Source organism: Eulemur rufifrons, chromosome 15 (assembly GCF_041146395.1).
Source record: "Eulemur rufifrons isolate Redbay chromosome 15, OSU_ERuf_1, whole genome shotgun sequence".
NCBI classification, from domain to species: Eukaryota; Metazoa; Chordata; class Mammalia; order Primates; family Lemuridae; genus Eulemur; species Eulemur rufifrons.
Window position 1 is genome coordinate 63,699,769 of NC_090997.1, and position 282,193 is coordinate 63,981,961.

At 39.3% G+C, this 282,193-nt stretch overlaps 2 protein-coding genes, 1 non-coding gene and 1 pseudogene across 5 annotated transcripts; 3 read left to right on the top strand and 1 right to left on the bottom strand.

Annotated features, from left to right (window-relative positions):
- Positions 1-50,268: 50,268 nt before the first annotated feature.
- CDK19 (cyclin dependent kinase 19) lies at positions 50,269-184,997 on the bottom strand. Of its 2 annotated transcripts, XM_069487995.1 has the most exons (13): positions 184,834-184,997; positions 135,840-135,915; positions 94,136-94,246; positions 91,977-92,117; positions 72,839-72,896; positions 67,203-67,334; positions 62,349-62,492; positions 62,123-62,192; positions 57,154-57,226; positions 56,673-56,770; positions 55,811-55,889; positions 54,865-55,131; positions 50,269-50,998 (listed from the first exon to the last, which is right to left on the bottom strand). In XM_069487995.1, exons 1-13 carry the CDS (start codon positions 184,959-184,961, stop codon positions 50,867-50,869), a joined length of 1,509 nt encoding a protein of 502 aa, XP_069344096.1. In that variant the 5' UTR covers positions 184,962-184,997; the 3' UTR covers positions 50,269-50,866. The 2 variants fall into 2 exon arrangements, with proteins under 2 accessions (XP_069344096.1, XP_069344097.1); XM_069487996.1 differs by lacking the exon at positions 67,203-67,334.
- Positions 184,998-193,226: 8,229 nt separating this feature from the next.
- LOC138396101 (U6 spliceosomal RNA) lies at positions 193,227-193,333 on the top strand. The gene has a single exon (XR_011235581.1). It is a non-coding gene; the product is annotated as a U6 spliceosomal RNA (small nuclear RNA).
- Positions 193,334-194,176: 843 nt separating this feature from the next.
- Positions 194,177-194,276, top strand: LOC138396140 (U6 spliceosomal RNA; annotated as a pseudogene).
- A 34,387-nt stretch (positions 194,277-228,663) lies between these two features.
- On the top strand, positions 228,664-251,934 carry AMD1 (adenosylmethionine decarboxylase 1). Of its 2 annotated transcripts, XM_069487600.1 has the most exons (9): positions 228,664-229,077; positions 245,078-245,164; positions 246,004-246,130; positions 247,346-247,448; positions 249,055-249,097; positions 249,199-249,343; positions 249,517-249,609; positions 249,694-249,849; positions 250,271-251,934. In XM_069487600.1, the coding sequence occupies exons 1-9, from the start codon at positions 228,968-228,970 to the stop codon at positions 250,409-250,411; spliced, it is 1,005 nt and encodes a 334-aa protein (XP_069343701.1). In that variant the 5' UTR covers positions 228,664-228,967; the 3' UTR covers positions 250,412-251,934. The 2 variants fall into 2 exon arrangements, with proteins under 2 accessions (XP_069343701.1, XP_069343702.1); XM_069487601.1 differs by lacking the exon at positions 245,078-245,164.
- The last annotated feature ends 30,259 nt before the right edge of the window (positions 251,935-282,193 follow it).

A 282,193-nucleotide genomic window follows, 5' to 3' on the forward strand; every position in this document is an offset into this window, starting at 1 on the left:
GGTGGCTAGGATGGGATGTTTCGGAGTCAGAGGTGGCTGCCTCTTGTCCCGTGGCTCTGCCGCCTGCTGACAGCCGTGCTTCACTCTGTTAATGAAACGAAACAGTCCCTGTTCTAGCAACTGCCACCCACGGCAGGACAGCAAGTCTTACACTACCCAGCTGGAGTCCTGCCCTGCAGCCCTCAGGGGCACAGATTCAAAGATCTTCGCCAGAAGCTCTTCAGTAAAGCAGACTTTAAAAAAAATTTTTTTTAATTACTTTGGTCGTCCTGAAATGATGAAATGCTCCATGTGGGAAGCAGAGTGAGATATGGGTTCAATTAAAAAGAGTAAAGTTTCCTTTGCAGACATAAAAGCCCACTGTGTGCACAGGCTTCTGGCTGTGCGCAAGCTACAGAGTGTGTGCAGTCTCTCTTGTCTGCGGCACTTTTGTGCACGTCCCCCAACTTCTCCCTGGGACAGGCTACCGGTCAGGGCCTGCGCAGGAAGGCAGTGGCACACGTGGACACGTGGGGGACTTTGGTAAAGGCACTGTTTGCAAAGACGTGGGGCTGGCGAGCCTGAGGGTGAAGGGAGCACATGGTCACTGGATCCAGAGAGAGCAGAGCAGCAACTAACAGGACCCATGACACGGCCGACAGGGCGACCCCACGGCGAGAGGCAGGGGAATCCAGCCTCTGCCGCCCTCGATCTCTGTTCTCCTGCCGGGGCTCCCCAGGCGCTACTCTCCAGAAGCTGAGGGCAATGGGGCCGTCAACGGCGCCACATGGGTCAGCCTCTGCCCTGCTCCTGCCAGCTCTGCCCTGGCACTGCCAGGCCCCAAGCTGTCTGGTCGGTTATGTGGGGGCCAGTTTGCTTGCTTTGGCTTTTGGCCTTTTTGCCCCCGGGCATGAGCAGGGCAGAGGATGGATCTGGAAGAGCCAGTGTGAGGCACCCAGCATACGCACCACACCCAGAAGCTTCTAGAAAGCAGGGACTAAGTATGACTCATCTTTATATTCTAGGACCTGGCACATGGTAAATACATCACACATTTTTCTGAACAAATGTGAGGAAGAAAGAGTGGGAGTACACACACACACAGGGAACTGTCCCAGAGGAAAGGTGGTTGAGCACCAGAGAGGGTAATACTGCACAGGAAAGAAGCTTTCGTGGAAACGGGCTCTGAGGCCCGGAGGAAGTGGAAATGGCTTTAAGGAGAAAGTGGGAGACTGGGTGTTAAAGGAGTACATGGCAGATCCCTGGAGTCAGCATTCCAGTGGAGGAAACAGGTTGAGCAAGAGCCTGGAGGCAGGAATGAGACTTCAGGGAGGAAACAACAGCCCAGTATGGCCAGAGTGGGAGGTTTACGCAGGGACCAGGCGCTCTCAGGGGGAGCAGGCTAGGAGGGCTCTGAGTGTGGCCAGGAGTCCGGATGGCTCCTGCACACAGTGGCCAAGTACTGAGACCTGGACAACTGAGCAGCAGTGGACAGTCCAGGAGGGACAAAGACAGAGGTTCCAGATGAGGACATTTGGACCAGCAGGCATGAGAAGGAAGGACAGAGGCACGTGATGCAAGAAAGAAGCAAAGGACTTGGGGCCTCACTGGCTGGGGGAGACCAAAGAGAAGGGCAGGCACCATGACCTCGAGAGGCTGGGTCTGGGGCACCAGGAGGTGACAGTACCCGTGACTCGGAGCCCAGTGAGTGTGGCTCTGCCCTGCCCTGCTGCGGTCTCTCCCAGGGCCACCCTGCCCAGCGATCAACCCTGTGGCTGCCAGACACTGGAGCACAGTAGGATGGGGACAGCTCCTGGAGGTCCTTCCAAGCTTTGTAAACCTGCAAGGAAAAACTGTTTCCTGGGCACAGGAGGAAGGGCGGCCACTTCAGCCCTCCCCAGACCAAGAGCTACCCCCTTCAATCCTCAGAACAGACCCTCAGACCTGGCCTGGAGGTGGGGGTCTCCACCTGAGCTCCAATCGCCAGGCAGGCAGTCCAGCAGGGCCTGGGGGGAAGCTGGCGATCTCCATTCCCCGGGGCGCCTCGCCCTGAGGTGCCTGGTTGGTCCTGTCTCCTGGCTGCCGAGAGCTGACCCCTTGTGACCCTCTGAGAAGAGAAAGCCCTCTCTGTCACTGGAATTCAGAAGGACAGTCTAAATCAGCAGCTCGTATGCACAGCAGTCATGATGTAGAGGCCTGGAGACAGAGCTCTCTCCTTTGCCACTTGCTGGCCAACCCACTGCTACCCCATCTACATTCTCACCTTCCCTGTGGATCCTCACACTCAACCTAGAAACATGTTCTTTTGCCTCATCAAAAGAAAAATGAATTCTTTCTCTGCTGGAACCCTTTCGAGGTGTGCCACTGTCCTTTGGCCCCTTCACTTAGCCATCAGATTTCTCCCAAGAGTGGTCCGTATGGCTCCTTCCATTTCTGACTCACCACTTACTTTCTTCACTTACTTTTCAAAGCAATTATTATGATAATGTTTCAAAAATAAAAGTGTAGAGAACAATATGATTTTTTTAAACGTTAACCTTGTCCTCCCATTTACTTTTTTGTGGCAAAATATAACATAAAATTTGCCATCTTAACCATTTTGAAATTTACCACTCCATGGCATTGATTACTCCCACCTACTTTTGAATGCTTTGTGGTTTGGCTTTGACCCTCAGCACTGTCCAGGAAGGGTCCTCTCAGAGATGGCCAGCGACCTCCTCCGTCCTCACCGTTTCAGCCGCTTCACAACCCTGCTCACCACCCTCTTCTTCAAAGTCCTTCCTCCGCTTCCCAGGTCCCTGAGCTCTCCTTGTTCTCTACTGTTTCCCCAGCCCCTTTCCGCCATTCCCCAAATCAGGATTTCTTCCAGGATCTGCCCTGAGTTTTTATTGCTCCCTTGGAAACCTCCTCTGTTCTCATCCAGGGCGATGGCGTCAACCAGCTCCGCCATGCAGGTGACTCACCTGCAGAGCAGAAGCCTGGACTTGTCTGTGACACCCAGGCTCACATTTCCAATTGTCTCCTGCGCATTTCCACCTAGGTGCCCTGTTGACACCTCAAACTCGGTATGTCCAAAGGCACTGATGAGCTCCTCTTTCAAACTTGCGCTTTCGCCATGTTCTCCCTAGTCTGTACATGGCACTGAAACTGAAGGAACGACATTGTTCACAATCTAAGGAGGAAAAATAAACTATCTAGTAGAAAAAAGAGAGAAAGATCACAGCACACAACTGCTGCTTTGTTTGATTGACCACCTGTGACTTAACTCATTGTCTTTAAGATTAACTACCCTTGGCTTAATTCATTGTCTTTAAGATTAACCACCTGTGGCTTAATTGTGGTCTGTGAGAGTTTAACAGCACTTGAAGAGTTTCCAAGCAGACAGCAGGGCTGCCAGCTCCCTCCCCCACTGGCCAGACCACATCCCAGAGACCCTGATAAGCCAGCGCCCAGAGAAGGAAAAAAAAAAGGATAAACAAATGCAGCCTCTTCACAGCAGCCTTGTTATCAGCTGGCAGCAATAACTATTCTTTTTATTTTTCTTGTTTATCCTAATTAAAACCATGAACCCCTTATCCTCCAGGCCAGCACTCTTTTTTTTTTTTTTTTTTTCATGTCCTATCCTTTCCTCTCTCTTGGGGAAAGTAAAGTAAACTTTTTACTTCTTTTTATCCTAATCTTTGTGTCAAGAATTCTTTCTCATCCTGCACTATGAACTTCCACTCTAACATTGGTGGCCCGCACAGGGAGCCACTTCTCTACCTCTGTACGGGGAACTCACTTTTCTGCCTCTGTCTCGAGACTGGTCCCTCCTCTGCTGTGCAGTTCCCAGGACATCCTTCTCGGTGCCCCCAATACCATTTGGAGCTCAGTAAAACTCTAGGACTTTGGAAATGGTTGTACACTCAAGAAAGAGTGGCAGCTTTGTGGTTATGGAAACCCCGGTGCCAGGTCTGCCACTATGGGAGGGGTGCCTTGGAGAGACACCTCCTAACCACCCCCTCCCAGACTTCACCCAGACCCAGGGCCGCCTGGCTTTGGGGAAGCTTCTCTCTAGGTTTCAGTCTGGATCAGAACTCGGAGATGCCCGCTTTCTGGCCAACACCCTAGGTTTCAGTCTGACTCAGAGTCGGGGATGCCCGGTATCTGATCAATACCCCCAAGATTATCTAGTGGGAGAACCCTTCTCAAACTCTCAGTATTTCAATGTATGACCATCTCTAAAGTCCTTCCCTTTTTTTTTTTTTCTCCTAGTTATTGCCATGGTCAACATTCAGTCGGCCTCACCTAAAGACTCCTCACTGAGATGTCTCCTTAAGAATTTGACAACTGTGGGACTTATCGATCTTCAGCCCAAACGTTTAGTTTTCTATTACAATACAGTCCAGGCACAATAGAAACTAGAGGAGCAGGAGGTTTGGCCCCAAAATGGATCTCTTAATCATAACACCATTCTATTAATACAACTAGACCTGTTATTGCCGCTGGCTCAACAAGCGGTCTGAAGTCCCCTATGTTCAGGCTTTCTTTGAACTTGCAAGACATCCTGATCCTCACTTTGCCTGCCACATGTCACTTCTTACCCATACATCTCCCCCGCTGTCGTCACTCCCCTGTTCCCCTCCATATCACCTCCCTCCTTTAATACACTTTCCCCTACTTCTCCCCCTTCTTCCTGTTCTTCTTCACCACTCTCACCTGGCCACACTGGCTCCAGGCAGCTGTTCCAAAATCTCTCCCCGCCTGTACACCAACTCCCTCTCCAGGAAGTTGCTGAGTCAAAAGACGTTATAAATTACTCAGATCCAGGATGAAAATCCAGCCCTTTTCTTTCACAACTGTCTGAGACCATTCGCCTCTTTACTAACTTAGATCCTGACACCAGGGAGAGACAATCTATCCCAACAATACAGTCCCTCTCCCGGTCAGCCCCCAATATTCAATGTAAACTCTAAAAACTTAAAAAAGCAGCCTCAAACTCCACAAACAAAACGTTTAGACCTGGCCTTCAAGGTCTTTAATAACTGGGATGAAGAAAGGAGAGAAAAACAAGAGGAAACGGAACAAATAGCAGGCCCTAAAACAGAAAAAGTTTTCCAAATGGTGACTACTGCTGTAAGAAAAACTTTTCAGAGTTACCCTGGAGGCGTAGACCAAAAGACACCAGGACCGTGCGCTTCTCCAAGAACTAAACCCTATTCAGCTACAACCAACGGGGTCACTGGAGTAAAACATGCCCCTGGAGGCCTCTGCTGAGACCATGCCCCCTCTCTACAAGAGGGAGGAGCACTAAAATCGAGATTGCCCTCTCCTTGAGACAGGAGAGCAAACTCGCCTTCTGGAACCGGTGGGCCCCCCTGAGCTGACATCCTCCGTACCCACGGACCTTCTGTGACTACTTCAGCCTAACTGACAGACCCCAACTTCAAAACCAACTCCACTTCACAACATCGAGATGGCCGAGCCTAGGATAACTCACTCTGTCACGGGTAAACAAATCAATTTTTAATAGACACTGGAGCCACTTACTCTACTCTTCCTAAATTTTTGAGACCTGTACTTCCCTCCCTTATCTCCATCCTTGGAGTAAAAGGTAAAATACAAAACTCTCCCTGTATACTCCCCTCTACTCACTGGGAGATCAGGTCTTTACTCATTCTTTTCTAATACTACCCAATTGCCCTACTCTTTACTGGAAAAAGATCTTCTAGTTAAGTTAGACACCCAACTCCTTTTACCACCAAAGGCTTCCTTTCTCAGACTCCTGGGAAAGACTTAACTGAGACTTTACATACAAACTTTTTCTTTCCCTTGATATAAACAAATGATGGTACAATATTTAGGTCTAAAATCCTAACTCTGTACTTTTAAAATATAAATTTTCCACCTTATTTCACCTAAAAATATCTACTTCTGTCTATATGAGTGTATGTTTATATGTCTAACTAAATCATGTGTATATTATATTTCATTACCAAAATATGTAAAAGAGCTCTAATTAATTGGCTTAGGAGACATGTCAGGTTTTCTAAGACTCCAACTCATCTCCACATATAATGTTCTGTTCTTATACACGTTTAAACTAATAGACAAATTACATTAAAAAAAGTTAAAAACGCAAATGGTCGATCTGACACTACAGAGTTAAAATACAGAGTCTGTTAAATACTCTATTTTATTTTCTTCCTTCTTGAAAACTATAGTTACTAAGTTACTGGTATTAAGATAAAGCTCACTGTCTATGATATCACTAATTCAAGGTTACTTTAACAGCCGGTTCTAACAACAATATAAACATTAAAAACTCATTTAAAACAAACAAACAAAAAAAAAGGTAAAAAAAAAAGCTAATACCCTTTACTAACAAGATAATTCTAATAGATTTAATTAGTGAAGTTTTAAACTCCATGTGTGGCCATGGTTCTCTTGATTAACACCTCTCTTAGGACCCCTAACAACTCTACTTTTAACACTCATTTTCAGACCCTGTATTCTCCACTAGTTACTAACATTCATACAAAACCAAATTCAAGCCCTTATTATTTCTCTCCAACAAAACCCCTATCTCACCTCTACTCTGACTTTTAAAATAGTCTGATTTCGGACTATTAATGACTTACTGACTCTCAATTAGACTCTCAGGTAGCTACAACTCTACAACCCTAAGTAAACAAAAAACAATTACAAAAAAAAAAAAAAAATTTTCATCCAAACACTCCAGTCTCAAGTCTATTAATAAAAACATAAATTCTAGCCAAAGAGAGGGGGGAATGAAAGGACGGCATTGCTAATAAACTAACAAAGAAAAGTAAACTATCTAATAGAAAAAAGAGAAAAAGATCACAACACACAACTGCCCTTTTGTTTGATTAACCACCTGTGGCTTAACTCATTGTCTTTAAGATTAACCACCTGTGGCTTAACTTGTGGTCTTTGAAAGTTTGTTTTTAACAGCACTTGAAGAGTTCCCAAGCAGACAACAGGGGTAGGAGTTCTTTCCCACATCTGCCAGACCACATTCCAAAGACCCTGATAAGCCAGCCTCACAGAAAAGAAAACAAAAAGAAGGAAAAACAAACGCAGCTGCTTCACAGCTGCCTTCTGCTATCAGCTGGCAGCAATAGCTATTCTTTTCTTATTCTTCCTTTTTATCCCAATAAAAACCCCAAAACTCTTACCCTTGAGGCCGGGACTCCTTCTTTCTTTCACTTTCATGCTGTGCCCTTTCCTCTCTCTCTCGGGGAAAGTCTTAATAAAATAAATATTTTACTTATTTCTATCCTAATCTTTCTGTCAAAAATTCTTTCTCATCCTGCACTACAAGTGCCCACCCTAACAGGCACCACCCACAACTCACCCAGTGTGGAAATCTTGGCACTATCTGTGGCTTCAATATCCACTGCAGTCTGTAACTTCCATGTCGACAATTGCTTCTCCCTCCTGACATCTTTTCCATGCTGACACTCTGCTGATGCCAGTGCCTGCCTCCCGACCTCAGCCTGGGACCCCAGTAGACTTCTCACAGGCTTGCCTGCCTCCATCCTCTATTTCTGTTCTATTTCACACACTGTTAATAAATTGTTCTCCCTAAAACACAGTTCTGATCCACCTAGTCAAAAACCTTCATTAACTACCCCTGCTTTGAGAATAAATTCTAAGCCCTGTAGCTGAGCCTTCAATGCCCTCCCTGAGCTGCCCCTGTCCTACCCCCCACCTTCTTCAAATGCCATGTATCCTTCACTCCAGCCAAGCAATCGCACTGTCACACCATCCCCGGGACACATTCCGCACTTCCCTCCTTACCTGTCCCTATTCAAAGTATGGGTTTCAGAGCCTCCCTCCTGAAAGACTTCTTTTCTTTCTGTTAAAATATGTGTAACAAAATCAGGAATACTGACTGAAGAGAAGACTTCCAAATTCCATAAATTGTAATCATCCACTTCTTATTTCCTGTACCAAACAGAAAACACACCGCAGATTATTCTTATCTGACAGGGTTACAAACAGAGCTTTGTACACTCTTGGAATTTACCAGCTTGGAGTGGAACCATCGCCTTCCAAAAGACTCAAAAGTTATCCTGGTGACTTACCTGTGGGAGAAAGTATCAGCTTTCCTGCTCCTAGTTTCTGTAACAGAGAAGGAGCTCTGGTGGCAAAAAAGATGGTAACAAACACTATCACCTCAAACTTGAAATCTTGTGAGTGAGATTTCCAGGAAGTCAAATAGCACTAAAGATGTCATGCAAAAATTAAAAGGAAACTTCAGCCTGCAGAAATAAGGAGACACAATGGACTGCAAGGTGCTTCACTGGGTGCTTACTTCTTGTGCATGTCAGTTCCCAAGCCCTTGGCCTTACCAGGAGATGGCATTGGAATGCTTTGAAGAAGCCCACACACCTTACCAGTCCAGCCACACCAAAAGAAATGAATTCTTTCAGAAAAACCTAGGTGTGGCATCATTTAATCCATGTGTAAAGACCTAAGTAGTGTATCTTTCTGTCTGTACAATATCTGTAATTTGAGATTCTTCTTTTGAATCCCTTCTCCACTTCGTGCTATTTCTGTCCCCATAGCCACCGAGAGGGCCCAAAGCAGCTGAAGCTGCAGCTTCTGAAGAAGCAGGAGCACTTTGGGCACTAAGAGCCCTCAGAAATTCAACCAAACATAGGTTTAGGGAATTTTCTGTTTTCTTAGCAGAGAAAAGCATGCTGGTATATACAACCTGGGCCTGCCCACTTGGTGAGAGCTACTAATTCTGTCACTCTGGAAAAGTTTATAACCTCTCTCAGCCTCTGTTTAGTCTATAAAATAAGAGTACTAAGAATACTTTGAAGAGTTGTTGTAAGGATTAAAAATAACAACTTGTAAAGAGCCTAGCTCAGGACTTGGCACTGAAAAAATTCTCAGTTAATAGTGAAATTATTTTTAAACGCCGTAAACTTGGGTGAAAAGGAAGACTAGGTTAGCCTTCATTAAGAATCCTTTTTGTGTTTACAAGACACATAAGGATTTTTCTTTGAAGGAAAAAAACCTGTAGCATTAGATAAGTTCAAGTATGCCCTTTAGATTTGTGTCCTGGGAATGCACATTTGAAGTTGATCTACTTTAATATTCTTGTTACTGCTCTTTTCAGTCACTCTTCAGATATTACTCTGTCTATCATTACATTAAAAGCAAAATCTCCACATAGTGCATTTGTCACATCCTCCCCTGTGCAGGGAGAGTTTCATTGTCTGCCCGAGATGGTTCCAAGGATGTTCCCACTATTCCCAGAGCGGAGCTCGGTTTGCATCTAAGGCTTCACCTCTCCTGCTTTCAGCTCCTGGGGGCTGGGTGAGGCTTCACCCCCGACTCCAGGGCTCCAGCAAGTGGCCCAGGTGAGACCCCTCAGAACATCATATACTACAGTCACTGGCCGAGCGATGGGCGTGTGACCTACATCAGGCCAACTAGAGAGCCGCCTAGGGAGTCGTGGGACCACTAGAAAAGACACTCTCTCCTGCGCCACACAAGTCTGAGGGCGTGAAGCTGGTGTTGCTGCAGCGTGTTGTGACCGCAGGGTGCCAGTTCAGGAAGCTAGCACAAGGAAGGCAGGCTGAGCAATGAGGGAAGGCTCAAAGCCCTGAAACAGAATGAGATTTGAGCACAGGAGGGAAAAAATCCAGAGTTGAAATGGTAGAAGGGGCAAAGGGTGAAGGAATCAAAAGGTGAAAGAGGAAAGGGCTGGGTTACACAACAGGAAGCAGAGAAGCACAGCTTCCATGGCCTTCTGTGAGGCCCAGCTCCTCCTGCTCCCCCACCCTCCTCTCAAGGGCCTCCTCCACCACTACCAGCCAGAAACCCAGCTACTAGACATGAAAAATGTGCATCCTCCCTGGTATAGCTTCCTTTTTGGAACTTATTCAAAGGAAACTATAAAGAATATACACAAAGAATTATATGCAAGAGTGTTCATTGTACCTTATTCAAGATAATAGAAAGTTGTAAACAATATAAATGTCCCACAATATGTGTACACAATATTGATCTATTTTGTTCTATATATATTTATTTCATATGCTCACCCAATTCAAGAGGAAATACTGTTTGGTGGTAAGATTATGGGAGGTGTATATTTCTTTGTTTGCTTACTTCTAGGCTCTAATTTATTCTATAAAGAGCATGTATTACTTGCAGAGTAAAAGGGAAATAAAATAACCATGTGTCACGTCTTCACCTGGGGCAGATCACGGCTGCTGCTGACCTGTTGCCAAGAGCCCCTTCCCAGGAGAGCCAGGTGGGTGCCCTGCCCCACCCCCTCCTCAGACAGAGGCACCACCGGTGGCTCTCCTGTGGGACCAGCCTGGACTGCAGCTGCCAGGGCCTCGTGGCAGCCCCAGACCTGAGGGTGAGCTTGGAAACCCTCCATCTGCTGAAAAAGGACACAGGGCACATGCAGCCTTTGCTTGCAGGACCAGGTCACCTCTCCAGTTTCCTTCCAGGCAGACAGGCCATGCACTAAAGAACAGCTGCAGAGAAAAGGCTGCCCCAGGTGTGCCGGCAGCTCACCAGGAGCGCGGCAGTGAAGGTGAAGTTGTCTCCTGAGCCCTTCCCTGGCCACATTAGCACCTCGCTCACTACTGGGAGCCAGAGCACTAGGATAGACAGCATCCTCACAAGCCTGATTGTGCCTGCTGGGGGTGGGGGGTGGGGGGGGAACAGTTTTTGTTTTGGGTTTTCTTAAAAACATAAAAGGCTTTTTCTATTTCTTAAACACTCTTTCCAAATGTGCTATACCAAGTCTTTCTTCTCCAGTGGGGAGCAGATCTCTTAATGACATCTTGGGCAGATCCATCGTTTTCCAATTGTTTTCAGATATCAAACCTCAGTCTACTTTAAAACATTAATTCCCAACATGATGCTATTTGCACCTCATCTCCCCACTCCACCCCGAATTCAGTGCAAGTTTGGACCTGGACCCTGATTGATTGGAGGTCTATTTCTGGGGCACCACCCCTCTTGCCCTCACTTTCCCCTTTCAGAACTGGTTCCTCTAGTGTGTTGGGCTGAGAGGTAGGACAGGGAAGGGACAGAGGGTCTTATACTAACAGGCCATGGCTATAGCCTTCTCTGTAGTGGTAGCTGACTTAGACTGGCTGTGAGGCAGCCACCCAAATGCTGGCTTTCTCTGGAGGATACGTGTGAGCCCTTTAGAGGAACTTGTAGAGCAGGGATATGGCAAATCCAGGTTCAAACACTTCCATGTCCTTTGGCTCCCATCACTAAATGTGTACTCTACAGACTGAGCTCAAGCTTTCTGGGGAATATGAGAGAGAACCATCTTGGGGATGGAACAAACCCAGCTACTTTCTAAGTAACATCCACTTGAACCACAGGGAACACATTTCCTGCCCCTGACAAACCGCATGAGCTCAGACTGTCCCTGCAACCCTTCTTTCTGCCCTCACTTCTTTCCCATGGTAGCCAATTCCAGGTCAACAGAAAGAGTTCCCCTCCATAGCTTATTACATGTTTAAATTAGTTGAAGTTCCATTTCCAGAGCTCTTCATTTCTTTTTTAGAGCCAGATTTTTACCTCAGATCATTTTCCTTCTGCCTGAAGGATTTTGTTTGACATTTCTTATAGTACAGATTTGCTGGAGATTAATTTTCTTATCTTTTGTATGTCTGAAAAAGTCTTTCTTTTGCATTTGTTTTTGAAAGATATTTTTGCTGGGTATAGAATTCTAGGTTGGCAATATTTTTCTTTCATTACTTTAATGATTATTATTCCCCTGTATTCTCACTTGCTTTGTTTCTAACAAGAACTCTGCTATCATACTTATCTTTGTTCCTCTGTTTATGACATAATTGTTTTTCCCTCTGGTTAATTTTTTTTAGTCCTCTGGTTAGTTTTAAGATTCTCTGTCACTGGTTTCAAGCAATTTGATTAATATTGCCTAATGCCTTGCAATAATTTTCTTGATGTTTTGCTTGCTTGAATTTTACCTTGTTAAGTACTGGATGTTCTTTTATTTTTAAAATAATATTGACTGTTGTTCTGGGACACAGTTAAGTTACTTGTAAATAGTTTAAGATCCTTTCAAGATTTGCTTTTTTTTTTTTTTTAAAGGAGTCTTGTTATGTTGCCCAGGCTTATCTCAAACTCCTGGGCTCAAATGATCCTTCTGCTTCAGCCTCCTGAGTAGCTGGGACCATAGGCACATGCCACCATACCCAGCCAAAACTTGCTTTAAAACCTTGTTAGGAGGACCCAGGGCAAACTTTAGTCTGAGCCTAATTAGACCCCATTACTAAGACAATATCCTTCTGAATATTCTACTCCATGCTCCATGAATTAAAAGATTTTCAACTCTGGCTGGTAGGACTGTTACCTGTCTGGTAAGAGCTCTAGAGATTGTTCCCTCTAATCCTTTTGGGTGATTCTTTCCCTGGCCTCATGTAGTTTCTTTGCATGCATGTGCTGATCAGTACTCAGCCAAAAACTCAAAGGAGACACTCTGTAGGACTCCAGAGTTCTCTCTGTGTGCAGCTTTCTCCTCTCCTGTATTCTGTCCTGTGAATTCTAGGTCATTGGTCTCCCTGGGATTCTAGTCCCATCTCCTCTACTCAGAGATATCACTGTGCTCTACCTGTGCTCCCCTTCCCTGCTCCATGGCCTGGAACTCTCTCCAGGCAGTAAGCTGAGGGCAGTCATAGGACTCACCTCATTTGTTTCCACTCTGTCAAGAATCACTGTCCTGTGTGCCTGTGCTCCAATGTCAAAAATTGTTGGTTGAAATATTTTGTCTGTTTTTTTATTTGTTTCAGAACCCTGGTTCTAGTGTGTACATTTCCTGGAAATCCTGGAATGATGGATGCTAGCTCTTAGCTGGTCTTTCAAGGTCATCTAAGTCCATAACTCCCACCAGTGAAGAAACTAAGGTGGGAGAAGGGACCTTGCCTGTTTGTGGCAGATCCTGACCTGGGCCAGGACTCCTGACTTGAGATGGGAGTTGTTTTGAAAGCAGTGGGCTCCCAGCCAAAAAAGAGCTCGGGGAACTTCAAATCAAGACTCCTGTGTGTCAAAGCGTAAGTAGAGTCTGTTGCTGATTGTGTCTCACTGTCTTCTTCATTCCAACATTTGCCTTCAGTGATGTCAACCTCTTACCTCAGTTTCTGCGTTGATAATGGAGAGGCTCCCATTTCCTCTGATGTCTTCTACCAAATCAGTCCCAGAATAATTGAGAATCTTATGGAATCTCAGCACTAGGAAGAGGCAGAAGCAGAGCCAGGGTTTGAGCTGAACATATCATCAGAGTCAACATATCATTTTATAGACAAGGAAACTAAGACCTGGACAGATTCACTGGCACACCCAGGCAGACCTAAGATCTTGGTTTTGTACCCAAACACCCACCTCTGAAAGGCAATATGCTTAAGTGTCAAACAGTCAGCTCTTAAGGATCTGTATTTTGAATGCATGTTCAACTTAACTACATCTCTTGCCCGCAAGAACCACACCAAACCCAGCTGGAACTCCGTAACGGAAGCATTTCCATGGCTTTTTGTCCAGGTTAACTGAACACTTTAAACAGTCTGCTTTGCTCATTCATCCATACAGTGGGGTGAGAATTCCCAACAGAAGGCTGGGGCCACTGTGAGAGGAAGTTTTTGGAGAGGACAAGGACAAACGTCAGAGAAGGTTGAAGAATGAGAAGGAAGGAAGCAATGAAAGCAATAAGCCCATTTCTCAGGTCATTTTAAAAGCCTCTAATTTGGGACACTGAACAGATAAGTATCTATTTTTCTTTGCTTTGGTTATTTTTAAAGGAACTTCCCCCTCCCCATTTACTTTAATACAATACCAAGCACACACTTCTCAGCACGTAAAAAAGTCAGGATGTTCCAGGTTTTGATGCACAGAGCAAACTTTGCTTTGCCTTGTTGACCAGCTGTCACAATAGGGCCTTTCATGGCAGGAGCACATGATTCCGGGCAACGTGACCTAAGAGCTGGCTAAACTTTCCAGGACAGCACAAAGGAACTAAACTTGTTTTTGTGCTATGAGTGCGCAAACCAGCGGACAGTGTCTGAGGGTCACTCACGAGTGCTCCTCAGTCCAGAGCTTGGGCAACAGTCTGAGCCACTCACCTGCTTTTCTTCGGCCCTTTCCTGCACCTGTGCAGTTCACCGGCAGCCAGACAGGGGCAGGCCCCCAGGGCTCCCCTGGGGGAGACACACCATATGTATTAATATATAAAAAGAAATTTTACCAGGGTCGCCCCTCTGTACAAACCGTGGTCATTATTTTAACTGCTTTTATGAACTTGTACATTTTCAGAGAGAGTGAAATTAAACAGAGTTTGAGAGTGGAGAATTTCCACATAGATAAAAGAGTGGGGACATGAAACTGGGTCACCAGGAAGTGTCTCGTGGCAAAATGCACTTTGTGGTGAACTGAAGGAAGAAATAAATATTTCAAACTTTGCCTTTAAAGACAGCGTGATGGGTGATACTTGATACTGTCCACACCGACCCTGCAGCATGAGGTGGTGCCTTTGGGGACATTTTATTTCAGTTTACAGGAGCAGGCACCAATTTGGACGAGAAGGAGGGAGCGGTACAGCTGGCTGGAGGGGCAGTCTGTCCACTCATTAGTCTTCATCGCTCTGTGTGGGCAGTAAAATGATAAACGGGACCTTCTTAAAGCAGCAACCCCAAACCACTGGGGGGTCTCATGTGCTTTCCAAACCATCACTGATTCACTGTGTTCAGCACAGTATGCGGCCAACTGAAGACTACTCATCACATGGAGTTTATTGAACATCCACTATGTGGACTATGGAGACTCTTCTATCCTCCATTATCACCACTTCACTAAGGAACAGTCACCAAGAAAATCTAGAAAGCCGTGAAGATATTGATGACAAGAATAAACATTGTTTATCAAATTCCTACTGTCTACTGGGCTTTTCACATGCAGCATCTCACTTAATGCTCATAACAATCTCATGAGGCGGAGACTAGCATCTCCTCCATCTTAGAGAGGAGGAAACAGGCTCAGAGAGGTTAAGGAACTGGCTCAAGATTACACAGCTAGAGCCAGGATTCAAACCCAGGCAGTGTGGAAGCACAGACCGTGAGTTATCCACCAGCTATTGTCAGCGCACAGGAGAACCAGGGCAGGGGGTGTAAGGGCTCCGTTGACATCCCTTATGAATCTCATGAAGCCAGGCTGGAGACGTCGTCTCCCCTAGACTAGACCAAGAGATTATAGTGGCAAAAAAAAAATCCTGCTCCAAATGAGGAAACAGAAGAGAAAGAGTATTGGTGGCAAAATATCAGTGAGACACCACGGTTTATGTTCTTTGTCTTTTCGATCTGGGTCCCCTGGCAACAGTTAAGTAATATTAATGTTAATGCTCAGGAACATGCTGACACAACTGTTCCACCAGGCACAGCGTCACTGGTAAAGAGAAATGTGTGCTAATTTCTGCTCCGTTAAGCAGGGGAAACATCATTAGGGTCTGCCCCGTGGAAAAGGACAAAAGATGTTTAAATTTCGAAGTTATGTGAGAATGGAGGAGAAAGAACAGGTTGTAACTTATTTTTTGAAATATTAAGCTATTCACAAAATCCTGACGCTCACCAAGACAGACAAGTGCAAGGGCGGGGGGAGACACTCGAGATTGAGGCTGTTTTGCCACAACATATTGCTACTGCCACATTTTTCTAGAGTGTCTGAAAATATCAGTCTTGAAAATACATATGTATTATTTCTTGAGAGGTGTGTGTCTATAGCCTCAGGGTTGAAAAACAAACAACTCTATTGCTGTGAGCTCATGCCGTAGTCTGTGTAAATTGTTTCCCCTCCTTCTGTAGAAGGTTTCTAATTAGGACGATTATGGAGACTGAGCTTTGTGGGCTGTTGAATCAACTCTTTGTGCTAATTGCAAATCCAGGGCTCTGTGCTTGCCCTTGCTTGGGCTGACCTGCTTCTTAACTGCACAGCCAGATAGGGAGGGTGACCCTGGCCCCACTCCCTGATGTCTGGTATCAGGGCTTCCGGGAAACACTCGAGGGACATGCTCTCACCTCTGGAGTGGCCCCTTCCCACACCTGCTATTAAAAGCAAGATTTTTTCCGGGATTCGTGAATAGATGGGTGAGTCTGGTTTCCAGTTATCACATGTCCTTAATAAACAAAGGGCCATCTTGAGGTCATTTCTCTAAGAGAGAACTACTTACCTAAAAGGAGAACACTGGCTCCTCCTCCTGCATTAATAATTTTAGAAATGTTAAGTGGCAGTGGAGTAGGACTCCACTTCCTTGAAAGAGAGAGGAGATAATCCAAAGGGTGTAAGTCCCCCTGGCTTGGACCCTCTCCTTCCCCCTAGCTCCAACATGTTTCTCTTTGTAGGTCAGAGACACTTAGGAAATTAATCTTTGGCCAGCTGATGGTCAGCAGATAATGACAATCAGATAATAACTGAGGCAAAACCTCAGTCATTCTTTTAAAAAATACCTTCTTGATGCCAGGCACTGTGTCCTCCCTTGGTGTAGCTATGGTGGGCACTGCATAGAGATACAGTGCTGGCTTGGCTTAGAGGTCTCCAGATACTTGATCTCAGAGGACCAAGTAATGGTCCTTGTTGATCTAGTGGAACATTCCCATTGTGGGATCTGGAGGCCACACAATAAAAGGTGCCAAAAATTCAAAGAGAGTGGAGGTGGGTGCTGCAAATCTTCTCCCAGTGATCCTGGTAAGCTCAGGCAGGGTGACCGTGCTGGTTGTGGGTAGGCTGCCCATTGCATCAGGACAGTTGTGCAGACTCTTGTCCAGACCTGCAGAATAGCCCAGCCACTGAGCAGAAACCACATTAGAAGAAGCCCAACATAGGCTGGGCGCAGTGGCTCACGCCTGTAATCCTAGCACTCTGGGAGGCAGAGATGGGAGAATTGCTTGAGCTCAGGAGTTCAAGACCAGCCTCAGCAAGAGTGAGACCCCGTCTCTACTAAAAATAGAAAGAAATTATCTGGCCAACTAAAATATATATATAGAAAAAATTAGCCAGGCATGGTGGCGCATGCCTGTAGTCCCAGCTACTCAGGAGGCTGAGGCAGTAGGATTGCTTAAGTCCGGGAGTTTGAGGTTGCTGTGAGCTAGGCTGACACCACGGCACTCACTCTAGCCCGGGCAACAGAGCAAGACTCTGTCTCAAATAAATAAATAAATAAATAAAAGAAGAAGCCCAACATAGGCCAGAGAGCCTGACACTGTCAGAGAAAAAGCCCCCTCAATGGCCCCGAGACAAGCTCTAGACAGCAGGCAGACCTTTCTGCCTATGAGCCCCTTGGCACCTCCCTGGGAACTGGGAACTGAATAGGGAGGTAAATTCCTGAAGCCGGCAGGACACAGGTTTTGTGGATAGTCTGGCTGCAAAGCAGGCTGAGGGGGCAGCAGTGGACTGCTGCCCTGAACCTGAGAGGTGCTCACACCTTATGCCTGGTGGATTCCAATGGATGTTCTACCCATGACCTGGTTTTCTACCTGGTCCGAAATAAGAAAAATAAGTACAACATAGTGATTTTTTCATTAAGCTACATTTTTTTTTTTCTGGAACTATGTCCTTCTACTTTTTTGGTAGGAAAAAAAAGGACTTTTAAGGAACAGATGTGATAATGTGATAGTGGATGACAATATTTTTTGTTTTGCTTTTTAATATTTCTTTTTTTAAAATATTTTAAATATTTTCAAAATATTAAAGGGGTACAAATATTTTTGTTACATAGATAGCTTTTGTAATGCTTGAGTCAGGGCCAGTAGGGAGCCCATCACCCAGATAGTGTTCATTGTACCCATTAGGTAAGTTTTTGCCCCTCTCCTCCTGCCCTCTCCCCCTGCTTGATTTCCAATGACTTTTATTTCCCTCTGTGCACATGTGTGCCGATCAGTTAGTTCCAATTTATTAGAGACTACAGAGTACATGTGGTGTTTGTTTTTCCATTCTTGAGGTACTTCACTTAGGAGAATGGTCTCCAGTTCCATCCAAATTGCTGCAAAACACATTAATTCATCCTTTTTTATGGCTGGGTAGTACTCTATGGTATACATATAGCACATTTTGTTAATCTGCTCATGAATTGATGGGCACTTGGGTTGATTCCACATCTTTGCAATTGTGAATTGTGCTGTGATAAACATTCAAGTGCAGGTGTCTTTTTGATAAAATGACTGCTTTTCCTTTAGGTAGATACCCAGTTATGAGATTGCTGGATCGAATGGTAGGTCTACTTTTAGTTCTCTGAGAAATCTCCATACTGTTTTCCATAGAAGTTGTACTAATTTGCAGTCCCACTAACAGTGTATAAGTGTTCCTTTCTCTGCAGCCACACGAGCATCTATACAAAAGAATACAATGAAAAATAAGCTTTATTTTCATCCCAGCCACCCAAAGGTAACCACAGTAATCAGTTTCTTGTGCATTCTCCTGAAAGATATTGAGCCATATAAAAGCATCTATTTTTTTTTATGAAGGCCAGCCTCTGGCCTGTGGTTGATTTACCAATAATGCTTCCCTGTGAGGCTGTTCAAGGAACAACCAACCTATCTGTTGACCAGGTATGAGCATTTTCCCTTGTATGACAGCTTCTTTATGCAAATATTAATAGAAACATTCCATACATTCTTCTGCATGTCACTTTTTTTTTTTACCTAACAATAAATCTAGGAGATAAATAATTTATCATCTCTTTTTTCATAGCCATATTCCCTAGCACAACACCCTCTGCATACAACAGGTGCTCAGTGAATGTTTTTTGGCTCATGGTAATGATAGTTTGCTGTTGAGAACTGTAAGTATGGGAAAGCTGTTTGCAACTATAAAATGCCATGGAAATGCAAGAAATAGTCATTACTGTGTGCAGCTGCTTTGGAAAATATTCGATACTGTGTTGATCAAGATTCTTTCCACTTTAAGGACCAAACCCAAACTAGAGTGTCCACCTCTTCCCCTGGGCTCAGCAGGGCCGGGGCTCTCAATGCAGACAATGCTACTTAGCAAGCAGGAGCCAGAAGTGGATTTCCTGTCCAGTCAGACTTTTAAAGTCACAAAGACGGTGAAATGACTGGGAGAGAAAAGGACCTCAAGGGCACAGTTTATTTACTCCGGAAGAGAGGCTGCAGAATGGCTTTTATAGCCTTTCCTTGGAGAGCCTCAAACAGGAAGAAAAGTAAGAATGCAGGAAGAGCAGTGAGTTGCAGACGGGTCTCTGGGATAGCACTGTGGACTGCAGCCTCCCTCCCGCCTCTGCTAGCACAGATGGCCCCTGGGCAGGATTGGGGACGAGGCAGCCCTCCGGGCACCCCTAGCCAAGAGGACACAGGTATCCCAAGGGAGGGAGTCTTTGCCCAGCACAAGACTTCGATGCAGGGGCCAGGTGGATTTCAGGCCCCCTCACCCCTGCCTTGTGCAAAGTGCAAGCCCCCGACTCTAGGCAAGAGGTATTGGGAACACGGCATGAACAGGACAAGCTCCAGCCCACGAGGAGCTTATTTCCTGAGGGGAAAGACAGAAAAAAAACACCAAAATCTGTAAAGAAGGCAATTTCAGAGAGTGAAAAGTGCAAAGAAGAAATATATAGGATAACCTGAGAGTGCCTTGAGGGCAGTGGGCCGTGTTTGGCCAGTAAAGTCAAAAAAGGCCTTTCGGAGGAGGAGACACTTCGCATTCCAGGCTCCAGACACAGGAGTCCTTCGAGACTCTTCCTCCTGCTCTTCCCTCCCTCCTGGTTTTGATCTGGGGCCTTTCTCATGTTTCTCACTATGGTACCAGCCTCCAAGATAGCCCCTAGTGGTCTGCCTCTCCTGGTGCCCATGCCATTGCGGAGTGCCCTTCCACATTGTCTCAGGGTTGGTCTGTGTGGCCAACAGGGCACAGCAGAAGTGTGTGTGTGTCACTCCCAAGGCTACGTCATAAAACCTCACAGGGCATTCTCTCTCTCTCAATGATTGCTTGTTCTGGGAAGGGAGCTGCTATGTCATGAGCAACCACATGGCACGGAACTGAGGCCTCTTAGCAACAGCCATGCATGTGAGCAAGCTTGGAAGCAGATTTTGCAGCCCCACAGAGCCTTCAGATAAGTGCAGCCCCAGCTGATATCAAGACTACAGCCTCATGAGTACCCTCAGCCAGAACCACCCAAGTAAACTGCTCTCAAATTCTTGATCCATGAAAACTATGAGATAATAAACATTTGATGTTTTAAGCTACTAAGTTTCAGTGTTATTTGTTACACAGCAATAGAAAACCAATACATAATCAATAGCCCTTGCACCTCTGTCTCATGGCACTCCTGCAGTCCAGATCTCCTTGCCTCCCATGTCCTCTCCACCATCCAGTCTGCCCAGCACCCCCACACTGACATTCCCACTGCTTCAGCTGTGACCTTGTCCCAACTGGCTCAAAGACCCTGTCATATTTCTCGATCACCTCCAGGAAAAAGGTCAAATCAGCCTGGCTTTCAGGTCTGTCTGTAAATCCAATTCTGCAAGCACGTATTGGCATTTGTGATGTGTTTGGTGTAGTGTTTCATGTCGCCAGGAAAACACAAAAACTATTGATTGTGGTCCCTGCCCTCAGTGTTGGTGAGATAGACTGATGTCTCTGGAAGTATCAGAAAGGAGACAGAGCATGGAGCAGAGGCGTAGTGGGAAAATGAAGTTAAAAAGAAAAAGAAGAAAGTGCAGAGTAGAGTTCAAGGCTTGTAGGTTGGTGTAAAGTATTAAATGAGAGGATAGAGAGCTCCATGTGGTCTGGAGGTGGGAGCTGGGGCCCGAGTCAGTCCGGCAGGGCAAGAGAAGGAGGGCAGGGGCCCGACTAGAGCAGAGGCAGGTTTAGGAGAACAAAGCCGGGATCAGCTAAGGACGTGGAGGGCTTTGCATGCCTAGTGGACAAGTTCAGACTTAATCCAGTGGGCAGCAAGAAGTACTGTGAGCCCGTTCAGATTGATGAGATTAAAGGGAGGGTAGGGTGAGAAGAAGATGGAGGGAAGAGATCAGGGCTCGAGCAAGAGGACTTTGGAATGGTTGGCTGCCACTGAGATGAGGGGACCTAGACACCAGGGGAAAAAAAGGAGCACCACTTTGATTTGAGACTGCTCAGCCCTGCTCCTACCCAGGCTGGCACCACCACCTCCTACCCAGGGAGCACAGATTCTGTGAGATTGGAACCAACAGCCCGGCGAGTTCCCACTGAGTCTACAGCAGAGGTGCTGAACGCTCATCAGACATTAGGATCACCTGGGCGATGTTTTAGGGTGCTGAGGGCTCAGTGTGAAGCAGTCTAGTGTAATGGTTGAGGGCAGAAACTGACTGAATGCCTGGATCCAATCCATGGCTCTACCCTCACAGACTGAAGGACTCTGGACCAGTCACTTAACTCCCTGAGCCCCATAGTCCTCATCCAAACATGAGGACAACGAGGACCTACCACGCAGGGTTGTTATGGAGACAAAACAAAACATAAAGCACTTGGAACAGTAAGCTCTGTAAATGTGTTAGCTTTTTTGTTAAGCAAGTGTTCTTTGACCTGGCGTGCAGTTTGGGCATCAGTATTTTTTAATTTCCTGGGTGCAGCCAGGATTAAGAATCACAAATTCATAGGATAAAGACACCCCTGTCCTCCCTACCATCAGAAGAAGAAGTTAAAACTATTGCCACAAACATACTCCTTGATTCAGAGAACATGAGACCTAAGCAGACTGTATGGTTTTGACTCAGAACCGTGGACAAGTTCATGGTCTTGGAGGGTTTCCGCAGGAAGCTTGGAGATGTTCAGCAGTTCAGCTGAACCTGGTTCTGAGTCCTAAGTCTTTGAATTTCAACACTCAAAGTAAAGCAAAGGCATCCCCAAAGACAGGGACAGTGTGCCGCCGTCCAGCTCTGAACCCCGGCGCCCACGTGACACCTCACTTGCTGGCTGACTGGAGGAGAGGGGCAGGCCTCACCCAGCCAGGGAATAGAGCCGTCTAGCCTTGGATACAGATGGAGGGAGATGAATTTGGTGAAGTGATGACAAAGCCATAAAGGAAATGTGCTCTGAGCCTATTTAGGAATGCAAATTAGATTTTTTCTTTGCTAGAGATTCTCACACTGCTAAACCAGAAATGCTTCAGACGCCCACTTCCCACCCCCAGTTCAGGATATTTATGTTAACTGAAGACTCAGAGGGAGAGGACTTGTTGGGTCCTTTATGAGGAAGATGCCACGTTCAAAGTACACATGACACAGAGGTGGGCGGCCTTCAGCACCCACCAGACCAGCACTCCTCAAGCTCCGATGCACCAGGGCAGCCTGTTCAAACGCGGATTCTAATTCAGTAGGTCAGAGGAGGGGCCTGAGGTTCTGTTTTCCCAACAAGCTCCCAGGCACTGCTGGCGCTGCTGGCTCAGAGACCAACCGCACTTTGAGAGGTGAGGCATCAGAGTCCATTTTCAGAGGGAAGCCCACCCAGCTTTCAAGAATCATGTGGGGCCGGGCGCGGTGGCTCACGCCTGTAATCCTAGCACTCTGGGAGGCCGAGGTGGGCGGATCGTTTGAGCTCAGGAGTTCGAGACCAGCCTGAGCAAGAGCGAGACCCCATCTCTACTAAAAATAGAAAGAAATTATATGGACAGCTAAAAATATATATAGAAAAAATTAGCCGGGCATGGTGGTGCATGCCTGTAGTCCCAGCTACTCGGGAGGCTGAGGCAGTAGGATCCCTTGAGCCCAGGAGTTTGAGGTTGCTGTGAGCTAGGCTGACGCCACGGCACTCACTCTAGCCTGGGCAACAGAGTGAGACTCTGTCTCAAAAAAAAAAAAAAAAAAAAGAATCATGTGGACAGTATCCCTGACTTGGGTTTAAAAGAATAAATAAGTCCCTGCCCACTGGTCACATATTTATCATTTTTTTTCCCTGCCTTTAAAAATATCCCCCAAAGTTGAGAGTCTGAACAGTTTTAATTATCTAATGGGGTCATTAGATTTTAAAATTTTTCTTGTCACCTCTGGTGTCATTTGGCACCTTGGGCTTACTGGCTCTGAAATGTTTTCCATAACTGGACAGGACCCATCCACCAAGGCTCACTCTGCCCGCTGCGTAGGTCAAGGGTCTCCTGGAGCTCCAGGACTTGAACAGACCTCAAGGTTGACTAACTCCGTGGCTGGTTAACTGAGGCCCAGCCAAATCTGGGACTTTGCCCCGCATCTCACGGCTGGTGGAAGAGCCAAGAAGAGCTCGGTTGTGTTTTCCTGGCACGCGGTTTGATGGTTGACGTTTATGTAATATCCTGCTTCCCTCACAGGGCACTGATTTAGTTAACTGGTTCCTTTTCAGGGACCACAGTCCAGAGGTAGTCCGTGGTTACCCAGGATGCCAGGAGAGAAGGTGAGGGCAGGAAAATGGAATGTCTTTGCTCGGACATTTGCCCCCACCCGCAGTGAGATCTTCCTAGTACATCCTGTCAGCACCGTACACCTACCTCCCCGAGAAGCACCGTTTCCTCTTATTTACAGCGTAAATATTGATTAAAGTCTGAAAGTCCCTCATCTAGACCGTAAGCTTTCTGAGGGCAAGGTCAGCGCTTCTTTGTGTTCACCACTGTATCCCCATCACCTGACGTGGCTTGTAGCCAGTGGGTGCTCAATAAATGTGTTGAATGAATAAATAAATAAGAGCCAACCCTTGTGCCATATGCCAGCCTTTATTTTGTCATTTATATGTATTTACTCTTTTAATTCTTACAACCTTACAAAAACAGGTTGTATAATTATCCCCTTTCATGGAGAAGGAAACTAAAGCAGAAAGTGGTGGAGGACCTTGTCCACAATTGATCGGCTGGCGGAAGGCTGGCGCCGCGGCCCACCTGCTCACCAGCCTTGTTGCGCTGCCTTTCCATAGGGTTTTAGGTAGGCGCCTAAAGAGGGGGGCTCAGGTGGCAAGTGAAGCAATACGCACTTGCAGAGCCCAGAGGACAGAAGCGTGCACAAGACCAGGGACACAGGAAGCGTATGAAGCAGGCAGACCGGTCTCTGGTCTCTGAACGGAGATGAAAGCATTCAATAGGAAGATTTGCCCTTCAAGCCTGAAGGGCTTTCTGCTCAGACTCCTCATGTGTGTCCTGGCCATGGCCAAACCCCAGCAGAGCAGATTCTGAGGCGACACGGGGGTGAGGGTGGGATTTAGGACTTGCAGGGAGGGGCCCGAGGATGTCAGGCAGCCCGAAGGGAGGCAGGGCCTTCTCCACCAACACAGTGGGCCTCTGTGGACACACAGGCACGCTGGTGACTGCAGGCCCTGCCCTCTGCAGGCCTCCGCAGCCTCCTGGAGGGCTCTCGGCCTCCTTGCATGTTTGAACTCTGTGATAATCTAATTTCTGGGCCCACTCAGAGTCAGTTTATATCATTTGCTCTTTTTCCAGAGCATGGGTTAGATTTTATGTTTCTTCATATATCTGACAAGTTTTGTTTAAAGCTTGACATTTTACATAATATACTATAGCAACTCTGGACTCTGATTTATTTTCCTGAGGTAGTAATTATTGACCTTATTAACTTGCCTGGACTTAATTTGCAGAATCTTTGTCTCTGACAGCATGTGGCTGCTAATGCCTCTGCTCAGGTTTTTTGTTTTTAAGTCTAATGTTTAATTTTTAGCCTGGCTTTCTAAGGGTTGTCCTTCTATGTGCACAGCTCAGTGGTCAGCCAATGATTGGGCAGCGTTTGCACCAAATACCTTAAGCTTATAAGATCCACCCTCTGCTGATGGATCCGTGTGTGTGGGTCAAGGAAGGAATACATTTAAAGTTCAGTCTATTTCCAAGTCTGCCTGACTTTTACTTTTTTCCAGGCTGTCTTCGTTCTCCCCTGTACATATGCATAGTTTCCTGTTTAAAGTAGGGAGATGTGGAGAGCTTATATAGATTTTCAGTGTCTCTTTCACTTCTAGGATTTCTCCATTAAATTTCTGGCTGATCAGCTGCTCACTCCAACCAGGACTGCAATCACAGGCTAGCAGAGTTCTAAGTTTTCCTTTTCAATTCCTACGAAGTTTGCTGTTTTTACTGATAACACTACTGGGTACAGGTTTGCACCTCCCACTCCAAATCAAATCTACTCCCCTCTGAGAGTGAAGCTGCTGGTTTTCACAGCCAGTATCGCCCTGGTAAAATTACCAGGCTAAACATGCTCAGGGCACAGGGAAGAAGGAAGCTTCAGGCATGAAGGCCACAGGTTATCATAATTTTTACATAAAATTTTAGCAATTATTCATGACTAAATACTCCTCAATTAGTTTTTTCCTTTTGGATGATTTCCAAAGCCCTGGAATCGTTTTTTAGAATTTTGCCCAATTTTACAGGAGTGAGATTTTGCCAAACTTTTCCCTCTGCCATAGCTGGAAGTTCCACCCTATATGTACTTTTAAAATGCAGTCACACAATACATCCTGTTTTCTACACTGAAAAGTCTATATAGTCTAGGTGTTGTTTGATTTACATATTTGATAACTTGGCTTCTTTTAATTGATTTTCTAAATTTTCAAGTTGAACTTTTGGGATCATTACCTCTTGTTAAATATAATTTACACAAGCCCATTGGTTTGGACTGAGCTCCTGCACTAGGCCCCAACAGACCAAACCAAAATGGAGTCACTCATGCTAAAGTTCCAAACTGAAACGAAGTTGTTTATCTGACCTTCTGAGCAATCAGGAGAGAGAGATAATAGCCAAATCTCCAAACAGGCCATTTTAGCCAGCATGATAAGGAAGTCCCCTCTGCTTTAACCCTTACAAGGAAAGTAACTTTGAAATGACCCATCTGCTTCTTGTTCCTTGTTTCTACTTTCTTGAGCCTTTTTCTGTCTATAAATATTCACTGCCCACATTGCAGAGCGGAGCTCTCTAACCTCTTCTGGTTGTGTAGGCTGCCTGATGCATGAATTGTTCTTTGCTCAAATAAACTCTGTTAAATTTATTTTGTCTGAGGTTTTTGTTTGAGAAGATCAAGTGTCAGAAGTGAAGATTCAAAGGAGCCCCTGGAGATGACTTCCAGGAGCAGTGAGTAGACAGGCTTGGTCCCTGGCTGAGATGCCTGTGCTCACTGCTTCTTGCTGTACATTTGGAGATCATCACCCATAAGATCCCCCTTGGATATGAGCTCTGTAACTTGTGTCAAGTTCTCCATGTTTATTTGGACATTTTTGATCCAGACCAGGTGTGGAAATCACAACAGAAACTGGACTGGGAACTGTAAGAAGGCTTCAGATGTCTGACTGGGTCAGATAAAAACTAAACCGGGTTTGGCAGAAGACCTCTTATAAGAAAGGTTCCAGAAAGACAGAAAATAATGGGTTCATTTAAATCCAGGGAGTTTGGGACTTCATCTCAGAAGCTGTACTGTTCTAGAGAAATGGGTGAATCTTACCCAAAATAATTTAGAATTTTGGTGACCATGATGGGGAAGCTTTAACCTCAATAAAATTGCTCACGTATGAGGCCCATTAAAAAAAGAGGATCTTGAATGCTTCAGAAAAAATGGGAATTTTTTTTTATTGGCATGAGGAAGATTCTAAGAGATTAAATAAATTTTCAAATTGCTTCTCCTTCTCTCTATTCTCCACTGCTTACTCTGAATTTATTAGCCTTTTTGCTAAGGTACATGAAAGGGGAAAAAAAGCTAGATAAAATATTTGTATAAGTTAGACCCTCAGATCAACCAAGTCAGTTTCTTAACCACCTTTGTGCCTTGGTCAAAATCTTAAGCTCAGAGCAATAATGAAATGTATCCCTATCCCACATAGAAAATACTTTGTCTGCCCTATTCATTAATGGGCTCCACCTCTAACTCAGGAATCTAATTAAAAAACAGAAGCTAAGTTGAAAAGCCACCTATCTAAGTAAATTGGTCTCCAAAATATGCCTTTCTGGCACTCAAACTGTTATTTTGAGAAATCTACCTAACAGGCCTCATCTTTGCTGACCATCTTAACTGGACTTTTTGCCTATGCCCTTCTTTGTTTTGGCAAATGATAGTATTTAGACCTAAAGTCTAAAGTTTCTGCCTTTGAGATGTAAATGTTACACTCTTTCCTACCTAAGAGTCATACGTTTGGAAATGCAAATTTAGAGTGGAAATTTTTTAGATGGTTGTTAAAGTTGGGATGAATTAAATGGACGTTGATGGGGTTAAAACAAAGGTTGAATCTACCCAAAGTTGAGTGAGCCAGAGGGCCCCTCTGCTGGATCCCCAGCACTAAAGGGCCCCAAACCATTCCCCTCTCTTTATCCCAGTTTGAAGAAATTTAAAAAGCCAGAAAGCATGTTTCTAGAAATTAAAGTTACTAAGATTTAAAGATTTGAATTAATATACGTAATTAAAACTATTATAAATAATAAGAGAACTCTGTATACAAAGAGAGACATATTCTTGGTAAGGAAATAATAAGGTGTGAGAATGTATTTTCTGTTATTGTTTTGTTGTTAAGATATCTTAGTCCATTTTCTGTTGCTATAACAAAATGCCACAAACTAGATAATTTATAAAGAAAAAATTTTTATTTAGCTCACAATTCGAGAAGCTGGGAAGTCCAAGAGCATGGCATTGGCATGTGGTGAGGGCTTTTTTGCTTCATCATAATATGGCTAAGGGCATCACATAGCAAGAAGGCAAGATCATGTGTCAGCTCAAGTCCCTCTTTCTCTTTTACAAAGTCACTAGTCCCATGATGGAGGCCCCACCCTGATGACCTTATCTAATTTGAATTACCTCCCAAATGCCCCACCTCCAATCAACACATGAATTTGGGCAGAGTGTGGTGAAAGGGGCGGTTCACCTAGAAAGTTCAGATTAGCATTAACTAAAAGAAAGGGAAATATATACTGTAGCCAAAAAAGCACACGTGTCCATCCACAAGAAAAGCTTATGTCACTCAGGAGAGAAAATTTTCCATTTGTAAATAGGGTTCTGTAGCAGAAAGAGCTGTGGATTAGAAGTCAAAATTTTTTGGTTCTAATGTTAGCTCAACTGGTTGTAGCTACAGGACAGGGTCCTTGTAAGAATTAAATGAGTATGCAGTGAAAGTGTTTCATTAACATTTCAATAATACTTTATAGTTAAATATCAACACTATTACTCAAGAGGCTGAGAATGTGTCCCTTGGAAAGGTACTTTTTAAATATCTGAATTCTATCAAAACAATTTCAAAGTTTAGGGACATAATAAAGTAGTTGTAGTAAATATTTGTGTTGCCCATGTTGTCTTTTATTAGGTCTTTTGATTATTTAAGAAAAATGATTCTTCTCAATATTAAAAAAGCTAAGGTTTTTTTGCCAACTGTATAAATTTTCTATATTTGCCTTTGAAATCTTTTGTCACTCTGTTATTGTTTCATAATGATCTATGGATCCTGTTTAATCAAGTGTTTTGATATTTTTGACAAACTTCCCCAAAACCAAACCTTTGATATTGATAAAATCAAACCTTTGATAGTGATATTCATAAACCTTTTGATAATTTTGACAAACTTTCCCAAAATCAAATTCTAAATTAAATCTTTTTTTTTAACCTCAAATTGACTTTGGAATCTTGTGGGGGGAGGTTCTGAAAAGTCTCAAAAGAATTTGTTGTCTTTCCTTATAAAGGAGAGATGTTAAACTAATTAGGCTTATTTCTTATGTTAAATTTGCATGGGAAGCAAATAAGCAATGATGATGTTTAAGTGTTTAAGTGTTCCAAAAATTGTATGACATTTCTAGAAATCTAATATGTCCTGGTATGATGCTGTCACTCATAATTCTGGTTATTATGTTAAAATGTTGTATGTCACAGACATAATAAAATTTCCATGTCAATTGTGTCATTGTCATAAGGAATTCTCATCAGATCTTTAACCATGACCATTTTAAGTCTTGTCATCCACAGATAGTTAATTGTTTTCCTCTGCATGCTTTTCCTCAAAGGTTCTGCAAGCAACTATAATCCTAAAGTCTGTGTCTTCAAGGAAATTCATGGGAAGGACTCTGACAAGTATAGCTTTCTGATAACTTAATAATATACCATTGGAATGAGTAAGAACTTCCAGAACTCTAATGAAGAAATCGTTTGGTTCATAAACTGCTGATCCAACATCAAGCAAAACAAGAATTAATTATATGGGACTCAATGAAGTGATGAAAAAAATGTTTTTTTTAATGATCTCTTTAATGTTTTGTTTGCCAGATTTAAGGAAATTTGTTTTCTTTTTAAGCTATTTATAGCTTACAGCAATTTGGTAATTTATACCTTTGTAAACATAATTGAAACAATTACTCTTTTTTTCTCCCTACCTGATTTCTCCAGAATTCAGAAACTATTAGTATTCTTATTTTATGACAATATAGTTATTTGCATAAGTCCAATAATAGCATTTATATTATTATAATTTATACTAGTATTATAAAGTGTTCTCTTCATAATAGAATACAATTAAAAGCACTGGTTTTATTACCAAGGCTATGAGTGGAATGCCATATTTGAGAATGTGCATGGAATACCAGGTTTCCTAGCCTTATGAAAAGAGGCCCAGAAACCTGATAGTTTGGGGATCTGGAAAGGAGATGAATTCCCCCAAATCTAAGAGTATTACAGGCACAGCCTGATGGTGAATCCTCGGCATGGCTTCTTATCTGAGATTCCTTATCAAAAGTTCCAGCAAAGCAGGCTTAAAAATACCTTATATGTTATTCTTCTTACACTTGTGTGGGTGATTGGCCATGTTTAATGAAATTAGACCTGTTTTGCAGGCTGATTGACCTTGCTGTGATTGACTTTGGCGGGAATGGGGGTGAGTGAAAAGTTATGTTTCCAAAGAAAGGTATAGTGCACCTTGTTATTAGATTCTAGCCCTGTTTGTTGTTTTTAAGGTTTTACTTATAAGCTGGCCTGGGTCCTGAATTCTTTTAGTTCCCGCCACTATCTGGCTGTGACTCTCCAAACTAACATCTCCAATTTTCTTCCACCTTTCTGACTTGGAATCACTATGAATAAGAATTGCCCTTTTGCTGGGTGCGGTAGCTCATGCCTGCAATCCTAGCACTCTGGGAGGCTGAGGCAGAAGGATCACTTGAGCTCAGGATTTCGAGACCAGCCTGAGCAAGAGAGAGACCCCATCTCTACCAAAAATAGAAAAATTAGCCAGGCGTGGTGGTATGTGACTATAATCTCAGCTACTCAGGAGGCTGAGGCAAGAGAATCACTTGAGCCCAGGAGTTTGAAGTTGCTGTGAGCTAGGCTGATGCCACAGCACTCTAGCCCAGGTGACAGAGTGAGACTCTGTCTCAAAAAGAAAAAAGAAAAAGGGGAAAAAAAAAAAAAAAAGAATTGCCCTTTTCCTGAAGTTCTGCAAGCTGAAGCTGGACAATTTGGTACAGACTTCAGAGGACTCTGCATAATAGCTGATGTACAGACCTTTGTGCCTGTTGCCGTGGAGGCTGCTCAGACGTCACTAGAAACACTCAAACTGCAAAAGATGCTTGGAATCCAACATCTGAAAATCTTTTTCACTGACTGCCCTTTGGACTCTGAGACCAAGTTTCTAACCATTAATCTTTGTTTTTATTTTGTTTATTTAAGATTTTTGGTGAATGGGAGCCCTGGCTAAGGAGCATACTCCAAATTCTTGGTTTTATCCTCCTGACTGCTGTCATAGTAGTCTCCCTCTAAAAAAAAGTCTAAAAATGTTTTCATGCAGCCATCTGTAGAATGCCAAGTGGCCTCTCTGTGGCTGGAATAACAAAAACCCAAAGAAAAGCATGATGACAGGGACACCATGATGTATGAATGATGTGAGGCTGAGAACCTGGAATGATGGTAACTGAGAGTAGCACTGATGATGCCCTATGTTTTGGTCATACTCTCACCTTGGTAATAGCCTGACCAAAAGGGGGGAATTGGTCAATAAAATTTATAGGAAGCCATTGGTTTGTACTGAGCTCCTGCACTGGGCCCCAACAGACCAAACCAAAATGGAGTCACTCATGCTAAAGTTCCACTCACCAAATCAACACTAAGTTGCTTATCTGACCTTCCGAGAAATCAGGAGAGAAACATAATTAATGCCAAATCCCCAACAGGCCAGTTTTAGCCAGCAAGGTAAGGAAGTGGCCTCTGCTTTCACCCTTACAAGGAAAGTAACTTTGAAATGATCAGTCTGCTTTTTGTTCCTTGTTTCTGCTTCCTTCAGCCTTTTCCTTTCTTAAATATTCACTGCCCACTTGCAGAGTGGGCTTAAAGGGTACGTTGATGTCCCATCTCTGAGCTTTTTCTGGTTCTAAGGGCTGCCTGATTCTTGAATTGTTCTTTGCTCTAATAAACTCTGTTAAATTTATTTTGTAGAAAGGTTTTCACTCCTTTGACCTAGAATCCCTTTCAAAATCTAAAGAAATCTCAAGGGATCCTGTAGTCAGAAGACTCCTAACTTGGGACGCTTTAGCCCTCAGGGTGGCAGAAGGTAGTCACATGGACAGAAAGTAGCAATGAATAAGTTATTTTCAGTATTTTAAGGACACCCCATGGAAATGTACAATTGCCAGAGATAAGGCCGCTAAGCTAACCACAATGTCCTGTTTCTAAGTTTGGGCTGGAATTACTTCAACCCAATATGAGAATTCTGATAATCTTGGGCTGATCAGAGGTTTTGTTGGTAGTTATAATTAGCCTTGGTTAACAAAAGTGTAAGGGTAAGCCAATTATTACCTAATAAAGCAGTTCATTTGCAACATGGGTGTGGGTCCAAGAGAACAATGAAACAATCAAGGGACCCATGGAGGTAAAATAGATGGAAACCTCTGACGTGACTTGGAGCTCCCCGGTAGGGAGGAGGGAGTGTGAAGCCAGTCAGGTAGGCCACGTAGCCAGTTAATAAACAGCAGGACTTGAACCTACTTCTGTGGGCAACTCAACGTACCCTTTAAACCACAAACATGGTACAGCACAGAGCATACAGCTACTGTCAATTACATCCTATGATTTAAACAATATAAAATATAGTCTAGGGCCATACCACCCTGAACGCGCCCGATCTTATCTGATCTCAGAAGCTAACCAGGGTCGGGCCTGGTTAGTACTTGGATGGGAGTAAAATATAGAGCAGCAATGTCTAACAGGTCTTTCTGCAATAATGAGAATGTTTATATCTGTGCTGCCCAAAATGGTAGCTGCTAGCCACATGTGACTATTGAGTACTTGAAATATGGCTAGTGTGACTGAGGCACTGAATCGAATTTTTTATTTTATTTAATTGTAATGGCTAATGTTTTGGACAACAAAAGATACATCACTTGTAAAGTTAAATTCCTCTTCTAAACTAAGGCAGTTATTTTCAAACTTTAAATCACATAATCCCTTCTTTAGAAAAGAAAATATTGTTCCCAGACCAATGTAAATGTAAACTAGCTGTGCGAACATAGGGATGGACCTGGAGCCCAACTTCTCCCTCCCCAAATCCCTCCTGATGGGTCTCACCTGCCCTGGCCCACCTGGGCCCTTGGGCACCTCCTCAGAACTTCTAGGACAGCACTGACAATGTGTGAAAACCACCCACAAAAAACTGAAGACAGCTGCAACAGGTAATTCCCCTAACAAATACTAACTGAGCAGCAACTGGGAACCAGGTACTGGGCTAGATGTTGTATGAGTTACACTGAAATTGAGGCCCCTGCCACGAAAAGACAGGAAAAGACAATAATGTTTATCAATAACTTCCTAGCCAGATGCTGTATGTTCCTTATCTCATTTTGTCATTTCATTAGCCCTGTGATCCTCATTTCACGGTTTAGTACACCAGGCTCTAAATAGATCACCCGAGGGCATGTACACAACTAGTCAAAGAGGAGCCGGGACTCCGGTCTGCCTGACCCAAAGCAGTGCTGTGTCCCTCCACAGCTCACCACGCAGACGCAGACGGGGAGTTTGCCTTCACCCAGACACTCCGGCGTTGATCCCTTGGGAACCGGAAATGTGAGAAATATTACTACTCTGTGAGCGTTAAACTGTCAATAGATCAAAGAGAAGATATTCACGAGTAGCTCCCAGGCCCAGAGGCTCCACCGTAAACAGACTCAATACATTCAATGCCTAACTAAAGTTGTTAGATAGGGGTGGGTTGGCCATGAAAGGACAGGAAAGGAAAGGCCAGGGCGGATGAAGACAAGGTAAACACAAGCAGTCAGGGGACCGGAAACTGGCCAAGGACTTGGGTGTTTCTAACCCGTCCCAAGTTCCCAGGGCATCCCGAACGGGAGATGAATTCACCAGCCTCTTAAGCTTGAAGCCAGCGAGTCTCCTGTCCCTCCGGCGCCCGAGGTCCTGAGTCCAGGCTGAGCGTGTGCTCTCTCACGGGTCTGCGGCAAGAGGAGGACGAGCCCGCGCGAGGCGCTTCCTCTCCTCCCTTTGACGCCTGTGATGGCAGGTCCTCCGGAAGGCCCTGACCCCTGTGCCAGGCCACCCTTTCTCATCCTGGAGTCCTCTCTCCTTAGCTGTTCCACATCCTCAGAGGTTTCTGTCCCTGGACAGGGATTTCTCATGGTGAATTTTAGAAGCGGTTATGGACAATGACGTGGTTTCCCATGAAGCTCCAGCCACAGAGAGAATGTGCTGACTGAACACCGGGCTGGGAGATTCAGGTGTGAGGGGCCCCTGCACGGGCCCTGAAGTTAGACTTAGCAAAGACTTCAAAGCAGCTATCATCAGTATGTTCAAAGAATTAAAGAAAACTATGACAACAATGTCTTAATATCTGGGGACTCTCAATAGAGAGGTAGAAACTATAAAAAAGAAACAAACAGAACGTTCATTTTGGGGCATGACGGAACGACAAGATGAACACACCGTTTCCCGGAAAGGCAGTTACGAAGCTGAACAAAACTGCCCAAACATGTAACACTTCTTAAAACTGAGGAGCCCTTTGTTCAGACAGAAGTCTAGGTGGAAGAAACGGAAGCCGCTGAGGAGGGATCAGGCCCTCCTGCCCCCAGTGTGACCTGCCGTCTCCTCTGACTGGTCTGAGCAGCCCCCGAGAACCAGGGCAGGGAATCAGCGCGGGCACTGGGGGGACCTCAGCCTCTCGGAGCCTTCCATGCTGAGGGTCGAGGTCTGGATTGTACTGAAACAGTTTTGTCTCCAGGGGGCCTTGGTTTATCTCAGTGGCTCTCGCTAGAACGAGTACCCCCCACCCCTGGGGCCTTTCTAGAGATGTGTGGGGACTTTGGGGGTTACCTAACGATGGGCGTCACTGCTGACCTGCAGCGGCTGAGGGCGGGAGCTGCGGCGTGAGACGACGCCCCAGGTGAGGAAACATCCTGTGGTACTCGCAACTTTTGAATGTCCTGTCAGTCGTTCATTAGGTAAAAACCCTATTTATGATTATGTAAACCTAGAACCTAACTCACTTTCCACAGAAACAAAAGTACTTTTTGTATATTTTTAATATACGCTGAATTTCTAGGAATGAGACTACCACATAAATCAAGGTAAGCTGTACTTTAGCTTTTTTTAATCTTTACCAAAAATTGTTTATCGTTTCAGAAAGTCACATCACTAATAGCACCATGGCTTGTGGCATTTGGGTTGCAGTACAATACCTCACAGCAGAACAGCAGTCTGCATTTTCCCACTAATTCATTGTGGTGGCTTTTTTTTTATAGGGTCTCACTCTGTTGCCCAGGTTAGAGTGTCACTGCCACCTCAAACTCCTGGGCTCAAATGATGCTCCTGCCTCAGCCTCCTGAGTAGCTGGGACTACAGGTGCACACCACAATGCCCAGCTAATTTTCTGTACTTTTTCATAGAGATAGGGTGTCACTATGTTGCTCAGGCTGGTCTCAAACTCCTGGCCTCAAGCGGTCTTCCCACCTCAGCCTCCCAAATTGCTGGGATTGCAGGCGTGGGCCTGTAATCCCTTAGACAATACTCTTATCACTTCCACCATCTCTTTACTGCGTTCATTCAGTGGGGTTCATTCCACCATCCCTTTACTACCGTTCCTTTACCTGTCAAGGGGCAAATAAAACATGAACTAGTAAGAGAAAAATATAGGGTGTATATAACTAAGTGCCAAACCATATGGTTCAGACTGGGCATCTGGGATGAATTCTTTCAAACGGTTGCTCAGCGGAGGCTGGAGTAATTCGGGAGGCTTCATGGACATGAAGCCCAAGTGGGACTTTTGGGGTGAGGGTAGGACTCGGAGGACAAATGAGGGCGACCTCTTCTAGTGTCTGGCATACAGGAAGGACTCAAGGCAAATTTGTTGAAGGCAAAGGGGAGAAGAATCTCAGCCCAGACATCATGCACGACACACGACATCCTGGAAGAGGCACGGACTGCTGTGCAAGTTCTGCTTCCTGCGAGGCTTGAGGGCTTTCAGCAGTTAGTTATGGATTTCATTGTTACAGAGCTTTGATGGTTGTTTATCATCATGGCTTGTCACTGCTGCTAGGGTATAAATGTTTAATTTTCTAATTTAGAGACACTAAAAATAGTAATATTAAAGTCATTCATTTAAACATAAAGATTACAGCTTCTGGTAATAATGGTAGGAGACACTCCGTTTGTAACCAGCCGCTGCTTTTTAATAGTAAACACTTCCAAACATAATGCTTTGCATGTTCTGTAATCATGCCAGTGGCATTAAGTAAGGCTCTGACAGGTTAAACCTCTCATATCTGGATGATTTTGACTGCTAATATCAGAAAATCCAAATAAAATTGATTTTTAAAATGAAGACATTTATAATCTCCCAGGAAAGAAATCCAGAGGCAGGGCAGTTCCAGGGCTGGTTAACTCACTGATTTGATGCTGTTCTTAACGATCCCAGCTCTTTCCACCTTTCTTCCCCTTGGTCCTCCACTTTCAGGTTGGCCCCTGAGGCTGGCTCCCCTCATAGTCTCGATACGGCTACTGCAGTTCTCAGCTATACATAGATGTCCACAGGTAGAAAAGGGAATGTTGGTGTCTTAGTTATCTTTTTAAACTTGAAACAAATCCTCCTAGAAAACTGCCCAGAATTTGCCCTCAAATTTTACTGGCCGAATTGTATCACATCCCATGCTTAAACCAAGAGCTTTGCAAAGGGAGCAAGATGGCTGTGGTTTGAATGTCCCCTCCAAAACTCATGGTGAAATTTAACTGCCATTGTGATGATATTAAGAGGTGGGACCTTTAAGAGGTGATTTCTGGATCAATGCCTTTATCACTGGAGTGGGTTATTTACCACGAAAGTGGGCTCAGGATAAAAGGATGAGTTCACTCTATTTCCTCCCTCTGTCTCGTGCACTCTTGTCCTCTTTGGCCATGTGATGCCTCTGCCATGTTATGACGCAGCAAGAAGGCCCTCACCAAATGTGGCCTTTCCATCTTGGACTTCTCAGCCTCCAGAATCACAAGCCAAATAAATCTCCTTTCTTTATGAATTATCCAGACTGGTATTCTGATACAGCAGCATAAAATGGACCAAGGCAGAAACCAGTGCGTTTGGTTTGGTCCAACCAATGTTCATCCTCCTGGAGCTGAGGAGGGGCCCAGCCCCCATGGAAGGACATGCCACTCTGGACAGAGGGAACAAATCAGGCTTCTGACAGCAAGGAGGAAGCAAGGGATGGCTACAAAGGAGGCAAAAACAGTGCCACAACCAGAGACTTCCAAATTATTTCAACAGAGCATTCTTCAGAGGTACAAGAAAAAGGAGTTCTTTGGTCAAATAATCTTAGAAAGTGTGCACTATATCACCTTCCTGGAAATCCCCAATGTTATCAGCCTATTAAACACTATGATAAGTCCTGTATTTTAATTGTGCTTATACCAGAATTCTCCAGATGTATTTGACCATGTAAACCTTTGGGAAAATCTATGAACAGTCTAAAGAAGTAGTGTTTCATGTAACACTTGTTTGTGAGACAATAGGTTGGATATTGGATATTTGTTTGGTTTACCTAACAATATTTTAAGTTGGATGTAGGTGTTAATAACTTTTATGTGCAGATACATTGATAAGGAGAATTGTAGGCAATTTTAACTTGAATGTTTTGCTAATTTTTTAAACAGCACAAAAAAGTTGCAGAATTCATTTTTTTCCCTCCTCTAAATTAGAAAGGGTGTGGTGGCCATGGTAGGCTGTAGACTGACTTATTTGCTGAAACTACATCAGGTGAAAAGATCCAGATTCTAGATCCATTGTTTTAATTCCTTAGCCTTGGAAGCAAACAAAAGTTAATTCTATTGGCTAGGGAAAGTTCCAGATAAGATGTCCAGCCTATTATTTTGTTTTTCTATAGAACACTGGTACAGGAACAATACAGAGAGACTATCCAAAGCCACACAGAACATAAACCACCCCATGGGCAATGTCATGGTTGATGGTTTCCAACAGTGAGGTTATGTGGCCTTGCTTAGGTCAGTAACCAGTTAGAAAAGTTTCAATTTAGGAAGTTATTCCATAAGCCCAACCTAAATCTTCTATAGCTCACTTAACCAATGTAATTGAACATTCATTTTATGTACAAGGCCCTAGGGAGATTCAAAGGTGAACAAAAACAGAAACATGGTTCTTGGCCGGGCGCGGTGGCTCACGCCTGTAATCCTAGCACTCTGGGAGGCCGAGGTGGGCGGATCGTTTGAGCTCAGGAGTTCGAGACCAGCCTGAGCAAGAGCGAGACCCCATCTCTACTAAAAATAGAAAGAAATTATATGGACAGCTAAAAATATATAGAAAAAATTAGCCGGGCATGGTGGTGCATGCCTGTAGTCCCAGCTACTTGGGAGGCTGAGACAGGAGGATCGCTTGAGCTCAGGAGTTTGAGGTTGCTGTGAGCTAGGCTGACGCCACGGCACTCACTCTAGCCTGGGCAACAGAGTGAGACTCTGTCTCAAAAAAAAAAAAAAAAAAAAAAAAAAAAAAGAAACATGATTCTTACTCTATCTAATAAGTATACTATTTAGTTGGATCAAGATACAAGCCTAAAATGTTAAAAGATGATAGAACAGTTAAATAATACGGGACGGCCGGGCGCGGTGGCTCACGCCTGTAATCCTAGCACTCTGGGAGGCCGAGGTGGGCGGATCGTTTGAGCTCAGGAGTTCGAGACCAGCCTGAGCAAGAGCGAGACCCCATCTCTACTAAAAATAGAAAGAAATTATATGGACAGCTAAAAATATATATAGAAAAAATTAGCCGGGCATGGTGGCACATGCCTGTAGTCCCAGCTACTCGGGAGGCTGAGACAGGAGGATCCCTTGAGCTCAGGAGTTTGAGGTTGCTGTGAGCTAGGCTGACGCCACGGCACTCACTCTAGCCTGGGCAACAGAGTAAGACTCTGTCTCAAAAAAAAAAAAAAAAAAAAATACGGGACAATTTCACAAGAAAAGTCACCAGGCAGTATTAAGACTACATGAAACACACCCTGAATTTCTGCTTAAAAACTTACTTTCTTTAGTCCTTGCTAGAAACAAAGAATGTCTTATAAACTACGACACATGAACTTTTCACACAATGTAGTTGGTAGGAGCCTCCACTTAACCCCTTTTGGATCATTTTCTTTATATGAAAGTTCCTATGAAGCAAATAAATAATCATACAGGAAAATAATATGTACACACATGTATTAAAATCAGTGCTAAGCTCTTTCTTCAGGCCAAAATAGCTTTTATATATACGTAGTGTGGGTGGAGAAGCAAATACAAATCTATTCCTTGTTTATGTGAAAAAATGTCTGGGAATTTTAAGCCATTGGAAGACCGAGTAAGTGTTCTTTTAGATTTTTAGATTCATGGATTGAATGGAAATGCTCGTGGTTAGAAGAGCTTAATAAGTTTCTATGAATACCTTAGGGGGAAAAATAGTTGGCTTAGAGTTTCTGGATCCACCTCTTCTACTCCTCTCCCTACTTTCATCTGGACCTTCTCTTTTCTTTGCTCCTGTAGTCTGTGCACTGCGCAATTTGGATGACGCTTCTTGCAGTTTCTTCTAAGTGCAAGGTTTTGTCTGGAAGGGAACTCTGTTTTATTGGTTTGGAGTCTATGGGCCCAGACTCCAGCAGGCCTTAGCAAGTGGCCCTCACCAGCAGACCGGGTCTGAGAACCCACCCACCTACCCACTAAGGGCTGCTCTTCTTAGAGGCACTCCTTGTGCTATCTGTTTGTGGATGGAGAGTCTCTTTCTCTCTCCCTCTTCCCTCCCCTCCCTTTACTGTCCAGACTTTCCAAATTTGGCCGTTAAGCACCAAAAGTCAAAATTCAGGAGTTATTTTTGTTCCTGGCTATCTTTCTCATACAAATGGTACAAAAGTGTTGGCAATTGAGAAGTTTTGCCAATCTCTGGACCATGCCTTATGAGATATGAGCACTCAGGGGTTGCAAGTACAGATGGTAATTTATGAGAATCACGTTGTGAAAATAGAGAAATTATTTTCTTTGGGTCCAGACCAAATGGGTAGCTTCTGCTTCATGTTGCAATTGCACATCCAGAAAAGATAGTTGCTCCCTTTGGCATTCTTACAGCTATCACAATTTAATGAACTTCTCATTGATGTAGGAAAAAAAAAAGGTGATGGGTGATGCTACCAAAACACAATGAAGGAGTGCCTCATTGTTGACAGTTGTATTAAAGAAGTGGGACCCTGGTGCTTGTGACATAGCCATCTGCCAGTGGGAGTGCTCCCAGGCGTGAGGAGTGGTGTCCTTCTTGGCATTCACCCATGCAAATGGCTGACGTAGTAGTCTACACAGATACTGATGTCATCCTCTGTAAAGAGTGATCATCAAATGAAGGAGATAAATAACATCAAATTTATACTTGGAACACATACTCAGACATAGAAATTACAGAGGGAAGAAAAAACTAAAAGAAACCACATTTATTGAGTCTCCTTTGGGGCAGGCACTCTGCTCAGCACATCATGTATTATCTCATTTATTTCTTAAACTATGAGGTAAATGGTATTTTTGACATTTTACAAAGAGGTAAATGAAGAAGGTTCGGTAATTTACCTAAGGTTACATGGCTCAGAGGCCTGTGTGTAGCAAGGCTGGGCTTCAAGCCTAAGTTTGTCTGCCTCCAAAGCCTGTGTACTTTTTGTCATGCCATATTGATATGGCCAAGACAGAGATGAATACCACAAGTCAGTAATTATTAGGGACTATAACTATAAGCCCTGTGAGATTTAGCCAGCTCAATGTTTATGGTCTTTTTCTGCAATGTGGAAAAAACATAATGGGAAACATCATGAAATCAATTTATGGGGACCCTTGATCAACAACATTTTTCTGTTCTTGGTCATGAGAAAGACAAACCCTCCCCCTCAAAAAAATGTTGGGAGTTAGGGATTAGGTTCCCCCAAACATTTGTGAGGTTGTGTCTTGGTGCTACAATTTAAATGTGTCCCCCAAAGTTCATGTGGTGGAAACTTAGCCCCCAATGCAACAGTGTTGAGAGGCGAGACCTTTAAGAGGTGATCAGGTCACAAGGGCTCTGCTCTCATGTACGAATAAATTAACATCATTATCGTGGGTTTGCTATAAAAGAGATTCTGTCTCCTCTTTCACTCTCACACTCTGCTACCCTTCTGCCTTCCACCACGGGATGATGCAGCACGAATGCCCTTGTCAGATGCTGGCACCTCGATATTGGACTTCCCAGCCTCCAGACTGTGAGAAATAAATTTCTTTTCTTTATACATTCCCTAGTCTGTTATGGCAACATGAAATGAACTAAAACACTTGGGATGACTACAAATCTCTGCTCCTGTACCTATCATCCTCTCTAACATTCAGTAACTGGCACCAAGAGGTACATGAAAGTCCAAGAAAAATGTACAATTTAGAAAAGGATTTTCATTAACAAAAGCTGCACTGAAAAAGACTTTGTATTTTATGCTCAGTAAGCAAAATAAGATTTTTGTATTCTATGTAACATAACATATTTGCTTCTCCCTACTCCCAAAGAATAAGGTAATTTAGTGTCAGGCACCCATGGTTGACTGTCGAGGTTAGGAGTGTTAGAATTGAGAACCTTTGAAAAGGGAAGGTCAGGGGAGGTCTGCAGAGCCCATGCAGAAGAGGGAAGGTCTGAGCAGGGGCCAGAGATGGACAGCACCTGACTCTCTCACTGGAGGGAGGACCAAAATACTTTTTGAAAGGAATAAGACACTCCTTTGTGCCTATCAGACTGGTGCACAATTTAGAAATTGCTCATAGTGAGTTTTGGTAAGACCAAGAAATACGAGCACTGTCAGATACTGCCAGTGGGAGTGTAAATGCATACAGACTTTTTGGAAGGTAATTTGGGAGTAGGTGTGAGAAGAGTATAGTATATCAATGGTTCTCAAACTTAGCGTGAATCACCTTAAAGGCTCATTAAAACACATTTCTGGGCCCCATCCCCACAGTTTCTCATTCAGTGGTCTGGAGTGGGGCCTGAGAATTTGTATTTCTAAGCATTTCCCATGCGATACTGACGCTGCTGGTCCAGGGAGTATAGTTGGCAAACCAGTGGTCTAAGTGGTTAGGAGCTCGGCCCTGAAGCATATCAGCTGTGTGACTCACACACGTTATTTAACCTCTGTCTCTGTTGTGTTTTTCATTGTTAAAAAGGCGGACAATAATAATGCCCACCTCATATACTTGTGAGAATGAAATGAATTAGTATCTATAGAGTGCATGTAGAAAGTACTTAATAAATGGTAGCTCAATAAATGTAATCATAACATCATAATTAAAGATGTTCATTCCCCTTGAATTGGCAGTTTCATGTCTAAATATATATCTTATGAGAAATATTTATAACTTAGATGAAATAAATAAATTGAACAAATACAACTTAAAACTAACTCAAGAACAAATAGAAAATCTGCATATCTTTATATCCTCTAGAAGAATCAAACGTGTAATTAAAATGTTTCTCATAAAGAAAACTCTAAGCCCAGAAGGCCTCACTGGTATATTCTGCCAAATATTTAAGGAAAAAATAATAAAAATATTGCACAAACCCTTTCACGTAATAGCAAAGGAGAGAATGTTTCCCAACTCATTTTTTGAGTCCTATATAACCTGGTACTGAATCTGACAAGGACATTACAAGAAAATTACAGACCAATGTCCTTCATGAACACAAATACAAAAACCCTTAATAAAATATTAGCAAATCAAATCCAGAAAATTAGAAAAATGATAATAAGTCATGACCAAATTTATATTCATTTCCTGTGGTTGCTATAGCAAATTACCACAAACTTGGTGGCATAAAAAAACAGAAATTTATTGTCTCACAGTTCTGGAGGCCAGAAATCCAAAGTCAAGGTGTCAGCAGGACAACACTCCCTCTGGAGGGCCTAGGGGAGAATCTATTCCTTGACTTTCCCAACTTCAGGTGGCTGCTGGCATTCCGTGGCTTGTGGCCACAACACTCTAGTCTCTGCCTCTATCTTACCATTGCTTTATCCTCTGTGTTTGTATCAGGAATGCAAGGTTGTTTTAGCATTCAAAAATCAGGCAGGGTAATTTATCATATTAACTGCATAAAGGAGAAAAAAGTCACATTCTCTCATATGTGGAAAAGACATTTAACAAAATTCAACATTTGTCCATGATTAAAACTCTCATCAAAATAGGAATAGAGGCCGGGCATGGTGGCTCAGGCCTGTAATCCCAGCACTTTGAGAGGTCAAGTCAGAAGGATCTCTTGAAGCCAGGAGTTTGAGACCAGCCTCGGCAACACAGCAAGAACCTGTCTCTACAAAAAATTAAAAAATTAGCCGGGCTTGGTGGCACACACACCTATAGTCCCAACTACTCAGGAGGTTCAGGTGGGAGGATCTCTCGAGCCCAGGCATTTGAGGTTACAGGGAGCTATGATGACGCCACTGCATTCCAACTCTGGGCAACAGAGTGAGACCCTGCCTCTAAAAAAAAAAAAAAAAAAAAAATGCAGAAAGTTTGGGGAAAAAAACTTATAGAAGAATGTTCACAGGTTTATTTATTTATTTTTTTTTTTGAGACAGAGTCTCACTCTGTTGCCCAGGCTAGAGTGAGTGCCGTGGCGTCAGCCTAGCTCACAGCAACCTCAAACTCCTGGGCTCAAGCGATCCTCCTGTCTCAGCCTCCCGAGTAGCTGGGACTACAGGCATGCACCACCATGCCCGGCTAATTTTTTCTATATATATTTTTAGCTGTCCATATAATTTCTTTCTATTTTTAGTAGAGATGGGGTCTCGCTCTTGCTCAGGCTGGTCTTGAACTCCTGAGCTCAAACGATCTGCCCACCTCGGCCTCCCAGAGTGTTAGGATTACAGGCGTGAGCCACCGCGCCCGGCCCACAGGTTTATTAATAATAGCCCCAAGACTAAACTTTCAGGGATCATTTCTATAGTCCGTTAATAATAGCCCCAAACTGAAACCAACTCAAATATCCATCCACAAATAAATGACTAAACAAATTATAGCACATTTATATACTGGAATATTATCCAGCAATAATAAAAAAAAATTACTAATATACCCAACATGAGTGACTCTTAAAAACATCATTTTATACAAAAGAATCCAGACACAAAGGAGTACAAACTATATGATTCCATTTATATGAAATTCTAAAAAGGCAAAACTAATATACAATGATAGAAATCAGAACAGTGGTTGCCTCTGTGGGTGTGGAGGAAATTGACTAGAAAGGAGAATGACAGAATTGGGGGAGTAATGGAAATGTTCTATTTCTTGATTTGGGTTTTGGTTACATGAATGTATACATTTGTCAAAATTCTTTGAACTGTACACTTAACATCTGTGCATTTTACTGCTTATAAATTATATCAATAGAAAGAAAATTTTAACCATACATTTACAACTCAAACAAGGCACCTACACCTGAATTCCATCAAATCTTGTTTATAAATTAAGGCCTACAGGTTTTAATTAGCTTAGGCTTACAGCCAAAAGGAAAAGCTCAGTACTGGATAGCATTTGCTTGGAGGACCCAGATTTTTCAAAAGGTTTTTTTCCAGGACCAAAAAATACATGGAACAGAATAAATGCAGAGGACAAGACCAGAGGAAGGTAAAAGTCTGCAATGTTTGAAGTTTGCTCCAGTCTGCCTTCTGAAAGCTGGACCTATTCAGTACGTCCTCCCCACCACGAGAGAGGTCTTCCTAAGATGCAAATCTGAAACTCACGCGTCTCTCCAGATTCATCTGCAACCTCTCCCCCATCCCCTGTCCAAACACACACATCATTCTCAGGTTTTTGCGTTTCACTCATACATGTTCATGCTTCTTTCTCTGCCTAGAACCCTTCCCCTTCAGTTCACCTGTGACCCCAGGCAGCCGTCCCTCTCTCTCCTCCATGCCCTCTTTTATAGTCCTCATCACATTGCTTTGTCTTGTTACCTGTGCTCAGGCTCGTTGCCCCTCTTCAGCTCTAGTTAAAAGACCTGGAACGTCTTATACACATTGGCCACATTGGCATCTCCAATCACCCAGCATAGTGCCTGTTTCACAGTAGGTATTTGTCAAATAATTGGGGGTGGGTAAGGAATGATGATCTGGGTGGGGGTTGGGGAAAGACACATTAACAGCTTTCTTTGCCAGGAACGTTGATAATTTTTAGGAAGACAGAATAATCATCTCTAGGTATGTGTAGGTGCACGGGCATGTTCAAGTATGGGGATAATCTTTGGGTGGGAGACTCTTGGAGGCCTTTGAATTTACACCAGATAGGTAAGAAGGAAGCGTCCGGAAGTCACTTAAAATTAAGTCCGCAAAAAAGATGTTGGAAAAGACTGGAAATGTAAGGTAAGGACTGTCTTATCAGTTCGCAGACAACCGGTCTCTATAGAGGAGGAGGGAAGTCAGAGATCAAGCAAGGATTACTGGTTTTGCTAGCTTAAAAGGTGAGGTGAGCATTTGTATTAGCTTGGGCTGCCATAACAGACTACCATAGGTTTCTATTGTTTATGGGGTGGCATAAACAATAGAAACTTACTTTCTCACAGTTCTGGAGGCTGGAAACTCCAAGATCAAGGTCCAGCAGGATCACTTTCTGGTGAGGGCTCTCTTCCTGGTTTGCAGATGCGTTTTTGCTGTGTCCTCGGGGGAGAGGAGAGGGGGGAAAGTGGAGAAGGAAGAGAGGAGAGGGAGTGAGCTCTCTGGTGTCTCTTTTTGTAAGAGCACTACTCCTATTGGATCAGGGCCCTACCCTTATAACCGCATTTAACTTGAATTACTTCTGTAAAGGCCCTGTCTCTAAATATAGTCACCCTGGGGGTTAGAGCTTCAACACAAGACTTTGGAGGGAACACATTCAGTTCATAACAGCATCTTTGTATAAAGAGACTCGGCAGCACTTTTGGAAAAAGCTTTCGCAGCAAAGAGTGCTGAAGAGATACATTTTGATGTTTTAAGTCAACATTTTCACTTCTTTGTCCTATACTATATCCTCTTATTTGTATAAAATAAACAAATTTTCCTATTGGGTTTGTGTGTTGAGTGTCCAAACTGGCTCCCTACTGTTCTACTAGATACGATGATGCTACGTGAGGCTTTAAAATACCTACCTCTAGGCAGCCAAAAGAAAGACGGCTTCTACAGAAGATTGGCAGGGAGGACTAACTTTGCTTGATTTTTCACTCAAATGCAATTTGAATGGTTTGTTTGTTCCTTTGGGGTGGTATTTTATTATGACTTTGAAGCCAAAAATATAAGAAATGAACCTATTTTAAGAAAGTGATGCCTATTTCTAGCATTTTCATTATTCATAGAAAATTACCTTCATCCCCATCCGTATACAAATACAGCATATTATATGATCCAGGCATTCAATGCAAGCGTGCAAAACTGATGCTAATGACTTGCCACATTAAGCATCTGCTCTGTGTTGGGCATCATGCCAGGTGCTGGCAGTACAGAGAATAAAACCCAGGCCCTGTCCACAAAGAATGTACAGTCTGCTGGGGAGATTGGACACAAACTTCCCAGTTGTTCTCCCAAGGATGGCAAAGGGTTTGTTCAGTCACCACTTTCTCTTACACAGATGGCTGGTGAGAAAGACAGCTGAGGTCAAAGAACAGTTTTCCAAGAGAAGATCTACCCTACAAATAGCACAGTATTAAACATACAATCCATGCCAACCAGTGAAGCAGCCAAGTGGACATGTGCAGTGACTATTTTAAATAGAAATGAAAGTTTTATGTCACTTAAACATTGTTCAGTTCACTCCATGATGCCTTTGAATATTGGAATAACCATAGATGATGCATCAGGTAAATAAAAGAAGGGCTGGCTAGGTGCAACAACACAATGTCCCTTATAAAAGGAGAAACTCACAACCCAAACCCATCCACAAAATGCTGCCTATTTGTTTTCTTCTAAAAGTCATCTGATTTTCATTAAAAAAAAAAAAAAAGACATTTCCCCTAAAGATGTTTTAAAAACTGTAATTTTACTTCTGAGGTATTTGCAAGCCTTGCTTTTTTGTAGTTTTGTGACAAAACTACGTAAGCATGCTGAACAAAATAACACATTGCAATGCACGGGGAGACTTTGTATTAATATCTCTGCAGGACAAGTGTAATCATAAAAGCTTCTAGGCACACAGATAAAATTTTAACACCAAAACTTATTACAAGAGTTTTTTACACTTAAAAAGCCACACAAGCAAAGTCAATTAAATTTTATTTCAACCAAGAATATAAAATAAATGCAATGTAATTTATTTTAGTTTTAACAGTCATTTCAAGAAGGATGTCAGAACAACTCAAAAGCAGGAAACACCCGCTGCAAAGTGGCAGCTCGTCCCGCACCCCACGGGGCTCGCTGGGGCGCAGCCAGCTCCAAGCACACACCTCGCGGCTGAGTGTGGAAAGCTACAGTCATCTCTATAATCATATAAAGAGGGATGCGTGCAGAAAATGACTGAAAAAAGAGACAAGAACTGGTACACTTCACAAATAGGAATTATAGGAAATACAAACTAGGCAGTTTAGAAAGGATATACTACATAACATATATAAAAAGTACTTTAAATTGTTGTTAAAAAGGACACCTTCAGTCCAGATTTTATGTAATACTTTTAGTGTCTACACAGACAAATCTTTAAAAAATTAAATAGTATTAATTTACTAAATATTTAGGAGATAACAGTGCATTAAGGATTTTTTTTTTCATATAATACATACACATATCACTCCTTTGCAGTGATACCATAGAAGAGTAAGTATGGCCTTAGGTACAACACATTTTTTAAAAATCCTAAAACAATGAACTTTGCTTTATGGTATTTGTGACTATTCTTGAGGATCATGGGGACCTAAACTGCTATGTCTTATATAAAATATTACTTGTCCTTGAATCCTTCAAGTCTCCATTAGTCTAACTGCCATTTCACTACCTTTCTCCACTCTCTAGGAAGACATCACCAGAGTTTAGGATTTGCAATATTCATAGAATTCTTCCTTCATCGTAAAGTTTCTGCTACATAAATTTTTTCAAAAGTAGATCAAGCTGCAAGTCTCATTCTACAACTATTTTTTCTTTTCTTTTACTTTTAGCAGGGAAAACAGCATCATTGTAGAGACATAGAGAACCATCAGCAGTTGCTTCACCAAGAATGACGCCGACACAGGTAAATGTCATCCCTTTCCATTCTTAATACATTTGTAAAAGAGTAGTGCAGAAGGCCAAAATTCTAAGTACTACAGTTTCAAAACCACACAGATATAAAAATATACATGATCCTTGGTTTTTGTATGTCATTACATGATCTACTTCATCACAAGGACTGTTGCAGCCTCATAGTATCAGCCCTGCACCAAGCTACCTTATCCTGGGCTCATCTGTCCTGAAGCTCTTGGATCCCTTTTCCCAAGTGCACATCTTACCAGAAAGCTAATTCTAAAACTGGTTTGTAATATGGACAGCAGAAAACCTTCACTTTGACTCATGCCTTCCTTTCAGTAACCTCTCCTGGTTTGGTGTTCCCATAGGCTGAGGGATGACTGTCCTGAATCCCTGGGGGCCATAAGAGTATCTAATAAATTTTCAAAGAGGAATGTGGTCATTTGGGGACTACAAAGGTAATTTTGTCTTCAAAAAGCTCTGGTCCTGCAGTTTTAGGGCCCTTAAGTTGTGTTAAAGGCTTTGTTTCCCTTTATAGAGAAAGGAAATAATGAACCAAAATTACTTCAAAGGGTGATGGGAACCAGTGGGCAACACCAATCCTGAGGCAAGAAAAGAGGAGAAAAGGGCCAGTACCAGTGTGGTGACAAGAAACCCAGTCACATGTGTAACGGGGGTTTCTGGCTAGGTACTGGAGAACACTGCCCCTTTGCCCTCACAGTTTATAGTTCAGTTCTGCCAGTAAAATTCATAATATACAGGGAAAGCAGGGTAGTCCTGTGAAAGTATAAGCACATTAAGAACTGTGTATCAGAGTTGCTTATAAAGTATTAAGGGGCATGGTATTTTGGTTTATGTATCCATTTGGGTTTATCTTCTTTTATTAATTGTAAGTCCCTTAGGGGGGGAGCAGAGCTTCTACTGTCATTATAATTATCTACAACCACTTAGTAGAGTGTGTTCTGCCTACAAGAGCCATGCAAGTGTTGCTGAAAGGCTGCTATGAATATTGCAGATATACACGGGTGCCCTTTGTGATATTTAATCACTGGCTTTCTGTAAGGTGGACAGACACAGAAATCCTTCTGTGGCACTGTTTACTATAGAGCAGAATTTGGATTGATAACTACCCAAGTGGGTTTAGAAATAAACAAAAGGACCTTGATATTATCACATGGCATAGATATCCCAGGAGAGCTTACTGACCCCAAATTGGCCATAAGCTCCTTGAGGACAGGAAGTGCATCCTGCCCTTTGTGTTTTCCACCCAGCAAGGCACTGGGCATGTGCTGAGGGTGCAGTGAGCATCTGATGGCCAACAGCTCCGGACCATGAGGCTGCAGGGCACAGGACAGAACTTTATACAGGTAGCTACATTATGCAGAGGGCTATTACTTTCTTATTTTAAAAAATGGAAGGGGTAAAATATCATGGAGATGATCAGAAATTCCTTCCAATGGAATGTGTCACCTGTTTCATTTTAGTCTTGGTAAGTGTCACTATACAGTCTTATTATTATTAATAAGCATTATTATGCTGAGATCAGTAAGGTCCTGCCTGGCTACAGTATCACATCAATAGTGCAAAATGTATACTGGCTTTTGTCTAAAATCTTATTTTACTTGTGTATGGACCCAGAGTATCATAACCAGGTAGATAAGTTCACAAAGAATAGTTTTAAAAAATGCATATAATTTGCATATACAACAATCAGCTATCTCTTCTAGCTCAAGAAAAATGTTTAAAACAAGGCTGGTGCTGCTAGTAGCATTCAGAAGAACACAAATTGCTTGCCCCACACATTACAATGGGAGCTCTAAGTCTTTACATTTCCTCTGACTCTGGGGAGTGAGGGCTCCTTATAGCAGCTAAGAAAGAACTTAGCCACTAATTCATAGATAATGGAAATGCAAATATTCACTTTATCTAGTATAGTCTTATACTATCTGCCCATAGTTTTTAGGCACAATTATTAAGTTTTCTCCTAGGGGCAAAAGAAAGCATTCAGTGCAATGAAAAGATTCTTGATAGAATTAAGTTTCAGTAACAACAGCAAAATTTTGCATACATACATAATACATACTTTAAACATGATAAAACCTAAATTTTTAACATGCTTTAAAAATAGTCACTCTATATCTAATGCAAATGCGAATGGAGAACACTGCTCTTTATTTTAAAAGCAGATTAATTTGCAGGCTTCTACTTGAGGACCCTTGATTGTGTAAGAAAGTTACGCAGACCCAGATGTGAAGAAATCAACAGTTCTTTAGAGAAGCCAACTTTATGTACAATGCACACTAAAAGCTTTTCCTTCAACAGGAAGTAACATGTCCTTTGATCAAAATTACTCCTTAAAGAAATCCTAGTGCAGTTGATATTCTCTTCAGCATTTTGGTGTGGGTCACCGAGACTCTATTTCATCAAAGCTCTTGAAACCCTTTTTAAGGTAGACTTAGCTACATGAAGGTTAAAATTATAATTCTTAATTACTGAATACGATTCAGAATAAGATGATTCTGGGAACTATGTTCCATATGAATGATTATATAAAAATTATCACATACTTCAGTTCTTCATAGCATAAAGCATAGTCACTACAAAGATCTAGGCTGTTTTTGGTTGTAGGTTCCCTCTGTCCCACCACTTGTCTTTTTATTAGACCTTCCCTGAAACTAGATAAATAGAAACATGATAGTAAAGTACTTTGGGACAGTAACAGTTTCTGTTTAAGACTTCCATGAGCAAAACAGTTATAGTCTGTGAAAACAACGTAGTGCTTTTAAAAGGTGCATTTTCACCTGTGTTGCTAAATCAGTTCATGAAGTATAAAACTATACACCACTGGAATCCTGTTTCTAAAACATTAAAATCCTATTAAAAGAGCTTCGAAAAGATAAATCATAGTGATTGCTACAGCATGAGAAAGGTGCACCAGGAAATCCTTCAAAAAAAAATGCTGAAGGTTACAGAAGTGCTGGGATTAGATCAGACGCTTTATCAGAGAAGTCACAATGGAACACATGCGGGGAAGGGGTGCTGGGAAACTTCACAAGGATCTTCTTTAAGTCAATAAAGAAGAGATATTAGTCCTGCAAAATGCTCAATATAGAAAGTTTTCCTCCCAAGTGCACGAGTTTTAAATGGCATCATAGTTTGCATTTTTGGTTCTTTTCAATGCAGACATCATATTGCTGGAGTCTGTGCTCTGGGCTGGCCTGGGCTGAGTAGAGCTGGTCAGTACCGATGGGCCTGGTGAGATGAGTGGTACTGTGAGCTCTGCTGAGACGAGGAGGAGTAGCCTAGTGTGCTCTGGGACTGAGAGGATCCCTGAACGCTGCTTTGGTAATTCAGGCGAGAACTGGAGTGCTAGAGAAGGAAAAATGAAAAGGCAATTACTGATGGAAGAAGAGAATGGCTCCAGGTGTTAATCACAGGAGGACAGAGATATTAATATAAGCCATTTTTATCATGAGGCTACTGGTTCAGAGCCACACAGCTGACAGTTAACTTAATTTGTTAATACATTTTGCTTACTGAAATCATAGCCTAATACCACTGTAACCACACATTCTGGCAGGTGCAAAGTTTGGCTAGATTTCTTTGGGAGATAAGCTACAGTAACACACAAAGGCAGAGGGGAAACTTAAGCTGACCTACCGCTTTTTATACTGACGAATTCTGGGGTGACATTTAATCCTTTGCATAACTGAGATTTACAAACAAGAATAACCATTCTGGCACATTGAAATCAATGGTATTCATAATGTATACTGACGTGTTAATTTTCTTATTAGAAACAAAGCTGTGATTAAGAAATCATTATTTTAGAGCAAAGAAGCAGAAACTCAGGCCGGGCGTGGTGGCTCACGCCTGTAATCCTAGCACTCTGGGAGGCCGAGGCCGGTGGATCGCTCGAGGTCAGGAGTTCGAGACCAGCCTGAGCAAGAGCGAGACCCCCGTCTCTACTAAAAATAGAAAGAAATTATATGGCCAACTAAAAATCTATATAGAAAAAATTAGCCGGGCATGGTGGCGCATGCCTGTAGTCCCAGCTACTCGGGAGGCTGAGGCAGTAGGATCGCTTAAGCCGAGGAGTCTGAGCTTGCTGTGAGCTAGGCTGATGCCACAGCACTCACTCTAGACTGGGCAACAAAGCGAGACTCTGTCTCAAAAAAAAAAAAAAAAAGGAAGCAGAAACTCAGGGGTTCACCAGCCCCACCTGCAAGACAGAGCAAGGCGAGGTCAGGCAGGCTGTGGTGGCAATAAGTGGGTTTTATAAACTTCAGGTAATGTCGAGAATAAAGCAATTTTCATATGTGATTGTCCTCAAGAGAAGAGAAAGAAAAATGTATTTCAATTCAACCTATCTTTATTACTTTAAATGAAACCTTCATCTTCGTAGTACCTAAGACAAATATGAAAAAATGTGTAAAAGGAAAATCCATCCACAGAATATGAAAGGTGCCTGTTTAAACATAGCACAGCTGGAACTAGCAGTGTCTTTGGCTATATATTCAGAAGGCTGGGGGTTTTTTTTGGTGAGCTAAGTGGGAAAGATGTATGTAATAAAGCTATTACTTTGAGTTAAAAATGTAAATGACTTGAGGTGGCACTGGGGGTTAAAGGAAAGATAAATCAGCAGATCCTCCCCCTCAGTGCTCACAGGCTGTCAAACTGGACTGCAACATCTGGTCCAAAACAACAGGGCAGTAAGATAGTCTTGGTTAAAAACAACTCTGCTTTGCGCCTTGCTAAGTTATATAACTGACAAGTTGTATTGGTGAAAGAAGCCTTTCAAAATTCCAAATTTTAACTACATGTTTTATTTTGAAGTTTATTATGAAAAATGTGCTTTCCACTCATAAGTCATTAGTGGCAATTTTGCCATAAAATACAATGTAAACATGTAAGAATCTAATGTGTAACGTATCTTTCTAAAATCCAATGTTCTTCTTTTCAAGGTACTAATTGTGCTTGCTTACAATACATACATTGATGAAGCAGCCCCAAAGCCTTGAAACCCTACTAATGGAGCCCACTGAAAAACATGACAAAAGTTCCCCTATTTTTAGTTAAGTTTAAGTCTGGCCTTGAATACACTGAGATAAAAGCAACTTAGGGAAAATAAAATATAACAAAATATCACCATTAGTCTTTCTTAGACATTATGAAATATGGCTATTAATTTTTCATTTTAAAAGTGTTCATGATGGAAACTGAAATAAATATAAAGATGTCTTATTCCTGAGAAGGCCTCAAATTGGGAAAGGTAAGGAAAAAGGAAGAAAATGTTAAGACCAACGCCCTGCAATTGTTAGGCTAGCTATGACTGCTTTTACTTAGCAGATTAGACTCAGCCGGTACAACAGCTCTTCCACACCAAATCAAGAACAAATATGTAGATTATAGATGAGCTATGAATTTCATGCAGTGGGACTCCCTGCTCCACACCTCATGCTAGTCTCTCCAACTAAATAGCTGAGGTATCCATTCATGTCATAGATATGCTGGAAAGTTTATTTTTAAGTAGACAGAATAGTATGGACAAAGAAAAGAAAAGCATTTTGAAGAATTTTTGAATTTGGAAAAAAACCAGAAGGAAATACAGTAATCTGTCTATAATTGACTATGAGCAGGTGACAAAGACTCTCTCCTTAGACCAAAACTCAGTCTCCTCTGAGTCCTCTGCTTGACTAGGCCTGACCTTGGGCTTCCCTCTCTGTCCTTATGGAATCCTATTAGCAAAAATCTCCCACCCTTGATAGTTTATTTTCCTGGCCAGCCTTCAACAATAATCCCGTCAAATCAGTTTCACCAAGAACCCTTTATCCTTGATGGCTCCTCTCAGTTATTTGCCACCACTGATCCCTACCCTGCTCCTTGGTTATAAATCTCCACTTGGCCTCCTTGGAGTTGAGTCCCATCTCCCCCCCCACTGCAAGACCACGTTGCACTGGTCTCCAAACCTATCGCCATGACCTCTCTGGAATAGAGTCTGCCTTACCAACTTTAACAAGTGTTTAGATAATTTTTTCTTTAACACAGGTTAATATAATACAATCAGAGACACAAAAATGAACCATTATATATTAATAGTAAACATCTGTTGCTCATATAACAGGGATAACCTAAAGTTTTCGGAAAAACTGGTTTTGTGACAAAATTCAAATATGCTCATGACTGCTACCCAAATAGCAAGCTGTTTTTAGTATATCAAACTGAAGCCTTGATTAGTTTAATTGGAACCAACTGAAAGTATTATATACTCTTTTGATCACAGGGAATCTTCATGAAGAGAAGTTTTCAGAGAAGCAGTTGTTGAGATGTTCAAAATGTAAAGCCAGTTTAAGCAGCTATTTATTATGTCTTTCTTGTTAACTTTTCTCTTTATTCCAGTTCCTTATCAGTGAGTTTATGGCTCCCTTGCCAGTGGTTTTGTTTTCTATTATCTCTACCCTAAGTGTCCGGCTTCCATGAGTTCCCTGAGGGACCATGGCTCTAAACCTTTTTTTTTTTTTAACCTTTCAATTTAAGTTTTCCCTGCTTCCTAGGTCTTTTCTTAGCTTGTTACCACCTTGAAAATGGTTTTTCTTTTTGCAAGATTCCCTACGGTTATCACAATGAGAATTTTTACCTCTCTCTCCAAATACCAATCCTTAGGTTTATTTCCTTTAATTTTCTGGATTAGTAGCACAACTGTACTTCTCTTTTTATCTAAATAACAAAAAGTATTGCCTAGTTTCAAAATTATTTCTAGTGAGACCTGACAGTTATTTCTCAGAAGTCTCAGTCTTCATCCCTCCCTCTTCTATATCTATGTGGCTACTTATTGAGTCTTTCCTCCCAGTAAAAATAAATCTTTCTGAAGAATGCAATTAATTTTGCCCAAAGTAAGCCACCATGCCCTTCCTTTTTCAAGGGAACTATCTTTTCTGATATACCAAAGCTGATAAGGCAGCTGTTAGGTGAAAGATGGAATTTTCCTTAAGAAGGGAGGTGCCTGCCTCCCCACCTTCCCCTTCACTTGTGAGGATAAACAGATCAAGATACGAAAGATCTTATATAAAATATGATAAAATCTCCATTTTCACATAATGCCCTAGAAATGGGACTGTAGAGTTTGTACAGTCTAACGTTAAAGTATTACTTAACTTTATAAGGCTCTATTATAGATCTATTTTCCATTTCATAAAACATATAAACATCAAAAAGTACAAACTGCAGAGGAGTACCTGATAATCCGATGGCATGACAGGCCCGCCTGAGTTTGCGCCTGAAGGCCCCAGCCGTGGTTTCTTGTTGGGAGGCACCTGGTTCAGGCCGGAGTCCTGGCTGTGCTGCAGCCCTGCTCCGGCGCCCCCGACCCCGGCCCCGGCCCCGCCCGTGGTCCCGTTGGTCTGGGTGCTGTTCTGCTGTGGCGGGGGTGCCTGTTGGGGGGCTGCGGCTTGCTGTGGAGGGGCTGTGGGCTGCTGATGCTGGTTCTGCTGCTGTTGCTGATTCTTTTAAGGAAAAAAAGCAAGATTGGTATAAAACTAATTAAGAAAAACTTGACATGCACATGTGACTGCTGACCAACCTGGGGGAACACCCCATGGGGAACACTAAAGTGATGGGAAGGACTGCGGAATGGAGCACCGGGGAGCACAGCGTTCCCAAAGGTCGATGTACCAAGCTCCAAATATTCTTGGAAGGTTACTTCACTTGCATGGTGACCCTCCAAATCAGTCACAGACATCTACTGAAGGCCATAAAGCACAGAGAAAATAGTTTTGTACTCATTAGAACAGCTATAAGAAGTCTTTTCGATTATGATTTTGGAAAAGTGGAGCAGTATGGGGAGGTGGCTGACAAATCCTGCTAAAAGAACAGAGCAATGCTTGCAAAAGCCACCTCCATAAAGTGATGGCAATGACATTGAACAAACAAAAAGAGCAAGAATCAAGAATCACAGAATAGAATAGGCTATAAAACAAACCAGGAAGTTCATTATTCTATAAGCTTATTACATTTCAAACTTCAAGGTATGTCTACAATCCCCAAACTTCCATAGAAAATAAATAAATACAAACGTAATTAAATAAAAGGTGGTTAAATATACAGGAAATATTAAATTATACCTAAGTTATCTTTTTGCCTCCCTTACTCTCTGGAAGTGAAAGGGTACCATGCAGTTTATACCTTGTCACCTTTCTCTTCCGGTTCATCTTCATTAAGGAATTCTCGTTTGGGGTATGGAATCTGGCAGCCAGCAAATACACTAAAAATCATTGAAAAGAAAAAACATGTAATGACCTAAAATCTACAATATCATTACTTTGTTAATTTAAAATTTCACTTTTTTCCATAACTTATTTTCTACTCTTTATCTGTGGCTGGTGCTTGCTGGACACCTCCCAATACAACTTAACTTAAGCAATAAGAAAAGAACAATTAGTCATCTGAAGTTTTACACTAATTGCCACTTTCAACTTCAAATCTTAACGGCTGTTAGCTCGTCAACATATATGACATAAAAGTTTTTCCACACTAACTTCATTAGCACCAACAATAACTCAATTTGTATTTGCTTCAACAAGAAAATAATTTTTCTTCTCAAGAAAAACTGCACCTCTAATAAAAGCAAGCACCAAGTCTGTACTTCGGTGTGACAAGAATGAAGGCTTTGAGGGGTTCTGTAGTGCAGTGGATTGGAATTGCATTTTAAGTTCTCAATTCCCTACTGGTTTGGTTTAATATCTGATCTGGCTGATCAGGCTACAAAGGCCTCATCTGTTATCAGCTTTAATTTTCATCTATAAATCTGCTTAATGGTCAGATTTCTAATTAATGATGCATGTTTCTAAAACACTCATTTTTATTCACACCTCTCTACAGCTCTGCCTGTTTCAAAATACAGGACCGTTCTTTTGGGCAGCTTTCCTATAGGTAGTATTCATGAAGAAGGTGAAACACTTCAGCAACAAGTGCTTCCTTTTGCTTTCAGCCACCATCTGACATCCTAGACCTACAACAAAGGACACAGAGAAGGCAGGATACATACTCCAAGGTCGGCAAGGGGTCCTCCTGAAAATAGGGGTCCTGCAGAGCCTGCTCCGAGGTAATTCTCTTGGTTGGATCCATAGTAAGAAGTTTCTGAAGCTAGAGTAACACATAGGAAATTGATAGCACATGAAAAGGTTGTTTACAAGTCCACATTTTGTCTTTTGTATTGATTAATGTCTAACAGGATTAATATCTAATGCATTGTGAACGGCTCACTACAGATTAGTATACTGCACACATTTATGTAAAACTGGCAGAAATCATCTACATTAAAGCCCTTTTCTGTGATAAATCATTAACAAAATTAAGGCTAGAAGTCAAGGGTAACATCACAACAGAAAAAAATACTTAATTTTGACCCAGTAGCCACCAATTTTTTTTGTTTCTAAAGAAGCACAGCTGAGACAATTCCAGGGTAAATGGGATGAAGTGAGAGCTGTGCTAAGGGTCAGATTTCAGCCTGGGAGAGAAGCACCTACCAAGAGGAACACTTTGCTGTCAGGCTTGACCTTGTGTTTCTCCATGTACTTTATGAGGCTACTGTTGGCGTACCTGCAAGGACATAGACAGTCACGTGTCACTGGAAATACACACGATTTACATTTTTAATGAAAAGCTCCAACACTGGTTTTCCTATAAGGTATGTGTTTAAGCCACTGATTTTTTCTGATTAAAAAGGAACACTACCAAATATTGGCAAATGTGTAAAAGAAATGGGAATTGTTACACACTACATTTCAGAGTTTACGTTGTTATAATCCCTTCAGAAAACAATTATTTATTAACCATTAGGAGTTGAAAACGTGTATAACCTAGGACCCAGCAATTCCATTTCTAGGCACATACTCGAATGTAAGAAATAAATGCTTTTTCTACATATCAGGATACATGGATAAGAATGTTCCTAGCCTTTTAGTAATAGCAAAAAATCATTAACAACACAGATGAAAGAATGGGGTAAATTGTTATATAGTAACAGAATGGAATGTTATATAATAGTAAAAATTAAGGTTGAGTGGAGAGAAAAAAGGAAGTTGCAGAAAAAAATAGTATGATAGCATTTGTATAAACTTCAAAGACATTAAAACACTAATTTTTTGAGATACATGTGGAGTAAAACTATGATGAAAAATGTGGAATAACATACACAAATTCAGAACACTCAGCATCTACTCTCAAGGAAGGATGTGAACAGGGAGAAAGGCTATACAGGGTCCTTCAGTAATCTTAGCAAGATGCTATTTCTTAGGTTGAGAGGGGAGTGAAGGGGTATTTATATTATTATCCAAAATATACTATATATCATATTTTCAACATATATATTCTTTCCTACATATGAAATATTTCAAATTAAAAAGGTCTAAAAATAGGTAATATATGTTCATGGTTAAAAAAACAATTAGAGAATATAGAAAAGTACAAAGAAGAAAACTTAAATCACTCATAATCATGATAATTCAATGATAATGAACCACTGTCAAAATTTTTATAATTTTCCTTTGTATGTGTTTCTATACATATACATATATGATACCAACACAGAGATTTTTTCCTTTGTTTTTATAAAATAGGAATCATAGTATAAAAATTGTTATAGCTTTTTTCACTTAATATTGTTTCATAAACATTTTCCCTTATCAAATACTCTTTAAATTTATTATTTTGAGTGATTGTATCTCTCCTACTGGTACAATGTTGTTGTTTTTTATAATAGCTGTGACATGCAGGTCCCTGTAGGTAAAGCTGATGTAGATGTACATGGCAGGGACACAATACTGCACTGCAGGTGAGAATCATAGACCCCTACTGGACCCTAGCTCAGTCATTTACCAGTTGTGTGATCTTGGGCAAGTTAGTTAACCTCTATGAAAGCTGTACGTTCCTCACCTGAGAAATGGGGATTTACCCTACCCTACTGATCTGCTATGAAGATCATATGAGAAAATGTAGGTCAAAGGCTTAGCACCATCCTAGCATATAGTAAGTACTCAGCTATTTGTGGCAGCTCTGATTACTTCCACAGGATAAATTCCTGGACTTACCAGGTCAAAGGGGATGACCATTTTAAACCCTTTTTTAGGTGGTCTAGAATCCTGCTACACAAACATGGCCCTTGTCAGCAGCCTGGGCATCACCTGAGAGCCTAGAGTAGAAATGCAGATAGATTCTCAGGCCTCCAGATTCTAATTCAGAATCTACATTTTTAACAAGATCTCCAAATGATCTGTATGTAGGTAAAGTTTGAGAAGCACTCATTCTCACCAGGAGCTGAAGAGTGAGACTGCCCATTTTATTGTACCCTTGCCAATACTAGATATTTTCATTTCAAAAGTCTTTGTCATGTGTAAAAAAAAAAAATTCCTCTAATACCACAAATTTTTTATTGGCAAGGTACATGCTGAGTGTGGTAACGGGAAGAAATCTTAAAGTGTATGTAGAAATGGGGTCTGTCTACATGTGTGTGGCCTTCACGTGGAATCAGCTTTTACTTAGGTTAACTCCAGATGCTATGTTATTTGTTTCTGTCATAACATAAAAGGTCTTGAATTTGAGATGTCCTATCGCTCAATTCTCATTTTGGTTTCTTCTTATCTTACTGAGTATTAAAGTCAAGTTCAATTGTTTGTCATTTTCCGAGTTACCACCTTCCAGGTTTGCTACAGTTTAGGAGCGCAACAGTTTTCAAAGATATCCAAACTCTTCATACACTTCATGAAGCAATTTATCAGACTATGTTCATTTGAACATTCAATGTTTAAAGTCAACTTAATGATTTCCTTTTAATTCTGTTTTTACCTTGCTTTCTAATGAACTAATTGGAGATGACATTTTGGAGAGATTACAGAAACTTCTGTTGTCATTCTTCCCAATTCATTTTAAGAGCAATTTTTTGGGTTCTTTTTATTTAATACAATAAAAACAAGTGGTTATCCTTTTACTTTTTATGTCATTTGAAATAATATTTTCTAGAATCTTTTTCTTCACTATGTTTTACTTTAGTGACTTTTATGTACTGTATTAGATTTCATTAATTCTTAACAAACCCTTGTTGTCCTATGTATTAGCAGCCTGTTTTTATGTTGAGTAGAATTGCTTAAGAAGTATGGGCTCTTACCTCTGGACTTTTCCATTATTTTTCTAACCGAATTTCATCCATCTTTTTACATTTCTCTCCTTTTATTTCTGGTTATTGTGAACATAATCATTTTATGTAAAATTTCTCATTTGGTGTTTAAATACTAAGTTAGACATTAAGTACCTCCATTAATTTTCTCCATCTTTTATATTATTAGAGTATCTTTAATTACTTGAACTACTTTCATTCAATATCCATTTGACAAGTAATTAATCAGCATGTACTGTGTGCCAGGCCCTGGGGACACATATAATGGCATATAGAATAGGGATGATCCATACATCTGGAGGGAAAGACAGAGAGTATTCATTCAAAAGCTAACTGTAGTGCATGGTGACCAGAGCTGACAGAAGCAGCGCAGGATGTGACAGGACTGCGAGGAGGAACCACCTAACTCAGACCTGGAAGGTCAGAGGAACCAAGACCTAAAGGATGAGTAGAAAAAAATGAAATAAGAATCTGACAAAAGGGGTGGGAAGAAACTATATCCTAACTGAGAGAACAGCATGTGTAAAAATCCAGAGGTCAAAGAAAGCTCAGGGTGTTTGAGGTACTTAAAGAAATCCCCAGTGTTGAGGCTACAGGATACAACGTGGAGAGTGGTTAGAAGATGAACCTGGTGATGAAGAAACAGAAGCTCTGTAAGCCATGTTAAGGAATGGAAAGCAGGGGTAAATTCAGAGCACCTAGGAAACCGACATGATCAAATTTGCTTTTGATGACGCCTGCAGTACAGGCAGTGAGTTGGAATGAAGAGTGAAGTTAGAAATACCACTTAGGGGGCCACTGCAAGATTCTAGGGGAGAAGAAGGTGGTGGTTTGGACTATAATAGTAGTAGGGTACATGGAGAGAAACAGAAAGATTCAAAGGACGTTTAGAAGAAAGAACTAGGACTAGATTTGCTAATTGTTTGGATACTGGGGGTGAAAGGGAAGAGAGTGAGACAGAAGGAGGATCAGGGAAAACTCTTACGTCTTTAACTTGAACAATTAGGTGAATCAGGAAGCCATTTTCTAAGAGAGAAAATATAGCGGGAAAAGAGGTTTGGGAGGATAGATGATGAGTTCAGTTTTGGACGTTTAATTTAAAGCATTTATGGAAGATTCAGGTTGGGATTCCATAAGCCAATTAGATAAATGGGCTTGAAACTTTGAAAAGAAATCTGAGTAAGATATATAAATTGGTAGTTATCAGCATAATTGATGGTAGATTGTGACCACGAAAATCATGGAGTCTGCCTTCTAGAGTGAGAAGAGAGCCCAAGAACCACCTTGATATCAGTGCTGTCTTTAAGAGATGGACAAAGGCAAAGGACCCTACTAAGGACTAAGCAAAAGAGGGGCCAGAAATGATCAATGCCATTCTCTACCTCTCTTTATGATGTCTGTTTTGTTCCTATTAGCCATCCTGTCCTGAAATTTCCTTGGTAAGTTACCCAAAAAGAAACTCTTCCACCATTTCCTCCAGGTGTGCATATTTATAACAAAGTCCTTACACACCATCACCTGTACTCTCCTCTCATTTCTACTCAATGTGTCTCCACCAGTTTGTTTTACTCAGATCCCAGGCCATGTGTTCTTCCTTCTGCCATCCTTCCTGGTTTCCTAGTCCAGCATTTCAGTTACCACTCTTTCATCACTCAGATAAAGATAAAGCTACCACAGTTATGGCCTTGAACTGAGTCCTTTATCATGCTAAAACAGAATAGACATTTAAATTATCTATTGACCCTTAAATTCTTTAAAGTTTTTAATACTACAGACTAAACCTGGCATATATGTTAACAGTATCTGGAAGATCTTCTTTAAATCATAGGCATAATTAATATGCTAAAATCTAAAGTTTCTGGTTTAAATAATAATCTACATCTACATCTAATCTACATTTTTTAAAGATTAATTTAAATGTTCCCATTGAAGTTCCTACCTATAATTAATGTGTGGTATGTTTGCATCCCCTTCAAAATTCATGTTGAAACTCAATTCCCAATGCAATAGCATTGGAAGGCAGGGCCTTCAGGAAGTGATTAGTGATTAGTGGTGAATGGGATTAATGCCTTATAAATAGGCTTCACATAGCATTCACCCCTTTTTGACCTACTGCTGTCCACCATGTGAGGACATAGCAACAAAGTGCCATCTTAGAAGCAGAAAGCAGCCCCCAGCAGACACCAAACCTGCTGGTGCTTTAGTCTTGAACTTCCCAGCCTCCAGAACTGTGAGAAAATAAATTCCTGTTGTTTATAAACTACCTAGTCTAAGGTAATTTTTACAGCAGCACAAACAGACTAAGACAATATGGAATTACTTACGTTGTTCTTCTAAAGTCTTTTTGAAGTGTGGGGTATTCTGGCATCTTTCTAATATCTTCCCAGTCTTTATCTTACAAAAAAATTGAATATTGTTATAGAAAATAATGTGTTCATTCTATTTAAAATCCTTAATTATTTTAGTTTACAATATACATAAAATATGCTTTTGAAAAGAAATGATTTTTAAATGACTTGAGATATTATTTTGAAAAGGAAAATGAATTACCTGCTGGAAACCCCATGACACTAAATATCCGATCTAGTTGATCATGATGAAAGGGATTGCTTGTTTTTATATCTTCCTGACGACAGTGAAAAATAGGTTCTGAAGTCAACAATTCAGCAAATATGCAACCTATTGCCCATATATCTGTGAAGGAAGAAAAACAAGTTTTGTACACATTTATTGTATTTCCTTGCTTATTCCTGAGTATAATCTCAACCTACAGATAAAAATACTTTTCAGTAAATCAATGTATAGTATTGCAATAACATAACATATAGTAAGTGCAATAACATATAAATGCCATGAAATAGCTGTATCATGTAACAGATTGAAAGCCAAATAAAAAACATTTACTTGTAAATTTTCTGATGAAGATAAACTCGGGAAACTCAATTTAGCAAGCAATGAATTTTTTAGATTTAGGCAAAAGCCTCTAACCACTATTAATAATTTAATCACTCAAGCATTCAGCTGATAATCTAATACCAGGCATAAAAGTTAGATCTGATAGACTGAAACAATATATCATCAGGTATGGTGATGTGAGTCCCTTAAAGTAATCAATGATAGAGCAGAATTTGTAAGTGTTGAATAGATACTACACACCACATAAAAGGATTTGGAAAAAAACTTTTGTCTGAAACACTACCAGCTTCAGTTTTGTCAACAAATTGTAAAGTCTAGACATTCATAAATAATACACGTATATATAAGCACTGCATGACACCAGTAGAGATAGATCTTATCTAAACATATTCACTCAGATGCTGCCCCATCCTTATTCCAACCCCCAGGATAAAGTTAGGCATTTTTTTAAAAAGTTCTATTAACTATTTAAAATCACCAGTTATAGATTATTCCATTGAATTTTACACATTGAACTGTGATTTATATTCTGAGACCATATTATATTCACAATTTTTTGCCAAATGTATAAGGAAATTAATTGTGAGATGTATAATTCACCCTTGTCCACTTAAATAAATGCCATTTCATAAGTATTCTTAAAAAAGAAAAGATAGTAATGCAAGGACTACGGTATAGTATAGAAAAGTACACAGTGTTTAGTAGCCTAGCAACTGTGAGCGTCACATTCTATAGATAAGCTAAATAAGAAAAAAGTGTAATTGCAGTAGTCCCACTTTCCAAGGTTTCGCTCTCTGTGGTTTGTTACACATAGTCAACCATGGTCTAAAAATATTACATGGAAAAATCCAGAAACCAACCATTTATAAGTTTTAAATTGTATACAGTTCTGAGTAGTGTGATGAAATATCACACTGTCCTGCTCCATCCACCAAGGACATGAATCATCTCTTATTTAGTGTATCCACATTGTACACTCACTACCTGCCCGTTAGTCACTTAATGGCCATCTGGGTTATCAGATTAAAAAGAAAACACCACCACAGTATCAGCTGGGCTCAGTGGCTCACGCCTGTAATCCCAGCACTAAGGGAGGCCAAGGTGGGAAGATGGCTTGAGCCCAGGAGTTAGAGACCAACCTGAGTAATATAGTGAGACCCCATCTCTACAAAAAATTTACAAATTAGCTGGGCCTAGTGGTGCTTGCCTGTAGTCCCAGCTACTTGGGAGGCTGAGGCAAGAGGATCACTTGAGCCCAGGTGTTGGAGGCTACAGTGAGCTATGACCACACCACAGTACTCCAGCCTGGGCAACGGAGTAAGACCCTGTCTCAAAAAGAAGAAAAAAAAAAAAGCCAAAATATAGTATATATAGGGTTCAGTGCGTGCTATCTGTGGTTTCAGGCATCCACTGGGGCCTTGGAAAATATTCCTAGCGGATAGGGGGAATACTGTATATCCACTAGCTAGAATGAGTGTCAGTATGCTATTTCATAAAACAAATTGCCAAATGGAAAAAACTGCATAGTAACCCCTCACTTTTTTGACCCTATCAGGAATAGTTTCTTTCCACAGAAGTTAGCCTTCTGGATAATGGGAACATATCGCTTTAATAACCATTTTTTATTACAATACTACCTGCCATCGTAAGAGGCTATAAAACATAATTTAATCTTCCTTAATGATGCAGCAAGGTCATCACCATCATGAACATCATCACTACAGAGTAGAGTAACAATACTGTTCAGTGTCTACTTTTTAATTCTTTTCTCTCTCCCGCATCGTGTTGGTTGTCACTCTTGACACCAACATGGCTGCCTCTGATGGTCCCATCTCTCTTTCTCCCATCTGCCTGTACTATGCAGTCAGCTGGGACTACTACTGCCTGCTGATGGTCATGCAATTCCTCGTCTGTCCTCTACTCAAAGGACAGGAGCCAAGATCTAGATTTCCTTATGAATTGCTAAGATAAGGAATCTCACAGTGGTAGGTAGCATTAAATTCTAGGGTTTCCTGCCTCACATTGGCCTATAATTTTAAATGGTCACCTGGCTCCTGCACCATCTATCCCTGCTTCTCAGGGCTCTTTCCTGTATCAATGACTTGTTCTCTGATACACACATACATGCACCTACCACTACTGCTACTGCCACCACCATTGTCACTTCTCTCCCCCACTAAATGTCACTCCACTGATATCAAATTTATCACTCTTTCTTTTTTCTATGCTCTGAATATAAATACTCATTTCTAACATGGAACAGGTATGGAGAATGAGTGACTACGTATGTACTTATGTATGTCTGCTATGAATATATTTCAAGCCCATAGATAACTGATTTGGGGATTATTCTTTTTCTCTGTCTTAACTTTTCTTCTAACTTCTATCCAAAATGGATAATTGGGACTTGACTAAAATTAGACATTAGTGATTATGTTTTTATCTTCAAGTGGTAAATTTCATTTACTGAGCAAGTAAGTTGCAGGCTGGTTAAAATTCAATTTCAGTTCTCCTTACCCTGAGGAAATAAGAAATATAATTGGTTTTCAATTCATACCCAATTGCCTTTATTTAAAAAAAAAAATCACATCTATTTTCATTTCAACAGTAGAGAAATTAATCAGAAAATATTCACAAAACTGTGCTTCTCAAAGTGCGTGGGTCACACACAACAGAATCACCTAAGGGTACATGTTAAAAATGGGCCTTACCATGGACCTGCTGCATTAGATTCTCCGAGAGTGGGACAGGCATTTAGCTTAACAGAAGGTTTTGGATGAATTTGCCTTTTCTTAATGGAAATCTCCCTTTTAGGTACAGACTGCACTAGCAGTTGGTGAGAGCCCAAGACATCTGGATTTCTATGAACACTGCATCCTCCACCCCTCCTTGGGCCCTGGGTTAGCACCATCAAACCTGTTCTAAGGCACCACCTATTACTTCCAACTCACATCCCCCCTCTCCCTGGCTTACTTTCAGTCTCTTCCTATCTTCTGGTGCCTTCTGAGATTGTCTAAGGGATGTGACTGTTCTCAATAGTGAGTAAGAAGAGACCCAAATAATAGAAAAAACAAGCTTATAATCCTAAAAGTTTCAAAAATACAGACCCAGAGTGAAAGTTACTTGTTGGAATGTACAAAGGGCCAGGCTCTGATTTTAGCTCCTCATTCTTAAGGCCACTCCAGCCCTTCCACTTGCTTTCAGGGTCCTCCTTCCTTTACCCTGCACAGACAGCTGCCACCGCCCACTGCTGGCAGCACGGCCGCGGCAGCCTCTGACCGCTGCCTTACCCTAGGCTCAACTGCTCCAGTATGGGTCTAATGTCAGTCTCACATTCCTCTTCTGTCAGACACATTCTGGTTTTCCTCAGAGTTCTGACACTACTCAGAGGATTTTTCACTAATTTAACAGGACCATTCAGCAGTATTTATAAAATATTTACAAAATTCCAGCACTGTGCTAGTGTCTCAGTCCCTGGGCAAAATATAAATGTGTTCTGGGTGTCTGAGTTTTATAGAAATCAGACCTTCTGATGAATGAGAACATTACTATATTTTGAATTTTGTTTATTTTTACTCATGAATAGGTTTATTATCAAATGTGAGAACTTTCTTTGTAGTTCTTTGGGTGCCACCAGGTTTTTCATAAGCTTGTTTAACATAGAAATTTAGGTACTGTATAGAACTAGCACTTCTAATAGATACAACTATTCTCCCTGTACCCTCACTTTTTACTCCCTGTAAAGAAATCTCTAGGTTTGAGGAGGGCTCTCTCCAGCTGACTCCCTCAACTCACAGCTGGGCCCTCTGAGGACGCCATGGTGACCAGGTAGTAAAATCTCTGAAGCCTCTGTTTCCTAGAGAGAGTGTGTTTATAACAGGTTTTCTTACTCAGTTTTTTCACTTGGTGAGATGGCAAGAAACTGAGCAGCTAATTTACCTGGACTCTATTTCCTACCTTAAAGGAGAATTGCCATTCTGGTAACTGTAATGGTAAGGGAGAAAGATTAGTCACTGTTTCTTGCTTAGGAAAGGATATGACTGACTAACTTTTCCCCAAATAGAAGGGGCTCTCTCTGATACTGTACTATTCCTGTTTTCTTTTTGTGAAGAAAACAATTCTAAACCTCTCTCCAGTTCTTCTGATCAATAGCTAGGTAAATACAAAATTAAATATGCATGTTATTATTTCCATAGCAACTCAACAGGATCAGATACTTCTATTCTCTAAAAGAAAATTCTTTTTTTTTTTTGTTTTTTCCTCAAACATAAGGAAATAAGCAGAAAATACTTTCTTTTAAAAGAACCATATTTTCCAATATAGTTAAAAACCCAAATCTACCAGAATGTAAAATCTAGGACTATGGAAGACAACAGGACTTTTACAAAGACACATAAAGTGGTTTTTATCGAGTAGCTTTATTATTATACCATTTGGTATTTATGATAGTTCAATGGCAAGATAGGAAATCACCTTAGACTAACTTACCAATGGCCTTTGTATAATGCCTTGCACCAAGCAAAAGTTCTGGAGCCCGATACCAAAATGTCACAACTACTGGATCCAAATCTGCTAGTGGCTTTAGAGGAGAATTGAATAATCTGGCAAAACCCATGTCAGCTAAAAAATAAAATAAATTAATATAAAATTCAGTTCGACATGCTATTAGAATCATGAAAGTTTGACAACAATAGCTGCTAACCTTATAAAGCAATCCTTTTCCTCCCTTTTTAATCAAAGGTCTATATTAGGCACCAGATAGGAATTACTGCATTTATCTTTAGTATCTCCCCTGTGAAGTGGATACTATTCTTGTGCCCGTTTTACTGAAGAAGAAATGGAGGCTTAAAGATATTCTGACTTAGTCAAGGTCATAGAGCTAGGAACTAGAGTCAGAATTAGAAGCCAGGTGTGACTTCAGATTTCTGGGCTTTCAGACACAGTTACGATAACATTCTTCAATGTTTTTAAAATCTAAAATAGACTAAAAGTCTCCACAATTAATTATGACTTCTGTATGTCTACACATCTAAAAACTGACTACATCTTAGTTCAGTGTGTACTGCAACCAGATCCTGCAAACTCACAAGAGCTGATTTGTTGATCTCTTCCCAACTCTGAGTTTGGTGACAGCATATTGGTGACTAGGAATTGGCTGTGGTGGGAGTATTTACATCATTGAAAACAGCAAATGCTACAAATTGGGACTTTTTCCCCCCCAGAGAGCCAGTTGTTGAATAGCAATCAGCATGTCACATACATATTTCCAAGAACATAAATAGAACACATAAGAGATAATTTGTTACAATTCAGCATTTAACAAAGGTCTAAACCAAAGTTAATCAATTTAAGTATTTGGGGTATATAAAAGTAGTAACAAGAATACTTATTACTATAATAAGGTCCTGGAGGCTAATTTTCTTAAGATTTCATAAAAACAAATATCTTTTTTTTTTTTTTTTTTTTTTTGAGACAGAGTCTCACTCTGTTGCCCAGGCTAGAGTGAGTGCCGTGGCATCAGCCTAACTCACAGCAACCTCAGACTCCTGGGCTCAAGCGATCCTCCTGTCTCAGCCTCCCGAGTAGCTGGGACTACAGGCATGCACCACCATGCCCGGCTAATTTTTTCTATATATATTTTTTTTAGCTGTCCATATAATTTCTTTCTATTTTTAGTAGAGATGGGGTCTCGCTCTTGCTCAGGCTGGTCTCGAACTCCTGAGCTCAAACGATCCACCCACCTCGGCCTCCCAGAGTGCTAGGATTACAGGCGTGAGCCACCGCGCCCGGCCAACAAATATCTTATATCTACAAAATGCTTTGCAGTTTACAAATGGCTTTTACATATATCATGTATCACTTCATTTAATCCTTATAAGAACACGGGTTTAGTAAGTATCTTGCTCCCCACTTCTGCCCAAAGCAGTTAAATGACTTGTCCAGGATATAGTAAATAAAGGAATAGTAAGGAAAGGAATAGTAAATAAAGATGCCAGTACTCGAACAAAAACCATGCCATAATTTAGGAGCTACATTCTTAACCACTGATCTGACACCCAATAAATTATACGTATGGTAACTGCAAGTCACAAAGGGAAAGTCCCAAGAATGATAAACCTCTATAATTTGAAGTATATAATATACACAGTACATTTTAATTATATAAGGGGGACCAGTGTACTATAAAATGCACAAATGCATATAAAAGTTTCAACTATAGTGTCATTTAATCTAAAACTAACATGCTATGATATGACATATGTTAAAATTTTAATTTACAATGATTTTGTTCCTTTAGAGTTTGAATAATTTATAAGACTTCCTGAGAATGCTTTGGAGTATCTAGCTCTTAAAAACTAAAGCTATCGAAGGAACCCTGTGTGGACACCTACTCTTTTTAAACTCAATTTCCCTATAGCAAACAAAAATATTCAAAATCATGCTCTCAATATTATACCTATTATTCTACAATGTTACACAATATTCAAAGAACTGCTTTAGATATTTAATAGATGCTGATTGTTGTTAATGGAAAGTAGTCTGATGGAATGCTGTTTCATCCACTGAAAAGCATTTTGAAGTAAAGGCTAAAGCCAGTATTTCTCCCTTTATTCTCTACCTCCTTAGTTTTAGTTTTACCTAAGCCTCATCTCACTGTCAGATGAAATCAAGGCCAGAAGGAAATAATAAATACTCTTAAAAACAATTCCTGTCTATTTTATGAACTTTAAGGGAGTTTCAAACCACTTTTCAAATAATTAGTAATGTAGACAAAAGGAACTAACCTAAAGATTACTATAACAATTGTTTTCCTAAAATTAGATATGGATGAAATTGTTCAAGTCAATGGCTAGCGGAAGTAAAATTCGGGTGTGGGGCCAGGCGTGGTGGCTCTCGCATGTAATCCTAGTACTCTGGGAGGCCGAGGCGGGAGGATTGCTTGAGCTCAGGAGTTCGAGACCAGCCTGAGCAAAAGCGAGACCCGTCTCTACTATAAATAGAAAGAAATTAGCCAAACAACGAAAAATAGAAAAAATTAGCCAGGCATGGTGGCACATGCCTGTAGTCCCAGCTACCCGGGAGGCTGAGGCAGGAGGATTGCTTGAGCCCAGGAGTTTGAGGTTGCTGTGAGCTAGACTGATGCCACGGCACTCTAGCCCAGGCAAGAAAGTGAGACTCTGTCTAAAAAAAAAAAAAAAAAAATTTGGGTGTGGGTGCTCATTAGGCAGCATAAAATGATAGAAAAGCAGCAACAGACAAGATCTACCATCCAAGGAGCTTACGTGGAGGAGAAATGACAAAATACATGGAGTAGATAAAAGTTAAAAAAAAAGCGGTAAGCACTGTGAGAATAAAGAAAGGTGCTACTGGTTTCTACTAAATGCTAAGTCCCTTGGGGGGAGGATCTATGTCTCCTTCTATGTCTCCTTCTTGCTATTATCTGGAACAATGCTTAACAAATTTCTTTAGAAGTGGACTAAATCGAAAGTGGAACTTGGGCTGGTCCTAAAGGAGAATCATTTTGCATAGTGACAAAGGCAGGCAGTAACGTTTTAGGTACGGCCTGAGAAGTCTGTGGGTGGCTGGGGAGCGGAAGGCTCAGATACAGGGAAAGGCACAGAGTGTTTTCTATTCAACTATGCTTTTCTTTTATGCCAAAAAAGAACTGTATTAAAGCATTAGGCAGAGGCATCAGTATTACTAATTTTTAAAAAATAATGGCTATTAAAACATAATTTAAAGGCAATTTAGTCAGCTAGATTGCTTGTCCACAAGATCTTTATCATCAATTATTGCTTACTTTTAACCCTGGTTTTATCCCTAATTTTGGATAGAATAACAATCCTAAAACTCTGAACAGTAAGGTAACTAACTGGCCTGGCCAGAGTACAGAAGTTTACGTTGAGGAGTAATAGAAGACATTAGCCTTGAGTGACTGAGATAAATGTAATAACTGGTATAAATAAGGGAGAACATAAAAAGATGACTACAAATCTGGTTTGGGACAACAGGGTGTAAGTTGCCAACAGGACATCTAAAGAGAGATAAAGACTCCAACTAGGGTGAGAGACCACAATCTCAGATCCAGATCTTAGAACCATTTTCATAAAATCCAAGATTTTGAGGCCATAACTTGTCAATTCCCTGAAGAAATAATTGTAGATGGAGGCTATGTCCCAAGTCAGTGCCTAGAGTGTCCTGAAACAATAGGTTAACAGGAGCAAGAGGCAATAATGAATAAAACACAGAAGGAACAGCAAAAGTTGTAGGTAGAAAAGTGGAATTATGTTATGTCACAAAGACCAAGGGAGAAGACAGCCTCAAAGCCAGACTGGTCAGAAAAACAAATGGTTTATTGCAGTAAAGGAGAACGGTGACTAACACAGGCCACTAGATTTGGTAAGGTAGTGGTCACAGGTGTCCTTTTAGAGAGGAATTTTGATAGAGGGATGGGATTAGAGACCAGATTATAATAAATTAGGGTAAGTGAAACCAAAGGGTGACCATCATGTGTTCCAGAAATAGAGGAACAAGAGGGTAAATAAATAGAAAACAAGAAAATAAATATGAAGATTTATCTTAAAATTGGGAAAAGGACTATGTTTAAAGGTGAGGAGGAGAAACTTGAGAGAGGAAAAATGGCAATACTGTAACATGGGGAGTTTAAGTATGGCAGGAAGATATTTAGAAGCTAGGAAGGGCACAAGTAGATGGGACTTAGGAAGGGAAGAATCACTCTTTCGCTGAGGCTGTTTCAAAGGCAGAGCCACCAAAAAGTGGAGGTCAGTAAGGTCACACCAGACAGCTCTGGTATCACTAGGCAGGGATGTTTGTAGGGAAAGAATCTCAGGACTTGGACTTCAAGTATTAGCTTTGAAAGGCTGAGCAAGCTACAACCTCTCTAACTCCAGTTTTCCCTATCTGTAATATCTACCTTTACAGGATGGTTGTGTAAAATAAATGAGGTAACATATGAACACACCTATCACACTGTATAGTAAACTGTTTATTTTACTGTCTCTCACAGAGAGGGACCATCCTTTATCTCCCTCCTTTCACCTGTGTCTGGCAAAAAGTAGGGACTCAATAAATGCCTCTAAGAAAAGAAATCTAAGAGTATAATAAAAATAGAAGCGAGTGAGAAGGAGTGGTGGAAAGGGGAGAGGGAGGGAAGAGAAGGAAAGCAGCCACCGGGTACTTAATTAACATCAACAAGCTTTTGAATGAATCTGAGTAGAGGTTTAAAGAAAAGAAAGTTAGTTTAGAACAGCTTCTTCAGGAATTGGGCTACGGAGTTAACTGAAGTAGAAAAACAAGTGGCAGGGCAGGCTTGAAGTAGGACAGCATGAATTTGTAGTAGGTCAAGTTAGCACAATTTTTCACTACCTCTAGCACACTATATTCTAATAGAGAATGCAGTCTGGTGAACAAAATTTCTTTCAAATTCCTTCTAAAAAGCATTGAACATCCAATTAATGTAATTTCTATTAAAAGGAATTAGAATAAAGCATTTCTTAGCTCATTTTTTCCGCAAATATGTCACAGGTACAAATGATGCTGATTTCTTTTAGAACCTTCAGGGATGCAAGACGCCTGCCAGTGCCTTAATCTACGACAGGCAGCTGAAAGAGGCTGTAAACATATACATTCATTTGGAAAAGATATGTTAGTACCTGGCACAGGACGTGCGGGCCTGGGGTGGTTTGGGTAGAACCTGTGAGGGTTTGTTTGTGTTAGTTCAGGGCGGGGAGGGAAGTATTCAAAGAGAGAACATTTGGTAAACCCGAGACAAAAGCAAGATTTAGGGAATTATGTTTAGGGTGACTGTGCAGGATGGCAGTGGTGAGATAAACACATGCTCGGGATACTGTATGGGAATGAATGCTTTTGTGAGCTTGCTTGTTAATTTCCAGTGATGCCTCAACGTAGAATTATAGAATTTTACTTTGAGGAAAAAACCAGGGGTTTCATAGACTATCTATCTACATTTTCCAGCATCTTTTCTAAAAATATTATGAGGAAGTAATTTTAAAATTAACTATTTAAATAAGGGTATTAAAAAGGGAAAGCATCTTTGCAGTCACTTCAGTTTCTTCATAAATTATTTTAGGAATATTACCTACCTATTTTGACTCTCCCCCTTTCAGGACCTTCTCCCATTACTAGGATATTTGCTGGTTTCTAGAAATAAAAATAGAGCATTCAAATTACTATGTTTATTCTTTTGACATGCTCTAAAATGGAGAAAAGTTCTTATAATATGAAAATATCATTTCTGTATTTTTATCAAAACTATAATCAAATATTAAGTACCCTCTGCATAGCAGTTAAAGCATTTGACATACCTGAAGTTAGTACTAACTTTATATAAACATCCTTGCCATGGAAACATACCTTATTTTCAAAATTATATCATAAAAATAATTACAAAGCAATTAAAGCTATCATTTCTATTCACCCTGTAGAATAAAACTAATAATTTTTAAATCTGCACAAATTATAAACTAACTGCTTACTGCCAAGAAAGAGTTTATGTGGTTGAAAATTTTTCTATAAAATCTCAAACCACAACATAATTGCCTTTATTTAAGTAAATCAAATGCAACATTCCTTGTTAAATATTTTCTAAGCTACCATAGGAAAACATGATTAACATTCAACAGACTCCATTACAATTCATGTATCAGCTATAGTACATGCAAAAGCAAGGTATTCCAAATATAATTTCAAGATGTAGGAAAATAAAAACCAAGGCTAATATAGAGCTGTATAAAGAAAAGAGTAGGCTGCAAATGTATCTCTATCATTTTTTAAGTCATCCTCATCTGTACACATTTGGAAACAGAGAAACTGTGGAGATAGGTTTTTGTTGGGTGAGGGGGACAAGTCAGTCTCCGGTGTAGACTCTTCAGAGAGAAAATATGTTGTTTTTATCTTGTTGGACTCATTTATTCAATCAATGAATATATTTTAGTGTCTTCTAGGAACAAAGAACCATGCTAAGCTTTAAGAGAAAAAACAAAAGCACAGTAAAAACCAAGTTCCTAAACTCCAGATGCTCACTATGTAAGTAGAAAGAAAATTAAGAAGCATCGTATAATATTAGAAGATAATGCTATGTATGAGTTAGAGACGACTGAGGTCTTGGGTTAGAGATTAAACTGGATTACTTTTCAGATTCCTTCCAATGTGATTTTCTTTGAACATTTCAATGAAAACAATAAGCACTAAAAAAATACTTCAAAGGAGGAAGCGATTAACTAGAGATTTCACTGTTAAGGGAAATGTTCATGGGGCCGGAGGTGGGAACAGTGTCCATTAGCCAGATCCTGAAAAATGACCAGGAACCAGCATGGCAGAGTACAGGGAAGGCAAGGATGCCACAGGAGATGGCAAAGGCTGTAAACAGGGATGCACAGGACACATAATAAGTCTCGCTGGACAGAAATAAGAGGGCCCATGTTGAGGGCGGTAGGATGAACCTAGATCTGGATAGTCTTAAATGCCAGGTCAAGTACTCTGACCCTCATGTTACAGGCAGTGAGAATACAGGAGAGTGGGAGCTAATGGAACTGGGTGTCAGGTGATCAGAGTTTTGTCCAGTGTCTTGTCAGCAGAAACAAAGAGGGAGGTATAGAGCTGAGAAGCATTTTAGAGGAGAAAATTAACAGCACTTTCGACTGGTTCAAGTCAAAAGATTAAGAAAAGCGGGGTAGTAAAGATTTTGCCAAGGTTTTGAGTTTGTGTGACTAAAAGGATGCTGGTGCCTTTTTATAGAAATAGAAAAATTATGAGAGGTACTGGTTTGGGATGGGAAATAACCAAGAGAAGGAGATGACATACTGAGTTTGAGCAATGTGAAATGCCTAAGGCATACTAACCTGGGGAGTGGGAACAGGAAGATTTGGGTTTGAAGTTATTGTCACTGGAGTGTGATAACTGAAAACATAAGACTGGATTGGCTCACCACAGCAGAAAGAGAAAAATAGCATCAGACAGAATCTAGACCTTCAAAATACAAATCTGGCAACTATTATATTTATCAAAGACCCATTTTGTATAAAATGTTGTACTTCAGACCTTCAAGGAACAAAGATAAATAAAACATGAAGACCTTGACTTTAAGGAGCTTAAATCTGGTAGGGAAAGACAGAGATAGCTTTTTAGAACATGAGGCAGATTATGAAAAGTATCAAAAGAAAAAGAAAAATTGCTGTGAATGAATGATTTTTTCCATTGTACATCAGGATAGTCTTTAGGAAGATGACTTTGGGTGACTTTAAGTAAGAATGACTAAGATTTTGATAAGCATTAAAAAAAAGGAATGACTTTTCAGGCTCATCCCCTACAGGTTAAGGGGATGGTCACATAAGGACATAGACATGGTATACTGAGAGCCTGTGTTTTGATATGACTAGAGCATAAAATGTCCAGTGTAGAAATAAGACTAGAAAACTATGTCGGGAATAAAATGCCACATTAAAGAAACTGGAATTTATGCTACAGGCAAAGCCAAGACAGAACAGTGAGATAATCAGATCTATATTTAGGAAGCAAGTCTGGCAGTGATGTGAAGGACGGAGTAGAAAGGATAAATGCACCACAAAGTAGAGAGGCAGAGAGACCAGCTGGAAATGGGCTACAATAGTCGAGGGAAATGTAAGGACACTCTAACTCTGATGAGGGTCATAGAGGAACGTATAAAAGCATTTCAAGGCCAAAGTTCAAGATTTGACATTGCTTTTCACTTTTTTACACCATCCTCTCCACCCTTATTCATTCAACAAATACTGATTGACCAGATCACATGCTAAGTAACAGGCAGTGGTTTAGACACTAAAGATGCAGCAGAAAACAAAAATGGCAAAAATCCTTGCCCTCGTAGAGCTTACATTCTGGTGAGAAGAGAAAGGCAATAAACAAGGATACAGCACATCATATATTGATAAATACTGTGGAAAAACAAAACAAAACATGGAAAATACAAAAGATTGCCAAAATTAGGTGCTCAGGGGGACTCTACCTTTCCAGAACAACTACATGCTCCATAAGAAACAAGCCAGGCGCAATGGGTGTGCGCCTGTAGTCCCAGCTATTTTGGAAGCTAAGATGGGAGGATCACTTGAACCCAGGAGTTCAACCCCATTACTAAAAAAGAAAAGAAAAGAAAAAAAGAAAGGAAACATTCCTTGAAGCATGCTGGTCACATATCTCACAAGACGTTAGGGATATCTACAACTTTTACCTCCACTCCAAATAACGTGTCCTTCTGGCTGGAAAGTTAAAGAAAGGCAGCATAGGCCTGACAGTAGATGCCAATAATGCACTTCAGGAAACTTATAGCCTCAAATATTTATGTTAGTAAGGGAGAAAGGCTGAAAAATAATGAATTATGTGCCCAAGTTAAGAAGTTTTAGAAAAGAGAGGGAAGTTTGAGAGAATAAACCAAAAGAAAGTAGAAGTAAAAAGGTAAAGATAAGGGCAGAAATCTATGAACCAGAGAGGATTTATGAAGCCTGTGAGACAACTGGAGGGAGAAGAGAGAAGATGCAAATAAAGTGCATCACGAATGACAACAAGGAACATAACTATGGATCCAGGAGATGATAGAAGGATAAAAGAATCCTATGAAGAACTTTGTATCTATTAATTTTATAATGAATACAAAATAAACAAAATCAAGAAAATGTAATGAACAAATTGATTCAAAATGAATTAGAAAACCTGAAGAAACCAAGAAGTGCTAAATAAATTGAAACTGTAGTTAAAAACTTCCTGAGAAATACCAACCCCATATGATACTGGGGGCAAGTTTTCAATGAACAGATTGTTTCAATATTACTCAAATACTGTCAAAGAATGGAAAAAGAGGGAATGCTCCAAACATATTCTAGAACACCAGTATAATCTTGATAGGAAAATCAGACAAAGCATGAAATAGAAAAATTTCAGGCCAACCTCACTCATGAGTATAGATGCAAAAATATGAAACAAAATATTAGTAAACCAAATCTAAGAACAGGAATGCCAGGACGGCTTAACGTAGGAAAATCTATAAAAGCTCATCACCACATCAACAGATTAAAGAAGAAAATGACACAAGCATCTTGAGAAATGCTCAAAAGAGCAGTCGATAAAATGTTAACTCTGGCCAGGCATAGTATTTCACACCTATACTTCCAGCACTTTGGGAGGCCAAGGCAGTAGGATCGCTTGAGCCCAGGAGTTCAAGACCAGCCTGGGCAATTTAGTGAGACCCTGTCTCTACAAAAAAATTTAAAAATTAGCCAGGTATGGTGGTACACACTTGTAGACATAGCTACTCAGGAAGCTGAGATGGGAGAATGGCTTGAGCCCAGAAGTTGGAGGCTGTAGTGAGCTATGATCATGCCACTGCAACTCCAGCCTTGGCAACAGAGCAAGACCCTGTCTCTTAAATTGAAAAAAAAAAAAGGGGGGAATGTGCAAGATTTGAAGATCTGTTTGCAGAACACCATGAAACCTTATCTTAAATGACATGTAAAAAGTCCTAAATAAATTAAGATCCTGGCTCAAAACAAGATGTCAAGACTCATTTCAAAGCTATAGTCATTAAGACAGTATGATACTGGCGCAGGGACAGACAAACTGATCAATGGGATAGAGCAGAGAACCTAGATGGACCTACGATCCTGAGGGATGAGGAATTTGAGATCAGTAGAGAAAAGAGGAACTATTCATTAAATGGTATTGGCATGACAGGTTATCCAAACATGGAAAATACACATAAAATCAATCCTCACCTCATACCATACACACATCAACTTCAGGTAGATTAAAGACTTACATGTAAAAAGCAAAACTTTAAAATGTTTGGAAAAAAATGTAGAATATCTTTTGATTCTGAGGTAGGAAGAATTTCCTTAACAAGACTAAAAGACAAAAAAACACTAATCATAAAAGACTAATAAATTTGGCTGTATTAAAAAAACTTCCAATCATCAAAAGATAAAGAAAATAAAAAGACAAAGCACAGACTGGCAGAAGGATTTGCAACACATATAAGCATAAAGATTTGGTATCCATAATAAAGAACTCCTACAAGTCAGTATAAAAAACAACCAAGTAGAAAAATGGGCAAAATGTCTAAACAGGCATTTTAACTAAAGCAGAAACATGTTTAACCAATAAGCATATGGAAAGACGTTCAACCTCATCAATAATGAAGGAAATGCAAATTAAGATCACAGTGAGATACCATTTTACATCTACTAGATGGGTTAAAAATGAAGAACTGTTGAATAGGAAGTGGGTCAGTGGGAATTCTGACACATTGCTGGTGGTAGAATAAATTGGTACAACTTCTTTGAAAAACAATTTGGCATCACCTTGCAAAAGCGAACAACTGTATACCCTTTGGCTCAGTAATTCCACTTTTATATATACCAGATTGTAATTTAAAAAAAAAATGTGGTTAGAGTCACACAATGAATTTCAAAACAGCAGTGAAAAATCACTGAATTACAAATAAATGTAAAAACATGTTCAAATCTTAGAAGCATCATGTTGACTAAGAAAGCAAGTTTTAGAAGACTATATACAACAGGATGCCATTTTCACAAAGCTTAAAACGAAGCAGAACTAAAGAGCATACTGTTTAGGCATACATACAAATGTGATAAGCCTATTTTAAACAGAAGAGAATAACAGATTCAAAATCTGGGATATCTGTTACCCCTAGGGAGGAGCAAGAGAATAGGATGGGGGAAAAAACATAAACAGAAGCACTTTATTGGCAATCTTCCCATTATTGGGTTAAGTGATAGGTTCTTGACAGTTCACTGTATTTCTATGCTTTGTAAATTACATAAATGTTCCAAATATTCTTTTGTAAGTATCCTATGTTAAGAAGATTATGAAGACAAAAAATAAAGCAAGGAATGTGAATAGGAATTGTTCCGAGTGGGTTGGGCAGGTTATCTTCAACATTATTTAAGCATTATTTTAGATTTTTCAGAGAAAACCTCCTTGAGAAGGTAGCATTTGTGATAAGACCTTGAGGAAGTGCAGTAATGAGCAAGCTGTGATCTAAGGGAAGAGTGGTGCAGGCAGAGGGAAAAGAAAGTTGCAAGGCCTGAGGCAAAAGTGCACCTAATAAACTGAAGACAAGGCTAGGGATAAAATTGGGGGCCAGGAAGGACAGAGAAATACAGCTGTGGCAATTCTAACGAGAAAAAACCCAAGGAAGGGTTTGCTTGCTGTTGCAAATGGTTCCATTTTTGGCCAAGTCATTTTAGTATCAGCATTAGATAGGTTCTTGAGCACTGTCTAGGCTATGCTGAGAGTTGGTGAGGGCTGCCACAGGTTGGCAGGAGGGCAAGGGCAAGGTCACAGTGCTTGGAGCAGTAGAAAGAAGGTAAAGGCAGATTTAGAGTACACTTTGGAAGTCCTTAGTGAGAATGGGATCTCTGGGGGACATAACAATTTTTAAAATTATAAAATTATCAAATAAGCCATTTGCTATATTACTTGTCATTCTTAAAGCTTGACCTTTAAACCCTTCCCAAATGAAGATAGTAAGATAAAAAACACTACAAAGTATGAGATATGGAAGCAAAATTGCTTCATATAAGAAATAAAAATAGATTATGAGCTGCTGAATGTGAGAAACACAGGAAGCTGGTTTTAGATCACTTAGCTAACTATTGTTAGAAGCTCTTGCAGTCACGCTATGTTGAAACAGAGACTATGAGCACCACAATGACATGAGGATACGATGGAATGAGAGAGAAGAAGATCTAGCTAATACTGAAGTTAGGAGAGAATACCTTTGATATGACATACTGAAGGCTATGGAAGCTCTATGTGTGCGCTGCCCATGCAGAGTCTAAGATGAGGCCAAAGGCAGTGACACTATTTAGGAGAACAGTGACTTATGAGCTCTTCTGTACATTCTGAAAAAGGAACCCAGAGCTTGGGGGGTATCGACAGAGGAGGGCTCCTGTAGCCAGGTTAAAACCTAGAATCGCAGAGGGGGGTCATTTTTAAATGTGCATCCCTTAACTGGGATGACCTGTTCCCTTCAGAACAAATAAATAAATATAAAGTTTACAAGATACTTGATGTTTCATAATAATGATAGCAACAAAATAAATAATATAATCACCATTAAAATGCATTTAACTTTTCAAAGCATTTTCACATCCATCATTTTGTTTCTCTTAATGGAAATATTCAAGGGTCTACACGTTTCAGAGCAACTCCATCCAATCCTCAAGATTCTATACTGAATTGTATTTACAGATGTGCTTTATTTTCAAAAGGCTAACTTTAATGATGATTAACTTCAGTGAAAGTATATGCTTAAAAAAAAGGAAACTGCAGTTCACACATACACAACTTCACCCACACACAAACCTAAAAGGATGAGGAAAGGATACCACAATTGTTCTGACCTAGTTACATCCCAATTAACACAGACTATGCTTTACTAAAACTCCTCTTCTTACTGTGAACACAAAATGCCAGCTGTGAAAGAAAGTGATACTGCTGGGTTTGCACACTTTGGTTACCATAGAAACAGTAGAAATGGCAGGAGTTGGATGCCTCACATTTAAGTTATCGGCAATAAAATCAGACAGATAAGTCAATGCTATAGGCTTTGTTTTAGTTAAATTGCATTTTAAAGGCAAAAGGAAGGGAAACACATGATAAATAATATGATTACTCAGAAGCTATTCATGAACTATCTACATTTTAGCTGAATTTAGTTAATTCTTGAATTTATATTCATGATGTTTTACATATACCCCAGATTTGCTTTTTCCTTTTATAGAATCAATTTTTTCGCAGGGTTAAATTTATGTTGGTTAATTGGCACATCATTAAATAGAACACCCCAAAGGTACACAATCATTCTACTACATTTGCTCTGCATTCCCCATCCCAGGACATTTGAAATAAAAATATGAAACTCACAATATGGCTCTTATCAGTACCAATAAAGATTAGAGGAAAAAAACAAACACAATTGTCTATAATCCTGAATAATAGGAACAAAAACAATCAGGATATCAATTACACTAGTTTATGAAACAATGAACAGTGCAGGTCTGATAGTAATGGCTACAAGTGTACTTTCATTTAAATATAGTGGTGACACAACCCTCCTCATATCTGATACAGAAGTACATTCCCAGGAGGAAACCCTCAAGTTCATGTTCCTTTCTTTACACTGTTCTCCATTGTTTACGCTGAACAAATAAGATGCTGTGTCATAACTAATAGAGAACTACCTAGGAATAAAATCTATGCCTTTTTCTTTTTCTTTTTTTGTAAATAGTCATTTGCTAATAGCATTAGTCTATCATAACTGTTTACCCCTTAAAACAACCTCATTCATCAAATAATAAAGAATTTTAAAATATAGAGAATCTGACCATTGTGATTGCTACCTCCTAGAAGACAGGGAAGATAGTTCTGTCACTACTTTACGTATTTGCTGAAATCTAGATGATTAATAAATAGTTGTTGAATGAGTAAACAAATAAATGAATAAACTAAATTACCAATGGTTAGCACTCATAATCCATCCAGCTATGGGATGAGGTATGAGTGTCCTTTGATAGGCAAGTTCCCAACTGGAAAACAAGTTGGAAGAAACTAAAGTAAGCACTTACCCCAAAACATGACAAGCTCACTTCTGAATATGAGTTTTTGTTTATTTGTTCATTTGTTTTGCTTTTTTGAGATAGGGTCTCCCTCTGTTGCCTGGGCTAGCATGCAATGACTTAATCTTAGCTCACTGCAGCCTCAAACTACTAGGCTCAAGAGATCCTCCTGCCTCAGCATCCTGAGTACTGGGACTACAGGTGTGCACCACCACGCCCAGCTAATTTTTCTATTTTTTTTGTTAGAGACAGGGTCTCCTTATGTTGCCCAGGCTAGTCTTAAACTCCTGGCCTCAAGCAATCCTCCTGTCTCAGCCTCCCAAATTGCTGGGATTACAGGCATGAGCCACCACACCCAGCCAGGTTTTTAAAGATTCTTATTTTTTAACTTGAATAAGATAATTTATAAGCAAAACAAAACAAAAAATTCTGATTTTAGTTTATTTCAGGGTTTCAAAAATCACCTATATGCTAATGACTCCCAAATCTATACCTGTAGATCTCTAACCTTCCATATATCTTAGAGATATGCCAACTGTATGTGGGCCATCTCCACAATCATCTCAAACTCAGCTTGTCCAAATTGAATTATTATTTTTCACTGTCCAAACTACCTCTTTGCCTGGTTATTTCCTTCTCAGTGAACAAGAGCAGAAGTCTGAACTCCACCCTCCCCTTTATCCTTCAAACCTAATAAATCCTCAGATTTGTCTACCCTCCATCCTGTTTATCTACTATCTATCTTCCCTCCTGTCTATGCTGACCACCTCTCCCCTACTCAAGGCCTTCCTCATTTCTCCCAACTGCAACAACGTGACAAAGCTGCTATCCCCACATCCTCAATCCAACTCTCCATAAGCCTGTCTGACTGGTCTATCTTCAACAAAAATCTGCACAGCTCAGGAAACTGGCCACAGGAAAAATCCAAACTTCTCAACAGGAAAATTAAGAGCCACCATAATCTGGCCCCTAGCTCTCTTCTGCCTCTTGTTTTACTACTTTTTGCTTTGTCCCATTAACACCAAAGTCTGTTACCCTATACCCCTACTCACGCTGTCTCCTCTGCCTGAAATGCTCTCTCTACCCACTCGTTTTCACCTGAATTTCTACTTATCCTTTTAGATTCAGCTCAGTATTGTTGAGGCTTAGAAACCAATACCCCAAAATATGGCTCCCTGACAAGCTGAACTGAAGAAGCCTCAAGGTCTCTCTGACCCATCCCTACAGTCTCTCCCAAAGATGGTGAAGTTCCTTTATCTACCTAAGATCCAGACCCACCAAGGAGAACAACTGTTTTTTTTCCCCTGCCCATAAAACCAAGAATGTAATCACACCTGAACAGACTGTCAAAGAGAACTATTTACAAGTTAATATCTGATCCATTCATTCTCCCTGGTAATTCCTCTTCTCCCCACTCTCCCCATAACCTGTTTTGCCAGGGTGGTATATAAGCTTCCAAACTTCCCCCACTTGGGGTTGGCCAATCACTCTGTGACTCTCCCCATATATACATTAAGTTTGTATGCCTTGTCTACAAATAATCTGCCTTTTGTGAGTTGATTTTTTAGCGAACCTTCAGAGGGTGAAGGGGAAGTCTCCCTTGACCCCTACAGTATGGTTTCTCCAAAAGAGCCCCCCTCCCAACTGGTTAGGTCTTCTCCTTCCTTGCTCTCAGTACCTTATGCTTAGCTGATCCTTGAATATATAATTGCATTTCTAAACCTTGCTGTTTTATGATGATCTGTAAATCAATAGAATCTTCCCCACCATGCACTCGTTGAGGGAAGGGATTGTATTTTATTAATCCCCATATTCCTAGTGACCAGCATAGTGTCTGGTACATACTAGGAAGTTAAAATATGTTTGTAATGCAAATATTCTAAGTCTGTAAACCAGTACTTCCCTTCATAGAAATTCAGTTAGAAATAAATAATCTAGTTTAAAATGACAATTAGTTTCCATAATTCCATTAATGTCATACTTCAGATACCTAACTACTGTTTAAAATGTTATTTCTAAGCAAAAATGCCTTTCCAGTTCAAAATTATGTATTTAGAGCAAGGTACAGGCTATCTGTAAATCAGGAGCAGCCTAAAATATTAATGCTGTGATTAATTTCATTTTACCTTAAACTGGTCTAGTGGTATCTGTAATACAACACTTATGTTAATCAAACTTTGGTATTCACAGTAAACAATGCCTGCCAACCCAGCACTGCCAACAGTTAACAATGCACTTCTTTGTCTGTCTTTTGAGAGTGGTTATAGGCCTGAACAGCAGAGATAAGGTTTTCTCTTCTCTAACAAGAACCAATAAAAAGCAACCATTATAAAAAGCTCAATGCAAGACAAATATATGTATCTAGAAGGCTGTTTACCTAACTAATATCAAGGTCACCAAGAGAGTATAATCAAGATGTATTCCACATTGACATCAATGGCAGGCATAAAGCTACAAAGGCATTGGGATTCTATCCTGTTCATTAACAAGTACAGTCTCTCCTCAGAGAAGCAACACTAGTAGAGAGTAGCTTTCTATTTACAGGTGTAACATCTACATTCAAATCAAATAAGTCAGTCTTATTAGCATGAAAAATTAAGAGTGTCAGACAGAGATGGAAATTATCAAACCTTAGCTTTACTGATAAAAAACAGAGGGCTACAGAGGTGAAAGGCCCAGAACCTTGACCAAGTTCACTCTACACACAGTGGCAGATCCAGGTAAGAACCCAGTTCTTTCAGAGATGCACTCCAGGCCAGAGTTGTGAGAGCAAAAGCACACTGGGAAAATGAACAGTACTTAATTGATTTATGGCCCTCACCTCTAGAAGACTTCTACCCAGATGTGTGCTTAGTTGAGAATATGGTTCTGCAAAATAACCATCATCTGTAATTTCCCGGTAAAATGAATTATAAGTTCTTGCACACAAGATCCCCTCATTCTCAATAAGGGATCTATGTTGCTAGTTTAATAGAATGCCTATGGTGGTAATTACCTGAGTACACATTTATCAAAACCCATCAATTTGTAATTAAAATGTGTACATTTTATTGTATATAAATTCTACCTCAATGAAATTAATTTAATAAAATTAGCATGCCTGAATGGATTCTTCAGTTTTTATCACAGACCTCAAAGTACTAGGACTCCTGTCTGGAACCTTTGGTTCCTACCCAGTTCCTGCCATTGCTGTCTATGGAATACATCTTGATTATGCCCTCTTAGTTTGGGAAACAGCCTTCTAAACACATGTGTTTGTCAGTACAGGCTATTAAAACTTTATGTTAAAGTCAGGGACATCAAACAAGCCCCGTCCCTGAGCTAACCATTAAGGGGCCTTATATGTCACTGTGAGTCAAACTCTGTCCACTTTAAAGCTTGCCTTCATGGTAGTGTGATTCTTAGTGTGCATCCTCTGACCATGGAACAGATGGTGGAGCATAATACTAAAACTGACAAATGTGCAAGACTCTGTTGAAAGCTCCAGTTACTGGGCGATGGGTACATATGATGGGAAAACTGTCATGCAAAAAAAAAAAAGAAAAAGCCCATCTTTAGAAAACACCTCAATACTACCTCCTTATGTATGTAAGGTGTGTGTCACAGGATCCAAAACAAGCACTGTAAGAAACATCTCATCTGATCTTTGCAAGGCCTCATGTAGTGGCAGAAGGACAGGAGTCTTGCTTACGAATGACATCACTACCATCAAAGGCCTCCAGACTGCAGACCTGCCAAGACTGTCAAGGATCCAGCTCTAAGGAACTAGTTAGGAACCAAAGGTTACCGGCAAGAAAGCTAGGATGATTCTTCAGCATAACAAGATTTGTAATTGTCCAAATCACCTAAAATTGCAGGTTAGAAGATATCCAAGCCATATTTTGCTTTTTAATTGTTAGCTCTGCATTTTAACAGAAATTAGAATGATTACATCATATTAAAATAAGTACCACCTCCTGCCATAACTCCCTTTAAGTAGAATGTTAACTTAATAAATCAAATAAAAAATAACAAATAGAAAGTCGTTTGACTAGCATGGAATTGTTACCTCCAAAGCCTTTCTTACTATCTCATTCAAGAAAGAAGAATAAAAGTAAGTTTGAAGAACTTGTTAATTTTGATCTCATTTAATCAAGCTTAAACATTCATATTTTTAAATATGAAGATTTGGCAAAAATATTTGCAATATTTAAATATAAACAGGAATAAACACAGTCTACTTTTTTTTATTTTTAAAACACTAAGAGGCATGTTTCACATATTTATACTAGGTCTCTACTTTGTAAAGCAGAAGGGGCTAGGAAGAATATCAGGCTAAAGGAATTCTGGGGAGGAAAGAGGTTAAAAGAAACGGCATATTTGGGCTACTGATGGGATAAAGAAAGAATGTACAGAAGGGAAATTAGGAGGAATTCAGGAACTCAAGATGTAAGTCTAGGGGTCAATAACCATGTAAATTGCCTACGACTATCCCCATTTTACAGATATTAAAAAATAAACTGAGGCTTAAGGATCAAGATTAGCTATCTCAGAAATAATTTTTTTTAAAGTATAGGCTCTCAAAGCTTCCATATAAGAACCAAGTAAGGCTAAAACTCTAAAACAATATTAAAACGCCTACAAAATGCTGGCTGGCATGAGGGTTACAGTAAGATTTTAAGGGAGGGTTTCCTTGAAGTATAACACATTTGCCTTATCAGGCCCTGTTTAATCGAGATAAAATTAAAGACTTGCTGTATCTCCTTGTCAGGCCACATATGAAGAGAAGCTGTGCTGCACGCAGAGATTTCTGTAACCACTGAGCACTTATTTTAATCAAACTTTCAGAAAGATTAACAGTATAGCATTTTTCTTCCAGCTGAGTAAAAACAGAGGGCAGTCTTTGACTTTCATATACACTGTGCTGGACTTTCAAACAGTGATGTCTTTAAATACTCTCTTTTGCTAAAGATCTTTTTCATGCTTCCGCATGGTGTCTTTTCACTGCCTCTCAGCCAGCTGTTACAACTCAGCAGAATTACTCACCTTGGAAAACAATGTTTTTGCCATTACTTAAATTTTTCTTTGCATTTTTGCCTCTGCTTTACACAAATATATAAATAAGAAAGTACTAATACTAGTGTTAAACATAGGCCTCAGACTGTCTAAAAAGATGGAAACCTCTAGGTATGTTCAAAGTGATGAATTCTAAATCTCCCTTGAACATACCCTCTGTACTAAGTAAACTTTTGGTTCAATAAATAACGGGGAGAGGGGAGAAGAGGAGGGGAGAGGAGAGGAGGAGAAAATTAAGGAACATATTCTGAATTCTGAAAATAAATCACTGAAGAATGTTTCTAAAAGGGAAGGGATAATTATAACATTTTTTATAATAATCTTTTTTAGCTCTTTAGAACCCCAAACCCTATCACTTGTGCAAATTTTATACATGGAAAAATTATATATGAAAGAAGGGGACTTTCGGCATTTTATTATATTTCCACTAAATAAAAAGGATAACAACAAGATTCAAATAACATTTAATTAAAAAAAAAAATTTTGTTTTAGAGACAAGATCTTGCTATGTTGCCCAGGCTAGACTCAAACTCCTGGGATCAAGGGATCCTCTTGCCTCAGCCTCCCAAGTAGCTAAGACTACAGGTTGCATCATTTTCTTTAATCAACTGAAATCATATCTGACTCAAAGTATTGGAAGGGGTTTTTTGTTATTATTACTATTCTAGGAGATCTCTAATAGTATAAACAAGTCTGTTGGTCTGTGACAGAAATGACTTTTTGACAATCCAAAAATGTTTAGTAGATACTAATCGGTAACAAAACCCAAAAGATTCAGGAAAAAAAATTACTTTCTCTCTCAACTGGATCTCATAAAATTTCCATATACTGTACCATGTTTGTAGATCATATAGTAATTTGTGTCTATACACTTCAAAAGACTGCACATTCACTCATTAATATGAAAATAATTATTATTCAAAACCCAAGTTATAGTTTTGAAATGAAACCTCCATAAATATCTTTTAAAAGATAGAGTTAGGGTCAAGGCCTGGGAGCTTTCATTCAGATACTTTATTCAGTAAAGACCTAGTGCTTATAGTGTGCTACGTACTGGGATATAATAGGGGAAAAAAGATAGTCTAACTGATAGTTCAATTTATGCCAGTGATCCAGTAGCAATATTCTAAAACTAAAGAGCCATAAATCCACTTAATAATGTTATCATTTAGCCAGAAATTCTCTATATTTGCCGAAGAATAATGTGAAACTGTCAGATGCTTTGCTGAATTCACGCAACTTATGAACACAAACAATATGCCAATTCGAGGACCAGAAAAATTACTGAGATATGGACCTTGCTCTCAAGAAGCTCATAATTTTGAATAAGAGATAAACTATGTCTTGGCATTCCTCCAGTTGACCAAAATAGTAATCCCATAAAAATGAGTCATCCTGTATTTCATCTTCTTACTCTTAGTTATATCCTGCTGCAAAGTTAAAATACATCTTTTCTCTCTTGGTGTTTACAAGTTCCAAATATTTGTAGACTTATGTCTCTACTTCACTGTCTCTCAGCCAAGATGAATACATTTAGCTCTCTTTCTCCTTTCCTTTTAAAGCAATTCCTCAATTTAAATGATCTTTTTGGTGACTTTATTTAAATTCTCTATTTCTGTACTAAATTCTAGGATCCAAATGACATAATTAAAATACTCTTCCTGATAGAAAATCAATTATAATGAAAAATACTGATCTTTTTGATGATGTAATGCTTCTGTGTGTGATGTCCAAAACACTGGCTTTTATTTACTTTTTCAGGGGTTATATTATTGCACTGCAAATTTATATTTACTCTCTAACACCTTTAATTGTATGGATTTTCCAGGTTTCTCAATCAAATGAAAATTTGGTGAGCACTCTGAAACGGTGGTGACTAACAAATAGTGTCAAGCCAGATTTCTTATAGCAATAGAAAACGAAGCATTAAAAAAAAATTAATCATTGACTAAAACAGCAGTTCTACTCCTAAGCTCACAAAAAAATGATTTTTCAAATGTCTCCATCATTCCCATATTCATACATGGTATATTTTATATTTCTGTATCTACTACAGATTGTATCTATAAAGTAAACATACAGTTTAAATCTTCTACTCCTGAAAGTACTTTGGCAAAACCATGACAATATATACAGATAAAAGGACTCATGATCAGTGAAAAGAATTGGGAGGCTGTTGCAGCCTAGATTCCTGTTGGTTCAAAATTTCAAATCTTATAAGAGTTACTTGAGGAGTGGAGGCCTTCAGTAAATGTGTGGGTAAAACATAAACAAGTGCTATCCCAGATCAGAACCACATTCAGAACACATTTTCAATATTGTGTTCACGCTATGGACAAAGTAATAATAATCAGTGTTGGTTTCTTTAGTGAGGGAAAAAACTTCATTCTGTTGCTCACAAACTTTCAGTACTTCAACAAACAAAAAGACCCCGAAACTCTCTAGCCTGATATTTAGGGCCTGTCTCAATCAGGCTCCAACCCATGTTTCTAGTCTTACTTCATGCTACCCCAATTCGGCGTATCCATATTTCAGCCAGGCAGAACACCACGCCCTTTTTTGAGATAATCCAAGTGCTTTCTAACCTCAGAATTTTTACATCCAACACTCCCTTAGGTTACCTTCATCCCCTAAATCTCTTATTTAAATTCTACTCATCCTTCAAAGTCCAGCTCAAATGCCACCTGCTCTCTGATACTTTCCTGTAACCCCTACTCAGAACCTCTTCTGACCTTGAATAGCATTTAGTCTGTACCACTCATGCAGCTACAAGCACAGTCCCTCTCATCTATCTTACAGTATAATTGTGGGCATATCACATTTCTTCTCTCAGACTGGAAGCTCCTTGAGAAGAAGGTCTTTGATGCAGTCCTGTTCGTACTGTCCCTATCCCTCCACGCTTTAGACATACAAGAAAGTAATAAATGTTCACTGAGGACAGTGTGCTCAAATACTTGATCCAAAAAATGTAATAATATCCCCACTGATAATATTCATTCATGGAGGAAATATTTTCTCAACACCTCTTGTGTACAGGGGTAGTGGTATACAAAAAGAAGCAGATGTAGACCCTGCTCTTTTAAGAAGTTTACAGGCCAGGAGACGATCTAAGACATCTATATAAATTACTATAATACTAATAGATAAACACCATGAGAAAAGTAAAAATGAAGCACAACAGGAACCAATAACAAGAAGAGATTATTTCCAGGTAGAAATAGACATGAGGAAAAGTTTTAACATTTCTGCTGGACCCTGAAAGACAAGAAGTATTTGAATATGTAGCTAAGACAGGGGAAATAAATGCCATTGAGGCAGGAAATCTCAGTAGGATACAGGAACAACCAATAGTTTAGTAGTAAAGTATATGTGAAAAATGACCAGGAATAGAGAAGAATTTTAAAAACAGTTGGAGCTACATCTGGTAAGACCCTGAAAGCCAAATAAGGAACTAGAGCTTTCATCTGTAAGCAATGAGGCACTATTTCAAAGTTCTTGGCCAGGCACGGTGGCTTACAACTGTAATCCTAGCATTTTAGGATGCCAAGGTGGGCGGATAGCTTCAGCCCAGCAGTTAGAGACCAGCCTGGGCAATAGAGACCCCGATCTCTACAAAAAATAGAAAAATTAGCTGGGCCTGGTGGCACATGCCTGTAGTCCCAGCTGAAGCAGGAGGATTGCTTGAGCCCAGGAATTGGAGGCTGCAGTGAGCTATAAATATGATGACACAACTGCACTCTAGCCCCGGTGACAGAGGGAGAGCTTGTGTCAAAAAATAAATAATATTTCAGAGTTCTTGAGCAGGAGCTGAGTAATTAGTTAGAAGGTCTAAAGTGGACTGGAGGAGAAAGAGATTGTTGACAAGGAGATAAGTTAAGAGGCTAGTAGCATAACACAAGAAAGAGATAATAAAGGCCTGAACTAGGAGTGAGGCACTAGAGATAAAAATAGATGAATGGTTCAGTTTTAGCATTAGGACATTAAAAAAGAAAAGATATGAACGGAAGAGATATTTTAGAGACAATACTGAAAGAATTTGGCAAGTTCTGTATGCAGAGTGCAAAAAAGAGTCTGCAAAGAGATAAAAGAAGTTTCTAGGCGAAGAAGAGTATAATGCCATAACCAAAATAGAGGACACTAAAGCAGCAGCAAGTTTGGATGGGAGAAAACTCAGTCCTGGTCATACTGAGTTTTAGTACCAGTGGATAGTCAGGTGACAATATTATGAGTAAAATGTATTAAACTATGCTGCTTAGAACAAAATATACAATTTTGTGAAACAAGAGAGAAGAGCTCAAATTAACCCTCAATAAAAGACTCTGATCAATGATTCAAACAAGATTATAACCTCAAAAATATAACTCTCATAGGTTAAATTAAGCATATAGTAGATTAAAAGCCCATTTATGAAGGAGGTCATGTCATGATAAGAACAACCTCATATACCCAACAATCATTTTAAAACATGCTGACTTATGGCTAATAGTAAACAGCAGTTAGGTGGAAATCTTGAAGAACCTTTCAGTTAAAAATTATAATTTATCATTTCTGTTAAAATAAAAATTATATTTACCATTTCTGTTAAAATGGTAAAGCATCTTTTGTGGGCACTATCATCTGGCTTTAATTTAATTACAATGTCACAGCAAGAGGTGATCAAGTCGTATCACTAGGCCTGACTAACAAGGTACTGAGGGACACCAACTAGGTCTCTTTACACATTCATTTTTTCTTTAATAAACACCTCTCCTCAGTTAATAAAATGGAACCGACCTAGATGTATCCCTACCATATATCTAGAATTCTCAAAGGCCTAAGACAAAAATGATCATGATATCACTTTGGGCATAGAGGGCACAAAACAAAACTTCCAATGATCAACTGAGGATAAAATGAGGACTACAGCTATTACATAATCATATCTTCTTAAGAACAAACAAAAAAACTCATCAACATAAACTGACAACAATGTGAAGATGAATATCTAGCATATAATTTGATATTAATAAATGGTTGTTACATGTATACTGAATAAAAAATTAAAGTCAAACATTTGAATTATGGCTAATTTGCCTAAGTATACCCCGCCTGTTAAGAGTTATTTATTCATTTATTTATTATTAATGCTGATAACAAAATTCTTTTTACCAGATGCCATGTCAGCATTTCAGTTTAGATCTTAAGGGAAAAACATGAGACCCTAGTCTTTAATTATGTTTTTACTAATGATGAACAATAAGACGAAGAACAACTGGACTGAAACATACTTTTTTCACATGCAATTACTCCATTAAAATTATGCAGTAATCATTTGCTTAAAAATCACACTGACATTTTATAGCTATGCATAAATACAATGGAATCACATATACATCAAGTGTTAATAATGGTACTCTTTTGATTGTAGGTTTATAGGTTTTTATTTCCTTCTTTTGCTTATGTGTATTTTCAAAATTTTCTATAATTAACGTTTTATTATAATTGTACCAAGAAGAAAAGATATTTTTTAAAAGAGGAGAAAAAAACATATTGATGAATTTAAAAGAATCATACTTACCAAGTCTCTGTGAAGCACCCAATTTGCATGGAGGTAATGGATACCATCAAGAATCTGGTAAAGTAATGATTTAACCATAGATCTTGGCAACTGCATGGGTTTTTTATTTGCTTTTGATGCACGGTGAAACTTAATAATATGCTAAAAATCAAAAAATAAAACATACCATAGTAATATATTCTTTGCTAATATCTATGCCAATAAAATACAATAAAGGCTGTAACAAATGCTCTATATTTTAAAATTACTTATTAAAGGCCAGTAATGACAGAAAGAAAAATAATTTGAATAATAAGGTCAACTAAAACTGAATCCATGTTGGGGGTGAATGTAATCATGTTAACGTGGGGTCAAAATGACTAGATTTACTGAAACCATTAAGATTTTCATTAAATATGACCAAAAGGTAAAAAGGGTTGATATCTAACAGCTGACTAAGAATAGCGTTAGTCATATTCTCTACTGACAGAATGAAAGATTTAAAAAAAGAAGAAAACTGTAAATCTTTACTATTCTATAAAAAGTTAGCACTAAGTGCATTTGGGTAACATCACTGACTATGTGTATACTTGAATTATTGGGAAAGTTCCACCTTCTTTTGGCACAGAATGAATTAGGATACATTCCTAGGAGTTAATATTAAATAGGTAATCACGAAAAAGGAGAAAAGAAAGAAAAATGGGAAATTCAATCCCACTGAAATATATACAACTGGATCATCATATTCAAATTTTTTCATCCACATATTATACTGTGGGTTATAAAAACATTGTAATGAAAGGGAAGAAATGCTACCTGCTACCTGGCCCCCACATTGCCACCTCCATCCCCACCCCACCCTCCATCCAAAACATGCCTAATGGACACTAAGGGCCTTCAAAACCCTATTCAAACAATACTGGCAAAGTCATCAGTGTTCTACTAACTTTAAAATGACCAAATGGTATGTAAAATCATTGAGCTATTTATGCAGCTTTCCTATTTTTTATCAACTGTTCAGTAACATTCACTAGATTTTAAGAAATAATAGAAAATTAGAGTTTATACTATAGCAGCAATTTCCATTAGAAATATAATGGGGGCCACATATATAACTTTCAACTTTTTAACAGCCACATTAAAAAAAAAGAAACAGGTACAATGAATGTGTGCACCATATTGTACAGGACAGTTCTACAGGATCTGACTAGTCTAATGCACTACGTCTTTCATCATACCACTAATGTTCAAAGTGAAGTACATACATTATCAATTAAACCTTGGTAGTCATATAGAAGAATACAGAAAAACAGAGAAAATACAATTTTTATGAACATCCATGAAAAAAATTGAGAAAAACACACTAGAGATTCTTGTCAATATCTGCTATAATAGCAAGAATTCTGAAAATTCCTTTAATACCTGAATCTGTTAAAGTTATTCCTAAACAGATATATAATTTATATAGATGACAAACCACACCATATTGAATCAAAATTTAATTACCCATAATTTTAACTTACTGCCAAATTTGAATTTTTTTTACTTTTAGCAGTTCTTCAGATAAAATGTTCAAATGTCTGATTCCTAATTTTAAAAGAATTAAAAATTTTGCTTTTATCATATATTGATAAAGTATCTTTAAAATTTGCAAAGTCACACATATACTTCTTTTTAAATTTTTTTTAATTATTATGGGCATACATATACTTCTATCTGGTGGAGCTAGTTTTAAACAGAAAAGTGCTTCGGGAGGTTAACTATAACTTGGAAAAAGAAACTATTCACAAGCACATAGCTGGTTAAATTTGAACTACTACGAGTATAACAAAAGAAAGTAATTTTCACTACACATATTAATAAACTGTCACTAATTACTTGCATAAAATTATAATATCCCACTCATTAAAATTTTCTGAAGTGAAATTTTTGAATATTACAAATACTGTTTTCTGAGTAAAATGTTAGTTTATTGCACAAATTCTTTAAAATCAACATTTACATTTATTATATTTATTTTGGGTTTCTTTAACAGCCTGAAATAGGCTATATTATATTTATTTTGAACTATGTTTATTAGAACAATCTTTTCTTTCTGTACATTAGCAATATGTACCATATACATATGTGCTCCATACCTATATGAAATAATCCTAAAAATACAGTGAGTTTATACTTACCCACAAGTCATGTTCTGCATAATCAAACAGCAGCCACACCTTCCTGTCACTGTGAGAAAGGAACACCTTCTGCAATGCGATCACATTAGGGTGCTTCAATTCTCGCAAAAGCTACATGCAAGAGAAAAAGAGAGGTCACTATTCTGTTAGCAAGGAGGTGGAAATGATGAATTTCTTATAACTATTTCAAAATGAATTTTTTAAAAATTTAGAAAATCCAGGTAAGCAAAATCTAAGAAAAAAATACCACCCCAAATGCCAATACTCAGAGATAAGCTCTGCCAACATCTTGGTGCGTCTTTCCAATCCTTTTTCTATGTGTATGTGCATGTTTTTAAAACAGGATCAATTTAAATGATAAAGTGTAAAATGGTAAGCAAAAGTGGTATCATATCAGTGAAGAATTAATTATACTTTGGTACATGCATATCTTTTTTACTGGAGGAATAGTTCCTTGGGAGGCAGTAATCATATATTGACACTGGTTATATCCACTCCAGCACCGTATTGGTGCTCAATAAATATTTGACGAAAGAAAGATATCCAACATTCTCTATACTTATCTATGCCTAGACTGTATGGTTGAGGTTTTGTTTGAATTGAGTATAAGGAAATGACTTATACCCACTGATAAAAATAGGAGTTGAGAAGAGGTCCTGTAAATAGAAAAAAAAAAAGGAATAGGCCTCACAAAGAATAAGCTTAAGCTGGACTTTGACAACATGGAAGAAAGACCAGATCAGGATCAGCAAGTGAATATTCAGCATTTGGCACGTAATAGACAGTTGCTTGATAAAATATTTAACAACAATGACATTAACTGTTCAAGGTAAAAGCCTTATAAATACGCCTGCCTCAGGCTGTCCTTAACCAGGGTTCACATTTACTAGGTAGAAACATACTCAAGTTGATAAATATTTTGAATAACTTTTAAATGTAAAGCTCTGTGGAAGATACAACAAGGAAAAGGGAAGAACATATCTATTGAACATGTTGTATGTGCAAGATGATCATATACAAAATGTTTTTCTCCCATTTAATCCTTATAAAAATCCAATGATGCACAGAGAACCCAAAATTCAATGTGATAAAAATGACTTGATCAGTGTCTAACAGCTAGAAAGAGAAGGGTTTTAGACTTAAATAGATCTTCGTGATTCCAAAGTCCATGCTTTTTCCACTACAGCTAAAGTCCTTGTCTTCAACTCCCACAACGTAGTAGGGAAGACAGACCTATAAATAGATCAATGAGGCAGAGAAAAATAAACTGCTTACCCATTCTAATAACTTTAATAACTTTAAATGAGCAAAGTGTAGCCTGAGTGCCTGGAATCATGTAAAATCATCTGAACTCCATCTCTGGAATTTTTATAGACTACTTTCCTGTTGCCTATTTCTTTACTATTTTCAGTTACAGACTTCCTAGTTTTCAATTCTCTCATTTTGGCTCGGTACCTCAGCTCTTTCTGTTCATCTACACCTTGAAAACTGCCTTAAAGTGTTCTTCCAGCTGTAAATTGGTCAAAATTCCAGGATATGACTCCCTGGATTCTACTTCTAAGCCATACGCCCTGGAACACAGCTACAAAGTTAAGAGCTAGGATGGGCTGGGCTGTCCCTAGCCCACCTTCCCCTTTTCCCAGCCTGCCTTGGTGTTCTCTCTCCATCTCCTGTTGGGTCTAGGTGGGAAAGGGAGGCTGAAAGGGAAATGACTAGGGAAGACATAACAATCCTACTCCCTTTGGTGGGGAGAGAGATTAGGCCGTGCTCAGCTATCAGCTGCTATCTCAGTTGGTACTAAGAAATATAAAGCAGCTCTGCTTCTTGCTTCAGATGCAAGTGTTAGACATAATATGTTCCTCATTAATGATGGAATCAGAGAAAGTTGCATTTTGGAGAGATGTAGAGCTACAGCTAAAATTTGCTGCTTTTGAACACTTTAGGCTGACTCTGTCAAATAATATTTTTAATGATCCCATTGCCTTGGCCAGCCTTGAAGTCCTTGGACCCTGGTAAAAGGCCTCACCCCAGGCATAATGACTTGTCTCCCTCTTTCTGACTCCTTGGTATTGATGAACTTTTTAAGAGTTTGCCTTTATTTTCTTCTGAAAATATGTTCTCTATGCAGCCTAAAAGAGATACGAAGATGAAATTCCACTTTGGCATCTCAGCCAGGCTCCTGAAACAATACACACTTGAACAGACTCCAGATTCCTGGACCTCACTTATCTGGGAGAGGGGATGACACTTGCAGCAATAGTTAATCAATACCTCTAAAAATTACATTCTCTGTAACTAAAAATTGTTGATCCCTTTACAATGAATTCATTTTAAGTAACATGTTAAAAAAAATTAATTTCACTAGATCATACATTTACATGGTTCAGAAATCAAAATTACATACAAGGATAAATATTGAGATGTCTCACTACTACTGCTCTTGCCTCCCTAGAGGTAACAACTTTTATTAACTGCTTGTTTAATCCTTGTAATGTTTCTTTATGCACATAAAAGCAAATGTGAATTTATATTTTTATCCTCCCTTATTTTATTTATTTATTTTTTTTGAGACAGAGTCTCACTCTGTTGCCCGGGCTAGAGTGAGTGCCGTGGTGTCAGCCTAGCTCACAGCAACCTCAAACTCCTGGGCTCAAGGGATCCTACTGCCTCAGCCTCCCGAGTAGCTGGGACTACAGGCATGTGCCACCATGCCCGGCTAATTTTTTCTATATATATTTTTAGTTGGCCAGATAGTTTCTTTCTATTTTTAGTAGAGATGGGGTCTCGCTCTTGCTCAGGCTGGTCTCGAACTCCTGAGCTCCAGCCATCCGCCCGCCTCAGCCTCCCAGAGTGCTAGGATTACAGGCGTGAGCCACCGCGCCCGGCCTATCCTCCCTTATTTACACAAAAGATAGTATAATATACACCCTGTTCTGCATGTTGTTTTTTTTTTACACTTAATCTATCTTGGATATCTTTCAATATTACTACAGTATCAATATATAGACATCTTTCTTATTCTTTTTTACAGCTGCATGGTACCTCTAGATCACCTTTTTTCTTGTAAAATACATATAACATAAAAGTTACCACTTCAACCATTTGTAAGTATACGGTTCAGTGGAATTAAGTATATTCACCATCACCACTACCCATTTCCAGAACTTTTTCAACATCCCAAACTGAAAGTCTACCCGATTAAAGAGTATCTCCCTATTCCCCTAGCCCCATTCTGCAGCCCATGAATCAAGGAGTAATTTCGACTACCAAGTCTTATTCTTTAAGAAATACATTTTGAAAGGCTATGGCTGACATAGACAGTGATTCCTCTGATGGATCTGGGCAATGTAAGTTGAAAACCTTCTGGAAAGGATTCACCATTCTGGATGTCATTAAGAACATTTGTGATTTATGGGAGGAGGTCAAAATATCAACATTAACAGGAATTTGGAAGAAGCTGATTTCAACTGTCATGGATGACTTTGAATGGTTCAAGATGTCAATGGAGGAAGTAACCGCAGATGTTGTGGAAATAGCAAGCGAACTTGAATTGTAAGTGGAGCTTAAAGATGGATGTGACTGAATTGCTGCAATTTCATGATAAAACTGAAAGGGAGGAGGAATTGCCTCTTACAGATGATCAAAGAAAGTATTTGTTTTTTTCTGAAGCTGTAGTGAGCTATGAAGAAAGTGGTTTCCTGAAATGAAATCTATGCCTGGTTAAGAGGCTGTGGACATTGCTGAAATAACAAGAAAGGATTTAGAATATTCCACAAACTCAGTTGACAAAGCAGCACCAAGCTTTGACTTCTCAATTTTTGACTCCAATTTTGAAAGATATTCTACTTGGGTAAAATGCTATCAAATAGAACCAAGTGCTATGGAGAAATCTTTCATGAAAGGCAGAGTCAATTGATGCGGCAAACGTCATTGTTGCCTTATTTTAAGAAATTGCCACCCCAGCCTTCAGCAATCACCACCCTGATCAGTGAGCAGCCATCAACATCAAGGCAAGATCCTCCACCAATAAAAAGATTACAACTCACTGAAGGCTCAGATGATCATTAGCATTCTTTAGCAATAAATCACTTTTTAATTAAGGCATATATGTGTGTTTTTTAAAAAAATTTTTGCCTCACCCGCCCCACATTGTTTTTTAGACATAATGCTATTGCACACTTAATAGACTACTGTATAGTATCAATATAACTTTTATATGCACTGGTAAAAATTTATGTGACTTGATTTTTTGTGATATCCACTTTACTGCAGTGGTCTAGAACTGAACCTGCAATATCTCTGAGGTATGCCTGTACATGAGGGAAGAATATAGAGTATACAACTACATGCATTCCCTAGTAATTCTTCCTGAATCCCCAAATTTGCATTTTCTAGCATAGCAATGTACACTTTCTATTTCTGCATACCTGTTACGCTTTTTCTACCCTACAGGTTTCTATAAGATGCTAAATATAATTGTGAAGGTAGATTGAGGAAAACAAATAGCAAACTAATGTCACCTATGTCTATTATTGTCTAATGTTATCTATGTCTCCTTCTAATTCCTCTTTCACCCTCATCTACATCTCTAGGAAGAAGTCTAGGAATCAAAGCAAGAGACAAGGCAAAGACCATATATAATAAGGCAAAGGCCTCATAAGCAGGCAGAAGTGTCACCATTGAGGTTCTCCAGTGTCACTGAGAACATGCTAGGGAAAATGGGTTAGTGGAGAAGCCACCTGTTAGAAAAGGTACCACACTTTGACTACCTTCTGTACCTGTTTTGCAGTCATACCACTAAACAAGTGAGTTTGAGGGTGGTGGATGACTATCAGATTTGGCCTCACTGAATTTATATTTGCACATTTTTACACTGTTTTAACAGTTGACAGCTGTCCCCCCATTAGACCATAAGCTTCTTGAGGATAAAGACAATTCTTACTTTATTTCTGTAACCCTAGATACTAGCACAATGCCTGACACATTAAAGGAGTGTTTTTAAGTGATCTCATCTGGTTTGGAGGCTTTAAATGTCACCTATATGCATTAACTCTAAAATGTTTACCTCTAGCCCACACATCTTCCCTGAATTCCAGTTAATGTGTATCCAACTGCCTCAACGTCTTTATTTGAATGTCTAAAGACCAAAACTGAGGTTACGATCTCCACCCACCGCCACCCTCTACTCCAACTGCTCCTCCCCATCTCAGTTAATAGCAACTCCATCATTACAGTTACTCAGGCACAAACCTTATCTATTCTAAGTGTACTCTCAAATCACCTCCTCAGTGGGTCTCCCTGACCTTTCTATTTAAAATTGTAACCACACTTCTGCACCTTTACTTTCCTGCAAGCACAATCACTATCAAACATACTACAGCCCTGAATTCCTTATCTACAGTTCTAAAGACATTATAGAAATCCAAAAGTTTTCTAGTAACTCAGGTAGGAAAAAGATTTGTACTTCAATGGGAAAAAAATGCATTGTCAAGGGTACATCCTTTCAGTTATCTCATTCTGATTTTATGGAAGCTATTTTACAACTCTGTACATTATATATAACTGATAGCAATGTAGAATAATTCTTATCTATAAGGCAATGCAAGTTCTATGCTGTCCAGTAGAGGTTCATTGACCTCCCTCCCCAAAAGTGGAAAAGCTAGTTTTGCACATTCATTTCAATATTCAAGATCTATACATGTGTCTATTCTAAGTGATCTCCTTTGAATGCGTTATAACATTGGTTTGGTTCCTTCATTTAATAAGTTTAATAAAATCTTTAAAGTGTATTCATTTTATATCTGTATCACAGTCATAACTTTGCCTTTTGTGAAATCTATCCTTTAATATTCATTGTACAGAAATATGTCACTCCCACGGACAAGAAGCTGTTCATTGTTTGAAGTGATGCTGTTTATATGTTATTTGTTGTGCGTTCTCTTCATTAACATATAAGCATCATGAAGGCAAAGATTTTTGTTGGCTTTCTATCCCAAGTGCTTAAAATGATACCTAGTACATAGTAAGTACTTAAAAAATGTGTCAAATGAATTTAAATCTATTGACTTAACTGGTTCTTACAAAATAAACCAGTCAATGGCCTGTAACCTTATAAAAATTTTTCTACTCTTTCATAATTTTCTTTCAAAAGATATTTTGAATAATTTTGTTTTTAACAAATTGAATAGACCATATCTAAAATAGCTATTCCAGGGACACTAACTCTCCACAAGCTACATTTACTTCAGGCCTAAAAAGCAGCAGTCCTCTCCATTAGCACCTACTCTGCTAGAAATATAGAGTGCTGACTTCATGTAAAGAACAGAAACAACTCTGAATATCTCGGGATAAGATATTTAACCTGGAGTATAACCTGAACAGCAAAGGAGCCTATGAGAGCGTTTCCTGGAAGGGCTGTGAGTGCCATAAACACTACAAAATCCTAAAGAAAATGATACATAGGAAAAGGAGCTTAAGCGGGACACACTTGATGAACTAAAGCAGAGATTAATCCAATTAGTAGTTACTTCCAAGGCTGATTTGCTAATAAAATGCTAGGCCTTAGATAAATATCACCAAGAAGGTATTCACTACCCCTACTTACTGAAGCAAACAAAAAAAGCAAAATTTTCTACTGCTATTTACTGAAAGAAACAAATAAACAATAATAGTAAACAACTTAGATGTTCAATACTAAGAAAACTGATAAGTAAATGATGGTATATCCACATATTACAGTCTCAAATATATGTAAGTATTTGATCACAGGGGAAAAACTTATGCTATAAAGCTATGTTATGGTATAATATAGAAAGGCTATAAAATATAAAATGGTGTTTATAAAACAGAAAATATACCAAAGCATGAATAGTACTTACTTCTGAATGTGAGATTATGTGTGATTTTTCTTTCTTTTGATTTTTCTATTTTACAAGTTTTCTACAATGAGCGTTACTCTTACAATTTAAAAACATACACACCTGCACACCAAAAGACAGCCCTTTCCAGAAATCTACCTGCCAAAATGGGATACCATCATACTATCTCAGCTGCTTCTCATGTGGTTGGTTACCTGAGAAGGGACACAATGAAAGAGGGAGATGGTCATGATTGAACTTTCCCTTATTCTTGGCAAAATCAGATTTTACCAATGGACTTTAATCTCTCATCTCACAAATATTTGTTCAACATGACATCATGCAACTGCAAATATGTTTTAATCATATTTAAACAGCAGTTAAGTAGACCATGATTCTCCTGTGACCCACACTAAACGATAACATCTTCAGTGCCAGACTCACAGCATAATAATGTGATCCCAAAGGAGCCTAATGAAGAATACTCAATGAACATGCCAGTATTTTATCTGATCCCCCTAAAGGCATGTGATTATTAAAAGTGCCACTTTTCACTGTCCTAAATGCATAATAATCTAAGGTTAGAATCCTAATCTTTTTTCTCTAAAGCACTATGTAGGATCCTGATTCAATCTGGGGAGCCTTGTGCTAGACTAAAATTCCAAAAGCCATCTGTATTTTTATCTACCCATCACATCTTTCTTCCCTTTTCATTCCCACTTTCTGTTCTCCAAGTCTGTGGTACCCCCATGGGTCCCTGATTCTTTCAAGAGTATTCTGAATGGAAATTTGGTCCTCTTACACTTCAGTAATTCACTCATCTCAAAGTAAACCCAACCTTCTATTCTTGTTTGATCTCTTGATTCATTTGACCATCAGTCTTTCCTCTTGTTGAGAACAGTGTCAACGACTTTATTTTAGAAAGTACTGAGTTGTGTAATTTTTTAAATGTATAACAAGAATTAGCATTTGAGACACCTCCTCACCTGCGACAGGGCTTTTGGAAACTGGTCTTTACAAGCAGATCAGATGCATTATAACCTTCCAGCAGGTGGCACTCATACCCTGAAAAGGGGTCTATAAAGACAGTAAGCCAGCTATGGTTCAAGGAGGCCCTAAATTTTTTGCTTTATTTTACCTAGTGATACAGCTTAGGTACTAGTCATAAGCTCCTGGAAGGTCAGTGTTTCCCATCACCACCCAGTACAAATGACAGTGAGGCAGTAGGTATAATGCAAAAAATGCAGATTTTAGAATTCAGACTGCATTTGGGACCTGACTTACTAGCAGTATGACATAAAGCAAGTCATTTAACCCTTCTGAGTCTCATGGAAGAATAAAGATATCAAGTTACAAACATACACACAGTTTCTATAAGGAATAAATGAATAAAAGTAGATTTAAGTACACAATGCTTGGAACATACTGAGCACTTGACAAATTACAGCTTTTACTCTTATGACCACTACTATTTGCAAGAATGTTATGAGGACTAAATGAGAGACTCTATGTAAATGCCTGGCAAAGGATAAATTCTTAATAAACAGTAGCTGTTATTATTGTTGTTTTCGTTCTTAAGTGAAAATTCCAAAGCTATCCACTCCCTGAAATCAGAGAGAAAACTTAGAAAGAGGTAGGCTAAGATGGAAAATGCCATAGCATTTCCTTATCAAAATGTTTGAAACACTCCTTTAGTAGATTCTGTTCTAATACCATGACTATATAAAAGTTATTTCCCTTTCCATTTTACAACAAACAATCTGGTTTCTTTTTCTCTCTGAATTCTAAGTTCTGCATGTACTTGGTCAGAGAGATATTTGAGACCAAGTGAGGTCTGTAATAAATAACAAATTCACATCGCCTTGACTATGATAGCTTATCCGTTCTTTTTAAGTGTAAGAATTTAATCTTTTATGTAACAAATTCCATATGAGAAAATTGGATATATTTCTTATAAATCAATGGTAGTCTGAATATACAAATATTAAATATAAAAAATAAAACAGAAACAAACCAAAACAGAGTTTACAAAGTAAAATCTTAATTACCTGGAATTCTCAGGGCATTCTAACTCATTTTCTGATTCATTAAGGGGTAATTGGAAAACTTTTTCTTGCAACCCTCCTTGTTGGAAACCTGTCGGGTTCAGGGTTGGTAATCTTATCTGTTCTCGGTTCTTGGCATACTGTTGGCCAAAGAATGACCAGACACACCCAAAGCAAGCTGAGTGTGAAGAAGTTTATTGAGAAAGGACAAGGTGAGTTCACAGAGCAAGAGCACAATATAGGTTTACAGAGTAAGAGCAAGATCCGTTCACCACACAAGGGTGAACGGGCCTCTTGTAACAAAAAGGCTCCGATTATGGTCTGGGGTCCTGAAAGAGAAAAATTAGCTAGGTGTGTGGCAGGCACCTGTAGTCCCAGCTACTCAGGAGCTGAGGCAAGGAGAATCGCTTGAGACCAGGAATTTGAGGTTACAGTGAGCTATGATGACACCACTACATTCTAGCTGGGGCAAAAGAATGAGACTGTCAGCCAACTAAAATATATATATAGAAAAAATTAGCCGGGCATGGTGGCGCGTGCCTGTAGTCCCAGCTACTCGGGAGGCTGAGGCAGTAGGATCGCTTAAGCCCAGGAGTTTGAGGTTGCTGTGAGCTAGGCTGACGCCACGGCACTCACTCTAGCCTGGGCAACAAAGTGAGACTCTGTCTCAAAAAAAAAAAAAAAAAGAATGAGACTGTCTCAAAACACACGCACACACACACACACACACAAACTGCCATTATCTTTCACCTACAAAAAAAAACCTTTCAAATAAAATTAGATATCTCAAAGAAATTAATCTTAAGTCTGAAAAATAACTTGAAGTTGGTATTTGATTAAGCAAAATAAAGTAACTTTATCCTGTGTGGCCACAGTAAACCTTATTTTCCATCTCAGTGTAATCTCAGGCTATCTGGTTTTACACCTAACCCATAACTTTCTAACTTATACTTCTAAAATAAACAGTTTGCATTTTCTGCTTTTACTAAACAGGCAAGCAGATAGAATTGCCTTGGAATTCATCTTTCCCCATCTCCTAGACTGTGCTGGCTGAGGGTCTGGAGAGAGTGGAGGGGCTTCTGTCTTCTGACAGAACTTCTCTAACATATTGGATGTTCCACTTTTCAGAACATCTGGCATTATCAATGGTCAGACATCCCACCCCAGATACTAGAAGAACTTGTACTACCATTTATAAATTATAGTTAAGAGTTTTGATTAATTACTGATGGTGAAATTACCAATACCCATGATTCAATGCACTTCAGATCACTATGCTTCTAGAGACGATAAACACAATGAAATCAAGGCATAGATCAATTAACCACATATAGTTCCAGAAGACCTCACAGGAACTTTACCAGTACGAATAAGGAAAGCAACTAAATGATCTGACCCAAATACAATCCAGGAAATAGCTACTGTATTGTTTCAATTAAACAAAAAATCCATTGCCTTCCCACTCTACTAGGAAAATTTTGTATGCATTATGAGAAAATAAAGAGGGCGATGAGTTTCCACGATGAAATAAATGTTTTTTTATACTAAGCATTGGCTAGATTTAATCAATAAAATCCTAAAAACAGTATTTCCACTAATAGTGTTAACTTTAATTTTTTTGAGACAGGATCTTACTCTGTCACCCAGGCTGGACTGCAGTAGCATGATCATAGCTCACTGCAACCTTGAACTCCTGGGCTCAAGGAATCCTCCTGCCTCAGCCTCCCAGGTAGCTGGGACTACAGGTGGTACATGCTACCACAGCCAGCTAATGTTTCTTAGTTTTGTAGAGATAGGGTCTCACTATGTTGTCCAGGCTGGTCTTGAACTTCTGGCTTCAAGCGATCCTCCCACCTTGCCCTCCCAAAGTGCTGGGATTACAGGTGTGAGCCACCACGCCCGGCCACATTAATTTTTAAAGAAGCGCTACATTGTTACACATGTGGCTTTTATGAAAATATTTTAAACAATTATTGGAAAAAGAACCTAGAAATCACTAAATTATAATAATGAAAAATGATTCATAACATTATAACTTTTAATAATTTTGTGTTTAGCAATGCACATAAGGAGATCAACTTTAAAGTAAACTTTCTTGGAATGATTTTGGAGCTTTGATATTTAATGTCTATTCAAAACTGCTTGAAAAAAATATATATTTTAAAATGTCGGCCAGGCTCCATACCTATAATCCTAGCACTCTGGGAGGCCGAGGCAGAAGGATAGCTTGAGCTCAGGACAGTGAGATCCCACCTCTACTAAAAATGGAAAAAATTAGCCAGGTGTGGTGGCGCGCACACCTGTAGTCCCAGCTACTTGGGAGGCTGAGACAGGAGGATTGCTTGAGCCCAGGAGTTTGAGGCTACAGTGAGCTACGATGACACCACTGCACTCTAGCCCAGGTGACAGAGTGAGACTCTGTCCCCAACAACAACAAGAAAAGGCCAAATTTCACTAGACTCTCTTCTTTGAAATGTTCTTCTCCAACATAAGCTCTGTTCATACACTTCAGTACAAACTTTGAACAAACATCTGCTATGGAGAAAACATCTTTTAGATAAAATACACAGGAAAAAAGTTGATAAATTTGACTACAGAACTATCTTGTACTGAAAACATACCCTGAACCAAGTCAAAAAGCTAATAACAAATTTGGAAAACATCATCAAATCATAAGACAGTAAAGAGCTAATTTGCTTGATTTATAGAACTTATAAAAATCAACTAGAAAAATGGAAAAACTTCATAGTACAATGGGCAGAGAATTGAACAGACATTTCACAAAAATTAACATAAATTAAAATAGTAAAAAATGTGATAATATGACTATCTCAATTTAAGAATGCAAGTTGAAGCAATAGAGATATATTTTTCATCTATAAAAATTGGGAAAAATCTTAAAGGTTAATTGTATCTAAATGGCATCAGTAAGGAACTGGTTGAAGAAATTAAGGTCCATCTCTACAATGAAATATTATATAGCCATTAAAAATAATGTAATAAGAGAGATCTGTATCTTATTCAGATTGAGATCACTAAGATAGAATATTAAATGATAAAGATGGAATAGAACATATATCTCTTTTATATTTTTAAAAGAGATATATGTAGTGGTACATCCATAAAAAACTTCATTAAGGCCATAAGAAGCCATTTATAATAGCTACTTTTGTGTAGAAGGGCCAGGTATTAAGGCAGGTAAAGATTTAAAATTTTTCATTGTATATCCTTTTGGATTGCTTGAATAGAATATAGCAATTATTATATTGTATGAATTCTTATCATACATATATATTCCCTTCATATTTCTGAAATGTCAACAGGAGTTACCTGGGGGAACAAATTATGAGTAAATTTAGTTTGCTACCTGATGCTGCTCTGCATTTTTTTAAATTATTTTTTGTAAAACTCTAAGTATTGTTTTTCAAACTGCAGCTTGTAACTCAGTAGATTATGAAGTCAGTTTATTAAGTTGCAACCAGCATTTTCCCCTCAAGTGAAATCACCTGAACTGGACTTGAATAGAAAAAATTGACAACACTAGTGCATAGCATAGGTCATAAGCAAGAGCATCAGTGCAAGAATCAGCAAACAGATTCAAAGTTTGAAAAATGCTACTGTAAGACATTACATTAATAGTATTTTGAATAGGGTACTTAGGAAAAATCTTAATGATGTTTAATTTCCATTTTAAAACCAAGAATCATTTTATGTTAAACAGTTTTTATATCAATTATTAGCATGAATAACTTGAAAAATGCTATAAATTTAAATAGTAATGGAGAAAAAATATAATTTCTAAAAATTCAGAGAGAAAACTCTAAAGTCAGCTATACAACATACACTAAGACTTCAGTGAATTCTAAAAAATGAACCCATACACATATATTTGGAATAGCTCCACGTTATAAATTATACACATTAACGTCTTCAGAATGGATAAGACTAAAACAAGTGTAGATTGTTTATCTATAAAGAGGTCACCAAAATAACAATTTCTAAAATGGTTAGCCATCTGAAAATTCCAGAATATGGACAGAAGACCACATAGTTCAAACACATACACATATAACAATAAATCAGGGCATGTATTTTAAGTTGGGTTTTTTGTCTGTTCGTTTTTGTTTTGTTTTTGGTGTCAAAGGATGTGTTCGGTCTGGTTAAAAACACAATCTATTGCCCAATCGCTTCTTTGATCAGGGTATATAACTACAAAATGATTAGCCAGGATTAGGAACATAGTTCAGTCAGTAAATTAAGTAAAATTAAAGGATTGCAGGGGAATGAAATCAAAAGACTTTGTTTTCATGAATATGTACTGTATATTATGTAGTCTGAGCAACCATATAAAGCTTGTTTGTCTTTTTAAAATTTCTCTAACTCCAATTTCATGTATCTTTACTATTTACCTTACATTATCTTTTTCTCCCTTTTCTCCACCAACTCTTGCAAGCTTTTTACTTCCTTTGTTCCCTTCCATTCATTAAGGCCTTTATTCTTTTTTTTTTTTTTTTTTTTTTGAAACAGGGTCTTGCTCTGTTATCCACGCTTGAGTGTGGTGGCATCATCATAGTTCACAGCAAACTCAAACTCTTGGGCTCAAGCGATTCTCCTGTCTCAGCCTCTTAAGTAGCTGGGACTGCAGGTGCATGCCACCATGCCTGGCTAATTTTTCTATTTTTAGTAGAAACAGGGTTCCATAACTAAATAGATTCTGGTAAACTATGTGTGCCCCAAGAGTAAGGGACCATAGAACAAGGTGAAATTTAGAAGCAGTAAGGCCAATATATCAGAGAAAGAGACTGAGGGAAAGAAGACAATACCTGGCAAGAACGACAGAAAGGAGAGGGTGGATAAAAAGGGGGCAGGACAGAATCAATAGGATTTAGCAATTGATAGGCTAATGATCCAGGATGGTACAAACAACTGAATAAATAATGGTACTATTTAGAAATAAGGAAAAGCAGTACAGCTTTGAGGTGGGGAGAAAGGTTGATTTTGGAATCAGACGAGCTCAGAAGAGAGTCCTCAACTAGAGGTAAAGAACTTGGGAGTCATCAGCATGGAGAAGAGATTGCCCAGGAAGTGTTTTACATGAGAAGATGAGAAGAGCAATTAGTAGAGAGCACTTCTGGAAAACAAAAACATTGAGGGGTCTGAAAAGGAGATGTTTAAGAGAAAGAAGATCACATAGATTCAGGATGTATGCTCAGAAAAGTAGAAGCCTCCTCCCAAGAGAGGATATTGTTCTGAAAGCACAGAAAGGTTTCTCCATCCTGCCAGAAGGGAGAGCAGATAACGATTTCAAGTATTAAGAGAAGTATCTATTGGATTTGTCAATCTCTGTTGGAGGTATTTAGGAAGCTCAGAAAGAACAGTTCTCACCATTGAAACTGTAAGTTCCATGAATACAGATATCATGTCTGTCTTGTTCACCGTTATCTACTGCACTGAGAACAAGGCCAGCCATGTGTGGGCATTTAACAAATACTTTTGGAACTAAACTGAGAGTGGAAACAAAGCCAGATCGCAACAAAAGCTGAGCTGGCTTTGATGGTTAATGGTGAGGAGAATCTCCTGGGTATGAATGCAGAGGCACCAAGGGCTCAGCCAGAGGTTTTTGTATTGTTTTGCTTTGTTATGATACGATTGACTTCAACGTTTTTAAAGAACACATGGAGAAGAAAAAGTAAACATCTGCTCAGATTTCACATACGACCTTTCCCAGATTTGCTAATTTTAGCCCAAATGAATATCTAATTTGTTGAAGATTTGAAATTTTTTTAGAAAAGTGAGTAGGAAATCAAGCAACATAGGATAATAGTATAGAACAGAATGGCCTCCTTATAAGCAAGTGAGTATGGCAAAATAGCTACTAAACCACTGTATGTTTTCCCAACTTCCTATCTTCCTTTACTTCTAAATTCACAAATCCTTTAAAGATGTCCCTGAAGCAGTGGCAATAAGACATTTGGGAGTCAGAGGTTGGCAAGGGTATGGTGGTAAGGAGGGACAGAACTAAGGGAATGGGGAACCTTTCAGGAAGGGTATTCTTAACTCAGGGGCTACCAACCTAATTTCAGTTGTTAACATAGTGATACAGTAAGATCCACATCATTTGAAAACAAAACAAAACTCATCATCTCCACACGAACTCCCATGGTTCAGAACTAAATCTATGGACTCTACTAATTGTGAGCACTTTTTAAAAGACCGGATCAAAGAAAATAATGATACGGTGTCAGGAGTTTCTCTTATCCTAAAAATATTTCTGAAAGTATCAACACTGAAGCTCCTTGACCTGATTCTCCACCCTTCTCACTGGCTGGCCTTTTGCTTGCATCCTACCTCCAGCCATAGCAAACCACCTCCTGGCTGCCCACCTTCACCTCCGTGCCTCATACCACAGCTGCTTAGTTGCCAGAAAGGCCTTTACCCCAACCTGCAAATGCCCACTTTCAAGATTCAGCTCAAGCATGCAGACATTCTTGAAGCCTTTTCCTGATGGTTCCTCTTTGTTTCTCGCGGCCCCCTACCCACTCTGTTTCAAAATACAACAGGTCACTTTCATTGGTACCCCACTATACCCACTTACTTCTATCACATACTTGTAACATCTGGTGGTTTTAGTTGCTTAATTGTCTCTCTGACCAGCCTACCACCACTTGGGGGCTGGAACTCTTTTTTCCATTCATCGTTTATTCTCCAGAGCCTGGGACAGAACTTAACACATAATGTGGACTCTAAGCAAAGTGAAATATAAAAGACTACTGCCAAAAATCGTAGAAACACAAAATTTGAAATTATTCACGAAACCAATATCCTAAGTAGATGTCTATAGCTTTGCAAACATTCCACATCACCATTAGAGCTATTGAATTTGAACCACAGAAATAAGCAATCACAAAACAGAACCATTTTCAAATAGTAATAAATGTGCTATTTTTGCCCAGATTATGAAGGATGCAAGTTAAAACGTAACTCAGTATATACTTTGTTGTCTTTCCAGATGTAAATATGATCAAAACTGTAATTCTGCATGTAGCAATGTGTTTCAATGACACTACCATATTTCCATTGGCCTTAATTTTGCAGATCTCTCTAGCCACAAAAATGGTTGTGCAATTCTAAAATAAAATCCATATTAGAAGTCACAAATCTTTCATCTACTTAACATGAGTCTTTTTTTTTCCCCCTTAATTGGTATATCTTATGTTAAGGAGGCATGTAGGAAGTTTTAAACATTTTTAAATTCTAAAAATGACATATGCTCAAATATTACAATATATAACACAAATATAATAATACAAATATACGGTCAAACGCAAGACCAGAAGCACAAAGAAGAAAATATAAATCACCTGTAATTCAACCAACTAAAGACAATTTGTAATATTTTTATATGTATCTTCTCAACTTCTTCCTATGCACATATACATATGATAACAACAATCACCATGACCACAAAAAATTGCTATTATGCTTTTATTACTGGATAATACAGGCACCATGCTAAACGAACCAGACACACTATTTCATTTAATCTTCAAAACAACACAATGGCAGATACATCTTTTTTTTTCACAGTTCAGAGGTCTTTATTTTTTTGAAACCTATTCTGTCATGAATTCATAGAGCATAAGTTGCAGTAGCTCAGGCTCTTTTCTACTGGTTCTCACACACTATGCTTCTCTGGGTGGAGCAGGGTAGCACTTCAGTTGAACGCAGCTAACTTTTTCTTTGGCTTCCTTCTTTTTCTGATCATTTTCCTTCATGCATTTCAGGCATCTGTCTCGGCTCTTAGAGTGCCTAATATGATCAATATATAATACATTAATTCTCCTGGCAAGAATCTGGCCCTTAACTTGTTTGTTTACAACAATGTCAACTGCATGCTGGGTAACGCTGTTGATAGACTCTTCCAGTTGTGCTATGGTAACACTGTGGGACACTGCTTTTAGAACAGTACCCAAACCCTTGATGTTACAATATCACCTTTCTTGTAGATCTGCATGTATGTGGCCAAAGGAACAACTCCATGTTTTCTAAAAGGCCTGGGGACATATACCAGGTGCCTCTACTCTTTCCCTCTGTGTTCATCATTTTGGCACATTACCAGAAGATGGCAGTTCTGGCCAGAAGACAATGTTTTTAAATCTCTATTTTACAGTGGAAAAACTGAGGAGGCTGAGAAGTTAAAGCAACTTATACAAAGTCACACAGCTACTAAATGGCAGTACACGGATTAAGATAAATATGTGTATGCCTTAGCTCCAGATCATATCTAGCTAACTAGCTATCTTTCTATCTACTTACCTATCTATTTACACACACAGTCATATAATATTTTCATCAAAAAATAGTAACACACTAAACACACAGTTTTGTAACCAGCCCCTTTTCATTTAACATATATATTGTAAACAACCTTTCTGGCACTAAATGTCTTATCTAGAACAGCAGTTTTAACAGCTGCATAGTATTCCACTGCCTGAGTATGAAATACACTGTTTTAAATAGTATATTTATGTTATTCCAGTACTAAATGTGCTTCTTATTATAAACAAAGCCATAATGAATAGCTTTGTACATTTGTTGGACTAACTTCTTAAGACAAAAAGTATCCAAAAGAGGAAAGCCCTTTTTTTCAGGATTTGGTATTTATTCAGTTCCTGGCTACAGTTCAAGTGCCCAAAACCCCTTGTGACTAGTGGCTACCACACTGGACAGCATAGATATTTCCCTCATTGCAGAGAGTTCTGCTGAACAGTGGAGGTCTAGATTGTTCTAGATCATGCAGATCATTGTTGACTGGTGGATAGGGCATAGGCTCCCTTTCAGCCTGAAGCTGGTTGGTGTAGGAAATGCCTTTCTATTTATCTACTTCTGAGGGCCACCCCCACAGTGACTTCTGCTGACCCTGTAGCTGCAGCACACACGATGTACACTGGAGAGGTGGCTCAATTCTCCTGGAGCTCTACCCAGACTAGGAGAACAGAGATTTCGCCTATTGACCCACTCTTATTTCCATCCCCAGCTTCTCGCCTGACTATGTTACCAGGTTTATATGGAGGGACAGGCTCTCTGACCAACCTCCTAAGCAAGTTTCCCTCAAATGTCCTGGCCAGCAATCGTCAGGCTGATGTGTGTCCTCCCTCTACTCTTACTTATACTGTTTCATACCAAACCTCTTCAACATGATGACACTGTGACTGAGACATTTCTTTGATTTTGCAAAGTTGTTATAAATTTTTCTAACGTTCTACCATTTAGGTTGTTTCAACAAAAAACTGGCAAGACGGTGAAAGGTGAATCACCACCTTGGACTCAAAAGTTAAAGATATTTCAAAGAGTTTTAAATAACAACTTGCTATCTGAACTGGCTCTTTACTCTCCCATTTGAAATCTGCTTAAGAAATAAGTACCTAGAAAAGATTTGCCTTAGTTAAGAGTCAAAATGTAATAAGCAAGAAATATCAGACTGTTACAAATTTATTATGTGAACTGCAACTAGACTTTATAGAGGACCTATCTTCACAGAAATGCAATTTCTTGGAGGTAGAAAGCAATAAGGTATTTTCCAATTATTTCCATAAGAAAATAAATAGTAACCCACATGTAAGTACAGAATGAAGGAGCAAAGACTAAAAAACAGGAATTCAAATCTTATTCTAACTCACAATTCTACTTCTAATTCACAATCATCCTAGAAAGCCTACTTTAAGATGCTGTAGTGCCCTTGGAATTTTTACATACCATCAAAATATACATACAAAGGTAGAATCTGACAAAATAAATTGAAGATAAAACTTCTTATGTACAAATCATCTATTTGTTAGTAATATATTTCTTTATATTACTATTTTTCCAAGCAGATAAATAGGTTTTGACTTTAGGAATTTATCATTGCAAAAGAAGGTTATAATACCAATTCTAATTTCATGCTCAAACTTGCTTTTTTAAAAAAAGATTGTATCTCATTTATTTTATTCATTTATTTTTTATTTATTTTTATTTCAGGATATTATGAGGGTACAAACATTTTGGTTACATTTCATGTCTTTGCCTCACCCAAGCGAGGATTAGAAGCATGCCCTTCCCCTCTACAATGCTCACTGCGTCCATTAGTTGTGAGTTTACTGCCCCTCACAACCCCCTAATCCCTGGAGAATATTACTACTGTGTGAGCACCATAGTGTTGATCAGTCAGTGCCAATTTGATGGCGAGTACATGTGGAGGCTATTCTTCCATTCTTGTGATACCTCACTTCGGATAATGGGCTCAAGCTCTATCAAGGAAAATATATGAGGTGTTAGATCATTGTCGTTTCTTATAATTAATATTCCATTGTATACATATACCAAATTTTAATAATCCACTCACAAATTGACGGGCACTTGGGTTGTTTCCACATCCTTGCAATAGTGAATTATGCTGCCATAAACATTCAGGTACAGATGTCTTTATTATAGAATGTCTTTTGCTCTTTTGGGTAGATGCCTAACAGTGCTATTGCTGGATTGAATGGTATTTCTATTTTTAGCTCTTTGAGGTATCTCCAAATTTTTTTCCACGGAAGTTACACTAATTTGCAGTCCCACCAGCAGTGTAAGAGTGTTCCTGTCTCTTCGCATCCTCACCAGCATTTGTTGTTTTGGGATTTTTTGATAGAGGCCAGTCTCACTGGGGATGGGTGATATCTCATTGTGGTTTTGATTTGCATTTATCTAATGAGTAGAGATGGTGAGCATTTTTTTTTTTTATATGTGTGCTGGCTATTATTCTGTCTTCTTTTGAAAAGTTTCTATTCATTTATTTTGTCAATTTATTGATGGGTTGATTTTTTTTCTTGTTGATTTTTTAAGTTCTAGATAGATTCTTGTTATCAGCCCTTTATCGGATATGTAGAGAGCAAATATTTTCTCCCATTCTGTAGGCTGTCTATTTGCTCATAATGATAGTTTCCTTGGCTGTGCAAAAGCTTTTTAATTTGATCAGATCCCATTTATTTATTTTTGTTGCTGCTGTGATTGCTTTGAAATTGTAGAATATGTAAACAGATGGAAAAATCTACCTTGCTCATGGATTGGTAGAATCAATATCGTTAAAATGTCCATACTACCTAAAGTGATCTACAGAATTAATGCAATCCCTACAAAAGTACCATCATCATTCTTTACAGATCTAGAAAAAATAATTCTACACTTTGTATAGAACCAGAGAAGACCTCGTATAGCCAAAGCAATCTTAAGTAAAAAGAACAAACTGGGAGGTATCAGTCTACCAGACTTCAAGCTGTACTACAAGGCTATAGTAACTAAAACAGCATGGTATTGGCACAAGAACAGAGACATAGACCTTTGGAATAGGACTGAGAATCCAGAGATGAAACCATCTGCATATGGTAATCTAATCTTTGACAAAGCAGACAAAAATATACACTGGGGAAAAGAATCTCTTTTCAATAAATGGTGCTGGGAAAACTGGATAGCTACGTGCAAAAGATTGAAACTAGATCGCCACCTCTCACTTCTCACAAAAATCAATTCAAGATGGATAACAGACTTAAACCAAAGATATGAAACCTTAAGAATTCTAGAAGAAGATGTTGGGAAGACCCTTTCAGATATCGGCCTAGTCAAACTTGCTCTTAACAAAATATACACAGTGGGGGTGAAAATACTATGATATACAACTAGTAGATCACATATAACAATGCAAAGTACTAAACATCATTTGAGAAGAATGAACACTTGTGACTAGAAAAAGTAAAAACAAAATAGTAATTTCTAAACTAACAAACAAAATTAGTCTTGAAGCCAACTCAACCAGTTTTGTTATATGAGCCTTCACTTCATGCTTTGTCTAAATGCCAAGGCTCCTATGAAAGATCATCTGTTCTGGCTCTTCAGCAACTTAACCTGGGAGTCATTTTTGTCTTATCTGGGAAAAGCTCTGAAACCACTATGCTCTATCACTGCCAGATCTGGCTGACTTGTCTATAGGAGCAGGAGCCAACCACATAGAAACAACTGAGAACAGAACCCAGGGTCACCAGTCAAAACACAGAGCAAGTCTAAATAGAAGTAGCATACACTCCTTGTCTCAGTCTGTGTGGGCTGCTATAACAAATTACCATGGACTGGGTGGCTTATAAACAAAAGAAATTTATTTCTCACAATTCTGGTGGCTGGGAAGTCCAAGACAAAGGCATGAGGAGATTCAGTGTCTGCTTAGGGCCCACCTTCCCAGAGTATCTTCTCACTATAGCCTTATATGGGAGAAGGGGTGAGATCTCTTGAGTCCCTTTTACAAGGGCACTAATCCCACTCATGAGGGTGAAGCCCTCATGATTTAATCATCCCCCAAAGGTTCTATCTCCTAATACCATTGCCTTGAAGGTTAAGATTTCAACATATGAATTTTGGGGAGACACAAATATTCAGACCATAGCACCCCAAAAACAGACAAGAGGAATCTAATCTAGACTGGTTTTATCAATATTTTGGTAGAATGTTTACTATTTTCCTTTAACATTTTCCTCATTTCTCCTCTAAGTTTACATCTTACAATGCCTTCTGGGGTGCTGAGGACTGGTTCATGACACCTAACATATCTAATAGTACTTTGATTTTTTTTGCACTAAGCGAAAAAGACAACATTATGCTAATAGATTAACAAGGTCAAAAATAGCTTCGTCATTTAAACTCAACCAACATTTTCTGAACACATCTATATACAAGGCACTGTATGGGACTTTAAGTACTTAATGAATTAAGAATCTGATAGAAAGGAGTTTTTAATGTCTTTACGACGGTACTAATTACTCTATCATTCATTTTGTGTGTTCAGTTCTTTGACAAAAAACTTTATTTAAATGATCGTCTTATAGAAGAAATAGGATTAAAAAAATAAAAAAATGATTCCCCCCTCAAAAAAAAACCAATCATCAAAGTCTCTGAATCCTGAAAAGTCACACAGTTTGCTTTTCACAGCATTTTTATATGATTAAGCAATAGATCAAAAATAATGGAACATCTTTGTTTTATAAGAATAATTTTAAATTATTTGTGGCTTGTAAATATTTTTATTTTAGCATCCTAAAATAGTTTGGAGCCACTTACAGACATTCTTCATGAACAAAAGCATACTACATTTACTAAGAAAGCATACATTTTCTCTATGGAAGGAAGTGTAACAATGATAATTATGTTCTAAATCCATATGGTTCATTAAAAGGAATTATATGACTAATATTATAATTTCTATTCTGAGCTTGGGGTAGGCAGATTATATAAAGAAAGGTAACTAATTTAAAGATATAAAACATTTCCTTAATTCCACATCTAGCACCTAACTTTTAAGAACGTTCTTTTAAAATAAAGGATGCTCAAGTATAAGGCAATCATAAGTATATAAACATATTATCATTTTATCAGAGCATTTAGCATATTATACTATAGAATAATTATTCTTATAGAAAAATATAAAGCAAGCCATAACACTCATGTTTTCTATTTATAAAGTATCAATCACTGAACCACCTATGATTTCAAATATTTTATCAAGCTTTAATTTAAAAATCATGACAAAGAAGAATACCTACTGAATGACTTGGGAACAGCATGTCCTGTATGATCCCAGGTGATGCTGGTGGTGAGGACTCAGGAAACACGCTTTGAAAACAACTGCTTTAGATCACAGCAAAGACTCTTTCTACAGAAGTTTAAAGAAGTATTAAATAATCTTTCTAGAATAGTCAAATATTATCTGAACATGCTTAGGGTAATCTCAGGCTCTGATAGATTCCTCAAGTTAAACATGAAATAGGGAACCAAGTGTATCATTCCAGAAGGGCTATGTGTACACCAAAATAGCACTTTAAATCTTTTTATCTTACAAGGCAGACAATCAGTCAATCAATCAATAAGAACTTAGAGCTCTGGACACATTATACACTTCAAGTAACATTTATAACAGCACTCTGAAAATCTCATGAGATGGAGAAATAAATTCTCCATGTTTCAAAGGTTTCTGATTCCATTATTACTCATCTTTTCCAGACTCTCTCATTTTCTTTATTCTTCCCATTAAATACATTTTAAATTGCGAATTTGAAAAGACAGAAAGATCCCCAGGTGCCACGGTTTGAACGTTCATTCCCCCTGCCAAATTCTTATGGTGAAATATAATTCCCAGTGCAATAGTATTAAGAGGTGGGCCTTTAGGAGGTGATTGAGAGTAGAGCCCTCATGAATGGGATTAGTGCCCTTGTAAAAGAGGCCCTAAGGAACCTGTTTGCCCCTTCCTCCATGTGAGGATGCCAGGAGAAGGCTCCATCTATGACGCAGAGAGTGAGCCCTCACCAGACCCCCAATCTACTGGTGCCTTGATCCTGGACTTTCCAGCCTCCAAAATTGTGAGCAATAAATTTCTGTTGCTTACAAACTACCCAGTCTAAGGTATTTTGTTATAGCAGCCCAATGGACTAAGACAGCAGGTGCCAGAAATGAAGAGAAATCAAATCAGAGCCAAAAGAATGCAATGAGCTGATATGTAATGGCTATGAGAATTTGAGACCTGGATACAGGCCCTAGGGGCTGAGTGTCTCAATTCCCACTCAAAAGCAGGAGATGGTGCCTTAGGTGTGTAATTTGAGGTCTGGAATTATCCGCCTACACAGAGTCCAGAGCCCTAGGAAGAGCTACAGTGTCAGTGAAAAGATGACTAGAAAAACTCCATCCACTGGTCTGGGGAAGTAGTAAGGAAACTTGCTGTTTGTCCTGGGCCTTGTATTGTGTAGTGTGCCAAACATCAAAGGTAAAGAGAAAAACCTTTACATCAAACACAGGGAGAAAACAGATTACCTAGAAAGGCAAGACTATTACACTGATAGCAGACATCCCATCAGCAATACTCAAAGCCAGAGGACCATGGAGAAATCTTCAAAGTGCTGAAAAACTAACTTCTAATTTTAAGTGAGGGCAAAATAAAGATATTTAAGGCACAGACTGAAAAAATTTGCCATTGGCAGGTCCTTGCTCAAAGAATCATTAAAAAATATACCTAAATAAGGAGTGTATGCAAAAAAAGAAAAATCAGGTAAGTAAATATAAATAAGCTCTAACTGTAATGCAATTAAAATATATAAAGTTGGGGGTGGAGAGCAGTAAAATGCAAACAAGGTAGAACTAAAATAATAGAAATAGCAGGAGGAAGAGATCTGAGGTCAAGGATTCTAAAGTCCTGCACTACTCTGGCAGAAGCTGGATGAGCTTGAATTTAAGTCAAATATGTATGTAAAAATGCAGGAGTAATTACTATATTAGAAAGAGCATAAGTTATTTTCAAACCATAAGTTCAGGGGGAAGAAGGAAATAAGGAAAATGTAATTAATATTATAGAAGTCAGAAAAGGGGCAGGGGGCGGGGGGGAGGGGAGCATGAGACAGAAAACACCAAAAGAAGATAGCAGGAATAAATCTAAATATATGAATAAACACATTAGTGTAAACAGATTAAATTCTCTCAACATAAAAAGAATGCTTAGATTAGAAAAGATAATAAAATTAAAGGAAAATAAAAACAAATTTCACAAAAATCCATTTCAATTAGAAGCTGCCACTGTTTCTCTTGAATAAAGAGCTAGAATAGTAAGCAGTATGGTTTTTAAAACAGCAATGGTTTTAACAATCCAATAGATTACCACAAGTGTTCTAAAAACCCTGATTCATGAAGATATACAGCAACAAATGGAATCAGAATTCCCAGTTCTTTGAGACATGCTCTTTGGAGAATCAATGAATTTCTCGGGAATAGAAAATAACTTCATATTCCACTCCTATTTCTCAAGAGAAGCTCTTGACAAGGCAGTGATTCAAGGCCCTCACTAGGATAAAGTGTGACTTTCAAGACCTTAGACAAGACTTCTTTCACGATCTTTGGCAGAGTCTTTGATGCCAATGTAAAAGCAATCATTCATAATGACCTGTGGAGCTTCTTCCTTCACCAAAGCAGCAAAACCAGATGTGTTACCAGGTACTCGATCAGTTTTGCTGGTAAGCCACTTTTCACTGTTTTATATCTCAATGGTCTTTCCAGTTTCCAGAATGTGTTCACAAAACAAGAATTCTTTGATGGCATCAGCATGCTTTTAAAGGACAGAAAAAGAGAAGCTAGCTTCACTAAGAAACATAGAATTTCATTTGGTTACACGCTGAAAGGAAATGGCATAGCTGCCAATTCCTTTAAAATCTTGATTTGTGATACTCCAAGACAAAAAATGTCAACAATTCTAGAGGAATAATGTCATCTGAAAGAGGCCTTCAGTGTTCTCCTGCCCCCAGCCACAAACCATCCAGAGTTCTGAGGGCTTTTTACCAAGGCCTCTCCAATCATATCACTTCTTTTGTTTGCAAGATTTTGTAAGATAAAGCTTTTGTGTTGGGGCAAATTCAAATTTAGGTAAGGTTCCCAGCCTTTTCAAATTAAGTCACCTTCTAATCAAAAAAGATTCACACTGCCCAATATGTTTTCTGGCTAGGCATATATAAAGGGCTCTTCAGCTTTGTTGGCTTCTTGCTTCCATTAATAAGAACTTTGCCAGATAAGAAAAAAACATGGTTTTTGTGTTCCAGTATGTTCAATCTTTAGAGTTAAATCAAAGGACACATAAGTTTTGTCCTACTTTCTTTTTCTTTTCTCATCTTTTTTCTTGTCTGTGTGTGTGTGATCTTTTAAAATTTAAACTAGATCCTGCATAAATACATATGACATGGCAAATTTTCATTGATTCCTATCAATATGACAGTCTTCTATACGATCTTCTCATACGACAACAATAAAAACTGTAATAATCTAATTGGATACACTAATAATCCAATATACTTGTTTAAAGCAGGGGAAGGAAAACAAATACCTAAGCAATTTTGACTTTAAGAAAAAAAAGTTTTACAAAAATCAATTTTCAAATTAATAGAAAATTACATCTTAAAAATGCTTTTTTGCAATATAGCAAGACCCAAGCTCTATGAAAAACAGAAAAAAATGATGCTTTTTTTAAAAACTGTTTTCAACTTTCAGTTCACAGACTCTTCCTAAAGTTCTAAACTCCATTCATAAATAAGGTAAAGAATTTCTGATCTTTTATCTCTAATGTCTATATTATAAAATACAGATTTGAAACTAATAATAGTGGCAAGTATTAGACTTGACTATTGAAGCATAGTGTGTTTTCTAAAGATGGTCACAACTGTACTGCTATACCACATGCTCTTATAGAACCTTGTCATCCCCCCAGCAAAAGGGGAAGTCTAATTCCCCTCCCCTATCTGGGTGTGCATGTGACTCACTTGTAACCAATAGAATGCAGTGGAAGTGACAGTGGCTTTGCCAACAACAAAGGCAGCTTTCTCCTTGTTCACTTTAACACTTGAGGGCACCATGTTGTATAGAAGCAAGGCCACATGTAGACACTTTGGTCAGCAGTCCTAGCCCAGGTACCAGGCATGCTTGGTGAATAAGCCATCAAAGTGTTCCAGCCTCCAGCAGCCAAGTGTGTTGATCTCAGCCCTCACTCTTCCCAACTGAGATCCTAGTCATCACAGAGCTGAGAAAATCCATCTCCACTCACAACTCAGACCTCCCAACTCACAGAATTGATGTACATAATAAAAAGTGTTTCATGCCACTAAGTTTTGGAATGCGCATTAAGCAGCAATACTAACTGTAATAACTACATATGGGTGGGGGGAGTTAATCCCATTTCTAAAATTGGATATTTTTTAGTCTAAACAATACTAGACTCCTGATTTACAAAACACTGACAAAATTAAATGCAATAAAATGACATATGGGCTTTCTCTTGGGTCCACGACCAAAAGTCCTAAATAAATCAAACTTATACTAACTACTCCTGATTTCTACAAATGATAATCAAAGGCCTTGTTATACTTCAACTCTTAAATAAGGCCCATAGAAATTATATGAACAGATGTTCACACACTCAGTCCCTCACGATGTGATACCCTCGGCTGCCTCAGGACTCTTTGGAGTCCCCACCAACAAGAAGGCTCTCATCAGATATAGCCCCTCAACCTTGGACTTCTCAGCCTCCAGAACTATAAGAAGTAAATCCCTTTTCTTTGTAGGTTGTCCAGTTTCGGGTATTCTGGTGTAGGCAACAGAAAACAGACAAATACACATGCTCATTTATAGCAGAATAGTTTAAGTCACCAGAACATCCTTTAAAAACCAGTACAAAAATTACCTCATAAGTTTATCATTGCTCCTTATATAACCTTGGATAACCACTCTGTACCTGTTCCCTTGTTAAAATGTTGACACTACCCACCTCTAAGATCATTAAATAATACACATCAAAGAACTTAAAACAATACTGGGAAAAAAAAAAGAAGAAATTATATGAACAAAGTCATGGCCACAGGCTCAATGCTAGCTAGCTAAATTGCTCATATAAATTGTGATGCTTTTTCCCTTGCTGAATATTAGAATAGTTTCTTTCCATTATTCAGAAAGAATGATTAATAACGTCCCAATAATACCCAATATCTTTTGTATGTAGTATATAATTGATGGTAATCATTTATTGCACAAGCTAAGACTGGAAAACATTCTAAAAGAAACTACTTTAAAAGGAAATAATCAAAAACTAGTCATTAAAAATGCAAGAAAGTATACAAAATTCCAATTACTAAATTGCAATCACTGACTGAAGGCAAGAGAAATTGGTTCTGAAATAAACTGTCTAGCACTACTGTTCAGAAGCATCCCTTTTATCTATTCCAATATCCAAAGAGAGAGAAAGAAAAAAATCCATATCAACAAGACAACACTGTGGTGGGGCTGAAGGAGCATGACTATTCTGTCCTCTTGGAGCTTACATAGTAGATATCAGTTGGCGACCCCTTGATTTTGCTTAATTAACTTCATTCATCTCCACATTCACAGTGCCATTTTGAAAGACTCCACTGGCTAGTACCCTTCCCATATCGGTGTAATTTAGAATTCTGAGTGATTTTGTATATTTCATTTTCCACCTAGGTGTTTATGTTATTATTTCCTGATACCACACTATAGTTTTAGGCATATTTATTTACTTATTTATTTTTAGGGATTTGATCTTGCTTTGTTGCCCAGCCTGGGCGATCATATTATGATCATGAAGCAGTAGCACTTCGAACACTTTTTTTCTTTCTGTACTTGGGAGGAAAAGAATTAGGAAATACTTTAAGAGGTAATAGGAGATTGTTGATTAGCAAAGACAAATTAACAGCAGTTGTCTTGAGTAAGACTAAACAGATTATTATTATTATTATTATTATTAGGTCCTTCTCCCAAGAAATAAGGAAAGGAAAGAAGTTTAATGTGTGGTAAAACTACTGAAGCATCACCCCCATTCACAGTCCTGGCCAAGTCCTCTGAATCAAAGCATAAATGTTCTTTCAACTTAAGCCTGGAGAAAATGGGGGAGGGGCATTGATTAAGTAACAAGTGATAACAGGTAAAGCCTAAAAATGTTCTATACCTAATTACAGCTACCTAAGTGAATGGTGGGGACCGGTCTTAAATCTTACCATAATTGGGTAATTAAGAAAAACATTTTGAACCAGTGGTTTAGGTTTATTTTATCTGTGTTAATAAAGAATTTTTGTTTATAGGAAACAAACCCATAATTGAGTGCAAAAGAAACATCACTAAACACTTCCAAAATGAACCTTACCTACAGGGAGTTAGGTTGTTCAGACTCCAAAGTTAGACAAAGACATAGGAAAAAAGTCCACTGATTGTAGTCATTTTGCTATAGAGCAAAAAATATTTACCTTTAGGTTCTGAAGAATAACATGGAATATATGGAAGGGTTAGTAACAACACTTCACATTTTCATAATTCCATAAAGTCTATAAGGTACTCTCATATAAATTAAATCACATGCCATTTTTTCCCTAAAATATCAAGCTGGAGAGGACAATTAGCATTTGGTGGCACAGCTTTGAAACATTCTGTCACAGAACAGTATCAATAACCCTGTTACAGGTCAACAATGTAAGACTGGGTTTAAAGAATATGAACTTTTCAATAAGTAGGAAAGGTAGAAACATGAGATAGAACTATGTTCTATAAGATAATTTCTCATGAGGGATATCAAAACACAGTATAAAATTCAACTTATTATGTACAAAAGATTCTTGGTTGAGCTGTGATAAATACTAAATTGTTCTGTAACTAGTAACTGACCACCTAGACCCTTGCCATGCCCCCTTTCACTGACCACCTATTTTTCCCTTTGTTGTTAGAATGTTTCTCCCTCCCTCCCACACTGTTTATATTTCAAAGCCCATCTTCAATATTTCCTTATCCATAAAACTTTAAGATCACCATGTCCAAAGCAGTCTCACTCCACTTATTGTATCGCTCTTTCAGAATACATTCATTCACAGCCTTGTAGTATTAATTATACTCAAAAATGGGCTGGACACAGTGGCTCACACCTGTAATCCTCTACTCTGGAAGGCCAAGGTAGGAGGATCACTTGAACTTAGGAGTTCAAGATCAGCCTGAGCAAGAGCTAGATCCTGTCTCTACAAAAAATGGAAAAAATTAGCCAGGCATGGTGATGCATGCCTGTAGTTCCAGCTACTAGGGAGGCTGAGGCAGGAGGATCGCTTGAGCCCAGGAGTTTGAGGTTGTAGTGAGGTAAGCTGATGCCACGGCACTCTAGCCCAGGCAACAGAGCAAGACTCTGTCTCAAACATATAAAAATAAATAAAAAATAAAATTAAGAAATAGAAATCTTTGTGACCTCTCTTGCCCTTGCTGCCCATATCCAATTCATCAGTTTCTATCAGTTTGACCTCAGAAAAATCTCTACATTGTTTCCACTTCTTTCTATCTTCCCTAGCCTGGATTTCTGCAGTGTTTTTCTTTTTCTTTTTTTTTTTGAGACAGAGTCACACTCTGTTGCATGGGCTAGAGTGCTGCTCACAGCAACCTCAAACGCCTGGGCTCAAGTGATCCTACTGCCTCAGCCTCCGAAGTAGCTGGAACTACAGGCACACACCACTATACCCAGCTAATTTTTTCTATTTTTAGTAGAGAGCAGTATCTAAACTCCTGACCTGAAGCAATCCTCCCGCCTTGAGCTCCCAGAGTGAGGATTACAGGCATGAGCCACAGTGCCCCACCTGCAGTGGCTTTCTAACTATTCTCCCAATATCTCCTCCATCTTTACTCTCATCTATTGATACCCACAGTCAGAGTAGTAATTAAAAAAAACACATTTGATAGTGCCATTCCCCTGCTAAAGCCCCAGATCTTCAACATAGCCTACACAGCCCCATGAGACCTGGCCCTCTTAGGTGATCTTTCTCTCTCAGTTCACTCTAAACATCATCTGTCACTCCAGGCACACTGGCATCCTCTGTACCCTCCAATATGCCATGCTACCTCAGGCTTATACACAATGTTCCCTCTACTCTTTCCCTAATTATTCCTCAGATCTCTACACAACTGTTACTTCTTTGGGGAAATTTTCCTTGATACCCTAAAGTTAGATGATATTCTCCTGTTATCCTGCCATGGTACTGTGTTTTTCCTTAGTCCTTATACTGTGTAAATATTTGTGTGAATAATTGCTTATTAGCTATCTCCTCCAACAGACTTACAGTGCCTAGCGTATAGAATAATCAATATATACTAACTAAATGATTAATAATAATAGAATCTAACAATTAATGTACCCTATATGCCAGGCACTATGCTAAGTGCTTTCTACACACTAGCTCCCTTGACCTTCACAAAACCCCATTAGGTAAATAATATTATTTTCTCTATTTTTACATTGAAAGGAGATTAGTAATTTTTCCAAGGTCACAGAGCTATTAAGTGGAAGAGCTAGGACAGGAACCTAAATCTGTCAGGTTCAAAACCCATGCTTTTTACCCTTAATTGAATTTGCTCCCTCAAACCATTGCTTATAGAACTTAATAAATATGTGCTGATTGCTTAAAATGTCTACTCATACTAAGCAGATAGATATTAAGATACTTTTACACTAAGATAAAGAGCAATGGCAAAGAATATTTAATCAGAGTTTCATTTTTTTATTTTAAATTTTTTAAAATTGTCAATAATTATACATATATATGGGGTACATAGTAACATTGCAATACATACAATGTATAGTGATTGGGATAATTAGCATATATATCATTGCAAACATTTATTATTTCTTTGTGTTGGGAACATTCAATATCCTCCTTGTAGCTACTTTAAACTATGTATTATTGCTAACTATAGTCATCCTACAGTGATATATCGAACACTAGAACTTATTCCTCCTATCTAGTTGTAATTTTGTGTCCTTTAGCAAATCTCTCCCTATCCCTCCCTTCCTGGCTATTTTTATTTTTTTGAGATGGGGCCGCTCTATGTTGCCCAGGCTGAAGTGCAGTGGATATCGATAAGCACAATTACTGCACACTACAGCCTCAAACTCCTGGGCTCAAGCAATCCTCTCGCCTCAGCCTCCAGAGTAGCTGGGACTACAGATGCATGCTACTGCACCTGGCTCAGAATTTCACTGAATTTAGGAATATTAATCCATTGAGTTACATAGTAGAGTTACCAACTGGGTCCCAGACAGAGAGCAATAGTTGTCCTGAGACTAACCATATAGGGAAATAGGCCTCTACTGCTATAAGCAAGGCTGAGTGCTGGAGTAATATAAGCCTTGCTGGAGATAACTATACCCCCATTTCTGCCTTCATCAGGGGTCTTAACAGCCAAACCAGGATCTTTCTTGATGGGATTTATTAGGCTCAAACTAATTGGGGAGTAGGAAGGAATCTTAATGAATTCTCAAAAAGTTTTCTATGTTCAGCTTAACTTGTACTGTAAGAGATAGCTATAGTGGCTGTTTTACTTCCTGACAATACTAATCAACCCAAAGACAGTGCAAGGAAGCCATGCAGAATTGGATAGTTAGAGAACTAATTTGCATCTACCAATAATCTACTAACATAAAGTTTGTAGAAAAGCTTCTTTCAAGAATTAAGTAAGGCTGACTATCAGAAGATGTTTAAACCACAAGTTCTTCCCTACAGAACAAGTTCTAACTTAGTTTTCTTAACTATGCGATTTCACTAACCTAATTATGGATACAAATCAGCCCATAATAAACTGTCCCATAACATGTAAATAGTCAGGATGTAGGGGAGAAATGATCACTTTGAAAGATAATTAAAAAAGAAACAGTACTAACTAAACTCAACAGAGTAGAACAATTTCCCCTAGATTAGTACCAGCTGCTATTCAACAATTCATTTATGTTTATAGTTAAATTTCTTCTGATTCTAAGACATCTTTGAACCTCAATAGTCAAAGTGTCATCTTACTTGAGAGCTTGTCAGAATTCAGAGTATCAGGCTCCTCCCCAGACCTACTGAATCAGAATCTGTATTTTAAGATCCCCCAGGTGATATGTAGGCTGATAAAATCTGAGAATCTCTGGATTATAGAATGATTCAAGGAGAAATAAGCTTCATAGCCCATAGTGTAGGATCCCATGCTGGAGACAGGCTAATATTAAAAGAATACTGTATAGGCAAATCCACAAAGACAGAAAGTAGATTTAAATTAGTGGATGCAGGAGTTGAGGGGAAGGAGGAATGAGAAATACTACTATAGGGTACAGGGCTTCTTTGTGGTTCTGGAATTCGATAGTGGTGATAGTTGCACAACCATGTGAATATACTAAAAACCAATGAACTGTACACCTTAAAAGGTATGGGATTTATCTCTCAATTTTTTAGAAAAGAAGAATTAATAGCATTGGGCCCTTTGTAGTCCCTCTCATGAAGAAATCTAACTGGTTATTTCAATACTACATGGTTGGCTATTAAAATTAAATATAGAGACCAGCCTGAATAAGAGCAAGACCTTGTCACTACAAAAACAGAAAAATTAGCCGGGCGTGGTGGTGCACACCTATAGTCCCACTACTCAGGAGGCTGAGGCAGAAGGATCACTTGAGCCCAGGAGCTTGAGGTTGCAGTGAGCTATGATGATGCCACAGCACTCTAGCCTGGGTGATAGAGGAAAACCCTGTCTCAAAAAAATTAAATATGGACAGTTATACTGAAGGCCAGTCTCTTGAATAAAATGACTCAACTATTTTTCTTTCCTATTCTTATAAACTATTCAGTGTTCAATAGTTGTATTTTGTATAGACTATGAATGGGAATTCATGAATCTCTTCATAAAGACAAAAAAGAAGGGATAATGAATGGCTAGAACAGAAAACAATATATAATTATTTATTCATTTAATTTTTTTTTTTTTTTTTTTTTTGAGACAGGGTCTCACTCTGTTGCCCAGACTCATTTCCACCTCAAACTCCAGGGCTCAAGCAGTCCTCCTGCCTCAGCCTCCTGAGTAGCTGGGATTATAGGCACATGCCACCACACTCAGCTAATTTTTAAATTTCTTGTAGAGATCGAGGGATCTCGCTATGTTGCCCAGGCCGGTCCCAAACTCCTGGTTTCAAGTGATCCTCACCCATCAGCTTCCCAAAGTTCTAGGATTACAGATGTGAGCCAATGTACGCAGCCCAAACTTAGACTATAATAATTCCTTGAAATGAAACAGTATTATTATATTTCTAATCATAATAATGCTATTATATAACCGTCTATATCTTTTGCAAAACTAAGCGATCAGATCTGTGAAATTGCTTGAAGCCAGGAGTTTGAGATTAGCCTGGGCAACATATCAAGACTCTATAAGAAAATTAAAATTAAAAACAATTTTAAGTTTTATACTTTGGTATCTTCTATAAGAACACATTTTAAGATTAAATTTATAGTCTTAAAAATAATTTACTTTGACCACAGTGAAAACAATTTCAACTAAAAATTATATTTACTTTGTTTAGAGTTTAAGTAGGAAAAGTTGTCACCAGTAATAATAACAACTACTGCCACCATTTACTGCACATTTATGTTCGGGCTCTGAGCCAAGCCCCTCACATACCAGTATCAGATTTATTTTTAATCCTTTACTCTGCATTTATATCACTAGCACAATTTTGCTTTAATATTATTCAAAAGAAAAATAAACAACACTAAAAATAGAGAATAGCCAATTAAATCTAATTGCTTAGAGGAGGAATATGATACTGATAATTTTTACATTTTTAGGAGAACTAAAATCACTCCACTGATGTACCTAGTAGGGAGAAATAATGACAAAGCAGAAAGCCAATTCTTCAATCGTAACCCACCAGGTTCTTCACAGAAGGAAAGGATTTGCAGCTACCACAGGTACCTAAAGGTGCTACTAACAGCCAACTAGTCTAGTTCCCTAGAGTGGGGGAAGTGGAAAAGCTTTCAGTGACATCTGTGACTTCTGTCACCACATCATCCCATCTTCCTTCACCATCACACATACACACACATACACACACACACACACACGCCCTCATTCACACACAAGAAACTAGTGAGCAAAGCCAGTATCTCTTTTCAAACTGTTTCTTCTAGAATAGGTGTTTAAGTCACCTTTTGACAATACAAAGATTTATCACTTAGTCTTCTCATAGGAAACATAAAGTACCTTGAAATATATTCCAAAAGGTGTACACGCACGCACACACACACAACTTTCAAGGGACTGATGACCTAACAGATATACTAACGCAGACAAATATATCACTATTTGCTGGCTGGCTCCCTGCACCTTTTCTCTCTTAAATAGAAATGAAAAATGCTACAGTGTGGTTCCTCCCTATGCACTGACTCTGCATCAGTTTCCCAGAATCTTCATAGCAAACTGCACTCTCAAACTCTTACAAGATTTCACTTTTAATCACAGGAGTTAGCAGAAATATTCTTTATTTTGCCAAGCTAAATATATTACATATTTGAGAAAAATATTAACTATCACCATATATTAGAAGAAAAAACACATTTTAATAAGGAAAAATCTATACTGAGTCTTCAATCACAAAAGTAAAATTTTTGTTTATTAAGGAGAATACAAGGATCACACCAAAAAACAGAGCTTGCTCAAAGGCAATTTCATATAAAATTTATTTAATTATATTCTCTTAAAAATCATGCCAATATTTTTAAGAAAATAATTATAGAATATCATTATAAAAGCCTACTTCAAAAAAAAAACTTTTTCTACTATTAGTTTTCACAAAAATCGTAATACTATACTTTGATTTTGTCCCTTTCATAAAAGGGTAAAATACCTGATTTATACATCTATTTCTACGAATCTATGCTTTCCTAACGTTACACACATATTTAAAAAGAAACTTGCACTGAGTGAAACATAAAAGCAACTGAGATGAATTAAGTTAGCTTAAGGAGACTAAACAGATATTTCTCAACTTTCAATACATGAAATTTAACAAAATAGTTTCAAAGTTGATATAAATAAATTAATGAGAATTGGAGCCTTACTCCTAGACATTTTAGTTTTTCTCAGAGGAATCCTCAGCAAACATACATTCAATCAATTTCATTTCATAAATTTTAAAAAGCGAAAGTTTATTTCTCTATGCCAAGAGGAAAGTTCTAAGCATTCCACTGAAGTTTACACAGCAGCCTGCTACCCTGCCATGGTGGGAACAGAGGAAAAGAAATACTTGAAACATAAGGTTGAAATCCTAACCCCCAAAGTGATGATATTAGGAGGTGGGGCCTCTGGGAGGTGATGAGGTCATGAGGACAGAGCCCTCATGAATGGGACTGGTTCCCTCATGAAGGGAACCTAGAGAGATCATTGCCCTTTCTGTGGCACAGAAGAAGATGGCCGTCCAGGCACCAGGTCTGCCAGTGCCTTGACACTGGGCTTCCCAGCCTCCAGAACAGTCAGAAATAGGTGTTTATAAGCCACCCAGGCTATGGTATTTTGTTATAGTGGTCAGAACAGACTAAGACACCTTCTCAATCTATCCCTTAGCCCTATTTCCCTTGACTAATTTTCCTTTCAGCTTCTCTTCCCTTCCTTTGGAAACATCTCTGTTTTTTTAGACGCATTTAGGAGAAATATCTTATAATCTTTTTTATATCCCACAGAACCTAGAATGATTAATAAATGTTCTACCAACTTATTTTGATAGTTGAAATTTACCTTCGTAATACTCCAAATAAAACTATATTTTATAAAAAATTAATGGACTCCCCACTCCTGTGGGAAAAAAATTCTCTGTATTTTTACAAAGCAAAAAGTCTAGAAGAATATACATAAAATATTAATAATGATTATTTCTAAGGGTTGGCATACAGATGCTTTTACCATCCTTTTTATAAGTTGTCTGAGAATTTTGTAGTGAACATATTTTAATTTCATAATTGCAAAACAAACTAATTGGATCTGAATTAATGGTATTTAAGCACATTTCCAACCTAGAACCCTCATGGTCACACAGGCCACAAAAATAATAGATTTTATATTAGAATTCCCCTGTAATCCCAGGATAAAAATGCTGATGTTCACATGTTTCTGATATGTTAATCACCCAAAATTACTCCCTGTTAAGGCATACTGAAACTGTAAAGCACTGTACAAAGGTATGAGGTTATAATTCATACCTCATACTGGTCAATGATGTTCAAATGAAATTAAAGTGTAATATGACATTCTTTTCTTTTCTTTTCTTTTTTTTTTTTTTTGAGACAGAGTGTCGCTTTGTTGCCCGGGCTAGAGTGAGTGCCGTGGCGTCTGCCTAGCTCACAGCAACCTCAAACTCCTGGGCTTAAGCGATCCTACTGCCTCAGCCTCTCGGGTAGCTGGGACTACAGGCATGCGCCACCATGCCCGGCTAATTTTTTCTATATATATTTTAGTTGGCCAGATAATTTCTTTCTATTTTTAGTAGAGACGGGGTCTCGTTCTTGCTCAGGCTGGTCTCGAACTCCTGACCTTGAGCGATCCACCCGCCTCGGCCTCCCAGAGTGCTAGGATTACAGGCGTGAGCCACCGCGCCCGGCCTGACATTCTTTTCTAATGAGAATTGTGGTAATACACTTGAGTTCTTAAACTTCTTCCCTTTCTGTACACATTCTTCCAAGTTCATCTCATGCCTACAGGTTCTTTGACTTCTTCTCTCAGCATCCAGCCTTGCTCTCAGAAGCTCTTCTGCAGTCACAGTCCCACCATTTTGGAGTAATGAGTAAAAATGTTCCTTCCTAATGGTCTCTACATCAAAAGCCTCCTGCCTACGTGCACCTATATGAACTAGAAAATATTAAGAGTTAGATGATATTATGGCATATAGAAGAAAGAAGACAAAGAACAAGCTTTATCTACTTTTTTAATTTATGGCACTGTCTCCATTCTCCCCAATCTATCAGTCCCTCTCAACTCTCTCAACTCCCTTGCACTCTCTGTCCTTCCACCACATCAACCAGTAAAACTAAACAAACAATAACTAAAATGAAAATTTCACTGGAGGGGCTCAGTAGCACATTTGAGCAGGCAGAAGAAACAATCAGCAAACTTGAAGATAGACAATTAAGAATATCCAGTCCGAGCAACAAAAAGAAAAAAGAATGAGGAAAAATGAACAAAGCCTCAGAGAGAAACCTATGGGACACCAAGCCTATAATGCATAATGGGACTACCAGGAGGATAAGAAAGAGACAGAAAAATTATCTGAAGAAAAGATGGCTGAAAACTTCCCAAATTTGATGAAAAACATTAATCGGACCAGGTATGGTAGTTCATACCTATAATTCTAGTACTTTAGGAGGCCGAGGTGGGACGATCACTTGAGGCCAGGAGTTAGACACTAATCTGAACAAGAGCAAGACCCGATCTCTACAAAAAACAGAAAAATTAGTCAGGCGTGGTGGTGTGTGCCTCTACTCCCAGCTACTTGGGAGGTTGAGGCAGGAGGATCCCTCAAGCCCAGGAGTTTAAGGTCGCAGTAAGCTATGGTGACACCACTGCACTCTAGGCCAGGAGACAGAGCAAGACTCTGTCTCAAACAAACAAACAAAAAATTAATCTATACATCCAAGAAGCTCAACACACTCCAAGATAACTCAAAGAGATCTACATATAGACACATCATAGTCAAACTGTCAAAACTAACAACAAAAATAGAATCTTAAAATCAGCAAGAGAAGATAAAAACTCCTCATGTTATAAGGGATTCTCAAGATTAACAGCTGATTTCTTACCAAAAACCACAGAGGCCAGAATGCAATGGGATGACATAGTCAAAAATGTGAAAGCAAAAGACTATCAATCAAGAATTCTATATCCAGCAAAACTATTCTACAAAAATGAAAGTGAGGTGGGTAAAGATAGAAAAAAGAAAAAATTAAGACATTCCCAGATACAAAAACTGAGAGAATTCATACTAGTACACCTTCGCTACAAAAAATATTAAGAAGAAACTTTCAGATAAAATGAAAGGACTCTAGACAGTAACTCAAATCCACACAAAAAAATAAAGAACACTTACAAGGGTAATGACATAGGTAAACAGAAAAAACAGCATACATGTATTTTTTGCTTGTAACTCTTTTCTTCTACATGATTTAAAGGACAAATGCATAAAACAATAATTATATAACTGTATTAGTGGGCTTAATGTGTAAGATGTACATGCATAGCCACTGTGCAATAATATCCATGCTAAACTTGTGACAAAATCCTTGTCATATTGGGGCTAAGTAGTTAGGGTAGCAATAAAATATTATTCAATCTAGAAACTGCACACCTTCTAAACTTCTATTAGGCAAAATCTCAGTAAAAACATAAAGGCTGTCACTGACTCTCAGAGGTAAGTTTTTCCATCGCACTCCAAATTTACATAAAGATACACACACACGGTTTCTCAGCACACAGAAGTCTCTGTTTTAAAAAGGACATCTACAAATGGGTTCACATTTCCTATTAATCAATACCTTAAATTTCAGCTATTTACCCAATTAACTCATGGAAGGTAAGGCTGAAAAATGCTATTATAAATTATGGTACTCTAAGATGGCAAAACAGCACACCAGTGATATTTATATTGGTTGACATAATAATGTATAAGAATTTTAAGAAGCTGGCCGGGCGCGGTGGCTCACGCCTGTAATCCTAGCACTCTGGGAGGCCGAGGTGGGCGGATCGTTTGAGCTCAGGGGTTCGATTCCAGCCTGAGCAAGAGCGAGACCCCATCTCTACTAAAAATAGAAAGAAAGTATATGGACAGCTAAAAAATATATATAGAAAAAATTAGCCGGGCATGGTGGTGCATGCCTGTAGTCCTAGCTACTCGGGAGGCTGAGACAGGAGGATCGCTTGAGCTCAGGAGTTTGAGGTTGCTGTGAGCTAGGCTGACGCCACGGCACTCACTCTAGCCTGGGCAACAGAGTGAGACTCTGTCTCAAAAAAAAAAAAAAAAAAAAAAAGAATTTTAAGAAGCTAAAAATCACTTATCAAATACTTATTCTGGTAGGGCATTACAAACACCACTTTATAATGAATGGAAAATCACCAAATTAAAATTTCTCAAATAATAATTTTATGTTCTAAAGCAAACTTAAACTCATGGACCACTAATGGAATTTTATTATTCTATTCATTTGGTTATTTATTCAAGAAACACTTATGGGGCAGTTGCTATATGTCAGACATTGTTCGAGGAACTAGGAATAAAAAGACAAGGTCTCTAAGCCTCAGAGTATACACAGTTCAGGGAGAAGCTCCTATTCTGGAATCAAAGAATTTATGAGAAGAAGGGACCTAATAATTCCCTTATTTCACATATAAGGGAACTGGGACTCATCACTAACTTAGCCACTAAGACAGACAGATATCCAGGTCTACAACTTCCTGCCACATTTGTGTGCTCTTGGTACAATACTTTTTCTTATGACTAAAAGTGATAAAGGTGTGTTTCCATATGAGTGAAGCAGAACATGGAATTGAGGGCAATATATACAACACCTATTAAATTAGTGACAGAAATCCCTAAAAGATATGAACAACATAAACAATTATTTAATAATTACTAAATAACAATGATTTAGATAAATACCTAACAATTTAGAGAGAGAAATCCCTAATAGATGTGATATCATGACAAAGCCCTAATTATCAATTTATTGAAGAATTAAAATAAGAGTAAGCCTTCTGGCTGGGTGCGGTGGCTTACACCTGTAATCCCGGAACTCTGGGAGGCCAAAGCAGGAAGATTGCTTGAGGCCAGGAGTTCAAGACCAGCCTGAGCAACATAGCAAGACATTCTCTCTACAAAAAGTTTAAAAATTAGCCAGGTGTGGTGGCATGCGCCTGTAGTCCCAGCTACTCAAGAGGCTAAGGCAGGAGCACAAGAGTTCAAGGATGCAGTGAGCTGTGATAGTGTCACTACACTCTAGCCTGGTTGACAAAATTGAGACCCTATCTCTTAAAAAAAAAAAAAAAAAAAGAGTAAGCCTTCTAAGCCATAATTATGGTTTTGCCTCTGTTTTCTGATCTGTAAAATGAGGATATTATAAGTGCTTACTTCAGAAGATTGTTGTGAAGTGAATACTTGAAAGCACTTAGTAAGCCTGGTACCTAGCAAACACTCAGGAAATGTTTGTTATTCTTATGAACAATCATTTATTAAATACACTGGTGTGTTATATAAAGACTAAAAAAAAGAAACTAGCTTGCTCTTTTTTTTTTTTTTTTTGAGACAGTGTCTGGCTCTGTTGCCAGGGTTGGAGTATGGCGGCCTCATCATAGCTCTCTGCAATCTCAAACTCCTGGCTGGGCTCAAGCAATCCTCCTGCCTCAGCTGCTCAGCCTCCAGAGTAGCTCAGGTGGCATGCACCACCATGTACAGCTAATTTTTCTATCTTTTGTAGAGACAAGGTCCCACTATGTTGGCTCATACTTGAACTACAGACCTCAAGTGATCCTCCTGCCTCAGGCTTCCAAAGTGCTGGGATTACAGGTGTGAGCCACTGTGCCTGACCAGAACTATCTTTCTTTTTTTTTTTTTTTTTTGAGACAGAGTCTCACTCTGTTGCCCAGGCTACAGTGAGTGCCGTGGCGTCAGCCTAGCTCACAGCAACCTCAAACTCCTGGGCTCAAGCAATCCTCCTGCCTCAGCCTCCCAAGTAGCTGGGACTACAGGCATGCGCCACCATGCCCGGCTAATTTTTTCTATATATATATTTAGCTGTCCGTATAATTTCTTTCTATTTTTAGTAGAGATGGGGTCTCACTCTTGCTCAGGCTGGTCTCGAACTCCTGAGCTCAAATGATCCGCCCACCTCGGCCTCCCAGAGTGCTAGGATTACAGGCGTGAGCCACCGCGCCCGGCCCAGAACTATCTTTCTTTAAGAGATTATCCTATTACTATGATGGTCTTATTCCTCTGGCAACTAATAGAATCTATACTAAATTGTATTTTTCACTAAAAGTATTTAAAATGCAATAATATGACCCCTTTATAAAGATATATATCAGTCCTAAAATTACAGAAATATAAACATTAATTAAATTATTAAGTAAAATAATTAAGCACATTCCATAATTTTAATTAATCAAATCATTTAGTTCAGTATTTCTAAAAATAGGATCTTAAGTATTAACTGAATGTTCAAAGATGACTCTGAAGTAAATACAGTTTATGCAAATTTTCTCATTCTACATAAAATATCCTGAAACTAATTAACATATGGGAAATAACCATACATTGTGTACATTAATGAAACTTTTATATTAAATCATTGCCCAATATCAATAATAAAATAAATAACTGTATTTATATCCACTTACTGCAATCTCTCTACAAGCCGACATGGATATTCCTGTGCCTTCAATTTGCTTCAATGCATATTCCTTTTCATCTTTTCTGCACATAAACACAAAAAAATTTTATTTTTCCATATATTACTTTCAAATTCAAAATTATAACTATAAAAACAGTGGGAACACACTTAATTTCTCAGTTATATGTAAATACTCTCACTATGCCACGTATTGCTTATTATTTTTGATAATATTTCAACTACAGAAATATGAAATACCAAAAGAAATTCATGTCACAATGAAAACACCAGACAGAGCCAAAACACAAAATTCAAAATTGAAACAGAACAGGATACTAAACACAGCACTAGTTTCAAAGAATAAACAAGCATAAATATAAACTCAAACATATTGCAAGATAATTCCACTCCTGTCTTAATTATCTGGAGTCTATGAAAGCATTCTGTTATAAACATTCACTACAAAAATAACTGACAGACATAAACTCCCAGATGCATTTAAAGTAATTTCATAGTATAAGAAGCATTTATAGGAATGAGAACCCAGTAAAACGCTCTGGTTCTCACCTAGGAGGGAGACATTCAAAAGCCCCAAGACCTCAATCAAAAGCCTTTAAAATTGGTTGAATGACCAGGACAAAGAAAAATAACCTTTAAAAGACTTCAAAATTCTAGCCACCACCATCACATTCTCAGGAACTCTAGGAGAAATCCAGGAGTTAGAGGGGATTTTCCAAACAATAGATACAGGATTAGGAATTCTAAGAAACCCCAATAGTTACCAGGGTGCTTAACCAAGAGAAGACAGCAGTTCAATAATGGTGATATAGCATGTAAAAATATTAATAGTTATCAGATGAGTGGCTGGTGTAACAAAGAGAGTATCCTCAGAGTACTGACACCAGAACCAGCCACACAAAGGCCCCAGCTGAATGCCATAAATGTGGTTCACAGTGTGGCTTGTTCTCAAAATGGGGGTATAATCCATGCCCTCCAAGTTTTTTTTTTTTAATAGCTATTTCTCATTTTCCCCATCCTGTATTTATTAACAGATAAAGTAGTTTAAGATGTTATTCATAATGTGCATTTTACAACATCATTTTTATATGCCTTTTGAAGATTTTCACACTTATCTATGATTAGAGCAAATAACTGAGTTATGGTTACTTTCTCCCATAATCAGTTTGAAAATTATATCCATTTTTCTTCTAATACATGGCATTCAGGAAATAATTAAGCAGCATTTTGATAAACAGAAAACATACTAGATATGGACTGTGATGTAATTATTAAAATGATGGCCATGAGGGTCATTAGAAACATGAAAAATGTTTGCCATATACTACTGAGAAAATACACAAATTATACTATATAAATATATATGTCTATACATATATTGAAGGTAATACAAAAAAAATAAAAAGTTGTGTTACAGGCCGGGCGCGGTGGCTCACGCCTGTAATCCTAGCACTCTGGGAGGCCGAGGCGGGTGGATCGCTCGAGGTCAGGAGTTCGAGACCAGCCTGAGCAAGAGCGAGACCCCGTCTCTACTAAAAATAGAAAGACATTATATGGACAACTAAAAATCTATACAGAAAAAATTAGCCGGGCATAGTGGCGCATGCCTGTAGTCCCAGCTACTCGGGAGGCTGAGGCAGTAGGATCGCTTAAGCCCAGGAGTTTGAGGTTGCTGTGAGCTAAGCTGACGCCATGGCACTCACTCTAGCCTGGGCAACAAAGTGAGATTCTGTCTCAACAAAAAAAAAAAAAAAAAAAAAAAAAAAGTTGTGTTACGATGTAGAAGTTATGTTAACTAACTTTAGTGCTACTGTTATATTATTGCCTTTTAAATTAGAATTAGAAGGAAAAAGAAAAAAGCCAAAATAATTTGATACTCTGAAAATACCTACTAAAACAATTTTTAGTATTTTTCAAAGTGATAGTTTAGGCATATTTTTTTTTTTTTTTTTTTTCTTTTTTTTTTTTGAGACAGAGTCTCACTCTGTTGCCCAGGCTACCGTGAGTGCCGTGGCATCAGCCTAGCTCACAGCAACCTCAAACTCCTGAGCTCAAGCGATCCTCCTGTCTCAGCCTCCCAAGTAGCTGGGACTACAGGCATGCGCCACCATGCCCGGCTAATTTTTTCTATATATATTTTTAGCTGTCCATATAATTTCTTTCTATTCTTAGTAGAGGTGGGGTCTCGCTCTTGCTCAGGCTGGTCTCGAACTCCTGAGCTCAAACGATCCGCCCACCTCGGCCTCCCAGAGTGCTAGGATTACAGGCGTGAGCCACCGCGCCCGGCCAGTTTAGGCATATTTTAAAGAGCAAAGTAAAAAAATAGGGAAAATCTAAGTGATCATTTTTTCCCTTTTTATCCATCCCGTTTCCTCCCAAACATGATACTAGACATTTTCCAGACCACTTGTTTTCCAGACCACTCGGAAGCCACAAGCAGCAAGTGACTGAATGTAATTAAAGCCAAACGGCCCCCTCTACCTTAAATGTATGTGTGGGTATGGAGCATCTCAGAGCACGTGTGCCTGAGATGCTCCAACACAATGCTTACAATGTAAATTTTATATATTTAATAATTAAATTAACCACCAGGTATCTACTCCTAAATAAATAAGTTTTAGTAAATTCTTAAAACAAATTATAAAAGCTTTCTGAAAAATTTCTCACATGAAACCATAATTTTTTTTCAACAGAAATATTTCAATCCGTAGTTCCCCTAAATGAAGTACTCCAGAAGCTCATGTAATTGCATAGTTTTATTTTTAATACTGTAAAGAATATTATACAATCTGGATATGTTATCGTTGCTATGGAAACTATAAGATCTTTGCAGTAAGTCAAAAAGTGCAAAATTAACACATCAAATTAATGGCTTTTGAATTTCACATCAAGGCTGTCAAAGGAATTTGAAAGCTTGAGCAGAACAGACTGAAGCAGAGGCCTTTTACTCTGAATTTTATGGGTAGGAACATGGAATAAACCTGGTAATTATTTCACTTAATAAGTTTAAATATAACTTCCATCTGTTAAATTAATAAAGTACTCAAAAATCTGCAATTTTAAGATTTGCAACGTTTAAACTGAGAACGAAAGAAAGTACATACATCATTACAGTTTCTCTCTGTGCACTGTCAGATGGTAAGTGATGATGTGGCATCTCTGAGGTTCACCATATGAAGAAGGGGCAAGGTCCCACAGGGCATATGGGACTCCTTGGCACTGTACTATGTCAATGCCAATCTTTGGGCAGATGCCAATACCTTAGTATAAAGACTAGAGATGCATCCTTTACCACAATGTCCAGAAATACTTCAGTGACTAGGCACCTAGGGAAAGGACGTTTAATTGCTCTCATCCTACGTGAGTGCCCCTCTCCAAGAGTTCCTCCAAGTGGTAGCAGCGATTCGTACCCTACAGCTTAGATGTTTCAGATACACATAATATAAAGTATCATAAAAGTATAATTTCTTCTTTTACATGACAAGGCTGAAAAGCAAACGACTTACACTGGCTTACACTGTTATGATAGCCTGCTTTTTATAGGCAGCTTAGTTCTTCCTTAAAACTCATTTCCTTTCATTTCTGCATAACGGAAAGGCAGACAAAGCCATTCCAAAGCCTTTAGGGAATCTGCTTTCTGTACTTTAGTGTATATTAGATAGTATGATTAAAGCAACAGCATATTAAAGATAATCAAAGTTTACTAAATAAAACCAGGAAAATTAAAATATATATATTTGTAGTATAAGAATGATATATGCTATATAGAATTTTTCAATACAAAGACATTTTTCCTATATGTCTATAAGGTATAACAACACCATGTAAACTTCACTCTCACCAGTCACAATGAAAAACAATTGTTCAATGGGAACATTATGTAATGACAAAATAGAAAAGTAAACTTGGCAGATTCTATTAGGTCTTCCATCTGAGACACTATATTCTAGAGAATTCTAGAATATATAATTTATATTCTTTTTTTTTTTTTTTTTGAGACAGAGTCTCACTCTGTTGCCCAGGCTAGAGTGAGTGCCGTGGCGTCAGCCTAGCTCACAGCAACCTCAAACTCCTGAGCTCAAGCGATCCTCCTGTCTCAGCCTCCCGAGTAGCTGGGACTACAGGCATGCGCCACCATGCCCGGCTAATTTTTTCAATATATATTTTTAGCTGTCCATATAATTTCTTTCTATTTTTAGTAGAGGTGGGGTCTCGCTCTTGCTCAGGCTGGTCTCGAACTCCTGAGCTCAAACGATCCGCCCACCTCGGCCTCCCAGAGTGCTAGGATTACAGGCGTGAGCCACCACGCCCGGCCATAATTTATATTCTATTAGATGATTCTATTAGGTCTTTCATCTGAGGCAATATATTCTAGAAAATTCTTTTTTTTTAAGACAGAGTCTCACTCTGTTGCCCTAGGTAGAATACAATAGCATCATCGTAGCTCACCGCAACCTCAAACTCCCCGGCTCAAGTGATCTTCCTGCCTCAGCCTTCCGAGTAGCTGGGACTACCAGCGTGCGCCACCACGCCCAGCTAATTTTTCCTATTTTTGGTAGAGACAGGGTCTTACTCTTGCTCAGGCTAATCTTGAACTCCTGAGCTCAAGCAGTCCTCCCGCCTCGGACTCCCAGAGTGTTAGCATTACAGGCGTGAGCCACCGCACCCGGCCTAGAAAATTCTTGATGCAAGCAATTCTATAGATAGTAGAAAAAATAAGAAGCATATATCTGTGCAAAGAGTAAAAATTGTTCTCTTAAAATGAAAGGTTAATCCCAAGCAGAAAATCAGGCTCAGTAGAATTTAAGTGTAATTTATTGAAGAATTTCTCAAGTCTAGAGAAGCAAGATCAGTAGGAACATTTCATAAATGAAATATTCAGAATTAGTTTAATGAAAATAGTCTTATACCTTTTGATTACATCCAAAATTGGCGACCAGCCCCTAGTCTACCATAGCACTGTAGCGAGGTAAAGTACCGTTCAGCAGCCTACATGAACAAGTATAGTGAGGGTCTGGGGCTAAAACACCATTTTGTTTGGTTTTTTTGTTTGTTTGTTTGTTTTGAGACAAAGTTTCACTTTGTTGCTGGGCTAGAGTGCAGTGGTATCATCACAGCTCCTCAAACTCCTGAGCTCAAGCCATCTTCCTGCCTCAGTCCCCCAGGTAGCTGGGACTACAGGCACGTACCACCATGCCTGGCTAATTTTTCTATTTTTTGTAGAGAGGGGGTCTTGTTCTTGCTCAGGCTGGTCTCAAACTCCTGACCTTAAACAATCCTCCCGCCTCAGCCTCCCAGAGTGCTAGAATTACCGGCATGAGCCACCACATCCAGCCCCAAAACTCCATTTGTTATAGTCAGAGACTGGCCCAAGGCTCTTTGGCTCCTATTAATACTACTACTAGGTATCCAGCCCTGGGCCATATTTGGTCCTAAGAATCTATAGCAGACAAAAAATTTAGAAACATCTTTTAAGAAGAGAAAAGGGAACTCAAGCTCAAGCAAGGCTGAAGGAAAAAGTCTTCAAACTAATAGAATTAAAGTCCTTTTTTGTTTCTAGTGAAAACAGAAGAGCCTTATTATTTTATATCAACTAACAACTACTTAGTTCATATTATCTGTCCCAACACTGTGCCAAACGCTGGGGATGAACAAAATTAGAGATTGACTACCCCAGACATCAGAGAGTTTACAATCCACCTGGAAAGAGATTCTAAGTGAGCAGGAAGTACAAACGAATAACCCTGATATGCTCCCCACCCCAAGAGATATGCATAACAGGCAGAGAGCGAAAACAACTAACAATTCTTCAGAGTTTTAAGGAAGGTAACTCAATAAATTAGGCCTTTAAGGGAGGAGTTGCCCAGAGAAGGGACTAGAAGGTCAGAGAATTCCAGGTAGAAGTATGGCACAAGAAAAATAACAGAGGCATATTCAGGAAACGCCTTATATTCAGTATGGTAGGAAAGCCAGGTGTATGATGATGAGGGACAAGTGATTAGGCTAGAAAAGGAAAGGAAAGGAGCCATGTGAATCCTACAAAGAAGTTTGTACTTCGTATGTAAACAGTGAGGAGTCAAAGGTTTTTGAAACAGAGAAGGTTTGTTAACAGATCTTTGCTCAGAAAGATAACCGTGGTAACTACAGAGAAAAACTGTTGGCAGAGCAAACATTTGGTAAGTTACAGCAAACGTTCAGATAAGAAAAGATGAAGTGCCAGATTAGAATAGTGGCAAAGAAGAAGAAATAATGGATTCAAAAGACATTTCTAAGTCAGAGCTGACAGAATTTAGTGACCAATTTGATTCTATGGCTGAAGGAGAAGATGACTCTGAAGATGGATGAAGTTTTCACTTTGAATGATAACACCATTAAACAGAGAAATGATGGCATGACCTAAATGGAGACGAGGAAACATAAGGTTTATTCTAAAGGCAATGAAAATTACATATGATTCTTAATCTTATTAGAAAAGACTGAGATTAAAGGCATGAAAAACAATTAGGAGGTTACTATAATGGTGTGAGAAAGTGAGAACCTGGATTAGGAAAATAAAATGTTAACTCTGATAGGGGCTTAAGACAATCCTGTACAATCTCTTCACTTTAACAATGAAGAAACTAGGCCAACAGCTAGAGGCAGAGCAGAGACCAGATTTCCCAATTCCAAAGCTAACATTCTTCATAACAGCAGGGTAACAATAAGACAGGAGAAAGGAAGGGATACTTGTGACAGTCATTTTAAAGGAGGAATTGGCAGGACCAAATGAATAAATACGGAAGATTAAGAAGGATGAATCAAGGGTGAGTCTGAGGTTTTCAGTGTGATTGAGGGCAAGGATGATATCACTGAGAACAAGGTTCATGTCAGATCTCAGAAGGTTCTTTTGCTCTTAAATGATTCTTTTACATGGAAAGAAACTCCAACCAAAAATGAAAATATCTGAAAATTCAAAAAGGAGATGTCCTAAAGATGTTTACTAAGGACCTACCATAGTAGAGTTTCCCATTGAATGGTTTGAATCCATAGATGTGATGATACCGGACTAGAAGAAGTAGCACATAGACAAGATGACTTTTGAGTGCTCAGGAAAGAACTGGAGGGTGAGAAGGTTGGGGAGAGAGAGAGAAACCATTTCTGGAGACACTTCTCTCTCACATCCCTTAGAAGACAGACAATTCTATGAAGAATTTGTCCTTTATGTTTGCTTTTCCAAACATTATAAGAATACAAATAATGAAATCATCAGAAATACAGTATCCAAAATGGTACAGTATTATTAGTTTTTACAACTAGGTGTTACCAATAAGACATTTTTCAAACCATATGATACCTGAATCTTGCCAACAAATTTTTTCTTCAAGAAGAATGCTGGAGGCCGGGCACGGTGGCTCATGCCTGTAATCCTAGCACTCTGGGAGGCCGAGGCGGGAGGATTGCTCAAGGTCAGGAGTTCGAGACCAGCCTGAGCAAGAGCGAGACCCCATTTCTACTAAAAATAGAAAGAAATTATATGGACAGCTAAACATATATATAGAGAGAAAAAATCAGCCCAGCATGGTGGCACATGCCTGTAGTCCCAGCTACTCGGCAGGCTGAGGCAGGAGGATCACTTGAGCCCAGGAGTTTGAGGTTGCTGTGAGCTAGGCTGACACCACAGCACTCTAGCCAAGGTGACAGAGGGGGACTCTGCCTCAAAATAAATAAATAAATAAATAAAAGGGTTCATAATAATTGTACAATATTTATAGGGTACATGTGATGTTTTGATACAGGCATACAATGTGTATTAATCAAATCAGTTATTTTATTAACTGTCTTAAACATAGGGTAATGGTATTATGCTTATAAAGGAGAATGTCTTCATTCATTCATAAAGGAAATGTGGATTCAAGTATTTGGGGGTGATATGTCATCACATCTGCAACTTAATTTCAAATGGTTCAAAGACAACAAAAAACTTTCATATATATATATACACACACACACAGAGATAAAGCAAATATAGAATGATAATAATAGTTTGAATCTAGGCAGAGGGTAAGTGGGTGTTCATTGTTAGGAAGTTTAACTTCTCTGCTTTTACAAAACTTTTCTTAATAAAAAACAATTGAGGAGTGAAGTAAATAAAAAGCAGCAGTTAAAGAGGAAAACAATAAGCAAGTGAGTGGTATACAGAAGCCAAGGTACAAGTATTAAAGAGCAGGGGGGCAAGAACATCAAATGTAGTAGCAAGATCAAATATGAGAGAATGGAAAAAAGCTCATCAGTTTTGACAGTAGATGACATTTTGCAAAAGTGTCACTAGTAGAGCAAACACTTTGCTCAGAACTCTCTCTCCTGAAGGACCTCACCATACTCTATTGCATTATAATTACTTGGAATTGACTCATCCCCCTTATCCCATCCCCAAATGAGGAAGGGGACTATCTTACTCATTTCTGTATATTCTATAGGAGCTAACGAAGTACTTTGCAGAAAGTAGGAACTAAACATTTGTTACGTTGAAATAAACTTGTTCATTAGTCTTGATCAACTTAAAAAAATATTTTCACTGTAATAAAAAAATCTGGAAAGTTTTCTTTAAAAAAATATACACTCCAAAGATAGTAGAGACATACATTCTGAAAAATAAAATTAAACTGTCAGTGATAATTAAACAGCAATACTTTTATTGGAAAAGTAATCATATCTAAAAATTCACCAGAAAGCAAGTACCTCCTTCTGGAGAGAAGGAGAAAAACATAAATATTTTGTCATTCTCAAATCTAGCACTGTCAGATCCGATAGAACTAAATCATCGGATTAGATAGATCAACAACCTGCTCCCTTAGGTACATTTTTAGATTTCAGTCTTCATGAAATCATCTCAAAAGTATCAAAGAAAAAAAATACTCAAAAAAGAAAGTCAAGATATCAAAATCAACACTTACAAAATATAAACATATTTTTTTTTTCACCATACCACTGAAGGCTCTGCCAAAACCTAGGTCACTGAGGAATCTTCTTTGGATAAAATGTGCTTTTTGCACGTTTTTCCTAGCTGATTGTAACTACTGTGATGACAGTCTCTTTCCTAATATATTAAGTATCCTTGCTAGAACCCAAAACATTTGAACATTTTTTAAAAATAGAGATGGGATTTCAGTACATTGCCCAGGCTTCTCTCAAACTCCTGGGCTCAGCCCAGGAGATACTCCTGCCTCAGCCTCCTGAGTAGCTGGGACTATAGGCACATGCCACAAGACCCAGCTCATTTGGAACTTTATAATCCACAATCTCTGAAATACACTTAAAAGAAAAAAGTTAATTCCTTTGGAAGACTTTACTTGAAACTTTTAATCACCATGGCACATAAATCATAAAGTCAAATCAAAATGTCATCTATCAGCTATTAAAAATTATGTTACATAAATTGTGCTACATTATTTATAACATTTTAAAGGCAAATTACAAAACCATATACTCATTTCTGTAAGAAAAGAAGTATATTATCGGCCGGGCGCGGTGGCTCACGCCTGTAATCCTAGCACTCTGGGAGGCCGAGGTGGGCGGATCGTTTGAGCTCAGGAGTTCGAGACCAGCCTGAGCAAGAGCGAGACCCCATCTCTACTAAAAATAGAAAGAAATTATATGGACAGCTAAAAATATATATATAGAAAAAATTAGCCGGGCATGGTGGTGCATGCCTGTAGTCCCAGCTACTTGGGAGGCTGAGACAGGAGGATCGCTTGAGCCCAGGAGTTTGAGGTTGCTGTGAGCTAGGCTGACGCCACGGCACTCACTCTAGCCTGGGCAACAGAGTGAGACTCTGTCTCAAAAAAAAAAAAAAAAAAAAAAAAAAAAAGAAAAGAAGTATATTATGGTATATGCACTAAAATATTAACAATGGAAGCCAAGAACCTGTAGTCCCAGCTACTCAGGAGGCTGAGGCGAGAGAATCATTTGAGCCCAGGATTTTGAGGCCAACCTGGGCAACACAGTGAAACCCCATCTCTAAAAAATAAATAAATGAATAAATGAATAACATATTAACAATGGAGAGAATTTTATTTCCTTCTTTATGCTTATCCATACTTTCTGAGTTTTCTATAATGAATATTAACTACTTGTATAATAATCATTTTCTTTTAAAAGTTTCCATATAGGTTGACATGAATTTTTCTGCATAACAATTCAGGTAAACTCAACCTTGTCAAATGATCCATTGTATAGGAATGTCTGGCCGGGTGCAGTGGCTCACGCGTGTATCCTAGCACTCTGGGAGGCCGAGGCAGGCAGATCACTTGAGCTCAAGAGTTCAAGACCAGCCTGAGCAAGAGCGAGACCCCGTCTCTACTAAAAATAGAAATTATCTGGACAACTAAAAATATATAGAAAAAATTAGCTGGGCATGGTGGCACATGCCTGTAGTCCCAGCTACTCGGGAGGCTGAGGCAGAAGGATCGCTTGAGCCCAGGAGTTTGAGGTTGCTGTGAGCTAGGCTGACGCCATGGTCTAGCCTGGGCAACAGAGTGAGACTGTCTCAAAAAAAAAATAAAAAAATAAAATAAAAGAAAAAGAAAAAAAATAGGAACATCAACCCAAGATTAAATTCTAGTCCAGGGTGGGGAACCTGCAGCTTTAAGGCCACATGTGGCAAATCAAGATGCCCTTAAAGTCACAAATGACTGATAACCTATCTTGAGTATCAACTGAAACTGCAGACCTCCATGCTGCAACCAAACATTCAAATGCTTTCCAACAAAAAGCAGACACAACAAAGTCATTAAAAGGTTAATTAACATTAAAATTAACAAACAGTTTTCATTTTTTGAAATTATTAAGTACATCATAGTTAGACTTTACAAAATAATGCACATTTTTAAGTATATCTAATTGAAGTTTCTTGACTGTGGTCTTATTTGATTACAGTTAAATTAAAGCAGCCTTCCAACATGAAAAGGTGTCATATTCCTGTTCTAGTCACTTAAAAGGCTGAAAAATAAGAAATTAGGAAAATAAAGCTGCTACCCATCCAAGAGCAAAATAAATATAATAATGAGCCAATCAACTCATAACTTATGGAGAAAGACTTACGTCATTTAATGATAAATGAAAGTATTTTTTCATTTATCATTAAATCAACTTTAAAACAAAAATTAATACTAATACAACACACTTATAATAAGAGTTATAATAATAGTTACACTTACATGGTACTTACTATATGGCAGGGACCAATCTAAGAACCTCAACTATATTAACTCTTTTAATCTCCACAACATGCTATGAAGCAGGTACTATTATTAATACCATCCCCATTGTACAGATGAGGACATTGAAAACAGAGAGGGTAGGTAACTCGCCGAACATCACAAAGCTAGTTAAACGGCAGATCAAGGATTCACACCTAAGTAGTCTGGCTCCAGAGTCTGGAGTCAGTACAGCAATTATTTTCATGTCTTCATACTCTTCTTCTGAGAAAAGAGAATAGCATGTGTCGAGGCTCAGAGGCAAGAGAGTACAAATATTTAATATGCTTAATACAGTGAGGCTAGTTTAGAGTAGGGGAAATTAATCAGTTAAAGCTGAAGAAGCAGTGGGCAGGGCCAAATGAAACAGAACAGGTAAGCCATGTTAAGGAAACTGGACTTCCTTCCAAGGAACAAAGGTAAAGATTTTAAGCAACTATCCTTTTGTGACTAATCTGGAGGTATGAAGATGGCACAGGAAGTCTACTTATGAGGCCTCTGTAGTAATTTAAGTGAGGGGTAACTACAGTCTAAATTAGGATGGTAGCAAAGGGAACAAAAAGAAGCAGATGGATTTGATAGATAATTAGGAAATAATGTCAACAGAACATGTGGTTAAGAAACAAGAGAAATGCTTTTCGGGAACCCAGTCTAAAAAAAAAAAAAAGAAAGAAAGAAACAAGAGAAAGAACAGCAAGAATGATTCCAACTTTCTGGCTTGGACAATAGGTGACAGCCGTATCATTCACTGAGTTAAAAAGAACAGAACGGGGAAGTTTTAGATAAAGTTGAGAGTACTGTGGTGCTGTCTAAATGGAGATGTCCAAAAGGCATTTGGACAAACCTGTAGCTTAGAAGAGTGATGTGGGCTAGAGATAGAGATGTGAAAGTATGTAGTTATGAGTTATATTGAAATTATGAGAAAAGGAGAGAGGACAGAACACCGAAGAACATCATTTAAGGAAAAGGATCCCACAGTATTCACAATGAATACTACTTAGTTGGTACTCAACACTGCTAAGTGGTCTCTAGTTATTTTACTTTACTCTTCCCCAACAAAACTCTTAAGTTCACTGAAAGCAATGATGCCTCCTATAAGCCTTTGTAACTCCAAAGATTTTAGCATATTAATGGGTATTTGTGGAGTACTTAACCAACTCAGATATGGAGAAAGGATAAATAAAATATATTAGTACTTGATTTTTGGAAACTCCTTTTCTTAGGACTCCTTTGATCTTCCATTTTTCCCCAGGCTTTTGCTCCCTCAATTACTGCTGCACTGATTGTGCTGACCCAGTGAAAAAAGATGACTTTGAGGATTGGTACCTTGGAAGTTATGCAATGGTTCTGTGATCTACTCTTTCATATTCAATACCTTGTAAGCAAATCAAGGAGAAATTATTTTGTTTAAGAGAAAAATAGAAAAGAAAGGTCCTTGCATACAATAAAAGGCTGTCTGAGCATGGTGGTTCACACCTGTAATCCCAGCACTTTGAAAGGCCAAAGGAGGAGGATCACTTGAGCCCAGGAATTCAAGGTTACAATGAGCTATAAACACATTACTACACTCTAGCCTGGGCAAGAGAGTGAAACCTTGTCTCTAAAAATAAAATAAAATTAAAAAATAAATAAAGTAAAAGGCAAATTTTTTTCTATTGCATTTTACTACTACAGCAGAAATTTTTATGCTGTCAATCCAAAAATACTCAGTTTTTGGCCCTCATCTTCTTCATATTGATTAATCTTGATCTCTCTTTTCCCCTTTCCTCTTATTCATCAAGTCAAGCTTTCCAGAAATTTTGTGAACACCCAAGCCTGAGATCAAAGCTGTCTTCTCTGCATTCACCAAGCACATGTTTGCACTGTACACATGACATTCATCTTATACCACTTTGTATGGCAAATTTTTCATAGCGTGTGATATAAAGAGCTTCGGCTATGGACTCATATACCTATTACACTAAGTCACACAGCTAATAAGTTACTTATACTTTCATATTACCAGTTTTTGCATCTGTAAACTGGGTATAATACCTTACACAATCATTCTGAAGATAAATGAGATCACATATGTTAAGCACCTAGCACAGTGTCTAGCACCTACTAGAGCCTCAGTAAATGTCAGTTCCTACATCAAAATTGAAACTTTTTAGAGATTGCAGAATAAGTCCACAAAGACATTTCAAGTAGAATGCTTAGGAAGGGACAACAGAAATATGAGTTTTGGGCAAATACATATCAGTAAAAATGGAACACAGGATTTCAAATTAACATTTCTTATACAGGTAATAAGTTTCCAGAGAGGAGGTATCATTATCATGTGTGTCTTTGTAGCCAACATAACACCTTACAGCTAACAATCAAATATTTGATGTATTAATTGATTAGATGACTGATATCATTGGCTGTCTGTCTTTTCTAATAAGATGGAGGTTTACAGTAGGAGTCCAGAATTAAAGTTTTCATTCAACAAATATTTATGTGTACTGTAATGCATATTGGGCACTACAATACATTCTTTGTCCTACAGAAGTTCACAAGAGAATAAGGGAACAAAGTAATACGCAGTTACTAAATATAAACTGTAATATTAAAAACTGCCTGGATCCCATCATTTAAATTACTTATGTAACCATCCATTTAATTCCTTCTTTTTCATAGAAGTTGAGGCAAAGGGAAGAAACTGTGGGAGGGGGACAATGAAGTCTTCCTATGATCCCCTTTAAGAAGTATTTTACATTTTTTTGTACTACTGACTAGGATAATCTATTGAGATTATCATAATTCATGAAGAGAAACTAAATGGTTTCCTGCTAAAATCAGAAACAAGCCAAGGATGTCTGCTTTCACCATTCCTAATCAACATCATACTGGAAGTCCTAGCTAACATAAGAAAAGAAAAGAAAAGGTATACAGATTGGGAATGAAGAAATTAAACTCTGTTTGCAAATGACATTGATTGTTTATGGAGAAAATCCCAAAGAATGAACAAAGAAACTCCTAGAACTAATAAGCAATTAGAGCAAGATTGCAGGATAAAAGGTTAATATAAAAAAATCAATTGCAGGCCGGGCGTGGTGGCTCACGCCTGTAATCCTAGCACTCTGGGAGGCCGAGGTGGGCGGATCGTTTGAGCTCAGGAGTTCGAGACCAGCCTGATGCAAGAGCAAGACCCCATCTCTACTAAAAATAGAAAGAAATTATGGACAGCTAAAAATATATATACAGAAAAAATTAGCCAGGCATGGTGGTGCATGCCTGTAGTCCCAGCTACTCGGGAGGCTGAGACAGGAGGATCCCTTGAGCTCAGGAGTTTGAGGTTGCTGTGAGCTAGGCTGATGCCACGGCACTCACTCTAGCGGCAACAGAGTGAGACTCTGTCTCAAAAAAAATAAATAAATAAAAAAATCAATTGCAATAAAGTGGGGATGGTTAATGGGTGCAAATATATAGTTAGTTAGATATAATGAACAATATTTGATAGTACAACAAAGTGACTATAATAAGCAATAAGTTAGGGTATATTTTAAAATAACTAAAAGAGTGGAAATGCAATGTTCCTAAAACAAAGAAGTGATAAATGTCTAAGTTAACAGATACCTCAATTACTATGATTTGATTAATTCACACTGTACATCCATATCAAAACATCACATGTACCCCATAAAGATATACAACCATTTTGTACCCATAATAATTAAAAAGTAAAAAATTTTTTGAAATTTTTAAAGTCATTTGCTTTCTTATATACCAGCAAAGAAACATAAGAATTGGAAATTAAAAAAAAAAAAATACCATTTACCTTAGCACCCCCCCCAAAAAAATACTTAGTTATAAATCAACAAAAATATGTACAAGACATACATAAGGAAAACTATAAAACTCCGATAAAAGAAATAAAAAAAGATATAAATAGAGAGATATTCCATGTACATAGCCAAAAAGACTCAATAATGTCAAGATGTCAATTCTTCCTACCTTGATCTATAGATTCAACATTGTCCCAATCAAAATTCCAGCCAGTTATTTTGTGGGCATCAATAAACTGATCCTAAAGTTGATATGGAAAGACAAAAGATCCACAATAGCCAACACAATATTGAAGGAGAAGAACAAAATTGGAAGACTGACACTACCTGACTTCAAAGACTTACTATAAAGCTACAGTAATCAAGAGAGTGTGGTACTAGTGCAAGGAAAGACAAATAGATCAAGGGAACAGAATAGAGAGCTCAGAAAGAGACCCACACAAATATACCCAACTGCTCATTGACAAGCAATGGAGAAACGACTTGTTTCAACAAATGGTGCTGGAACAACTGGACGTTCACAAGCAAAAAAGTGAATCTAGACACAGGCCTTACACCCTTCACAAAAATTAACTCAAAATAGATTACTGACATATATAAAACTGTTAGAAGATAACACAGAAGAACACCTAGATAATCCTGGATTTGGGGATGACTTTTGGATATAATACTAAGACATAATTCCTTTTTTTTTAAATTGGGAATTTGAACTTGACTCAAACTAATAACTTCTGCTTTGTGAAAGACATTTTTAAAAAAATAAAAGGATAAGGCACAGACTAGGAGAATCAAACTAGATCCCTATCTCTCATCTTTTACAAAAATTAACTCAAAATCGGGCCAGGTGCTCAAGCCTATAATCCTAGCACTTTGGGAGGCCAAGATAGGAAGATCGCTTGAGGCCAGAAGTTCGAGACCAACCTGAGTAAGAGTGAGACCCTCGTCTCTACGAAAAATAGAAAAATTAGCCAGGCATGGTGGCACATGCCTGTACTCCCAGCTACTCAGGAGGCTGAGTCAGGAGGATCACTTGAGCCCAGGAGTTTGAGGTTGCAATGAGCTATGATGATGCCACTGCACTCTAGCCTGGGCAACAGAGAGAGACCCTGTCTCAAAAAAAAAAAAAAAAAAAAAAAGCTCAAAATGGATTACTTAAAATATAAGACCCAAAACTATAAACCAATAGAAGAAAACAGGAGAAATGCTTCAGGACACCAGTCTGCGAAAAACCTTTTTGGATAAGAATTCAAATCATAGGTAACAAAACCAAAAATAAATAAATGGCATTTTATCAAACTAAAAAGCTTCTGTACAGCAAAGGCAATAATCAACAGAGTGAAGAGACATCCCAAAGAATGGAAGAAAACATTTGCAAACCATTCATCTGACAAGGCATTCATATCCAAAACATAAAAGGAACTCAAACAACTTAACACGCTGCAAAAAAAATCCAATTTAGGCCGGGCGCGGTGGCTCACGCCTGTAATCCTAGCACTCTGGGAGGCCGAGGTGGGCGGATCGTTTGAGCTCAGGAGTTCGAGACCAGCCTGAGCAAGAGCGAGACCCCATCTCTACTAAAAATAGAAAGAAATTATATGGACAGCTAAAAATATATATAGAAAAAATTAGCCGGGCATGGTGGTGCATGCCTGTAGTCCCAACCACTCGGGAGGCTGAGACAGGAGGATTGCTTGAGCTCAGGAGTTTGAGGTTGCTGTGAGCTAGGCTGACGCCACGGCACTCACTCTAGCCTGGGCAACAGAGTGAGACTCTGTCTCAAAAAAAAAAAAAAAAAAAAAAAACAAAAAAAAATCCAATTTAAAAATAGGCAAATTATCTGAATAGACATGTCTCAAAAGAAGAACTATAGGCTGGGTGCAGTGGCTCACACCTGTAATCCTAGCACTCTGGGAGGCCGAGGCAGGAGGATCGCTCAAGGTCAGGAGTTCGATACCAGCCTGAGCAAGAGCGACACCCCATCTGTACTAAAAAATAGAAATTACCTGGACAACTAAAAATATATATATAAAAATTAGCTGGGCATGGTGGCGCATGCCTGTAGTCCCAGCTACTCGGGAGGCTGAGGCAGGACTGCTTGAGCCCAGGAGTTTGAGGTTGCTGTGAGCTAGGCTGACGTCATGGCACTCTTGCCCGGGCAACAGAGTGAGACTCTGTCTCAAAAAAAGAAAAAAAAAAAAGAAGACCTACAAATGGCCAACAGGCATATGAAAAATGCTCAACATCATTAATCATCAGGGAAATGCAAATCAAAACCACAATGTCGGCCAGTCTCGGTGGCTCACGCCTGTAATCCTAACACTCTGGGAGGCTGAGGTGGGTGGATCACTCGAGGTCAGGAGTTCAAGACCAGTCTGAGCAAGAGCGAGACCCCCGTCTCTACTAAAAATAGAAAGAAATTATCTGGCCAACTAAAAATATATATAGAAAAAATTAGCCGGGCATGGTGGCGCATGTCTGTAGTCCCAGCTACTCGGGAGGTTGAGGCAGTAGGATTGCTTAAGCCCAGGAGTTTGAGGTTGCTGTGAGCTAGGCTGACGGCATGGCACTCACTCTAGCCCGGGCAACAGACCAAGACTCTGTCTCAAAAAAAAAAACAAAAAACCAAAAACCCACAATGTAATATCATCTCATCCATTTAAAATAGCTATTATCAAAAAGACAGAAAATAACAAATTCTGGCACAGATGCAGAGAAAGGGAAACTCTTATATACTGTTGGTGGGAATGTAAATTAATATAGCCATTATGAAAAACAGTATGAAGTTTCCTCAAAAAACTAAAAATAGAAGTATCATGATCCAGCAGTCCCACTACTGGGTATACACCCAAAAGAAAGAAAATCAGTACATCAAAGAGATATCTGCATTCCCTTGTTTATTATAGCATTATTCACAGTAGCCAAGATAGGGAATCAGCAGATGAATGAATAAAGAAAATGTGATATATATACATAATAGGATATTATTCAGCCACAAAAAAGAATGAAATCCTGTTATTGGCAGCAGCATGGATGAGTCTGGAGGACATTATGTTAAATGAAGTCAAGTACAGAAAGTCAAATATCACATGTTCTCACTTGTATGTTGGAGCTAAAAAAGTTGATCCAATAGAAGTACAGAATAGAATAGTGGTTACCAGAGACTGGGAAGGGTAGGGGGAGAAAGGTTTATGGAGAAGTTGGTTAATGGGTAAAAAATGACAGGAGAAATAGGTTCTAATATTCTATAGCACAGTAGGATGACTATAGTTAAGAATAATTTATTGTATATTTCAAAATAGCTATAAGAGAGGATTTTGAATGTTCCCAACACAAATGATAAATGTTTGAGATAATAGATATGCCCATTACCCGGATTTGATCATTACACACTATACATGTATATAGAAATATCACATTTACCCATACATATATACAATTATGTATCAATTAAAATTTTTTTTAAATTGAAAAGCTGAATTTGACTAAAAATAAAAACTTCTGCTGTGAAAGGCACTTTTAACAAAGTTAAAAAGACAAGCCATGGACTGAGAAAATATTTACAAAACAAATATCTGATAAAGGACTGGTACCTAAAATATGCCAAGAACTCTTAAAATTCAACAATAAGAAAACAGACAACCTTATTAAAAACTGAGCAAAAGATCTGAACAGATACCTCACCAAAGAAGATATGCAAAAGGAAAATACCCATATGAAAAGATGCTCAACATCATGTATCATCAAAGGGCTACAAATTAAAACAACAATAAGACATCACTACACGCCTCTTAGAACAGTTAAATTCTAAAATACTGACAACACCAAATGCTGGCAAGGATATGGAGCAATAGGAATGCTCATTCATTGCTGGTGGGAATGCAAAATGGTACAGCCACTTTGGAAGACAGTTTGGTGGTTTCTTTCAAAACTAAACATACTCTTGCCATATGATCCAGTAATTACAATCTTTGGTATTTACCCAAATGAGTTGAAAACTTATATCCACACAAAAACCTACACAGGAATGTTTGTTTGTTTATTTTTGAGACAGAGTCTCACTCTGTTGCCCGGGCTAGAGTGCTGTGGCGTCAGCCTAGCTCACAGCAACCTCAGACTCCTGGGCTCAAGCAATCCTTCTACCTCAGCCCTCTGAGTAGCTGGTACTACAGGCATGTGCCACCATGCCCGGCTAATTTTTTCTATATATTTTTAGCTGTCTAGATCATTTCTTTCTATTTTTAGTAGAGACGGGGTCTCGCTCTTGCTCAGGCTGGTCTCGAACTCCTGAGCTCAAACAATCCGCCTGCTTCGGCCTCCCAGAGCACTAGGATTACAGGCGTGAGCCACCACGCCTGGCCTACACATGAATGTTTATAGCAGCTTTATTAATAATTGTCAAAAACTGGAAGCAACCAAGATATCATCCAGTAAGTGAAAGGATAAATAAACTTTGTATGTTCAGACAATGGAATATTATTCAACACTAAAAGAAATGAGCTCTCGGCCGGGCGCGGTGGCTCACGCCTGTAATCCTAGCACTCTGGGAGGCCGAGGTGGGCGGATCGTTTGAGCTCAGGAGTTCGAGACCAGCCTGAGCAAGAGCGAGACCCCATCTCTACTAAAAATAGAAAGAAATTATATGGACAGCTAAAAATATATATATAGAAAAAATTAGCCGGGCATGGCGGTGCATGCCTGTAGTCCCAGCTACTCAGGAGGCTGAGACAGGAGGATCGCTTGAGCTCAGGAGTTTGAGGTTGCTGTGAGCTAGGCTGACGCCACGGCACTCACTCTAGCCTGGGCAACAGAGTGAGACTCTGTCTCAAAAAAAAAAAAAAAAAAAGAAATGAGCTCTCAAGCCATGAAAACACACAGAGGAAACTTAAATGAATATTACTAAGTGAAAGAAGCCAATCTGAAAATGCTACATAGTATATGATTCCAACTACATGACATTCTGGAAAGGGCAAAACTATGGATATAGAAAAAGATCATTGGTTGTCAGGGGCTTGCAGGGAGGGAACAAGGGATGAACAGGTGGAGCACAGGGGATGTTTAGGGCAGTGAACTATTCTGTATGATACTATCATGATGAATACATGTCATTGGACATTTGTCAAAACCCGTAGAATATGCAGAACAAAGAGTAAACACTAATGCAAACTATGGACTTCAGTTAATAATACTGTAACAGTATTGGCTCATCAATTGTAATGAATGTATCACAGTAAAGCAAGATGTTAATAATAGGGAAAATTGAGGAAGGCAGTATGGGGGTATGTGGGTACTCTGTACTTTCTACTCAACTTTTCTATAAATTTAAAACTGCTCTAAAAAATAAGGTCAATTAATTTTTTAAAAATATTTTTATAACCATCCATTTAGTCTCATCTTTCTCATAAAAACTGAGGCAGGGTGGGAGGGCTGCATGGGGAATCTTCTATCTATGCCTTGATATGGATAATCTATTCTCAATTAGTGACAAAATACACCACAGCCAGATTAGCTAAACAGCGAAACTCCATTAACTGTAAAATGGAGTAAGCCTGTGTTGGTCATACAGTAGAGATTTAATACATATTATCTGACTCCATATAAGGTGTACAGCCTGAATACAAGGTATAATGTGCCACTGTTTAATTAATATCTAAACAAATATAATTTCCAGAAGACATAAGAAAACCATTCCTCTAATTTCCATTCAGAATCTATATAGAATCCAGCCACATTATTAACTTTATGTCTAAGAATACAACATTATGTTAGCTTCTATAGATCTTTTTTTTAAAAAACCTCTACTTCAATACCTGAAGAAAGTTCATAAATGGCTGCATAAGTTCACAGAAAGTAATATCTATAATATCTGGCACATAAATGGCAAAATGCTTCTATTTTTTTTTAAAAATCAGGTCGGTGCAGTAGCTCATGCCTGCAATCCTAGCACTTTGGGAGGCCAAGGCAGATTGCTTGAGTTCAGGAGTTCCAAACCATTCTGAGCAAGAGCTAGATCCCATCTCCACCAAAAATAGAAAAATTAGCCAGGTGTGGTAGTGTGCACCTGTAGTCCCAGCTACTTGGGAGACTGAGGTAGGAGGATTACTTGAGCCCAGGAGTTTGAGGATACAGTGAGCTATTATGACGCTACTACACTCTGGCCTAGGCAACAAAATAAAACTCTTGTCTCAAAAAAAAAAAAAGGAAAGAAAAAGAAAAGAAAGAGAAAGAAAGAAAAAAAATCAAAGAAGCATCACCCAGGAAAGATACGTATGTCAGAACTTCAGATCTCTAGTCACATTATTTTCTTAAAAAGCAACTCATTAAGAAGGTCTCTATAAAAACATATTTTACAAGTATGTGGGATGTGTTTGTTTCTCTACTGAAACAAGAACTAACTTGAGAGAAGAGCATATTAACAAGTTCTGAAGAGAGAGGTAATTAGCATATTGGAAACTAACATTTCTGGCACATGGAACCTATAGCAAGAATGTCTATCCTCCAGCCATGAGTCATGGATTAGGCTGCCTCTCTATTTATTGTGAAGCAATCTTTCAGTAAAAAGAACAGCAGGGAAGAATACAACATATGAATAATGACTTGGACAAGTTCCCAGGAAGAAATCATAGTGAAGCTAGGTCTGAGAAAATTATACAGTATATATTGTACATTATACTAATGCTCTCTTTTCTTAATCACTCCTACTCTTTGTTAATGGCAGAGAAAGTGAAGTTTGGAGTCTTTAGTTCTATCTAAAATTTTCTATTTTTTATGGATTTTAGTAATACTGAATAAAATTGTGCAGGTAATTATCTTGGTTTTAAATTTTATGAAAGTGAATCATTTAATGCATCATTTTAAATTATTTTGTGATGACAACTGCAAAAACCTCTCACCTATCACATACCCACCCCATCACACACACACAATGACACCAGAAGGCAACACTCTGCTTTACCTTCTGCTGAAAAGTCTGCTACCTCCAACGCTTGAGGTCCATACACGAAGCCCTCCTGGAATCTATGAACACAGCAGAGGCAAAAGGCAGAGAAGTTTATGTAGATTTAAAGTTACACTGCCCAAAACATAAAATGCCAAATGCCTATCACAAGTCTACATATCTCCCATGGAAATCAGATTTCAGATTTGACAATGAGCAAATCAACAATATATGAATAACATTCACAGTTCATTATATATCATGCAGCCAACTATATGAAAAGACCAAAAGTTGAGTCTTAACCAAAAGAAATGATTTATACTACTGGAAAAACTAAAAGAGCAATAAAGTAACACTTCATATACACTGAAAGTAGCAATTCAATTTTTAAAATTATGTGAGAGAGCCAGTACATACACAGTAGTCCCCTCCTTATCCACGGGGGATACATTCCGAGACCCGCAGTGACTACCTGAAACCTGGGCTAGTACCAGACACCCTATATATACTGTTTTTTCCATCTAATAACCAAGACAGCTACTAAGTGACTGATGGGCATGTAGTGCCTACAGCATGGATACGACAGACAAAGAGACGATTCATGTCCCAGGCAGGACAAGTGGCACAGCGCTGGAGGAGCACGAGATTTCATCACACTACTCTGACAGCGCACAATTTAAAACTCATGAACTGTTTATTTCTTGAATTTTCCTTTAATATTTTCGGATTACAGGAAGGTAACTAAAATTGAAGAAAGTGAAACCACAGATGAGAGGGACTACTGTATAAGGAATATAAAAAAAATTAAGTAGAAAACTACACTTCACAAAATGGAGTGTGGTGGGCCCTGCAGCTCAAGGTACATTCTCTTCTTAGAATCAGAAATTGTTGAGAAAGTAGGAGAAAAACAATGAAAAATAGACCTAGAAGTGGACAAAGGTAGAGGAAAAAACGGAAAAGTAGTACTGTAAAAGTATTCCAATGGCCAGATTTAATTTAATTCTGACAGTAAATGTTGAAATGAGCAAGATACTAAATATGCTAGGCAGTATGGAGGAAATCTACCTTGTTCCAATATTAAAAATAAAAATAAGCATGAAACATAAAATGCTTTTCAAAAAATATTCATGTGAAAAATCAAGGATTTAATCAGGAAAAATATTTAGATCTCAGATTTTATGTCATTCTTTTCTGGTGATAGGGATAAAGACTATAAAATACAGTTGGTGTATGAGAAAAAGGAATTAGATAAATTTTATCAGCTATTAAATTTAAAAGAGAGTGGCATATTATTTTATTTACTTGAGAAATCTTTAAAAGTATCTACATATAATTAGGAAAGAAGAAACAAAGCATTCCCTTAAAACATGATAATATGTCAAAGAACAAACACAGTATTATACAACATTGGAAGTCAGGTGATTTGAGTTCAAGTTCAAGCTAGATCACTTAATCACTTTGTGACATCATGCACAACACAATCTCTCAGTATAACCAGAGTTGTTCAATAAGGACCCCTTCACCATTGCTCAGATTTATATTGAATATCAAATGAAGTAAGATATTTTAAATTATGTAAATCACAGAATACTATACTATGCAAAAATTTAAGTCAGTTCATTTGACGTAAATTAGCAACTTTAAATAAAAGCCATTAACTAAGAACCAGATGGAATATTCCTTGCCCAGTCAAGGAATTTGGGAAACTGTGTGAGGAAGTCCAAAGAAGCAACACAAAAGCGCTGAGTGGCAAAAAGAGACTAGAATAGGTGTCAAGGCTAAATTGCTACCAGCAGCACACAGTCCCCAAGAGATGATTGTATCAAATTGTGAATTTAGCAATTTGCCCAGCACTATCTGCTTCAGATGTATCTTAATTCCCAAAACGACCTTCTAGACTACACTATTCTCTAAGGCAATGCTTATGTCATTCTAAGCCAAGTGCTTTTGACATACTGTGTTTGGAACACAGTAATTACTTGCATATTGCACATATTTCTAAAAACCAAGGAAATAAAAATCCCATCCAAAAAATAATAGCAGCAGCAAAGGCTTATATAGAATGTATGATGTGCCAGGTACGGTTCTAAGAGCTCTATAAGTATTAACTCATTTGGTCTTCACAATTCTGAGACATGAGAAACAAGGAATTTAAGAAACTTGCCTGACAGCAAGCAGCCACAAGTGGCAATTCAAATCCAGACCACTTCTAGAGCCATGTTCTTAGTCACCACATTATCCAATTCGTGAAATTAAAATCACACAAACCAGGGACCCATCTATATGTAAGAAGCCAAACAATTATATGTGTTCTTAAGTATTTAATCATGATATATATTCTTCACCATTTGTAACATTTTCTTGGAAAATTAAAATGATGTTGTATAAAATAGTAACAAAATGAGAAACACATGATATGAAACTATAAGAAAAAATAGAAATTTTTAAAAACAAAAGGTCTAAAAGAATTAACATATATCCAAATAACAATGATGTTAGAGTAGCAAAATTGAGTGATTTTGTTTTTTGAACTTGTCATGCAATTACGTAACTCAAATATTTTATAAACTTTTCTTTAAAACTCAATACAATGAGATACCATCTCACACCCATTACGATGGCTACTATCAGAAAAACAAAAGAAAGAAAAAGAAAATAATAGGTGTTGGTGAGGATAGAGAAAAATCAGAACTCTTGTGTACTGTGGGTGGGAATATAAAATGATACAGTTGCTATAAAAAACAGTATGGCAGTTCCTCAAAAAATTAAGCATAGAATTACCATAGGATCCAACAGTTCCACTTGGGTATATACCCAAAAGAACTGAAAGCAGGACTCAAAGAGATATTTGTACACCCATGTTCATGGCACCATTATTCTTTTTCTTGTTTTTTTTTTTAAAGGAGCAGGCACCGGGGTTGTGACGCAGGTGGCCGCGGGCATACGCCCCCTCGCCAACACCGGCCCCCTGTGCACCATTATTCTCAATAACCAAAAGGTGGAAGCCATCCAAGTGTCCACTAGTGAACAAATAAACTAAACACAGTATGTACACAGAATGGAATATTACTCAGCCTTAACAAGGAAGAAAATTCTAACACATGCTACAACATGAATGCTCCAGCAACCCTGAAGACATTATGCTAGGTGAAATAAGCCAGTCACAGAAGGACAAAAACTGGAGATCCCATGTCCATGAGGTACCTGCAGTAGTCAAATCCATAGAGACAGAAAGCAGTATGGTGGTTGCCAGGGGCTGGGGAAAAGGGAGAAATAGGGACTATTCTTTAACAGGTAAAGAGTTTCAGATTTGTAAGATGAAAAGGGTTCTGTGGATGGATGGTGGTGACGGCAACACAACAACATGAATGTACTTAATGCACTGAACCATATGTATACTTAAAAAGGATTAAGATGTACTGAGTGAGACTTTATCTCTAAAAAAATGGTTAAGATGGCACATTTTATGTGTATTTTAATACAATTTTTTTAAAAAGTAATATATGCTAAGTATAGAAAATCTTAAAAGGGAAGTATGAAAAAGAAAAATAAAATCATCCATTATTTCATCCCCCAGAAGACCACTGTAAACCCCTTTTAAATGTATATTGTCACATGGAAAAAAAATCATACTATATACTTTTTTTAAAAAGGTCCTATCATTCTTACAAATGTTAATCCCCTTTAGTACTGAACTATTTAATTTCACTAGGAGTTTAATTGGAAAGTTTTTTTTAACTCAAAGGTTAAAATAATTAAAGCATAATTTTTGCTTCATGAACTTTATGAACAGTTATGGTATCAAAATAACTGCTTCAGTCCTCTAGGTTTCCCAGCAGAATAGCTTTCTACTCAGAGTTAACCACAGAGTTACTTTCTTGCATTTCAAGACTATAAACAATCTCTCTTTTATCAAGAGATCACATGTATTACCACTTAGGTAACCTGTACTAAATTGTTCTTCCTACCTCCATTCTCTGTGCTTTGTGGCAGACACTACTGGCTGCCTAGTACACACCCATTCTCCCATTTTTCCTTTGAAACAGACGATGGTTTTACTCAAGGCAGCATACACTCAGGTAAAAGTGTACACTCTCCAGCCATCTTTGCTGCTAGGACTGGTCAATGAGATAGATGTGGAAGTCATTGGATGGGACTTTCCAGAAAGCTACTTAAAGGGAACATAGCTGGAAATGTACTTGTAACTTGTACAAGGAGATGGCACTCCAGCAGTCATTTTGGACTATAAGGTAATGGAAGCTATGCCAAAGTACAGTGAAGCAGGTAGAAGGAACGAAGGTCTTTTATGGGAGGAGAGAAGAGAGGAGTGGAGAGGAGAGGAGGAGAGGAGAGGAGGGGAGGGAAGAGAAGAGAAAAAGCACAACTGATAGAAATGAAATTCAAACTTTCTGAAAGAAAAAAAGCAAGCAAGCACAACTGATAGAAATGAAATTCAAACTTTCTGAAATAAATTTTAAAGCATAAACAAAATCTAGCACCAAAACTTCAGGATGTATCTTTCTCATGATCTTCTTTAATTTCTTCCAGTATAAGTAGGAAAAAGCATTACAGGGACACTGTCTCTCCTGAATTCTATGTATCTATTATACAATTCCAATTAGTAAGCCTAAGAAAAGCCTATTTCTCACCACATAATATTTAGAATAAGTAACAACATGCATTAAGAGTAAAAATAGTAATAATAATAAAGAAGCTAAACAAGATAGTAATCTAAATTAACTTAATTAAAAAGTTAATATAATTCTGTGACTGCTGTATTTCAATAGTCCTTACTCAGATCTTCTCAAACCTCAAAGAAAAAATGTATTACTATGACAGTGCATATATATTAAGGCAACTCTTTATAACAGGCTCATGAAAAAGGATATAACTAAACAAGATACGCCCTGAAGGCCAGGCACGGTGGTTCACAAGTGTAATCCTAGCACTCTGGGAGGCCAAGGCAGGAGGATTGCTTGACCTCAGGAGTTTGAGACCAGCCTGAGCAAGAGCAAGATCCCATCTCTACTAAACAGAAAAATTAGCCAGGCATGGTGGCATACACCTGTAGCCCCAGCTACTCCAGGGGCTAAGGCAGGAAGATCACTTGAGACCAGGAGTTTGAGGTTGCAGTGAGCTATGATGACGTCACTGCACTGTACCTGGGGCAACAGAGCAAGACTCTGCCTCAAACAAAAAGAAAGAAAAAAGAAAAGAAAAGAAATGCCCTGAAATAGTGGCCCAAGGCATTTCAATCAGACAGAATAAAAAACGCCCCAACAGTGAGGATTGTTCAATGCAAAGATGAACCACCAAAACTAAGTGTGAAATTTCCTACTATGGAAATATTTTTAAATACAGAAATTTTTATCTATATGAAAGTTCATGTTTAAGCCTATCTGAAAGCAAGAAAGGTGGGCATTAGTGACCTATGTCGTTCTTACCCAAGAATGAATGCCTTAGTGCCATAAGCCCCAGCCACTAACCAGCCGATCATATTTAGTTACTGGGACACTGAGGGTCCTTCACTGTGTCCCCTAACTCAGTGTCTATGTCAAGATTGCATTATTGTGAAGATAACACAGAGCATGGTTTTACGAAGTAAATGCTATAGCCCTGCTCCCAGTGGTGAGAAATACAACAGACCCTAGTAAAAGCCAGATCCAACTCCAAGATCCAGTCAGCTCTTACTTCCGAGTCAAAGAACCTCTGCCAATAACTTGCCCAAGTGGCTACCTTACCCCACCTCGTTCCCATATCCCTAGAATAAAAATTTTTAAATTCCATCATGAACTTTGTAAAAGTATAAAAGCTGATGCTACAATTATACACCAAAACAGAAGCAACTTCTCAAAGGAACCTGCTATCCTTAACAAATACAAGGGAGAAACATAATTAGTAAGGGAAAAGGGCATGATATAATAGCTTTTATCTGATGAAACAAAACTGAATTCTTACTTCTACCCTCCCCTTCTAAATAAACCTGAAAACGCAGGAGGAAAATAATAGCAAAAGAATAGACTCTCCACTCTGAAATTATGCTGTTGCTATTTTCCTTTTTATGCCCAGTCAAATGATGTCACAATTTGGTACCAGATTCTGGGAAATCCACTCAACTACTATCGTGGTCACTTGTCTGTCCTTCACCCCACTCCAACTGGTCATTGAATCCTAGCTCCTAAACATCCCTTGAACTCTTTCATACCCTACAGCCACCACTAAGGAACAGGTCCTCATCATTTCTCATCTGGACCTTGCTAACAGCCTCCTGCTTCCACTCTCATCCCCCTTTCGTCCTCTCTGCCATCCACACTGTTGCAAAACTGATCATAAAATTCCCCTCCATAAAGCTATACAGCAAACTTACGCAATGGTTATCCCTAGTGAATAGGATCATAGGGGCCTTTTGCCGCCTACGTTTTTGTATTGCTTATTTGCATTTTACAACGAGCACATACTCCCTTTACAATCAGAAAAAATTCACTATTTCCATTGTGGGAACTATTAGAATCTATTCCATTTGGAATCTATTACTCTCTTTCTCCATCAGTTTAAAGGCCAAATACTTTAGCCTAACACACAGGATCAAGCTCTGCCTTTCTCTGTCAAATGCATTTTCAACCTCTACCCTGAGGACTTATGCTAGCCAACCTGAATGATTTGCCATTGCATTTCCTTCCTTCATAATTTTATACATTTTGCTTCCTCTCCATAGACTACAAAGATGGAACAATAATCTTGAGTCTGTTCCTAACAGGCAATCTAACTCCCACTAATAGTTATTGCAAATCATCCAACAAGAATAGTCTTACTTGTCTTACATTGCAGCACACTGTTCCTAACTGTAGCCTATAGTCCCACCATCACCAAAACACACTAAATTATTTCCTAGGGCAACTGATATTTTAAAACGATAAAATAAAGTGACACTTTTTTCCTGAAACTCTGTGGTCAACAAAAAGAAAAAATAATACTAGTAAATAAAATGCCATTTTGCATCCATAGCCTGAGAGATGATATAGGAGGAAGAGACACAATGCAGAGTACTAAATGTGAGCAGAGGCAGGAAGAGTAAAGAGGGAAAGGACCCTTGTTAAATTTGCAGCACAACTTTTCACAGAGTATAACAGCTTTATTTGAAGTATTATAAATTTCTATATCAAGTAAAAGCACAATAAAGTAAAATCTGAATGCTGGGCACAGTGTCTCATACCTATAATGCCAGCACTTTGGGAGGCCAAGACAGGAGGATCGCTTGAGCCCAGAAGTTTGAGACCAGCCTGAGCAACATGGCAAGAACTGTCTCTACAAAAAATTTTTAAATTACCCGACGTGGTAATACACGCCTGTAAGTCCCAGCTACTCAGGATGATGGCTTGAGCCCAGGAGGTTGAGGTTGCACTGACCTATGATGATGCCACTACAGTCCACCCTGGGCAACAGAAGAAGACTTGTTTCAAACAAATAAGTTTTTTAAAAACCTGAAAATAGGCCGGGCGCGGTGGCTCACGCCTGTAATCCTAGCACTCTGGGAGGCCGAGGTGGGCGGATCGTTTGAGCTCAGGAGTTCGAGACCAGCCTGAGCAAGAGCGAGACCCCACCTCTACTAAAAATAGAAAGAAATTATATGGACAGCTAAAAATATATATAGAAAAAATTAGCCGGGCATGGTGGCGCATGCCTGTAGTCCCAGCTACTCGGGAGGCTGAGACAGGAGGATCGCTTGAGCTCAGGAGTTTGAGGTTGCTGTGAGCTAGGCTGACGCCACGGCACTCACTCTAGCCTGGGCAACAGAGTGAGACTCTGTCTCAAAAAAAAAAAAAAAAAAAAAAAAAAACCTGAAAATAGCAAGAATATCTTTATTAGGTGTGAAATGTCCGATTTCCATAAATACTAACTTTTACAGTTGATATCGCTGACATTTCTCTTAGACACGTCTTGTTTTATATTTATTGTGAAGGTACAACCTGTCTTTAAAACGCATGTTTTGGCTTGTGATTATATTTCACATTTTTTTTAGAGCAATTTTTCTGAAACCATGCATAAGTCAGAAATTCGTATTATTTTCTTTCTTTTTTTTTTTTTTTTGAGACAGAGTCTCACTCTGTTGCCCCAGCTAGAGTGCCGTGGCATCAGCCTAGCTCACAGCAACCTCAAACTCCTGGGCTCAAGCAATCCTCCTGCCTCAGCCTCCCGAGTAGCTGGGCCTACAGGCATGCGCCACCATGCCTGGCTAATTTTTACATATATATTTTTAGCTATCCATATAATTTCTTTCTATTTTTAGTAGAGACGGGGGTCTCGCTCTTGTTCAGGCTGGTCTCGAACTCCTGAGCTCAAACAATCTGCCCACCTCGGCCTCCCAGAGTGCTAGGATTATAGGCGTGAGCCACCACGCCTGGCCCGTATTATTTTCTAATATGAGTTCCGTCATGGAACCAATGCAGCTGCAGACAGCCGGAAATATCAATGAAGTGTTTGGGAAGGATGTGGCTAGTGAACACACAGTAGGTTGATGGTTTGAAAAGTTGTGCTCTGGTGATTTTAATCTTGAAAATGGGCCACATGGGCGACCTGAGACCAAGGTGGATAATAATGAGCGGAAAGCTATATTGGAAGCAAATCCATCTCAACTTACCTGTGAATTAGCAGCAAGGTTTGATATTACTATTCCAATAATATTGGACCATTTGAAACAAATGGGCATGGTAAAGAAGCTGGGTAGGTGGGTTCCGCATGAATTAAAAAAGCATCAGAAGAGAAATCACCTTGAAGCTTGTCGTTCTTCGCTGTCACAACATAAAGGTGAACCATTTCTACGCTGTATTTCATCTACAGGTGTGATGAAAGATGGATTCTTTTTGACAATCTCAACCATTCAGCACAATGGTTGGATAAAGGCAAAGTGAAAAAACAAGTCCAAAAATGAATATTTATCAAAAAAAGCTAATGATGTGTGTTTGGTGGTCCAGTGCTGTTATTATCCACTACAGCTTCATGAAACCTGGTTAATCCATTACAGTGGATGTCTACTGCAACCAGTTGGATGAAATGATGAGGATGCTTGTGATTAAGTAGCCGAGATTGGTCCATAGAGACAAGCCAATCCTCTTGGAAGACAATACTCGACCACATGTCACACAAACAACGTTGCTCAAACTACAGAGGCTGTACTTGGAAACTCTCTGTCATCCACTGTATTCACCAGACCTTACACCAGCTGATTACCATTTCTTCCAGGCTTTGGACCATTGCAAGCAAAAATATTCAGTTCTCAACAAGCTGTGGAAAATGCCTTTCATGATTTCATCGCCACTCGCTCTCCAGGCTTCTTCTCTGCTCCCATAAACAGGCTACCATTATGATGGCAAAACTGTGTCAACAGTTTAGGAATATACTTTGATTAATTGTACTTTTTCTTGTTTCACATAAACTACACTTCTGCTTTGAAATTGGACATTTCATATTTAATGACCTAATATTTTTTCCCCCTTCTTTAACATGAAAACTCAAAAGTTCGCCACTTTTAAAAGTACATATTGGCTTTACCTTCCTACAGCTTCCTCTACTATTTAACAAATACAATCAAATGGAAACTACGGAGACTATATATAACTTAATGAGATCTCTTCTTCTTCTTCTTTTTTTTTTTTTTTTTTAGAGACAGGGTCTTGTTCTGCTGCCCAGGCTGGAGTGCAATGGCATGATCTTAGTTCACTGTAGCATCCAACTCCTGGGCTTAAGCCATCCTCCTGCTTCAACTTACCAAGTAGCTGGAACTATGATGCCTGCCACCATCCCCTGCTACTTTTTTAACTTTTTTTTTAGAGACAGGGTCTCTCACACTATGTTGCTCAGGCTAGTCTTGAACTCCTGGCCTCAAGTGATTCTCCCACCTCAGCCTCCCAAAGCACTGGGATTACAGGTTTAATCCCGTGCCCAGCATAATTCTCTATGTCAAATCATATAAGATATAGAAACAAAATCCAGGTTTTTAAAAATACAAAACAAACACATAAAAAAATCAAAACATTCTTTTCATTTGCTATACCATTGGGTCAAATAAAATCAGCAAACATCTTTACTCAATGCAGACTTCTACCTACATAAATAGATCAAGAAAAGGATAGGGAAAGAGGAATAGGGATAGAGATAGTACAATAGGCTAATGGTTAAGGAGCAAATCTAAGGATTTTCCTACCTTTGCATAGTATATAATCTTGATCTAATAAAAAAAGAAAATTATAATGTTTTACCTGTAATAATGGTATTATGGTTATGTAAGAGAACGTATTTATTTATAGGAGATGCACACTGAGATATTAAAGGGTATAGTGCCATGATGATATTAATAGCAATTTATTTTTGAGTGATTTAGAAAAATATGTATGTATATACATACTCATTTACAGAGAAAGCAAATATAGCAACCTGCTGTTTAATCTGGATCAGGGGATGGCAAACTACAGCTCAGGCCAAATCCAACTGCTGCCTGTTTTTGTAAATAAAGTTTTACTGGAACATTGCCATTGTCATTCACTCAACCTATTGTCTATGGCTGCTTTCTCACTACAACTGCAGAATTCAGTAGTTGTAACACAGACAGTATGGTCTCCAAAGCCTAAAATATTTATTGTCCCTTTATAGAAACACAGAAAATATCTGAACCTTCCTTTACAGAAAAAAATTGTCTGGATATACAAGACAGTGGATATACAGGTGATCATGGGACTAAATCTTTAAATTTTTCCATATGTTTGAAATTTTTTATAATCAAGTTAGAAAATATATATAATTTTATACATGAATCTTTTGCGTTCTCAAAAACACAGACAAATGTAGAAACAGATCCTTGAACCAGAGAGCTTGGACACAATCATAATGCTGAGATGATACTAAACAGAGTTATGCAGTTTTCACACCAAAAAGAACATTTTAAGGCAGCAATTTGGTATATTTATTTTTAAATACTGCCATCTTTAAGGGAATTATCCAATAGAAATACACAAGTGTGAAATGATTAACAATAGTACCCAGGCTGGGCGCGGTGGCTCACACCTGTATTCCTAGCACTCTGGGAGGCCGAGGCGGGCTGATCGTTTTGAGCTCAGGAGTTTGAGACCAGCCTGAGCAAGAGTGAGATCCTGTCTCTACTAAAAATACAAAGAAATCAGCTGCACAACTAAAAATATATATAGAAAAAAATAGCCGGGCATGGTGGCGCATGCCTGTAGTCCCAGCTACTTGGGAGGCTGAGGCAGGAGGATCGCTTGAGCCCAGGAGTTTGAGGTTGCTGTGAGCTAGGCTGATGCTACGGCACTCTAGTCCCGGCAACAGAGTGACACTCTGTCTCAAACAAACAAAAAACAGTAGTACCTGCAGCAGTGCTGGTTATATGTCAGACACCACTGTAAGCACTTCACATGTGTTACCTCATATAATCCTCACAACAGACCTCTGAGGTAGGTACTGGTATTATCTTGTGTTATAGATGAGGAAACTAAGACACAGAGTTAATTTATCCAAGTCACACAGCTAAGTGGTACAGTGGGAATTATGAATCCAGAAAGTACAACCTCAAAGCCCAATCTTAACCCCTCCCACTTATTTACTACCACAGCATTCAGTGCATATCTGTATAACAGATTTTATAGCCCTGTATCGTAATCTATTTGATTTGCTCTTCTACACTGTAAGGAAAAGAACTGTGACTTTTAGGATATCTGTCTGAACGAGTTTGTTTTTGTTTTTTTTTTTTTGAGACAGGGTCTCTCTTTGTTGCCAGGCTGGAGTGGGAGTATACTGATGTCATCATAGTATAGAAGCCTCAAACTTCTGGGCTCAAAAGGTCCTCCTACCTCGGCCTCCTTGAGTAGCTGGGACTACAGGCCCCTATCACAGTGCCTGACTAATTTTTCTATTTTTTGTAGAGATGAGGTCTCACTATGTTGCCTGGGCTGGTCTGGAGTTTGTGGCCTCAAACAATCCTCCCGCCTTGGCCTCCTAAAGGCCTCCTTGAGTAGCTGGGACTACAGGAATACACCACAGTGCCTGGCTGATTTTTCTATCTTTTGTAGAGATGAGGTGTCACTACATTGCCCAGGCCTGAGCCATCATGCCTAGCTTGAACTGTTTGTAGGTTTGTTTGTTTGTTTGTTTTTTGTTTTTTTTTTTTTTTTGTGGAGACGGGGTCTCGCTTTGTTGTTTGGCTAGAATACAGTGGTATCATCATAGCTCACTGCAACCTCCAACTCCTGGGCTCAAGTAATCCTCCTGCCTCAGCGTCCTGAGTAGCAGGGATTATGTGTATGTGCCACCATGTCCGGGTAATTTTTTCTATTTTCAGTAAAGATGAGATCTCACCCTTGCTCAGGCTGGTCTCGAACTCCTGAGCTCAAGCGATCCTCCTGCCTTGGCCTCCCAGAGTCCTAGTAGTACAGGTGTGAGCCACGGGGCCTGGCCCCTAAACAGGTGTTTAATGAAGACGAAAGTGCCTTATTCTGGAAAAGATGCCACAGAGGATATTTATTGGTGAGGAAGAGAAGTGAGTGCCAGGATTTAAGACAGGAAGGGATAGGCTAAGTACTGTTCTGTGCAAACATGGTTGGGTTTATGATCAGGATGGCCCTATCTATAAAGCTGCTAATCCCTGAGGCTTGAAGTGAAAAGATAAACACCAGCTGACAGTCTTTTGGTTGTTCAACGAGAAGGCCTGGACAATGAGAACCTTTTTCTGGATTATTTTTACTGATGCCTTCTCCCTGAAGTCAGGAAGTACTTTGCCAGTAAGGGACTGCCTCTTAAGATTCTTTTGATATTGGACAATTTCCCTGGCCACCTAGAGCCCTATGAGTTCAATACTGAAGGTGTCAAAGTAGTCTACTTGTCCACAAACAGAGTGTCTCAATTTCAGCTTCTGCATTAATGGGTCAATAAGGACCTTTAAGTCTCATTACACATTGTACTCTGTGGAAAGGATCATTGACACCTTGGAAAGAACCCTGATAGACAGAACATCATGAAAATCTGGAAGGATTACACCATTCACGACGTATTGTTGTTATTGAAAAAGCTATGAAAGCCATCAGGCTGGAAGCAATAAATTCCTTCTGGAGAAAACTCTGTCCGGATGTTGTACTTGCCTTCACTGGATTTATGACAGAGCCAATCAAGGAAATTATCAAAGAGATTGTAGATATGGCAAAAAAAAGGTAGGAAGTGAAGGGTTTCAAGATATGGGTCTTTGAGAAATTTAAGACCTAATGGACAACACACCAGAAGAATTAACAGAAGATGACTTGATGGAGATGAGTGCTTCCAAATCAGTGCCAGATGATGAGGAAGAAGTCTTAGAAAAGGCAGTGCAGAAAATAAATTGACATTAGATAATCTAGCAACAGGGTTCCAGTTATTCAAGACTGCATTTGACTTCTTTTATAATATGAACGCTTCTCTGATATGGGTACTGGAACTAAAGCAAATGGTGGAAGAAGGATTGGTACCATATAGAAACATTTGAAGAGAAATGAAAAAGCAAAAAAGACAGAAATTACAATGTATTTCCGTAAAGTTACACCTGCCTCTCTTCCTCCCCTTCCACCTTCTCCACCTCTTCCACCCCTGCGGCAGCAAGACCAACTCCTCCTCAGCCTATTCACGTGTGAAGTCTATGAGGATGAAGATCTTTATGATGATCCAGTTCCACTTAATAAATAGTATTAATAAAATATATTTTCCTAATGATCCTGGTTTATCTGCAAGTTTTTTCAAATTGTTGCAAATCTCCAAAAAGTTGTCATACATATTTATTGAAACAAATCCACGTATAAGCGGACCAGTGCAGTTCAGTCCTTTGTTGTACAAGTGTCAACTGTAATTCTCCTTACTCTTATATTAAACATCCTATTATAGATAAAAGTGATGGGGTATCAGTTAGCAAAACCTATATATAATTATTCACGTAGTCAACAGAAATATGTCAGCCATTTAAACACTATGTGATTTTAAGGGAGATATTTTATATTTTTGGACTTATTTTGAGGCAAACAATATAAGATTCCATGAAACTCCAAAGGCTTGTGTTGTGTTTTTACTGCTACCCATAGTATATCTAGGAAGAGAATTTTAAGTTTTTAATTAAATTATACAGGTTCTTAAAACATCTACTTTATGCAGATCAACATAAGAAGAAGAAGAAGAAATACTCCATTTTGACTCCATTTTGAAGTTTCATAATTATGATCATTTTAAAGTAAAAAAATCATTAAGTATATTTGATTTATGTACTCTTTTCTATCACCCTATATATATTTTCACTTTAGAAAGTTCCCTCTCTCCAGCACAAAAACAGCAGAACAGAGGGAAGAAGTGATATCCTTGAACTACACCAGCCCTGCACTCCCTATCTATGGACTTTTTGTTACAAGAGGAAAATGAATCCCTTATTTGTTTAAGATAATATTAGTCGGTTTTTCTGTTGCACATAGCCAAAATGACACATCCACACACTATAAACACCTTCATGTGTATTCTTTCTCAGTTTTAAAGGACAGCTAGATCTGCTCTTTACTCTCTCCAGTAGTTTGAAATTTTTCAAAATGCTCTTAACAATTTCTACATTAAAACACAGCATGGAACTTTGTTTATTCTTCATTTTTTAGAATGATATAATATTTAGCTTTGAAAAAAATCCATTTTATTCTCATAAAAATTAAAGTAGGAAGTTAAGATGACTAGAAAACTTCATGGTGAATCGCATACTAACAAATCATAATTCTGAACATATCTTTAGCATAAAAGTAGAAAAATGTGGAGACAAAATTACATATATAGTTTTACGAGGAAAAATTGCTTTTTAATGATCCCAAAATACTTACCAACTATAAAATGGGTAAAGACTGGTGAAGGAGGAGGAGGGAGAGGTATCTCAACCATGAACTACAGTTCCTAGGAGCTAAAAAGTGATGTAAATTATAAGCCTCCTCAGACCTTTAGCTTAGCTTTAGGCAAGGCATAGAGAAAACAGCTCTAATTCCTAGGGGTTAAAATAGAAACCATCTCACCTATCAAATTATGACAAAGACTATTCAAAGGCCCTGAGGTTGAGATGAGGGGCATTTTTAATATTGTTAGTGGTGGTAAATAAAACTATATATGAAAAGAAATTAGGAAATATATATTAAGAGCCTTGAAACAACTACGCTTTGACACAGTAAATAAATTTATAAGACTCTATTGTAAGGAAAGAATCAGATATTTGGACCAAGATTTGGACACAAGAATATCTATTAGTGTTAAATGTATTATCAAAATACTGGAAAAAACTTAAACATTCAACAAGAAGAAAAGGTTAAGTACAACACCGTATTAGCTATTTAATAGAAGAGTATAGACATCCATTAAAAATCAAGTTTAGGCCAGACACAGTGGCTCATGCCTGTAATTCCAGTACTTTGAGAGGCCAAAGCAGGAGGATTGCTTGAGGCCAGGAATTCAAGAACAGCCTGAGCAACATAGTGAGATTCTGTCTCTAAAAAAAGTAAAAAAAAAAAATTTTTTTTTCTTTAAAGTTAGCCAGGCATGATGGTGTGTGCCTGTAGTCCCAGCTACTCAGGAAGCTGAGGCAGGAGGATCCCTTGAGCTCAGGAGTTCAAGACTGTAGTAAGCTATGAATGCCACTGCATTGCAGCCTGGGAGACAGAGGAAGATCCCTTTCAAAACAAAAAGTATCCACTGTGCTCCACCCTGGGCAACATAGCAAGATTCCATTTCTAAAAAAATAAATAAAAATTAAAAATAGGCTGGGTGCAGTGGCTCACACCTGTAATCCCAGCGCTTTGGGAGGCTGAGGTGGGAAGATCCTTTGAGACCAAGAGTTTGAGATAAGCCTGAGCAATACAGCAAAACCCTTTCTCTACAAAAAATTAAAAAAAAAAAAAAAAAATTACCCTGGCATTGCTGTGCATCTGTAGTCCCAGCTGCTCAGGAGGCTCAGGCAGGAGGATCGCTTGAGCCCAGGAGATCAAGACTTCAGTGATCTACGATCATGCCACTGCACTCCAGCCTGGGCAACAGAGTGAGACCCTGTCCCTAAAAAATAAAAAGTAAAAATAAAAACTGTTTTTTTATAAGTGAAAATAGAAAAATATTTCCATTGTCTTGGCCTAGTACTCAAGAGTATTAAAAAAATTAAGAAGGAAAAGCTAAAAACAACACATAATAAATACAAAAAAAATTAGTTAGGAATTGTTAGTAATGGGGCTAGGCAAGGTGGCTCTCACCTGTAATTCTAGCACTCTGGGAGACTGAGGCAGGAGGATCACTTGAGCTCAGGAATTGGAGACCAGTCTAAGCAAGAGGGAGACTCCATCTCTACTAAAAATAGAAAAGTTAGCCTGGCATGGTTGCTCCTGCCTATAGTCCCAGCTACTCAGGAGGCTGAGGCAGGAGAATCGCTTGAGCCCAGGAGTTTGAGGTTGCTGTGAGCTAGGCTGACACCACAGCACTCTAGCCCAGGCAAAAGAAATGAGACTCCATCTCAAAAAATAATAGTAATAATAATTGTTAATAATGGTGAAACACTAGAAAAATCATAAATATTAATAGAGAATTTATTTAATTAAACCAAGTCCCTGCTGAACTCAGGAAGCCAGACTCCTGAATTCAAGTCATGCTGAATAAAAGAATGGGGACCTCCGACTAAACAGCTAAGGTGTAAGAGCTGAAAATTTTGAAAATGAATTTAAAAGACACGGAAGATAGAGCCAAAAGGTCAACATTTGTTAATAAGTATACCTGAAGAAGAGAACATGAGAGGTAACAGAGGGAGAAGAAGAAATAATTGAATAAAAAAACTCGAAATAAAAATTTCCCTAAAACAAAGACAAAAGAAAGAGCCCACCAAAGGATCCATAAGAAACTGGCAGGATTGGAAAACTGGGGGAGTAAGGGAGTGGAGGATGAGGTAAGAGACTAAAGCTACTGAATATCACTTTTTAACTTTTGAAGGTCAAATTACTTACAAAGGTTACCTATCCAATAAATACATAATTTGTTATAGACACAAGAAACAAATTTAGATTAATTTTTTTAAAAGACCTACATATTCTATGTAAACTTTTGTGAAATTTTAGAATGTGTGGATAAAGTAAAAAATCCTAAGAGATTCCAGGGAGGAAAAAAACAAGTTTCAAAAAAAGAAACTTCCCATGAATAACAAGAGATACTAGAAGATATGAAGCAATATTTTGGGTCCTGAGAAAAAAAATTATTCTTAATACATAAATCTAAATTCAGCTAAACCATCAATCAAGGATGAAGACAAAATATATATCAGATACGCAAGAACTCAGAAAATCTACACATCCTATATGAAAAAGCTACTTAAAAAGATATCCTTAATAACAACAACAAAAAGAATCCAAGAAAAACCACATATGGGATATAAAGAAAAATTATTAGCCAAGTACACTCAGAATTGAAGAATGAGCAAAATAAATAAAGACCAACCAACAGGCTTCAATACCTGGAACACTGTTTCAAGTAGCACTTATTTAATAGTCATCCCTCAGTACAGTGGGGAGAAGTAGCATGTTGAGTATGTGTTTGGTTCCAGGACACTACTCCCCACTACCAAAATCTAAAGATGCTCAAGTGCCTGATAGAAAGTGTCATAGTATTTGCAATATAACCTATGCACATCCTCCCATGTATTTTAAGTCATCTCTAGATTACTTATAATACCTAATATTACGATGTAAGTGCTATATAAATAATTACTAAGCTGTTTGTATTTTATTGTTGTATTTTTTTATTGCTTTTTTTCCAAATATTTTCAATTCATGATTGGTTGAATTCGTGGACATGGAATCTGAGGATACAGAGTGTTGACTGCACTCAAGATTACATTTCCTTCCCTATGTGTCTTAAAACATACTAATTCACTCAGTAGTAAATAAAATTCATAACCATTAATATTTTAATGCTGTTGAATGCTTTCCAATGTTCACTTTTTAGAATCAACCCATGGACAAAAAAGCACTGAACAAATCAGACCATTATAAAAAATTATACTTTAAAAATTGGGATATGATGATAAAGAGTAGGAAAGATGTATTATTATACTTCCTTTAACATTCACATTGAGAAGACCGGAGATAATATCTAAGTTCATAAATAAAGAAAACAAAGTTAAATTTATAATTTTTTTTTTTTGAGACAGAGTCTTGCTCTGTCACCCAGGCTAGAGTGCCGTGGCATCAGCCTAGCTCACAGCAGCCTCAAACTCCTGGGCTCAAGCCATCCTCCTGCCTCAGCCTCCCAAGTAGCGAGGACTGCAGGCACTTATGGCCACGCTGGGCTAATTTTTTCTATTTTTAGTATTAACGGGGTCTCACTCTTAGTCACTTTGGTCTGGAACTCCTGAGCTCAAGCAATCCTCCCACCTGGGCCTCCCAGAGTGCTAAGGATTACAAGCATGAGCCACTGCACCCGACCTATATTTGTAATTTAAACCCATAAAAAGTATTTATCAGAAAAATTTTGAAATAAAAGTAATAATTTGACAGTTAAGATGGAAAAAGGGAAAACAGGAGGAGGTAGTGAGAGTTCACAAAATGTATCAGCTTTTCTAAGGGAAAGTCAACAGAAACTAAGATGATAAATAAAGAAACTTAATTAAGCCAGGCATGGTGGCTCACACCTATAATCCTAGCACCCTGGGAGGCCAATCCCTTGAGTTTAGCAGTTCAAGACCAGCCTGAGCAAGAGTGAGAGGTTTCCCCCCTCGCCCCCTGCCCACGTCTACTAAAAATAGAAAAAATTAGGTGGCCAACTAAAAATAGAAACAAAAAATTAGCCAGGCATGGTGGAGAGCATCTGTAGTACCAGCTACTTGGGAAGCTGAGGCAGGAGGATGGCTTGAGCCCAGGAGTTTGACGTTGATGTGAGCTAAGCTGATGCCACGGCACTCTAGCTCAGGCAACAGAAAGAAACTCTGTATCAAAAAAAAAAAAAAAGTAAAGAAACTGAATTATGTGGATGTTATTTAAAGTTGTAATGGTAAGCACCGGCAAAACTTAAAAACAGAAATGGTTAACAGTGGTTACCTCTAAGTGAAGGGGACACGGGCATAGACAGTAAGGAGGAAGGCTTTTACTTTTCATTTTATGTACGGTTGTACTGTTGAGGTTTTCTATCATACACAACTACTATTTCACAATTTTTAGTAGCATAAATATAAAAAATATTTCCACTTTGATGTAACTATACTACAAAAACCAAGAGATTGCTAAGAAAGTAAAGTTAACAGAATTCTGGTTTTATAAATTACACAAGGTCAGATTATATAAAACTTTTCAGAAGAAAGTCCAATGTTTTTAAACTTGCACTTAAACCCAAAACAATAGGATTTACTTTAAGTCACCCTTAAAATGCAATTAAAATAATTATATTGCAAAAGGGCAAGGGAAAAAGGAAACTACTGTGAAAAGCAACACACTTTATGCCTCGAACTTCTTGGTACCTATATAAGTGACCTTATTTAAGTCATTTCCTACAGAAAGACACAACTAACCACCTGGAAGGCAAGAGTTTTACCTTAGTTTTCCAGCAACCATGGACTTACCTTTCTGTACAAATGTAAATATCTACAAATATCTGTAAAATATTTTGCCATGATTTGGTTTTGATTTGTGGTTGTAGAACAAAATAAAGTTAACTGGCCAACTTGGTAATTAAATCCATTCCCTCATCACATTCAGTTTAGTAACTGAAATTATCCACCACAAAACCTCCCAGAAAAGTGTTTTTAAATAGAAAATACACAGCAGGTTTAAAGCCTCCATAAGAAGGGCATATTTTCCTTTAGCAAGACTTATTATATTTGAAGTTAAAGATATTTTATAAGGACATCAATTATTTGAGCACTTTACAGGCTTTTATTTCTCTTTGATCCATCACTCCCTTCTGGGTAAGAACTCAAACCCTCAATAAATAACAACTGCTGCACACTTGTATCCTGAATTACATCCTGTCTTCTCTCTTGAGACTCTCTTTTATCCTTCACAATGCATGCTCAGAACAGCTATTACAGGAAGTGTTGGACTATCAGCTATTTATAAATGGACAAAAATCTTTAAATAGCTTTATGGCTCTTTATGGTTCTAGACACTATCTGTTTTTAAAGAAATGGTCATGTTAGTTATTCAAAATATTAAAATGTACTCTGAAAAAAAGTTTCTTCTCCCTTTGTTTTGGAATCCAAAAGTAGTACTAACATTATACAGTCACAACATTACAAGATAATGAACAAATTGGCCTTTAGAAACACAAAATTTCAGCTTTTAAACAAGGCAGGAGCATGGTGGCTCCCGCCTATAGTCCCAACACTCTGGGAAGCCAAGGCAGGACAAGATCCTTTGAGGCCAGGAATTCCAGACCAGCCTGAGCAACATATCGAGACCCCCTCTGTACAAAAAATTTAAACATTAGCCAGGCTTGCAGGCATGTGCCTGTAGTCCCAGCTACTCAAGAGACTGAGGCAAAAGGATCACTTGAGCCCAGGAATTTGAGGTTACAGTGAACTATGATCATGCCACTGCACTCCAGCCTGGGTGACAGAGCAAAACCCCATCTCTAAAAATAAAAATCTCTCTAAAGGACAACCAAGAACGATTGCCTCTAGAAATGGAAAAGGGTGAAAGGGTGGCCGGGAAAGGGAAGACTTATGTTACATTGTGTATTTTTTTGTGAACATAAACTTACTAAACACACTTTTTAACAAAATACTTTTTTGAAAAAGTAATCAAATAATCAAGTATTGGCTTATTTTTATTTTTTTTTTTTTTTGAGACAGAGTCTCACTCTGTTGCCCTGGCTAGAGTGCCATGGCGTCCGCCTAGCTCACAGTAACCTCACACTCCTGGGCTCAAGCGATCCTCCTGCCTCAGCCTCCCGAGTAGCTGGGACTACAGACATGCGCCACCATGCCCAGCTAATTTTTTCTATATATACTTTTAGTTGTCCATATAATTTCTTTCTATTTTTTTAGTAGGGACGGGGTCTCGCTCTTGCTCAGGCTGGTCTCAAAATCCTGAGCTCAAACAATCCACCCGCCTCGGCCTCCCAGAGTGCTAGGATTACAGGCAGGAGCCACCTCGCCCGGCCTTGCTTTGTTTTATCAAGCTATTTCAGCCTCAAAATTTCTCCTATAACTTGAAACAACACAGAATAGTTTTCCTATTTCGTTTGTCCACATCCTCATTTATACATTTTTTTTTTTTTTAGAAATGGTGTTGATCATAACTCACTGCAGACTCCAATTCCTGGTCTCAAGCAATCCTCCCACCTCAGTCTCCGAAAGTGCCAGTATTACAGGCATGAGCCACCACAGTCAGCCCGTTTATACATTTTTATTGAAAGGTCTTGAATGTCATGCTGTATTATAGCTACAAAAATATATATATAAATTTTTAAAAATGAAAAGTTACTTCATGGATCACAGAATTATAAATGTGTTGCTAAGCCACTTGTTCAAAAGACTCTAAACCTGCACCGTCCAATGTGATAGCTGCTAGCCAGTTTCTCAGTCACAGTAACCACATTTCAGGTGATCAAGAGCCACATGTAGCTTGGGGCTGCCATACTGGACAGCACAAATACAGAACATTTTCAGATCATGGCAGAAAGTTCTATCGGATACCACTGCTTTACACCAAGAGTCAGCAAACTACAGCCTGTAGACCAAATTCAGCCAACCATGTGCTTTTGTAAATAAAGTTCTATGGGAACACAACCATCCTCATTCATATTCGTTTATATATTATCTGTGGATGCTTTGGCACTCCAACAGCAGAACTGAGTAACTGCATCTGAAACAGTGTGGCCCACAAGGCCTAAAATATTTAGCATCTACCTCTTTACATAAAAAGTTTGTTAACCACTGCTACTCCTCTAGACTATCAAATTTCATTGAAAAAAAAATTTATTTCCCTTAGGACTCAAAAACAGTTTTTAAAGGTTTGCATTGCAAAAATGACAAATTAAACATAAACCAATGTCCACTTCATTTTCTAAGTGTTAAAGATACTTAAGTTTTACCACAAATACATATCAAAAAATCTCCTAAAATACATTTGAATACTGACATTTTCTAAGCATCTCTATAAAATAGCTAGTAAAAGCACAGAATATAGATTCCTACAGCCTAGCAATTCTAAAAGAGCTGGCCTAAAAGGAAAAAAATGCTTAATATTTCAAAAAAATTACCTATTTTCCTTAGCAATTTCTACTAAAAAATGTATCAACTGTCTCAAAAAGCAGCACATAATTTCTTAGGAAAAATACACTAGACTTAGTGTTATAGAAATATTTACATCTAAACACCTATCTAATGCAACATCACTGTATTTCAGGCTTTCAAAAACAATTACTGAAAACACCACTTTTTAAGGAAAGTAAATAAACTTATTTTTAAAAATGACTTAAATCTGCTTTTTAGATCAGTGAAGTATGTTTACCAATTTAGGGCATTTTTTAACTCAATGTAATTTTCAAGTGTGTATTATATGCCTAACCTTATGCAAGACACTAGACACAGAATGCCTTCTTTGCAGCTAATTGTTTATAAAGCATATTAATAGCACTCACAGTGATTTTACATTCATAAGAATAAAGGTGTACACTAAGTGAATAAGGCTTCTAGGAAGAAAGCTATTTGAGTTGGGTATTGAAGTATAAGCAGGAGTTTGCTAGGTTTGTAGGGGTAAGGGAAAGGGGGAGGGAGGAATAGGAGAGCAACACTATTCTAGTTTGAATGTAGAAAAGAAAATGAGGCCTCACTCGGTGGCTCACGCCTGTAATCCTAGCACTCTGGGAGGCCGAAGCAGGAGGATCGTTCAAGGTCAGGAGTTCGAGACCCGCCTGAGCAGGAACGAGACCCTGTCTCTACTAAAAAAGAGAAAGAAATTATCTAGACAACTAAAAATATATATAGAAAAAATTAGCCGGGCATGGTGGCACATGCCTGTAGGCCCAGCTACTCGGGAGGCTGAGGCAGGAGGATTGCTTAAGCCCATGAGTTTGAGGTTGCTGTGAGCTAGGCTGACGCCACGGCACTCTAGCCCGGGCAACAAAGTGAAACTCTGTCTCAAAATAAATAGATAAATAAGACTGGAGGTAACATGGCCTTTTTTGGTTTTCCTCCCATAGTATTAGGAAGGAAAACATACTATAAAATACAAAAATTCAGAGTTAGATCTGGGTTACAGGCTTTATCTTTGCTGTGAGACTATGGGCATGACAACCTCTCAAAGCTCTGGGTTTCTCATTTGTAAAAAGAGGAAGTTGAACTAGATAATCTAAAATTCTTAAAAGTTCTATTACACTATGCTCAAACTGATACCTCTTTAATCTTTTGGAGGTCTCCAATAAAAATGCAAATACGATAATCTATTTTAACTACAAACCAATTATGAAAAGCCCATCAAACACAGGCAGATACTATTGTGTCTACTATTTATCTATATGTATCTACATGTACTTACTACATTTGTGAAGAATTTCATGACATACATTAAGCTATGTAGTCACCAACTACTCATCTCAAACCCTCACAAAACTGAAACTCTGTAAGATGTCCGTCAGCCATTTCACTTTCCATTACTAAGTATTTTTCAAAAACACATATCCAAAGAGCATTCTTTTATTGGAGTGATTCAAGAGACTAAATGTCTGCAAAGTTGAATGGTAGTATTGTTGGGTACAAGTTTTCAGACATAATATATGCTATGGAATCATGTTCATCTGAACCTCTGTTGACAAAAGAACTTTTTAATATTCCTTTATCAATCAAAATAAAAAATGTCTTCAACTGAAGAAATGTAGTCCTGAGATTTGTAACCATGTATGGATGACTTTTTAATAAAGAAAAACTTTTACAAATTCTTGCTCATATTAAAAAGTTTAGAAATATTCTGAACTTATTCCTCAAGGTTAACTTTAAGTCTGATTTTTTTTTTTTTTTATTCTTCCCCCTCCCCCGCTTTGGCCTTCTCATTTCTGAGCCTGATTTTTTTTTTTTTTTTTTTTTTTTTTGTTTTAAAGATAGTTGGGTCCACTCTAGCCCCGGCAACAGAGCGAGACTCTGTCTCAAAAAAAAAAAAAAAAAAAAAAAAAAGATAGTTGGGTCAAAAGCCTCTCTTCCTTCAAAACAAAAAGGTGAACAAAACACCTCTACAAAAGGTGAAAAACTCAAGATGTAAATCAGCCTGTTATAAATTTATGTAACATAATATAGCCTAAAGTCATATTTCAAGGGAAATAACATTCTCAGGTTTTGTAAACTATAGTATTAAACAATGAGCAGAGGCTTTTCTAATAATATTTTATGTGGTTACTTTTTTCAATGTTTCTTCTAAAGACCTGAACAATTTTTGAGTTATATACTACATTATATACACCAGAATAATTTCTCTTTAACATACCTATGTGATTTCCCTCTTGCTCCCTAAAATAGTATTGTATATTCTGAGTTAACCAAAATAAAATCTGGAAAGAGCTAAACTGTAATTTACCATGATCAGAGTGTAAAATCCTTTACTATGCAAATCTGGATCACAGTTTAGAACCATCACTAAAAACTTTTTGTTCTTTCAAATTGCTGGTATCAATGCACATAAAACTAATCCCACTACCAACCCACAAAAGATGTGTCAGGAATATGAGGCTGCAGTAAGCTATGATACGCCACTGCACTCCAGCCTCGGCAACATAGAAAGACCCTGTTTATAAGAAATAAATAAATTTTTAAAAATAAAAATTAAAAACGATGTGGGTTTTCACTGTAAAGCCGTAAATCTCAAACAAACCTTTTGTCCAAGCAAAAAACCTTTACTAGGGTTTTTCTTACATGTACTATAGTGATTGGAACTAATGCTTTCAGATAGTAAAGGTTCAAAAAACAAAAAGAGCATTATAAATTTGAAGATGCACAAGCTGATCTTACTCTACTAAAGCAGCTTTATTAATTCTAATTAACAAATTTCACTCAAGAAGGAAGTATATTCGAACCAAGAACTTTATTAGAGGTGAAAATAATTAAAAAGAACATATAGAAGCGGGGATTATCTGTTTTTTGTTGTAAGCCTGAGCTATTCAAATACAATTCAGAAGCAGAATTTTTAACTTCTCAAAAGTTACCTGATAAAAGAAAGCTATTTTAACAAAAAAAAAAATCAGAACGCATATTTAAAATTCTAAATAAAGTATATTACGATGTTAGCATAGGAGTATGGGGGGGGCGGGGCAGGGCGACTCAGATTTATTCTGTAACAATACCCAAATAGGAAAACTGGATGTGCTTCCCCAAAATATATCTGATAAGATTTCCACAGCAACACCAGTATAACAGGTAGAGTGGATATTCCAAAAACAAAATATAAGTTAATTATAGTACCTCACATTCCATGACATATATTCAAGAACACCTGGTAATTAACTAAAAGAATTACGCCAATTGAGTACCATGGGGTCTGTTCAGTTATTACAAGAGAAAAAATCATCTGCAGTAATAGTGCTTTACACCTGGATAGTACTTTTTGATTTTCGTGATAGTTTATGATAAAACACTTTATCAAGTTGTATTTTGTTGTTCCTTGTATGAAATTAGCGCGCAGACACCCTTCCTACTTTGGTCCTGGAGTTCAAAAACCAACCACATGAATTACAACAGCGTGCAGAAAGAGAACCAACACTTAAAATCTTACTAACGTCACTGGTGGCTGATAATCAGTTTATTAAGAAATGTTCCGTTACAATCCTAAAAAGTCTCTCCGTATAGATTGACCGTCTTTACAGTCTATGACTGACAGGCTCCCCAACATTCCTAGGCTCCCTAACCTGGGGGGAGGGTAATTCCTGCCAGGATGGGACAAGAAGTGACGAATGGTTTAAACCTACCCATCGCAGGCAGAGAGCTGGTTCCACCTGTCCTGCTGTACGAGCTCATCCGCCCTCCAGGAGGAAGGAGAGGCGTTCTCAATACATTACCCAGCTCGTCTTCTCCTAAGAGAACAATCGGTAGAGGCTTCCCAGGGGGTTCCTACAGTTCTCCCTCAACTCCAAGAAAAACAAAGGTTCAGGCCCAGCTCTATGTCACTCCATATTCTGTTCTTGATAATCTAGGTGCTCGATAAGCCCCACCACGCAGTCATTTGGCAGAGGATGTCGTGGAGGGCATAATACCCCAGATACACAAGGGGGTGGGTGGGTAGGTACCAAAGAACTGAGCGAACTCTGAAGTTGTCGCTTGCAAAACGCAGTCTGTCAGGAGGTCCCCTTCGAGGGGGAAGGTACAGAATTCAGAATGTGACAATGAGAAACCCGGGGCGGGTGGAAAGAGGGGTCCAGAAGTCGCCAGGTATACGACAGGGACGGGATAGACTGTGCTGAAGGGCCAACAGGCGGGCTGGCCGGAGGCACGGGGGTCTTGGCTAGGGGCGGCGGTGCCCAACAGGTCAGACTCCCGGGGCTGGCGAGGATCCCGGCTCTCGTCCGCCCAACGGGCTACCCGGCGAGGTTTCAAACCGCCGCCCTCGTGAGCCGCTCGGCCGATTGGAAGTTCCCCAACAACCGTCACTGGCCCAGGGCCGGAGCGGTAACTCATCGGCGGAGATCCCCCGAGAGACCAGACCCCACACACTCAACCTCCGACCGAGGTCCCAACTCGAGTTCCGCCACCGGCTCCACGCACGCCGAGGGCGCCCGCCCTCCGGGACCGCACCGACGCCCCCGACCGGGCTCCGCCGCGGGAGTTCGAGGGGCGCGACGGGGCCTCGCAGGGGGGCGGGCAGAATGGGAGTCCCTCGAGTCCGCCTCGGGACGCAGCCCCACGACCACCTCCGCCTCGCCCCTCAGGTACGGCCCGCTGGGCTCCGACCCACCCATCCCGCCGAGTCGCGGGTAGGGCGAGAACCGGAGCGAGCCTACTCCCCCCGCCCCTGCTCTTACCCATCTTTCCGCCTCGCCTTGTAGACGTGCCCGTAGGTGCCGCGTCCCACTTTGCACCCTTCGTACTCAAACAAATCCTCCACCCGCTCCCGCTCCGCCGCCAGCTTCGCCTTGAAATCATAATCCATTGTCTGCTTCCCCCATAGAGGCACCGGGACGCGGGGGCCGCCGCCGCTCAGTCCCTCCTCCTCCTCCCCCCGCGGCCGCCGCTCCACTTCTCTAACAGCCGCCTCTCGGGCGCGCGCGCGCCACCCGCCGCTCCGCGATCCGCCTTCAGCAAGGGACTCCTCGGCGGCCGCGGCAGCCACCTCCTCCACCTCCTCCTCCTCCGCGGCGGCGGCGGCTCCCGCAGACACCCCCAATCCCGCCTCCCCCCTTCATTTCCTTGTTTTGGAACCTGGTGGGCCGCGCCGCAGCTTCCTCGAGCTCATTAACGAGCCAGCCCGCCCGCCCCATGTCGCGGAGGCTCCTGGGAAATGTAGTCTTGAAGGCCTGAGAAGCAGGGGCTGCTTGGGCCGCGTAGGAAATACAGCTCCCAGATTACCTCGGGCCGCCACGGCCTCGCCCCCGCAAGGCATGCACGCTTGCGCACTTGGGCCGCACCCCTCAGGTAGCAACGGACTCCCAGCTCCTGGGAAGGTAGAAAGTGCAAAGTTACAATGTGCTGTCTGCGATTCTGTGGAACGTAGTGGAAAGGAAGCCCCTGTTCTGGTGGATAAGGGATGCTCCACTGTGGCTAGCCCCAAGAGAGAAGGAGAGTAGAAAGCATGCAGTCAGCGCCTTGCTCAGGAGTTTGCTCCAGCTGCAAGGACTGCGGTTAGTACAGTTGTACTGCCGATCGTTGTTTGTTTTCTAAGGCAATTAGTCCGCCTATTATCGCCCCGCCTCGCGTCCAGCCGCTCATTGGCGGGGACTAGGGAATGACGTCCTCGTCGGTGCGTGGGTATCCCCAGGCTTTGGCTTCTTTCCCGCTCTTGATTGGTAATTGGATGCGCTCGGTTCTTCCTGATAGGTTAATCTTTTTTCTTTAGGATGCAAAAACCGTATTTCAAAACCTGAGCGTTCAGCGGTTTTTTAGTTCCTGCGTTGGCCTGAGGAGAGCATGTAACTTGTGAGCCCCGGCAGCCAATCATCCTTTGCTTGGCGCTCGTCAGCTCTCTCCTAGCATATGCTGTTCCGGTAGTCAAGCTTTGGCCATCTGTCTAAGGACAATTAAAGTGCCTGGAGGATGCATCGTTTTAGAAACAATCGTTTGAGTTGGATTGTAAAGGATTTTTTACAGCCTCTGTACAAAGGTGAGATTTCCCCTAGAATGTTTAAGAAAGTCCCTTTAATCAGGGTGAACACTGGTTCATTATGGTGCTGGAGCGCAGGACAAAATATGGCTGCAGGAGTCCAGAATATACCACCCCAAAATATGCCACTCTGACATACTGGTTACTTTGAGCTAAAAGAAATTGAGAAGCAGCTACACAGGAAAAGTGCTTCACCTCTCCCTCTACTGCCTTAAAGAAAGGATAAAACTCCCTTTTTGTAAAGAGAAATTTACATCTATATAAAGGAAAATTTCATTAATGAGGTATCTGTACCACAGAAGAGAGCTGCTTCTAGTCAACTTTTATCACCTGAGAGACTTATCTGCATAACAAGGCAACCTTTAGTCATCTTACATTCTACCCCCAACCCTCCCTTAATTTGTCTCCATCATGCCCCAGAAGTCGCAACCCCCAATTCTTTTGTTTTGTTTTGATTTTTCTTTGTTTGTTTTTTGTTTTTTTAAACAGACAGATTCTCACTACGTTTCCCAGGCTACTCCTGGGCTTAATGATCCTCCCACCTCAACCTACAGCTGGGACCACCTCTCTTGGCCCATTCCTCTGTGTAGGTCAGGATGCTATGCTATCATCTGCCCCTTCTTTGAGTCTCATATTTTGTGGGACTCCCAAGCATACATACCTAATTAAGACTACTTTTCTCCTGTTAATATGATTTATGGCAATTTAATTTATAGACCAGCCAAAGAACCTGGAGGAGTAGAGGGAAGCCATTTTTTTTCTCCCCTACAATGATGTGCCTAATGTCTCAGATGCTTGGGATGCAAATTTAAACATGACTGGTGCTAGGATAGGACTTATATAACACATTCAGCAGAAGCACAAAGAAAGGAGTGGCCAATTCTACCTGAAGTGGTAGATAAGGAAAGTTAATAGTGCACTACCTGCTAGGTTTTGAAAGAAACTTGGAAAACTAGAGAAGGGGGAAAGGGGAAGGATTGTTATTTACTATGACAGCCCCTCCTAGAAAACTTCCTCAGACCCAGAAGGTATCTTCAATCTAGAAGAATCTGAATTGCTTTTATTGCCAGGTACTACAGTAAGTGCTGGAAATACCAGACAAAAATTGGTCATTTTCCACTTGGGCACTAAACCTACTTAAGAAATAAACATACAAGCAAATTAAAAATAAACTGCATGAGTACAAAGAGCAATGGTAGAATAGGCAGAGTTCTAGGTGAATCAGAGTAGGCTTCATGAACTGGGTGGGTTTGAGCCAAAATTTAGAGAATGAGTAGGACCTTATTCGAAGGACAAGTGGGGGAGTAGGGGACACAGAATTATGTGGGACAAAACAGCATGTACATATATCATGAGAGAGAACATGATATATTCTGAGGAATGCAATTAGTTTGAATATTACAGATTAAGGCAGGAAAAAGGAACGTTATCCAGTCCAGAAGAGACTGGACAGATAAGCAGAAGTCAAATTATGAAAAGCTATATATGTTGAGCGGAGGTGTTAGATTTCATTATTCTGTAAGCAATAGGAAGCCATTAAAGACCGTTGGGCTAAGGAGAACTATAATCAGTCCTTTCATTTTTTTATTTTATTTATTTATTTTTTTCTAGTTTTTTGTTTTTGTTTTTTATTTTGAGACAGGGACTTGCTCTGTTGCCCTGGCTAGAGTACAGTGGCATCATCTTAGCTCACTGCAACCTCAAACTCTGAGGCTCAAGCCATCCTCCTGCCTCAGCCTCTCAAGTAGCAGGGACTATAGGCATGCACCACTACGCCCGATAGTGTACCTATTTTTTGTAGAGACAGAGTCTCCCTCTTCTCAGGCTGATCTCGAACTCCTGGCCTCAAGCAGTCCTGCTGCCTCAGCCTCCCAAAGTGCTAGGATCACAGATGTGAGCCAACACTCCTGGCCTGTAATAACTCTTGTGTACTCAAAAAATCCTTCTGACAAAAGTGTTGAGGATAGATTGGAAGAATGTGAGAAAGAAGGTAGTAAAGAAGCTATTGCATTAACACTGATTAAAAATAAGGAGCCAAACCATGGAGGAGCGGTGCTGATTATGAGGAAAAGGCATATACTGGAATTATTTAGGAATAAAACTCAGTAGGACTTGGTGATTAATTAAATGTGGGGTTTAGGGCGAGGGAACAATCAAGTATAACATCAAGGTTTTTGCTTCAGTCATATGGTAGAAACTTCAGAAAGCTAGGAAACACAGGAACAGGAGCAATTTTTGAGAGAAAAGAGTTTGGTTGCGGTATGTTGAATTTGAAGTGCGTATGGGGCATCAAGGTAGAAATAACAAGTAAGCAGATGAATATTTTTACTTGTCAATAAGTCTAGCCTAAATGTACAAATTTAGAAGTCATTAGTGTATGATAGTGGGGTGTGGAGAATACTTTTTGGTTGGTTGTTATTTATAAATATGGGGTTTTGCATTCATTATATCATTAAACTCTCAAAATATCCCTATAAGGTATGTTGTAGGAGTGGAAGAAAAGCTTCCCTTCTGCCCTCTGAAGATTCGATGAAAAATGAACTGACAATAGGCAGATTAATAGGAGAAAAAGTCATACAAATTTATTTAATGTGCATAAACATGGAGAAATCACAGGAGAATGATTTGATTACCCAACAATTTAATGAGATTCAGAATCTTGTATACTCTTCTTCATAGGGGAGAGGGAGATGGGGAAAATGTGGCAATTTTGAAGGGAAGTAAATGATTTTTAGGGGAAACGAGTGGGCCCAGTGCTCAGATAAGTGTTGCTAAATGGTTCTCTTTGGGAACTAAATGGGACAAGACAACAGACAATAGTTTGGAACAAAATTCGTCTGGGCTCTAGATGTGGTGTCTAATTTTCAGTCTCTTCCTCTGTTATGGGAATTTTAATCTTCTCTGGTTAATGAAATTTCAGGGAGAAGATCAAAGGCAATGGTGTTTTTCTATAGCAGGTCTGGTTTCTAGGTAAATAAGGGAACTTAAGAGAATAGCCTCATCCACTTTTTTGGGACAGGCAGAGGATTGAGATACAAGGGAATAGGGGGAGATCAGAGAGACCTTGAGGCTGCTTCTTTAGTTCAACATGTCAAAGTGTCATATTTGGGGGTATTGTTTTCTGAAAACCAACAATGTTCTATTTTCCCATTTTACATATGAACAAACTGAGACAACTAGTAAATTGCAGAGCCAGGACTTAATGAATATGTACTAAGAGTATATAGAAACTGGAAAAGTATGTTTTAAAAATATGTAGATTATTAAAAAGTTTAACTAAAATAATTTAAAAGGGCTGGGCACAATGGTTCAAACCTATAATCCCAGCACTTTGGGAGGCTGAGGCGGGAGGATCAGTTTGAGGCCAGGAGTTCCAGACCAGCCTGGGCAACATAGAAAGAGCCTATCTCTACAAAAAAATTTTTTAAATTAGCCAGGTGTAGTGTCATGTGCCCATAGTCCCAGGACTACTAGTACTACTCAGCTACTACTACTCAGGAGGCTGCGGCAGAAAGACCACTTGAGCCCAGGAATTCAAGTCTGCAGTGAGCTATGATGACACTGCTGTACTCCTGCCTGGGTGACAGAGCAAGTCCCTGTCTCTAAAAAAAAAAAAGTGTGTGTGTATTGTGTGTGTGTGTATATATGTACACACACACACAATACACACACACACGTATGTATATAAATGAATGAATGAATGAAAAAGTTTTTCAACACCCTGTGTTACCAAAGGTATGGGGAAACATATTCTCCTGCATTGCCAGTGGAAATATACATTGGCAAAATACCTACCAATATATGCATCATATTTTTTATTTTTGCATCATCTTTTAAAATTACAAATGTATATATGCCAATACCCAGCAATACCATCTAGGAATTTATCCAACAATTTTATTCCTTGTGGTGGATACTGTGATGTGCCTCCCAGATCCCTCTTCAGGGCTAAAGAATGTATTCTCCCAGGCTGCTGCTGGGTGTGCCGTGACTCCCAGCTGGCAGCCCTCTTCAGGAATTGCCTTGGCTGAAGAGTCACCTCACCTGAAGCTCGTGCCATTTTCCCAGAACAACGTATCTCCAATGACTGATCAATGCAGGAGCATAAAAAGCCCAGATCTCTCACCCCACTTTAGGATAACTCTAACAGATCATCCTATCTTCAGAACTCCCCGTGGGGTTAATTGAGACAATCACTGAGAATGCATTGCAGACCAACTGCTTAGTCTCCCCAATCCCGCTTGCTTTCTTTTCGTTCCACAGATATGGAACCCAAGTACACTGCCTAATACAGTGATAGGTTATTCTCTATCTCAGAGTCTGCTTCCCCAGGAGCCCAACTTGTGATACTCCCCCCACGTGCGTGATGATATAAAACAAGGTTATTCATTGAGCCTTGTTTGTAGTAAGAATAGACTAGAAACAACAGAAATGTTCATGGGGAAAGGACTAGATAAAGTATGGCACTTCTATCAATAAATGATTATGCAACCCTAAAAATAATATGAAAGCTGTGAAAATATTCCTCTCAGATCTCCTCCTGCAGGGAAGCGCCAGCTGCTGAGCTCTGAACCTACAGCATTTGCACCTGGGCCACACTTCATAGCAAGGATACTAAGGCAGGCACATTCCCACAGGAAGCAGGATTCCTCTAATGGGTGGCTTTGCTTGAGAGCTCTCCATCAGCCTGGCTAAAACTTTCTTAGAACTGTGTTACAGTCCAAGTCACTGCCTACCCAGCCCTCCTTCCTTCCCTCTCCCCTTCACAGGGGTCAGACCTGCATCACAGCCTGATGGCTCCTCCAGCTTCCTCCCCTTTCTTCCTCACAGGCATCACCTCCAATAAATCTCTTGAGTGTCTAATCCTATCTTGGCATCTGTTTTTCTGAAGACATGAACAATGGGAGAATAAATTGTTTATGTACTGACATGAAAAGACCTGCAAGATATATTTTTAAATGAAAAAAGCAACAATCAGAAGAGCGTTTATAATATGCTAACATTTTTGTAAAAAAGAAAATGTACACATATGCTTGTATATGCATAGACTTAGCTCTAAAAAAAGACTACAAAAAACTGCTCAGGGAAGGGGAACTGTGTACTTGAGAATTGGGAGTAGACAGGAGAATTTTTACTGTATGCTTGCCTTTTTGAATTTTGATCCATGAGATGTTTCCTTTTCATATGAATATAATTTAAGTGGGCAAAAAATACAGGAGCCTGGCTAAGAAAGAAAGGAGAAAGATAGGATTATAGCTACTGTGGTTAAGAGAGATTGAGAGTTTTGTTTTCTGTTTATTTTTAATAAGAGAAAGGAACTTTTCATATATTGAGGGAAAGAGCTGGTAAAGAAAGAAAAGGTGAACCACAGGAAATAGTGGGGCCAATATATGGAGCCCTAAGAGGCAGGATCCAAGCACATGTAGCTTCACGTGGAAAGGAGGAAAGGGCATCTTCCAAAGGTGGATGAGGAGAGAAAGATTGTGTACACATGAAGAAAAGGGGATTGAGAAGGTGAAGGTGATTCCTAGCCTCAATATAATAAAAATAATAACTTTATTTTTCATATGGAGTGGAAAGCGTGATCAAATGCAGAGGAAAAAAAAGCGTGGAGATAAGGGCAAGGGGCTTGAGGAAAGAATGACGGCTTTGGTATGTTTCTTAGAAAGTAAGTGTAGTGATGATGAGAACTAACATTTATTGAATCCCAGACATGAGTTAACTAATATCCTCATAGCTGCTCTGTGTATTATATTATCTCCATTTTACCAATAAGAATACTGAGGCTCCAGGAGGATAATTGATGTTGTGTTACAGTTTGTCAGTGATAGGATTTAACTCCAGGCCTCTAAGACTATAAAGGACAAAGACTGCAATGTCCAGTACAGTGGTCCCCCCTTATGCTCAGTGGATACATTCCAAGACTCCCATGTGGATGCCCAAAACCTGGATAGTACTGAATCCTACATACATTGCTTTTTCCTATATACAGATACCTATGATAAAGCTTAATTTATAAATTAGACACAGTAAGAGATTAACAACAATAATAATAAAATAGAGCAATCACAATAATGTACTATAATAAAAGTTATGTAAATGTGGTGTTTCTCTCTCTCTCAAAATATCTTATTGTACTGTACCACAGGTAACTGAAACCATGGATAAGGGGAGACTACTGTATCAATATTGCCATTTATCACAATTAAATGATCCCACAGAATAACTCTATCCTCTTTATCTTAAATCTTGTTTTGTATATGTTAAAATGACTACCACTGCTTTCTTTTTTTTTCTACATATGGCTGATATCAGTCGTGATTTCCCCTTTCTCAGTGTACACAAGGGTCACAGAGCTTGTGAAATACAAAAAATGTGTAGTTACTACTGCCTTTGAGAAGTCCATTGTCTTGGTATGAGGCCTTTCTTGCCTTTGCTCTTTCCACTCTACCAGCAACACTTCTCTGGCCAATCAGATTTCGGAGCATTTAACAGCCATTTAAATGCCTGTTACTCTTCTGGGAGGGATATTCAGACTACTTGAAACATTGATTAAAAGTCTGAGGACAAAGCTCCTTTAAATAAAGATGGCCTAAGCTTGAAGGCTGTTGGGGAAACAGACCCTGGTCTCCCTAATACAGAGTAGGTGCTAGATCAGCTGAGGAGGAGGAATGGGAAACAGTGGGATGAGGGTCGGGATCCTCCCTGTTGGATGAGGACGCAGGCCAGACCAAGGGAAGGTTGCCCGCTTACTGCTAATGGGGTATAAGAGGAGTTTGATTAATGCCTGTGTCAGATTCCTAGGGCTGCTGTGACAAATTACCACAAACTGAGTGGCTTAGAACAACAGGAATTTATTATCTCACAGTTCTGGATGCCAGCAGTCTGAAATCAAGATGTCTGCAGGGTCACGTTCTCTCTGAAGCCTACAGGGGAGGATCTTTCTTTGCATCTTCAGCTTGCGGTGGTTGCCTGCAGTCCTTAGCGTTCCTTGCTTTATGGCAGCATAACTCTAGTCTCTGCCTCTGTCTTCACAGGGCTGTCTTTCCTCTGTGTCTATGTGTCCAAATTTCTCTCTTCTTATAAAGACACCAATCAGTGCTCGCTTCGGCAGCACATATACTAAAATTGGAACGATACAGAGAAGATTAGCATGGCCCCTGCGCAAGGATGACACGCAAATTCGTGAAGCGTTCCATAAAATTAAAAAAAAAAAAAAAAAAAGACACCAATCATACTGGATTTAGGGCCCACCCTAATCCAGTATAACCTTATTTTAACTTTATTTCCGAATAAAGTCACATTCACAGTTTCTAGGTAGACAATAATTCAGGGGGACACTATTTAACCCAGTGCTGTGCCCAAGCTTTGATTCTGTTACTGAATGAGAGACCATCCTGAAAAGGCACAAAAGAACCTTGCCCTCCCACACCGCATTCAGTGGGAGTGGGAGGGAATCTTTGGCATCCCTATGCTGGACTTTCTTACTCATTTTCTTTCCATAAAGGAGAGTCTAACTACAAGAATGTTATTAAAACACTCCCTCTTGGCTGGGCGAGGTGGCTCACGCCTGTAATCCTAGCAGTCGGGGAGGCCAAGACAGGAGAATGGCTTGAAGTTAGGAGTTCAAGACCAACCTGAGAGAGACGGAGAAAACCCTGTCTCTACTAAAAACAGAAAAAATTAGCCAGGTGTGATGGCATGCACCTGTAGTCCCAGCTCCTTGGGAGGCTGAGGCAGGAGGATCACTTGAGCCCACGAGTTTGAGGCTGCTGTGAGCTAGGATGATGCCACGGCACTCTAGCCCAGGCAACAGAGCAAGACTCAGAAAAAAAAGAAAACCACGCCCTCTTCATCTTTTAGTGGTATGGCTCTATCGAATGACAAAAACATGGCATGGTGGACAAATCTGATCCTTAAAAATTAGGCGAGTATTTTCTATAGACAGGATACAAGACCTTTGTGTTCTTTTTATTGCCATTTTTTAGTAGATCATGTGTGGGAAAAAGTAGGATGTCCTCAAGTACATAATAAATACATGTGTATGCTTGCTTTGGCAGCACATATACTAAAATTACAATGATACAGAGAAGATAGCATGGCCCTCGCACAAGGATGACAAGTTAAAGAAAAATTTATAAAATTAAAAAAAAAAATACACTGCTACAAAACAATAACAAAATTGACAAGTCCTGCTATCAAACTGGACGCTTATTTCAAAAGGCTTGGGACTTTTTCTTTTAATTCAGAAAAGAAAAAATCAAATTTCTTCAAAGTAGTAGCAAGACTACGTAGGAACCGTTATTTGTCTCTGACTTACTGATTCTAGGAAAACAGAGAAAAAGAGTAAAAAACCTCCCAAATATGACATTGCCAGTCATCCTTGCATTTTCAACTTTTTAGACCCAGTTCTAAACATTTCAGCTCCAATATACCAGGAATTGTTCCCTAACACTGGAATGCAGCCTGCCCTATCCTTTAAACAAAAAACAACTAAATGATAATCCCATAAATAATTAATAAGTCCTAGTCACACACCAATAAGGAATTTGAAAAGTTTGGTCTAAACATTAAAAAGTTGAGTGTACTTGGCACAGGTGGAGAGCCCACAATGAAAGAAAAAAGTGATGGTTTCAATAGTTTGTTCATGCCAAAAGGAAAGGTGGGTGTGCCCAGCATCCAATGCATTAGTCATGGGGAAAACTGAGCTGCAAATCTTGCAAGTCAGGTTCACTGCATACGTGATGGAAGTAGTAAGCAAAATTATGGTTATTTTTTAATGCTTATGCCCTTAGTCATCACCAATTAATTGGCTACGTAGAACTCAAATTTGAATATGGAGATAAAATTGCTCTTAACACCATCTAATCTAGGTCAGGAAAATTTATTGAAGAGACTTACCAAGTTGTTCCTCATGGTTTAAGGCTCAGCTCAGGATTATCTCCTCCAGAAACTTTTCTCCGGCTTCCCTGAGACTGAGTTGGGTGCACCTCATCCATCCATGCTGTTTTATTTGCTTGTTTGTTTTTGAGACAGGGTCTCGCTCTGTCACCCAGGCTAAAGTGCAGTGGCATCATCATAGCTCACTGCAACCTCAAACTCCTGGGCTCAAGGGATCCTCCTGTCTCAGCCTCACAAGTAGCTGGACTACAGGCGTGAGCCACTGAGCCCAGCCCATCCATCCTGTCAATACCTGCTACAGACTTCTTTCCACTTCCCTTACCCCGTACATATCACATTTATATTTCTTCCCAGCCAGGCTATGAGCTCCTCAATGAGCAAGGATTAAAATGGTTGTTTTCCAAACCCGTAGAGCTGATTGTTTTTCTGGCTGTGTATACAATTTTAAGTTAAAAATGAATTTTCCACAGAACCCTGAAGGGACCACTATTTTCTAACATTCAGTGGTTCAGATGTGTTATAAGTCTGCTTTATCTCTTTTTAAGTGTCCTGTTTTTTCCATGGAAATGTTTAGGACCTGTTCTTTAATCTTGAAGAAATAATCTTTCAGAAGGATGTGTTTGAGTGTAGGTATTTTAAATTCATTTTGTGCTATCATTTTCTCTGATATTTACTTTGCTCCTTCCCACTATCATCTCACTGCTCAATTTTGCACCTCTTTTGAGGACTCTCATTCTTGAGATGTTGGACCTTTTAGATTGATTCTGATTCTTTTTTTTTTTTTTCCTGCCCCATATAATTGGCAGGAATTTTTTTAGGTTGATTTTTAATGCCTCTTATCATTTATGCCTCTTTCATTTTCCTCTGAGGATCTAACATTTACATTAGGGGGCTTAACATTTCCCTTCTCTTAGAGAACAGCACTCCTGTTTTTGGATTGATGCTAAATGTCTAATGCCATTGCTCTGACAACACTTTGCCCACAAGGGAAATTGAATAGTTAAGAGAAAATCAACTGTTTTATATGCAATTCCTCAGTTACTGTCCCGGCTCTGAAGTCCATCGCTGCACTCCCTTGAATGCCAACTCTGGTAGCCCCAGGACTTCGCAGAGGTTTCTGGCAAACCACCTGCGTCTCCCCGGCCTTGTAGCTGAGATCGCAGCTTCCTATACTCTATTACATTTGTCAGCAGTCTTCCAGAAATGTTTTGAAAGCTTATTCCCAAGTGTCTTTGCATTAGATTTATCCCTCTTTGTACTTCTGAATCTTTATTTCAGTGGTGTCTTACGAGGGAAATGAAATGTGTATGTTCAGTTCACACCCATCTCTAAACAGAAGCAAGAATCACAGTACAAGGGCAAAGGTTATGTCTATTTTATTTACCAATAAATATCCAGTGCCTAGCAGTTTCTAGTACTTTGTAGACACTCAATAATTTATGAAATAAAAGAATGCTTCAGGTATCCAAAGAGTTTTTCCCTCTTCTGTTGACTTACCATCTACAATAGCCAAGAGAATATGGCAATAGAATTGGGATATAGCACTAGTTTTGGTGATGCAAATGCATCTAGAAAAATTAAAAACAATTTTATGCACCAGGAAAAAACAAATAAAGAACACTTCAGATAGCCTAATTTTAGGTATTGATTGAGCTAAACCGGACACTGGTGTTATAGAAACCACAAGGAGCTGTTGACCTAGGTCTAGTTGCTCATCACACAAAGATTCAATTATTGAGACAATGAGGATTGCCAGAGAAGAATGGAATTTTTTAATACCACAGACGTTTGTCGGGAGAATGGTGGGGTGTCGGGGGAGAAGCAGTCTCAAATCCATCTCTCAGACTAACCTAACAGAGATCATGGGCTTTTAAAGGAGAGGTGCCTTGGTGCAGGTCATGGTTTAACTAACAAAGGGCTACATGACTTGGGGGCAGGTTGTGGGGGAGAGTGAATCTTGGCATCAGGAAGTCTGCCTAGGGGAGAGGGGACACTTTCAGAATCTCATCTCCTTTGTCTTGCAGAAAATCCACCATTTCTGAGAAACAACTCAAAAGGTCAAGTAGACAGTTAAGGGAGAGGATTATAAAAACATATAGGAGTCACTGAAATTTGTTCATGGGGCCGGTTACCCTGGGAGCCACTATCAGCATGTAAATCTGGGGAAAGAATTGCAAGGTGCTAATTGACTATTCTCAGGAATAGTTTAGTTGAATATTTTCTCATTGCCCTTAGCATTATTGATTGATAAATAATACCTGGTCTATACACCTATAAACTTCTGTAAAAATTAGTTTGATTAAAGTTGTTTTTAAAACAAAACTCCTTCAGGCACAGTGGCTCACACCTGTAATACCAGTGCTTTGGTAGGCCAGGGGTGGGGGGATCCCTTGAGGCCAGGGTTCAAGGCTGAAGTGACCTATGATTTATCACTGTACTCTAGCCTGGGCCACAAAGCAAGGTTCTGACTCTAAATAAATAAATAGGCTGCCCATGGTGGCTCAGGCCTATAATCCTGTCAGGGTAGCAGTCTGCCCTCGGTTCTTGGGGTGCTCTTGGCCGAAGAATGACCGGGCACAAAGTGTCAAGTCCAGACTATTATCTTGGAAAAATCACCAGCAGGGCCAATATAACAGAGTAACCCCAGAAAGGAAACAGTTTCACACGAGCAGCTCATTATTATAAAACAAAACGGGTCTGTCTCCAAGAGTGGAGAGAGACAGAGAGACTCACTCTCTTCCTGAATTCTCAGAGTGTTTCCTTTTATTAGCCCAGTCTAAGGGCGGGCTCTCCGGAGATGTGGGATGTTATCAAATGATCGACAGATGTCCTCAAAATTCCGTCTGCTTATATGAGCTCCCTCTCCAAAAGCCCACCTGGGGGGTGAACCACAATGGAGATTCAAGCTAATGACATCTACAGTCTGTACTCTGGGGAAATTAAAAAATAAAAAAAAAATTTTAAATAAAAAAAGCTAATGGCATAATAATTATCCTTAGGTTACTCTAGGTCACTTTCTAAAGCCTATCTCATGCCTGGACTGGGGAATTCCCAGATTGATAAAGCAGTCCCTCCTTCCCCAGGGGTTGCTCAAGATAGGATTAAGGGTGGGGCAGCACCAAAACCGAGTGCCCGTACTTATCCTTCTTCCCAGGTGGAGCAATTGCTTGAGACAGCACCAAAGCAGGGGACCCTTGTCCCTAGAAGAGCTGGAGATCCTAACTATTGACCTAACAATCCCAGAACTTTGGGAGGCTTAGGTGGGAGGATTATTTGAGGCCAGCAGTTTGAGACCAGCCTGAGCAACATAGCGAGACCACGTTTCTACAAAACATAGAAAAATTAGGCAGGTGCGGTAGCACATCCCTGTAGTCCCAGCTACTCAGGAGGCTGAGGCAGGAGGATCCCTTGAGCTCAGGAATTTGAGATTGCAGTGAGCTATGATAACATCACTGCACCCTAGCCTGGGTGACAGAGGAAGACCCTGTCTCAAAAATAAAAAAGACTGTGTGGTCTTTGGTTAAATGTATAATCAAGCAAAACATATAAATGAGCAATACCAGCTCCCTCATTTTTCTGAATTCAAGATATCAATAGGCGGCCGGGCGTGGTGGCTCACGCCTGTAATCCTAGCACTCTGGGAGGCCGAGGCGGGTGGATCGCTCGAGGTCAGGAGTTCGAGACCAGCCTGAGCAAGAGCGCAGACCCCGTCTCTACTAAAAATAGAAAGAAATTATATGGCCAACTAAAATATATATATAGAAAAAATTAGCCGGGCATGGTGGCGCATGCCTGTAGTCCCAGCTACTCGGGAGGCTGAGGCAGTAGGATCGCTTGAGCCCAGGAGTTTGAGGTTGCTGTGAGCTAGGCTGACGCCACGGCACTCACTCTAGCCCGGGCAACAGAGTGAGACTCTGTCTCAAAAAAAAAAAAAAAAAAAAAAAAAAAGATATCAATAGGGTCATGCTCCCTCAGATAGCTCTAGGGAATAATCCTTCTTTGTCTTTTCCAGCTTCTAGTGGCCCCAGGTGTTTCTTGGCTTGTGGCCATATAACTCCAATCTCTGACTTCATCTTCACAAGGCCTTCTTCCCTGTGTATGTATCTCTCTATGTCCTCTCTGATTCATATAAGGACACCAGTCATTGGATTTAGGGGCCACTCTAATCTGGTATGACCTCATCTTAACTAATTACATCTTCTAAGACCCTATTTTCAAATAAGGTCACATTCTGAGGTTCTGGCTGAACTTCAGTTTGGGGGAGACACTACTCAATCCCCTATACCCACCAATATTCGCTATAGGAAGGCACCCTACCCCTGAGCTGTGATTGTTGCTGCTAAAAGTTCACTGCTGTCTTCTCTGTAGAGTCTAAAGAATTGCCCTTGACAAAAGGGAGCTGTTTCATCCAAGAAGTTACTTACCTCTCCAGAGGCAGCTCACAGCCAATGACCAACTGATACATATTGTGGTCCCCTTGCCTCAAGGTGGCACCTTAGTGGTGAAAGAGCTCCCCTTGGGAGCAGGCTGAAGCTTCAGCTAGCCTCCAGCTAAGACCATAACCCAACTTGGTTTTTTCCCCCTACATCATTCTGCTTCCCTGACTCCCTTTCTTTTGACAGTATAACCGAAAATAATCCCTGAATCAACTTTCACCTCTCTGATTGGCAAATATTTAATTGACTGGTGCTTGGTTTTCACTATAGATTGGAAAGTTAGGCCAGGCATGGTTGTGGCTCATGCCGACTATCCCAGCACTTTGGGAGGCCTCGGTGGAAAGATCACTTGAGCCCTGGAGCTCAAGACCAGCCTGGCCAACAGCAGAGCAAGACCCTGTCTCTACAAAAAATTTAAAAAAAATAAAATAACGATAAATATTGGGAAATTGGGCAGTGTTATACATTTTCAATGTGAAGGTAAATTAACATAATCTTTCTTGAAAGCAGTCTAGCAATATGAATTTAGAAATTGTGATGCATTTCCCTTTTGACCTAATAATTACACTTTTGAGAAGTCTCAAGAAAATAATCACGGCCAGGCGTGGTGGCTCACGCCTGTAATCCTAGCACTCTGGGAGGCTGAGATGGGTGGATCATTTGAGCTCAAAAATTCGAGACCAGCCTGAGCAAGAGCGAGACCCCGTCTCTACTAAAAAATAGAAAGAAATTATATGGACAGCTAAAAATATATATAGAAAAATTATCTGGGCATGGTGGCGCATGCCTTTAGTCCCAGCTACTCGGGAGGCTGAGGAAGGAGGATTGCTCTAGCCCAGGAGTTTGAGGTTGCTGTGAGCTAGGCTGACGCCACGGCACTCTAGCCCCGGCAACAGAGCAAGGCTCTCTCTCAAAAAAAAAAAAAAAAAAAAATCATAACAAAGCACAAGTAAGACATGTAAGGTTTTTTTTTTTTTTTTTATTTAAAAAAGATTTTTAAGCTAGGAGAGTGGCTTACACCTGTAATCACAGCTACTGGGAAGGCTGAGGTGGGAGTATCACTAAGGAGATGGAGGCTACAGTGAGGTATGATCACACCACTGCACTTCAGCCTGGGCAACAAAGCGAGACCACATCTCACGGGGAAAAAAAAAAAATTAAATGTTTTCACTTTTCTCTGTCATGACTGAGGTTGTTTGGGTTTTTGGTTTGTTTGTTTTTTTTCTTTTAATGTACCTTCATTTTTACCAGGAATGAACCTAGTGGGAAGAGCAAGTTGATACTATTTATAGGCTAGTGAGTTTTGGTAGGTAGCAAAAATTATTTCCTTGCAGTTGCCTGTATGCTTTCTCTACAGGTTAGAATAATTCAGGCTAAAGTTTTACCATGTTCATAACTGATACATAACATATTCCTTTGATTATGTAAGTTAAGTTTTCTAAGGATTAGAGGTAATCCATTTCTAGGGAGCTCAAACGATTTTCTTTCGATTTCTGCTGTTTTTTAGTAATGCGAGGAGAAAATTTCAGCCTATATTCCATCTACATTTAGTCTACTATTAATAGTATAAAAAAACAGAGACTTCTTAAAAGTCACATTTGTATTACAGTAAAAACTACTTTCAATTAAACCATTAAAATATATCCCATTAAAATATTTGATATTCCCTGGACAAGAACTCATGCAAAATGTTCCTTTTGGATGAGATTGGGCAAGTTTGGGGTGGTATGGCCATAGACAATATGTTCCTTTTGGAACTTAGTATGAGGAAAATCGTCTCTGGAATAATTTCCTTATGTAATTTACTGAATTTTCCTTTTAGCTTGGGTGATTAGGAAGCTCAGTATTACATTTCAAACTCACCTATAGTAACTGTGTTAGGTTACATAGTAGACATTTTTCCTACTCAACTTTCAATTATTTTAACTTTTTTTTTTAAATTTTGTTGTTGATGTTTTGAGACAGGGTCTTGCTCTGTCACCCGGGCTAGAGTACAGTGGCGTCATCATAGCTCACTGCAGCCTCAAACACCTGGGCTCAAGCAATCCTCCTGCCTCAGCCTCCCAAGTAGCTGGGACTACAGGGGTGTTCCACCATGCCTGACTGATTTTTCTTTCTTTTTTTTTGTAGAAACAGGGACTCACTATGTTGCTCAGGCTTGTCTCACTCCTGGGCTCAAGCGATCCCTCCACCTTGGCTTCCTAAAGTGCTAGGATTACAGGCGAGAGCCACTGCAATGGGCCTAATTATTTTATTTTAATTTTTTTAGAGATAGGGTATGCTCTGTCACCCAGGCTGGATTGCAGTGGTGCCATCACAGTTCACTACAGCCTTGAACTCCTTGGCTCTGCCTAATTTTAACTTTTGTTTTAATCTAATTTTTTTTGTATGTCTCTTGTATTATACACTGTATTTCATCCTTCATGGAAACTTTTATTTCCATGAAGGTGGAATTTTAGGTGAATAGGTGAGATTTGTATCTCACCTATTATGAACATATGTTAATCATTTTAATATATGACATTTCTCACAGATTTATAAAAAAAACTGTTTTTTCTATACACTTGAATAATAGGAGAAAACGTTAGGTTATTCTCTCTAGGGAAGGCATGAGAAAGGAAAAGAAAGTAAACCAACATTTATTGCGCAACTATGTGATAGGCACCATCATAGACATTTTTTACATTATGTCTTTTTATTCCATTAACAATCTTGTGAAATAAAAACCTACATTTAGAAATGTTAAGGGACTTGTTGAAGGTCACACTGTTTTGGGAATGGACCTCAGGTTCTAATTCTTGAAGCCATGATTTCACAGTTATATTACAATGCCTCCAAATTTTATTACTGCTAAAGTCATCTGCAACCGAAACTTCTTCAAAATATTTTTTTCGAGCAGTGAGTAGTGCTTCTCAAACATTAATGTTCATAAGAACCACTTGTGGATCTTGTTAAAATGCAAATTGTGATTTGATAGGGCTGGAGAGGGACCTAAGAGTCTGCATTTCTCTTTTTTTTTTTTTTTAGAGACGGGGTCTTGCTCTGTCATCCAGGCTGGAGTGCAGTGGTGTGATCATAGCTCACCGCAGCCTCGAACGCCAGGGCTCAAGCGATCCTCCCACTTCAGCCTTCTGAGTAGCTCGGACTACAGGAACCCATAATCATGCCTGGCTAATTTTTTTACATTTTTGGAGAGACAGGGTCCGGCTGTGTCACCCAAGCTGAGAGTCTCCATTTCTTTTCTTTTCTTTTCTTCTTTTTTTTTTTTTTTTTTTATTTCAGGATATTATGAGGGTACAAACATTTTGGTTACATTTTATGTCTTTGCCTCACCCAAGCGAGGATTAGAAGCATGCCCTTCCCCTCTACAATGCTCACCGTGTCCATTAGTTGTGAGTTTACCACCCCCCAACCCCCTAATCCCTGGAGAATATTACTACTGTGTGAGCACCATAGTGTTGATCAGTCAGTGCCAATTTGATGGTGAGTACAGGTGGAGGCTATTCTTCCGATCTTGTGATACCTCACTTCGGTTAATGGGCTCAAGCTCTATCCAGGAAAATATAAGAGGTGCTAGGTCACTGCCATTTCTTATAATTGTGTAATATTCCATTGTATACATATAACAAATTTTAATAATACACTCATGAATCGACGGGCACTTGGGCTATTTCCACATCCTTGCAATAGTGAATTGTGCTGCCATAAACATTCGAGTGCAGATGTCTTCATTATAGAATGTCTTTGCTCTTTTGAGTAGATGCGTAGTAGTGCTATTGCTGGATCGAATGGTATTTCTATTTTTAGCTCTTTGAGGTATCTCCAAATTCTTTTCCACAGAGGTTGCACTAATTTGCAGTCCCATTTTCCTCTCTTTTTTTTTTTTTCCTTTTCCTAGGCTCTGTGTACTCTATGGTTACAGAGTCACCATTTCTAACTGCAACCCCGTGCTGCTGCTAGGGCCGGTCATGGGCCACACTTTGAGTAGCAGGTTTTCAGAGTGTGTTAACACTGCAGGGATCCAAGTAGTTCCTATATTATAGTTATGAAATTGGAAATATACTGCATTTCTAAAGATGCCAACCTGAGATAACAGGGAAGGGGAGAAAAAACATAAAAAGCGAATGAAGAAAAGAAAAAATAAAAATTAGAAAAATAAAGGTGCCGGCCGGGCGCGGTGGCTCACGCCTGTAATCCTAGCACTCTAGGAGGCCGAGGCGGGTGGATCGCTCAAGGTCAGGAGTTCGAGACCAGCCTGAGCAAGAGCGAGACCCCGTCTCTACTAAAAATAGAAAGAAATTATCTGGCCAACTAAAATATATATAGAAAAAAAAAAAAATTAGCCGGGCATGGTGGCACATGCCTGTAGTCCCAGCTACTCGGGAGGCTGAGGCAGTAGGATTGCTTAAGCCCAGGAGTCTGAGGTTGCTGTGAGCTAGGCTGACGCCACGGCACTCACTCTAGCCTGGGCAACAAAGCGACACTCTGTCTCAAAAAAAAAAAAGAAAGAAAAGAAAAGAAAAATAAAGGTGCCAACCAAAAACAATCAATGAATGCACTCTATGTGCAGTGACTATATACAGTGCAGAGAATCCTGTGTATGGCCACCTTATGTGGGATGGTATGAATCCCAAAACAGGACAGTTTTTAGTTAATTGGGGGAGAAAAACCTTAGTTAACTGAAAAACCTCATTTCCCAGACATGTTGGTTAACAATATTCTTTCCCAAACCTGACAGCTTTCTGGATTAAGAGCAGAAGGCTGAACAGCCTTTAGCTTTCATTCCTTCAGGTGATTCATGAAACCCCAAGCTTCAATTATGATTGTCTCCCTGCATTTCAGCCACCCTGGCAGTAAGGCAGATTAGATACAGAGTAAGCCTGTTACAAAAAAAAAAAAGAAAGAAAGAAAGAAAGAAAAGAAAAAGAAAAATTAAAATGCCAAATGGGACATGAAAAACATCTGTTTAAATACAAGCATGGTTTCATGGCTCAGATTCAAACTACCTATTATGGGAGAAATTCTTCATGAGTCTCACATTTCTGCCCATCTGGTGAGCAGAGCCACTAACTGCCTTTGTTCCACACTATCTTTTTAGTGTAGAACTGCTGTGTACTCAGCAGTCTTGGAAGATAAAGACATCTCCCTCCAGACTAGAGGCCAGGTTTGTTTATGGTGTTAGAAGATAGTGGTAATGACTATCTCTGGGGAGAAAAAGAAAGGTATGCTTACTGCCCATTACAAAACATCCATGTTCCCTAAGTTCAGGGTTCCTTTCCTGAAAGGCAACCCTCTGCATGTACAGATGTCACCTGGCCCACTTTGTGTTGCCCTGTGGGAATTGGGACTTGGGAAACCAATACTTTGACTACTGCTATTGCTTTGAGTAATAAACTGTCTCTGACCCAAGAGTAGCATGTCTTTCTGCCAACGTCCATGCAACTGTGGCAGGGTGAAATCTCAGACTCTTCATAGCTCTTAATATCTATGTGGTCCCAAACACCTTATGCTAAAAATTTATTTTAAGTTTGTTCTAGGTTGGTAGTGCCCCTGGACAGCTGGTATAAGCAAAAGAAAATCCTCTCTGGAAAACACTCTTCAACCCAGATTTCAAACAATTTGCACAGATAATGAGAACCATGAGCTTTTAGTCAAAAGTCATAAAACACACAAGAAAATAAGATACCATGAGTTAGATGCTGTCTCAAAAAAACCTCAGATACTAGAATTATTAGATACAGAATATAAAATAAGACTGTTTAATATCTTTAAAGATATAAAAGATAACATTGAAAAATTGAGTAAAAGGGGGGGCTGGAAAAAAAAATTGAGTAAAAGTCCTGGTGGGGTGGCTCATACCTGTACTCCTAGCACTCTGGGAGGCCGAGGCAGGAAGATTGCTTGAGGTCAGGAGTTCAGACCAGCCTTAGCAAGAGCCAGATCCTGTCTCTACAAAAAATACAAAAATTAGCCAGGAGTGGTGGTACGCCCCTGTAGTCCCAGCTACTGAGGATGCTGAGGCAGGAGGATTGCTTGAACCTAGGAATTTGAGGTTGCTGTGAGCTAGGTGATGCCATGGCACTCTAGCCCAGACAACAAAGCAAAACTCTGTCTCAAAAAACAAACAAACCAACCCCACAACATTATTACCACTTTTTTCTGTAGGCTAGAAGTGCAATACAGGTCTCACTGGGCTGGAATCAAGATGTTGGCAGGGCTGTGTTTCTTTCTGCAGGCTCTCTGGGAGACTATCTTTCCTTGCCCTTCCCAGCTTATAGAGGCACCTACACTTGGTTCGTGGCCCTCTTTCTCCATTTTCAAGGGCAGAAGCAGCAAGTTAAATTTTTTTCCCATCATATCATTCCTGATCTCTTCTGCCTCCCTCTTCTTCTTTTAAGGAACTTTATGATTATATTGGGACTGCCCAGATAATCCAGGATAATCTTCCTATTTTGAAGTCATCTGATTAGCAATCCTAATCCCACTGCAATCTTAATCCTTCTTTGCTGTGTCACCTAACATTCCCAGGTTCTGGAGTTTAGGACATTGATACCTTTGAGGGTCCATTATTCTGCCTACTATAACACTAATCCATGTGTTCAGGAATCCCAATTTCCATCAAATAAAAAGACTCCATACCTAGTTACTTTACAATGAAATTTCAGAACGCCAAAATGAAAGTTACAATATCAAAACAGCCAGAGAAAAGAGAGCTTTCCTACAAACAGACAGTAACTATACTGATAGTTGACTTAACAGCTACAATGAAAGTCAGAAGACAAGTCGGGGGGTGGCACACACCTGTAGTGCCAGCTACTTGGGAGGCTGGGGTGGGAGTATCACTTAAGCCCAGGAGTTCCAGGCTGCAGTGAGCTACGATCACACCATTGCACTACAGCCTGGGCAACACAGGGAGACTCCATCTCTGAAAATAAATAAATAAAAAGACAGAAAGTCAGAAGACAGAAGAATAATACCTTTATTCTTTTCAGAGGAAAAATGGTCAAGTTACACTTATTTACTGAAAATTCTTATTTTAAGAACAAAGAATAAAGTAATTTTCCAAGTAAGTGTAAGTTCAGAGAATTTACTGCCCAGAGACTCTCAAGACATTCTTTTTTTTTTAATTTCAGAATATTACAGGGGTACAAACGTTTTGGTTACATGCATTGCTTTTGTACAGTTTGAGTCAATGTTATAAGTGTGCCCATCACCCAGATAGTGTACATTGTACCTGTTAGGTGTGAATTAACTCAACTCCTTCTCCCCCCTCCCACCTTCTCAGGACATTCTAAAGGACAAACTTTAGGCTAAAAGAAAGTACAAGTATGGCCGGGTGCGGTGGCTCACGTCTGTAATCCTAGCACTCTGGGAGGCCGAGGTGGGCGAATTGTTTGAGCTCAGGAGTTTGAGACCAGCCTGAGCAAGAGTGAGACCCCGACTCTACTAAAAATAGAAAGAAATTATACGGACAGCTAAAAATATATACAGAAAAAACTAGCCGGGCATGGTGGCACATGCCTGTAGTCCCAGCTACTTGGGAGGCTGAGGCAGGAGGATTGCTTGAGCCCAGGAGTTTGAGGTTGCTGTGAGCTAGGCTGACGGCATGGCACTCACTCTAGCCTGGGCAACAGAGTGAGACTCTGTCTCAAAAAGAAAAAAAAAAACAAAGAAAGTACAAGTAGACATGAGAAAAGAAGTGATGCAAAAAGAAATGATGAATGAAGAAACTCCAAAATATGCATTAGCCAGACATTTATTATAATATGCTACATAACAAACCATGCCAAAAACACAGTGGCTTAATAACCAGCATTTATTTTCATGCTTCCTGGTCTGTAGATCCTCTGTGGTTTCTGATCTAGGTTGGCTCAGCTCTGTGGCTAGCTTCAGTTGTAGGTTGGGCTCTGGTTTGCTTTTCTTGTCTCATTCTGAGTGCTTGAAGGGGAAGTAAGTGCAGTTAGTCTTCTGTGTCTATGGGTTCTGCATCTGTGGATCCAACCAACTGTGGATGGAGAAATATTCAGGAAAAAAAAAATTTGGTCTGGGCCGGGCGCGGTGGCTCACGCCTGTAATCCTAGCACTCTGGGAGGCCGAGGCGGGTGGATCGTTTGAGCTCAGGAGTTCAAGACCAGCCTGAGCAAGAGCAAGACCCCGTCTCTACTAAAAATAGAAAGAAATTATATGGACAACTAAAAATATATACAGAAAAAATTAGCCGGGCATGGTGGCGCATGCCTGTAGTCCCAGCTACTCGGGAGGCTGAGGCAGTAGGATTGCTTGAGCCCAGGAGTTTGAGGTTGCTGTGAGCGAGGCTGATGCCATGGCACTCACTCTAGCCCGGGCAACAGAGTGAGACGCTGTCTCAAAAAAAAAAAAAAAAAAATTTGGTCTGTACTGAACATGTACAGAATTTTATTCTTGTCATTATTCCCTAAACAATATAGTATAACAACTATTTACATAGCATTCACGTTGTATTGGATATTATAAGTAATATAGAGATAATTTAAAGTATATGAGAGGAAGTGTATAGGTTATATGCAAATACCAGGCCATTTTATATCTGGGACTTGAGAATCCCTGAGGAGAGTCCTGGAATCAATCCCCCATGGATACTGAGGGACGACTGTACTGGTTACCAGTGTATATGTGTCTCCCACTGAATCATAACGCCTTTAGGGAATAGGGAGGAGCATACTTTATTCACTATTGAATTCCTGGTAGCTGGTGCTTTGCCTAATACCTAGTAGGAACGCAAAAAATTTGGGGGCAGTTCATTTCTCCATCAGCCAGGAAGGACGTGCTGAGATTGACATACCTATCAAGGACAGTAACTACCATGGCTTCCAGTGCTTTGACAAAACCTCAGATGCGTGGCCTTTTGGCCAGGTGTCTGCAGTTTCATATTGTTGGAACATTCGTTGTATCCCTGGGAGTTGCAGCTCTCTGTAAATTTGCTGTGGCTAAACGAAGAAAGAAGGCATGTGCAGATTTCTACAGAAATTATTTTGAGGAGACAAGGAAGGCTGGTATCTTTCAGAGTGAAAAGTGATTTTGGAATATAAAGAATTTCTTTGGGTTGAATCACATAGAAGCGTGTCACTGATCTGTGTTCTTGAGCTATGAAACATGAATATGTGGGCTAAGGAATAGTTTCTCCTGATAAACAATTAAGGAACACTGTGGATATTTAAAAAAAAAAGAAAGAAAGAAAGAAAGAAAAGAAATTTTTGCTAAAGAAATACATAAATCAACCATAAGGTATATTCATAATTACCAAAAAGCCCAGCAAGGGTTAGGCACTTATTAAGGGTTCAGTCTTGTTAACCATATTCAAGGAGAGAGGAGGGAAGGGGGAGAGTGAAAGGGAGAAGGGAAGGAGGGAGGAAAGAAAGAAGTGAGTGAGTAAATAGAATATGTTTGGTATTTTTTGTTTCTTTTTCAGGTTTTTTGGGTTTTTTTAATAAAATTTCATAGCGTTTTAAAGTAAATGTATCTAAAATGAACTGTACTTACTAATAAAACCTTTCAACTCACATGGCATGTGGATAACAATAATTATCTATTGTCATGGCCTTGTGAAAAGAGCTCTACAAAATACAGAATTTTTGAATTCATAAGGTATTGATCTGCTTTTATATTTCAACTCAAAATATTTTTTAATTTTTTTCCTGAGACACACAGACTCCAGAAAATTGAGGTCAGTGCTCCCTAAACTCAAAATGTTTTTAGACGTTTTATGAGAAGTTTCTGAAATTGGACTTTATAAATTTACTTTGAAATGTGACTATTTCTGCCTAAAGTTCTCCTGAAATTAAAAAAAAAAAAAGTTTTAAAATTTTATTTTGACCGAGCAAGGTGGCTCACACATGTAATCCTAGCATTTTGGGAGGCTGAGGCGGGAAGATGGCTTGAGGCCAGGAGTTTGAGACCAGCCTGAGTAAGAGTGAGATCCCGTCTCTACTAAAATAGAAAAAATTAGCCAGGCATGGTGGCGTGCACCAAGTAGTTCCAACTACTTGGGAGGCTGAGGCAGGAGGATTGCGTGAGCTCCGGGGTTTGAGGTTGCTGTGAGCTAGGCTGACGCCACAGCACTCTAGCCCAGGCAACACAGTGAGCCTCTGTCTCAAAAAAAAAAAAAAAAAGAAACTTCAGTTAGATATACTTAAAAATATGCATTATTTTGTAAAACTCTAAATACTATGTACTTAATAATTTCAAAAAATGAAAACTGTTTATTAATTTTAAAGTTAACTAATCTTTTAATGACTTTGTTGTGTCTGCTTTTTGTTGGAAAACATTTGAATATTTGGTTGCAGAATGGAGGTCCGAAGTTTCAGTAGATCCTCTAGACAGGTTATAAGTCATTTGTGGCCTTAAGGGCATCTTGGTTTGGATAAGGTAGGAGAATTTGCAGCAATAAGTGGGTAAAAAACAAGAAAGCATTTTTCGGGCATGTAGCCAAAGGCATGGGTATTCTACTGCGTTTTTCCAAATTTCAATTGGATCTTCCTTAGCATCAAACAATGACTTTAAAATGTCATCTACTGAGAGCTCAATCAGTTCCACTTGTAGTTCTTTAGGTGGCTTGGTGATATCAAGTAGGTGAGGCTGAAATGCTAACTTGAGTGTGATGTCATGATTCTCAAAGTCAGTGACCCTTTCATTGTGTTCTCCATTTAATAGGTCTATAACAGCTGTGTATTCTTCAAATGATTTGCATATATCATCCTGTTCATCAATGACCTTTGCTAACTCGGGAAAGTGTTCATCTAAAATTTCCTTTTGAAGAAGTATTTTTTAAAAAGTTAGCTTTTTCTGAAATGCTAGGATTTTTTGCCACATATCATATATAGACTTAGTTTTACCTTGCAAAGAAATATTCAAATCATTTTCATTTGACATGATATCACACAGAAGTGCTGCCTTCTTATAGAAATCTTCTTTTAATAATTCACATTGCTGATTCTGTTCTTGATAAAATTTAACTATCTGTTCTCCCAGAGATAAAATTTTGGCTAACACCTGTCCCTGTGATAGCCATCATTTTAGAATGACATGGCAAATCCACACTGAATACCTCATTGTTCAACTTTAGCATGTTACAAAACTGACCGTGCCAATACCCATACCGGTGCTGCATTTGCAGGAATATAGTTAACAATACTTATAACTTGTTGCAAAGTGTCACTGAAAATGGTAGCTTTAGCACAGAGATTTTGCTGATACAAAATACAATGAAAAGAAATGAGAGCATCTGGATCTGTTAATACTTTTTTAAATCTGTGCAATAAACCCTTCATGTTTTCCTGTCATGGAAGGTGAAGTGTCTGCACATACACTGACTGAATTTACCAAACTCACTCCAATGTCACAACATTGACATTTATCTTGAAATTTGTTGAAGATATCTGTTCCCTGTGTTCTGTTCCCAAGAGTACCCAAAGCAAGTACTTCCTCCTAGCAAAGAAAATCTTCTGTTATGACCCAAAGGAAATATAAAACCTGTGCGGAGTCAATAGTATCAGTTGATTCATCCAAACCAATTGAATGATATATATTTTCCTTTTGAAGTATTGTATGTAGTTGTTGAAGGCTAATTCATGCTGCTCATGTGTTATGGTTCTCCTTGAAAGAGGCAAATGTTTGTACTTTGAAATGTTATTGGGGTCTAAGCATCCTACAGCTTTGCCAGTGCATTCTTTCATAATTTCTACATCACTAAATGGCTTCCCTTTTCTCCCGAGTATATAAGCTACTTTATAAGTTGCTTCAGTGGCATTATTTCCAAGTCTTCTTGCTGCTTGAAAGAATTGTCTTTGCTTTTGCTTTTCATCTTTTAATTTCTGCAATACAACCTTTCACACCTCTCCCTCTAATTTAAAATATTTGTGGTCCTTATGGGTGTTATAATGCTGATGAGCATTGAATTTCTTTAATGTTGGTATTGCAGTATCACAAAGCAAGCAAATCATCTTTAGCAAAAAAAAAGATAATGTTGCAATTCCTCCTTAAAAAAATGTTTTCTCCTTTCAGCATTCTCTTTGTTTCCTTTGACATGATGGGCTGTTAAGCAGACAGAATTAAAAAATACTGTTGGCCGGGCACGGTGGCTCACGCCTGTAATCCTAGCACTCTGGGAGGCCGAGGCCGAGGCGGGAGGATCGTTTGAGCTCAGGAGTTCGAGACCAGCCTGAGCAAGAGCGAGACCCCATCTCTACTAAAAATGGAAAGAAATTAGCCAAACAACTAAAATATATACAAAAAAAATTAGCCAGACATGGTGGTGCATGGCTGTAGTCCCAGCTACTTGGGAGGCTGAGGCAGAAGGATCACCTGAGCCCCGGAGTCTGAGGTTGCTGTGAGCTAGGCTGACGCCACGGCACTGTAGCCTGGGCAACAGAGTGAGACTCTGTCTCAAAAAAAAAAAAAAAAATACTGTTGAGCTGTGCAAGTTATTCACCAATTCCCTTCAAACAGTAACTCAGTCCACCGTTGTCAAAAGCTGATAACAGACTGGTGTAATCGACCCCATGAACTCTCACCAATCAGCCCGGAGGGGCAGTGGAGCCTGTCAGGCAGGAGAAGTTAGAACTAAATCACGAGGATAGCAGCAGTCAATGTAGCCCTTATGGCTGACTAATGTTCTAATTGTGCCAGTCAATAAGGGAGGATTATTTGGTTGAAACTTATTTTATTCTTTGGTATTTTAAAGATACTCATTTCAAATATAAAATAAAAATGTAAAAGATGAACAAAAATATATTAATAAAAATAAAAGGATTTGTTCTGTAAAATTTGGATTCAGTCAAAAGGCCATACTTAAGGACCTAGAAAACCACATGTGGCCTTAAGACCAAAGGTTCCTGTCTCCTGCTCTAAGAGTTTGCTTGATTAGTTGACAGAAACCTAGACTGAGTTGTGGTGATTGTTTGGAAAGAAGACATCTTGGTTTTAGTCTATTTATGATTAATTTTTTAGGTATTCAGAAGTCTTTTTGTTTGTTTGTTTGTTTGGGACAGAGTCTCCTTCTGTAGCCCCAGGTAGAGTGCAGTGGCTCACAGCAACCTCAGACTGCTGGGCTCAAGCGATCCTCCTGCCTCCGCCTCCCGAGTAGCAGGGACTGCAGGCATGCCTCCACACTCAGCTAAATTTTTCTATTTTTGGTAGAAAGGGGTCTTGCTCTTGCTCAGGCTGGTCTTGAAGTCCTGGCCTCAAGTGATCCTCCTGCCTTGGCCTCTCAGAAGTCATTTTTGAAACACACAAATCGTATATGATCATTGTAAAATCACTTAACTAATAAAAGGGTCTATAATATAAAAAATGTAAATCCAGACTGAATAGCCCCAATCTTATTCCACAGAAGTAGTAACCACTGTTAACCATCTGGCTTAAAATCTTTGTCATCCAAATCTTTTTTAAAATGTATATGCAAATATAAATGCGTACTTTTTGTAAATTTTTTTAAATTACCAAAGAGTATAAAGAATAGTGGATTTTGTTCATTTTTCTCTCAGTATGCTAGAAGAATTCCATAAATTTTTTTTAGTCTTTTGATTTTTTTCTATTATTCAAAAGTCTCCCTTTTTTGTATTTAGCTTTCTGACTCTGTGCTTTGTGCACTCACAAGGACTTTCTGCTCCTTGATAAGGAAAGCACACTTGATGCTATCATGGATACGTTTAGCACACATGGAGCCACCATAATCCCTGCTGACGTGGTTTTTAATTTTAGACAACCTCATAAGAACTTTAGGCCTCACAGCATGAACCCCTCAAAGTTGGCCTAGAAACATGCCACATGTGGATTCTGGTGCTTTCCCAACCTTCTTGGTCTAAAGGTAAACAATTCTATTACTGGGGGTTCAAGACAGCCTAGTTTTGTGAGAGTCTGTACTGAAAGAAAGCCTATGCCTATGTCAAATAGTGGACCGTTATGAATGCTTCTAGACATTGCCCCCCAGGAAGACCTTGATAAAATTTTTTTTTTGAGACACAGTCTCGCTCTGTTGCCCAGGCTAGAGTGCCATGGCGTCAGCCTAGCTCACGGTGACCTCAAACTCCTGGCTCAAGGGATCCTCCTGCCTCAGCCTCCAGAGGAACTGGGACTACAGGCACACATTACCACACCTAGCTAATTTTTTCTAATTTTAGTAGAGGTCTTGCTCTTGCTCAGGCTAGTCTCAAACTCCTGAGCTCAAGCAATCCTCCCACCTCGGCCTCTCAGAGTGCTAGGATTACAGATAGGTGTGAGCCACCTGAGCCTGGCCTTTCTTTTCTTTTTATTTTATTTTATTTATTTATTTATTTTTGATACAGGGTCTTACTCTGTTGCCCAGGCTGGAGTGCAGTGGCACAGTCACAGTTCACTGCAGCCTGGAACTCCTGGGCTCAAGCAATCCTCCCACCTCAGTCTCTCAAGTAGCTGGGCCTACAGGCATGCATCAACATGCCCACCTAATTTTGCATTTTCTGTAGAGAACGAGTCTCACTATGTTGTCCAGGCTGCTCTCAAACTCCTGGCCTCAAATGATCCATCTGCCTCATTTTCCCTAAGTGTTGGGATTACAGGTGTGACTCACCTGCTGGCCAGATACATTTTTTGATTGTACACGCCAATTAGTAGAAATTCATAGCATATGTCACAAATATATGTAAAGTATCAGCATGCACTACTGAACAAATATATATTATACACATTATAAAGCATACAGACTTTCAAAAAATGAAATAAAAGCAAAAGAAATAGTTTCCGAAATATCTTACCGATCTTGCTTTATTCTAATTTTAGCTAATATCTCAAAGTTAAACATTTGTTGAATGTAAGGCTCATATTTATTTATAAATCAGGATGTCTAGAGAAGAGACCTGACAATCTGCAAATCTGACAAGTGGCCCAGGTGATAGGTAAGTTTGGGAAACCCTTGAATAGAAGAAATGGGCTCCTGGATCCTAGTCACCCTTGGCTTTGCTTAAGATTTATGTTTTTCAACTTTTTAAATTATCCGTTTCACAGAAATATGTAATCTTATCACTCCTGAGAAATATAAAAAATTACTTCACCATTTTGATATGGTCTGTGATGAAGAGCTAATTCAAGTATAAAATGCTTTAGTAATATTATTAAAAGTAATGTTAGTTCATTTTAGTCATTTTAGTATATGGTTTAATAATATTAATCACACACGTTTATGTTGGAGGGAACGCTCTAAATGTTATTTCTCTTCCCCACCTGAGTTCTGAACTAATTGAGAGATAAAAGTAGGTATATGAAAAACTAAAATACCTTCTTTTTTTTTTTTTTTTGGAGACAGAGTCTTGCTCTTTTGCCCTGGCTAGAGTGCTGTGGCGTCAGCCTAGCTCACAGCAACCTCAAACTCCTGGGCTCAAGCAATCCTTCTGCCTCAGCCTCCCAAGTAGCTGGGACTACAGGCATGTGCCACCATGCCCGGCTAATTTTTTCTATATATTTTTAGTTGTCCAGATAATTTGTTTCTATTTTTTAGTAGAGACGGGGTCTCACTCTTGTTCAGGCTGATCTCGAACTCCTGACCTCAAGCAATCCTCCCGCCTCGGCCTCCCAGAGTGCTAGGATTACAGGCGTGAGCCACCGCGCTGGGCCTGCTCTTTCATTCTCTGCTGTACAAGCAAGCTGAGAATTCTTCAAGTTACCCAATTCTCATTTCCTTTTAATTATAAATTCCATCTTTAAACCATTTCTCTCTTCTCACATTTTACTGTGTACAGTTAAAAGAAGCAATGCAGCTCCCTTAATATTTTACTAAGAAATTTCTTCCACCTTTGGACAAAGTGTGGTGAAACCAGAAAAAAAAAAGAAAGAAAGAAATTTGTTCCACCAGGTGTCCTTATTCATTGCTCTTAAATTTAGCATTCCGTAAAGCCTGTAGAAGTGAACATGATTCAGGTAACTTCTTTGCCACTTTGTAGCAAGCGTGGCCTTTAGTCCAGTTTCCAATACCCTCTTCATTTTGTTTTTCAGGCTTTGCCCAGACTAGAGTGCCCTGGCCTCAGCCTAGTTCACAGCAACCTCAAACTCCTGGGCTCAAGCAATCTTCCTGCCTCAGCCTTCATGCCTGGCTAATTTTTCTGTTTGGCACAGACCGGGTCTCACTTTTGCTGAGGCTAGTCTTCAACTCCTGATCTCAAGCAGTCCTCCCGCCTCAGCCTCCCTGAGTGCTAAGATTACAGGTGTGAACCACCAAGCCGGGCCCAATACCCTTTTCATTTTGAAACCAAGCAGGTATCCCACTGAGAGGCCTTAGGGTAGGGGGGACGCCACACAAGGAAAAAAGGAAAATCTTGAATTCCTTCAGCGGAAGTTCCAGGCACCTGACTGGCCTTGAAAAGTGAATGGGCAACCTGATGAGAACAATGGCCCTCCAGGCAAGCTAGCCAGGAGGTGTTTGGTTCCCTATGGAAACTAAAAGATGGCATTTCAACTTCTGTTCTGGAGTTGGTTTGCAGAAAACCCCACCTGATGGAATATGCAGATAAGAAGGTACTGAGGAATTGAACTCTGATCACCATCCTTTGTTCTAAATTTCCCCCTGAGGGGCCTGCACACCCATCATAACATTCCAAAAATCTCTTAATCAATGCCTCCCCCACATCAGGAATTCCCACCTTTTTGAGCGAGGCCTGTTTGAAATGTACCCTGACTTTAAAAACTCTGACTTGTAAGACATCTAGGAATCTGAGTGTTAAGTATTTGCTGCTCATTCTCCTGGCGTGGCACCCTCCCGTAAAGCTCTTTTCTGCCACTGCAACTCTGAGCTTCAGTGTTTGGCTTGGCTGCACCCACCCAGTGAGCAGACCCCAGTTTGGTTAGGTAACAATTTCCATGTGAGACCTCATCAGCATTGCCTTTACCATACACATTTCTACCAACGCTCCGACCACAACCACGTAAGTACTCTCTAAGAAGTTTCAGACTTTCCCTATAGTTCTCCTCTGAGTCCACACTAGCATAGCCCTTAAGGCTCTGTTTATGATAATCTAGGCCTTTTCTAGCCTGCTCCTCAATTCTTCCAGTTTCTACACGTTACCCAGTGCCAAAGCTGCCTCCACATTTTCAGGTATTTATTATAGCTACACCTCACTCCTGGTGTGAAATTTCTATCTGAAGTCATTTTGTGGCACTGTAACAGAGTACCACAGACTGGATAATTTAGAAATTTATTGGCTCACAGTTCTGGAGGCTAACACAAGAAGATTGAGGGGCTGGCATCTGGTGAGGGCCTTCTTGCTCCATGATCCCATGGTGGAAGGTAAATAGAGGAAGTGTGATTTATGATATATGTATTCCTGCCTCTTGGCTGGTCCCAGTGCTGTGTTGTTTGTTGTTTACAAGGAATTGATCACAAACACAGATTTCTTTGTTCCTTCTCCACTCCCACTGCTTCACTTCACCAGCCTAAAAAAAAAAAATGTATTTATATATACACACACACACAGACACACAAACATACACACACATAGTTTTTTTTCCTGGCTCTTAACTCCCATAGCTGTTTTTTTCTTTTTCTTTTCTTTCTATTTTTCCGCTAACTTCTCAGTCAACTTCACCATAGCTCTTATTACAATGTTGGGACACTTTGGGCCTCAGAATCAGGCCTCAGAAAACAGACTCTTTCTCTCTGACCTTCTCCTGTCCTCCTTTCACCTGCTTCTTTCTCGCCCCAAGGCAAGAATCTCCCCCCACCCCTTTCTGTCTTGGAGATGGCCAGAAAGAAATTATCTGACCTACCTTGCCTGATTGTAGGTCACAAGACCCTCAATTCACAAGGGGTCCTGCCCAGTACCCTGGAGGAAGAAATGTTGCACAGAGAGGCCAAGAAGAATCTGAACAGACAGGCCTTACTGGCTTTCCCCACTCAGTCTCTTAGTGCTAGATTATACCCTTTTTGTCCAGTCACATTGCTACATGGTGGTCAGTAATGCTTATCCAGTGAAATCTCCATAAAAGGCCCAAGAGGACAGAGTCTGGGGAGCTTCTGGATAGCTGAACACAGGTTCTGGAGGGTGGTGTACCCAGGGAAGACATGGAAGCTCCAGGCACCTTCCCTTATACCCTGCCCTATGCATCTTACCCATTTATAATAAATTGGTAAGGTAAATGTTTCCTGGAGTTCTGTGAGCCAGTCTAGCAAATTAATCAAACCCATAAAGCAGGTCCTGGAAGCCCAACTTGAAGCTGTTCAGTCAGAAGTTTCAGAGGCCTAGACTTTCAGCTGGTATCTGAAGAGGGGAAAGTCTTGGGGACTGAGCCCTCAACCTGCGGGATCTGATGCTATCTAATGGTAGAGAGTGTCAGAACTGAATTGGAGGACACCAAGCCCGTGTCCCCTTCAGAACTGATTGCTGGTTGGGGGCAGTGGCTCATGCCTGTAATCCTAGCACTCTGGGAGGCTGATCGCTTGAGCTCACGAGTTCAGGACCAGCCTGAGCAAGAGTCAGACCGCATTTCTACTAAAAATAGAAAAACTTAGCCAGGTGTGGTAGCACACGCCTGTACTCCCAGCTACTCAGGAGGCTGAGGCAGGAGGATCGCTTGAGCCCAGGAGTCTGAGGTTGCTGTGAGCTATGATACCACAGGGTGACAGCGAGAGACTCTGTCTCAAAAAAAAAAAAAAAAAAGTGTATAAATTGAATTATTAAAGTCAAATCGAGAGCTTTGGTTTGAAAGGAAACTCCAGCAACATAATGAATTTTACTTTCTTTTTTTTTGTTGTTTTTTTGAGACAGGGTCTTGCTCCATTGCCCAGACTGGAGTGTAGTGTCCTGATCATAGTTCACTGCAGCCTGGAACTTCTGGGCTCAATCAGTTCTCCAGAATCAGCCTCCTGAGTAGCTGGGACTACAGACTCAAACCACCATGCCCAGCTAATTTTTAAAATTGTTTTGTAGAGACAGGGTCTTACCATGTTGCCCAGGCAGATCTGGAACTCCTGGGCACAAGCAATCCTCATGCCCCAGCTTCCCAAAGCACTGTGATTAAGGGCATCAGCCACCACACCCACCATGAATTTTCAATACATATTATGTAGCTATTTATGTTTAGACTTCCTTGCTACCTCCTTCAGCAACTGGAAAACATCTGTTTTGGAACCCATAGTCATATCAAAGAAAGGCTCATTCTCTAGCTTCCATCTTAGAAATAAAATTAAACAATAATAAATAATTCAAAGAATTGCTGGTTTTGATCTCTATACATTTTCATTTTTATAACAAACTTTTTATGGAAACCTCACAATATCAACGTAAGAGTCTCAATTTTAACAAGTAGTACTTAACACAGTACCATATAGGTACTCAATGAATATTTGTTGAATGAATAAATGTTTAAATTCATTAGTTAACTAATTAGTCATAAATTAACTAATTAATTCATGAATAAATAAAGATCATACCTAAACCTAAGAATATTCTGGGGTGGAGGGGAGACTAACAAGAAAAACTCAGAGGTATAAGTAACGGTATCATTCTTAACCTACCTGACCTTTTGGAACTAACAGTTGAGGTTAGAAATTCTCTATTTTGCTACTCTGTATCCCCTGTGGTGTCCACAATCCTGCATTATCTCCATCATATTGCAGCTCTTCCATGACGCTGTGGAATGACTGTGAGCAAGCACAAGGCTCAACGTCAAGGTTCCTGTGCTAGGCCCACCGCACAACTGTACTCCATGTCACTTAGCAACGTTTCCCTGCCCCACTCTGCTCTTTCAGCTCCTGTTGGGAAGCCTACTCTGAGGCTGTGGAACTTGGCAGGGGAGAAGGAAAATCTAGTGACTGATACTTCATGTGCAGGAATTTTCAGAGGCTTGTAGATGACTTTTGATTTTGGATGGTGTTTTTTGTTTTTCTTGCTTTTCTTTTTTTTTAACACTCCCCATTTTACAGGTGGGCTTTTCCCCCCCCTATTTTTAAGGAGTAGGACTTATAAATTAGAGCATATACTGCACAATGGAAGATGCAGAGCAGAAACATGTTTAACTGGAATCGTGCTCTTTAGAACTGGTGATGCCACACCTTAGTTGCTAAAGACTTGCCTTTGGAAAATGCTGACGCTCCCCTTCTCACACTTCAGGTTACAGCCCTGTGAAGCAATACAGCGCTTCACTCTGGAGACCTGAATTTAAATGAATTACAGCTAACTTTTACGTAGGTCAGCAAGGTGCATGAAAAGGAAAATAAATGAATATAATAGGGAAAGGAATCACTCCTTGAGTGATTTATAATTCCAAGTGGATGAAGTCAATACATTACTACCAGCCTACTTGGGCAAACCTAAGCTAAGCTAAAATTACTGCAACACCTTGTTCACATAATTGCTTTCTTTAAAAAAAAAAATAAGCTTTAAAATATCAATTAGCTAAATAATTATACAAATTGAAGTAATTACCTCCTAAAATAGTGTGGGTTTTTTTGGTTTTATTTTGTCTTCTTTTTTTTTTTAGAGACAGGGTCTTGCTCTGTCACTAAGGCTGGAGTGCAGTGGCCTGATCATAGATTATTATAACCTCAAATTCCTAGGCTCAGGTGATCCTCCTGCCTCAGCCTCCTGAGTAGGTAGGACTACAGGCACGTGCCAGCATGACTGGCTAACTAAAATACTGTTTTTCTTAAGAAAAGCTTATATTCTTGGGGCCAGGCGTGGTGACTCATGCCTATAATTCTAGCATTTTGGGAGAATGAGGTGAGAGGGTAGTTTGAGGCCAGGAGTTAGAGACCAACCTGGGCAATATAACAAGACCCTGTCTCTTAAAAATTTTTTTAAAAAAATTAGCCAGGTGTGGTGGTACGATCCTGTAGTCCCACCTATTTAGGAGGCTGAGGCAAGAGGATTGCTTGAGCTGGGGAGTTCAAGGCTGTAGTAAGCTATGATCATACCAGTGTACTCTGGCCTGGACAAAAGAGTAAGACCCAATTTCCTAAAAAAAAAAGAAAAAGCTTATATTCTTTTTAAGGCTAACTGAAAGTAATGTTAAATATGTCATAGGTTGTGGAAATATCAAAGTGAATGGAAAAGTTTTCATATTTCCCTCTGGGTGTGAACTAAGTAACAATTTTGTGACTTCACTATTACAGAGTAGATAAGAATTAGGCATACTAATTAAACTCATAAAATATTCTACTTTTTAATGACCTAAGACAGAATTTTTGTTTTTGATCTTCTTTCATGAGTACTTAATAATTCTAAACAGTATGAGTTACATAAATAAATGGATGGGTTTTATTATGTCAGAATTGAATTGAAAGCAAATTTTTTAAAAAGCTACTTTAAAAGCATATATGTTGTGATATTAGTACCCATAATTACCTGATGTGTCCCCATAAAAAGTTATCTACTTTATCTCTGATAACAATATTGATCTCTTCTTTAAATTTTCATAATTCTTACATTCTGTAGAATAAAATTTGTTAGTTGAGTTTATGTCGAAATGTATAAATTTCTATTTTTGTGCATTTTATAGTCTTTTGAAGGGTCTTGATTTCATGCTTTTGTATCACATAGTGCTAACTACACAGTAGATACAACATTTTGCTAAGTTTAAAATTACAGTTGTGGATTTTGAATAAATAATGTTAGGCTAGATCTATATAAAAGGAGAAGGTTAGGTATATTTATGAATATCTACCTGGGTAGGTTCTCTGCATGGCTTAAAGTTCTCTCTTTTGATAATTTCTCAATAGAAACTTTCTCAAACAAAAATCCCAACACCATATGGTTTGTTAAAGTTTCAAAAAAAGATCAAGAATAAAACTCCATTTCCACAAAAAATATAATCTTACTTCTTTAGAAAACAAGAAAATAACGTAAAGGAACTATCTTGATTGTGATGTGGAGGAGTGTTTCCACGTCTGGTAGTGAGGAACCAAGAGCACTGTCATCTAGCAAAGCCACTGTCAGTTACATTAGTTATCTCAATGTAAAAAGGAGAGTTTTATCTTGTTTTTAGACTTTAATTTACCAAGTGTATTAAAGTTATAATCTTAAACAATAATTCTCTTCATTACAAAATCCCCATTATTGTTTTAGAGTCTGGCCTCTCTACCAGATAAGCTCTATATCTAGGTTGATATGTTAATCAAATTTGTTTTGTTTTTTGCAGAAATCCATTTTCTTCAGCTTTTTAAGAACCCTGATCAGGGAAATAAATGAAAAATTTCTGAGAATTTTCATATATACTTAAAACTGTTTTTGTTTTTGTTTTTTTTTTGAGACAGAGTCTCGCTCTGTTCCCCGGGCTAGCCTAGCTCACAGCAACCTCAAACTCCTGGGCTCAAGCGAGCCTCCTGCCTCAGCCTCCCAAGTAGCTAGGACTACAGGCATGCGCCACCATGACCGGCTAAATTTTTCTATATATTTTTAGTTGTCCAGCTAATTTCTTTCTATTGTTTTAGTAGAGATGGGGGTCTCGCTCTTGCTCAGGCTGGTCTCGAACTCCTGAGCTCAAACAATCCACCCACCTCCGCCTCCCAGAGTGCTAGGATTACAGGCATGAGCCACACGTCTGGCCCAAAACTATATATTAAATCGACCAAAAAAACTGATGGTCAGGAACTGCAACCAAGATTTAATAGCCTTTTTAATAAAAGTGTAAAAAAAGTACTAAATTTTAATAGATTTTTTTATAAAATTGACTCACAAATTATAGTTTGACACAATTATAAATTAACAGATGGCAGCTTCTCTGAAAGGGGATGTGGGTAGGGACAAAACAATTAGTATCTCAAGTTCCTAGATACCAGACAGGTTGAAGTTGGACTTCCTGAGCTGGATTTTCTGTGTCTGTTTCTCAAGCTGGGAGTTCAGGCTCTGGAGGGAAGAAGGATCAAGTTGTTTCTTTTCCTTATTCCAAAACCAGGCAGGATTTTGGTGTGTGGCAGGTATAGCTTGGTCTATTATATTAAAAATTGGAGTGGGTGGTAAGAGTTCTTGGTCCCCAACTACCTCTCTAGCTTCCAAAGTGAGTGGGAGCTTTGAGTGACCAAATGAAACCTGTTTCCAGATGCCATAATAGCTTTTGTTCTTTAGCTCCACATAAAAATATCCTAAGAGAGATAACATATTGATAGTGATAGTTTAGTGCTCCAATTCTTCCAGTTATCTTTCTCAAACAAAAAGAGTACAGAATCATCCATGAACAGAAGTTTAAACAGTCTTTTAATACTTGGTTCTATTGCCCTAATCCTACTACCATTCTATGTGTGATTTAAAAAACAGAATAGGCCGGGCGCGGTGGCTCACGCCTGTAATCCTAGCACTCTGGGAGGCCGAGGCGGGTGGATCGCTCAAGGTCAGGAGTTCGAGACCAGCCTGAGCAATGAGCAAGACCTCGTCTCTACTAAAAATAGAAAGAAATTATCTGGCCAACTAAAATATATATAGAAAAAAAAATTAGCCGGGCATGGTGGCGCATGCCTGTAGTCCCAGCTACTCGGGAGGCTGAGGCAGTAGGATCGCTTAAGCCCAGGAGTTTGAGGTTGCTGTGAGCTAGGCTGACGCCACGGCACTCACTCTAGCCTGGGCAACAAAGCGACACTCTGTCTCAAAAAAAAATAAAATAAAATAAAAAACAGAATAATCACATTTTATTGCCTTTTTTTTTTTTTAGAGACAGAGTCTCACTCTGTCGCCCAGGCTGGAGTGCAGTGGCATAATCATAGCTCGCTGCAGCCTCCAACTCTGGGGCTCATGTGATCCTCCCGTTTCAGCCTCCTGAGTAGCTGGGACTACAGGCACATGCCATGGCATCCAGCTTACTGCTGATTTTTAAAGTTTGTAGTGATAATTTGCTTTTATTGATTGTTAATAGGTTATAATAAGTTGTAGTGACAACTTGCTTTTACAAACACTTTGCATAAAACATTATGTATATACAGCTTATCACAGTGCTTATCAAGAAGCCTAGATACTACGTGACTCTGGGTCTAGACTCTCAGTTAAAAATAATTTTTCCTGAAAATTTTGAAGCTTCATTATCTTTAAGCTTCAGTGTTGCTGTTGAGAAGTTCAGTGCATTCTGACTCTTTATCATTTGATTGTGACCTATTTTTTCTCTGTGGAAGCTTTTAAAATCCTTATCCAAAGTGTCTGAAATTTCACTATTATGTGCTTTAGTCTGGGTCTTTTTTTCTCATTCATTTCCAGGGAAACTAGGTGAGCCCTTTCATTGTAGAAATCCATGTCCTTCTGTTCTGATATTTTTTATATTTTCTTTGATAATTACCTCCTTTCTTTCTAAAACTATTTATTTATTTATTTATTTATTAGAGATGAGGTCTCACTCTGTTGCCTCAGCTGGCGTGCAATGACACAGTCATAGCTCACCGTAGACTCTCACCTCAGCCTTCCAAGTAGCCGGGAATACAGGCAGAAGCCACTGCACTGGGCTAGAACTCTGATTATTTGGCTATGGGGACTCTTTGATTGACTAATTTTCCTATCATTTCTATCCTATTTTTCATCTTGGATTTGTCCTGTTTTCTTGGAGATTTCTTCAAATATATCTCCCACTTTAAAAAAAAAAAAACTCAGCTATCCTGTCTTAAATTTCCTAGCATTCTTTTTTTTGTTCTTTAAATGTTCCTTATTTAATAGTATTCTGTTTTTGTTTGGTTGTTTTTTCCCCCCTGAGACAGAGTCTCGCTCTGTGGCCCAGGCCAGTAGAATGCAGTGGCATCATCATAGCTCACTGTAACCTCAAACTCGTGGGCTCAAGCGATCCTCCAGCCTCAGCCTCTGGAACAGCTGAGACTACAGGCATGTGCCACAACACTCAGCTAAGTTTTCTATTTTTTGTAGAGATGGGGTCTCATTATGTTGCTCAGGGTGGTCTGAAACTCCTGGCTTCAAGCAACCCTCTCACCTCTGCCTCCCAGAGTTCTAGGATTACAGGTGTGAGCCACTGCACCTGGCCAAAATGAATTTTAAAAATAACACATGGGCACCTTTGTCAGTCGGAATCCAGTACACACTGCTGGCATAGTGTGACTTACAAACTGAAACATCCACTCCTGGAAATAACACCAATTAACCCCCAGGGAAACACTTCACATCCTTGCTCTATGTCTACACAACAAAAGACAACTGAATACAAGTGCCATAAAGGTTTATGGTTTATGCTGCTGTTAAAGTAGAAGAAAGACCTTGCTTTGGAATGTGGGGAGGACTTTGAACAGCAGAAACAGATAAGAGAAAAGACAAAATAATTAACTTGTCAAATTCCTCCTCTCAGTGTAAATGCAATAGCTTTTGGCCTAATGAAGTATCCTTTCCTATTGTCGAGTTTCAATTTTCTTGCTTCTCTTAGGACACCAGAGATACTCAAAAATTAGGGCGAAATTTCAAATGATTGAACATGGTGGCTAAGGAACATTTTACAACAGTGAAGCCTTTTATATTATTCTTAAATGTGTGTCTGTGTAAGTATAGATATAACATACATGAAGTATGATATTGATTCTTTTTTTTTTTTTTTTTTTGAGACAGAGTCTCGCTCTCTTGCCCGGGCTAGAGTGTCATGGCGTCAGCCTAGCTCACAGCAACCTCAAACTCCTGGGCTTAAGCAATCCTTCTGCCTCAGCCTCCTGAGTAGCTAGCACTACAGGCATGTGCCACCATGCCTGGCTAATTTTTTTATATATATGTATTTTTAGCTGTCCAAATAATTTCTTTCTATTTTTAGTAGAGACGGGGTTTCGCTCTTGCTCAGGCTGGTCTCGAACTCCTGATCTCGAGCGGTCCTCCCACCTCGGCCTCCCAGAGTGCTAGGATTATAGGCATGAGCCACTGTGCCCGGCCCTGGGCTTATGTTTTTAAAAAATCACTCTGGCTGCTCCATGGTAAATGAAATGAGGTGGCAAAGTGAAGACAGACTACTATAGTTAGAAAGCTACTGCAATAGTTCAGGGGAACTAATTTTAGTGCTCTGAACTAGGGTGGTAGAAGTGGAGATAGAAGAGGACAAATTCTTGAAATGCTTTAGAAGATCAACAAAGCTAATGAGGGACTGGATGTAGGAGAATGCAGGATATAATGGAATCAAGGATGACTTTGGGCAGGACGTGGTGGTTCATGCCTATAATCCCTCGTCTTGGGAAGCCAAGACAGGATGATCACTTAAGGCCAGGAGTTCAAGACCCTGACACTACAAAAAATAGAAAAATTAGCCTAGCGTGCTGGCACTAGTAGGCTGAGGCAGGAAGATCTCTTAAGCCCAAGAGTTGGAGGTTGCAGTGAGCTATGATGAGGACACTGCACTCTAGTCTGGGCAACAGGGCAAGACCTTGTCTCAAAAAAAAAAAAAAAAAAAAAAAAGGATGACTTTGGATTTGAGGAACTATTTCATGAGGTGATTATTGTATGAAGGGTAGACCATAATGAGGCAAGAGTGGAGGCAGAGAGGTCAGCCAGGGGGCTTAAGTTGAGGACTGCTGGGTTTTTGTTTTTATGGAGAGAGGGCAGATTTTGCTGTGAAAAGGAACAGCTCTCTTTTAGTCATGCTAGCTTCTATATGCTTATTAGGCATTCAAGTAGTCAGGTAGGCAAGTGTCCTAAAGGTCTGGAAATCAAGGGAGATGTTTGGACTGGAGATATAAATTTGAAAGCCATTAGTATATGAATGGGTCATAAAGTCACGCATTGGATGAGGTAGGTCACCAGGAAATAGGGCAGAGAAACCAAGAGCACTGCAGCATTGGGAAGAAAATCCCGATGTAGAAGGAAAACCAAAAAAGAGAGATGTCACAAAAACTTGGAGAATTGTTTCAAGAAGGAAGGTACAGTTAATGATACCACAATCTATTGAAAGACTGAACCACTGGCTTTGGCAAGAAGTGGGCCTTGAGAAGCACCATTTCAAGTGTTAGGGATAAAATACCCATTTGGAGGATTTGAAGGAGAGATGAGGAGGTAGAGACCACAAGTATGGACTTGTCTTTATATTTTTTAGGGAGTTTTGCTGTTAAGGGAAGCAAAAGAATTAGGTGATAGCTGAAGTCAAGTAAGGATTTTTTTTAAATTTGCAAGAGATCCTAATAGAAATGGTTACTAAAGAGAATAAGGGGGGGGGGATATCTTTAAGATGCCTTAAGAAGTCCTAGGGGATGGGTCCTTTAGGTCTTTCAAGCACCCTTTTATGTGCAAATTACTTTATCCAATAAGCATTTTTAAGAAACGTGGTCACTCTGATAGAAATAAGGCTGATAAGAAAGGAAACTAGTTTAGGAATGATAATAAATATGTTTTGGACAGACTGAGTTTACTGAAATATTTAAGCAAAGATTAACCGACCAACTTAGTAATTAGTACAAAGGATTTTGAGCTTCAAGATGATAATGATGGTTAAGAAAAATGATACATTTTACAAAGGACCGATCCAGTTGGTAGACACTATTTAAATTATCCTATATCAAATTAACAAGGATTTACTTTGCCAAGATTCTTGGCACTTTTATATTAACTTAAATTGCATTGGGGAAAAACATAATAGTAATTGAGAAACAACTAATTATAAGCAATTATAAGCCAAATTATGTTTATACCACAATTAGTGTTTGAGGTGGTTTAGTAGGCAGAGTCTTCATTTCAATAAGCAACCATCAAATAATTGAATAGCTTGTAAAACAGAAATATTTCTTTTATCTTTATTCCAACTATAATAACCACATTATCTTTAATTATCATTATAATAAAATAAGCAACATTTATTATCTTTTGTCCCAATCCCCAGTTTGAGTTGGACGCTTTTAAAAACATGGCAAGAGTAATATATGTACCTACCTCACAACATAGCTTCTTTCAACAGGTTTCATGGAGACTTGTGAATTCAGTTCTTGTAAGACAAGTATTACCCTGCAGGGTATCTAGAGTGCAAACTCAAACCATGTCTTTTTCAGTAGATGTTTCATGCTGACATTATTTTATTTCACTTTGAGGAAAATTTTTCTCTAAAGATGATAGGGAAAAGTCTTTCTGTCTTGTGACAGAGGTAATTTTTATGTCAGGTTAGGGTATTTTGTTCTCCCATATTTCCAAATAAAAATCGTAACTTTTATTGCCATAATTTTACCACCTCAGGTTAAAGTGACCACAACTTGACAACTATTTTATACTTTACACTGATTAATGAAATATTAGATGGATGGTTCTTTAAATTACCACTAGTGATAGCTCTGGAATCCCTGTTATATTCATGTCCACGTAAACCCTTCTTAATAGCACTGTAAATTTAGGGGGTGTGGGGACCCCCTTTTAATTAGTTCATCAGTTTAAGAAATTTCAGAGAAAAACATATCAAATAGTTTCAAATTACATTTAACAAATCTAGTTTCTAGAAACAGTTTTTCTGAAAAAATTCCCACCAGTTGACTAATGGAGCACGGGGTTGCCAGCGCCTCACGGAGGCTGCCGCGCTCAGCCAACTCCGAGGCTTGGCGAGCCACATGGTGGGAGGTGGGTAGAGCCGGAGCCCTCCAAGGCTGGGCGCCACGTTGCTTTTCCCTCATGAAGTAGGGAGACAATGCTTCTGGCTATTGTATAAACGGGTCGAGAACTGCATTCATTCACACATGAGCTAAGGCGTGAGCAGAATTAAAGCGCCTTCTAATTCGACCCTTGGCAACGTGTGCGTCACGGACAAATGCTGAGCTTTAATGCCTGGCTGCGTTCGCCTCGGGGACACACACTTTAAAGAATGGCCAAGTACCTCGACAGTCGCGAGGAACTGCACGGGATCAAAACCACCACGCCAACAGAGCACTGGCCACCGCCCCCGCCGAACCCCGCCAACACCCCTAAGGACGCTCCCATGTTTTCTGCTAACCAGTTGTTGCACGCTGCGCCGCACAGCCTTTCCTCCCTCCGTTCCCGCTCTCCCCACACACTCTGCATTCGACCCCAAGTTTATAGTTCCCAGCTGGACAACACAGCACCATCCCCTACTCCGAGGACAGCAACAGCCCGAACCGTAGCGCAGCGGGTAACTCCCGGCGCTCGCTGCAGGCCATCAGCCAGCCAGCCGCCAGTCCGCGATAAGTGATTGACAGGCGGCGGCAGCTATGGGCCGTGGGGGCGGGGCTACGCGTCACTTCCTGGCTTTCAGGGAGCCGGAGTATATAAGGTCGGTGCTCACGCATCGCCCTCGCTTAAACAGTATGGCCGGCGACATTAGCTAGCGCTCGCTCTACTCTCTCTAACGGGGAAGCTTCGAACTACAAGAGACTGAACTGTATCTGCCTCTATTTCCAACAGACTCACGTTCAACTTTCGCTCACAAAAAGAAGCCGGGAAAATTTTATTAGTCCTTTTTTAAAAAAAAGTTAATATAAAATTATAGCAAAAAAAAAAAAAAGGAACCTGAACTTTAGTAACACAGCTGGAACAATCCGCAGCGGCGGCGGCAGCGGCGGGGAGAAGAGGTTTAATTTAGTTGATTTTCTGTGGTTGTTGGTTGTTCGCTAGTCTCACGGTGATGGAAGCTGCACATTTTTTCGAAGGGACGGAGAAGCTGCTGGAGGTTTGGTTCTCCCGGCAGCAACCTGACGCAAACCAAGGATCTGGGGATCTTCGCACTATCCCGAGGTGGGTCCCCGGGGCATTCGCTGACATATCCGGGCCTGAGGGCTGTCGCTACGGGCAAAGCACCCAACACGGGTTGGGGGCCGGATTCCTGCAGTCTTCAGGTGGGGCCAGGTCCCTGGGCGGGGTTCGCTTCGGCGGTCGTGGAGGGTGCCCGGTTTTGGGGGGAGCGGGCGCGTCCACGCGGGGCTCGAGCCGGCTTCTCCCGCGCCGTTGCCGTCCAGGCACTGCCTTGGGGGAGGGGAGCAGGCCGGCGCGGCCGCGTGCTCAGGTAACGTCCCCGGCGGGGCGGGCGGCGCCGCTTAGAGTGGTTTGCGGCCCGCGCCTCCCGACTTCCCCCTTTAGCTGGCGTTCGGGGCCCTGGGGAGGTCGGAGGGGGTGCGCGGGTTCCCTCTCGGCAGGTGTGGCTCGGCGGGCTTAGTCAGGCGCTAATTTGGGCGTGCCTGCTCGCGGAGTGGAGGAGGGAGGGAGCGGGTCCGGAGCGGGACTCGGTCTTGCCGCGGGCGCCGGCAAGAGTGGGCCCTCCCGGCCTTGTCTGAGGGACAGGCGAGCAGGCCTTCCACCCGCGCTCGCCGCAGGCAGCATGTGGCGCTCGGGCGGCGGGGATTGGGCGGGAGCAGTGGTGTCGCAGTGGCGGGGCCCCGTCGCTGCCCTAACGCGCTCTGCACCAAAGCCTCGTCTGGGCGGCTATTTGGGAGGCACGGTTCCTGGGGCGGCCGCGGAGCCCGCTGAGGGTTGCTCCCGAGTCTCTTGACCTTGGGCTGTGTAACCTGTTATCGAGTCGGCAGGATCCGGTGGACCGGAGCGGGGCGGAGGAGAGGTGCGGGGTGGAGTAAGGTTTGCCTGCATTTGCAGAGTAGAGGCCCGTCTCACCCAGGACGTAATACCTTTAATGTCTTAAGCTTGAGCAAAGGAATCTGGGGCCCCTCCCGCCTGATCGCGTAGAAGAAAGGTTTTAGTGGTCTTGCTGCGGAAATAAAGCTCAAATAAAAGCACAGGAGATACTGTGGCTGCTTGGGCCTTGTTGCCGGCGGCAGTCACACCAAGCGCAACCCATTGCCTTCCTAGGCCCCTCCACCGGTTCCCTGGCTCCTCCGCGCGCAAGTGCGGCGAGGGTGGCGGTGTGGCCGAGGAACCGGCATGGCCCGCTTCATTGAGAGGCGGCGACCAATGAGCTCCTGGGCGCGACGGAGAGCCTGGCCCGAGGGTGTGGGCCAATGGGCGTTTTAGGAATGTTGGCTGCGCTCGCAGCCGTCCCTTGACAAAAAGCAACTGGAGAAGAGAATCCAGGCAGACACGTGCTGCTGAGACTTTAAGGCACGTTGGGAAACCCAGTTTCTAGTAGGGTATCTTGAGCGATTCCGTTGTAGAAAAAAATAATCGTAAAAAAAAAAATAATAGTGATAGCTAAAATGTGACAGGTCTCACTTTTCAAGCTTTGGGTGACACTCCTAATGTCAAGAGTGCTTACTGTGTGCCAGGCAAGGGTCTAAAGGATTTACGTCATATCATAGGAAGCAGTTGCATTTCTCAGTGACCACGGGGAAGCTTAATATTTCCACCATTTCACAGATGGGAAAACTGGTGTTTGTGATAGGCGTTTGGTAAAACGATTGCGATCAAAGTTACTACCTAGAAGAAATAATGGTTAAGAACAGTCTTAGAAAATGAATGGCAAAGATTGTGTTGCCTTGGTTTTTTAAATGTTCGAAGCCTTAAATGATTTGTAAGTATATGTTCTTAATAAAGGGGGGAGGGTTTTGTTCTCACTCAAGATCTTAGGCAAAAAAATGCCAGAATTTAAGCTTGGGCTTTTTGGCTATTAATAGTTTCCTGAATCAAAGGGGCATGGTTAAAAAGGCAGCCTGCTTTCTTTAAATGTTGAAAGGCCACTTTTAGTTTGTACTTTTTCTGCTTCAGTGTGGCTCTTAAAATTTAAAGCACAGAATATTCCCTTTTGTAGAGTTCATAATTTAGTGCCATCCATTTTGTGGACATTTAACATTCATTAAGCCACTGTTGAGGCTACCACCACATCACAACTGCTGTGGATAAAGCCAGTTAGACATGTAAGAATTGGGAAATCTCTTTCATTGGAAGAATATGCAAGAAAAAGACCTGAAAATCATCTTGGATTTAACTGAAAGGTCCAGTGGTAACCTTTGTGGGAACATTTTTCAGTGACCACTCAAGCAAGGGTGCACTAGGTAAAAAAGTATCTGAAATAGTAGAGGCTGACCTAAAATCAGAGGGCTAGCAAGGAGTCATTGATAGTCTGGTCTTTGAGGAGGTGGGGTACCAGCCCCAGTGACCCCCATGGAAGATTATTGGTCATCTGGAAGAGTGATGCATAATGAAATGGTTAAGTGCCTGGCCTCTGGAATAACAAGATTTGAATTCAAACAGCATTTGAATAGCTGTGTGAGCTGTTTCCTCATGTCTAAAATGGAGACAATAATGGTATCTACCTTGTGGTAGTTGTGAGGATAAACAGGTTAATGTATGTACAGTACCATGTGTTGTCTTTTTTTTTTGAGACAGTCTAGCTTTGTTCCACTCAGTTCCTCTGGTAGAGGGCATTGGCATGATGATCATAGCTCACTGCAACCTCAAACTCCTGGGCTGAAGCGATCCTCCTGCCTCAGCCTCCTGAGTAGCTGGGACTATAGGCATGTGTCACCATGCCTGGCTAATTTTTTCTATTATATTTTTGGTAGAGAAGGGGTCTTGCTCTTGTTCAGGCTGGTCTTGAGCTCCCGAGGTAAAGCAGTCCTCCCACCTCCCGCCTCCCAGAGTGCTAGGATTACAGGCCTGAGCCACCGCAGCACCTGGCCAAAAGTGTTACCTTTTATTTTCGATTCTTTGCTCTTAAATATAAAAGGGCAAAATCTGGCCTGGCAGGCTGGCTCATGCCTTATAATCCCAGCACTTTGGGAAGCTGGCATGAGCCCAGGGGCTGGGATACCAAAGAAAAAAAATTGGCCAGGTGTAGTGGTCGTGGGTGCTTGTAGTCCTGGCTACTCAGAAGACTGAAGCAGGAAGATGGCTTGAGCCCAGGACTTTGAGGTTGCAGTGAGCTATGATTGTGCCATTGCACTCCAGTCTGGGTAACGGAGCAGGACCCTGTCTTAAAAATAAAGATAAAAACTTTTTCTCATTTTCATTTCTTTCAAGCACACAAGGTTAGGGAAGAAACAACTTGAGATTCGAATCTAAAAGACTGCACATGGAAAGGTGCCCTAGCAATTCAGTGTATTAATAGTTACTTTTATTTAAGGAGAGGAAAAAAATAGGGTCACCGGAGAGTTTCTGACTGCTTCAGTATACTCATCCTACAGAATAATCATTAGTGGCTTTATTTTTACTTAATGATAAAAATTTGAAAGCCAGAAAGCCCTTGCCTCATATCCCACCCTCAGAAATTTCATTTAAATGTGACAAACTAAAAGACTGGATTAAAATAAACAAGTAGATCTGTTTATAAAACATGTTAAACATAAAGGTATAGAAGATATTAAGAGAGTTCAGATGCTCAAATGTCCAAAGAGAGCATTACTACAGATGCTTAAGACATTAAAAAGGTAAGGATATTACAGGAAAAATTTCTAGAAAAACACCTTTCCAAAACTGATGCAAGAAGAAATAGAAAACCTAAAGTAGTCCTATAACAATTACATAACTTGAATTCGTTTTTACTCATCTAGGCCCAGATGATTTCTCAGAAGTGTTCCATAATTCAAGGAAGAAATTATCACAACCCTTTTCATATATTTTTTCCAGGAAATAGAAAGACACACTTCCCTCTGTTTCCTCTTCCCAAGGAATGGAAGATGTCCCCCCAACCCCAAAGATTATTTTACCTTTCATATTTAGATGTGTGATCCATCTACAATTGAGTTTGTGTATGGTATGAGGGGATAGAGTTCACTTTAGGCAAAATAGGCTCACCTTTTCCCCAGCTTTAATTAACACCAGGTTAAGCTGGTACCCTCTTCCTGAATGTTCACCCTTTTTACTAAACACTTCTCTCTTTTAGGCTGTTTAGTATAATTTACCTTGACTATAATCTGAACAAATTATGTAATACTGAAAATCTTTTTATTTATTTCAAAATATTAGTGGGTTACAAATGTTTTTATTTCATGGATACCTTGCATAATGCTTAAGTTGGGGCTTTTTGTGTGCCCATCACCAGAATACAGTTCACTGTACCTGACAGATAAATTTTTACCCTGCCCTTCTTGGTTTCCAATGTCCTTTACATCTCTTTGTGCCCATCGTTTAGCTCCCAATTATTAGAGAGTAAGTGTGGTGTTTTTCCATTCCTGAGGTACTTCACTTAGGAGAATGGTCTCTAGTTCCATCCAAGCTGCTTCAAAGGAAATTATTTCATTCTTTTTTTTTTTATGGCTGAGTAGTACTCCATGGTATATAAATACTACATTTTCTTTATCTAGTCATGAATTGATGGGTGCTTAAGTTGATTCCACATCTTTGTAGTTGCGGACTGTGCTGCAGTGAACATTCAAGTGCAGGTGTCTTTTTGATAAAAAGATTTCTTATCCTTTGAGTAGATACCTAGTAGTGGGATTGCTGGATCAAATGATGAGTCTATATTTATTTCTTTCAAGAATCTCTGTACTGTTTTCCATAGAGGTTGTACTAATTTGAAGTTTTACCAACAGTGTATAAGCATCCTTTCTCTCTGCATTCATGCTGGCATCTGTTGTTTTTTGACTTTTATTATGGCCATTCTGACAGGGGTACGGTGATACCTCATTGTGGTTTTAATTTGCGTTTGCCTGATGATTAGTGATATTGTGCATTTTTTCATATGTTTGTTGGCCATTTCTTTTGAGAAACTTTTGTTCATGTCTTTTGCCTCTTTTTTAATGGGGTTTTTTTCTTGCTGATTTGAGTCCTTTGTAGATTCTGGATATTAGCCCTTTGTTGGATATATAGTTTGCAAATATTCTCTCCCATTCTGTAGGTTGTCTAGTTACTCTGTTGGTTATTTCCTTTGCTGTCCTGAAGCTTTTTAATTTTATTAAGTCCCATTTATTTATTTTTGTTATTGCTATATGAGAGGTGTTTTTTTTTTGTTTTTTTGTTTTTTTTTAAACAAAGGAAGATCTTCACTGGTGTGGCTTGGGTTCAAGAATACTGTTGGAGAAAAGCAGTCCAGGATAACAATAATAGGGTGTCAGGCAGATGGGGGGGGGTGTATACATACATGAGTGCGATGTGCACCATCTAGAGGATGGACACACTTGAAGCTCTAATGGGGGGGGCAAGGGCAATATACGTAACCTAAATTTTGTACCCCCATAATATGGTGAAATTAAAAAAAAAAAAGAAAGAAAGAAAAGCAGTCCAGGCATATCCAGGTGAATAAAGGAATGGGTGACTTGTGGACTTCAAAAGCTCAACTATTTCACATAGGATTCGAAGTTGAAATAATAACGAGGGGCAGTTTTGCCCAATTTTTCAAATTTTAAAAGAATGTTGAATAAATCAGTGACCATATAAAAAATGGCTTAGTTGCTGCACAAAAATGCTGTACCAAACAAAAGCCTTTTATTTTATTAGAAATGGCAGCTTTAGGGAAGGTGGAAGTAGTAAGGAGGAAGTCTGGAAAATAAGAAATTTTGGTTACAGAATTTCAGAACTGTAAAATCCTTTCCTTTTTCTTTAGAATTCATGAGCCTTGAGCTAATGAGATGAGTTTAGATGGGAAATTCTAGTGTAGGTGAGGAGGATAAATGTTAATTGATTTGTGAAAAGGTTAAAGGTTTTTAAATCTAGTTATACATGAAAATATAAAAACTAGAATCTCTAATGTTGGAAATGATGTTTAGGATTGGTGGGATGTTTTGTTATCCTTACTCTGCTTTACTTAAATTTTATAAACTAAAAAATAATTTTCAGTAAAGGATTGGGGCTGTTTAAAAGATAGTAAATCCCGCTTTCAGCATTAACTTTACCAGAACTCATGCATTACTTGACTGTAGTATCAGTAATTTACGTTGAAGGAATTTACAACCCTTTGCCAAAAAACCTTTTAGTGTAACGTTTTGGAGTAGAAAAGCTTCCTATTGAATTAAGCTTCTCATTACATTCCTCAGAATTTCAAAAAGGTTTAAACTTGTTTCCAAAGCACCTATCTTTAAGAAGTACACGTTGAAAGTGGTAATAAAACTGGCCGGGCGCGGTGGCTCACGCTTGTAATCCTAGCACTCTGGGAGGCCTAGGCGGGTGGATAGCTCGAGGTCAGAAGTTCAAGACCAGCCTGAGCAAGAGCGAGACCCCCGTCTCTACTAAAAATAGAAAGAAATTATTTGGCCAACTAAAAATATATATAGAAAAAATTAGCCAGGCATGGTGGCACATGCCTGTAGTCCCAGCTACTGGGGAGGCTGAGGCAGTAGGATAGCTTAAGCCCAGGAGTTTGAGGTTGCTGTGAGCTAGGCCGACGCCATGGCACTCACTCTAGGCACTCATTCTAGCCCGGGCAACAAAGCGAGACTCTGTCTCAAAAAGAAAAAAAAAAAAAGAAAGTGGTAATAAAACTGAGAGTAGTAGTAGCCATACTGATAAACGTTTAAACTTGGTAGAAATTTAAGATAGAGAAACAACTGAGGCTGGGCATAGTGGCTCATGCCTGTAATGGCTAGCACTCTGGGAGGCGAAGTCATGAGGATTGCTTGAGCTCAGGAGTTCAAAACCAGCCTGAGCAAGAGTGAGACCCATTCTCCACTGAAAGTAGAAAAATTATCTGGGTGTTGCGACGTGTGCCTATAGTCTGAGCTACTGGGGAGACTGAGGCAGGAGGACCGCCTGAGCCCAGGGCTTTTAGGTTGCAGCCAGCTATCATGATGCCACTGCACTCTACCCAGGGCAACCGAATGAGACGCTTTCACACACACACACACACACACACACACACACACACAGAGAAATAACTTAATACAATACTGTGATTATAATTAGCAGGGTTGCTGCATTCTGGATTCAAATCTTTGAACAAAAGAGGGAGGCTTATTTCCTGGATGTATGAATTAACTGCCCTAGGTATGATGATTTTAATGTAGTGTAACCTATGATAATTGCAAATGTGCAAATTTATCCTGCTTTTCAATGAATCTTTATGTGGCTTGGAAAAGTAAATGTGCAAATTAAAAAAAAACTGCTCTAGGAAGTCATCTCAGAATCTTAACTTTTGTCATTCTAGGCTTTACTCAAGAATAATGACGTGTTTTAGGATGTTTTTGACCTGGGGTAAGATATAGAGGTAACCTAACTGTACTGTGGTAGTGAGAGTCTCAGAATCAGACCTAAGTCAGGCTGTGAGCTTAGATCAGAATTGGCGAGCTTCAGTCTGTCTCTAAGTATAGTGACTTTGGATGAATTACCTGAACTCTGAAACCAGCCATTTAACTGTAGGAAGTAATGACTAATCTAATGACCTGGAAGCTTTTAAAATGCAAATCTCCAGGCACCATCCTCAGTATCTGACACCACTGGATCTGGGGTTAGGATCCACAAACCTGTGTTTTACCACCTTCTCAGGTGTTAAAAGTATAACCTTGTCATAAAAGTTTTCCTTCTATATGCCATCAGCATTCTGTTTAATTTTTTAGAAATTGTGGTAAGAAACAACACATAACAAGACAACACATACACAAACAACACATAACATCTTAATTATTTTAAGGGTACAGTTCAGTAATGTTAATTATATTCACACTATTATGCAACAGATTGCTAGAATTTTTCATCTTGTGAACTCTATACTCATTAAGCACTAATTACCCTTCCTCAAAGCCCTTGTCAACCACTTTTCTACTTTGTATGATTTTTGACTACTCTAGACACTTCATTTGAGTGGAATTCTACACAGTATTTGTCCTTTTGCGACTGGCTCATATTAACATAATGTCCTTGGTTCATCCACTTTGTAATACATGACAAGATTTCCTCTTTTTTTTTTTTTTTTTTTTTTGAAACAGAGTCTCACTCACTTTGTTGCCCGGGCTAGAGTGCCTAGAGTGCCCAGAGTGCCGTGGCATCAGCCTAGCTCACTCCAACCTCAAACTCCTGGGCTTAAACAATCCTGCCTCAGCCTCCCGAGTAGCTGGGACTACAGGCATGTGCCACCATGCCCGGCTAATTTTTTTTCTATACATATTTTTAGCTGTCCATATAATTTCCATTTTTTTTTTTTTTTTTTTTTTTTAGTGGAGATGGGGTCTTGCTCCTGCAAGATTTCTTCTTTTAAGGCTGCATAACCCATCATACGCACATAGCACCACATTTGGGGATGCTTTCACCTCTTAGCTATTGTGAATAATGCTGCTATGAACATGGGATTATAAATACCTCTAAGACCCTGCTTTCAATTCTATGGAGTATATACTCAGAAGTGGAATTAATGTTTAACATGGTAAATTTTTTACTTTTAAGTTTTTGAGGAACCTCCATACTATTTTCAACAATGGCTACACCATTTCACATTTTTACTAACAGGGCACAAGTGTTCCAATTTCTCCAAATTCTCACCAATTTTTTTTAGCATGATATAAATATTTATTTAAATTATAGACTGCTTTTACTCCCTCATTGAATCACCATGATTGCTGACTCTACCTTTTTTTTACATTTCAAGTTTATTGATTTATTTTTATTTCAGAATATTACAGGGTCTCAGCAGTTCTTGTGATTATCTGCTCTTTTGATCATGGTCATCCTGTTGTGTGTGAGGTTAACTCGTTGTGGTTTTGATTTGCATTTTTCTGACTAATGATGTCGACCATCCTTTCATGTTTTTTTGGCTAATTGTATATCTTATTTGGAGAACTCTATATTTTAAGTCCTTTTTTAATCTTTTTTGTTGAGTTGCATGTGTTCCTTTTATTATGGATATTAATTAGCCCCATATTAGATGTTTTGCAAATATTTTCTCCCCTACTGTAGGTTGTCTTTTCACTCTGATTGTTTCCTTTGTTTTTTGGTGTTTTCTTTTAGAGAGACCAGATCTAGCTGTGTTGCTCAGGCTGGTCTTGAACTCCTGGCCTGAAGTGATTCTTCCCGCCTCAGCCTACCAAAGTGCTAAGATTATTTCCTTTGATGTGCAGAAGTTAAGTTTTATGTCCCCTTTGTCTGTTTTTGCTTTAGTTTTCTATGCCTCTGGTGTCACAGCCAAGAAATTGCCAAAGCTAATGTCCTGAAGCTTTTACCCTATGTATTCTTCTAGGAGTTTTATAGTTTGAGCTCTTAACATAAGTCTTTCATCCATTTTGAATTAATTTTTGTACAGGGTGTAATGTAAGGTAAGGGTCTAATTTCATTCTGTTTGCATGTAGACTTCAGTTTTCCCAGCATCATTTGTTGCTGACTTCCCCATTGTGTATTCTTGGCACCCTTGTTCACGATACTTGACCTTAGTCATTTACTTTTTTTAGTTTTTACATGGAAAAAAAGTTGGCCATTTCAAGTTTTATTGAATCAGATAACACGGAAGTCTTGTTATGTTAATTGTATCTTGTCGCTGGTAAACATTCCCAGGTTCTATTTTTATTAGACCCCAGCCTCTTTAGGAAAACTTTCAAAATACAGTATGTGGCATACCACTAAAGTGTTCCTTTTCACGTATAGTGACTACGATCATTCAGTGCATGTATTATCAATAATAAAGAACATCTGTTTCTTTGGAATCATATAGCATGATCTCTGATCATATTTTTTAAAAATATTTTAATATCTATTCTTTGAGTTATATTAGGGTTTCTCAAGCTCAACATTCTTGACATTTTGGTCCAGATAATTCATTGTTGTGGGTGACTGTCCTATTCATTTTACTGTGTAGCAGCACCCCTGGCCTCTGTCCACTACATGCCAGCAACACTACCAAACCACCCTGGTTGTGACAACTAAAAAATGAGTCCAGATGTTTCCATATGTACCCTGGGTGGCAAAATCATCCGCAGTTGAGAAGTATTGAGTTAGATCAATGAGGTGGCATTTAAGATCAGAAAAAGCAATTCAAATCAGGAAATATTTAATCTACATACTTCTTTGTGTAAACCAGTATTAATGTGATCCTGTAATATGAGCATATCCCAAAATCATCTTGCTTTTTCATTTAGCTTTATATCTATCAGTTTGATTTATTGAACTCCATTTAAAATATTATAATAAATAACAAGGATTGCCAAATAGACCAATTTTGTAAAATAGTTTATAATATAGACTAGTGATTCAGTCTGTCTCAATGTAAGAGCGAGTTTGGGAACAAAGCGCAGACACCTTCCATCTCGTATTACTGAGCCTTATGTGACTGACTCTCTCTCTTTCTCTCTCTCTCTCTCTTTTCCTTCCTTCCTTTCTTTCTTTGCTTCTTTCCTTCTCTCTTTCTCTCTCTCTCTCTCTCTCTCTCTCTTTCTTTTCTTCAGTGTCTTGCTCTGTTGCCCCAGCTAGAGTGCAGTGGTGTCATCATAGCTCACTGCAACCTTAAAGTCCTCGGCTCAAGCCATCCGCTTGCCTCAGCTTCCTGAGTAGCTGGGACTTCAGATTAGCCAGGCTAATGGTATGACATTCTAACTTGATACTATCTAATCTTGAAATCATAGATATGTAATTTATAAAATGCCTCAGTCAACTGTAAGAAAACACTTTCGTCTTTTCCATCATTAACTTGGACAGAAAGCAAGGCACTGAAAATCTATCTTCCAAAACAGGAGTCAGCAAACTTTCTGTAAAGGAAATTTTGCAAGGCAGACAGTCTGTGTAACAACTACTCAGCTCTGCCCTTGTAGAGAGAAAATAACCATAGACAATGTATAAATGAATGGGTGTGGCAAGTTTCCAGTAAAGCTTTATAAAAGTGGGCTATTTTCCCCAGAGAAATGTGATAGAAATAATTCGTGCTGAAATTGTCAGCTGTTTCAGATTTGGTTTTTCACCTTTCTTTTTTATTTTTATATATAGCATTGTATTGATTTCTTCAGTTTTCCTTCACCTTTCTTGTCCCCTGATTTCTTATTTTTCTTGAGCGTAGCAATGGTCACAGATTTTTTTTATATTCACTTGGTTAATATGTTTGTTTTAGGGTGTTGAAAGCAATTGCTTTCTTTTATACTATGACTCTGAAGAAAATGCTGACTACTTGACTACTTGAGCATTACTGTTGAAGAAAGGTTTGGATGCAGAGTTTATTAACTAATGATGAATGAGTACATTCATTTTGGTTTCTGTCAAGATGGAGGACGCATACTACACTGTGTCTCAATAAATGCACCTGAAAACCCTGGACTGAATGCATGGAGCAGCTGTGTGATGACTGTAAGAAGTAAATGCTAGCAGATAAATTAAAGAAGGAAACTAGAACTTAAAATACCATTAACCCAGTTTTGGATACCTGTTTCTTTTTATCCCTCTTGTATATCTTGGGCTGGTTTCTGGCAGCCAGAAACCCGGAACTGGACACTAGGTGCAGACAAAAAGAGAGCTCCAGGAGAGTCTGTCTATTTCTGGTCCAGAGAATGAAGGAAATCCCTTCTTTGCTTTTGTTTTTTTTCTGTTGTACGGGGACCTGTGCAGTCCTTTAGCAGTTGTGGCTGTCAGGCACATGCATAAAACTACAAGGGGCGGGGAGTTCTTTTTAAACCAGAGGAACTGTGGTCCTAAAACCAAACAGGGCTGTGGAAATCCTTATTGGTCTTTTCCCTCTCCTTCTCCTCTCCCCACTTGGCCAGAGAGAAAGTCACAGGCAGTGTGCTGCAGAGTGGAGACACTAAAGACCTGCCTTTATAGACAGTGGATAAAGAAAGGGGCCTTTCTGGGAGCCAGGCATTTTCAGGGACATTATAGAGAGGGAGAGTTGATGAAAATAATCCCATAAAATTTTATACAAACAACCGTGAGCTGATCATGCATGAATCTGATCCTAAACAGCACATCAAAGGCTTTGAAAACTGAAATACAGGATAGACAACCTCCCCAAGACCCAGACTGGACATTGGGTAGCACGGAACTGGCACATAACCCACAGGAGTTGGATAAAGACTAGAAGCCTTGGCCAGGTGTGGTGGCCCATGCCTGTAATCCTAGCACTTTGGGAGGCTGAGGCAGGAGGATAGCTTGAGCCCAGGAGTTTGAGGTTGCTGTGAGCTAAGCTGATGACATGGCACTGTAGCCTGGGCAGTGGAATGAGACTCTGTCTCAAAAAAAAAAAAAAAAAAAAAAACAAAACCAAACCCAAACTAAAAGCCTGAACCTAATGAGGCGATTGTCTGCTAAAACAATTTTTTGAAAATAAACGACCCAGAATTATTTACTAGTATTAAACTGTCTAGGATGCAATCCTAAAGTACTCCACATATGAAAAACTAGGAAAATCTCAACATCTTTCAAAAGAAAAGACAGTCAAGTGGCAAACCTCAAGGCAAAACAGACCCAAGATTTTAAAGCAGCTGTCCTAACCCTTCTATTAAGAGTGGATACTCTTGAGACAAAAGGAAAGCTAGAAAAACTTAGAAATAGACATTTTAAAAAATGGAAAATTTGGAGCTAAATATAATAACTGGAATAAAATGTTTATTGGATGGGGCTTTAGTAGAATGGAGAAGACGACAGAAGGAAGAATGAGTGACATTGAAGGTAGTAAAGGTGGGAAATATCCAGTCTGGACAACAGAAAGATGAAAGATTCGGAGAAAATGTACAGAACCTTAGGGACCTGTGGGACAGCACCAAAAAGGTTATTAATAATTCATGTCAGTGGATTCCCAGAAAGAGTGTGGGGCAGCAGAATACAAGAAAACAATCCACTTCTACATTTGTCATTATAACGAATGGGTTCTATAACAACTAAGTTATGTGACAGTAGAATAAGTAAGCTTCATTTATGTGGAATTAGAGTAAGATCAGAATTATTGCCAGATACAACACATGCTTGAGGGCAGAATTTAATGGTGAGGTATAGTGGGATTGACATGAATGCCTTAATAGACACACCAAATACAAAACTGCAGTAAGCCTTGGGAGTTTTGAAACCATTTAATTGACAGATACAATCTGGCAGGAGTAAAGGGTTGACTTTTAAGCTAAAGGGAAGGGAGCTAAAGACAATGCTGCTTTTCCTATACATACATTGTCTCAGCATAATTACAACATTCTCTCACTCTCAAGTGTCTTGGTTAGCATGATCAAATACATGGTGCTCTATTTCTAGGAAGAGAGAATAGCTTGTGATAAAAGCCACAAGATGGAGTACAGAAAGTGAGGATTTAGTTATCTGTGTGTCTGCCAATGTATACCTTAATTAATTCAGTTTTTGTTTCTGATTCATTGTCAGATGAGAAGGGAGATGCCAGGAGGTCTGAAGATGAAATAGATAATGGTTTGTCCTCTGGAGGCAGCAAAACAGGATCTTTATGAAATGAGGGGACAACAGGCACTGTTTAGTGTCACTACACTGAAAAAAAGGAATGAAATCTTATATACCGATTGTGAGATCCCTAACACTTAACCCTCATTTTCCTCCCAGAAATCTTAATGGTGTTCAAGCAAAAGATGAGAATATTTGGGTTGTTTGGCCTACCTAAGAACTAAACAGTATGGACACGGGACCCAGTGAAACAGCCCAGTCATAGTGAGGCCTACAGTTAACAAGGTCCATCCACAGGCATAGAGCTTCTGATGAGCTAATTTTCTTAGCATCCAACTGTGGCCAAGAATCACTTAACAGAAATGTTGAAAGGACACAGATGGGAAATTTTGAGAGTGGATAAGTTCATAGAAAACAAAGAAAATTGAAAAAGCAAGATGGCTTTAAATACAGAGAAACAAGGTTATACTATCTAGCTCAGCCACGGAACATGTTTAAACATCTTAATATAAATAGCAAATATAACCAAGAAGGGGATGCTATGGAAGGATTTATTGGTGTGTACAGTGGGTGGAAGACAATGTGTACAAATGTGCTAAATTCTAGTGGGAAGTCAGTAGGTGAACTCTGCTCAAATTTAATGTAATGCTTCTAATACTTAAATCAGTGGATGTTTTTATTTACCCTCACATTCAGTATTTGAATTCTTAATATCTATTATAGTGGGTGGGTTTTGTATGGATTATGTAAATTAATCCTCCTCAGTCAAGTGAAACAGGATTTCGTTCCCATCAGGCGAAGAAACCAGGGGAAATTTCAAGGATTGTCACAAAGCAGAAAAGTTGTGGCTTTCATAAGAGCACTGTGTTTTCCTTTAGATTAGTTATAACTTTTTGCATTAAAGTGTAGTGCTTGTGAAATTGGAATACTTGTGGGTCCTGAAATGTTGCTTGTACATCGTGGGTGGACATTGAGTCTTCCAAATATGAAATTCGGAGCTACTGCTTGACTACCTTAAGAGGATGTGGAAAAAAAAAAAAATTTTTTTTTTTAAAGTTTGTTACTCAGAGCTCCTGTAATTTTCTTCTTGCCTAGATGACAAATTGCCTTGCCTAGATGACATTTTTTTAGTTCAAAACAGCAAAAGCATTGGCCCAGTATGTTTTTTTTCTATATATGAAAAAGTCGTTAGTACTTTTAAAAAAGAGATAGCCCTTTAAAAATCTTAATAGTTAGCTTTTAAAAACTTGCTTAGTTATGGTCAAATGGAACAACTTGGCTATATAATCATTAGTAAGACTAACATTACTTTTTAAAGATTTTGGGGTGGGTCTCAGTACTCAGCTGGGCCGGTAACAGTTTCTTTTAGCAAAACAGTGAGAAGAGCACAAAATTCTACCAGGATTGTTTGTGGTGATGTGCTTGCGCTTTTTTGGGGGCGGGGGGAGGTGGAGACAGTCTTGCTCTGTTGCCCGGGGCTAGAGTGCCGCCTGGCTCAGAGCAACCTCAAACTCCTGGGCTCAAGCAATCCTTCTGCCTCATCCTCCCCCGTAGCTGGGACTACAGGCATGCATCACCATGCCTGGCTAATTTTTTCTATATATTTTTAGTTGTCCATATAATTTCTATGTTTTTTTTTTTTTTTTTCTTTTTTTAGTAGAGACGGGGGGTGGGGGGGGGTCTCACTCTTGCTCAGGCTGGTCTCGAACTCCTGACCTCTAGCGATCCTCCCACCTCGGCCTCCCAGAGTGCTAGGATTACAAGCGTGAGCTACCGCGCCCGGCCGGTGTGCTTGCCTTTTTTAACACAAAAGAATAAAACATTTTGTTGCTGGCTGTGCTGCTGGATTTTCCTTACAAGGTCTTTTCTGGATAAGAAGTGATATGTCATTTTCCTGAGTATAGAATAAAGACGCGCCAGATACTGAGGGCCTTAAAAAATCTTTCTAGCCTTTAATCTGGTAATCTTAAAATGCCCCTTGGAACTAATTTTAGTTGTCCATTTATAGTAGGCACACTGTATGAAAGAAGAAGCTACATAGGTCTGCTTTAACTCACGTAAATTAGCTCAGGTTTGTTCGCACATGAGACTCCATTTTGCTATCTGAAATGGGCATCTTCTCATGGCATTTATTATGAGAGTAACATTAGTCTGTCAGACAGGCTTTTAAAAACTCTGCCAATTTGAGTGGTGAAATGGTGCTTTTTTAAAAAAAATTGTGTTAAAGTACGGTTGATAACCTGCAAATTGGATAGACAAAAAGATATCCCACTGTAACTTGAATTTCTTTAATCACTAATGAGTTAATGATTTTCCTGGTTTATGGGCCTTTGAATTTCCTCTGTAAATGAATTATTCACTTTTTTTTGCCCATTTTTGAGTAAGTTGTAAGTATATAGTATGACATTTTCATATGGTATAATGCGTATCCATCTTTTATTAGGATATGTCAATATAGACCATTTTCAAACTAAATGTTGGTATTCATAAGAAGCTAGAATGATATAAAGAATGTTGTAAGAAAAATGTGATCTTAATTGGAAAATTGTTAGAGCTTTAGTTTTTGTGAGAGTAGGTACGTATTGTGAATTAATCATATTTTTTCATTAAATGATAGATCTGAGTGGGACATACTTTTGAAGGATGTGCAATGTTCAATCATAAGTGTGACAAAAACTGACAAGCAGGAAGCTTATGTACTCAGGTAAGTCCTGTAGAACTAGTGTTAGCTAGCTAGTTTCAGTCCTAATCATAACTTCACATGAAATATCGAATTGTTCTTCTTAGTCTTAGTTCTGTAATCTGTTTTGTGTAAAAGAAAATGATTATTAATCTGGATGTTTCTGGGTGATAGGTTTTCAAGCCTTACCTAATAGTTCTTCAAGGTGGTTGTCATCTTTTCCTCGTAGTTAGTAGCAAAAAGGACGTCTTAGTATCAGAACCTCGGGCAAAGTGAAAATTAGCTTCACCATACAACTAAGGTTGCTGTATTGGGATATATAAAAGAAAGTTATTATACCTTTTTATAGTTGCAGAGTTAATTTATTCAATAAATACTTTGAATGCTTGAAGTATTTATTGTGGAGGGCCTTGGAGCTATTGGATTAAACAAAGTGCATTAAGGCCCACTACATTTTACTAAGTTTGTGTTTGACGTATACAGATATTTATCAAAATGCTTGCTGTGTGCCAAGCCCTTGGGGATATAGTGGTAAGTAAAAACAAACATTCCTTTCCTCAAGGAGCTTATTATCTAATGAAAGAAATAATGATGGTTACAGAAATAACATGGTACAAGATGAGGTAATGTAGGAATTTAGTAAATAGTGTTAAACATGTACCAGTGACATTTTGCTAGGTTATTGTATATAGACAACCATCTGAAGGCTGTTACATTTCATGTATAAAGTACTTGCTCTGGATTCAGGACTAGGTCTTAAAAGAAAAAGTACTAGTCAAAATTATAAATGATTCATAATAGGTAATTGCATCCTCAGTAGTACATAGACATCATTATAATATTGTGACTTTTTTCAACTGCAGTGAGAGTAGCATGTTTGTCTCCAAGAGACGTTTCATTTTGAAGACATGTGGTACTACCCTCTTGCTGAAAGCACTGGTTCCCCTGTTGAAGCTTGCTAGGGATTACAGTGGGTTTGACTCAATTCAAGTAAGTAACCAAACATTTTTAAAACCTTTTTTGGGGACATAAATGTGTTAGAATTCTTATCCTGTGATGTTGTTAATAAATAAACTTTTATACTTACTACCTCGGTTATAATGCATAAGAAACGTGGTAAGATGGTCATATCATAGGAGAAAGAACTGAAATGTTGAGGTTGTTGCTTAAGAACAGCAGAAAGTATGGAGGAAGCAGAGAATGAGTTGGGATAATTCAAATTGTGGAAAGACATGAAGAAGCCAGACACTTCAATAGTTAACATCTTGATGTGGTTATTTATAGAGAAGTGGTAAGAAAAGAAGGAAAAGCAAGAACAATTTAATTAGTGAAATCATCCAGACTTTATAATGAAGAGTTTATGTTGGAGACCAGCAGTCAGTATTGAGTTAATTTCTGATAATTTTCAAGAACTAAGGTGTTTTTACCTAGGGTATAATTTCCTGGTGAGCAGTTGTTGATTTTTAATATCTCACTTTGTAAGGAAAAGGATGTATTGTCATTAGGGCATAATACAGTTTTTGTTGTTATCTGTTGATCCTTGTAAGAAATCTAAAGCAGTGTGTGCTTAATTTGGACCACTAACTTAAAACTAAATGTATATGATACTCTACAAAATTTTTGCTTACATGAGTTAAAAAGCTCAGATTAGAAATGAACTTTGTCTTAACAGTTATGAGCCATTATCAGGAGACTGGCCATTTTATTCTCCATTCCAGAATAAAAAAATTGCAATATTATAAATGTACATTAAGACTATAATGGGAGCAAGCTCAGGTAGCTAACGTGTATACTTTAGAAGTACAACACTGGGGCCGAGTGTGGTGGCTCATGTCTACAATCCTAGCACTTTTGGTAGCAGAGGCCAGAAGATTGCTTGGGCAGCCTGAGCAACATAGCCACACCTTGTCTCCACACACAAAAAAAAATTAGCTGGCTATGGTGGTGCACCCCTGTAGTTCCAGCTACTTGGGAGGCTGAGGCAGGAGGATCACTTGAATCCAGGAGTTTGAGGTTGTAGGGGCTATGATGGCGCCACTTGAGCCTGGGCAACAAAGTGAGACCCAATCTCAAAAAAAAGTAGCACTGGGTAATACTTGAGTTTTGATTATTCTGAGTTGTGATATGTAGAAAATAGTTAATTAGTTTAGGAAAAAAAAATAGAATTCTCTATCTTCAAGTTATCCACCTTTTTTTCTTTTTAAGAGCTTCTTTTATTCTCGTAAGAATTTCATGAAGCCTTCTCACCAAGGGTACCCACACCGGAATTTCCAGGAAGAAATAGAGTTTCTAAATGCAATTTTCCCAAGTAAGTTTAAATAGAATTTAAACCTGTTTTCTTCTTAAATTTAGAAGGTGTTACCTTTCAGAGGTCTTTTTATATATCATAGTATATGTATTCAAATATAGCACGCTATATATACTCTTCCATACTTTACTTTTTTAACTTGAATATTTTTCAGTATAATAGTGAGCTTATAATTCAAGATATGCAGAATTTATAAAGAGCATAAAAATATCAGATAAAATGTTTTTAAGTTAAGATAAATTAGCTAGCTTATTACAAAGGTGTTGTTTGTGTAAACAGGTCCTTGTAACAATAATCATGCATCCCAAGCCAGTGCTGTTGAAATGATGAAATAAGATGATTGTGGAATTGATCACTTGCCACCTGGTTTTTCATATAGGAGAGGGAGACTTCATCTTTGTTAGGTCTGGAGCCAAGAGGGAGACAAACGCAGCCTCAGGTGTAGCAAAATGCTATTTATTTGAGCATCTGGGTGCAGATGGGTAGAGGCTGAAAACAGCATACACAACAGGAATGGGGGAGAACGGTGGGTTTTATAGGGGGTTTGGATGGAAGTTTGGGAAGGGTGAAGTTTTCTGAACAGTAACTGGTTCCTGCCAGCGTTACCACAACTGTCTGTCTGGTCAGAGTTAGATTTGCAACCTCTGGACTCTTCCAGACTTCTGCATCTGTTGTTTTACAGGCCTTATGATCACTATCTAAGTTTTCCATTAACCGCATTCTGTCCTATACATACTTTCCAGGTTTTCACCCTGAGCAAGCCTAACAATCTTCATCTAGCAAGATGCTTTAATTTGCGCCTAACTCCTATCTTTTGACCATAGGAGGAAGGATGTTACTCCTTCTAGAAAAATGTCCAGTGTTCACAGACCTTTGTGTTAAGAAATTCTGGTCTGGCATTTTATGTGATAATTGGGGTGAATTAAAAATGATCAACACAATGTAATCATAGTATTACCAGAATCAAAATGGCAAGATTTTCTTCCATCCCTTTCCTAAGTTTTTACTTATAGAGTTTAGAAAACTAAAGGATATCTAGTAACACCCTCCTTAGATGAGGCTGAAAACCTAGCATAATTTAATAACTTTGCACAAAAAGAAAATCTCCTGACTTAACACATCTGCTAATATGAAACCCTATACAGGCTATATCAATCAGAGGGTTGAGTTTTTATTACAAATGTCTAACAAGTATTGATTTACTGAGTTGTGTGGGGCTTTGAAACAATATTGGAAGGAAATGTCACATAAAATGACTTGTATTTATTTGGGAGAGTAGATAAATTGGGGGCAAAATTCCATTCCTTTCCTAAAGGAGTTTCAGTGGGAGAGTAAGGCACAGTTTCTCAGTACCATTTAGATTGACCCACTAGCTGAAATATATCTCTGAATCATGGCCAGAAAAAAAATGGTTTTTTAAAAAGAGAGAGGGTACAGGTTGGGTGAGGGCATCCTGCTTCTCTGGGCATTTACTGGGTTAAGTGTCCCCTCACTGACATTGCTGGTAGGGGGCAGATAGTGTAATTCTGCTTATTGGGAGGGTGGTAATAAGCCATCCTGTAAAACCAATCTGTTATGTTTATTTGATACTCTCTTCTATTAACAGATGGAGCAGCATATTGTATGGGACGTATGAATTCTGACTGTTGGTATGTTTGATGTGATTTTGTGGATCTTTTGTTATTCTCTATAAGATTTATTTTAAACTGCTAATTGTCATTTTTTAAAACTACTTTTTACTTTTATTTAGGTACTTGTATACTCTGGATTTCCCAGAGAGTCGAGTAATCAGTCAGCCAGATCAGACCCTGGAAATACTGATGAGTGAGCTTGACCCAGCAGTTATGGACCAGTTCTACATGAAAGACGGTGTTACTGCAAAGGATGTCACTCGTGTAAGCATTTTCAGTATTAATTGTTGCTGGCTTCTTCAGCATGGCTACTAAGTTTTTGGTTTTTTTTTCCTCACAGATGGCTGTGTTCACCTCTAACATGGTCACTAAAGTTTTTAAAACTCGTTTTCAGGTATTTTTCAAGTCTTTAATTGAGTCTGTGCTCTTTTTTCTAGGAGAGTGGAATTCGTGACCTGATACCAGGTTCTGTCATTGATGCCACATTGTTCAATCCTTGTGGGTATTCAATGAATGGAATGAAATCGGATGTAAGTAGTTATAGCTTGCTTTGGTAATTATTTAAATGTTTAAATATACCCTTTCCATTATTAACATAAAACTATTTCTCTAAGGGAACTTATTGGACTATTCACATCACTCCAGAACCAGAATTTTCTTATGTTAGCTTTGAAACAAACTTAAGTCAGACCTCCTATGATGACCTGATCAGGAAAGTTGTGGAAGTCTTCAAGCCAGGAAAATTTGTGACCACCTTGTTTGTTAATCAGGTAATGTAATTTCCTATTGGCAATAAAATTTTAAGGGAAATGAAGACAGCGAGGCATATCATAAAGTGTATTCTAAGATGGCACACATTACTAGTCACTCAGATATCCAGAGATAATACTAGTTGAAGCTACCAGTAGATGAAAAGAAGCTTTGTGTTTCGTTAGACTTCTGTCAGTCCTTGTTTTATATGTAACCCAATTTTGGGGCTCCTCCTGTCCTGTTTATTTTCCCTAATCTCAGGCCTGGTGGGGGACCATAAGATGCCCCACTCTATCCACCCCAGAGGAAGGCAGCTAAAATAACTCAAGTGCTATAGTTTCATTAAGATAAAGGTCTATTTATTATGTATCTGTTTTCTTTGAAAATATTTGTGCAGAATGGAAACAGTAACAGTAATGGTTATTTAAATTTTTCCCCCAGAGTTCTAAATGTCGCACAGTGCTTGCTTCGCCCCAGAAGATTGAAGGCTTTAAACGTCTTGATTGCCAGAGTGCTATGTTTAGTGATTACAATTTTGTTTTTACCAGTTTTGCTAAGAAGCAGCAACAACAGCAGAGTTGATTAAGAAAAATGAAGAAAAAACGCAAAAAGAAAACACACGTAGAAGGTGGTGGCTGCTTTCTAGATGTTAATACTGGGGGCCATGCTTTCCATAACCACCACCTTGTAGTTGCAGAAAGCCCTAGATGTAATGATAGTGTAATCATTTTGAATTGTATGCATTATTATATCAAAGAGTTAGATATCTTGCATGAATGCTCTCTTCTGTGTTTAGGTATTCTATGCCACTCTTGCTGTGAAATTGACGTGCATGTAGAAAAAAACTTTTACTATATGGAACTTTACAACACTTGTGAAAACAATTCAATTTGGTTTATGCACAGTGTAATATTTCTCCAGGTATCGTCCAAAATTCCCCACAGACAAGGCTTTCGTCCTCATTAGGTGTTGGCCTCAGCCAAACCATCTGGGACTGTTCTATTAAACTGCTGCCAGAATTTTACATCCAGTTACCTCCACTTTCTAGAACTAATTCTTTACTAATGTTATTGGAACCAATTTCTACTTCATACAGATGTTTTTTGCAACAGCAATTAAAGTTTTTTTTTCCACAAGTTGGGTCCTGTTAAGAAAATGATTCCAGTTACTTATTTTGTGTATTACTATTTTAAAATTAATTGGTCCATGCATTTGTAGTCCTATGATTGATTTCTTCTCTCACCATGGTGTCTTTCCTCAAACACTCCAAATAAAGCAATACACTGTTAACACTGTGGGTTTATATATAAATCTTATACCCCAGATGGGGAAAGGGGGAGATGGTCCCTGGGCTTAATTTTGGGCTCTTTTGGATGCAAGTAACAAAAATAAACATCTCCAGTGTTGATTACCAGGGAAGACCCATAGAGAATTGTAGATGGAGATTATGGTGTACTGCCTGAGCTGTGGAAATCATATGTAATTCTGTGCTCCTCACTAAATGAAATTAGCTTCTAATGAGTACCATGCCTTTACTAACTTGCTAAGTAGTAGTATAAAAGGGTTTTTATTACTAAGTTGATTACCAGGAAGGTTTAGCATAAGGTTTGTACTAGATTCAATAAGTCAGGTCAGCTTGGATCATTGATCTTAACTTTTACTTTATCAGCCATTTCCATGAGTTTCCATTAATAATACACTGTAAACTTTGGTTCAAAGCAGATTCAATATCTTTTTCCATCTTGTGGCTTCAAGTTCTGTGACTTTTGTGATGCATGTGAGTGTTCTGACTTCATCTGTTTTACCATGGAATTCACAGGATCAAATGAGTGACTGCCCAGAATGAGAATCATCCAGGTTATTCAGATAAACACCGTGAAGCAGAATATATGAATGAGTAAATGAGTCATTAAATCATAACATACAAAATTCCAAAGTACTCATGGGAAATGACTAAAATACAGGCTTTCAAGAGTTGGCATCTTATAGCTGTATTTGCAAATACTGTGGGATTTAAGCAACTGAGTGAATAGGAAAGTTGACTAAATTTTGTATTTCTTGTCCTCACAATATTTTGATACTTACTGGATTGATGGAGTGCTGTTTTGTTCCTCCTGTATTTATAAACGAAACACCTTTTTTTAGTGTTTCTAAACATAAAATCAACTTGGTATGAAATCAAGTGGTTGGAACACTTTTGACTTATTTTTAAGCATGTTGATGGAAAGTTTCATTGAGGAAGTTTTCAGTCAACATGATCAGTTTGATTCTGTAATGACCATAGCACCTAATGTTTTGAGGACCAAAGCTCAAAAAATAGTGGATTTTGTTCTTGAACAGTATCCCAGTAGATTTGATGACAGTTGTTGGCTTGAGGTCTGATTTTTTTCCTAATAGAATTCTTTCCTAAGAATTCTAATATTGAAAACCTACACATTTGTGTGGAACGCAGCCTAGAAAAATGAGAACTAGATTGAATAGTGATCTAAATTAATCTTTAGTATGACAGAGGAGGGAAAGTTTTGGTGCCATAATTTCTCCTTTCATTGGTGTTGGACTTAAATCAGTTGAAATGTATTTCTGTACCACAATTTAAGCTTTCAATAAAAATTTAATTGTCTAGTGACATCCAGAAAGTTTTCTGTTGACCTGTTTTTTAAATAGTCTGCATAACCAGATACTATACTATTTAACAATAAAAATGTGCATTTGTGTGTGTGGAGTTAGAGAAGTCAAAGTTTGAAGGTGAAAGGTTCTGGCCTTTATCACAGCTTAGGCTCTTAACACATGGGGGCTGGGGTGATCAAACTGTAAGCTTAATTCATTCATAGTTATCTCTACTAAACTAAAATTTATAAGCTTGATCATTTTCATAACTAGGCAAAATTTAAGTTCTACAGTCTCTTATCTGAAAAAATCTTGTGACAGTATATATTCTGATCTTTTCTCAGAATAATCCAGTTAGAAAATATTTTCTTTCCTTTTTCTCTCTTTTTTTTTTTTGCCGTGGGGTCTTGCTCTGTCACTTCTGCCTCAGCCTCCCTAGTCGCTGCATTACAAGCAAGAGCCTCTGCACCCAGCTATTTTCCCAAGTAAAAGATACAGAGGTCCTAGAAAAGCAAAGTGTTACATAAGTATGTGGTATCTACTTCATAAGGTTCATTTACTGGAAATGGGTAAGTGAATTTGGGAGATTATTAATAAGTTACGGTGCTTCCATCATAGGCACATAGGTAGGTGGTAAATGTCATATAACATTATTTTATTCTCCTGGAAAGTAAACTGTGAACAATTTCTGGCTCCCCATGTTCAAACTTCACATTCTTATCCACCTTTCTCTTATTCCTGTCATAATGAAAGAGGTCCTGCTCTTGTGGATTCCATTCCTTCCTGTCTTCAGAGGCTCTATTCCATGATGTTTTCTCTCTTTTATGTGTATTTTAGTTTCTGACCCTGAGAGTCAAGTTTGCAGATATTCTGACTGTTGATCACTCTCTTAAAACATTTCCATTAGTTTTTTCTGATTTTCCTCACACTTTTCTTCTCAGAGTCTTCCACAAGCCTCTTTGGTAGTCCCTTCAATGGTGGCAGTTGTCCAAATTTTTTGCTCCAAAACTGAACTCCCCAAAGTACTTGTGTAATACCCTGCATTTTCCTGGATGCTCAATAGAACCGTATGATGAAATTGAGGAACAAGACCAGAGTCCTATGACTATAAGATGGCAAGAAAACCATCAAAGGGACTTGCCAAGGGATGTCTAGTATGCTATTTTCAGAGATCGCGTCCTATGTTGCCCAGGCTAGTCTTGAATTCCTGGACTCAAGAGATCCTTCCATTTTAGCCCCACACCCTTATCAGGACAAAAGAAGCATCTCCCATATCTCCCTACCCAGGCAATTAAGCAATCCTCACCCCCACCCCAGTGGCAGTCCTTCAGTTTTTTTCACCATAGACAGACTAGGATGTTCTCTCCCACACAAAACTTCGTGTAACGCTTTTATTCGGCAAATAAATCTTTGAGGTTCAGCCATCCTTACTGCTGAGTTTTTCCACCCACTCTCCTGTGTTACTGGTTTCCAGTGTTTGACAAATGAGTAAAATTGTTATATTTGCATACAAGTATTTTTGTGGCTTCTGGATGTGTAGCAGTATCTGGTTTTAATCTGCTGTTCTCTGACTAATGAACATGTTCTCATGTTTATCAACCTTTTAATATATCTTTGAATATAAATGTACATTTTAAAATTAGGGTGGTTTTCACTACTGAGTTATAGGAATCCTTGATGTATTTTGAATACAAGTTCTTTGTCAGGTTTTTTCCCATTGTGTGTTGACTTTCACATGTCTTACTGTTTTGATGAGCATAAGTTATCTTCAAACACATCTTAAGTTAGCAATTTTTTAAATGGACCTTCTATCTAAATAAATCTGCCTATCTCCAGATTGTGATGGCAATATTCTGGTTTTTCACATAACATTATAGCTCTACATTTAGGTCTGTCAATCTCAAATGAATTTCTTTATGTGATATGAGGTAGGGTTTAACATTCATTTTATGCCCATCAAATTATTACAGAATTTGTTAGGACTTTCTTTCGCCATTGAATTTGGGCCTGTGAGTGTAGGTCTATTTCTGGAGTAGATTCTTTCACTGATGCACTTTAGTCTATCCATGTTATAATATCACACTGAGTACTAATTTTTTTGTCTTGAATAACAGTGGTCTAAAAAGCCAGGTGAGAGGTTATGATTAGAATTGAGTTGGATCTAATAATATAGATAAGTGTTTTGTAAAGAGACAGTGTTCGGCTCTGTTGCCCAGGCCGGAGTGCAGTGGTGTGATCATAGCTCACTGCATCCTCAGGCTCCTGAGCTCGAGATCCTGATGCCTTAGTCTCCTTGAGTACCTAGGACTGCAGGCTTGAGCACCACCACTGCTGGCTATGTTTTCTTTTTTGTTTGTTTTTTTTGTAGAGATGAGTCTTTGCCCAGTCTTTGTTGCTTGGCATCAAGCAATTCTCCTGCCTTGGCTTCCCAAAGTGCTGGGATGATAGGGGTGAGCCGCTTCACCTGGGGTCTTCCAGCCAGGGTACATAGCTCCATTTAAGTCATCGTTATTTCTCTCAGTGATGTATTTTATGATTTTTTCGTCTTTCATGATTTTTTGTAACATGCATTTTAGGTTTCTGCATGCTAGTGTAAGTGGACTTGTTAATTTCTTTTTCCAAGTGGTACTAGTTTATAGAAATGCAATTTAAAAAAAATTTTCTTATTTCACTGGTTAGGACTCCTAATACATGTTCAGTAGAAGTGGTAAGAGCTGTGACTAAGGTGAGGTACATAATAAAATAAAATTTAAGGTGGCTTTCGGGGCAGTGGAAGTATAAATCAATGTAACCCAGTGCTCATGAGAATACACAAATATACCATTTTTTTGCTAGTAGCCTGGTAAACAGTTCCTAGGGAGGACAATTTGACGTTACATTTACAGCCTGAATTTCTCAGAACAAACATACACAGCTGTATATAAAGTCATACATAGAAACAACCTAAACATCAAAAATTAGGGTGCTGGTTAATGTGGTCATAAAGCCTATGTAATTCCATACAACCAGATGAAACTACAAGAATTTCAAAAATACTGATTCACTATGAATTAAATGCCCATCAGTGCTAGATGCTGAGAATATAAAAATGAAAGCCATAATCTCTGCCTCTTGGAGGAGCTCAGTCTAGTCTCTACTATCTAGAGGAAGCAAATGGCATGACACAGGCATGCACATGGAGGAGAGCCTCACCTATGGAGGTTGGGACAGGTTTATAGGAGAGTTCATCTTTGAGATGACTGAAGAGGAGTCCCTTAGATCTGCAGTGCCTAACCCCCGGGCCATGCATCGCTGCCTTAGCTCCGCCCCCTACTCCCCTGTCCATGGACCAGTTGTCTTCCATGAAACCAGTCCCTGGTGCCAAAAATGTTGGGGACCGCTGCCCTAGATGACAAGCAAGGTTGTGGCATTCTAAGGCAGATCTAGTCACAAAGAGACTAATGTGAAATGCTTGTTGAAATTCCACTTACCTGGTGTGAGGCTGGAGTAGAAGTGAGTTAAGATGGCTGGAAAAGGCCGTGGGCGGTGGCTCACGCCTGTAATCCTAGCACTCTGGGAGGCCGAGGCGGGAGGATCACTCGAGGTCAGGAGTTCAAGACCAGCCTGAGCAAGAGCGAGACCCCGTCTCTACTAAAACTAGAAAGAAATGATTTGGACAGCTAAAATATATAAGTAAATATATATATATATACATATATATAAAATTAGCTGGGCATAGTGGTGCATGCATGTAGTCTCAGCTACTTGGGAGGCTAAGGCAGTAGGATTGCTTGAGCCCAGGAGTTTGAGGTTGCTGTGAGCTAGGTAGATGCCACGGCACTCTAGCCCAGGCAACAGAATGAGACTGTCTCAAAAAAAAAAAAAGGATGGTTGGAAAGATTGGGGTGGGTGCCACCAAGGTACACCAAGAGCTGCCCCTGGACTGAGACATTTGTTCCCTTAGTTACCAGGAGTATTGGCTACTGGCAGCTCACAGCTGAGTCCCTCTCTAGAAATTGTTCTCATCCAAAAGATTTCTATATAAGAAGAAAAATACTTGAATAAATTTCAAGCATTTGGAGTAGTTGAGGGGCAGGGGCACAACAGGGCAAAAAAGGTAATAATCCCTGTGCAGTTTCAAAAGAGATTGCAGAAAGTCAGGCTGGAGGCCAGGAGACCAGTTAGACTAGAGAGGTAGATGTTAGGGCTAATGTGAGGAAGTGGCAGGAGCAGAAGAGGATAAATATGAGGCTAAGGAGGTTAAAACGTAGACTTTTATGGCTTCATTCCACTGACAGGACAGGGAGGAGGACTGCGATAGAAGACAATAAATTTGCTTTTGGATATGTTGAGTTTAATGAGGCAAAAGGTGCGTAAAGAAACCGAGGCTGTGCCTGCTTTGGTAGCATGTATGCTAAAATTGGAACAATACAGAGAAGATTAGCAATAATTTAATAAGATTTTTAAAAATAATAAAAATGAAGGAAACCCAGATTTGCTATGGTAGGATTGTGGGATTATGGGCACTTTTTTTTTTTACATTTAGCGCTTTTTAATCATCCCAAACTGAAACTCTGTACACATTAAACAATTCCCCATCTTTCCCCATCTTCCCTCCCCTCCACCAGCTTCTGTCAACACCACACTCCCTGCTGTCTGTCTGAGTCTGACTACCCTAGGTACCTCACATAAATGGAATCAAACAATATTTGTCCTTTTGCATCTGGCTTATTGCGCTTAGCATACTGTCTTCAAAGTGCATCCATGTTGTAGCATATGTCAGAGTTTCCTTCCTTTTTAAGGCTTAATAATACTCCATCCTGATCTAAATCTATCCCAGTCTTCATGTGTAATTTCCCAGTTGTTTATTATGGATCCTCCATCTAAAGATTAAAGAAGACCTTTTGTTACTGCCACTTGTCCACAAGGCCCAGTAAGAAGAATGAGGACAAGTGGTTTGAGGAGGAAGAAAAGAAGCATTTTATTATTTTGCCTGCAAATGAGGAGGATAGAGACTTTTGTCTGAAATGCCACTGTCCTCTATGGGCACTTTCAGAAAGAATCTTTAATCTTTTCTACAAATAATTTCTTTTAAATAAACGTCACATTGAGGTAGAACAAACCCATGCACCTATAGAGGATTGGTTAAACACCCATTGAAAAAAGTTGAAATTATCAAGACTTCATATAGATTTATATTGGCATAACTTTTTTATAACATGTTAAGTGATGAAAAGCAAGATGTAGAACAAGAGTAAGTGATCACCTTTTTTTGTTTTGAATAATACAAGAAATTCAAAAGTGTTACCTCGGTGATAGGATTGTGGGCGTGCGTTTGCGTATCTGTTTATTTCTACAATGTACATGAACTGTTTGAGTAGTAAACAAGAACGGCTTAACAGAAAAATGTCCCTGCAGTTGCTCACCCATTCCCTTGAGCCACCTTCCATAACCTAGCCCATTCAGGGATGGTATTTTGTGAAACAGAAGGCAGTTTCCTCTGGACAGACACAGCCCGTTGGAGGAATGGCAAGCTCAACTGAGCATCACTGGATTTCAGCCCTAGCTTGAAAATTGACCTTTGTGCAATGCAAATTGTTTCACTGTATGTGGCTGCCCTGATTGCAGAAAAAGAATGGAGACCAAAGTTAAGGAAAGACCAGTGTCAGAGACTGAGACCAATGCATTCAGGCATTTAAAAACAAGGGTGAGTTGATGCAGGAAATCGCTAGGCATTTTTCTGATGGCATTTGGGGTTAACAGTCATCTTGAAGAGTATTTCTCAAATCTTTGGTGTGTATGAGGTACCAGTTTTTATTTTCAATCTGTCGCAAACTGATGCTTTTGTAAACTGCAATAAAAGTCAAAAAGAATTTTTAAGAGAATACCAAAAATAATGTCCTCAGTTTTAAAAATTAATCTAGTCAGCAGACAAAATTACTCTGCCAAATGCTTATAAAAACTCTAAACACGTCCTCTTAGTTTTTGTGCTTATCTTGTTGCAAATGAGACTGATACTAGTCAAAACAGACCACACTTTGTAGCCAGTCTAGAGTGTAGAAGCTGGGAAAGGAGAGGGGACGTAGGGGTCATTTTCCTGCCATTGTGCAGGTCATGCCACCCTTATAAAGAAGCAGGGATCTAAATGGCATTTAAGGCCAGATGCTGGCCGGGCGCGGTGGCTCACGCCTGTAATCCTAGCACTCTGGGAGGCCGAGGCGGGTGGATTGCTCAAGGTCAGGAGTTCGAGACCAGCCTGAGCGAGACCCCGTCTCTACTAAAAATAGAAAGACATTATATGGACAACTAAAAAAATCTATATAGAAAAAATTAGCCGGGCATAGTGGCGCATGCCTGTAGTCCCAGCTACTCGGGAGGCTGAGGCAGTAGGATCGCTTAAGCCGAGGAGTCTGAGGTTGCTGTGAGCTAAGCTGACGCCACGGCACTCACTCTAGCCCGGGCAACAAAGTGAGACTCTGTCTCAACAAAAAAAAAAAAAAAAAGGCCAGATGCTACCCCCACTACATGGCTCACTCATTCAGTTGTTTAAAAGAATTGCCAGTACGATCTCTCCTGAGCAGATGAATTCTGTCTGATAAGGCGGAATAATACTGGATAATTCTTTGAAGTCTTTATTAGACTTGTGTAAAACATGATGTTAAAGTACATGTGAAATTAGAAAGTATGACAACACCGGCCTCCTAAAAGAACAAAGCATTTTAGTTTCTTAGAGCTGAAATATAGATCATCCTGTTTAAAATCATCATTGTTACTATACTGGGGCAAGACTTCTCAAGGACATTATAGAACCTAATTGAAGCAACCTGACCTTTCGTGCACCAGACTGTTACGTTTAATAAGTCCCTAATCTAGTAACTAGCTGTTCTGTGTTCCGGAAAGCAATTTGATAAATTTCTTTTTACCAAAACGTCAAATGTTAACATTGTGGATTCCTTCACAAATACTGCATTGTGACTAAATGATACTAACTATGTGATGTACTACTTACTGTGTGGTCATAATATAAAAAGCTTTCAAGTGTTACTAGTAAACGAAAGCCTCCTTTGTTTCCATTCAAAATGAGTAAGACATTGGGGCTGGAGACTTCTCTTTTTAAGTATTAGAGGCAATTTATGAAGATAAGTCAGCTATGAAAGTTTGGGGCTAAAATTAAATCACTACTGCACATTTTTTTAATGTATACTTTGTCAATTATCTTAATGGTATTTCTTTATTGTTTTTTGCTGTGTGGTGAACTGAAGGTTCCAGTGTGGTGGTCCTGTCTTAGAGCATCCCCCTCCCACCACCCCCCACACCCTGTCTGTTCCCATCTCTAACCTACTTTCTCCTTGCTCAGTCTTCTCCAGGTGCACTGGCTCCTTGCTCTTTGTAGCACACACCAGGAATGGTTCTGTCTTAGGACCTTTGTGCTAGTTGTCCCCTGGAATCCTCTTATCTACATAGCTCACTCCCTCACCAAACTAAGTCTTTGCTCAAATTATCAATAAAACCTACCCTGACCATCCTATTTTAAATGGAAGCCTTAGGCAGGCATGGTGGCTCATCCCGGTAATGCCAGCACTCAGGAGGACTGAGGGTGCAGGGTTGTTTGAGGCCAGGAGGTCAAACCCAGCCAGAGCAACATAGTGAGATCCTGTCTCTGAAAAAAAAAAAAATTGCAACCTGATTCCGCCAAAAATCCTAATTCCCTTTAATCTTTATTATTTTTTCTATTAGATACTAAGTATTATGCTTACTATTATTGTCTAGCTCCCTCTACTAACTAGAATGTAAACTTTATGATCGGCTGGGCAAGGTGGCTCACGCCTGTAATCCTAGCACTCCGGGAGGCCAAGGTGGGAGGATCGCTTGAGCTCAGGAGTTTGAGACCAGCCTGAGGAAGAGTGAGACCCCCTCTCTACGAAAAAGAAAAATTAGCTGGGCATGCACCTGTAGTCCCAGCTATTGGGGAGGCTGAGGCAGGAAGATCGCTTGAGCCCAGGAGTTTGAGGTTGAAGTGAGCTATGATGATGATACCACACTGCACTCTAGCCAGGGTGACAGAGTGAGACTCTGTCTCAAAAAACAAACAAGAAAACACCCTAGGTGAAATAAAGCCTTTTTCAGATATACAGGATCATTAATAGTTAGGGAAATGCAAACTGAAACCACAGTGAGATCACTACGCATCTATTAGCATAGCAACAGTTTAAGAGGTCAGAGGAGTGTGGAATCAACTCAATTGTCCATCAACTGATGAGTGGATAAACAAATGTGGTATGTCTATACAATTCAATATTATTCAGCAATAAAAAACAAAGTACTACGTGCTACGTGGGTGAACCTTGAAAATACGATATGCTAAGTGAAAGAAGTCACTGACAGAAGACCACATATTGTACAATTCCATTTACATGTACAGAATAGGCAAATCCATAGAGACAAAAAATAAGACTAGTTGCATAGGACCAGGGGGAAAAGTTTGAGGGGAGAGTGAAGAGTAACCACTAAGTGATACAGGAGTTTCTTTTGGGGATGGTGAAAATGTTCTAAAATTGATTGTGGTGATAGATGCACGATTCTGTAAATACACTAAAAACAATTTTACACTTTAAGTGGGTGAATTATGTCTCAAAGCTGTTTTTTAGAAAAGGTTGGCGTGTTGGAGAGAATGTGTAGTAACTGGAACTCTCATACACTGCTGGTGTGGGTACAACCACTTTGAAAGAGTTTGTCAGTTTCTTAAAATGTTAAAAATACATCTATCATATGAATCAGCCATTCCACTCTCAGATCTTTACCCAAGTGAAATGAAAGTGTATGTTCATACACAGACTTGTACGTGAATGTTTATTGCAGCTTTATTTGTAATAGTTGAAATATGGAAACAACCCAGATGTTTATCAATAGATAAGTGAATAAATAAATCATGGCATAATCCGCACACCGAATACTACTTAGCAATAAAAAAGGAATAGACTGATGGGGAGGGGTGTGGTGGAGTGTTGGATAAGGTCATAAGAGGGCAAAATGAGATCCTTGGGGTGGTAAAGCCATTCTGTATCTTGAAGGTGGTGGTAGGTGGTAGATACATGAACCCATGTGATTATACAAATAGAACCAAATGGCACTGGAGTATGAGATCAGTAGATTGTATCAATGTCAATATCCTGGTTTTGATATTGTTCTGTAGTTTCGTAAGATGTTACCATTGGGGGAAACTAGGTCAATGGTATACAAGAGCTATCTGTATTATTTCTTAAAATTGCATGTGAACCTATAATCTCAACAACAACAAAAATTTTTTTTTTGGGGAGACAAAGTCTTGCTCTGTCACCATGGCTAGAGTGCAGTGGCGTCATCATAGCTCACTGCAACCTCAAACTCCTGGGCTTAGGTGATCCTTCTGCCTCAGCCTCCCAAATAGAAAAACAAAAAAATAAAAATAAAAAACCCAGTACAAGCTGTCATGTCAGGGTTAGTTCTACAAGAAAGCACAAAACCCCCACAGCCTATGGGTGGAGGTTGGCCACCACCTGAACCTGTTTCAACAGAGTGTCTATTGTTTGAAGTGAAACTGCCTTTGGCATTTTTTGAAAACTTATCTACAGAATTTTGATAGCTAAGGAGTTTTTCCCACATGGCCAAAGACCAAAATATTTCAGTTCCCTTATTTTCACAAACACTAAATTTTTATTAGTTCCCCTCCACCACAAGCATGCACGCACACACATGCTTTCATTGAATGTTAATTTGGTAAAAGTTACAATTTAAAGAAGAGCACACCAGTATATGAAACAAATAAAAAACTTATGGGCTAGGTGCAATGGCTTATGCCTGTAATCCCAGCCACTCCTCGGGAGGCTGAGGTAAAAGGATGGATGGAGCTCGGAAGTTGGAAGTTACAGTGAGCTATGATCATGCCACTGGACTCCAGCCTGGGTGACAGAGCAAGATCCTCTTAAAAAACAAACAAGCAAACAAAAACTTATGGGATCCTCTGTCTTCATAAAACGTCTATTCATTCCTAGGTTTTTGATCACTATTTTAAGAACTCATTTAATATTTTAATTAAGTAATAGTTGTACATAGTATATTAAATAATTGTTTTTTTTTTTTTTGAGACAGAGTCTCACTCTGTTGCCCGGGCTAGAGTGAGTGCCGTGGCGTCAGTCTAGCTCACAGCAACCTCAAACTCCTGGGCTTAAGCGATCCTACTGCCTCAGCCTCCCAAGTAGCTGGGACTACAGGCATGCGCCACCATGCCCGGCTAATTTTTTGAATATGTATATTTTAGTTGTCCATATAATTTCTTTCTATTTTTAATAGAGACGGGGTCTCACTCTTGCCCAGGCTGGTCTTGAACTCCTGACCTCGAGCGATGCACCCGCCTCGGCCTCCCAGAGTGCTAGGATTACAGGTGTGAGCCACCGCGCCCGGCCAGTATATTAAATAATTGAATTCATAAAAACATAAATGGAGCCGGGCATAGTGTTGTGTGCCTGTAGTCCTAGCTACTTGAGCCCAGGAGTTCCAGGCTGCAGTGACCTATGATCGTGCCACTGTACAGCCTGGGTGACAGAATGAGACATTGTCCCTTAAACATAAAAAGCAAATGGTTCAAAACAGTGTATAGTAAAAAATCACTTTCTCTCCTACCTCTATTCCCCACCTACCCAATTCTCTTCCCCAGAGGCGTCATTTTTGCTAGTTTCTCATATGAATTGCCTGAAAGTCTATGCGTATACAGGCAAATGTGTGTGTGTTAGTACACGGTACACAGGCTTAGTACCTCAGTTTTTTTTTTAACAAAAAACCCATAATTTTTTAATAGTTAACACGTTCATATGTTAAAATCCAATAGATTTCTTTCTCTTTTCTTCTTTCCTTTTCTTTTTACTGGGACACCTGCTAGATAAATTGTAAATGAACTGTAAAACTAAATAGGTTTCTCTTCTGTCCATGTTCCTGCTTCCATCCTGTTCTCCTCTTAAACAGTTACCAGTTTTGTTAGGGTGGGAGCTTGTAACCCAGGATGAGAAAGAATTCTCGACTCAAAGATTAGGATAGGTTTGAAGGAGGAAGTTTATTTTACTTTCCAAGAAAGGGCACAGGCAAGAAAGAAAGAGAGAAGTGCTAGCCCCGAGGGTAAGAGGTTTGGGCTTTTTATTGGGATAAAGGATAGAGCAGTTATTGTTGCGAAATGATAACAGGAGGCAATTTGTGTGTGTGTGTGTGTGTGTTTTCTCTGCTAGACTGGCTTTATCAGACTTCTCAGAATGTGGTCTGGCAGATGTGGAGGGGAGCTACACACCCTTTTCTGTCTGCTCAATACTCTTCCAGTTCTGTAAAACAAGCTCCTAAAAAAACAAGGTAAGCCACAGGTGGTTAAGCAAACAAAGGGGCAGTTGTGTGCTGTGATTTTTCTCCCTTTTTTCTCTGTTAGACAGTTTATCAGCAATGCCTTCCTTTCATGTTTGTTGTGTTTCTTTCTAGATATAGTCTGTGCACGTAAAGCCTGTTTTACGTGCAAAATAACACAATTTTGCTCCATAAGCTCAGGGACTTTGTCTATCTGCTTTGCTGTTTCTTAACCTAACACAGTACCTAACACAGTTCCTGGCACATAGCAGGTGTTCAATAAATATTTTTGGAAGGAAATAATATAAACACAGACATCATTCTTATCATCCTAATCTCTCTTACCTCTATTTCCAAATCCATCTAGCAAGTCTGATTGATTTCCCATGGGAATTCTTCTCAGCTTCATCCCTTCCTCACTTTTTCTGTGATCACAGTCCAACCTCAGAGTCTAATCAAGATATGTCTTAGACTAATACTGCCTCCTAATGAATCTCCTATTATCTCCCATACAGATACATAGCTCTATGGAAAGAGAGACCATGTCTTATAACAGACAGTAACAGCAGGTAGAGTCAGACTACCTGAGTTCATAGTCCAGGTCTGCCATTTAGGAGTGATAGGGCCTTAGGGAAACAAGTTACCCCAAGATCTGTGCCTCAGTTTCCTTGCCTATACAATAGAGATAACAGTGTCTTCTTTATAGGGTAGTCGTAAGATTAAATGGGCTAATATGTGAAACACTTGCATGTATGCACCTGGCTATATGAGGTGTTCAGTAAATGTTGTCTACTTTTATTATGGCAAGAATGATCTTCCTCAAGCACTGCTTGAATACATCACAAGGGCTTTAAACCTTTAAAGGCTTTTAGTAGTTCCTCATAGAAACTGTGACTATTTATACTGAGCTTTATGGACCCTTATCAGTTTACCTCCTCCCCCTCCGCCTCCTTCCTCAGCCAGTTTCTTAACCTGCTGTGGAGTGTGAGCTTCACTCCAGCAACCCAGTCTCCTAACTCACACAAGGGCCATCCACATTCACCACGAAGCCTCACCTAACACTGTCTCTCCTTCACAGTAACCACTGTCATCCTGCCTTTGCTTTCTGCGTTCCTTCCTCTCTCCTCCTGCTGCCACTCTCCTTCCCTCAGGCTTTCTCTGACTAGTTCTGGCTCTGAGTATAGGGATATACTTTTTTATATATTATATATTACATTTGTATTTCTTTTTTTTTTTGGAGACAGAGTCTTGCTCTTTGCCTGGCCTAGCGTGCCATGGTGTCAGCCTAGCTCACAGCAACCTCAAACTCCTGGGCTCAAGCAATGCTCCTTCCTCAGCCTCCTGAGTAGCTGGGACTACAGGCATGCGCCACCATGCCCGGCTAATTTTTTCTATTTTTAGTTGCCTGGCTAATTTCTTTCTATTTTAGTAGAGGCGGGGTCTTGCTCTTGCTGAAGGTCATCTCAAACTCCTGACCTCAAGCGATCCTCCTGACTTGGCCTTACAGAGTGTTAGGATTACAGGCGTGAGCCACCTCGCCTGGCCTACGTTTGTATTTCTATGTTATACACTTTCACATATTTTCAGTTGTGTGTATCCAGATTATCCCAATAGATTATAATGTCCTCAAAATCTGCTTATCTATTCTTTTGTCACCCTTTGTACATGATGTTCACAACTAAGTCATAGGAAAATATTTTAATTTCCTCCCTCCCTTCCTTCCTTCTTTCCTTCTTTCCATTTGATCCTCCTCCAAATCCCCTGGCTTCCAGGAAAACTAAGAGAAGAAAATACAGAGAAAGCTGTGCCTGGGTATGGTCTGAGACAGGCTGCAGGGGACTGGGAGGGAAGCCTGGACCAAGGTGGGAGCAAAGCTGTCATTCCCAAAGAACTTTCCTTGTAGAAAACATGTAGTTGAAGTATTTTGGGAGTTACTGTAAGTAACTGGTATAAACCTTTGATAGTAAATAACTTATTGATCATTATAATCATCATCAAATATTTATTTGGCACCTTTGTCTTGAAGGCATCCTGCTTACAGGATACAAGGAGACATGAAATGCTTCTTCCCTGTGCTGAACTAAAAATCTAATTCTTCCTGGCGATATAGACTCTACCCAATATGCCCGGCCACGTGAATGGTACAGTAAATAAGAGGAAGCTGTTGCTAAGGGCTGCAACAACCAATTAGTGCCTCACAGAGGAGGAACCTGATCTGACTACTGAAAAAACGGTCAAGTGTTTAATGAGTATAATGAAAACCAAACATTTCAGGTGATGATACTATATGAATATTTTATGATTTAATGTGAAATGTCATTTAAAAACTGGGTTTCACAATTATTTAACAAAAAGATCATCAAATGACATTTACTGAGTTCCTATGATCTGCAAAGCAGTATGCAAGGTAGACTGGGATTTAGACATGAATATGGGGTGTTCCTTGCCCTCCAAGAGATTACTATATAGTGGAGAATACCAACATGTAAATACCTGACTAATAGATAACTTGCAGAATGAAGGCAGCTCAGACAGCTGGAACCCCAAGACTGGCAGGAGGACTTCCTGACTGCCACACTGTCATGTAATCTCTAGAACACAACAGACCCTTTTAATGGCAAATTCTGGCAAAATGTTACAAATATGGATGACATCAGGTGAATAACATAGTGCCTGTGATTTGCATTACTGAACGAATGGTGCTATATTTTATTCTGTCATCCTTATTCTCATTGTAACTACTTTTGGTCATTTCCTGTTTCAGCCATGAAACTTTTTTGATCCTGAAGAACATATTAAGCTGTGTGGAAGGGACCTTAGTATTACCCGATCCGATTTTCTCATTTTATAAAAAAGGTAGCTTAAGTCTGTTAAAGAACTTGCTTACGGTCAGAAGGCTTTTTCTTTCATTCATTTCTTTAATAAAAAAGGCATTTATATTTAAGTTTTATATTATAATTTGTCTGTTTAGACATTTCTTATACTTCCTATTTCATGACTATTCCAGGACGTGACATCTGTGACAGGGAGTTGGCACTGACAACTAATTAGGGCAGAGCAACCCTGAGACACAAGGAGCCGTGAAACCAAAGGAGGCAGTTTGTTGGCAGAGGGTGATTTATCGGGGAATTTACAAATAAAAGCATAGTCTTGGGCCACAAGACAGGTAGATTTTTGTACCACCACGCCGCAGAGCAGGGTGTATATACCGTAGGGTAAAGGTACATGTGCTTCAGAAGGCACGAGCAGGACAAGGGTTGACCCTTCAGGGAGAGACAGGGATGTATAGCCTGTAATTTGCCTAAGAGCAAGATTTATGGTAAGTACGTATTTACGATAACATCAAAGTTGGCTTGGCTTACACACGGAACAGTAAATAAAGTAGAAATCTTGGAGGTACGCCTGGGACTGAGATTAATCAGAAATCAATCTGGCAGATTAGCATCCAAGATGGTGTGACTTTAGTTAGCTCCCACTGATTTCATTAAGTGCTCTATGAAATTTCTGCTGCCCATCCCTATTAGTAGTGTAATACTTTCTTTCCATGCCAGTTACAAAAGAACCCTTGTTCTTTCTCCCAGGAGAATGTCAACACTATCAAATACAACAATACACCAATACAAAAGAAATTAAAAATTACCTTTTCTTAGTGTATTTTATCTTATTTTCTATGCTTCAACTTAAAATAGTAACCCATTGGATTTGGTAATATACTTCTGAATAGAGATATATGTGGTTTTAATGTTAGGAACATTAGAAGAACTAAGTTGCTTTTTTTCCCCATGCCAATCCTTTTTTGCCCTATGTACTGAATTTTTATCTGCAAACTGGATTTTGCTCCAATTGATCAAATATATATCAAATGCCTACAATGTGTAATGTTGTATGCTTGACACAAAAGAACACAATAGTAAGAAATGGTCCCGTTCTCTTACATTGCTTATCAGAGAGTGGGCAGTGTTTCATAAAATAAGAGTTTCATGAAAGATAAACAGATCCTGTTAATTTAGTATAATGCAGGTAAAATATTTTTTCTTCTTCCTAAAGTGCATCTAAAGTCATCAGGGGCCTATGAAAAGCCACTGGCAATGCCCATTTGTTCTCCCAAGTTAACAGACTGACTTCTATATTGAAAATTATGGCCTGGGCACAGTGGCTCATGCCTGTAATCCTAGCACTCTGGGAGGTAGAGGTGGTAAGATCGCTTGGGCTCAGGAGTTCGAGACCAGCCTGACCAAGACAGAGACCCCGTCTCTACTAAAAATAGAAAAAATCAATCCAGGCGTGGTGGTGTACGCCTATAGTCCCACCTACTTGAGAGGCTGAGGCAGGAGGATCACTTGAGCCCAGGAATTTGAGGTTGCTGTGAGCTAGGCTGACGCCACAGCACTGTAGTCTGGGCAACAGAAAGAGACTCTGTCTAAAAAAAAAAAAACAATGTATGTAATGAATTTTTACAGAAGCTGTGTCACTGAAGCAAGCACCTTCCTCCTTTAAAAAAAAAACAAAACAAAACTGTGTAATACCTGAGAAAATAAATATAAACTGAAAAACAGAGCATGAATCTGGTTAAGACAAAACTCGGTGGTATTCATTACTTATAGTAAAGATGTCATTTTAAACAATGAACGAGGTGAAACAAAATAAGAGGAAGATCCAATGACACCTACTTAATTAGGTTTTTTCCAATATGGGAATTTTTTGTTTAATATTGGGTGTGCTCTCATCCTTAACTAGTTGCTATCCTGCATCAAAGTCTGAAAAGAAACATCTTTGTGAGAAAAATCATAACCTCATAAATCATAGTGTAATCTAATGAAATCGCATCATCAGTGTTTTCATTTATTTCTACATTCCTGAATACATAAAAGAGTATCATGTGCCAGGAGTGCTTAATAAATAACTGACACTACATTCCTACAGCTGGCAATAATTTGGGAATTTTTTTACCATAAGCTATTTGACTATCTGCACAACAAAAATAAAGGGCATTTTACTTGTGTTCACGTTATAAAGTATTTTTCTTCTGACCTTAACCAAAGCTACATTGGCGCCAGAAAGATGGCAGGACCTTACAAGACAGGCCACTACTCAAATAGTAAGTCATGTTGCATTTCATCTGCTAAGAAGCCAGCTTCCCCTTGGGGAGCACAGAATGATGAGATTATAGCTAAGGTTTAGGTGTGTTCACAAATTTGTCTTCTCAAATATGATAAATAGGTGTGTTCCAAAGGTTTATGTTTAGAAATGAAAATAAGAGTCTAATTGTTGCTATTAAGTTGTTGCCACAAACTCTCTTGCTTACAGAAATGAACTTGGCTCACAGCAGGCCGTTTTGCTCTCTGATTTATGCTGATCTTATAGTGATGACAACTAACATCCTACACAAGGGTGCTATGTTCACAAAGAATAGCAGTGGAAATCCAGCGTGCTTAATAAATGCCAAGTGTTGTAATTGATGCTCTTCCCCATTTGCTACTCAGAGCTCCTGTGGTAGTTTTCATGTAAGGGCACCTCTGTTAACCGTCCACTGTACCCTTAATACGATCTCACAAAACCTGTAGTTATTGATGTCAGGGGAATCGAGATTCGCATGGAGATCTGGATAGAATGTATTCAAGATAAGAGGTAAGAGGGTTTTCTTAGTACTGCAAGCATCCATTGAATGGAATAGATGTTAATGAATATTAACATCATTGGAAGACAATGCTCTGGACAGTCATTGGAAGAAAGAGAAACTTCTACTTAGTTCAATATCTATTTGACACCCTCCAATTTCATTGCAACTTCAACAAAAAGAGAAATAACTAGCAAGGTAACACAGTAATGAAACTATGGAGGACAAAACTGAATTCTTAGAGAGTTCAGAAGTGGTCATTTTAGGTCTCTGAATTGATCCTTTGATCCTTCATTTAATATAAGCAAATACAATTTTAGTTTAATTCCTCATCTTACTCTGAAAGAAAAGGCTTCTATGTATAAAGGAAAAATAAGAGGGGAAAAGGCGTCTTTGTTGAGCTTGGCAACACTCAAATGAGCAAAATGTGGACCTGTTTTCTTCTTTCATCCACCAGAGCACCCGTGTTCTCTTTAGTAAGTATCTATTGAGCTAAAAGACTATATTAATTGTTCTTACGGCTAGATTTTTATCTCCCATTGTTCAAGTTAGAAGATGCTACAATTTGAAAATGATGAGATTGACAATGATTATTATCTGTCTGAGTGGGTGTTGCTGAAAAGACCGATACTAGATTACAATTATGGGGTGCGGTATATTATTTCCAGTTAGGAATTAAGGTTAGAGGCTCACGCCTGTAATCCTAGAACTTTGGGAGGCCAAGCCTGGAGGATTACTTGAGGCTAGGAGTTTGAGACCAGCCTGAGCAAGAGCGAGACCTCATCTCTACAAAAAAATAGAAAAATTAGCCAGAAGTGGTGGCCGGTGCCTGTAGTCCCAGCTGTTTGGGAGGCTGAGGCAGGAGGATCGCCTGAGCCCAGAAGTTTGAGATTACAATGAGCTATGATGATGCCACGGCACTCTATCCCAGGAGACAGAGCAAGACCCTATCTCAAAAAAAGAAAAAATTAAAGTTAGAAGGGCATCATGTCTGCATCTTACTCTTAAATATCTCAGAAAAAAGTGTGGATGTAAATGTAAGTGTAGAAATATATATACATGTTATAATGTGAAGACTATCTGGAAATTCTTTGTACTATTCTTGCAACTTTTCTGTATATCCGAAATTATATTTAAAAATCTTTTTTTTTAGACTAGTCAAGTGCAGTAGTGAGAAGGGGGGAAAGTAGTAGAACAAGGAGTTCAACTTGTAACTCACTGTGAACAATCAAGTGAGATAACTCACTTCCTTCGGATCAGCCTTCAAAATCTTTATTTATTTATTTATTTTTGACTACTGCGCCACCATGCCCAGCTAATTTTTTTCTATATATATTTTTAGCTGTCCAGATCATTTCTTTCTACTTTTAGTAGAGAGGGGGTCTCGCTCTTGCTCAGGCTGGTCTCAAAACTCCTGACTTCGAGCGATCCTCCCGCCTCGGCCTCCCAGAGTGCTAGGATTACAGGCGTGAGCCACCGCGCCCAGCCTGGAGTTATATCGTGTTAGAAATTCCTTCTAGCACTCACATTCTATTGTAAGTTCCTTTTCATAAATAGGGAAACAGAAATTCTAATTTTAAGTAACTTTCCAAAAGTCACATGATAAGAGGAAAGTCCTGAGTCATTTAATCATATCTATTCTGGATTCATACACCAACAGGAAGCCCAGTCTAGAAAAACTGTCTTAACTTCCCAGGTCCACCGGCTCTCACGGATCTATCCTCAAGCTGTCAGCTGCCAAAGCTCATCTCACTCTATAAAGGGTGGGAGATGGGGAGTCATAAGCTGTTATAAGCTGTCTAGTTTCGTCTTGGGAATGTTTTCCGTCTATCAGAAGTTAGCAAACCTCTTGGAGACAGGAGTAGGAAGGGAGAAGAGGCCCTGGAGTCAACACGGAGATGACTTGGCCAAAGGGTTGTTGCTACAATAGGCTTTGTGTTTTGTTATCCTTTGTAGCTACTCACAAACTTTCTGGTAAGCGAGAAAACATGTTATACTCATTGGAATCTCTGCCCTTTTTATGTGATTTTAATTATGGGGAAGCTGCACAAAAGATTGAGTACTGATCTTCTGGCTCATCGGCATGTGGTAATGATCTTGCTCTGTGTGGTTTTACCCTGCAGTAAGGCAGCAGACTGCTATGAAGTGTCTACTTTTCTTTTTTATTTTTAAAGTCAAAGATATCCCTTATGATGAAGCATCTACTTTTCTAAAATAGAAAAGAAGAAAGGACAAACTCAATGCACTGGGGTTTTTTTGTTTTGTTTTGAGACAGTCTTGCTCTTGTCACCCTGGGTATAGTGCAATGGGATCATTGTAGCTCACTGCAGCCTCAAACTCCTGGGCTGAAGCAATCCTCTTGCCTCAGCCTCCCGAGTAGCTGGGACTACAGGCGCACACCACAACGTCTGGGGCTAATTTTTCCAGTTTTAGTAGAGACAGGCTCTTGCTATGTTGCTCAGGCTGGTCTCGAACTCCTGAGCTCCAGGGATCCTCCCGCCTCGGCCTCCCAGGGTGCTACGATTATAGGTGTGAGCCACCTCGCCTGGAAAGTGGCTACTTAAAATTTGGATAATTGCAAACATACACATAGTGCTTACCCGGTGTCAGGCTCTGTTCCAAGCATCTCACATATATTGACTCATTTAATACTCACAACTTTATGAGGTAATTATACTGTTTTTCCCATTTTATAGATGAAGAAACTGAGGTACAGGGAGATTAGAGGTTAAATAGCGTGACCAGAACATACAGTTTGATGAACCCAGGAAGTCTAGCTCCAGTGTCCACACTCTTAACTGCTGAGCAGCTACCTTCATGAGCCTTTCTTTTTTTTTTTTTTTCCAGAGACAGGGTCTCTCTCTGTGGCCCAGGCTGGAGTGTACTGGCACATCATAGCTCACTGCAGCCTCAAACTCCTGGGTTCAAGTCATACCTCCTGCCTCAGCCTCCTAGCAGCTAGGACTAGGGGGATGTACCACCACACCCAGCTATTTTTTGTAGATGGAGGGAGGTCTTGCTATGTTGCTCAGGGTGGTCTTGAACTCATGGCCTCAAGAGATCCTCCCATCTCGGCCTCCCAAAATGCTGGGATTATAAGGCATGAGCCACCTACCGTGCCCAGCCCGATGAGCCTTATTTATAGTCCCACCTTATACTTAGGGCAATGGTGCTCAAACTTAAGAAAGCATCAGAATCATCTGAGGTACTTGGTAAAAGTACGTATTTCAGGCCGGGTGCAGTGGCTCACGCCTGTAATCCTAGCACTCTGGGAGGCCGAGGCAGGAGGATTGCTCAAGGTCAGGAGTTGAAGACCAGCCTGAGCAAGAGTGAGACCCTGTCTCTACTAGAAATAGAAAGAAATTATCTGGACAACTAAACATATATATATTTTTTTTTTTTTTGAGACAGAGTCTCACTCTGTTGCCCAGGCTAGAGTGAGTGCCGTGGCGTCAGCCTAGCTCACAGCAACCTCAAACTCCTGAGCTCAAGGGATCCTCCTGTCTCAGCCTCCCGAGTAGCTGGGACTACAGGCATGCACCACCATGCCCGGCTAATTTTTTCTATATATATTTTTAGCTGTCCATATAATTTCTTTCTATTTTTAGGAGAGATGGGGTCTCGCTCTTGCTCAGGCTGGTCTCGAACTCCTGAGCTCAAACGATCCGCCCACCTCGGCCTCCCAGAGTGCTAGGATTACAGGCGTGAGCCACCGCGCCCGGCCATAAACATATATTTTTAAAAATAAAAAAAGTACATATTTTTAGTCCATACACCAACTCTCCCTCCCCATTGTGATTTTAGTAGGATTGTAGTGTAACTGATGAATCTATATTTTGTTTACTTTTTGTCTTTTTTTTTTTTGAAGAATCTATATTTTTAACAAGCATCTCAAGTGATTCTATTATAGGAGGTCCTGTACCACTGTGGTCCCTAACTCCCCGGCAGTGGACCAGTACTGGTCTGGCCCATTAGGGACTGGGCTGCAGAGCTCCACTATGGCCCCACCACTCCCCGTAAATGGAAAAATTGTCTTCCATGAAGCCCATTTCTGGTTGGGGACCACTGCTACAACATTGAGAAATACTGACTTAGGGAAAGAGTACTCTTTCTTCCAAGGGAAAAGTATATTTCTTTTCAATTTATTTATCCACTTAAGAAGTATTTATTAAGTACCCATTGTAAACTCACAATTGTATTAATTCTAAAGTCTGTGTGTAAAAAGGATTCAAATATTGGGTCCCCCTGCCTTGAAGGAACTTCTCTTATTGCAGAGGCTAAACATAATACACATTAAATCATTATAATAATTATATGACATTTATTAACATGTCAGTCTTTGGGCCAACTTCTGTAGAGAAGAAATAATGTAAACAGTGACTAAATGAGGGTCAAAAATGAGTAATTCCAACCAAAAATACTTAGAGGGAGACTTCACAGTGCAGAGATAGGCCACTCATTTGAATCCTCTACAATGTAACTTTCAAAGCTGGACTTAGAATGACTTTTAAATTCTAGTTAAGCATTTCCCTCAAATTCCTCTGAGTTAAACTAGTTTCATGTTATTTCTTTCATTCATTCATTCAATAACCTTAATGAACACAGAACACCTTACAAAAAAGTCAAAAAATTAAGTCACCTAAAAAAAATCAAGTTGGAAAAAATATACATACATACACAAACTAACAAATACAAATGTACACTATATGACTTAAAGTTGCATACAGACATTCATAAGAAAAATAGAAGGAGGGCTTGGCACTACTAAGTGCTCAGTAAATGGGGGTTTAATGAATGAATGTTAGGTTACAGTGGGCTTGCCAGGTTAAGTTTTTTGGAGCGAGAGTAGTAATGGGCAAGGACCAAGGACCAGAGGTCAGCCTGGTGGAGAAAATGACATTAGCAAAGGTCCCGTGGCAAAAAGAAAATAAGACAGGATGTAGAGTTTCAACACATCAACTTGGTTGGAACAAAATGCTTAGTTGGTGGGTGAAAAGGAAGAGTGTGAGGTTTGATAAGATATGGTAGGTTCCGATACAAGTCAAACTGTCATAACAAATTAAAACAACTGTAACACCCTAAGTACAACAGTTTTGTTCTTACAATTTAAAAAAAAAAAATTCTTTCACTGTTCCTGAACATGTTCTTAGAACTTTTTCTTCTTTTCTTGAAATGTATTGATAAGAAAGTGTTCATTCTATAAGAACAAGCTATTTAAATAAATAATATTTTGGGCCGGGCGCGGTGGCTCACGCCTGTAATCCTAGCACTCTGGGAGGCCGAGGTGGGCGGATCGTTTGAGCTCCGGAGTTCGAGACCAGCCTGAGCAAGAGCGAGACCCCATCTCTACTAAAAAAGAAAGAAATTATATGGACAGCTAAAAATATATATAGAAAAAAAAAATTAGCCGGGCATGGTGGTGCATGCCTGTAGTCCCAGCTACTCGGGAGGCTGAGACAGGAGGATCGCTTGAGCTCAGGAGTTTGAGGTTGCTGTGAGCTAGGCTGACGCCACGGCACTCACTCTAGCCTGGGCAACAGAGTGAGACTCTGTCTCAAAAATAAATAAATAAATAAATAATATTTTGTAAATAGACTAAAGGATAATGCCATCAAGACGATAAAGCAAAATAAAAGAGTGTAAGCAGTGTCAGGAATGGGAAGGAATTTAGAGATATTTCTTTTATTTCATTTTTTCTTTAGCAACAGGGTCTTGCTATGTTTCTTGAATTCCTGGGCTCAAGCGATCCTTCTGCCTCAGCCTCCTGAGTAGCTGGGATTACAGGCATGAGTCACTGTACCTGGCTAAGAATATCTCTTTTTTTGTTTGTTTTGTTTTGTTTGGAGGCAGGGTCTCACTCTGTTGCCTGGGATACAGTGCAGTGGTGTCATAATAGTTCACTACAACCTTGAACTCCTGGGCTCAAGGAATCCTCCAGCCTCAGCCTCACTAAGTAGCTGGGACTACAGGTGTGCACCACCACGCCCAGCTAATTTTTCTATTTTTTGTAGAAAAGGGGTCTCACTCTTGTTCAGGCTGGCTTGAACTCCCAATGTGGAATATCTCTTTTAATTCAACCCTTTTTTTTTTTTTTTTTTTTACCAGATGAGAGGTTAAGAATCCTGGCAGTGTAGAGTCCTGTCTAAAGTACTGACAACACCAGGCAAAGCTGCTGCCTCATTTACTAACAGTTGATGGAATGTTTGTATTTACAACTCTACCCGAATTGCATGATTGTTATTATTTGAAGACCAATATGAAAAACATGAAATACATAAAAAGTTAGAGAAAGAAAGGATAAAGACACTATACAAACAAGATGTTGAAATTAAGAATGGGAAGTGTAGATGTGGATTAGGGCAGTGGCTGAGGGAAATGAGAGATCAAGAGACATTCCGGCCAGGGACACAGTGGCTCACGCCTATAATTCTAGCACTCTGGAAGGCTGAGGTGTAAGGATTGCTTGAGGCCAGGAGTTCAAGACCAGCTTGAGCAACATAGCGAGACCCCATCTCTACAAAAAATACAAAAATTAGCCAGGCCTGCAGTGTCATGTGCCTGTAGTGCCAGCTACTCAGGAGGATCACTTGAGCCCAGGAATTTGCGGTTGCAGTGAGCTATGATGACACAACTGCACTCTAGCCCAGTGACAGAGCAAGACTTTGTTCTCAAAAAAAAAAAGAGAGAGAGAGAGAGAGATTCCAATTGAGGAGGCCCATAAAAGAAAACAAAAAAAGATCTCCAACTGTGAACCCAAGTATTAGACCTTCTGGTTAAGTTTGGAAGTGGTAGCTGTTCAAGGGGAAAGGTGACATAACATATTTCATCAAAAAGTATTCTTTAAAAAGTAATTCTTTGCAAGATGAAAACATCCTGGAGATTGGTTGCAAAACGTGAATATACTTAACACTACTTTAAGTGTACTAAACTGTACATTTAACACTGGTTAGGATACTAAATTTTATTTTAAAAAAAAGAATTTAAAAGTGCCCACAATTTTTTAAAAAGTAATTCTTTTTATTAATTTAAATTTTTGCTCCATCTACTTTGGAGCTATATAGGCTGGGTATCCCTTATCCAAAATGCTTGGGACCAGAAGTGTTTCCAATTTCAGATTTTGGAATATTTGCATATACATAATGACATATCTTGGGGATGGGACCCAAGTCAAAATATGAAGTTCATTTTTATTTCATATATGCCTTATACACACAGCCTGAAAGTAATTTTATACAGTATTTTTAATAATTATGCCTGAAACAAAATTTTGACTGTACTTTTCCACTTGCCTCATGTCAGTGCTCAAAAGTTTTGGATTTTGGAGCATTTTGGATATGAGATTTTCGGATCAGCTTGCTTAACCTGTATCAACTTTTCATGTTTTAGGGAAACAGATTCACTCAGGCCATCTTAAGTAATGGGACGTCTATTTATTTTAAGGATACACATGACAATAAAGATGAGAATATCACAGGAACGTAAGAATAGCAATAGGGTTGGACTTCAATTGGGAACTAAAATGAACATGGAAAGGGACAAATTCCACACACATCTGGAGACTGGGTTAAAGTGTCACTCTCAGCTGCAGTGGCATGCAGAACTCCCCAACCATGAGGGTGTGACCCTGCCTCTCTGTCTCCATGACTACCAGCCATCTACCTGATTTAGTCATAGCTTCTGCTTACTCGTAATTCCAGTTTATTCACAGTCTCTCTATAACCAACTTTCAGCTCCTCTCCCCACACTCAACAGACTGATTCTCTCTGTATATCACAGTCCAAATTCTTGAAAGGAAAAAAAAAAAAATCTGACTGACCTAGCTCAGTTTTCAAACTTCAAGGTGCATCAGAACCATCTGAGAGCTTAAACTACAAAGTTATTGGGCCCCCTCCCAGCATTTCTGATTTAGCAGTCTGGGGGAGGGCCTGAGAATTTGCATTTCTAACAAAATCCCAGGTAATGCTGACTACACTGATCTGGGGACCACACTTGAGAACCACTGGCCTGCTTAATCATCCTTTTATCTGTTTGGACAGAGCAGCTGGGGCAAGCTACCTCATGTTGCCAATGCCATACTTCTGAACTGACTCTCAGGCTCCTAATTGGAGATTTTTTTTTTCAACTTCCTTCTCTTATTGGCCTCCTCATTTAGGCAGTCACCCAAGTCTTACAGCTTTTTCAGCTGGAATGTCTCTGACCTCTCCTTTTATCTTCCTCAGTCTTAATCCACAGTCTCATCTCCCCAAACTTGAATATCTACAGAAAAGCTTCCTGTTCCTAGCCCACCCCACACACAGCTGCCAAATTGCCTTTCCCACTGACAGCCCTTAAATGCTTTATGGTTTCCCTAAAGAACTTCCATTGGCTACCTTTGGTTATCACATTAAACTTTGGAACACCTCTAAATGTTTTGCTTTTAAGTCAGTAACATTTAAATATTTGTTTTCCCACCTTGATATTTTATTTCTGTCATGACCTCCTACTCTTTCCCTAAGGAACCCACCTATTTGAAACCACTTAGGGCCAGATTTTAGGAAAAAGCTTCAACTTTTTTTCTTTTCTTTCCTTTCTTTTTTTTTTTTTTTTTTATAAAGATGACTCTGAAATTGGAATTTCAAAATCCTCTTGAGTTCCATTACTACATTTAAACTACTAGCAGCTAGCTCCCCCTAACTGTACTCCCAGGGGCTCAAGCTCAGTGTCCAAACTCAAGCTCAACATTTATCTCCTCACACTAGTTCCTCTTCATGTTTTTATTTCTTTATAATAAAATACCCCAATTTACCCAGTCACCCAGGCTCTTAATCGTAGTAATTTGGATTTTTCTCCTCATCTGTTCCTCCTCTTCTCTCATTTCACCTCATCCTACTCCATTTTAATTAGAAGCCAAGTCCTAAAGATTCTACGGTATACCACAGGGGCTCCTGACGCCTGGCACTTCTCCAACTACAGATGTCACCGTGATGTCCTAGGCTGTTATTTATTTTTAAGTCTTTCTCAAACTTTTCCATAAAAATACCTCTAACAGCAGAGCAAATTTAAAGAGTGGGGATCCCAGCACTCTGGGAGGCCGAGGTGGGTGGATCGCTCAAGGTCAGGAGTTCGAGACCAGCCTGAGCAAGAGCGAGACCCCGTCTCTACTAAAAATAGAAAAAAATTATATGGACAACTAAAAATATATATATAGAAAAATTAGCCGGGCATAGTGGTGCATGCCTGTAGTCCCAGCTACTCGGGAGGCTGAGGCAGGAGGATCGCTTGAGCCCAGGAGTTTGAGGTTGCTGTGAGCTAGGCTGACGCCACGGCACTCACTGTAGCCTGGGCAACAAAGTGAGACTCTGTCTCAAAAAAAAAATAAATAAATAAATAAATAAAATAAAATAAAGAGTGGGGAGGAGAGTACCCTTAGGAATGTAGCCCTAAGCAGCTTTTAAATCCTTCCCTACCCACTTTGACGAAATTTCTTAGACTCTGGCATCTTAAAAAGTTATGCAGATTTTGCATCTCCTCCATCTGTTGTTGTTTTAACATAAAAGGAATGCTTTAGTTGCTTGCCAGTGAGCCAGATCAATGCTTTAGGAACATTTGTATGTTAATTAGGGGCTTCACATAGGGTACCTGTGCTCTGGTTTGAGAAGGACCCCAGGACACTCCAACCAGGTCTACTCTTCTCGCAGTTTCTGTGCCATTTTACCTCACTGCTGCCTAAAACATGGCTCCGGTAGTGCCAATGATGCCACACTCTACCACATTAAGTATTAACTGCTTTCTTTTGAATTCAAGGCCCTCAAAAAATCATCATTCCAGTGTTATTTCTAATACTTTGTCACTTTCCAGCAAACTGGAATGCTTTACTATGTTCTCAATATTTAATTGGATCTTGTTATTGACAAGTGGTGTTTACTTCTATTGTCATCTAGCACAATGGTTCTCAAAGTGTGTCCCCCAGACAGAACACCAGCATCACCCAGGAACTTGTTAGAAATACATATTTCCACCATGTCCTGTACCAGACCAGCTGAATCAGGAATTCTGGGTGTGCGGCTAGAGCAATCTGTGTTTTAATAAGCCCTCCAGGTGATTCGGAGACAGCTGAAGTCTGAGAACCACTGGACTAGTATTTAGTTTTCGGATCTAAAACAGAATGAGATATAAATAAATAAAAAAAAGACCTTTTTTTTTTTTTTTTTTTTTGAGACAGAGTCTCGCTCTGTTGCCAGGGCTAGAGTGAGTGCCGTGGCGTCAGCCTAGCTCACAGCAACCTCAGACTCCTGGACTCAAGCGATCCTCCTGTCTCAGCCTCCCGAGTAGCTGGGACTACAGGCATGCGCCACCCTGCCCGGCTAATTTTTTTCTATATGTATTTTTAGTTGGCCAGATCATTTCTTTCTATTTTTAGTAGAGACGGGGTCTCGCTCTTGCTCAGGCTGGTCTCGAACTCCTGACCTCGAGCGATCCACTGCCTCGGCCTCCCAGAGTGCTAGATTACAGGCGTGAGCCACCGCGCCCAGCCAAAAAAGACCTTATTGTCTTTGAATGGGCACTATTATGTAAGTGTAAAATGTTCGCTCGCTCTTTCTTTCTTTCCTTTCTTTCTCTTTCTTTTCTTTTCTTTTCTTTTCTTTCTTGAGACAACATCTCACTCTGTCACCCAGGCTAGAGTGTAGTGGCACAATCATAGCTCACTGCAGCCTTGAACTCCTGGGCTCAAGCGATCCTCCCTCCTCAGCCTCCTGAGTAGCTGGGAGGCATGCACCACCACCCCAGGCTAATTTTTAAATTTTTTGTAGAGACAGGGGTCTCACTATTTTGCCCAAGCTGGTCTCAAACTCCTGGCCTCAAACCATCCTTCCACCTTAGCCTCCCAAAGTGCTGGGATTACAGGTGTGAGCCACCGCTCCTGGCTTAAAATGTTCATTTTTAAGACAAAATGTTACTAGTCACTAAGGCTCTTTTACTAGACTCTTGCTACTAAATATATTTTTCATACAAGATTTTCTTAATTTAGAAAACGTGTTCTAAAGGAAGAAGAGCAGATTAAACAATTTTAATTCATTTGTCTCCTCCTAGTGGCAGGCTTTTAAATATGGAATGCAACACCCTACTTATATTTCTTAGAAATTGTATTTCTGAATTTTTTCATGATTCCTCTTATTAATTATAATAAAGTTAACCACAAAAAATTAATTGCTTCTCTCCTCCAAACTACAAACACAGATTTTTCTCTACCAGCTCCAACTGTGCCTGCAGAAAGCCATTTAATTTGTCTCATTTTGTCACCCATCCTTCCTAGCAGTAGAAATTCTTCACTTAGAACACTTTGAAATGAATTTCTCCCCTTAAGGGATTTTAACAACACCCAGGTGGTTTATCCTTTACCCCTCTCACTACCACTCCCTCTCTGGCAATGCCGCAGGAGCAAGCTCTCCATGGTACAGGGATAGCTACTGCCACCAAATCTCTTTTCAGTGAGCACTTTGAGTCCTTAAGCTCCCAGGTTATACTGACCTAAGGTGTGAACAAATCCCTTTGACTCTTTTTTTTTTTTTAATTTTCTTTCTATTTTTATTTTTTTATTTTTTTTCATAATCCAATATCAGTTTTTGTACTACATCAAATAACTGAAGGCGCAACATGAAATTACTGTGCCAATATATGCCAATTATTTGATAAAGTTCAATGACTGTTTATGATTTAAAAAAGAAAAACTCTAAGATACTATAGATAAAATGGAACTTCTAAACGTTGGTTTTACAGAACTCCTAATAAGGAACTTAGAAGATAATACAATGAAGTGAAATTTCATTTCTTGGACAAGAAGACTTAATGTTATAAAGACACCAATCATCCTCATATTAATCTCTAATCTGCAACTTAATGTTATAAAGACACCAATTATCCTCATATTAATCTCTAATCTGCAATTCCATAAGCCAAAAATTGAAATCCCAGTTGGTTTTTTTAAGGACTCAGTAAACCTATAATAAAACGCATAGTGAAAGAATACAGAGACGGGGTCTCGCTCTTGCTCAGGCTGGTCTCGAACCCCTGACCTCGAGTGATCCACCCGCCTTGGCCTCCCAGAGTGCTAGGATTACAGGCGTCAGCCACGGTGCCCAGCCCCCTTTGACTCTTAAAACAGCTTGATAAGGTTTGAATTTTTCAAAGGATTTTATTAGTATTGCAGGATAATTTATGAAGATAATAATGCCCTTCATTTTCCCCTTTATCTTTTCCAAGCAGGTAGCTAGGCCATTTGTATTTCTCTATCTAGGATGGCTTTTTTGTTTGTTTGTTTGTTTGTTTTGAGACAGAGTCTAGCTCTGTTGCCCGGGCTAGAGTGCCGTGGCATCAGCCTAGCTCACAGCAACCTCAAACTCCTGGGCTCAAGCAATCCTCCTGCCTCAGCCTACTTAGTAGCTGTCACTACAGGCATGTGACACCATTCCCGGCTAATTTTTTCTATTTTTAGTAGAGACAGGGGTCTGGCTCTTGTTCAGGCTGTTCTGGAACTCCTGAGCTCAAGCCGATCCTCCCACCTCAGTCTCCCAGAGTGCTACGTATCTGGGATGTTTAAAGAATGGAAAGCTGAAGGCACTTGAAGATTGTTCCTTTTCCTGTTTACTGTTAGTCTGAGCTCACTGAAGAAATTATGCTAGATGTCTGGGAGGGAAAAGGGGGGCAGTGTATTTATCAAAAACTGTAGAAGAAATAGAAAGTTCCTTAGTCTGGGAAGGAATGTAAATTGGTGTGTCCTTAGTCTCCTAGCAGCGCCCTGGAGCAGTGCCAAGACCTATGGG

What these genes read in the sequence shown, in the direction of transcription:
- AMD1 (XM_069487600.1), top strand. Translation starts at nt 228,968, where the DNA reads ATGGAAGCTGCACATTTTTTCGAAGGGACGGAGAAGCTGCTGGAGGTT. An exon ending in GATCTTCGCACTATCCCGAG is followed by an intron (nt 229,078 to 245,077) that starts GTGGGTCCCCGG and finishes ATTAAATGATAG; the next exon opens with ATCTGAGTGGGACATACTTT. An exon ending in CAGGAAGCTTATGTACTCAG is followed by an intron (nt 245,165 to 246,003) that starts GTAAGTCCTGTA and finishes TTTCAACTGCAG; the next exon opens with TGAGAGTAGCATGTTTGTCT.
- CDK19 (XM_069487995.1), bottom strand. Translation starts at nt 184,961, where the DNA reads ATGGATTATGATTTCAAGGCGAAGCTGGCGGCGGAGCGGGAGCGGGTG. An exon ending in GGGTGCTTCACAGAGACTTG is followed by an intron (nt 72,897 to 91,976) that starts GTAAGTATGATT and finishes TTTTATTTCTAG; the next exon opens with AAACCAGCAAATATCCTAGT. An exon ending in TCATGCCATCGGATTATCAG is followed by an intron (nt 50,999 to 54,864) that starts GTACTCCTCTGC and finishes TTCCTTCTCTAG; the next exon opens with CACTCCAGTTCTCGCCTGAA.